General features: G+C 42.4%; 1 protein-coding gene across 2 annotated transcripts; it reads left to right on the top strand.

Annotated features, from left to right (window-relative positions):
- The first annotated feature begins 22,052 nt into the window (after positions 1-22,052).
- On the top strand, positions 22,053-178,142 carry STX17 (syntaxin 17). 2 transcript variants are annotated; one of them, XM_089669458.1, is made up of 8 exons: positions 22,053-22,201; positions 46,016-46,175; positions 81,046-81,111; positions 118,608-118,815; positions 122,377-122,471; positions 122,623-122,673; positions 151,089-151,175; positions 173,214-178,142. In XM_089669458.1, exons 2-8 carry the CDS (start codon positions 46,056-46,058, stop codon positions 173,448-173,450), a joined length of 864 nt encoding a protein of 287 aa, XP_089525584.1. In that variant the 5' UTR covers positions 22,053-22,201; positions 46,016-46,055; the 3' UTR covers positions 173,451-178,142. The 2 variants fall into 2 exon arrangements, with proteins under 2 accessions (XP_089525584.1, XP_089525583.1); XM_089669457.1 differs by lacking the exon at positions 173,214-178,142 and adding an exon at positions 171,922-173,147.
- The last annotated feature ends 28,300 nt before the right edge of the window (positions 178,143-206,442 follow it).

The following is a 206,442-nucleotide window of genomic DNA, read 5'->3' as shown; positions in this document are numbered from 1 at the left end:
TGGAGGAATGGGCCAACATACCAGCAACAGTGTGTGCCAACCTTGTGAAGACTTACAGGAAATGTTTGACCTCTGTCATTGCCAACAAAGGATATATAACAAAGTATTGAGATGAACTTTTCATATTGACCAAATACTTATTTTCCACCATAATTTGCAAATAAATTCTTTCCAAATCAGCCAATGTGATTGTCTGGATTTTTTTTCTCATTTTGTCTCTCATAGTTGAGGTCTACCTATGATGCCAATTACAGGCCTCTCTCATCTTTTTAAGTGGGAGAACTTGCACAATTGGTGGCTGACTAAATACTTTTTTGCCCCACTGTATATAGATGTATATATATCTATATATATATCTATATATATATATATATATATATATATATATATATACACACACAGACATATTTTATATTAACCTCTTGGCGCCGGCCACACGCAAATGTGTGGCCTCCAGGCGTCTGGGCCTTGATGCCGAGCGGCTGCACATTTGCGTGCAATTAAGAAAAACATGTGTGCTGAGAGCGTGCGCTCCCAGCACACATGTCCGGTACTCACGAAAAGGTCCTGAACTCCTCTTGCGATCGGGACCTTTCCCGATCATGTGACCGCCATGACAGCGAATCACAGCGGTCACATGACCCTAAAACCCTGCCTCGCCTCCCGGCTTCTGAAACCCTTAAAGGTCCGGGAGGAGCTGGCGCCAAGGGGTTAAATTACTGGTCAGCTGTTCAGTTGTTATTGAAATGTACAAATGGCCAATTGGGAAATATCATGGAACCATTTTGTTCAACAGTTATTTCTAATTTATTCTAAATGTTTCACCCATCAAAGTAGCCATTTCTTGCAGATTCAACAGTTGACCACGCTTGTGTTGACATTTTCAAACTTCTCTTCTAATTGTTTTGGCTTTGGGTCTTCCAGATATGTTCCTATCGAGTTTTCCCAGTTTCCAAGTGCCTTTTGATGGTTTAGGATACAGTACTCGATGGCACCTTGGCTTTCTGTGCAATTTCTCTAAGTGCCCATTCAGACTATTGTGGTACAGTAACGCAACAAACATGACTCCAAATATGCGGTGTGTTGTGGTGCCATTCACTACACCCATACTGCTGTGCATTGCAATGCACATGCTCTGCTTTGTGGTGCACTATGTTGGAAAAAGAGGGCATGTGTGTTTTTTGGTTAGCTATGTTGTGCTGGAAGCCCATTTAAAATGAACGGGTTGACTTAAGGAGGAACTGAACCCACTGATTTAATTGTTTCCCAGAATAGTTGTTTCCCTTACTATGGATGTAACTATGTAGGTATGTAAACCAGTTATATTTAAGTACTGGTGAACAAAAACAGACAAGGGCGCACTCTCATCGTGCATTACCGTGGAGACCCATGTATTTATTAAATGAAATAGAAATATACTCACAAACCAACGAAATAAACGAGCTCTGAGGAAGGGATTCCGTTTCCTGAAACGCGTCAGAATATCCACACCAAGGGAACAGCATTGCATCCGCTGTTGTTGTGGACCACTCTTTCTGGTTTTTTTATTCTCGTTGGTTTGTGAATATATTTCTATTTCATTTAATAAATACGTGGGTCTCCACGGTAATGCACGATGAGAGTGCGCCCTTGTCTGTTTTTGTTCACCAGTATTCAGATTTTCCAGTCTTTGAAGGGCAGCACCTCTTCGTTTGGCATTTTCAATTCTTTGGTCTGCATGAAGATTTGAGCGCTGGTTTCATTTGTTTGTCTATCAGTTATATTTAAGGCATGCCTCTGATGATACCTGTCACAGCTGCCAGTGTGCATTCTCGATTCAAATAAGTACCTTCTATTGATCTCAGCCTCCTCCAAATGTCCAAATTCCTTTTTTGCTGCTGTAATCCGATTTCATGTTAGAGTGTGGCTACATTGATTCTCCATGGCCCCACTGTATGTAGAAACATAGCCACCATCTCTTGGCATTTGTAATGTATGTAGAGCAGTACCAATGACCCCAGCTAAAGTGCACTGCGGATTCCAAATAAGTAAGGGAGAAAACGGAGGATGTAGAAGGCAGGAAAAAACACAGCAAGAAACCATTTCATGAACAAAGCTTACAGAACCGTTAAGTAGTGGGTGTGTATGGAATATTTTTGGAGAATAAGGATATTGTTTAAAGTGGTAGTAAACCACAGTCAAAAAAAATAAAAGTCCCCTGCAAGGTAATGTCATAATGTGCTTGTTTGCATCGCACACGAACACATTTTGTAAAATGTACCCTAAAACGAAGCCCTCCAGCCATGGGCTGTCACCACTGAAGAGGCTTCCATCTTCAACTGTCTTCCTTCCGGGTTCTGACAGGCCAGACCGCGATGACGTCCCGGCCACGGCACACAGCTCTGAAGGAACGGCAAAGGAATGCCGTTCCTTCAGAGTGCATGCGTTGGATTAAATGAAGAGAGAATATATATTCATTTTACCTACAGGTAAGCTTTATTATAAGCTTACCTGTAGGTAAAATTAAAAAACAGACTTTACAACCACTTTAATGTCACTTTAAGGGGCATGTTTATAAAACAGTTAAGGTGATTTTCATCAAATATTCACTGGTGGTGAATCAATCACTGTCATTTAAAAATACATGGACCAGGAAAATTTACCTGCAGTGAATGTTTTGGTAAATGTCTGATTAACTGCTTTATAACTACGCCCCCAAGTGTTAAAAATGACTGTCTTCCTTTGTTAAATGCTTTTTGAATACAAAGGTTTGGAAGGTAATCAACAAAATCTGGGACTTGTGTAGGAATTGTGTGCAGCAAAATTCAAGGCTAAACATATTTGCATTGCTGCATAAAAGCTGTAAGTTTGTTTACTAATTATTTCCCCTAAAAAGACCTTTTTGTAATTTATATGATTTTTCAGTTTTTGGTTACAAATTGTCAGTGCACCACTAACCCTAATACCATTTCATGTTACTCACTGCACTTGGTCTGCTTAAACTTAAACAAAAAAAAAAAGTAGAAAAAATGGTTTAAAACCTTTAATTGAGACTGTTTTAAACACACACTTACACTATGAGATTGATTTGTAAAGAATTCACATAGCCATTCCCTCAGTGAAAGTGCATGCATATTTGCTCTGTACTGAGGCAAAAAACAAATGTAAACAGGCTATACTGTTTGGTTTGAATGTAAATCTTTGATTTTAAACAGAAAATAACACATTTGGCCTATAGATGGAGCTAATTATCATAGGAATTTCTAATAATACTTTACTCCATCTAGTGGCCAAAGGCAGTATTTTCTATTTAAAATCAGTATTTTTATATTGGAGCAGCACAGGATATGTAGCCTATTTACTGTACATCACAAATAACAAATGTACATGCACATTCACTCAGCAAATGGTTAAGTGGATTCTTTATAAATCAGCATGATAATGTGTGTGAGTGCATGTGTTCTACAACACTGCCTTATATTTTTTTTAAAGAACAGAAAATTTGAAATAAAAATAAAGACTGATCACATCTGAACTATAAACACACCATAAACTATACTGTGAGTGTACTTATTTTCTTAAATGTTTCTACTGTTGTTACATAAATGTATATTTTTAATGTGTAATGTCATGATTGTCTACTAGTTAATACAAAAAAAAACACATTTTCTCAGTGTTTATATTTTTGACTTGGTTACTAACTCAAAAGAACAGATAGAAACTTACATATGCCATTGATAATCGAAGTCTTTATAAGGATTTTGGGTGTCCTGACAGCTATACTATTCATAATCTAAACCATGATTTCCTGATACCACTCGAAGTAAATATGTTATACTTTTACTAACCACATACCGTAGTACATACACACTTTTTAAATCGGACTATTTACAGTGTGTTGTTGATTACTTGTTTTAGTACTTTTACTTATCTCTCATATTTTGCTAAAGTTGTTTCATACTTGGAAATTTTAAAGTAAGAAATGTGTTTTTGTACCTGCACTAAATGTTGACTGATTGTGCATTAAAATTTTTGAATGTCATACTAATGTTTGTGTACTGTATGTTAGATTTTTTTTTAATGTGTTTTTGTTTTGATAATTTTATCGCAGATTTGATTATTTAAATTATATGCAACATTGTGTCTTGTAGTGATAAATGCAGATTTCATGTTTTCCTAAGAGTATTAATACTTGATTAATAGCAATTGGTAATTAAAGTATTTTTATAGACTTGGCAATTGTCTGGTGTTTTGGTTTTACATAAAAAAAAGTATGAGGAAAATCATGATCAATGTAAAGGAATCATGTCATGCTGGATATTTACCATGGGAGGTGCAATCTGCCATTGCTTTTTAAACGATAACAGTGAAGATGATTAAAGCAACCAGAAGGGAAGTTTTATTAATCTGTTAACCTCCCTGGCGGTATGATTATTTCAGATTTTTGGTGCTGAAAGCGGTCCCATTATTTTGCATGGAAATATGTATTTTTTTATTGTAGGCCTGTAATTCTTAGGAATAACTCACTGAAATCTGTCCGAACAAGAGTCTAGTAAACATCCCGGGTATGATAAAACTTGAAACATGAAATCATAAATTATAATTTAATAAATAATCATAAAAAATAATAATAATAATATAATAATAATAAATTTAATTCAATAATATAATCAAACCAAAAACACTGAAATTTGAAATATAGCGCCAAGTTCGCACATCACTGAGCAAAGTCGCAAAATTGTTTTTATTGTCTGATGAATTTCCCCCACGAATCATTATCACTCAATTCTGCAAGTGGTTCTGATTTACTATCGCTGTTCTCTAGCCGGTCTAAAACCGCTTTTGACCTAAAGGGACGCTTTTTGCACGCCATGGACATTTCTCAGTTTCCAGGCAGAAAGAACAGTCAAAATGTAGGCAGGGCGCCGGACAAAGCACTCGGGTCAAAATGTATGTGAAATGGGTTGATACAGTAATGTTATACTATGTGATTTTAGTGATTTTAGTGAATGTCACTTTTTGTCATTTTCCAATTTCGTAATTATGTCCCGACGCTCGCAGGGGATGGAACCCAGATGACAGATGCCGGCATCCGCCGGATTACATTGTTGGGGACGCTGCAGGAGGGACATCGCGGGAGCGCAGGACAAGGTAAATGATGGAGGGATCGCGGAGCAGCGCCGCATGGTAAGCCCGAGTGTAGCTCGAGGTTACCGCTTGTGGTGCTGAAACTTTACCCCGAGCTACACTCGGGAATACCTCCAGGGGGGTTAAAGTATGATGCTAGTGCCCAAACCTGTAAAGCAGTGACATTTTTCCTGAGAAGCCCCATTCACTTAGACCACTTTCATACTGTTCCATGTGGTTTTACCGCACCGTGGGAGCAGTGCAGCTTCCCATTGGTTTGGTGCCAGTTTGGTGTGCTCTCCCTTAGAGTTCCATTATGCTCCACGGTTTTAGTGCGCTTTCTGAAACTCCCACATGCTGCATCTTTGGTGCACTTTAAGAAAGCGCACCAAAAATGAGAAGCATATTGCAACTCTAAGGCAAAGCGCAGCTGACCCGCACAAAACCCACGGATAAGCTGTTTTCCTCCCAAGGTGTGGTCAAACCGCACAGGAACAGTGTGAAAGGGCTCTTAGTCTTGCCATTTGCACATTCCCAAGCTTCCTGCACAACTAAGGGATTCCACTAGGCAACACTATTCATTGCACTATCCAATCAGAGCACACTAAGGCTGGCCATACATTATACAATTTTCTTGAGATTTTTAGTTTGGATTTACCAAAAACCATATAATAGGAGGTCAAACCTAACAACACTTTCAATTGTATCCAATTAGGCAGGCTCTTGCACTACATAGTTGAAGGTAAATCTAAAGGAAATTGGGCAGAAATTAAACAGAAAATTGTATAGTGTATGGCCAGCCTTAGGGCTTATTTACAGTTGTGGTGTGTGTGGGGGGGTAAGGCTTGGTTCACGCTAGTGCGACTTGGATGTGACTTTGGATGTGGTTGGCATATTCTATGGAGCCAAATTGCACTGAAATTGCACTAAAGTAGCACAGGAACCTTTTCAAAAATTGCACGGCTCAGAGTCACATTGATGTGAATGGGCGCAATTGAAAATAATGTGATTTTCCTTGTCATGTGACATTCTGTGTGGTTCAAGTTGCATCAAAAATCACACCAGTGTGAACCAGAACTTATTATTATTATACAGGATTTATATAGCGCCAACAGTTTGCTCAGCGCTCAAACCCTTTGGTTTGGCTGCATTTTTAAAGGCTCCTCAACTGCTGTGACAAGCCAAAACCGTGATACTTTGCTTTACGGCTGCGGCAGGAATTATACCCCCTGTCTTGCTTGGAAGGCTCTACCACCTGCCGAACACATCCCATTTAACCGAATAGGGCCCATGGCTACTGCCCCCCAACCACACACAATGCATGCAGTTGCGGCACAGTAGTCCGGAAGTTAGCAGGTTAAAACAGTAAAATGTTCTCTTAAGAGAGATCCAAATGCCTTAGGCCTTATTCGCATGGGCTTCAGCTTGTATGAGAGAGGTGTGTACAGCAAGCTTTCGCAAAGTGTTTGGTAAGCTACAAGCAGCTTTATTAAAGCTTTTCAGATCGTAATGGGTGTGCGAACTGTCACTTCATGAAAGATCATAATAGATTTGAATAGATTGTCAGGCTGAAACAACACACTTGTCCATCTAGCTCAACCAATAAAATAAAAAAGGCACACACACAAATAAAAAACCTCCATATACACTATCCTATACCCACAACTGATTCAGTGGAAGCCAAAAAACCCAACAAAGCATGGTCCAATTCACTCCAGTGAGGAAAAAAATTCCTTCCTGATTCCATATGGGGCAATAAAATATTCCCTGTATCAACTACCTCTAGTGTTTTTACCTCTAAAAAAAATAGTAATCAGTTATATTTTGTGCAAATTTTGTGAAATAGTGCTCAGATAAAGTGTAGTTCTTTAAGTCCACCACCAAGACCATGTTCAGCACCAGGAGTGTCCCTAAAACCAGCACCACTATCTTCCTTCAATAGTAACTTTACAAGAAGACCAAGTTGAAATAGAAAGGTGGGCAGCTATAAGTCAGATGAGGTTCAATGTAGGAGCATGTAAAGTAATGCATGCAAGATTCTCACTAATGGGAGAACCTCTGGGGTAATCATGGATGGAAAAGGATCTGGGGGTCCTAGTAGATAACAGACTCAGCAGTAGCATACTATGCCAAGCTACAGCAAGCAAGTCCAGCATACATTAAAAAGGATATTTACTCTAGAGATAAAAGTATAATTCTACCAATTTACAAAACTCTGGTTTAGCCACATCTTGAGTATGCCATCCAGTTCTGGTCCTCAATTCCCAGGAAGAATGTGCCTTAACTGGAGAAAGTACAGAGAAGGGCAACATAGCAAATAAGATCTCAAGATGGAAGATCTCAATTATGAGGAACAAATAAAAACACTAAACTTATTCTCCCTGGAGAGAAGGCACCTAAGAGGGGTATGATAACGATATAGAAATCCTCGAATGGTGACTGTAGCATTGAGAGGAAACGTTTTATTCTTAGGTCTCTAAAGAAGACACATAGCCACACAACAAAGTTGGATGAGAAATCTTAACTTCAGTAAGGATTTCTTTACTGTTAGAGCATGTGCAAAATGCTTCAATAATGCATCTTAACTTGATGGGCATCTTAATGGACACCCATGGTATCTTAAATTCCAAAGCACATCTAAACAAGTCCTTATTGCTACTGAGGTAGTGTGATGTACAGATTTGAGTAGATAAGATGTGACCTGTAGAAAATATGACGATGTAAATCTAGTTAATTCCTTGTCTTTAAAGAAATATTCAGTCAAAGGTACTCAGACACAGATAGTCACCACTTAACATCTGAAAAGAGACAGAGTAGCTTCCTCTGGATGTGACACCTAAGTGCCAATAAGATTTGTCTATAATCAGACTTTGCCACCTTCCTGAAGTAAAAGAGGAAACGGCTGGAGACAGGTTGGCTTCATGACAGCAGAAGACCAGAGCTTTAAAGTACATACATACATCAAAGGAGTATGTTTCATCCCTCATACAAGCTAAAATATTAGTTGCAGAGAGATGAAAATGCTTCCTTCTGATGGGGCACTCTGTGGGCTGCATCGGCATATAAAAACTATATTTGTGGCCTATGTAGAATGCCAGGAAAATGCAGGAAATGGTTAGGTGGCGCTAGAATGTGATAGCGGAACAGTATTTGGTACTGTCACGATCGGACTGATGCGCTGGTGTCGGAAATCCAATCTCCGACTTGGTGATTCAAGACGGTCTTGGCCCAATTGACTTTGGGCAGTTCGGCACCCAGAACATCCTGTGGGCAGGTACAGGAACACCCCCCAGGGTCAATTGTCCAAAAACTAATGTCCCACCTATGTCCATATCCCCATAAATTGAGGACTCTGACATTGGGACAGTGTAATTCGTATGGAGCTGGTTCGATCGACCAACGGATTGCTGATTCCTTCTGACTTGCTGCAGTCGCAGGATAGATCTTGGTAAAAGTTTTATCTATGTTTTATTCCCTTTTATTTTATAGTGAATAGTCATTTGTTTGTCTTCTTGTATTTTTTGTAACTTTTTATATTTTGTACATATTTTATGCACTGCCTACTTTCGTGATATTAAATCTTAAAATTAATTAGTGATTTCTGGAGAGATTAGATTGGAGAGATTAGATTGTATTGTATTTCAGTGCCTTGATACGCTCGGTCAAGCTCATTGCCAATCTGTATGTAATACCACTGCGTGTTGGCAGGTTGCGTGCAGACTGTAAATGTAACAGATCTGCCAGATGGAGATCTGTGTGTGTGGGGTGTCCCACCAGACCGTTCTGCGGATAAAGCTGTTGGGTGGTGGCAGGCTACCTTTTGTGGTGTGTCTGGTGTGGGGGTGTGTGGACAGTGGAAGAGTGATTAACACCGGGGTTCTAGCTGTAGCATAGCTGGAGGGATCCTAGAAGGGTGTGTGATTGCTAAGCTGCTCCTCAACTCTAATCAGTGCACCAGATTGTATATAAGATTTGTATCTGCCAGTGTGTGGTCAGCCATCTGGATTGGAGTGGAGTCTCCCTCTGGTGGTGGCCAAGAGGTAGTGCAGGCTGTGAAAGTATATCACGGCTGGTCTTATATACGGTTTTATATATTCAAAGTCCCCTTTATTCCCTCTTACCCCCCAAGTTACGTGCCTCGGTTAGCTAGTCGCTGTGGGCGTGGCGTGTGGGTGGACCCGTGACGGGGATTATGCAACCTATTGTTACCATTAGTACCATTAGGCCAGAGCAAGAAGGCAGCCTGTACTGCTACAACCAAAGAATTGGGTGACAAGAATATGCATGCCTACAACCCGTAAAGCTAAGAGATTGATTTACCAATGATGCAGACATTATTAAAAATAAACAACAAAAACAAGAAAACAAGCTTTTATTAAGTGGCAGAACCTAAAAAGACAAGAGAGACACAAGATGCCACCAACAACATGTAAACAGCAACTAAACTAAAGGATTTGCTGGTTCTAAGTGCTTTTGAAACTCCCAAGATTAGGGAAAATGCTATCAGTTTAATAATAACTTTCTATTATTTCTATTATCTATGTGAGTTGTAGAGAAAGTGGGACTAAAAAGAAAGTAACTTGTTTTTTTTGACTAGGGAGAGAATTGGCATTACTCTGTACTCAGAGTTTGTTGTATATATACTGGATTTCTCATGCATCAAACTGTATATAAGCCAAACAATAAAAACTGAACCAGAGGATAAAAGAGCTTGTGAGGGATATAAAAAATAAGAAAAAATGTGATAGTATATCACAGGGGCGGACTGACAACTCATGGGGCCCCCGGGCAATACGGGATCATGGGGCCCCTGTGTCCTTGCCCAAACTCAAACAAGCTTATGAAAAAGGTACCAGGGGCATCTCATGGGGCCCCCTACTGACCCCGGGCCCTCAGGCAGTGCCCGGGTTTCCAAATGGTCAGTCCGCCCCTGGTATATCATTATCCTGACTGCTTTCAGCTACCCAGTTCCAAAATCAGTCTTTTGTTGTCTAATGTGTGACAATGTTGATTGTGGGAGTCAAACACAAGGGAGCTAGCAGCTGCAGTAGGGAATGTCAGTGCTTGGTCAGTCCCTACATATGCAGCTCTCATGAGCAGAGATTTTCTAGTACTCATTGACGTTTACTGGACATTGTTGCTGCTGCTAACTCACAGCTTAACCATGCTCAGAAGAGGATCTGACACTCACAGACTTGTCCCACATGCATTTATAAACTTAAATACCTCAGTACATTAAACAAAATTACAATTTCAAACGACTGCCATGGCAGACTGTAAGTAGATATTATTCTCTACTGCTGCAAGTGTCTAACATTTAAGTGAGGTTTGATTACAGGGTCTCATTAAACTAGGTTCACATCTTTCTCCTTTTCAAGTGTTTTTTAATGTTTTTTTTTCAATGTGCATTTTGCACATACATTGTATTCAGTAGAGATATATTATTCAACCAGTAAATGGCAGTGTTCATAAGTTTATAGCTGTGGCTATGATAAATTCTATGTCTTTTCTCTATAATAAAGTTCCTGTTTCCTGATAGCTGAAAAGCAGCAGATAAACAAATCTGGACTGTGCACTGTCTGTCCTGTAGGGTTTCTAAAAGGTTATGGGCCCAGACACCCAGTCATTGCCGACTACAGCAAAGAATTGCAAGATACGACAACAGACAGAAGATTGCAACAGAATAAATGAAAATGGCCAGTAACACAGTTTCAACAAAGCTTTCATTTGCAAACCAGAACTGCCAGTCTTGGAAAGATGAAAGATGAAAATGCTGCTAATAAGAGGAGGTACCTGTAAACGTATAAGTCAGGCCAGAACACCCTTCCTTCAGATGAGTGGATGCAGAAAGATCAGAAAGCTCAGAGCACAATCTCTCTTAGCACAGAAGATGATCAAATCATACAGTACAGTATATGTAAGTGTGAAACTGCTAAAAAATATGTGGGAGGGATTACAAAAAGGTAATCTCATTAATAAACTGTATTTATGCAGAAAGCTATACCAAACCAAGCTAGGATATGTTGAATATGCAGGATTATATAAGTCACACCTTGGAAATGGTTGAACGCAAGAGAGGTATAGCGGAAGAAATAAAAGATTTTCATGTTGCAGCACTAATACTTAGTGGTTTACCAGAAATTTATGAAATGCTAGTCAAAACACTTGATGCATGTCCAGATGAGGAACTGACATACTGGAATACGTTAAGGGCAATGTTATGAATGAATATAAGCGTAAAACAAAAATCATTAATGACGGTGCTTCTGTCTCAGAGTCTGCTTTTAGGAAAGAAAATAGGCATAAAAACAGTAACATGCAACAAGAAACATGTGAATGCTTTGTGTGCAAGAAACAAGGTAATTTAAAAGCAGATTGCAGAATCTGGAAAGCTAGAATGTAAAAACAAACTATACTACAAAAGGCTAAAAGTGCGAAGGAAGAAATTGATTTTTCTTCAGATAATGAATATGTTTTTCAATCCAAAAGTTGCAACTCATCTTTTTAGGAATGATGTGTTGATTCAGGAGCTGCAAGTCATATGATGAATGACAGAAATTTCTTTATTCACTTTGAGCAGAGTAAAACAGAAAAAAATCACCACAGCGAATGAGCTAATAATGGAATCAGAAGAAACTGGAGACAGTTTTCTTCACTGTCCTATTTGCTAGAGTGTCACCAGAAAGATACCTCTGAAATATGTCCTGTATGTCCCTGCTCTTGAAAGGAATCTTTTGTCAGTGAAGAAGTTCACAAAAAAGGCACTCGTGACTCTAATGAAGAGGGGATCGTCACTTGAAACGTGTCAGCCATTTGAGGGTCTTCTCATGCTTTGGGAGCTGACCTGGTGACATGATTGCTTTGGATAATAAAGTTAACTCTCAGGTAATGCACTAGGCCAGTGGTGGGCAACCTTTTTTTTCAACTGAGCCAAATCTCGCCAAAACCACGATTGAAATTTATTTTGAGAGCCACATTTTTAAAACTGAAAATACATCCCCCATATAGTAATTCATCCCCCATAGTAATTCATCCCCCATATAGTAATTCATCCCCCATAGTAATTCATCCCCCATATAGTAATTCATCCCCCATAGTAATTCATCCCCCATATAGTAATTCATCCCCCATATAGTAATTCATCCCCCATAGTAATTCATCCCCCATATAGTAATTCATCCCCCATATAGTAATTCATCCCCCATAGTAATTCATCCCCCATATAGTAATACATCCCCCATATAGTAATTCATCCCCCCTATAGTAATTCATCCCCCCTATAGTAATTCATCCCCCATAGTAATTCATCCCCCCTATAGTAATTCATCCCCCATAGTAATTCATCCCCCATAGTAATTCATCCCCCAAATAGTAATTCATCCCCCATATAGTAATTCATCCCCCCTATAGTAATTCATTCCCCATATTAATTCATCCCCCATATTAAGTCCCCAAGTCCCCCCTGTGTCAATTCACTTACCTTTGCTCCGTGCGTTCTTCTCGCCGTGTTCCCGTGCTGTTCTGGTCTTCAGGGCGGACTGTGAGAGGAGTTCGTCACGCTGCCCCGTCTACATCCTGGCTCCCCGCCTACATCCTGACAGCTGCAGAGTCCTGACTTTTGGGGCGGCCGCCCGAGAGGAGGGAGGGGAGCGGGCGCCCGGCACACAGAAGAGCCGCATTTAAGTTTGTAAAGAGCCGCATGTGGCTCGCGAGCCACGGCTTGCCGACCACTGCACTAGGCTGTTGCGCCCTCTGTTTTCTTGTTTTGCAAAAGGCCAGTGTTAGCAATGGTAGAAGCAGATCAGGCATAGGCAGTAGGCTGAATCTGGAATACAAGACAAGGTCAGGGCAGGTAGCAAACAAGCAGAGTCAGAAGCAAGCTGGGGTCAAGATCGGAGGTCAAACACAGGAGTCAGGATATACATGCACAGAAGCTGCAGACCAAACAGCAATAAGCCAGTGCAGTAGCCCGGTATAAATAGGCAGTTTGGCACTAGCCATGGTGACAAGTGCATGCCCGTTTGTGCGAGTGCGCACACGTACACTCACCCATGCACATATTTGTGCACATCTGCTCAGCCCGTTGCCATTCTGCACATGCACATAAGTTTGCACTGCGAAACTTCACCTGAACTATGGGCAAGCCTTCCCTGACATTGCCCCCTCCCTACGGGCAGCCTTCAGATGCCTTGCTGGCTCTTCTTCTGCGGATGGCTGTGAAAAAATAAATGCACAAATCAAGTCTGTTGCGTTCACATTTTGTACAGGTTCCCAGGAATTCTTGTCTCGACCATACCCTTTCCATTTGCTCAGACACTGTATTTGACCCCTTCTTCTCCTGCAGTCTAAAATGGCCTTAACTTCAAATTCCTCATCACCATTAATGATCACAGGTTCAGAAGGTCCTGATCTCTGGTTAGGAAAAGGATGTAGTATTTCAGGTTTCTTCAAAGATACATAGAACACTGGATGAATTTTAAAGGATTCTGGTAATGATGGGTCATAAGAAACATCGTTAATTTTTCTTCTTACCGGGAATGGACCCACAAACTTAGGTGCCAACTTTTCAGTTTTGTCATGGCTACCCGGTGCCCTGGCTGCAGGATTAGCTCTCCCCTTCTCCTCTTATCATATGCCTACTTACGACTTCCTGCAGCAATTTATTGTTGCGACTGAAGAAATCTAAAGTACTTTGGATGGCTTGAACATAGGATTCAGGAACAAGATCAGGCACAAAAGTAGGGTGAAAGCCATAATTCACGAAGAACGGAGACTGCTTGGTGGCTGAAGGAGTTGACAGGAGTTGTTAAAAGTGTATTTTCTACTAGCGGCAGAAGTGACGCCCAATCATCTTGTACAAAGGACGTAAAGCACTGGATGTACTGCTCCAAAGTTTGATTGGTCCCTTCTATTTACCCGTTAGTCTGCGGATGGTAAGCTGAAGATAGAGATAAGGATAAATAAATTCAATCCAAAAAATATAAACTTGCACTAATAAGAACCACAATAGATAACCAGTAATAATCAAAAATGAGGTGTAAAACATATAGCAGCTGAAAACAAAAACCCTGATACTAGGCAATCAACAATAAATACATAAAAGTGCAGCGCTTAAAAAGTTACAAATAATCATAAGAAAACGGTGAAAAATGTGTCCAAAAAATAGTCCATCCACAAATAAAAGAAAAGTCCCAGAGGCTTTTGATGAAACAAAAGAAATCCAAGGACAGTTGTCATGTCACCAACCACTACCACAGAAGGCTTAGTAGAAAGGCATGTCCCCCTGTAAAGAGTGGTCAATCGCGCTTTGTTAAACAATCCAGAAAGCCGGTCACTCGAATCCTCCTCCAGATCACCAAAACAGCAGATAAGGATCTCCCAAACAATGGACCTTAAATAGGGTAGCTAAACCATTAAGGATAAGGCTTTTGTGGTTCTGTATAAGAACATTAGATGGCGCCCCAATAGTCAGCTCAAGCAGGATGATTTAGTAATTGGTAAGTGTCAAAGATTTTTGATTGTCACCACAGGGTGGAGCTATGTTCCATTTTTTGCACACCTTTGATGGACTAATACATAATACATTTTAAATGCCATTTGATCTTCTGGCATTAGATGGCAATGTTCCCAGTTGATTAGAGACTGATTACTTCGCAGGTGTACTTCCTGCTTTACTCACCATGAGTGGCCAATCAAGTGCGATCCTCGGCCACTTGCGCAGTAGCGTGTGTGCGTGGCTCCACCCTACGTGTTTCGTCACAGGTAACATCAACAGGGGCACGCCCACACACTTAACCACGCTCCTTACATAGGAGCATGGTTACGTGTGTGGTCGTGCCCTTTGATGACGTTACCTGTGACAAAACGCATAGGATGGAGCCACGCACGCTTGCTACTGTGCATGCGCGAACGGCCAACAGCCATTTTGGAAATGGTAAAATTTTGATTTTTTTTGCCAATCAATGCCTAATGATGTTTGCTTACATGTGAGTGCAACCATACTTTAACTAGTAGCCGACCGCAGATAGCCAAATGAGGGCTGCACTGCGGCCGGCCAGTTCTGGGTGGACGTCATATGACGTCCCCCCAGAACGCGCTCTCCTGCGCGCCCCAGGGGGCGCGCACCCGCGATCTCCGTGATCGCTGTGTCCTACGGACACAGCTGATCACGTGATGTGGTAAAAGGCCAATCACAGCGGCCTTTTACCACGTGATCAGCGGTGTCCAATGACACGCTGATCAGAGGAAAATGCAAGTGCCGGTTCTCGGCTGCACTTTCCTCACGCTGTCAGATCGTGAGGAAAGTACTGCCGAGAACCGGCAGTTGTCAGAGTGGGGATCGGCACCAATCATCAGGGCACTGATGATCAGTGTATAAAAGATAGTTATTAAGAGATTATAAAATGATTTATCATGTCACCCAATATTTGGTCTCCATTCAGTAGCCAAAAGAGGCATTCAAAAAAAGGGGGATTTGTGAAAAGGAATTCACAAAGAAAGCGGCTACATTATGAACAGAACGTGACACTCAGAAAAAATTTCCAAAAATTATGCTTTATTACACATATATAAATATGACATATGGGCGTTCGCCCTGGTTTACCATCACCTCAGTATGAGACAATACACACAGACCTAAAACCATATAAAATGACATCAAGACCGGTCTAAATGCATGTGCAACAGAAAAAATGACTGCAGGAGTCTAATGTCCCTGTAGCACAAACACATAGGTGAACACTTCCCAAAAGAGGTGTATCCAAAAATTATACCATAGGCATACCATAATGTTAAATATTATAAGTAGAACAGTACCATTATGGTGAATACCAATCAGGGAATCCAAAAATTGTACTATGGAAAAATATCACATATATACAATGCAGCAAGCACAATAGGCGTCAAGAAGAGAACAACAAGCCTTAGGCCTGTATGGGGGGAGACATAAATGTCAAATATATGATGCAATTCATTCCTGTGCCGGCACAAGTGGTTGGGGCCCATTCATCTGTAATATAAACAGCTGTATCCTAGAGCTCTTGAATGAAATAATGCCCCATTTATTCCCAGGGTGGAAGAAAAGATGCAAAAAGCAGCACTCTGCTAGAAATGGTATCTTCACCACTATATGTGGACTACATACCACCTTTCGTAGGGAAAACAGGACATCTCCCAAAAGATCTTCTGCCCGTTGAGATATATATGGTATATCCTGTATTCTATACAAAGCACCCTGGGAATAAATGGGGCATTATTTCATTCAAGAGCTCTAGGATACAGCTGTTTATATTACAGATGAATGGGCCCCAACCACTTGTGCCGGCACAGGAATGAATTGCATCATATATTTGACATTTATGTCTCCCCCCATACAGGCCTAAGGCTTGTTGTTCTCTTCTTGACGCCTATTGTGCTTGCTGCATTGTATATATGTGATATTTTTCCATAGTACAATTTTTGGATTCCCTGATTGGGATTCACCATAATGGTACTGTTCTACTTATAATATTTAACATTATGGTATGCCTATGGTATAATTTTTGGATACACCTCTTTTGGGAAGTGTTCACCTATGTGTTTGTGCTACAGGGACATTAGACTCCTGCAGTCATTTTTTCTGTTGCACATGCATTTAGACCGGTCTTGATGTCATTTTATATGGTTTTAGGTCTGTGTGTATTGTCTCATACTGAGGTGATGGTAAACCAGGGCGAACGCCCATATGTCATATTTATATATGTGTAATAAAGCATAATTTTTGGAAATTTTTTCTGAGTGTCACGTTCTGTTCATAATGTAGCCGCTTTCTTTGTGAATTCCTTTTCACAAATCCCCCTTTTTTTGAATCACTGATGATCAGTGCCCTGATGATCGGTGCCCAGCAGTGCCGCCCGCAAGTTCCGCCCACCTGTGCCCAGCAGTGCGCCCACTAGCTCCGCCCACCTGTGCCCAGCAGTGCACCCACCTGTGCCCAGCAGTGCACCCACCTGTGCCACTCTGCAGTGCCACCTACCTGTGCCCAGAAGTGCCACCTACCTGTGCCCAACAGTGTCACCCACATGTGCCCACCCACCTGTGCCCACCAGTGCCACCCACCTGTGCCCACCCACCAGTGCTGCCCACCAGTGCCACCCACCAGTGCAGCCCAGCAGTGCTGCCAGTCAGTGCCACCAGTCAGTGCCCAGGGGTTGTGCCAGTCAGTGCCGCCAGTCAGTGCCCAGCAGTGATGCCAGTCAGTGCCGTCTATCAGTACCCATCATCAGTGTCACCTATCAGTGCCGCCTATCAGTGCTGCATATTAGTGCCGCCTCATTAGTGCTGTCTATCAGTGCCGCCTATTCGTGCCACCTCATTAGTACTGCCTATCAGTGCCCTTTAGTGCTGCCTATCAGTGCCCATCAGTGCCGCCTATCAGTGCCCATCAGTGCTGCCTCATCAACGCACATCAGCGAAGGAGAAAAAATACCTGTTTGAAAAATTTTATAATAGAAACAAAGAAACTTTTTTTTTTTTTTTCAAATTTTTTACACTTTTTTTATTTTTAGCGCAAAAAGTAAAGCGCCCAGTGGTGATTAAATACCACCAAAAGAAAGCTCTATTTGTGAGAAAAAAATGATCAAAATTTCATATGGGTACAATGTTGCATGACCGCACAATTGTCAATCAAAGTGCGGCAGCGCTGAAAGCTGAAAATTGGCCTGGTAAATAAGGGGGTATAAGTGCCTGGTAGGCAAGTGGTTAAATAAATGTTGTGATTATGGTTTTATGCTATGTGGAGCGCTCTTTCTTTACATGTTTTCCACTAAGTCCAAGCCTTATCCTGAATGGCTTAGCTACCCTAATTAAGGTCCATTGTTTGGAAGATCCTTATCTGCTGTTTTGGTGATCTGGAGGAGGATTCGAGTGACCGGCTTTCTGGATTGTTTAACAAAGCGCGATTGACCACTCTTTAACAGGGGGTCATGCCTTTCTGGTAAGCCTTCTGCAATAGTGATTGGTGACACAACTGTCCGTGGATTTCTTTTGTTTCATCACAGCCTCTGGGACTTTTCTTTTATTTTTGGATGGCCTATTTTTTTTATAAATTTTTCGCTGTTTTCTTATGATTATTTGTAACTTTTAAAGCGCTGCACTTTTATGTATCTATTGAAGATAGAGATAGTTCAATCTGTAAGTTTCCACATAGTGCCTTCCAAAATGGTGATGTAAATTGGACCCCATGGTCCGAGACGATGTTTGTGGGAACCGCATAGAGCCTGATGATTTCCTTAACAAACACCCGAGCTGTCTCCATTGCAGATGGTGTATTCATCAAGGGTAGGAAGTGGGACATCTTAGATAGCCAATCAACTACAACGAAGATGGCTGTACACCCCTCAGAGGGTGGCAACTCCACTATAGAGTCCATAGAGATCATTTTTCATGGTCTGTCTGGTATAGGCAAGGGTCTGAGCAAACCCCAAGCTTTATTTCGGGTACTCTTGCTTCCGGTACAGGTAGTATATGCACTTACATAGTCCTTGCAAGCCCTTTCCAAATCAGGCCACCAAAATGTGTGTTGCAACAATTCCACCATCTTGCGGATCCCGAAGTGGCCTGCCAAAGGGTGATCATGACAAAACCCCTAGACTATTACCCGAACACTTTCTGGGACAAAAATTTGGTCTCCTTTCTATAACAGTCCATCTTTCACCTGCAAAGTGACCCCGGAAGGATTAGGGGTGTCTGCAGGTTCCTGCTTCAGTTGTGACATGCGATCAGTCTGTAACAAAAGGAAGTTACCTGCTGGTAGGATGGTATCTGGTACTGGCGTGTCCTTCAGATCTTCAAACATACATGACAATACATCAGGCTTGATGTTTTTTGTCCTGAGCTGGTAGATTATATGGAAGGAGAACCTAGAAAAGAAGAGTGCCCATCGGGCCCGGTGAGGTCGCAGGCATTTTGCCGTTCTCAGATATTCAAGGTTCTTGTGGTCTGTATTGATTAGTATTGGGTGAGCTACCTCTTCTAAGAAATATCTCCATTCCTCTAGGGCTGCTTTATTTGCAAGGAGCTCACGATCTCCCACATCATAGTTTCTTTCTGTGAGGCAAGTTTCTATGAGAAGAATGCTACCGGATGGATCAAGTCCTTGAAGCCTTGGCGCTGGGACAGGACTGCCCTGTCTGTACATTCTGATACATCTAGGGTCTGGATGAACATGAGCAAAAGTAAGCAGCTTCTTTAGAGTCTCAAAGGCAGCTTGTGCCTCAGGGGTCCATCGGAAACAGATACTCTACTTGGTGAGCTGTGTAATGGAGGTAATAATGGCTGAGAAGTTCTTGATAAATCTGCGGTAAAAGTTAGCAAACCCCACAAACCGTTCAGCCTCTTTCTTATCTGTGGTTGCTGACCAATCCAGGACTGTGGAGACCTTTTCTGGATCCATTTCGGTTCCCTTGTAGAAATGATTAAGCTCAGGAACTCCGCTGCTCAAATCACATTTTTCAGGCTTGGCATAGAGTCCATGATGGCGAAGTCTGCAAAGAACACTATTAACATGTCCCTGGTGAACTACAAGAGAAATGGAAAATATTAGAATGTCGTCCAGATGCACAATTAAAAAGATAGCCAAGAAGTCTCTGAAGATGTCATTAATGAAGTGTTGGAATGTGGCTGGCACATTGCAGAGGCTGAATGGCATGACAAAGTACTCAAAGAAGCCAAAACAAGTTCGAAATGTGGTCTTCCATTCATCCCCTTCTCGGATAAGGACCAAGTTGTAGGCCCCCTCAAGTCCAGTTTGGTAAAAATAGTGGCAGACCTCAGTCTTTGGAAAAGTTCAGGTACCAAGGGAAGAGAATAGCAGTTCTTTACAGTGATTTTGTTTAAGTCCCAAAAATCCACACATGGCAGAAGGGAATGGTCTTTTTTTCCACAAAAATTATTCCTGCACCAGCTGGTGAAGTAGAGGGGTGGATGAATCCCTTCTTAAGATTTTCAAGGCCCTCAATTCACGTTTGGACAGTGGGAAGATGCACTAGAGGCTAGTTCCCTATCAGGTTCTCCGTGCCTGTGATCAACAACGGATGTCAGAGGGTGGATTTTATTGCTGATATTCAATCCAATAGACTTTGTAATTTGGCCATCACCATGCGCTGTCAATCACAGGCAAGGCAGACCTGATGGGGAACTGGTTTGTCAGAGTTCCCTCTTCAGGCTCCACCCATTCTACAACTCAGATTCGGAACTGTTGGTTGGGGAATGCTGAGACTAGTACCCCATCAGCTCCTCTTTGCCTGTAACTAACAGTGCATGGCAGGGAGTAGATTCCAAAACTGTGCTATGGATCTGTCCACTAGTGCCGGGACAAGCTCATCCAGCGCCCAGGGCAAAGATGCCAAAATTGCATCCCCTCGCTTCCCTTAGGGTTAGCAGTGATCTCGCTATCAATACTCCTGTCAGCCTTGTAAGAGAAGCAACTTGCCCAGGATGCCCCCATTGCTGCCGTAAACCATTGTGCACAGGGCTGTGCGCTGTTCATTGAAAGGAAAGCGGACTTGATAGAGAACTAGTCTCTCAGTTCCACACCAGACTCTCTCTACCCCTAGTACAAAACCCCTCAACCATGCTTCTATGGACTTAGTGAGGGAGGAGGTTGCATAATGAGGAAGGAGTCCAGTGTGGACAATGAATCGGGAGCAAAAACCATCATTTTCGGTGATGAGCTCTGACGAAATTCAAAAAGGTGTCTATGACTCCCATTATGAATTCCCCAGATGGTGTGAACAAGCTCTGATCCCTGGTTCACATATATGCGGCCGTGTGGGCCACGTTTTGCATGGACACGAGAGCCCATTCATTTGAATGGACTCCCCTACCCTGTGACACGCAGGGCAGAAGTCCCTACACTTCTTCCGAAAACGCAGCCGGCACGAGAACCTCAGGTTCCAGTACATTTGCGTTTTCCGGTGCGGGCGGCGTACCATTAGAATGGCACCCGCCCGCGGGTCTGCATTCCTCTGTGCAAGTGGTGGGGCAGCACTGATTTTCATGCAGATCTGCAGCGGCACCACCCGCACAGATGTGAACCTAGCTCAAGAGCTGGTGCACACCATAGAAACGCAGTCTAGATGTGTTCCGGATGCGTTCCTGCATGCGTGTTTTGACGTGTTCCAGTGCATTTTTTTTATGTGTTCCGATGCATTTTGATGCGTTCTGGTTCATTTTTTCCCTCTCTCTTTTTGTTCAATTTAAATAGGGACATGTGCAGGGGCGGACTGACTATTTGGAAATTCGGGCACTGCCCGAGGGCCCGGGATCAGTAGGGGGCCCCATGAGATGCCCCTGGTACCTTTTTCATAGGCTTTTTTGAGTTTGGGCAAGGACACAGGGGCCCCATGATCCCCTATTGCCCGGGGGCCCCATGAGTTGTCAGTCTGCCCCTGGACATGGGCATTTTAGTGCGTTTTTGATGCATTTTACCGCATTCCAGTACAGTTCTGTGCAGGAAAAATGCAGCCTGTTCTACTTTTTTTCCTACTTTATGTGTTTTGGATGCAGAACAGAAGCACACTGAAACGCATGTAGTATAAACCAGCCCTAAAAGATGACCAAACTTTGCACTGCAATATAAGATTTGTTTCAACATAAAGTATAAAATCATTATTAAAAACATTTAATAATTTTTCTTAAAAATGAAATTTAAAAAAGTAAATAAAAAACTATAAACAAAGAAATGAAAAAATAAATAAAAATCGCTGATAGAAATTTTCTATCTCCAAGACCAGGGGATACTGCAGAAATTTGATCGACTGGTAAAGAAATAAAATTGGCAAACCTTCCTGAGACAGCATGACGTGCACACCAGCCTGCTAACTCCACCTCTTCCATTCACACCTCACCTGTCACGCTGCCTGCACACTCCAGCTGTTAAGCCAGAGCAGTCACATGACGCAGCCTTGTGCTCGATCACGTGACGAGTATGTCAACAAGCAGGGAGCAGTTTCCGCGTTCCACGCCGGGCAGGATGTGCCCGTAGCTGGGCTCTCCCATTAACCGCTGACCTGTTCAAAGGAGACCGCCGTGCTGACAGATTGCCCGGTCTGAACAGGTATTGACTCGTTCGGTTTCGGTAGTCTTCGGGCTGCACGTGGACTGTAATGGCATCACACACATCTGTGTAGCATTCAATGGGAGCTCTGGTTAGGTCTGTTACCAATGTTGTTAGTATGGGGAGAGAAGGGCTGATCTCCACACTGAGGGAGTTCTCTGTGTTTTTTATTTATGTATTGATATGGTGATAGGTATTGACAGTGTCCAAAAGTGTGTGTTGAAGCAGAACCAGGGACAGACTGACCATTTGGAAACTCGGGCACTTCCCGAGGGCCCGGGGTCAGTAGGGGGCCCCATGAGATGCCCCTGGTACCTTTTTCATAGGCTTTTTTGAGTTTGGGTAAGGACACAGGGGCCCAGGGGTGGACTGACAACTCATGGGGCCCCCGGGCAAAAGGGGATCATGGGGCCCCTGTGTCCTTACCCAAACTCAAAAAAGCCTATGAAAATTGTACCAGGGTCATCTCATGGGGCCCCCTACTGACCCTGTGCCCTCGGGCAGTGCCCAAGTTTCTAAATGGAGGGGCCCCATGATTCCCTATTGCCCTGGGGCCCCATGAGTTGTCAGTCCGCCCCTGAGCAGAACTAATCCCTCTAATCCTTCATAGCCAATCAAGATGCCATCTCATCCTCGGTTTGGTCTGCAGTTGCCATGGTTGTGCACATGTGATCAATGTTGACAGCAGTAGTGATGAGCATGTATGCAAGGGGTGTGTGTGTACGTGTGGCTGTAGGGTGCGAATGCCTCCGGCACCTATGATTGGCTGATGGCTTCAACATCAGGACAGCTCAGGAGGGTTTGGACTCCTGTCTGCACACATCTAAGCTCATACCGAAATAGTATAAATACAGTCAGTGGCACTAGTCAGTGCCCAGCAGTTGTGCCAGTCAGTGCCACCTATTGGTGCTGTCTATCAGTACCCATCATCAGTGTCGCCTATCAATGACACCTCATTAGTGCTGCCTCATCAGTGCCCATCAGTGCTGCCTATCAGTGCCCATCAGTGCTGCCTCATCAACGCACATCAGTGCTGCCTATCAGTGCTGCCTCAACACAACTTCAGTGAAGGAGAAAAATTACCTGTTTGAAAAATTTTATAATCGAAACAAACTTTTTTTTTTCAAATTTGTTGCAATTGTTTTGTTTATAGCGCAAAAAGTAAAGCGCCCACTCTGTTGGCTGCTGACACAGCTGGGTTGCTATGGCAACTCACTCTAGTGCAAGCTGAGAGGAACATTTATAAACAAACTGCTCCAACTTGCTCATCTTCACTGGTGGTTGCCATCTTCAAACGTTTGTAGTTTTAAATCCTACAGCGAAGAGCTTTATATTGTGAGAATCACAAGACCCAGACCTACATTTTGATGCATAGGATGTCTCTGAAATATTAAAAATGAAGGCACGGTCGCAGTTTAAAAATGTCCCTTAAAATTTCAGGTGACTGGTGGGGATTCAATGAATGTCAATGGGCGGCGTGAGTTGCAAACAAATGGTCATATTGTGAAAACTATCAGGACTATGGCTTAGCCGTGGACATTTTTAGTGGCAGCAGGGATAGCTGAACGTTTGATATAAGATTTGTGTAGGTGGGCTTGAAAATGAGGGAGTGATGGCAGTTTAGAAATCATGTCCTGATTTTTCAGCTCACACTCTAGCTTTTGTCAGCTCCCGCTCTAGTTTTGAACATTCCGCCATTCATTCCTATGGGACCAATTTCACCACCAAAACGGCGATATTTCGTGAACCATTCGGCGAAACGTTCCACAAAGTAATAGCACACCAATCGGGAACAATCTGCACGAGAACCAAATGTTTCCAGAAAAAGGATTCTTCTTAGAGTGTAACAGGAGATTTATGTGACAGAAGTGTGACAAGATCATGCCAAAAAACTCTACCTAAGATAGGGTCTGGTCAGCGGAACCCACAGCTGTGTGAGGAACAGCCAGAGGGTACAGAGTGTGACCTGAGTACTGAGGGATGAAGCTACATACTGGAGTCATCACGGGCAACCCAGAGTGAGCTGATAGTGAGTCTCGGATGGAGCACTGCTACTGTGTTGTTGGGTCTGGTGAGAGGGCCTTGAAGCTACTTATTACCACTGTTAGTGACTGAGCCATTAGGAACTACCCTCCAGTTACTCCATAGATTTAATACTGCCTGCAAGCCTTATTGACTGCCTTAACCATTTCAATACCGGGCAATTTTACACCTTCCTGCCCAGGCCATTTTTCAGGTTTCAGCGCTCTCACACTTTGAATGACAATTGCGCGGTCATACAACATTGTACCCAAACTAACATTTTATCATTTTCTTCACACAACTAGAGCTTTCTTTTGGTGGTATTTAATCACCGCTGGGGTTTTTATTTTTTGCTAAATTAACAAAAAAAGACCAAAAATTTTGAAAAAAACCCACATTTTTCTTTGTTTCTGTTATAAAAGTTTACAAATAAATAATTGTTCTTCATAAATTTAGGCCGAGATGTATTCTGCTACATGTCTTTGGTGAAAATAACCCAAATTAGGATGTATTGTTTAGTTTGTAGGAAGGTTATAGAGTTCACAAACTATGGTATAGATCTGAATATTGATCAATCCTGAAGTACTGACAGCCAATCTAATTTCTAGAGGTCCAAGAATGTCAGAATAGTACAGATATCCCCAAATGACCCCTTTTTGCAGAGTAGACAGTCCGACGTACTTCATAAGAGGCATGGCGAGTTTTTTGAAGTTGTATTTTTTTTGTCATAATTTTTCGGAAAATTAAAAAATCTATTTTCACTATTTTTTTTTTTTACATACTGTCACCAGTGCAGTACAGCGTCATCATATAACTGGCATGGCGGTGAACAGGGACACTGACTGGTGACAGTATGAAAAAAAAATATATATATATTTTTTTTAATTTTTTTTATTTTTAATTTTTTATTAAATTTTTTTTATTTTTTTTTAAGATTTTTTTTTCATATTTTACTATGACCAAAGTAGTACAATGTTACCATAGTAACATTGTACTACTTTGGGGAAGTGATCAGTATTTTTTTTTTTTTTTTTTTACACAATTTGCTTATAGCAAAGAATTACTTTGCTATAAGCAAGCATTTACCTGAATGAAATCGATTCATTCAGCTTTTTTTTTTTTTTTTTTTTGTGCTTAGCTGTGATTTGGTCACAGCTAATCACATGACATGTGCATGTGATTAGCTGTGACCATTCACAGCTAGGCACTAGTATACAATAGATGGCATGAATGAAGCCATCCATTGTATACAACTGTCATGTGACCTGCTGTGATTGGTCACAGCAGGTCACATGGTACTTGCAACGGGGGCCGGTACTCAGATCTGTCATCGGCCGTGTCTGAGGTACGCGGCCGGTGACAGATCGCGCTCCTGCGCCGCTCTGCATTAGCGCAAACTGCGCATGTGCGGGAGCATGCCAAATGGCGTGCACCCGGAATACAGCAGCACATTTGAAGCCGCCAAACGGCCATTGGCCGGGCGGCTAATGGTTAACCACTTCCAGTCCGGACACTTTTACCCCCTTCCTGTCCAGGGCAATTTTCAGCTTTCAGCGCTATCACACTTTGACAATTGCGCGGTCATGCAACACTGTACCCATATGAATTTTTTACTATTTTTTTGAGACAGATAAAGCTTTATTTTGGTGGTATTTATTCACCGCTGGGATTTTAATTTTTTTTGCCATGTAAATGAAAACGTCCAAAAATTTTGAAAAAAAGTTTTTCTTTAAAAATTTTGCAAATAAATAATCTTTCATCATAAATCTTGGCTGAAATGTATTCCGTTATCTTTTTAGTAATAAAAAAATAAGCCAAATTAGTTTATAACCAAAAATTATAATTTTTTAACTTTTTTTTACATTTTTATTTTTTTTTAATATTATTTGTGTTTTTTTTTGTTTGTTTTTTTTACATACTGTCACCCTAGCAGTACAGTGTCACCATGGTGACACTGTACTACTTGTGGGGGGTGATGAAGATTTTTTTTTATTTTTTACAGTGATTGCTTTTACACCCATATAGGGTGTAAAAGCAATCATTTCTCTTTCTCTCTGTCTGCATTCTTGCAGCCATTGAGAACTACTGAGTGAGCTGTGATTAGTCACAGCTTGTCACATGGTACAAGGCTGTTGTGAATAGCCTTGTACCATGTGACCTCTGTGATCATTCACAGATTTCACACGTAGTAAGCAATGATGTCACAAGTGACATCTTGTTTACTACTTTGCATGTGATCGCTGATTGGCCAATCAGCGATCACATGATCAGGACCTCGTACAGAGGTCCCGTCTGACGATCGGTGTTTCACTGTGTCCGGAGGACACAGCGGGCACCAGATAGTGGTGCTGCGCGCACAGCTAGAAATGGCGGGTGCCATTTATGAACGGCAACCCGCCCCTGGAGTGCCACCGTCCTGCCGTTTATAAACAGCAGGCGGACGGCAAGTGGTTAACATGTGCGAACAGGCTCCAACGTTTGGCTGGCTGAAGAGTAAGAACTAAAGACTGCCCCCAACAGTTGCTGCCTTTAGGCCATGTTTTTTTTTTTTTTTTTATTTGTTAGAGGTACCTGCATCCAAGCCAATCCCTCAGAGTGCTCTCAAACCTATTGTAGTGCTATCATGTATATTGAGTTTACCGTCTACTAATATTGTTTATTGCTGATTTACTACCTTCCCCCTCTGATTCTAGGTAAGGGTATAAAATCTCATTTTTGCCAATTTAGCATAGTTATTACTCTGTCTGCTCATTTATGTTCAAATTTCCATTTATTCTAACCCATATCAAATTAACCCCTTTCCCGCCACCCTATAGCAGATATACTGCTACAGGGTGGCAGGGATGTGCAAAATCGTGTATATATACGTGATTTTGCATTACAGGGTAGGGGACGCTCGCCGCTATTCGCGGCCCTGGCTGTCAGTCACTGGCACCCGGTGATCGAGCAGGATTACCGATGGAGGGAGAGAACTGTAAGTTAACAAAACAGTTCTCTCCCCTGTCAGCTCCTGTACCCTGCTATGCATGGCTTTGCATAGCAGAGTCATGCATAGCAGTCTACTTACAGTGAAGCGCACACACCGCACACTGTAAAACAGCACACAGTTAACCGTTTGATCGCCCCCACATGTTAACCCCTTCCTGCCCAGTGCCATTAGTACAGTGTCAGTGTTTATTAGCACTGATCATGGTATTGGTGTCACTGGGGATGTCATTGATACCAAGTCAGTTCTCCCCAGTGTCAGAATGCCCGCCACAGTCCCGCTATAAATCCCAGTATATATACCGCCATTTGTAAGCGCTATAACTTTCACGTAAACCAATTAATTTACACGGATTGGTATTTTTTTCAGCAAAGACATGTAGCAGAATACTGAATAAATAAGTATGTGTTTAGAAAATCTACAGTGAGACACAAAATATTGCACTAGGTGCAAAAAATTAAATAAAAATATAAGTGAAAAACTGTTAAAAATAAATGATATATATATAAATACTAATAAATATAAATATCAATGTCATAAAATCCCTTGCTGCCACTATGTGAAATAACAAATGCAAACAAAGAACACAGTGATAGTGAAAAAAGTGGCGCACACACTTATCAGTGATAAACTAATAATGATAATGCTAAATAACATATCTAATCCAAACAATACGCCAAAAAAAATCATTAATGTGTAGGAAAGAACTGTCCAAAGTTCAAATGCAGCTCCACATATCCTAAAGTCCACCACGTGATCAAAAAAACAGTGGTCACAGTGCGCCCCCATGTGCACTTACCAGTGCTCCATTGTCCTCTACTTTAGTAGGTGAAACAGAGGGCTTTAACCGGTAAGCGTTATATTCTCACGTTAGTACAGGAGGTGAAAGGAGTCTGCAATATTTACTTATTCAGCCACCTGGACCCAAGGATCTCACAAGGTATCCGATGACACTCCATTTGCAACCATGTTATGTAAAATGGAAAAGGAACAAGGCCCGCTCCAATTGTATAGTAAAAAAAGGAATAGTTTATTCATATACTTATTTTTTAATAAGTTTATTTCTATTGTTTTTTACATATAATAAAATCATGACCTTTATTTTTATTCACTTGTATATAATTTTAAAATTGTCATTTGTCCTATCTTATTAATAATGTGTTGTATTGCCCATTTCTATTGATACATGGAGTCTATTTCTGCCATTGGTTGGCATCACATTCTGTGGGGTGTGCGCTGACAAATAAGGAGTAATTAGCTGTCTGGTGACTCCAATTACCTCTTTCTTATTTGAGAGTGAAGCCGCACTGCACCGTCACCCCTATGACTAAGTCTGAAATGACGAAACGCGTCGGGGTGTGACGGTTCGGCAACTGGAAGTGACACAGTACCGTAACCGGAAGTGACACGACGGCGTCAGAAGCGGTTGTTCCGGGGGTGGTGAGAGCACCTAAATGGTCTCTGCTTTCCACACTGCATTTGGGCTTGTTTCATTTGTTCACATTGTGAGTGCGATTTTAAAGAGCAATAAAGCATTTGGTATATTTTTACTAAACCATTGGAGCGGGCCTTGTTCCTTTTCTATTTTACATAACATGCTTGCAAATGGATACCTTGTGAGATCCTTGGGTCAAAGTGGCTGAATAAGTGAATATTGGGGACTCCTTTTATCTCCTGTACTAATGTTAGTATATAACACTTACCAATTAAAGCCCTCTGTTTCACCTGCTAAAGTAGAGGACAATAGAGCACTGGTGAGTGCACATCCGAGTGGGGGCGCACTGTGACCACTGTTTTTTTACCAATGTGTTTTTTGATCATGTGGTAGACTTTACGATATGTGGAGCTGCATATGAACTTTGGACAGTTTTTTCCTACACATTAATGATTTTTGGGGGATTCTTTTGGCATATTTGGATTAGATATGTTATTTAACATTATCATTATTAGTTTATCACTGATAAGTGTGTGCTTCACTTTTTTCACTATCACTGTATTCTTTGTTTGCATGTAGCAGAATACATTTTGGCCTAAATTTTTATGATTAAATTTGATTTTTAAAATTTTTTTACTGGACATGTTTAATAGCAAAAAGTCAAAAATATTGTTTTTTTTTTTTCTCAAAATTGTCTTTTTTTTTTTTCATAGTGCAAAAAATAAATAACGCACACGCGATCAAATAACATCGAAAAAAGCTCTATTTGTGGGGGGAAAAAAGTACATAAATTTCATTGGTGTGCAGCGTTCCATGACCGCGCAATTGTCAGTTAAAATAACGCAGTGCCACAAGTCAAAAGTGGCATGATCAGGAAGGGGGGTAAATCCTCTGGAGGGCAAGAGGTTAATAGCATTTACCACTAAACGGGTGTATGTCCAGGGGTGGACTGACCATTTGGAAACTCGGGCACTGCCCGGGGTCAGTAGGGGGCCCCATGAGATGCCCCTGGTACCTTTTTCATAGGCTTTTTTGAGTTTGGGCAAGGACACAGGGACCCCATGATCCCCTATTGCCCGGGTGCCCCATGAGTTATCAGTCCGCCCCTGTGTATGTGTAACAGACCACCTGACAGCACCTCTATCAGTCCCCTGATAGAGCCTCCCCAGAGTGCGGAGTCTAAGTACCGGAACACTTGTTCACCAGGGCCCCTGATGGTGGGGATGGACTTGGAGTGCTCCGGGACCAGGTCGCAGCTACCGGGTATCTCTACCAGAGGTAGAGGAGTCTGCCAGAGGCTCCTGAGGGTTAAGAGTCTGATGTGAGGGAGCCCGGGGATCCCTGAGGGACTGATGGATGGATGAGCAAGATCAGAGTCAAATAGGCCGTGTCGGTAACTAGCGGGTCGGTGCGGTACAAGACTGTAGGCAAGGGATAGTCGGGTCACACGCAGGGTCAATACCAGAAGATCAGATCTATAAGGGAGCATCCAGGAGCAGAGTCAGACAAGCCAAGGGGTCAGGACAGGAGAAGGCAACAAGGTCAGACAATCCAGATCAGAGTACTCACAACAAAGGCAACAGGATACGCAAAGACCATTCGGCAACAAGTGTCGGTGCAGGGCTGGTTTAAATAGCCCGCGCTGCACCTGACAGGCGCAGCCTAGGTCCTAGTGCCTGCCCCGTACTGTCATAGACGACGGGTGCGCCTGGGTCCTAGTGCCGTGCTGCCTGCATGTCTTGACAGACACCTACGCATGTGTAGACTCATGCGTTGCGATGGTCCCTGACAGTATGTCTATTTACTGGTAGTAACCCACAGCTTGGTTAATGGTATCTTACACTTTGTGTATTTATTTTTTTTTTAACAGTTGCATTTATTGAAATCGTACTAAAGTATAAACAAACCAAGGTACATGAGAACAATCAAGCTTGTGGCATACAGTAGATACACAATATTCATAAACTTCCAATGCTGAAAATCATACAGATTCAATCTGTCATCCTGAGCCAAGTCAAGAAAAGCATACATCGTATAATTTAGATGACCATTACCCACCAGATGAGAGTTGAGAAAAAGATCTTAGGGTGTGAGCTGGAGCATAAAACGAAAAAAGTGGATAGGACAAGATGGGGAAGGGGAGGGAAGGGGGGGGGGGGGAGTGTAAAGAAGAAAGGCAGATCACAAACATTAGCCAGTCAGACAAATAATACAAACTTGACACGCCCGCAAGGTAAAAACCACCAAGTATTATACCGTAAGGCCGTGTGCGTCAACCCACCCAGCCCATATTCTATCAAATTTAGCTGGACAGTTACGACTCATATAAGTAAGTTTATACAAAGGAAGCGCACTGTAGATTGCCGGCTTTCAGCCCGAGATTGTCGGCGGGGTAGACAGTTTCCATTTCAACAAACTTTCTCTTGTAGCATAATAGAGAGAATAGAAGACCAACAATTTATTATGCTTAGACATCTCCATGAGGTCCAGAAGAACCAACAACATAATCAGCGGATCCATGGGAATAGACAGTTTACCAACAGCGTTAATAGTATCTAGTACCCCGGCCCAAAAGGGATGTTGGTATGTACATTCCCAAGACATATGGTGAAACGTGCCTACCGCCATATCACAACGAGGACATGTTGCCGATCTATCAGGATATATCGCAGCCAATTGCCGAGGTGTGTAATATATTCTATCTATAAATTTTAGCTGTATGAAGTGGCCCCTGGCTGAGATCATGGTAGGGGAGGCACTGTAAAAGACAATCCTCCCAATCATCCTCTGACAGAGATAGGAGGTCTGTGTGCCATTTATCGTAAAGCAACTGCATTCTAGTGCTAGATAGGGGTAGCAGAAAGGAATGAAGAGAGGATAACGGTTTAGGCAAGTCTTCCATTAACAACAAATTTTCTAAAGGGTTAGTCTGGATGGTAGGGGGAGAAGGAAATTGAGCGGCAACCGCATATCGCAATTGTAAAAACCGGAAGAACATCCGGTTAGGCAGGCCATGATTGTGTTTTGAGTTCACCAAAGGAGAGCAGTACGCCACAAGGCATAATATGGTGCAATGTTGTAATGCCATACCAAGTCCACACCACAGGATCCAGTATCCTGTGCAGATGGGGGAGGGCAGGATTGCCCCAGAGCAACATGTGAGGGCAGTAGGAGTTATTTACACTAAATTGAACTCTAGCTTGTCTCCACAACCTCAGAGTCACCAGCATGGGAAGAGTGATGGCCAAGTTGGATTTTGGGATTTGTACTGGCGTATGCCGAAAAAAGATTGATAAACTTAGGTAGAAGTATCATTTTAAAAAAATTAGTGCCAATAGGAAGGGAAGACCAAGCAGTACATTTAGTCTGCAACTGTTGCAGGAGGGGATGAAGATTGTCCGCTAGGTACTTCGTCAAGTCACGCTGCACCATCACACCCAAGTATTTAAATTGAGAGACCGATCTAATAGGGGTGAAGGAAATGTCAGGCAAGGGTCCTGGCACAAGAGGAAACAATATTGATTCCCAATTTATGCATATCCCGGATTATCTACCGAAGTGATCGATAAGACTCAGCGCCACTCTAGGAGAAAAATTACATTTCTTCAAATATAAGAGAGTGTTGTCCGCATACAGGGAAAATCTATCTTCCCGGTCACCCACCGGTAGCCCATGCAAGGAATTGGAAGAGCGGATCAGGCAGGCCTAAGGGGGGGAAAGGATATTATTAGTATCTACTCTCGCAAGTGGCACACTATACAGGCATCTGATCCAAGAAATTAAATTGGGGCCAAATCCGAAGCGTGGCAGAATCTCCCATAGATATTTCCACTCGACTGAATCAAAGGCCTTTTCAGCGTCCAGGGACAGTACCACTCCAGGGTCGTCGCTGTCACAAGCCGCATAAATGTGGGTGAATAGTCTTCGTATGTTGATTTCAGTGCCCTTACCCGGCATAAAACCAGTCTGGTCATGGTGTACCACCGTAGAGATAACCGAGCACAGTCTCCTAGCAAGCACCTTAGCGAGTATTTTCGTATCAGTGTTCAAAAGGGAGATTGGTCGATAGGAGGAGCAGTGGGTCAGGTACTTCCCTGGCTACGAAATCACCACCATCACCTCTTGGAGCATATCAGAAGGCAAGGATCCTATTTCAAGTAGTGCGTTAAAAAGTGTTTGAAAGCAGGGAGTCATTTGTTCAATGTATATTTTATAGAATGCAATTGGAAAGCCATCCGGACCCGGCGTTTTTCCAGATTGGAGAGCGGCAATTGCCTGCTGGATCTTCTCCAAGGACATCGGTGCCTCCCACTGTTCCTTCTGGACCAGGGAGAGAGATGGCAGGTCAACATGATCCAAATAACGGGAAAAATCCTGTGGCGTGAAGGAAGCTTAGGAGGAGTATAAACTCATGTAATAGTCAGAGCTTGAGATTGGATCAGGGATCCTGGAACCATCCTCAGCCTGTATAAGGGCAATATTGTTCCCTAGCCAACCAAGCCAATAGGCGGCCTGCTTTATCTCCCTGTTCAAAAATACTCTGTTTTTGATGGAGCATCGCCTTCCTGGAAGCCTCCATGCATAACAGTAAAGCTTCCCTAGTAGCTAGTTGTAAGTCGTGTTGAATAACAGGATCCGGGTTGAGCACATAATTGGATTCAGCTTCCTGCACCCTCTGGTCCACCAAGTCCACTTCTGCCCACCGTCTAACCTGCAGCCCCCCAATCGGGGTCCGATACTGTCCTCTAAGGGTAGCCATACAAGCCTCCAAGGTAGTAGTAGGCGCTGCAGTATTCTCATTGGAGTCTCAATATTGCTCCAGTGCCTTCTCTATAGGAGTTCTACGTCAGGATCAGTAATCCAATACTGAGATAACCTCCAGGATTTTTTCCCCCTGGGCATCAGTATTACTTAAGCTAAGAAGAATAATACTTAAGCTAAGAAGAAGTGGAGCGTGATCTGAAATCCTTCTTGGAAGGATGTCAATCTCCAAAACCCTCGCTAAAAGTGCAGGTGTAACATAACAAAGATCAATTCTAGACATTGTTCTGTGTGATGCCGAGTAACAGGTATAGGCCCTGGTCTCAGGATTTTTCCACCTCCATACATCCGTGAACTGGTAAAGCCCCGCCCACTTGGCCAACTCCGACTCCCTGGTGGCATCAGGATATAATTTGTCAACACTAGGGTCCAGAGTAAGATTAATATCACCAGCAAGAAGAACATGGGATGTGGGATATGAGGCCAGGAGCGGTGCCAAGGCAGCCAATGAGTGCGCGGAAGCAGGAGGCTGAAAATAGAGCCCAACAACTACCATTTCAAAGCAGTCAAAAATGGAGGTAAAGAAAACGGGAGAAATTGCAAATGGACTATAAAGGCACAGAAATTTCAAACAATATTAGTAAAATCATTTGTACTTTATTATGACAATGAGTCATGAAAAAACATCTTGCAGTTTAAAAGAGATCATTATATACTGTCCCCGCAGACAATGTCCCACAACCCACCATATTACAAGGAACACACTAGTGATGAGGGATACAAGAACCACCAGAAGGATCCTATGGGGGGGGTGAGAGACATTAAGCTGCAGGAAGAATGGCCCAACATGTTTCGGGACCAATGATTGCTTCTTCAGGGATTTAGTAGTAAAATCTAGAAAATATATACATATATTGAATATATCAAATTATAACATGTAAATACTAGACAAGGGAGAGGTCATACAATAATATAATATCAATATGCACCATGCAGCAGCAGAACCCTCCATACATAAGGGGTAGGCCTCCTCTGTGTTTCCACAAGGCAAGGGGTCATACAGAAGGCCAGATATGAGGGCGCAACAATGGCCGACAGTCCATAGCCCCAATGGTCTAGACCAACCAGTAAAGAGAGAAAGAAGTATGTACTAGGACTCAAAACAAAGAGTACAACAGCATATATATATATACGTGTGTGTAAATTCCGAATATTTTCTTGAACTAAGCCATCCCAATGATAGTAATACTAGTTAACTGAATATTACCTTTAACAGAAGTTAAGTCAAAGGTCAAATTTTCTTGCAGGAAACTGGTCCTCTCCTCATCCTAAGCAAAAGATGTAGATAGGAAAGGGGGATGCCCTCTAATATCTAAGAGCTGAAAAAACAGGGAGATATCACCGTCAGGCAGATAGAAGCACCCCCTACACCTGGGCCAGTCCATCAAAAACTTAGGGGGTACTGGAAAGTAGGCCCAGCCTTCTAATGGAATAGGCTAATAGGAGTCACCATCTTGGCATTTGAGGAATAATAAATATGGGCATGTATTCTCTGATTAAACTGACGTATAGTCCAGGTATTTGACAAGAGTGTCATCTGCAAAGATGTAACGCTCCCAGCCTCCAAGGTATAGGTTAGCATAGGCTGGAGCACAACACGTACCCATAGCTACTCCTTTTATTTGAAGATAGTACAGATCCATAAATGTAAACCAATTGTGAGTCAGTATATAATACAATAGATCCACAATAAATTTACCTATTGCCCACTGAGTACGGTCCTGTTCCATCAAGAAGGATCGTACTATGTCAATCCGACGTGTATGTGGTATACTTGGATACAAAGCTTCAACATCTATGGTAACCAGTATAGCATCCGAAGGTATAGAAAGACCATCCACATGTTTAAGTCAAGAGTATCCTTAACAAAGGAAGAAAGACGTGTAGCATTAAACATCAAGAAAAAATCCACAAGCTTACTAGCATTCTCTGTTAAGGAGCCTATTCCAGAGACAATGGGTCTCCCTGGTGGAGCAGATGGATTTTTATGGATTTTAGGTAAAGGGTAAAAGTAGCTTCTCTAGGGTGTGAAACATCCAAAAAATTATAAGTGTCCTTGTCAATGAGGCCCTCAAAGAAGGCTCCATTGAAAAGGTCCTTAAATTCCACAGAAAATCGTTGTATCTTCCATGCTGGGATGCGTTTGTACCATTGGGAGTTATTTAAAACGGCAAGGCACATATACTTATATTGATCTGTAGACATAACAACGTTTCTCCCTTTGTCAGATGGTTTAATAACCAAACTGGTTCTATTTTTAAGATGGTTCAAAGCTTCCTTCTGTATAGGAGTAATGTTGGTATCTAAAGTTGTAGGGGTTAAACGTTTGACATCATTGATAGTTGCCATCAAGAATGTCCAAATACGTGGATTAGTCTTAAGTTCAGGGAACTTAGTAGACTTCGGTTTAGAAGACGGAAAATGGTCAGGACAGGTGGCACTGGACGTTGGATTATCTGGTTCCCTTTTATCAACAAATAACATCAAGTCTCGAAGGATTCTAAAATCCTGTATGGTAAAATGTTTCATGCGTTCCATAAGATCCTTTTCCTGTTTGTTTCTGATATGATCCGTGTCGAAGACATATCTGTATGTGAGTTTCCTTGCGAACAGATATAAATCCTTAATAGTTTCATACTTGTCAATTCTAGCAGTAGGGCAAAAACCTTACCCCATACTTAGGACAGCTAATTCATGTTTAGAAAGATGTTCAGTAGTTAAATCAATTACATTTAGTTGTTTGTTATTGGCATATTGCGGAACGATCTCTGATCTGTTAAGGGGGTCGTACGTATCATGTAAGTGTCGAGAGTACTTTGCTTGTCCCCTTGATTGTATTGATTTGGCAATAAAAAATAATTTGTGCTGTGACCTAGTGTGTCCTGTGAACAGATTGTTTAGTGTTGGTGTTTTTATTGGATAAAGTTAGTGTAGCTTGTGAAGCAGAAATGGGTGCCATAATATTGAGGGCCTGTGTGGCCGTAGGGGCCCTATAGATTGAAATACAAATTAAATAAATACTTGTGAGCCACTAGAAGTTTTTCTTACTCTCAAAACAATTAATTACGTGCATAAAAAGTAATATGAATAATATATATGTGAACAACTAAAGTATTAATAATTAATTAATTACGTGCTTAAATAAATTATATAAAATGTTATATTATATTAGATCGCCAGGTACTTATTACACCCTCTCCAGGTGTATATGTGTTAACTTTAAATATCAATATTGTACCGCGCTCCAATATATACAACTATGAGTGATGTTATAAATTTTTTTGTGATATTGTAAATTGCTGAGTGTATCACCAATAATTCGATACTTAACTAAATCAATTATACTTCAATCCATAATTAATATAAATAATAAATATATAAAAAAAAAAAAAACCCAATTAATTAAAAAATAAAAGTGCAAAAAAAATATATATATTGTTGAAAAAAATTGTATATAAAGAATATATATAAGTATGGGAATAACAGTTCAGTTCATAAGAATAGAGATGGTATTGTAGTTCAATCTAATCTGTGTGATGAGTCAGTGTTCACGGAGTGAACCTCTCTCTCCTTTCTCCTCTCCTCTCTCCTCAACACAGCCTTCTCAATAGGACTTTCTCCACTGGCTGCTTGGCTTATTCCTCCATATACGATACATACAGAGAAGGGAAAAGGAACATAGTGTCTTATCCGAGATAATGGTTGTTTATTAAACTTTGATCTCCCACTCACATGGTATAAACAAATATAGCGCTTTGTATAAAATGTATCCAGATCCTACTACAAACAGCCTTGCAGGTGTGTTTGTCTTCATTGAGTATACTCGCCGTTCCTCTGTGGATGCGTGATGACGTCACCGCCCCTCCCCTACGCGTTACGCTACAGGGACTCGTAGCTTCCTCTGGGGGATGTAACTACATCCCCCCAGAGGAAGCTACGAGTCCCTGTAGCGTAACGCGTAGGGGAGGGGCGGTGACGTCATCACGCATCCACAGAGGAACGGCGAGTATACTCAATGAAGACAAACACACCTGCAAGGCTGTTTGTAGTAGGATCTGGATACATTTTATACAAAGCGCTACATTTGTTTATACCATGTGAGTGGGAGATCAAAGTTTAATAAACAACCATTATCTCGGATAAGACACTATGTTCCTTTTCCCTTCTCTGTATGTATCGTATATGGAGGAATAAGCCAAGCAGCCAGTGGAGAAAGTCCTATTGAGAAGGCTGTGTTGAGAGGAGAAAGGAGAGAGAGGTTCACTCCGTGAACACTGACTCATCACACAGATTAGATTGAACTACAATACCATCTCTATTCTTATGAACTGAACTGTTATTCCCATACTTATATATATTCTTTATATACAATTTTTTTCAACAATATATATATTTTTTTTGCACTTTTATTTTTTAATTAATTGTTTTTTTTTTTTTTATATATATTTATTATTTATATTAATTATGGATTGAAGTATAATTGATTTAGTTAAGTATCGAATTATTGGTGATACACTCAGCAATTTACAATATCACAAAAAAATTTATAACATCACTCATAGTTGTATATATTGAGGCCCTATAGATTGATGCATTCATTAGAGTGGTTCCTGATATCAGTGAATGTTGTGCATGGGAAGGAAGTGTGCCTATCTCAGACATAGAATTAGGGAAAATATTAGGGCGTTTTTTAGTCGAATTGGATTGGTGAGTGAGATTACCCCCCATATATTGACGTTTTCGTGGTCCACTAGATGGATTGGATAATGATACCAAACTGTGTGATCTAAGTGATTGTAATTGAAAAGGAAGAGAGAGAGGAGTCTGACTCCATCTCGTCATCCTGGGGATGATTTCCATAAATCATTCGGGCAGTCTTATTTCTAGGGGTGCCTCTATAATTGGGAAGAGGTATTTTCCATATATAGGCAAAACCCTCCCCAAAGGCAGCTCGATCTTTGAAAATTTTGTCTTGTTTTTTGGTGATAATATCCTTATTGATTTTAGCTAGATAATCCTTCAGTTGCTGCCATTTGAAATCATAAAAATAATTATTTTTGATTGCTTCGTGTTGTCAATGGAGTGACAAAAGTTCCTGATCTACTGTATTCATTTCAGTTTTGTAATGTGAAACCCATAGAGTCATGCAATAGAGAAACTGCAAGATGTTTTTTCATGAGTCATTGTCATAATAAAGTACAAATGATTTTACTAATATGTGTTTGAAATTTCTGTGCCTTTAAAGTCCATTTGCAATTTCTCCCGTTTTCTTTCCCTCCATTTTTGACGGGTATAATTAGGACGTTGCACTAAAATATTATTTTTTTGGGAGTGATCTGACACCCGGATACACTCCATTCTTCTCCTCTTTTGTACCATTTCAAAGCAGTTCATCATCGCATGAATCATAACATATTTGCACTCAGGATCCAGCCTGAAATGGAGAAGAATGAATGGCAACGATTTGTGTATAAGGACACTGACACCTCGAGCATAAGAAGATTATGTGGCATTATAATGACCAACCCAAGCTCTTGTTAGGCCCAGTACCCTGTGGCCCGTTAGGTGGGTTTCTTGCAAAATACAAATATGTGTAGTATAGGATTTTAGAAATTGGAAGACCAAGGAGCGTTTCACGGGAGAGTTGAGGCCCCGCACATTCCAGGAGATACATTTCAAATCAGGGTGCCATAATACAAGTATTTGAAAACAAAGTTGTGACCACTCAGGCTGAATCTCGGGCAGAAAACCTAGAACTGTAAAATAGTCATCCGAAGAACCTGTATATTAGCTTGATACCATACACAGATTGAACCACAGTAGAAATCAAATGTACCTTGCAACAGAGAAAAAGGACTAAAAACTCCCAAAAAACACAGTTTATACATAGCTGACAGCTGCTGCATGTGTTAATGATGGTGATAGTCTGTTCAGACCAGCTTGGTCCAAGTAAGTTGTAAAGTTTTCTAAAACCTGGAGTAAGGCTTTAAAGCCGAGCTAAACCTACTTTCCTTAACCAGTTCTTGTACGGTGTCGGCATCTTCTTCTGTGTCTACTGGTCTTCGGTCATCTTCGTTGGTTGTTGCGGGATGACGTATAGTGCCTTGAAAACGTATTCATACCCCTTGAAATTTTCCACATTTTGTCTTACAACCAAAAACGTCAATGTATTTTATTGGGATTTTATGTGATAAAAAAATTTGAAAACCACTTATTTTCCTTCCAATTCACAAATATGTGCCATTTTGTGTTGGTCTATGACATAAGATCCTCAAAAAATACATTTACGTTTTTGGTTGTAGCATGACAAAATGGAAAATTTCAAGGGGTATAAATACTTTTTCAGGGCACTGTGTTAACTTGTATGAAAATTCTCAAACGACAAAGGCCAACATTCCTTCTTGTGTACGATTTATATGTTAGTTGGCACCTTCTTCTGGGTCTTTCTTTGCTTCTGATCATGCACGGTTTTTCTATTTGATTATTTCTGTACGATTACTGTGCACATTGAGCTAAAATCAGATGTTGTGTTCACTTACAATAAAAATTTTCTAGCTTGCACCTTAATTTTTTTTTTTCATCTGAACAGTCCGAATCGGCTGTTTGAAAGCACTCGACTGATCGTTCCTCGTACGGAAATTTTCTTCTGATTTTCTTATACTGTGTACCCAGCTTTAGTTATTGGCGAGTTATCTCTGTAACTCCGCTCTGAAGAGAGAGAGTGGCTGCAACAGTTCTTATTCTTCTGTTCTCTTTTTTTTTTTTTTTTTTTTTATCCTTTCACAGATGCGATGTGCAATGCCTGGTAGGATCATAGTGGCCCCATAAACAGCAAGTGTTTTTTTATCGTCTTTTTGAAGTTGCAGTTGAATTGTAGTAGGTGATCGATTTTGAATGGTAATAATTCTAATGGTAGTAGTAAAGACTACTGACAAATATTCTTAAAAATGCTGCTTCCCCACTCCCCTCCCCCAGCTCCCTTAACCACTTGCCGCCCTGCCACTGTAGAAATACGGCGTCAGGGCGGCACGGGCAGGCAAAACCACGTTTTAAAACAGGTAGGGGGTACGCGTGAGGAGCGCCGCCGCCCTACCTGTCCCGCCGATCACAGCCGCGGATGTCAGTTGCCGGGTCACAGCCGGTCCTTACCGGCTATCTCCCGGCGATCGGCGGCAATCAGTGACAGAGAGCACAGCTGCAGTAGCTGTGCTTACTGTCACTTCCCTGACAGCTCGAGGACAAGCTGATCGGGACAGAAGAGTTTAACTCTCCCGATCAGCCGTGTCCCCTGCAGTACACACCCCCGCCCCCTAGTAAAACACTCCCCTTCACACAGATAACCCTTCCCTGCAAAATAAATTTAACCCCTCCCTCCCCAGTGCCATTAGTACAGTGTCAGTGTTTTTTTTTTTTTTTTGGCACTGATCACTGTATTGGTGTCACTGGGGATGTCAGTGACCCCAAGTCAGTACCCCCCCAGTGTCAGAATGTCCGCCGCAGTCCCACCATAAGTCGCTGATCGCCGCCATAAGTCCCTGATCGCCGCCATAAGTCGCTGATCGCCGCCATTATTAGTATAAAAAAAACCTAAAAATCCCAGTATCTTTCCCGCCATTTGTAAACGCTATAACTTTCACGTAAACCAATTAATTTCCACGTATTGGGTTTTTTGTAGCAAAGACATGTCGCAGAATGCATTTTGGCAGAAATTTATGACTAAATTTGATTTTTAAATTTTTTTTTTACTGGACATGTTTTATAGCAAAAAGTCCAAAATATTGTTTTTTTTTGCCTCAAAATTGTCAGCCTATTTTTTTTTTATAGCGCAAGAAATAAAAACCGCACAGGCGATCAAATACAGCCGAAAGAAAGCTCAATTTGTGGGAAAAAAAGGATGTAAATTTCATTTATGTACCGTATTGCATGACCGCGCAATTGTCCATTAAACTAGCGCAGCGCTGTATAGCAAAAAAATGGCGTAAATTGCAGTATCTATACCAAAGTTTGTAGACGCTATAACTTTCACACAAAGCAATCAATATACACTTATTGGGATTTTTTTTACCAAAAACATGGAGCAGAATACATTTTGGCCTAAATTTATAACCAACTTTGAGTTTACTATATATTTTTTATAGCTGACAGTAAAAAATATTGTTTTTCTTCAAAATTTTTGGCCTTTTTTTGTTTATAGCGTGAAAAATAAAAAGCGCACAGGTGATCAAATACCACCAAAAGAAAGCTCTATTTGTGTGAAAAAAAGGAAGTAAATTTCGTTTGGGTGCAGCATTGCATGACCGCGCAATTATCAGTTGAATTAGTGCAGCGCCGAGTAGCAAAAAGAGGCGTGGTCATTAAAGTGGGAAAATCCTCTGGAGGTCAAGTGGTTAAAGCAGCGCCTCTGCACACCCAATATTTTGTTAAAAACATGTTTGGGGGGAGATAGTTTATGAGCAGTTTAGTTCCATTTAAAGTAGTTGCAATGATATGTTCGGTTTTACTAACACATGCCAAAGTTGCAAAACTGGGTTCACGTGTTAAGGTTTGTTTTACCTTCGGGCATTAAGGGGTTACATTTTCGTCTGAACAGTCATCGGCTCTTGAAAGCAGTATATTAATGAACAAAAAAATCGAACCAACTGTTCCAAATACAGATTTTTTTTTTCGGCCGGATTTTCTAATAATGTATACTAGGCTTTAGCCTCTGTTTGATCTGTAGTTGCAATGGTATTGAACATGTGATTAATTATGACACCAGCTATTTGATGGTTTGACAGTCCCCAACTTACAAGCTGACCTCAATGCACTATTTAATTGGACAACTATTTTGCAAATGAGGTTTAATGTTGACAAATGTAAATAGGACTGAAACAATTAATCAACATAATCGATTATCAAAATAGTTATCAACTATTTTCATAATCAATTAGTTGGTCAGCCGATTGGTTGGCCTGCTACAGAATGCATTATTTGTCTACGTAACAGAAAATACAATGCAGAACACATACAGCTCAGTACACAATTCAAACATTTCAGTAAGTGGCTGAGAACTTGTGAATGTATGAGGAGCAATGCCTCATGGGACATGTAGTCCTGGGCAAGAGAAGGTGAGTGATTCTAAAAGCAGAAGTTTTTTTACCTTGCTATAGGGGCACTCTGGAGGTGGGAGGAGCCAGAACTTCCGGTAGGGAACCCCAGAAGAGGATAATTGGGCTGCTCTGTGCAAGACCATTGCACCGAGCATGTAAGTATGACAAGTTTGCTGTTAAAAAAAAATCCAATCACTTTAAGGGCTCTGTGCAGGGAAGATCAGCATCTGTACCCAGAGAAGCTGGAGACTGATAGACTGGAGGGAATATAAGGCAATACAAGTAAAGTGTACCAGTATTGTGCATTATGTTTAAAATGCTTATATCCATGAAAAAAGTCTGAGCCTTTACTACTACTTTGATATAAAAGATTTCTATCTCCCCCTCCACCCTTCATATAGCTTCATGTCTTATTCCCAGTTTAAAATACTTGGTATAGCCTACTTCTGGGTATATACATTGTGTTGGGACGCCTGCCTTTACACGCACATGAACTTTAATGGCATCCCAGTCTTAATCCATAGGGTTCAATATTGAGTTTTCCCTCCCTTTCTAGCTATAACAGCTTTAACTTTTTCTGGGAAGGCTGTCCAAAAGGTTAGGAGTATGTCTATGGGAATGTTTGACCATTCTTCCAGACGGGCATTTGTGAGGCCAGGCACTGATGTCGGACAAGAAGGCCTGGTTTACATTCTCCACTCTAATTCATCCCAAAGGTGTTCTATTGGGTTGAGGTCAGGACATTTTGCAGGCCAGTCAAATTCCTCCACCCCAATCTCGTTCATCCATGTCTTTATGGACCTTGCTTTGTGTACTGGTGTGCAGTCATGTTGGAACAGGAAGGGGCCATCCCCAAACTCTTCCCACAAAGTTGGGAACATGAAATTATCCAAAATGTCTTGGTATGCTGATACCTTAAGAGTTCCCTTCACTGGAACTAAGGGGCCAATACCAACCCATAAAAACAACCCCACACCATAATCCCCCCTTCACCAAACATTACTCTGGGCACAATGCAGTCAGGCAAATACTGTTCTCCTGGCAATCGCCAAACCCAAGCACATCCATTGGATTGCCAGACAGAGAAGCGTAATTTGTCACTCCAGAGAACACTTTTTTTAAAATTAAAATACCAAACAAGTTATACTTTCCTGCTTTATGCAGTAGTATTGCACAGAGTGGCCACGATCCTCTTCTTCTCGTGTCCCCTCGTGGCGATCTTGGTTCCTCCTTTTTTTGTGTGTCCCCATAGCAAGCCATTTGCCATGGGGGCACACACAGCGGGACTGAGCCCGGTCTCCCACTTCCTCATTGCATTTGGTTAAACAGCAGAAGAAGCCAATGACTCCTGTTGCTGCTCGAATCCCTGTGTGAAGAGGAAGAGAGGGGAGAGAAGATGAAGCTGTTCACAGCGTGGATCTGTTCTCCCCTCTCTTCCCCTTCACATAGGAAAGGGGGAGGACAGAGGAATAGAAAATATTTTTTTACATTAATGCAAGGAATGCATTAAGGTAAAAAATGTTTTTAGCTTTAGTATCAATTTAATAACAGCATGCAGTGCCAAGCTGCTGTTTCTAAAGCTAGCAAAATATTTTCTTGTATTAAAAACGTTATAGACTCCAGAGAGGGAGACATAATTTTGCCCTTGTAGAAGTCAGTTATCCCTCATTTGGAATATACAGATCAGTTTTGGGGACCAGTTCACAAAAAGAATATTGGGGAACTGGAGAAAATGCAGGGAATTTCAACCAAACTGATAAGAAACATGGAGGAGCTCAGCCATGAGGAAATGTTAGCTGAATTGAATTTATTCTCTCCTGAGAAGAGGAGACTAAGGGAGGATTGGATCACCGTATATAAATACCTAAACGGTCCACATAGTGCACTTGGTGTAGAGTTGTTCACTTTCAAGTTTACAGAAGACAAGGGGGTACTCTTTGGGTCAGTGGTTTATTTATTTATTTATTTTGCATGTCTCTCGATCAACTGTGGGTGTAGGAGGTTTTCTATTGTTTTTTGTTTTTTTTTTTCTATTGGTTACACTAGATATTCTATTTTTTGTTTTGTTTTGTTTTGTTTTTTTTTTCAGTGGAACTGTAATTTATCATCCACTGCATGCCTTTAATGTAACCAGTTTTCAAAACTGTTAAAACAATGGACTTCCATTTTAGATACCTTCACACTTCCTGTCAGTTTGTTGAGTGTTAAGCATACTCTGTGCAGTCAAATTGAACAAATTCCTTTGGATTTACCAACAACTATGGAATGTAAAGGTCTGCACAGCTGGATACAAGTGGAATGGATTGTTTAGGTTTGTCCTCATATAAAGTACAGTAGTTTTGGTAAACTTTAATGAAATAGTACACTCAGATTGTAGCTTGCATTGCTGCCCTTAGACAGAGCAATAAGAGAGGGAAACTCTCCCCATTTTCTGCATTAATACATATTTAATAGAAAATTTCCAAGGTACAATAATCTGACTTTATACTCTCTGGACCTAAGTTGCATCAAAGTAGTGCAGGCACCTTTTCAAAATCTCTGCAACTTTAATCGTACAGTTCTGAATGAGTGCCATTGAGCTGTGACTTGTCATGTCCAAAGTCGCATGATAAGTCGCACAAGTATGAATGGTATATTTTTTTCAAATGGTTTCTTTTATTTTAAGTTGATTGTATTCCTCTCTCAAGGGGGCTTGCAAATCCCCTGTGTGATAGCATAGTGCAGGTGACAGGTCATCTTTATGGAGACATCAGGGACATCAGGGACATATTAGACCCCTAATGTCTGTTGCTTTCTCAGGCACAGCCTGATGTCATCTGACAACTGTGATCCTGAAAGCATTCACAGAGAGGACCTCTGGGTTTAGTGCACGGATGAGAGATAGGGCATTGGATCTCAACAGGAAAAACAGTCTGGAGCTATAGGTAAGACCATCATTTTCCAAGATAATGATTGGTTTAAAAGCATTGAAGCAGAACTCCAGCTTAAAATAACAACAGGTAAAAAAACGAATGGCTCATTAAAACATAAATTGGCTAATCTGGCATTTATGGCAATATTCACCTTCCACCCAGGGGATTGAATCCACAGGATCACCAATAATTTGGGCTGCAGAATAAGGTAGAGCTACAACCAGCAATTGTTTAGGGAACAATGAGGCCACTGATCGGGAGGGGACCAAGTCCTTTATGCACTTGGTCCCCTGGGGTAATACGATTAAATAATAATTAAAAAATAAACTTCATGATATTCTTCTTTAAATAACAGTTAGTTAAAACTGTACTGTTTCTGTAATGGAATTTCCTGTTCAGTATATAATTAGGTTTGCAGATGGGTTTACTTGTTTTCAACTTGCGCTCTTGATTTACATTTGACTACATACTTTCCCAGGCACTTTGCTATTTTTAGATGGTTTAGGATTGGATGCCTCATGCTAATACTTTTTAAATACTATTCCACAGGTGAAATTTTAACGAAAAAAGAATTGTACCCTTGTAAAAGATGGAAAGTGAACAAAAAGTGCCATACCGTCGCCTTGAAAGTGCTGTCCTGAAGTTTACTAAAGTTGTTATTCCAACAGATCTTGAAAGATTGAAGAACCATCAATTAAATATTGAGAAGGTTAGTATTATCTGATGTGAGGAAATGCCGACTTGATATTATCTTTTACTTTTACCTATCCCTGATCTTCTATAATTTTAGTCAAATATTTTAATAAAAAATTGGTACCTAGTAGCAGGCTTGGATTTATAATAATTTGGACTTTATGTATTCCTAATAATGAAAGATAATCTCTCAACAACATAAAGAAGGCAGTTGCAAAAACTTGAAAGGCAGACAAAATTAGAATATTTAAAGTGTATTTCCACATTTGCAGTTAAATTTGCGAAACACCAACATGTTTTGAACAAGCTCAGTGTAATCTGTCTGAAAAGAAAGCCTTAGGACAGAATGAGCTTTCTCTCATGGAAGTGTATCTGTGGTCAAAATTTTAAAATCATGTATTAGTTACGATATTGTATTTCAATTACAGTGGCGAAAATAATTATTCGATCCCCTGCAGATTTTGTAAGTTTGCCCACTTACAAAGAAATGAAGGGCCTATAATTTTTATCATAGGTGTATTTTAAATGATAGAGACAGAGTATCAACCAAAAATCCAGAAAAAAAGATACAAATGTTATAAATTGAGTTGCGATTCACAGTAAAATAAGTATTTGATGTTTACCAACCAACAATAATTCTGGCTCCCACAGACTGTCTATGTGCTCATGTGGTACACAGATTAGTCCTGTCAATTTAAGAAGGTGCTCTTAGCGACAGCTCATTATTTGTATAAAAAACACCTGTCCACAGAATCTTTCTTCCATTCATACCTCACCACCATGGGTAAGACCAAAGAGCTGTCAAAGGAAGTCAGGGACAATACTGTAGTCATGCACAAGGCTGGAATGGGCTACAAGACTATCAGCAAGAAGCTTGGTGAGAAGGAGACAACTGTTGGAGCGATTATTCGCAAATGGAAAAAATACAAAATACCTATTGATCGCCCACGGTCTGGAACTCCATGCAAGATTTTTCCCAATGAGACAACGGATGGTGTTCTGGGATATTTCCTCCCAGATCTGGACCAGGGCATCACTGACCACCTGGACAGTCTGAGGTGCAACCTGGCGTCGTCAGATGGACTGAAACATGATATCTCAGCTGTGTTCTATTGGATTTAGGTCAGGCAATTGTTGGGGCCATTCAATGGTATCAATTCCTTCATCCTCTGGGAACTGCCTGCATACTCTCGCCACATGAGGCCAGGCATTGTTGTGCATCAGGAGGAACCCAGGACCCACTGCACCAGCATAGGGTCTGACAATGGGTCCAAGGATTTCATCCCGATACCTAAAGACGGTCAGGGTACATTGTCTAGCCTGTAGAGGTCTGTGTGTCCCTCGATGGATATGCCACTCAGACTATCACTGACCCACCACCAAAACGGTCATGCTGAACAATGTTAAAGGCAGCATAATGTTCTCCACGGCTTTTCCAGACCCTTTCATGTCTGTCACATGTGCTCAGGGTGAACCTGTCCTCATCTATGAAAAGCACGAGGCGCCAGTGCCGCACCTGCCAATTCTGGTGTTCAATGGCAAATGCCAATCGAGCTCTATGGTGCCGGGGAGTGAGCACAGGGCCCACTAGGGGACTTTGGGCCCTCAGGAAGTCTGTTTCTGATTGTTTGGTCAGAGACATTCACACCAGTGGCCTGCTGGAGGTCATTTTGAAGGGCTCTGGCAGTGCTCATCCTGTTCCTCCTTGCACAAAGGAACAGATACCGGTCCACCTTCTACTTTCCTGTCCAGCTCTCCTACAGTAACTTCCTGTCTCCTGGAATATCCTCCATGCTCTTAAGACTATGCTGGGAGACACCGCAAACCTTCTGGCAATGGCACGTATTGATGTGCCATCCTGGAGGAGTTGGACTGTCTGTGCAACCTCATGCTACCAGTAGTAACACTAACGCTGGCCAAATGCAAAACTAGTGAAAAACAGTCAGAAAAGATGCGTAGGGAAAAAAATGTCAGTGGCCTCCGCCTGTAAAACCATTCCTGTTTTGGGGGTTGTCTCATTGTTGCCCATCTAGTGTACCTGTTGTTAATTTAATTAAAACCAAAGCAGCTGAAATTGATTAACAACCCCCTCTGCTACTTAACTGACCAGACCAATATCCCAGGAGTTTAATTGACTTGATGCTATACTCTGATTAAAAAGTGTACCTTTAATTTTTTTTGAGCCGTTTATATTGCTCACATATGCCATGGCTATATGTGGAATAACACCCCAAAACACATGGTGGGGTGGAGCCTAAACATGGCGGCGTCGGAGAGCACGATGTGAGTGCTCTCTGATAACCTCCAAAACTAACCTTCCGAGACCCTCATGGAGTGAAGCCCTACCTGCTTGAGGAGGGCTCCAAGCGGGGAGAGACTGGCGCGTGGAGGGGAGAGGAGAGCGGGCACGGACCTCCGGAAGGTGATCTCGCTGCGGAGACTCCAGTGCAGCTGTCGGGTTCCCGGGGAGACGAAGCAGGGCGGTGTGAGCATGCTGCTCGCCGCAAGGCATCACTGGGAGGCAGAGACGCCGGCCGGCTCCCTGTCAGAGCAGCAGTGACATGTCGGCTCCCCCTGTGCTACAGGACTGGAAAACCGTGCGGCCAGTGGAGGAGTGAAGCAGGAGAAAGGGACCAGCTGAGGAGGACCTCGGTGGGAAAGAGGAGGCTGGTTGGTGCTCTAATTAAATAAAGTGCTGCCGGCTTATAGTTGCCTGTATCCCCCTGGCCGGCTGTTTGATCTTGGGTCAGGGAGACCCATAAATATCAGGACATCTACTCTTCTTCCCCAAGACCATCCCCAAGGAGAGAGAAAGGAGGTGGAAAGAAAGAAATAAAGTATCGGGTACCCCGAGGAATCCCCCCCAGGACTGAGCAGCAGTGAAGGCCCTCCACATAAGCCTGGAACCACCGTCCTGAGAAGGGAAGGGTGAGTGAAAACTGTTGGGGGCTTATTGCACTGTGAACCCCTGAGTGATACAGGCGTCCAAGGGGTCAAAGAGAGGAGGATTCCTAGGGGTTAGAAGAGAAGAAGAAAGGAGGCCCAGGTGTCCCAGGAGAGTAAAGGATATAGGAAAAATTGCAAGGCTATCAAGATATATAGAGGATATGAAGAACAAAGGTCCCAAGGGAGCAGGGCCCAAAGGGGCCCAAACAGGAACAATAAAGAAATTTACATCATATGGAAATACTACGCCAGAAAGGGCCCAAGGTGCAAAGGGGGAAATGGACACTAGTTCAGGAAATAGCCCTAGATTATCATGGAGCATGAACAACAAATAGTGGAGGGCTTGGGAAAAAAAGAGTCAGAAGGTGAACTACAATTACCAAATAAGAAGGAGATGGCAGAAATGTTTCAAAATCTGGAAAAAACGATAAAACATGAAATGACAGCTATTCGAAATGATTTAGGTCACCTTCTATTAAGAATGGAAGAAACGGAGGAGAAAGTTAAAATCCAGGCCCAGAAAATAGATAATTTAAGGGAAAGAATAAGCCAATTAGAAAATAACCAGAAAAAAATGATCTTTAGGATGGAAGTTCAAGAAAATAAAGAAAGAAGGAGTAATCTTAGAATACGAGGAATCCCAGAGATTGCTAAAGGGGAAATACTATATGAACTAGTTAAAAAAATCCTAAACTCCATAAGAGATAAACCGGAATCTGATGGGATCGATTTGGACGGAGTGTTTAGGGTAGGAAAGTCCAAACGGGCTACTGAGAAGGAAAGACCGAGGGACATAATTGTCCAGTTCCAAAATTTTGGGGCCAAAGACGAGATCTGGAAGAAGACCAAGGGAAGATCATTAATTAAGTGTGGAGACTTGACTATCCAAATCTATGCGGACTTAACAGTAGAGACCCTAAGGAGAAGGAGATCCCTGAAACCCCTGTTGGAGCAAATGAGAAAACAGAATGTGCAGTATAGATGGGGTACCTCAGCATTTCTAATTGGCTGGAAAAATGGGGTCACAGCGTATCTGAGATTTCCGGATGAATTAAGAGATTTCTGTGATAGACTGGACTTGCAAAGAATGGAGATAGCTGGGTGGGAAGAAGATAAAGGAAACATAAATGTTATAAGAAAAGAGGACTGGCAACAGGTCGGGCTGAGGGAGGCCTTGGGGGTGGGGGGGGAGGAGAGGGAGAATTAAGTAGAAAATGAATTTTTTTTTTTTTTTCTCCCTCTCGCCCCTAGCCTTCCCCCTCCGGATGCTGAGACCCGCTTGGAGGCTCCGATTAAGGCAGGGAGGTAAAGAGTAAAGACTCTTGTTGAATCTAGATGACAGAGAGAGGGAATCGGGGAGGTTGGAGGAGAGGTGAACCGTACATAGGCGGAGCTGATGCCCCAAATTTTAAATCAATGATGGAAATAGATCCACAAATGATTTGTAGGCAGTTTATAGGCCTAAAAACGGGTAGGGGCAAAAGAAGGGAGGATGAGAGGGGTGGTGGGGGGGGGGGAGGGGACGAGAGTTGGGTGGGAGGAAGGGAGGGGAGGAGGTATTGGGTCAATACTCTGCAGGACAGAAGGGATAAAGAGGAAGAGGCAATCTGGAAGAGAGATGGACTTAATTGGGAAAGATGGAAGAATTACAGTTTATAACCTATAATGTGAATGGGCTGAGCTGTCCAGGGAAGAGATTTAGGTTGTTTAATGAGTTACATCACAGGGCTACGTCAGTGGTATTTTTACAGGAGACGCATTTTGAGATAGAGGCAAACGTGAAATTGAAATCCAAATACTATCCAACATGGTATTATGCAGATTCTCCAATTAAAAGAGCAAAAGGGGTTGCAATAGGTTTGGCAAAGAACATGAGATTTGAGTTGGAGGATAGAAGAACCGACCCGGAGGGGAGGTTTTTATTTTTAAAAGGTAGACTTCAGGGGATTGAGTGTACTTTAGCCAATATATACTGCCCCAATAAAAACTCGGAGAAGTATATGAAGGGCTTGTTGAAAAAATTAATGGACTTTAAAAAAGGGCGCTTGATAGTAGCTGGAGACCTAAACTTTTGTATGGACCCACAAAAGGATAATACCTCTTCTGTGCAAAAAGAGGGGAGCAGGTCTCTGAGAGCTTTGAAAAAAGTGATGCATGAATATCAACTAGTGGATACCTGGAGAATAATGCATATGAAAGACAGAGACTATACCTTCTTCTCTAATGCACACGAGATATACTCGAGATTAGATTACATCTTAATAGACCATCAACTAATAGATCATCTGGTAAAAATTGACATAGAGACAAGGACGTTCTCAGATCATGCTCCGGTCGTGATGAAGTTGGGATGGGGAAGAAGGTGGACGGGAGGATTAGGGTGGAGGTTAAATGAGGTTCTTCTTCTGGATGAGGATGTAGTTCAGAAAATCGAGAAAGAGATCAAGGTATACTTTAAGGAGAACGAAACAGAGGAAGTATCGATAGCTACAGTCTGGGAAAGTCATAAGGTATTCATAAGAGGAATCTTGATTGCGGCTGGAGCAAGGAAGAAAAAGGAAAGAAGAGAGAGGGTCAGTGGGCTCTTAAAAGAAATATTGGACTTGGAGCAGATCCATAAGAAGAAAATGACAAAAGATACGAGACAGAAGTTACTGGATAAAAAAGAGGAGCTAGAGAGGTTGATGGATGAGGAGAAGAGAAGAGTATACAACAGGGTTTTGAACGAGAGGTATAGATGGGGAGACAGACCAGGAAGATATCTAATGAGAGCTTTGAATAAAAAGAAAAATAGGAATTATATAGAAAAGATAAAAAGCTCAAAGGGGGAGTTGGTCCACTCAAAGAGATTATTAAAGTGTTTACGGAGTATTACAAAAGTTATATAATATTAGCCCCCAAGGCCCTCTAAAAGAAGCCCAAGAGGGAATTAAGGAAAAAAAGATGACATACTTAAAAAATGCGGGATTACCAAAACTAAGTGAAGCACAGTTGAACTCCCTAGACGTAGAAATCTCCCAGGAAGAAATTAAAATAGCATTAAGAAGTACAGGAGGGGGAAAAAGTCCAGGTCCGGATGGCTATACAGTTAAGTACTATAAAAAATTTAGTGAAGTATTGTTACCCAAGCTGGAGAAATATATGAATGCTCTGGGAGGTGGGATGGAAGTAAGGAGAGAATCCCTACAGGCACATGTAGTACTTATTCACAAGGAGGGAAAGGACCCATCTCAGTGCTCCAGCTATAGACCTATCTCACTATTGAACACAGACACTAAACTGTATGAAAAGGTGTTAGGAAACAGGTTGAGAGATCTGATGCCTGAATGGATCCATGGAGATCAGGTGGGCTTTGTACCGGGGAGAGAAGGTAGAGATAACGGCTTGAGAACCCTGATGCTTATTCAGAAGAGTAGAAGAGGGAAAGCCCCGGTGGTGCTCTTGTCAATTGATGCGGAGAAGGCATTTGATAGAGTGGACTGGGGCTTTATGATGGACAACTTAAAAGTGTTGGGGATAGGAGATAGAATGCGAGAGTGGATAAGTAAACTATATAGGGAGCCTACTGCAATCATCACGGTAAATGGGGAGAGATCAGAACCCATTGGAATGTCAAATGGTACAAGACAGGGCTGTCCTCTGTCCCCTCTGCTATATGTATTGTCACTCGAACCTCTGTTGTCAATAATAAGAAATAGTGGATCGGTAAAGGGAATTCAGATAGAATCCATAGAACATAGAGTAGCGGCCTTTGCGGACGACTTATTGTTCTACGTGGGGAATCCCCGAATAACTCTCTCAAATATAATGACGATTCTGAAGGAGTACGGTGAACTATCAAATTTAAAAATTAATCCAACGAAAACAGAGATCCTGAATATTAATATATCAAAGAATGAAAAAGAAAAATTACAAAAAGAATTCCCCTTTATATGGAGAGAAAAAGAGATAAAATACCTAGGAATAAAACTCACTGCCTCATCTAAGCATTTGTATAGATTTAAACTATATCTCTTTGATAAATGAGATCAGGGAAGATTTAAAAAGACTAGAAGGAGGAAATCCATCCTGGATAGGACGTATAAACTTAGTCAAAATGGTAATTATGCCTAAAATACTGTATAGATTTCAAATGGTACCAATTAAAATTCCAGAAGCCTTCTTTAAGATAATGAAAAAAATGTTAACAAGATACATATGGAAGAATAAAAAACCTAGAATAGCATATGAAACATTGAGTAGGACTAAAGAGAAAGGGGGATTGGGTTTACCAGATGTCAAGAGATATTATAAAGCAGTGGTTTTGGCAAGAATATATGACTGGACTTTTAACCATAAGGGGAAAAGTTGGGTAACAATTGAAAATGATCTTAGTGGCATTAGATTGAGTCAGATGATATGGGTCCCACCACAGTTCAGGGGAACTAAAGAAAGCACAAGTATTTACATTTTAAATGTTTTTAGGGTATGGGACAATTTACATAAAAATATGAAATGGGAATTTAATTCAATATTAATGCCTCTCACAAACACTGAGTACTTTCCTCCGGGAAAGAACAAGATATCGGGGAGATGGTTTAGAAAGGACGACACCCAACTGAGAGATGTTTTGGTGGAGGGGGAATTGAGATCACTTAAAGAGTTAATAGAGAAGAAGGGAGACATTTTTATTAGAATGGATGAGTGGAAATACCATCAATTGAAAAGTTTTATTGGAAAACTACCGAAACCTTTGAGAATAAAACAGGAGTGGAATATGTTTGAAAGGTTGTTAGAGACACGAAGGGATGGGAAGCACGGTATTTCAAAAGTGTATAGAATACTCACAGAATTAGACACAAACACAAAGTTAATCTTTATGACAAAATGGGAAAGAGATATGGGAGTTGGGTTTGATGAAGATAGACAGAGAAAGATGTTTAGATTGATACAAGATAATGTTAGTATGAGAGAGGTTGAGGTTAATTATAAGTGTGTGACACGATGGCACATCACACCGAGTGTAGAACACAAGATGAATGGGGAAAGTTCAAATATGTGTTGGAGAGGATGTGGAGATATAGGAACGGTGTTTCACATATGGTGGGAATGTCCTAAAATCCAGGCTTTTTGGAAGACAATAGTCAAGTTGATTGAAGAAATAACTGAAATTGACATAGGATTAGACCCAACGATGTGTCTCCTACACAATGTGGAGACATCTGTAAATAAATATAAAGATTCAGGTATTTTGTACTTCTTGAATGCGGCGAAAGGGTTGATACCCAAGTTCTGGCGGAAAGTCGAGGTACCGAAGGAGATGGACTGGATTAACAGAGTAAACCAGATAGGTAGAATGGAAAGATCATACCATATGCAGGAAGATAGGATGAGAGTTTATCTCAGGAGATGGGAAAAGTGGGAAAGAGCAGGATTGAAAGAGAAATATAGGAAAACATGAACTAGGATGTTAACAAAAAATTAAAAAGCCTCAAGAGAATAGAATGGGTTAGAGTCTGCAGAGGGGGAGGAGGGGGGAAGAGGGGTGGGAAGGAGGGGTAGTGGGATGGGAAAGAAAAGAGTTTTTAGTAAGGGAAAGGCAGAAATGTTATAAATGTCTTTGTATGAGAATTACTTCCCTTTTTGGGTTTTTGTATTAACATGAAAAATTTAATAAATATTTAAATTAAAAAAAAAAAAAACACCCCAAAACACATTCTGCTACTTCATGTGAAAAACCACATGTGAAAAACTTTTTGGCAGCCTATCCACATACAGGCCCCCAAATTGACCACTTTCAGGCTTTCTAAGGGTGTATTTTCTTATCACTTCCTCACTACATATCAAAGTTTTGGAGGCCATAACATGCCAGGATAGTACAAACAACCTCCCCCCAAAGGGTTCTTTTTGGAAAGTAGAAATTCCAAGGAATTTGATAAGAGGCATGGTGAGTATTTTGCAGATATCTTTTTTGTCACGGGGTTTTGGAAATGGAAAAAAAAGAAAAGAAAAAATACATTTTTGTTTTCTTCCTTCATTTTCCAAAAACTTGTGGCAACAAATAAGATCTGCAAAATACTCACCATGCCTCTTGGCAAATACCTTGGAGTGTCTACTTTCCAAAAAGGAGTCATTTGCCACACATCACCCATTTTTCTAACCACTTGAAGAACAAGCCTTTTCTGACACTTTTTGGTTACATGAAAAAACATTTTTTTTTTTGCTAGAAAATTACTTTGAACCCCCAAACATATATTTTGTTAAAGCAATGGCCCTAGAGAATACAATGGTGGGTGTTGCAATTTTTTATGTTACACAGTATTTGTGCCGCGATTTGTTTTCAAATGCCCATTTTTTTTGATAAATTGCACTTTTTTGAATCTTAATGTCGATAGGCGACGCTTTAAAAGCCTTTGCAGGTCACCACTTTATATTTACACAGGAGGTCTAGTGCTAGAATTATGGCCCTCGATCTGATGTTTGCGGTGATAAATCATATGCACAGTGCAATTTCTGTTTACATACCGACACGGGATCGACGCTTGCATTCGCCTTCGTGCATGAACACAGGAAGGGTTTGGGGGGGGGGGTGTTGGTATTTATTTATTTATTTATTCATTGCCTTTTTTTTTTTTTTTAATCACTTTTATTGTTATCACTGGGAATGTAAATATTCCCTGTGATCGCAATAAGCAATGACAGGTATTCTCTGAGAAATCTGGGGTCTATTAGACTGTAGTTCTCTCTTCTGCCCTTGACCTCCCTGGTGGTATTCCCGAGTGTAGCTCGAGGTGAAATTTCAGTACCAAAAGCGGTAACCCCGAGCTACACTCGGGCTTACCATGCGGCGTTGCTGAGGGATTCCCTGCAGCGCTTACCTTGTCCTTCGCTCCCACGATGTTCCTCCTTCAGCGTCCCCGGCCATCTCCTCCGGCCGATGCCGGCATCCGGCTTCTGTGTTCCAGTCCCTGTGACGTTGGGACGTACGGGGGCCGGAACCGGCGACAAATGAAAAAATTTTTAAAACTGTCATTTTTTTGTAAACGAGTATTACATAGCAAAACATTGCTGTTTCAAAGCATTTCACATACATTTTGTCCCTAGTGCTTTGTCCCGTGCCCTGCCTGCATTTTGTCTGTTCTTTCTGCCTGGAAACTTAGAAAAGTCCATGGCGTCCAAAAAGTGTCCTTTTAGGTCAAAAGCGGTTTTAGACCGACTAGAGATCAGCGATAGTAAATCAGAACCATTTGCAGAATTGAGTGATGATTCGTGGGGAAATTAGTCATCAGACACTGAAAACGATTTTGCGACTTTGCTCAGCGATGTGTGAACTTGGCGCTATATTTCAAATGTCATTGTTTTTGGTTTGATTATATGATTGAATTAAAGTTATTATTATATTATGATTTTTTATGATTATTTATTAAATTATAATTTATGATTTCGTGTTTCAAGTTTTATCATATCCGGAATGTTTACTAGACTCTTGTTCGGACAGATTTCAGTGAGTTATTCCTAAAAATTACAGGCCTGCAATAAAAAAACTACATATTTCCATGCAAAATAATGGTACCGCTTTCAGCACCAAAAATCTGAAATAATCATACCGCCAGGGAGGTTAAAGCATCTGATCACACCAAGATTGGTGTGATCAGATGCTTTCCAAATTTAAAAATGGCACTGTTAATATCCGGCGAAATAGAAATTATGAAATTCTTGTAGCTTCCGGTTTCATAGACCATAGAGATGTTTGGAGCCATTCTAGTCTCCGATCAGCTCTATGGTCAGCTGGCAGAACTGCCGGCTGCATTCTCAGATTCCCCTGTGGGACGGGAGAGCCCAAGAAAGCTGTGGAAGGCAGCGGAAGGGGGGTATCCTTTCCTGCTGCTTGCAAAAAACGATCTGGCAGCTGATGAGCCAGTAGGATTACTTTTACATGAAAGCCGACCACCAGCTGAAACAAATAATACCAGGATGACGCCTGTAGCTGCAGGCATCATCCCGGTATAACCACTCAAAGTCCAGCAATGTACCAGTATTTTGCTGGTCCTTGTTGGGCATATATGCAACAGCAGAGAATATGGGCAAATGATGAATCGGGTTTAACTAGTATGACCACAATTCCTTCTTTTTTGTAATGCCCATGTTGAGGGTTAGGACCCAAAATTCAGAAACCGTGATAGGTTTCCATGCACATTTTCTGGCAAGAGATGAATTTTTGGGTGGGCGGCAATGTATTGTTGTGTATAAATTGCTTTGGCCCACAAACAATTGATACAAATCTTCCGTGAAAAACAGCAGAGGGGCTAAATACTAGTGCTGACAGCGAACCTATCTAACACTGCTTTTTTGTGGACACTATACAAAGGAGGCACTGGTATAGTTCTGACCGTGGTCAATAGATTGATATGTACAAATACTATACTAGTAATGGCGATGAGTACAATAGTGTGCAGGCAATCTAGCGCTAGCTGACCCTGGCTGGGAGGGGAGCTTACAGACCCTGATGTTATCTGATGTCGCTAGTGGCAGTAATACAGTGATATACTGACACTGTACTAATGGCATTAGCTGGTTGACGGGGTGTTCAAAGGGTTAATGGAGTGATCAAAGGGTTAAATGTGCTATCCAACGTGCGCGTGTAAAATGCAGTACTTTTGCTCACAGTGCAGTGTTCTTTCTTCTCTCCCTGGACCAATGGGGGGCAGAGGGGGCGCAGCCACGTTTACAATCCAAAATAGAAAGCGAAATAAGGTTACGTCGATTTGCTCAGAGCTGCTGCTCACCCACACAATGCGGGCAGGTGGTCAGCAAGTAGTAAAGACAAAAATCTCAATACAGTATTTTTTATTTTATTTTTTTTACTTTTTTTTTTTTATTCATTTTTTTTTTCTTTTACAATGTTTACTGAAAACAGATATTTCAAGACAGTGTAGTACAAGGCAAAAAAAAAAGTCATATAGCCACTACATATCAATATCCGGCAGGAAGGGATCCTTCCCACCCCCCCCCCCCCGCTCCTCTGTATTAGTTACGCCCTAAGGAGCAGGTTTCCCACTAACACTACTGATAGGTCCCACCCACGCCTGAATAATAGGCATAGGGATTAAGTATCACTGAACATCCACTGGATACACATTGTATATAATGGAACAGATGAACATAAAGGCAAAGTAAGCTGTAACTAAACAACCTCAAGAAATTCCCAGCTACCAACTATAGTCATGACTTGTACCAATATAGAGATACAAAATCATTACACAAAAGAAAAGAGAAAACATAGTCACGGAAAGAGCAAAAGAGGAGGAAGGAGAGTGACCCCGTCCCTGCCCACCAACCCCCAGATGACCCCCACTAGCTAGGGGGATTGGAGGTACCTGATCCAGGGGGTCCAAATCTTTTCAAATCGGAGCTGTTTATCCTGGAGGATACTGACCAATTTTTTATTAATCATAATCCAGGAGATTCTGTGTTTAATGCAGTGCTGACCGCAGGTGTTTTCCATGCTTGAGCCACAGTGATCTTGGCCGCTGAAAAGATAAAGGCGGCGGCAAGGATCCTGAGATCTTTGGGCTACTCGCTCGACAGGGCGGAGAATAATGCCGTCTTGGCATTTTTGGGGATATTCTGTCCAGTTACTGAATAGAGTATATTAAATATTCTGGTCCAAAACTGTTGGACCTTTGGGCATTTCCACCAGATGTGGAACATAGAGCCTTCTTGCCCACATCCCCTAAAGCATAATGGAGCGACATCGGAATAGATCTTGGCTAACTGTGCTGGAACGAGATACCAAGGGGATAACACTTTATAGTTTGCCTCCACCAAGAAAGTGTTGAGAATCCCCCTGTGCACCATAGTAGACCACTGGGATCAGACATCTTCCTCTATGGGTTCCCTTAGCTCCAATTTTCAAGCCACTTGGTAAGAGAGTTTGGGTCCCTGTTCTGCAAATCGGGACAGGAGTATAATTCTGTGATACTGCCACGTGTGCCTGGCCTGCGCAGACATCTATTCTCATATAGGGTTCTGGTAGCAATGTCCCCCTGGGCTGGACCTAAAGTCTGTAGGGGTCTCTGAAGGGGTCTGAAGAGGGCATTAATAATGTCTTGCGGAAGTAAGAGAATGGCCTGATTCCCTTGTGGTCTATATAGTGAGCTATTCTATAAAGACCCTTACTAACCCACCATGCACAATTTTGGAGGTGTATTCCACAGAGAAAGCGGTGTTTCCCAAAAAAGGGCATCTACCAAAGTATGTGGGCATTTCAAGGGGTATATCTTTCACACTGTGTCCCAAAGGCCCATGGAGTGAGAGAGGAGAGGATAGGACTAAGAAATGCCTTGCGTTCCCTAGGAGATAACCATAGAAGGAGGTCAATAGGAAGTGGAGAGCTGGCTTGCACTTCCATCCTAACCCAATCAGGTTTAGAAGTATCAGAAAAGATTTGATAAAGTTGAACTAAATTGGGCTGTCCTATAATAGCTGAGAAAATGAGGGACTCCCATACCCCCCTACATTTAGATGCAATGCGCGAGCTACCCTACAACCTCCAGAGCTCCAAATAAATTTAATAATTAGAGATTGAAGTTTCCTCATATATGCCAGTGGAACTGGGATCAGAGAAGATCAGAAAAGGTAGAGGATTTTGGGGTGAGTTGTCATTTTTAACGCTGCTATTCTGCCCATGCCCTCATCGTGGAGGAATAAAGAGGGGTATAGTTCGCTCGAAGGAGCGCGGTCATGCATCAATGAAAAGAAAAAGATGCCCGTACCTAGGTTAAAGTGGGTGTGGAGAAATTTACATTCAGTGCCTCTGGTTTACCTGAGATCATACCAAAATAGGACATGAGAGAAAATAGATTAGGCAACATAGTAATAGGATCTGTTATAAATACTAACCGGTCGTCTGCAAATAAGGCACATTTGTGATGTTTTCCTCCCTAATTACCCTGTGGATATTGGGATTGGACCGCATGTCAATAGCCAGTGTTTTTCGATGGCCAGTACAAAGAGAAGGTTTGAAAGGGGGCAACCCTGTCTAGTTCCCATTCTGATATTTAATATGTCCGACCTGCATCCATAGGCCTGAATATATGTTGAGGGTTTGGAGTATAAGGCGCTGAGCAGGGTCAGAAATTTTACAGACAGTAACATACCCTGTCTGGAGCCATGACCATCCCTATTAGAGCGCAATAAAGAGATAACATCTATGGCCCTGCGGATCTGCTCTATGTCCTGTTCCAGGAAGAAGCCATCCTGGTCCACAAGAATATATCTGTCTTAACAATTTTTGAGCCTATTGGCATTAGTGGTGCACCGAAATGAAAATTCTGGTGCCGATACCGAAAATTCAGAATGCATGTGGCAGAGAACTGAAACCGAAATGTATGTAGGGGTGGGGAGGCTCCAGTTTTTTTTTTTTTGTATTTTTATCTACTTTCGTGTGTGTGTGTGTGTGTGTGTGTATGTATGTATATACATATATATATGTGTGTGTGTGTGTATGTATATATATATATATATATATATATATATATATATATATATATACTGTGTGTGTATATGTATGTGTGTGTGTGTATGTATGTGTATATATACGTGTGTGTGTGTGTGTGTGTGTGTGTGTGTGTGTATATAATTTTTTTTTTTTTTTTTTATTAACATCTTATTGCTATCACATAGTGGACCAATAGTCCCCTATGTGATAGCATAGGAGCAGTGGAGGGGGCAGGAGAAGGGCAGTGTATACAGAGAGGCTCCCTCACTGGCTGTCACTATATGTTGGTGCTGTTTTTTAAATGCAATTGCCAACTTTTTTTTTTTCTTCACTATAGCTCACAGAATTAGCTGTCACTTTCCCCGGAGCTAAAGGAAACTTTATTTCTTTTATCTAGGGAAAGAAACTAAAAGGAAACTGACAGCTGATTCTCTGAGCTATAGTGAAGAAAAAAGAAGTCGGTAATTACATTTAAAAACTGGCACTGACATATAGTTACAGCCAGTCCCTGTATACACTCCTCCTCTCCTGCCTTTCTTTACCGCCCCCCCCCCCTCACATTTGCAGTCCACAAATAGTCCCCTGTATCAGCTAAAAATGCCGATAGGGCTCTTTTCGGCCGATATGTTTCTGTTGCCGAAATTTCGGTGCATCCCTAGTTAGCATAGATTTTCATCAACAATTAGCCACATCACTGTGGTCCTTTGCCGGTTTTGGCAATAAGCACATGTGGGCCCTATTTAGATCTTCATCCAGGTGGGATCCATCCCATAAGGCCACGAAGAAGGTAAGTAAGTGAGATGCTAACAGGTGGGCAAAGTTCTTATAATAAGAAGCCGAAAAGCCATCCGGGCCCGGAGTCTTTAGATGCTTTTGCCTGTTATACTGCCTCCAATACCTCAGCCATATTTATATCAGTATCCATCATTTCTCAATGGGAGACCGAAATAGATGGGAGAGGTAAAGTCATCTATCACTCAAGGCTTTAGGGGCCTTGGCTCCTCATATAGAGAAGTATAGTAGGCATAAAAAAGTTAGCTGTGTTGCATCCATCGTCTGATCAGATAAAAAAACAAGTGGGGAATAGTCTGCTTTTCCTTTCTGTACCAACACAGGGTAAAACCCCTGTACAAGGTTTGGTTTTGGTCTGATCAGCTAGTGAGGGGGTCGAAAGTAAACAGGGCGAATGACTGCCATCACTGGCTTCCACCAAACCCTTACAACAGTGACAATATTACATAAAGTATAACCATAGGTAGAGAAAGTCCCAAACATCCTGATAATGTAATTAAATGTGTAGTCCCCTCTCAAAACAGTAAAAAGGGGGTGACTGACATGACTGGTCCTTTTATACACCAAGGGGACATCCCTCCCAAAATTGAGAAAAGAAAAAGTAAACTTCAGTAATAAGATCAAACTGTGATCCCGCTCACGGGTCTAGCTGACTAAAAAAGACAAAAAAAAAAGGCATAAGATGAAGTTCCCATAAAAATTGCAAACAGTAATTGTCTCAGGGAGGTTTAGCTTTAAGCTTGGTCTTGCTTCTGTTAGAGTGCCATACTGGAGAAAGTAAACTCCGAGCAGACTTGCCAGGAAGAGGGGGGGGGGGGGGGGGGTAAGTGGTTGATTCAATCGAGGTGACCGTCCTGGGTCAGTAGAGATCAAGCCCATGTTTTTCAACAAGAATTCACCATCATGGAAGGTGGAAAAGGAATGTTTCTTGTGCTGATATGTTAAGACTAGGCAAACCGGGAAGGCCCAGTGATATTTTACACCTTTGGTTATGCGGGGTTGAAGCAAAGGCTTAGGGCCTTGCGTTTTTGGACTGTAGCAGGGGACATATCCACAAATATTGGAATTGGGTGGTCTCTTAGCTGTAGATCTACAATTTCCTGAGCTCTAGCCACCACCTGCTCCTTAACAAAATAGTGAGGTTTTACTATGATGTCGTGAGGTAAACCGTCTGCCTGCTGTTCCACCAAGGCCCTATGGGCTTTGTCCAGCTCTAGTTTGGAGGATGGAATGTCCTGTAAAAGATGTAAGATCAATTCCTTAATTCTTGCTGCAGAGTCAGTTAAAGTTGCTGGGATCCCTCGAACTCTGAAATTATAGCGACGGGATCAGTTTTCTAGATCGTCAGTCTTATTCAGGGCTTCCTCCAGTTGTTGCTGTAAAACTTTAATGCAGTTAGTATTTTGGTTGGTTCTGGCAATAGTCTCATCAAGTTTGGATTCCATTGTCCCTTTGTGGGACTTCTGTTTCAGGTCCAAGGTGATACATTTTCTTGCCTTTTTCCAGACCTTGGTCCAGCAGTGGAGAAAAGCGAGCCAAAATGATAGGGTCTCCTGAATACTCTAATGGTTGAGCAGCAGAAGCATTAGGCATGGAGGGAGGACTGTCATCCATGCTTCCCTGGCTCATCACTATCTCACAGAGTGCCTTATCCATATCAGAGGCCTGAGAGGAAAAATAGATCACCCGTTGGGGCGGGGCAGTCTCTTGAGAGCGGTTAGTGGTCTCGCCCATCCCTGCTGACCACGAATCCCACTGGGACTGTAAGTGAAAGAGCGGCTGCAGCCGTTGTGGTTATGGCGGCGCCGGTGCCATATTGTCTTCCTGGTCGCCGATTGCAGTGTCTCCCGGTGGTGGCTGTGATGGTGGTTTCGGCCTACCTTTAGCCATGTATCGGGTCCCAGGGATGGCAGGAGCTGGAACAGGCGATGGAGCACCATGGACAGAATCACTGTCTGCCAGGGTCAGCAGCAGTGTGCCAGTGTGGAGCAGAGCTGAGCCTTCACACGTCTGCCATCTCCAGCCGTTTTTTTCATGACCATTCAATATAATAGTGATCTGTGATTGGCTAGAGCTGGTCACATTGTACAGGGTGCTGTGATTGGCCCCATGTATCATGTGAGAGCTGTGAGTCAATGACAGCTCACCAGGAAGAGAAGCGGAGCTTTGATTCATAACAGCTTTGCTAACATTGTGATCATGTGATTGCATTGTGATCACATGATCACTGGGTCCTGTTCACCGCTATCTTCATTCCACTGTGTCCAGTGGACACAGCGGCCATGGGTGGGGAGCACTGTGCGCACGCTCTGGCGCGCAGCGCCCCCCTGTGTTAGTACAGTCAGAGCGACGTACCCATATGTCGCTTTACCTGTAGCTACCCCCTGTCCGCAGTACATTGCGGGTGGGCAGGCGGCAAGCAGTTAAACAGGTGTCCAGCAGAGAGTTGATTATAAATGGGTGTTACTAAGCAAAGAAAATCCCTTCCCATTTCATGCTGTCAGCAATCGCACCACATGCAAGAGAAATGTCACAAGGCCTGAGAGAAAATATTTTCTTTACACAGGAAAGGTGAATGCTACAAGAAGATCAGCAAAGCTTTACTTATCAGTCAGAATACTGTAAGAAAAGTGATACAAACATTTTAACAAAGATGGAACTGCAACCATCTCACAGATGTCCAGGTCGTTCACGGAAGTTTACACCTCGACAGGAGTGTCTTCTAATGAGAAGGGTTGAAGAAAATCGCCATGCAAGTTCACTGCAGTTAGCTAAAGAAGTAGAAAGCCAAACTGGGGTGATTGTTTCCCGTGACACAATACGGTGTGCACTTCAGAAGAATGGCATGCATGGGTGTCATCCACAAAGGAAGCCTCTCCCAAAGCCCATGCACAAAAAAGCCCACCTAGAATTTGCCAGGGCCCATGCTGAAAAAGAAGACTATTGGGACTCTGTATTCCGGAGTGATGAGACCAAGATAAATGTTTTTGGAACTGATGGCTTCAAACCTCTGTGGCATCGCAAAGGTGAGGAGTACAAAGGAAAATTAAAGGTGCCTACGGTGAAACGTGGTGGCAGTGTCCTTCCGTGGGGCTGCATGAGTGCTGTTGGTGTCAGGGAGCTGTAATTCATTGATGGGATCGTGAATTCACAGATGTACTGCTCTGTATTGAAAGAGAAGATACTACGATCAGTCCTTGCCCTTAGTCATCATATACTTTTCCAACATGACAATGATCCAAAAGACACATCTAAGGTCATTGTTGCATTTCTAAAGAAGAACACTCTATCCAGTATCCAGGCTCCAAAAGGTTGTTCTTGAAGAATGGAAAAATAGATGTTGCAATATGTCGGCAAATTGTTTATTCCAAGCCCCGAAGACTTGGTGCTGTCCTTACAAACCATGGAGGTCATACAAAATACTAGATGTAGTAGTTTTTGTTGTGGGGTGTATTCATTTTTACATCAACTAATTTGAGTAAAATTGAAGATTATGTAATCTAAGTTATACTATTATCCTTACTTTCATGTAATGAGCTAAACAAATGTTCTATAAAGCTCAGTTTTGAAAACATTTTGGAAATTTGTTCTTTGTTCATTGAGATATTGATTGAAATCTTACTTTTCAAAAGGAGTGTACTCCTATATGCTGAGCACTGTATATTATATATTCTTATCTGATCACCAGAAGGTTATCTTTCTATTGAAATGTTTAATAGCTTTCTGTTGCTATAGAGACCTGCTGTTAAATTCCCACTTATTATCTTTGATACCAGGGAATAGATACTGCTTTATTATAGTGCATCCAGAAAGTATTCACAGTGCTTAACTTTTACCACATTTTGTTATGTTACAGCCTTATTCCAAAATGGATTAAATTCATTTTTTTCCTCAATATTCTACAAATAATACCCCATAATGACAATGTGAAAGAAGTTTGTTTTGAACTCTTTGCAATTTATTAAAAATAAAAAAACGAAGAAAACCACATGTACACAAGTATTCACAGCCTTTGCTGAATACTTTGTTGAAGCACCTTTAGCACCAATTACAGCTTCAAGTTGTTTTGAGTATGATGCTACAAGCTTGGCACACCTATTTTTGGGCAATTTCTCCCATTCTTCTGTGCAGTACCTCTCAAGCTCCATCAGGTTGGATGGGGAGCGTCGGTGCACAGCCTTTTTCAGATCTCTCCAGAGATGTTCAATCGGGGTCAAGTCTGGACTCTGGCTGGGCCACTCCAGGACATTCATAGAGTTGGCCTGTAGCCACTCCTTTGTTATGTGGGCTGTGTGCTTAGAGTCGTTGCCCTGTTGAAAGATGAACCGTCGCCCCAGTCTAAGGTCCAGAGCGCTCTGGAACAGGTTTTCATCAAGGATGTCTCTGTACATTGCAGCATTCATCTTTCCTTCAATCCTGACTAGTCTCCCAGTTCCTGCCACTGAAAAACATCCCCACAGCATGATGCTGCCATCACCATGCTTCACTCTAGGGATGGTATTGGCCAGGTGGTGAGCGGTGCCTAGTTTCCTAGAGACATAACGCTTGGCATTCAGGCAAAAGAGTTCAATCTTTGTTTCTTCAGACCAGAGAGTTTTGTTTCTCATAGTCTGAGAGTCCCTCAGGTGCCTATTGGCAAACTCCAGGCGGGCTGCCATTTGCCTTTTACTGAGGAGTGGCTTCCATCTGGCCACTGTACCATACAGGCCTGATTGGTGGAAGCTGCAGAGATGGTTGTTCTTCTGGAAGGTTCTCCTCTCTCCACAGAGAAATGCTGGAGCTCTTTCAAAGTGACCATTGGGTGCTTGGTTACCTCCCCAGACAAAGCCCTTCTCCCTCATTCGCTCATTGTGGCCAGGTGGCTCGCTCTAGGAAGATTCCTGGTGGTTCCAAACTTCTTCCATTTACGGATGATGGAGGCCACTGTGCTCATAGGGACCTACAATGCTGCATTTATTTTTCTATACCCTTCCCCAGATCTGTGCCTTGATACAATCCTGTCTCTGAGGTCTACGGACAATTCCTTGGACTTCATGGCTTGGTTTGTGCTCTGACATGCACTGTTAACTGTGGGACCTTATATAGACAGGTTTATGCCTTTCCTAATCATGTTTAATCAACAGAATTTCCCACAGGTGGACTCCAATCAAGTTGTTTGAAACATCTCAAGGATGATCAGTGGGAACAGGATGCACCAGAGCTCAATTTTGAGTGTCATGGCAAAGGCTGCGAATACTTATGTACATGTGGTTTTATTCATTTTTTTATTTTTAATAATTTGCAGAGATTTCAAAATTAACTTCTTTCACATTGTCATTATGGGGTATTGTTTATAGAATGTTGAGGAAAAAAATGAACTTAATCCATTTTGGAATAAGACTGTAACTTAGCAAAATATGGCAAAAGTTAAGCGCTGTGAATACTTTCTGGATGCACTATATGTTTAAATTTTAATGGTATGGCTATACATTGCATAGCAGCTTTCCCGCTTATTCTTTTACATTGTGGCCTCCTGCTTCACAGAACCTTTTTTCCTAGCCAACCAGTGAATGCCACATATTTGCTTAATGCAGAGAGCTCAACTCCAGGAAAAAATTTAAATTGAAGTAGTGCATTGTGCATCCTCAGTCTTGATTTCAAACACCTCATCCAAAGCCATCCTGTAGTGTACCTGATGCAAGTTGCAGTTTCAAAGCTAATATCCTGCCGTAGGGACCAGACATTTTTCTGCTTTTGTATATTCTTGGGCATTGGTCCTCCCACCGCCCCTGCGAGTTGTCCTGCCGCTGGAACATATGGGAGAGAACCCAACTGCTGAAATTGTCCTCTCCAGCAATAGGAGATATCCACATCAAGCAGGCAATGTTGTGTTAAAAAGTAAACAGAAGAGGAGAGAAGGATCACCGTGTGTATGTGACTTTAGATAACTAAAATGGGCATGTGGATAGTGTTTTTTTTTGTTTTTTTTTTGTTTTTTTTCTTTACCAGTAGTTAGAGAACGGTTGCTAATTTCTTAGAGGTGGGCTTTAATTTAGATTGAAGGCCTCTTTACACAGGTCAATCTGTCCCACAGTATTATCCTAACCCTCCCCCCCCCCATCAGTCAGTCCCCCTGTATAATTCCCCCCCCCCTTCCTCAGGTCAGTTTGCTCCCCAGTACACAAAGCTTTGGGGAAACAGCAGGGGTTCTCTGTTTCAAGACAAAGAAAGAAAGCGACTAATACATCCTCATTCCCTTTCTGTGCAGCCTCAGCTGCAGTACAGATGAGTGCATAGACGTCTCCGTACAGAGGCTTTTATTCATTCACTACCTGAAGCATAGTAAACACAGGCGCAGGTAAGTATTAGGGGGCTGCCGGGAAAGCTGCACACTGAAGGTTGTTTACTTTCATGCATAGAGTGCGTGAAGGTAAAAAAAAACCTTCAGCCGTTAGAACCACTTTATCTATTATCTGGTTTATCTGGGTGCAGATGAGGTTTATCTTCTCTGTGCTATTGCTCATAGTCAAAGCAGCAGGTGCTTACCAAATGTGTGGTCCAGTTTGTCATTGCATATTCAGCCACTTTCAAAAGGTTATAGGAGAACTGAAAGTGGCTATAAAGGTAAAAGGTTTTTTACCTTTTAATGCATCTCTTTTACATGCAGCCCCCCCAAATACTTTCCTGAGCCCGATCTTGATCCAGCGCTGTGCACGTCTGCAGCAGCTCCTCTCCCCTCTGCCAGCTCTCACAGCCATTGCCTCCTACTGCTGTTAGCCAAAACCAGCAGAGAGTGGGGGGCAGGGCCGAGCTGGGTTGTATGTCTGAATAGAAGGAAGCAGCCTAGCTCGGGAGTGCCCAAGTGCCCAACATAGGAAGCAGTTCTTGCGGTGGGCACTTGGTGTAGGGGAAGAGATAGGAGCACCGGTGGGAGACCCTATAAGAGGAGGATTGGGGCTGCTCTGTGCAAAGAGCATTAAAAATGTGAAAAAATGCAAAATGCACCAGGAAAACACATCAACTGCAACCTGCATAGGTATGAACCAGGACTAAGTGGATTGGAAACTTTTTAGATTGACTTTATTTCAATAGACCATGTCTCCTAATTCTTAGACGACTTGTACACTGCTCAGCAGCAAAAACTCATAAAACACGTGTTTACTGCGTGTTTACTGTGTATTTGCCGTGTTTTGCGGTGCATTTTTCACCTGACACGTGACTTAAAAAAAATGTATTTTTGGTGCATTTTCAATTCATTGCAATGGGGAGGTGCGCTTTTGATGGGTTTTGGCGCGGTGCATTTATTTTTCTTTTTTATGCGTATTCCATTCATTTCAATGGGGAGGTGTATTTTTTGGTGCATGTTTTTTTTTTTTTGTTTTTTTGTTTTGTTTTACTGCACATGCACCAAAAATGCAGCAAGCAGGATTTTGAAAAATGCAATGTACTCGCAATTGACCAGTGTGAAGAGTTCCATAGGATTTAATTATTTCGCTGGCAGGCCCTGTGCTCCACTTTTAAACCCAGCTGGCCGTACCAATTCTGTAATTTTTACATTGTTTTTTTTATTTTTACCTTACAGGGTTTGTAAAAGATGCCCCAAACCATATATTTTCAGAAAGCACATGGCCAGTAGAATAAAAAGAAGGTGCTACTGATTTTTAAGGCCCCGTGATATTTGCACAAAGCAATGTTTTCACTGAAAATACACTAAAATCACTATTAGCAGATAAAAACACAGCAAATTTTATAAAATTCCTGCTAAATATACAAATTTAACTTTTATTGAGTTAATAACAAATATTTGTCAATTTTAAATTGTGCCTTTTTACAAAACTAATTGTACACAGAAATGTAAATAACCAAATCTCTCTAAAAATCTGAAGGTTTTCATTTTTCCCTTACAGCTGTCAGACCATATATTTTCTGGAAGCACATGACCAGTAGAATAAAAAAGGGTGCTACTGATTTTATTATTATACAGTATTTATAAAGCGCCAATAGTTCGCTCAGCGCTGTACATTACAAAGGGGGACAGAACATGTGACAGAACAATACCAATACAATGCAAAACATGAGGGGATCGAGGGCCCTGCTCTTTCGAGCTTACAATCTAGGAGGGAGGGGATGGTGGCACAGGAGGAGATAGCTGTGGGGGATGGAGTGGTAGGAAGAGTGGAGGAGGTCGGCAAGTTAGCAGGTGGTGGGGTAGGCTTCCCTGAAGAGGTGGGTTTTCAGGGTGCGCCTAAAGGAGAGGAGAGTAGGTGATAATCTGATGGGTTGGGGCAGGGAGTTCCAGAGGATGGGGGAAGTCCTGGAGGCGGGCCTTTGTTGAGACTTGCGGTTGGGGGCTGCAAAAAATGCATGCTGGAGCTGTGTTTTTGCTACCTGCCAAATGCCCTTCTTAAGCTGCAATAGGAAGTGGACATTTACCAGCCCCCAACCGCTCTCAGGAAAGGAAAGGAGCTTCTAAACACATGCATACCAGCCCCCCCCCCCCCCGCTTTCCATGCTGACAGAGATCTGCTGCAGGAGGGAGAGCCAGCTAGCAGCCGCAGGGATGAGCGCCTGGACACAAGAGAGGTGGGGGGCATTAAAGGGGGGAGGGTCGGAGCAGCGGAGGGCATCTGTTCTTGCAGTTGGATCCCTCTGTGGCTGCCCTGTAGCACTGAAAGCCGGTGTGACGGCTGACCGCTACAGATGGATCGAAGGTTTGCGAGAGGGAGGATTGGTGCTGTGGGGGAGGGGGGATCAGAGTAATGGAGGTGATCCCCGGAAAAGGGATAGTTAAGGGAGGGGGACAATTTAGTTGACAGCAAGATGACAGGTGGAGCAGTGAGTTGACCCAGCACAGTGAAGGCGGCAGGTGGGGGGTGTCAGTGGAAGGGTTAATGGTCATGCATTTTTCTTCTGCTTTTTTAAAACAAAAATGGAAAAAAACGGATCCATGTGAAAGCAGTCTAAAGCTAAGTTCACACTTGACTGCACTTGAGCGGGTAGTTGTGAGTGCAGGAATTTGCAGCTGTTCTGCCCTGGTTCACACATATGTGGTGCAGAAAACGTCATGATCCTTGTGCACTGTGCAAGCCTGCACTGGAGTGAACTAAGGGCAACTGGGAATTCAGGCTGAACGTTTACTATGTTGCCGATCAGAATGTCTCACTTTTATGTTCTTGATATTTTACAGTCTTAGCAAGTAATGATTTCAGAGGCACAGGACCTTGTGGGAGTAGTATTTTTGCTCCATGTAGTTACAGTGCCTTGAAAAAGTATTCATACCCCTTGAAATTTTCCACACTTTGTCTTGTTACAACCAAAAATGTTAATGTATTTTATTGGAATTTTATGTGATAGACCAACAGAAAGTGGCACATAATTGTGGAGTGGAAGGAAAATGATAAATGGTTTTCAAAATTGTTTACAGATAAATATCTGAAAAGTGTGGCAATCATTTGTATTCAGCCCCCTTTACTCTGATACCCCTAGCTAAAATCTAGTGGAACCAATTGCCTTCAGAAGCCACTTAATTAGTAAATAGAGTTCACCTGTGTGTAATTTAACCGCTTCCCAACTATCCTATAGCAGATATACTGTTACAGGGTGGCTGGGGTGCGCAAAATCACGTGTATATATACGTGATCTTGTGTTTTCAGGTAGGGGGTACGCGCGAGTGATTACCTGACAGAGCCCGGTGTATAACCGAGCATCTCCGATGGGGAGGAAGACTGCTTTGTTTACTAACAGTCCTCCTCCCTGTCAGCTTGGTCCTCCTCCCTGTCAGCACACACACACAGCCACCTTTGTAAAACACTTCATGCACACAATTAACCCTTTGATCATCCCTCATGTTAACCCCTTCCTGCCCAGTGCCATTAGTACAGTGTCAGTACTTTTTAGCACTGATCACTGTATTGGTGTCACTGGGGATGTCATTGACACCAGGTCACTTCCCCCCAGTGTCAGAATGCCTGCCGCATTCCCACTATAAGTCGCTGATCACCGCCATTGCTAGTAAAAAGAAAAAAAAATTCCATTATCTATACCGCCATTTGTAAACGCAATAACTTTCACATAAACCAATTAATTTACATGTATTGGGATTTTGTTTTAGCAAAGACATGTAGCAGAATACATTTTGGAGTAAATTTATGATGAAATTTGATTTTATTAATTTTTTTTACTGGACATGTTTAATAGTAAAAAGTCAAAAATATTGTTTTTTTTTCTCAAAATTGTCGGTCCTTTTTATAGCGCAAAAAATAAAAACCGCACAGGCGATCAAAAACCACCGAAAGAAAGTTCAATTTGTGATAAAAAAGGACGTAAATTTTATTTGGGTGCAGCGTTGCATGACTGCGCAATTGTCAGTTAAAGTAACGCAGCGCTGTAACATAAAAAATGACCTGGTCAGGAAGGGGGGGGGGGGGGTAAATCCTAAGGAGGGCAAGTGGTTAATCTCAGTATAAATACAGCTGTTCAGTGAAGCCCTCAGAGGTTTGTTAGAGGACATTAGTGAACAAACAGCATCATGAAGGCCAAGGAACACACCAGACAGGTTAGGAATAAAGTTGTGGAGAAGTTTAAAGCAGGGTTAGGTTATGAAAAAAAATATCCCAAGCTTGGAACATCTAATGGAGCACTGTTCAATCCATCATCCAAAAATGGAAAGAGTATTTCACAACTGAAAACCTACGAAGACATGGCTGTCCACCTAAACCAGGGGTGGGCAACGTGTGGCTCTCCAGATAGAATAAAGTGCAACAGCGCTAGGTGTCTAAAAATTAATGAGAAGAAAGATGAATAAATAAATAAAACAAGCAGCTAGCATAGGAAGTAAACCTCGAGAACTTCGGATAGTAAATTGACCATAAAAAATATGCAGCGCTCATATGCCAGATAGTATTATAATCGCATAAATCAAATAATCAACAAAGATTTATGGTTAAAATAAAACATTAAAATATTAAACTTGTGACTTCTGTGGTGCATCCAAGGTTGAAAAACCGGAAAAAAGTTTGTGACTCTTGTGGTAAAGAACTGAGAATAGCTTGCACTAACCAGACGCCTCAGCACATGGAGCATGGAGTAATTAAGACCTACTCCTGGTGCTCTGAAAAGGAAGCCACTGGAAAGGTTGATGTCATCTTATCTCTCGCCACTAGATGTCATGTTCCCAGGACAGCAGGACAGAGATCCCAGAGGTGTACATCAGCCAATGGAGGGATTTATCCAGCACATCAATCAGCAACCCGCAGAAAGCCAGGAAGAATCGAGCACCTTCAAAAAGCCTGGGCTCCCTCCATAATAAGAGAGCCACAGGCCAGAAGCTTTGATAGAGTAGTAGGTATTTATTTGTGCAGTAATTTCAAAATTTATAAAAACACACTTACAGAAATTCAAAAAGCAGGAACCATAGGGCAACTATATAATATGTCCAAACAGTTGGGGGGCCCCGTCTGACGCGTTTCGTGTGACATACACTTTTCCCTTTTGAAAATGTGTATGTCACACGAAACGCGTCAGTGGTGCCCCCTAACTGTCTGGACATATCATATAGTTGCCCTATGGTTCCTGCTTTTTGAATTTCTGTAAGTGTGTTTTTATTCATTTTGAAATTACTGCACAAATAAATACCTACTACACTATCAAAGCTTCTGGCCTGTGGCTCTCTTATTATGGAGGGAGCCCGGGCTTTTTGAAGGTGCTCGATTTTTCCTGGCTTTCTGCGGGTTGCTGACTGATGTGCTGGATAAATCCCTCCATTGGCTGATGTACACCTCTGGGATCTCTGTCCTGCTGTCCTGGGAACATGACATCTAGTGGCGAGAGATAAGATGACATCAACCTTTCCGGTGGCTTCCTTTTCAGAGCACCAGGAGTAGGTCTTAATTACTCCATGCTCCATGTGCTGAGGCGTCTGGTTAGTGCAAGCTATTCTCAGTTCTTTACCACAAGAGTCATGAACTTTTTTCCGGTTTTTCAACCTTGGATGCACCACAGAAGTCACAAGTTTAATATTTTAATGTTTTATTTTAACCATAAATCTTTGTTTGATTATTTGATTTATGTGATTATAATACTATCTGGCATATGAGCGCTGCATATTTTTTATGGTCAACCTGCGGCTCTCCAGCTGTTGCAGAACTACAAGTCCTAGCTGTAACTGTCAGTTTTGCAATGTGTCATGGGACCTGTAGAGTCATACTTGTAACTTCCGGTCTTTGCAATGCCTCATGGGAAATGTAGTTCCACAACAGCTGGAGAGCCGCAGGTTGCCCACCCCTGGCCTAAACTGACAGGCCGGGCAAGGAGAGTATTAATAAGAGAAGCGGCCAAGAGGTACATGGAAACTCTGAAGGAGCTGCAGAGGTCCACAGCTCAGGTGGCAGACTCTGTCCACAGGACAACTATTAGTCGTGCACTCCACAAATCTGGCCTTTATGGAAGAGTGGCAAGAAGAAAGCCATTGTTGAAAGAAAGCCATAAGAAGTCCCGTTTGCAGTTTGCAAGAAGCCATGTGGGGGATACAGCAAACATGTGGAAGAAGGTGCTCTGGTCAGATGAGACCAAAATTTTACTTTTTTGGCCTAAAAGCAAAATGCTATTTGTGGCAGAAAACTAACACTGCACATCACCCTGAACACACTGTCCCCACCGTGAAACATTGTTGTGGCAGCATCATGTTGTGGGGATGCTTTTCTTCAGCAGGGAAGCTGGTCAGAGTTGATGGGAAGATGGATGGAGCCAAATACAGGGCAATCTCAGAAGAAAACCAGTTAAGAGTCTGCAAAAGACTTGAGACCAGGGTGGAGGTTCACCTTCCAGCAGCACAAAGACCCTAAACATACAGCCAGAGCTACAATGGAATGGTTTAAATCTAAGGAGATTCATGTGTTAGAATGGCCCAGTCAAAGTCCAGACCTAAATCCAATTGAGAATCTGTGGGAAGACTTGAAAGTTACTGTTCACAGACTCTCTCAATCCAATCTAACAGAGCTTGAGCTATTTTGTAAAGCAGAATGGCCAAAAATTTCACTTGCTAGACATACCCAAAAAGACTTGCAGCTGTAAATGCACGCCACACTTTTCAGATATTTGTAAAAAATTTTGAAAATCACTTATTTTCCTTCCACTTCACAATTATGTGCCACTTTGTGTTAGTCTATCGCATAAAATCCCAATGAAATACATTCATGTTTTTGGCTGTAACATGACAAAATGTGGAAACTTTCAAGGGGTATGAATACTTTTTCAAGGCACTGTAAGTGTGCATTTGCCTGCTATGTAGTAGTAGTTCAGCTGGTGAGGCTTGTGTAGTTACATGTCCAGCCACATTGTAGACCTGAATGAACTCTGTAGTACAAACTTTCCAAGATTTCCCTGTAAGATTTTAAGTCTGATGGGCTTCTTTAAGGCCTCTATTGAAATTTATGTAAATGTACACTATATGTAAAGTGCTGCCTAAATTGTCAACTCAACATAAATACATGTAATAAACAGATATCTTAATCTCTGTTTGCTTAGGGGTCATTACAGAGGAATTCCTATAGACAGTGCACAGAATAAATTAATACACCCCTTTTGAAAATTAAGATTTTAATCAATATTTCAATGAACACAAGAACAATTTTAAAATTTTTTACAAAACTGAGTTGTATAGAACATTTGTTTAGCTCATTACGTGAAAGTAAGGTTAATAATATAATTAAAAATACAAAATCTTCAGTTTTGCTCAAATTAGTTGATGCAAAAATACACCCAACAAAAACTACTACATCTAATATTTTTTATAACCTCCATGATTTGTAAGGACAGCACCAAGTTTTCTAGGCATGGAATGGACAAATTGGCGACATACTGCAACATCTATCTTCTTCCATTCTTCAAGAACAATCTCTTTTAGAGCCTGGATACTGGATGAAGAGTGATGCTCAGCATGTCTCTTCAGAATCCCCATAGGGGTTCGATTGGATTTAGATCAGGAGACATACTTGGCAACTGAATCACATTCACCCTGTTCTTCAGAAATGCAACTGTGGCTATTAATTGTGTGTTTTGGATCATTGTCATGTTGGAAAAGTGCCTGATGACCAAGTACATGAAGTGATTGTAGCATCTTCTCTTTCAATATAGAGCAGTACATCTGTGAATTCATGATACCATCAATGAAATGCAGCTCCCTGACACCAGCAGCACTCATGCAGTCCCACAGAAGGACACTGCCACCACCATGTTTCACTGTAGGCACCATGCATTTTTCTTTCTACTCTCCACCTTTGCAGCACCATATAGTTTTTAAGCCATCAGTTACAAAAACATTTATTTTGGTCTCATCACTCCAGAGTACAGAGTCCTTGTAGTCGTTTTCTTTTCAACATCGGCCTTGGCAAATTCTAGGATTGCTTTTTTGTGCATGGGCTTTAGGAGAGGCTTCATTCCTGGACGACACCCATGCATTTCATTCCTCTGCAGTGTGTGCCATATTGTGTCATGGGAAATAATCACTCTAGTTTGGCTTTCTACTTCTATAGCTAACTGCAGTGGACTTGCATGGTGATTTTCTTCAACCCTTCTCATCAGAAGACATTCCATTCGAGGTGTTCATTTTCATGAACTGCCTGGACGTCTCTGTGAGATGGTTGCAATTCCGTCTTTGTTAAATTTTTATATCCCTTTTGTATTTTGTAGTTTAGTGTCCCATAGAAAATGTTGATTCTGAAAGGAAAGTAAAGGTTTTCTGACAATTTTGTTGGGGTGTACTTATTTATGCTGAACACTGTACATTATTTCTCTTTCACAGGCATGATTTAAACTCAGGTGAAACTGTGGTCCATTGTCACACACTAGTTCCTTTGCTTACTTTCTTGTTGAATATTGTGGAGAGAAATTTAATTACAGTAACAGATGTTATATTTGAAACAAATTAATTTTCTGACCATGTACTCTAGTAATCCATTAGTTTTATAGCAAATCAGCAATCCACAGATGCCACTGTGACAGGACCAGCAGTATCAATAGCAAGCTTCTCTAAAGCAGAGTCTAAACATGGCCCTAGATAGAGTGGTGAGGTGTGTGACAGGAGATATGTCATGACTCTGACAAGTAGCGCAAGATTTTATGTCATTTATTACTTTGCCATTCATGCCTGGCCACTAGTTTAGTTCATGTAGTCTTAGCTTTGTTTTTACAAGTTTTTGTGGATACTCATGTACGAATCACATAACATGTTGTCTTGGGGTCTCTGGCGCTAGAAAGTGATTAAGGTTCCTGAACTATATAGCCATACAGTATACATAAATTATTGTACATGTAAAAATTGTAAAAAAGTGACAATTACAGTTCAATCCCCACAATCTGCAATGACAGCCTCTCTGTTTCTCTCAGGAAATGTTTACTTTAAAGTAAAATTACTTTTTGCCTATAGTAGGGAAAGTAGCAGTTTGCTTTATAGTAGGCATATAAGCAGCTTATGTTCATGTTCTTCTGCCCTCCTGATCCATTACCAAAGACCTGAGATTTACTTGATATTTCAGCCCTGATTTACATTGTTGCATTCCAGAATGCATGACAAGTGAAATAACATGAGTTTCTATGGAGACTGCTCACATATATGCAGTGCGATTCCAACACGGTTTTAAAAAGGGTCCTGTGCGAGTTTAGTGAAGTGCGTTCGAATTTGTAGCTACATAGACTTGAATGGAAATCACTTGGCTATCCTAAGATAACACGATTCCAGTACATTTTCTGCAAGTCTTTCCTTTGTTTCCTATCTCCCATTGTCAGGGGAAAAGACGAGGAAGCCCGGGCAAATGCACCATTGCTCAATATGGCCACATCAATTCGCGCAAAGAAGTGCGCATAGGCGGGCGGCACGTAATCGTGCATTCCTGTGCACGAAAATGCACCGACACACAGAAGGTGCACTAATTGCTGACACTCAGTGGTCTTTATAAGGACTGCAGCTCTGCTCAGTGATTGCTGGATTATCGTCAGCCCCTCCCTTTCCTGTGTTCCTGAGTTTACTGCTGATTATCCGTTACCGACCTGGCTTGCTCCTGACCTTGTTCCTGTCTGCTGCTCTGTGTATGACCCCAGCCTGCTCCTGACCTTATTCCTGCCTGCTGCTCTGTGTATGACCCGGGCTTACTCCTGACCTTGCTCCTGTCTGATGCTCTGTGTATGACCCTGGCATGATCCTGACCTTGCTCCTGTCTGCTGCTGCTGCTCTGTGTATGACCCTGGCATGATCCTGACCTTGCTCCTGTCTGCTGCTGCTCTGTGTATGATCCTGGCTTGATACTGACCTTGCTCCTGTCTGATGCTCTGTGTATGACCCGGGCTTTCTCCTGACCTTGCTCCTGTCTGATGCTCTGTGTATGACCCGGGCTTACTCCTGACCTTGCTCCTGTCTGATGCTCTGTGTATGACCCGGGCTTACTCCTGACCTTGCTCCTGTCTGCTGCTGCTCTCTGTATGACCCTGGCATGATCCTGACCTTGTTCCTGTCTGCTGCTGCTCTGTGTATGATCCTGGCTTGATCCTGACCTTGCTCCTGTCTGATGCTCTGTGTATGACCCGGGCTTACTCCTGACCTTGCTCCTGTCTGATGCTCTGTGTATGACCCTGGCGTGATCCTGACCTTGCTCCTGTCTGCTGCTGCTCTGTGTATGACCCTGGCATGATCCTGACCTTGCTCCTGTCTGCTGCTGCTCTGTGTATGATCCTGGCTTGATTCTGACCTTGCTCCTGTCTGATGCTCTGTGTATGACCCGGGCTTTCTCCTGACCTTGCTCCTGTCTGATGCTCTGTGTATGACCCGGGCTTACTTCTGACCTTGCTCCTGTCTGATGCTCTGTGTATGACCCGGGCTTACTCCTGACCTTGCTCCTGTCTGCTGCTGCTCTGTGTATGACCCTGGCATGATCCTGACCTTGCTCCTGTCTGCTGCTGCTCTGTGTATGACCCTGGCATGATCCTGACCTTGCTCCTGTCTGCTGCTGCTCTGTGTATGATCCTGGCTTGATCCTGACCTTGCTCCTGTCTGATGCTCTGTGTATGACCCGGGCTTTCTCCTAACCTTGCTCCTGTCTGATGCTCTGTGTATGACCCGGGCTTACTCCTGACCTTGCTCCTGTCTGATGCTCTGTGTATGACCCGGGCTTTCTCCTGACCTTGCTCCTGTCTGATGCTCTGTGTATGACCCGGGTTTACTCCTGACCTTGCTCCTGTCTGATGCTCTGTGTATGACCCTGGCATGATCCTGACCTTGCTCCTGTCTGCTGCTGCTCTGTGTATGACCCGGGCTTGATCCTGACCTTGCTCCTGTCTGCTGCTGCTCTGTGTGTGACCCTGGCATGATCCTGACCTTGCTCCTGTCTGCTGCTGCTCTGTGTATGACCCTGGCATGATCCTGACCTTGCTCCTGTCTGCTGCTGCTCTGTGTATGATCCTGGCTTGATCCTGAACTTGCTCCTGTCTGATGCTCTGTGTATGACCCGGGCTTCTCCTGACCTTGCTCCTGTCTGATGCTGTGTATGACCCGGGCTTACTCCTGACCTTGCTCCTGTCTGATGCTCTGTGTATGATCCTGACCTTGTTCTTGTCTGCTGCTGCTCTGTGTATGACCCGAGCTTGATCCTGACCTTGCTCCTGTCTGCTGCTGCTCTGTGTATGACCCTGGCATGATCCTGACCTTGCTCCTGTCTGCTGCTGCTCTGTGTATGACCCTGGTATGATCCTGACCTTGCTCCTGTCTGCTGCTGCTCTGTGTATGACCCTGGCATGATCCTGACCTTGCTCCTGTCTGCTGCTGCTCTGTGTATGATCCTGGCTTGATCCTGTCTGCTGCTGCTCTGTGTATGATCCTGGCTTGATCCTGACCTTGCCCCTGTCTGATGCTCTGTGTATGACCCGGGCTTACTCCTGACCTTGCTCCTGTCTGCTGCTGCTCTGTGTATGATCCTGGCTTGATCCTGTCTGCTGCTGCTCTGTGTATGATCCTGGCTTGATCCTGACCTTGCCCCTGTCTGATGCTCTGTGTATGACCCGGGCTTACTCCTGACCTTGCTCCTGTCTGCTGCTGCTCTGTGTATGATCCTGGCTTGATCCTGACCTTGCTCCTGTCTGCTGTTCCATATTGATCCTGGCTCTGGCTACTGACTACTCTACCCATCCTCCAGGATCCACGTGTTCTCTGGACAAATTCCTCCTGCAACTGGAGCACCCACGGGTTCCATCTCATCAGGCATCTCCAAGCAGCAACACCACTGGCGACCCATGCTTCTTTGGGCACTGCACCTACTGTTTCCACCTCCAGGGGTGCACTGCACTTAGCCGTAAAGGGAGCCCTCTCTCTGTTGCAGCCTCTGGTGAGGTACGTGACACCCATCCCTGGTTCATGTCAGGAGAGAGACAGAGAGAGAGACTGACTGAGAACACTGCTAAATTGCACCTGAATCGCTGAACAACTACCCCTTGAAATGGCACTGAAACTGGCATGAAAGTTGGGCCACATCTATGTGAACGTAACCTCAGATTTATAGAAACTAGTGACATCTTCCACAAAACAGGGATTGATGTTTGTGCAGACCAGGGCAGCAGTGTATCATGGGGATGTACAGACTACGTATGCGGACTCTTATGAGGTGAACATTTGCTGCAGATTTGAAATGTTTATCCGTCTTTTTTCCCATACCATAGGGGTTCAGTATAGGCGAACCAAGTCTTCGGTTGATATATTATCTAGCACTCATCTTGCATTAGACATTTTCTTAGGGTTTCTTCCTCTTCATTCCATCACTTAATTTAATGCCCATAATGACTGGCTAGTTTTTTCTCTTCTCTTCTTGTGCCTATACTCGCTTGTCTCTAAAACAAATTGTCCAGCAAATCTGCAGATTTACAAGCGTTCTCTCCACTTATTGATGACAATAGACCCTCCTCATCTCTTCTCTGTGGGTTTTCTTCTACCATGCACCCATGACAAAGGACATTCTTAAAGGGTTAGCTTAGGGAACTGCAAAGGATTAACCCTGTCCACACTTGGTCCAGCCTGTGAAGGCGGACACAAACACATTTGCACACAAACACATGCGTTACCCAACCAGAAAAGGTACCAGAGTGATTTTGGTTTCCTTGGGAACCAGAAGATAGGACATAGCTTAAGAGCAGCTCACCTAACCTGCATAACCTACATTCCCTATCCGAGCACAGTTCATTCTGGAGACTCCATCTACTCTGGCTGACCCACCAGAAATTTGGTATGGATATTTCTGCTTGAGACACTGCATATGCAGGAACAGATCCACAGGATGCAAACACTGTGTTTTAAAGTATCAGTTATCCCAAAGGTTAATATTAAATGTTATTTTATTCAGAAGATAGGGGTGGTTTGAGAATAATGTCACATATCAAATGTCAGCAGCTATCTCTAACAGTTGCGAACATGTAAAACCTTGAGAAGGGAGGGGGTGAGAGAGAGAGCATTCTAAGAGAAAGTTCAGTCTGTGTAGCAGATGGACATTGCTAACAAAATTGATTCTCCTGTGCTTAAATGAACAATATACTGAAATTCTGTGCCAGCCTAGTAAGTTCAAAGTACAGGTTCATTTGAAGGAATATGCTCATTGATTTCTAAATGTTGCTGAAGATAGGAGGCTTTTGTCTTAATTTACCTTTTTTCTTTCTTTAGTATCGAAAATGTAAATCATGGGATCAGTTGCATAAAGAGCATATTAACGCTGGACGTACTGTGCAAGTAAGTAACATGAATAAATAAAATTTGAACACGTGCAGTCTTGTAATGCCTTAGGTTTCTGATGTAGTTCATGATGTAGTTCATGCCCTGAGATCTTGCCTCACTTGTAACATCTGAAAGTACCACTGGACAATAATGAGGTGGATTTGAAATTAACTGCCTGCTACGATGCTACAATGCCAAAACACACACACACATATATACACACACACACACACACACACACACACACACGCACGCCCCCCTGCAATCTCCCTGTGCCAAGAAGACATCTGTTAAAGTAAAATGTTTGCAGCTGCAGCACTCCTTGTAGATCACTCTGATCTCCAGAGGGGGTTGCAGACTGCTGTGAAGTACTTAAGAGAGTCCTAAGACAGGGACTTACCATCATTACCCTCTTGAAGGCTAGGAAATTGGCTTCTTACAAAGTCTACCATCACACCTGGAAGGCCTATTTTGCTTGGTTGGAGTCAAAAAAATATCACCTCGCAAAATGCTTCATGCTTTCAAAGCAACAACAGTTCCTTGAATGCGTATATAAATGAAGGGACTGATCCTAGAGTGGATAAAAAAAGTTGTGAAATAATAAATCCTAAATATACTAGTTCACCCACTTCATCCATAAAAGTGTGATTCTAGATCCTCCGGATCAAGGAAAGACTTGTCTATGATTTCATACAGTGTTTGGGAGGATAGAACAGTCCTCAGAAGTGAATATCTAGAATCACAGGAAAGGCTCTTAACTGATCAAATCTTCCAAGCAATAGTAGTAGCATCCATGAACTGGAACTAGCCCGTTTGAGTGATAAAGCCAATATTTATACACTGTGTAGACATCCAGGAACTTTGAGTGCTTTTGATGTGGAAAAGTTCTCAAGGTGGATTTAGCCTATAGTTTTATTATAGGTGCAAATATCCACACATAGATCTCTATAGGGACCACCGAGATAGCATCTGTGCATGGCTTGGATATCACCCATATTACTGGGAGTCCATAAAGCAGATGATCATAAAACGTCTGCTCACTCTCATGGACATTCAAGCAACTTAATTTCAGGTGTAAAAGCAAAAGTCCATCCATCATGGAGAGATATAAAGAGCACCACCACAGGATCAAATGGGGAAAAGACTGATGTCTGACCAGTTTAGTTGGAATTCCAACTTTGTCAAAGACTACCCAGCCACAGTAGTGTAAACTCTTAAATATCAGTTCAGTAATAATGATGGCATCCATACAGGCAGAGAACACCAGCATTCCAGCTCCTTTTCCCTTAATACCAGGGTATTCCATTGTCTCACCTAGTCCCTCCCACCTGGAAAAGCCCACCGAAGACACATTGGCAGTTTGTCATCACATCCGCACACTGGAAGTGCCACGACACACAAAGTCACAGCATATAAAACGTTATGACGCACATGTTTACACAATGCCATGATGGGCTGTGTACGACACAGGAAGAGAGTAGCTTTGTCTGATGCTGAATGTGTAGATAGAGGGCATGGAACACTCAAGGGAGTAGGGGTGGGAAGGGGGTCCATCAAAAGGAAAATGAAGTTTTGAAGGAGATGGTTGATTAAACACAGTTAAACAATTCATCTCTTGCACACAGGGATTACATTTGTGTTGGTGGATCACTAACAAAGAACAGGCGTTTTGGGAAGGGGAGATGGGAGGCACAGGAGGAAGAGGAAAGGATCTCAGCCAGGGAGAGGAAAACAGGAAGAGGAAGGGAGGCTGTGCACAAATGGGGGTATCCACTCCTGGTTTAACTGCACAAGCACGAAGTGGGAGGGATGGCCCAGCTCCAAGAGACAGGGGATAGAACAATATATGCACCGGATGGGCAAACAATAGATGAAAGTGACTTTAAAATCATTAACCTTTCCAATATGAACCTCTCTGCTGCACAGATTTGTTTTCTGTCTAAGTGTTTGAGTTTCTGCCCTTGTTTGAAGGGTGTGTGTATTTGTTTGCTGTATGGGAAGAAAGACATGTGGAGGATACTGAAGTTGATTTAATTGACATAGCTTTAGAACTGGTTGATGGAATTCAGAGATGTTATAATGGAGGGGAATACATTGTCATGTCAAAACTGGAAGATGTGGATTTACATCGTCGGCAGTAGCTGGAGTGTAGTGTTTTGTGGCTGCAGTTACCAGAGAATTGAAAGCAGTGAACTTTGGAAAGATGGCACATGACAATCTTACAGGGGAAGAACAAGTTGCTTTGGAAAAACATAAGAACTACCACAACATTGTGATCAAGCCTGGCGACAAGGGGGGAAATCTTGTTATCCTGCATTGACATAAATATGTGTTGTGTTATAAATATATGATGTGTATGTGTCAAAAGATCTTAAAAATTAAGAAAGGGTACACAGGATACCAACCACCTTGTCATCATTGATTTGGTTCAGGTACATTGACGACGTCTTAATCCTCTGGCATGGTGAACCACAGGAAGTTGTGAGGTTTTCTGGATGTATTGGGACAAAATTAGTTCAATTTGTAATTTAGGTACGCTTGTGATGCTAGGACTGTTATATTTCTTGAGCTCATGATTCAGAATATGGGAAATGGTTCCCTTACCACAAAACATTTCAGGCAACCTGCATCCTCAGTCTCTTGAGGGTGGTAGCTTCTATCCAAGGCCCCTGATCAAAGTGGTCTTGTATTTAAGAGCTAAAAGAAATTGTACATTACTTTATGACTTTGAACAAGAGGCTTCCTCCCTCAGGGAGAGGTTTTTGAGGAGGGGGAACAAATGAATGTGGCTAACTAAAGCCTGCACAAGAGCCAAAAAAAGCAATAAATAGAATTTCCTGTATAGGAGGCAACACATTCAGGAGAACCAGATAGGTCTTTGTATGCAGTACACTACCTCTTCCCAGGAAATTCTCAACCTATGCCACAAACTTTGGCATTTGCTGATGGATGATGACCAATTAAAAGATTTGTTTTGGAAAAACTTGTGGATATTTACCACAGGGATTGGTCTTGAAAAGATTTACTTGTATACAGCTTGGTACGTATGGATAAGCAGTGGGATAGTGTCAGGGAGTGGTTCAGCGCAGATATGCGAGTACGCTAGTTCACATAACTGGCACTTCTCCAGCTTGGCGCTCTTGAATGCAGAGAAATGCACAAAGGCATGTGGCATGCCTGCTGACATGCACATGCAGTCACAAAAGCTGGCTCCAAAAGCCCTATTTAGGGAAGAAGGCAGCTTTGAAAAGTTGCTGGATGAACTTCAGCTCCTGAATCTCCTTGTCTCCCAGAGGATCTGCCAAGAGGAGTGGGCTAAAATCCCTCGTGAGTATTGTGCAAACCTGGTGGCAAACTACAGGAAACGTCTGACCTCTGTGATTGCCAACAAGGGATTTTCCACCAAGTACTAAGTCATGTTTTGTGAAGGGGAACAAATACTTATTTCCCTCACGAACAAGCAAGTCAGTGCATAATTTGTTAGACATGCATTTCTTTAGAATTTTTTTATTGCTATTTTGTCTCTCAGTGTTACAATACACCTACCATTCGATTTTTAGACTGATCATTTCTTTGTGAGTGGGCAAATATTCAAAATCAACAGGGGATCAAATACATATTTTCTTCACTGTGTGTGTGTATATATATCTTCCGTTTGAGCAGTGCTATGTGGATAAAACATTTTTTTCTAGTTATATTTTTTTTTTTACCAGTAATAGTTTTTAATTAAGATATACAAATGTGCAGGTAAAGTAAAAAATACAATAGAGAACAGTAGAAAATGCAAATATTGACAGCAAAAATCAGTATATGAGCATTAAAAAAAGGCAGTAGTGAAAGGCACACAGCAATACATCATAATTAGAGATGAGCGCATTATTCAAAAATTCGGTTCGGCTGATTCGCCGAATTCGCCGAATAAATTCGCTTCGAGCCGAATATATTCGCTGCGAATTTAACTTATAAAAAGGGTGTTTCTAGGCTTCAGAGAGCCTTTATATTAGTGCAGAACACTGTACATTTAATTTAAATGCCCTTGGAGTCTGCTGGGGAAGAGAAATAATACTGTCAGTCAGTATGACATGCAGATGAGTGCCGTCGATCTTAGAATCACCGCACACTTCACTCATTTGGGCAGTCACGGGGCCAAAACCAGAGTGTGGAGCCACAGTGTGGCGGTGGAGGCAGCAGAAATGGGAGGCCATACAGCACCCTATGACAAAATGGAACCCACCAGCAGTGTGAGGAGACCTGAAAGTGGCACATGGCAGAGTGTGGCGATGGAGACAGCAGCAATGGGAGGCCGTACAGGGACCCATGACACATTCTGGACCTGGCAGCAGCATGAGGAGGCGGTACAGGGGCCCATGACAGATTACGGGCCTGGCAGCAGCATGAGGAGTCGGTACCGGGGCCCATGGCAGATTACGGGCCTGGCAGCAGCATGAGGAGGCGGTACAGGGGCCCATGGCAGAGTGGTGGAGCGTAAGCAGCTAAAATTGAAGGCCATACAGAGGCCTATGTTAAAAAGTCCCCCCAGCAGCAGCGTGGGGAGACGACTATCAAGAGTCCAATGGCAGAGTGGCGGAGCAGAAGCAGCTTCAATTGAAGGCCATACGCAGGCCTAGGTTTAAAAGTCCCTCACAGTTAATTCCAATAACGAACTCTACTCCTCCGTGCAATCTACTTACGAGACCCTGGGCAGTTCTGGGTCCAATTTGTGGTAGAGACTGGTTTTGTTCAGCCATGCTTGAGCGAGTAATAACAGGTCTGTGCTGCCCTTTAGTGTCTGGCTTAATGCGCACAACACTGAACGTCCCAGCGTTTGTCAACGATTTGCCGTTAAGTGATGCAAACCCACTGAACCACGTTCATGAGGAGCCGGTACAGGGGGCCATGAATCAGTATGGACCTGGCAGCAGCGTGAGCAGACGACAGAGGCACATGGCGCAGGGTGGCGGTGTAGGCAGCATTATTCTGAAGCCATACACAGGCCTAGGTTAAAAAGCGGAAGCCGTCAGCAGCGTGAGCAGACGACAGAGACACATGGCGCAGGGTGCCGGTGGATGCAGCAGTATTCGGAAGCCAAACACAGGCCTCGGTTAAAAAGCGGAAGCCGTCAGCAGCGTGAGCAGACGACAGAGGCACATGGCGCAGGGTGGCGGTGGAGGCAGCAGCAATGGAAGGCCATACAGCACCCTATCACAAAATGGAACCCACCAACAGTGTAAGGAGACCTGAAAGTGGCACATGGCAGAGTCTGGCGATGAAGTCAGCAGCAATGGGAGGCCGTACAGGGACCCATGACACACTCTGGACCTGGCAGCAGCAAGAGGAGGCGGTACAGGGGCCCATGGCAGAGTGGCGAAGCGTAAGCAGCTTAAATTGAAGGCCATACAGAGGCCTATGTTAAAAAGTCCCCCCAGCAGCAGTGTGGGGAGACGACTATCAAGAGTCCAATGGCAGAGTGGCGGAGCAGAAGCAGCTTCAATTGAGGGCCATACACAGGCCTAGGTTAAAAAGTCCCCCCAGCAGCAGCGTGGGGAGACGACTATCAAGAGTCCAATGGCAGAGTGGCGGAGCGGAAGCAGCTTCAATTGAAGGCCATACACAGGCCTAGGTTAAAAAGTCCCCCCAGCAGTAGTGTGGGGAGACGACTATCAAGAGTCCAATGGCTGAGTGGCGATCCGGGAAGTCAGCGTTGTGATTGCAGATGCAATGCAGAGATTCTATGAGGTGATGCCGTGGGTGCGAAGAAGATCATATACCGTCGTACTTCCATCCATAAGACAGAACAACCTGCGAACCGGGAGCTTTATTGCCCTGACCCGCTGAGCAGCTTCTGGGATACCCAAGAGGCCCATGGCAGAGTGGCGGAGCGTAAGCAGCTTCAATTAAAGGCCATACAGAGGCCTATGTTAAAAAGTCCCCCCAGCAGCAGTGTGGGGAGACGACTATCAAGAGTCCAATGGCTGAGTGGCGATCCGGGAAGTCAGCGTTGTGATTGCAGATGCAATGCAGAGATTCTATGAGGTGATGCCGTGGGTGCGAAGAAGATCATATACCGTCGTACTTCCATCCATAAGACGGAACAACCTGCGAACCGGGAGCTTTATTGCCCTGACCCGCTGAGCAGCTTCTGGGATACCCAAGAGTTTGGCTTCTGTGGGGAATATGGTTGAAAACTGAAACTTAAAGGCATGTTGACGGAAGGGCACCAGTGTCAGTGCTCCGGAGGGAATATATTCAAAGCTGACACTTAAAGGTATATCGACGGTCAGAGACCACAGGAAGTGGAGCTTGCGTCTTAAATCGACTGAATGTGGCAGACGTGAAACGTCTACGGGCCGTATATGAAACGTGTTGTTCCTCTTTCTGGAATAAGTGTTGGAAATGGCCACTCTTTTTGGTGTGGCGTTTTGTCTATTTAATTCCGATAACGGACTCTACTCCTCCGTGCAATCTAGTTACGAGACCCTGGGCAGGTCTGGGTCCAATTTGTGGTAGAGACTGGTTTTGTTCAGCCATGCTTGAGCGAGTAATAACAGGTCTGTGCTGCCCTTTGGTGTCTGGCTTAATGCGCACAACACTGAACGTCCCAGCATTTGTCAACGATTTGCCGTTAAGTGATGCAAACCCGCTGAACCACGTTCATGAGGAGCCGGTACAGGGGGCCATGAATCAGTATGGACCTGGCAGCAGTGTGAGGAGACCCGAAAGTGGCACATGGCGCAGGGTGGCGGTGGAGGCAGCAGTATTCGGAAGACATACACAGGACTAGTTTAAAAAGCGGAAGCCGTCAGCAGCGTGAGCAGACGACAGAGGCACATGGCGCAGGGTGGCGGTGGAGGCAGCAGTATTCGGAAGCCATACACAGGCCTAGGTTAAAAAGCGGAAGCCGTCAGCAGCGTGAGCAGACGACAGAGGCACATGGCGCAGGGTGGCGGTGGAGGCAGCAGTATTCGGAAGCCATACACAGGCCTAGGTTTAAAACTGGAACCCAGCAGCGTGAGCAGACGACAAAGACGCACATGGCAGAGGATGGATCTGGCAGCAGTATGAGAAGGCGGTACAGGGGCCCGTGGCACAGTGTGGTGATGGGGGCTACAGCAACTGGATGCCAGAAAGTGGCCGATAGGGCTATATACTGCATGGAATTATAAAGTTGTAAAGACAGCGGCCTATAAGGCTATACACACTATAACAATCATGACTTGATTGACCATTGGCCTATAAGGCTATACACAGCATGAATATCATGACTTATTCTGAGAGTGGTTTGGAAGGCTATATACAAAAAGTAATTCATGAGCTGTCCGGACAGCGGACAATAAGTGCATATATACAAATCAATTCATCAGCTGTCCAGCCAGCGGCCTCAAAGGCGACACATATAGAAAGCAATGCATGAGCTGTTCAGACAGCGGCCTCTAAGGCGACAGATATACAAAGCAATTCCCGAGGTGTTCAGGGAGCGGCCTGAACGGCTAGGTTATTACTAAATATATTTTTGTGGCCAAACATCGGCCTATAAATAGATGTCTACACAGTGACAAAAAATTATGTCGCCAGACAGCGGCCCCTAAGGCGACAGATATACAAAGCAATTCCCGAGGTGTTCAGTGAGCGGCTTGAACGGCTAGGTTATTACTAAATATATCTTTCTGGCCAAACATCGGCCTATAAATAGATGTCTACACAGTGACAAAAAAGTAGGTCGCCTTACAGCGGCGTATCCTACAAATTGACATTATAAGAAATGGTTTAGACCAAAAAAAAAAAAAAAAACTTTGATGCGATGCTATACCTTAGTAGATTGTGGAAAGTCGACAAGTCAAGCGTAACTGTGTACATTACAGAAAATCTTAACAAGACAACCAAACATGTGGCCAAACCATGACCGATACAACAAGTTAACAATGTAAGAAACAGGAGGGGGCCAAACTGTGACCAATAAATAAACAGTCCACCTCATTGATGAGATGGACAACACGTGTCAAATAAATATTTAAAAAAATTGCTATTCCATCGGTCTGGAACTGGTCGACTATAAATAATTAAAAAGTTTAAATTCATGTGACAGTCGTCCAGCGACGTATAAATAATTTAAAAACACCAATTCATGAGGGGCCCGACCAGCAGAGTATAAGTCATTAAAAAGGTTCAATTCATGTGACGGTCGTCCAGCGAAGTATAAATAATTTAAAAACCCCAATTCATGAGGGGCCCGACCTGCAGAGTATAAGTCATTAAAAATGTGCAAAACATGAGTCGGCCGACCAGCAGCCTCTCAATAAAATATATATACAAATGTATGGATCAGGTGGAGGTCTTCCATTTGTCCCTAATAACATGTTTGGGGCATGATTCATGGCGGATTTAGTCAGTTGTGTCAGGAACTGGTGGTTTGAAATCCAGACTAATCCACGCCTGATTCATTTTCACAAACGTGAGTCTCTCCACACTTTGGGTGGACAGTCGTGTCCTCCGCGGAGTTACAATACCTCCTGCCGCACTAAACACGCGCTCCGATGCCACGCTACTGGCCGGGCATGACAGCCTTTCAAGGGCAAATTCAGCTAGTTGGGGCCAAAGGTCAAGTTTCGTTGCCCAGTAGTCAAGGGGATTGTCTACCTCGGTTGGCAGGGTGCTGTCCAAGTAGGCCCAAGCCTGTTGTTTGAGGTCCTGCTCCAGGTCCACCTGATGCTGCTGCTGCTGCGGCTGGTTAGTAGTTTCCTCACTGCGCTGGTGAAGAAAGCTACTCATCATCGACTGCAGACTGAGGCAGCCGCTGCTGGTGGAGCTGCCACTGCTCCTACCACCCCACCCCTCCCCTGCTGCCATGGCAGCGGAACGCGAGCGCACAGGGCCCACAGTGTCTGAGGATGGACGTTGGCGCAGAAAGGCAGAGACCAACTGACTACATAGGTGGTTTTTATAGTACGTTATTTTGGCCTCCCTCTCAGCAGGTGTGAAAAAGGCCACCATTTTTGAACGGTAGCGAGGGTCCAACAAGGTGGACAGCCAAAAGTCATCCCTCTGTCTGATGGTTATTATTCGGCTGTCGCTACGCAAGCAACCGAGCATGCTATGGGCCATTTGTGCCAAGGAATGCGAGGGACTCCCTGCCTCCATCTCCACAGCATACTGCCACGGTGCGTCTGGGTCCTCTGTCTCCTCCTCCTCCTCTACCAGATGCTCCTGCTCCTCCACTCCTGTCCGCTGAGTGGAAAAACCACCCATTTCACTCAATAATTCCTGAGCACCAATGTCCTCCTCTACCTCCTCCTCTTCTTCCTGTCCTGCCCCCACAGGGGTCATGTGGCGTTGAGATCTGTGCGCCACGTCTACCGCACCCTGACCAGCCATTGTTAACAGCATTTGTTCCAGGACGTGCAACAGAGGAATGACGTCGTTCATCCCATAGTCCTGCCGACTCACGAATAGCGTGGCCTCCTCAAAGGGCCTGAGCAAGCGGCAGGTGTCACGCATGAGCTGCCAATGGCTGACATTTAAGTTACACAGGGGAGTACCTTTATCCGTTTGTAACATCAGGAAATCGGTGATGGCCTTTCGCTGTTCGTAAAGGCGGTCTAACATATGTAGGGTTGAATTCCACCTTGTTGCAACGTCGCAGATCAGGCGATGCTGTGGAATTCCGTTCTGCCGCTGCAGCTCAAGGAGGGTGTGCTTTGCGGTGTAGGAATGGCTGAAATGCATGCAAAGTTTACGTGACATTTTAAGGATGTCTTGCAGTGGGATGGTGGATTTTAGGAACCGCTTGACAACCAGATTGAACACGTGAGCCATGCATGGCGCATGGCACAACCTTCCTTGACGCAGAGCAGACACCATGTTCTTTCCGTTGTCGGTCAACATGGTTCCGATTTTCAGTTTGCGCGGAGACAGCCATCTGTCGATTTCTCTGTTCATTACACTCAGAAGTTCCTCCCCTGTGTGACTACGTTCGCCAAGGCATACCAGGTGCAGCACAGCGTGACACCGTTGCGCCCTGCACATGTGATATGCCGGTCGGGTAATGGGACTTGGCACGGGGGTGGCGGCTGAGGACACGGCGGAAGAAGAGGTGGTAGAGGCGGACATCTTTGCTGGACCAAGGACGTGCAAACGTGGAGGCAAAAGCGGCGTGACCTGTCCAAGTTGCTGGTGCGGCTGTGCCGGCACCACATTCACCCAGTGGGCCGTAAATGACATGTACTGTCCCTGACCGTAGTTACAGCTCCACACGTCGGCGCTGCCGTGCACTTTGGCAGAGACCGACATGCTCAAAGACTGGCCCACCATCTCTTCTACATGTGAATGCAGGGCTGGCACTGCCTTTTTGGCGAAGAAATGCCGGCTTGGCACTCTCCACCGTGGCTCGGCACAAGCCATCATTTCTCGGAAAGGTGCTAAGTCCACCACTTGGAAAGGGAGGGACTGCAGCACCAGCAACTTGTACAGGAGGACATTCAGCTTCTGCACCGTTGGGTGCGTGCTCGCAAACTGTTGTCTCTTGGAAACGGATTCCAAGAAAGACTGCTGACGGAGTCCGTGAAGAGGAGTAGCAGGAGAAGGAGCATCTGAACGAGCGGAAGATGCCAACGAGCGACAACTCCCCTCAGCAGAGGTGTTGGAGCCTTGACTGGCTGATAGAGGGCGATTGACGACGTCGGGTGACGGAGCAAGTAACGGAGCGGGTGATGGAGCGGGGGCTGGGGCAGGCAGAACCGCCGTATCTTTATCACGGTTTTCCCAGGCCACCGAATGGCGACGCTGCATATGCTGACGCAACGCTGTAGTCCCAACATTGGCCCCCTGGCCACGCTTGACTTTCTGGCCACATAGTCGACATACGGCTACGTTTACTTCCTCGGGCGGCTTGACGAAAAATTGCCACACCGCCGAGTAGGAAACTTTGCCCCCGCTACTCCTCACTGGCTGACTGCTACTTCCTCCGTGCACACCGGCACCACTACTGGCCGTGGTGGTAGGCTGCAGTGGAGCTGGTGCTCTACTCCGTGGCCGTTTGGCTCCACTGACACTGCTGCGACCCTGCTGCCTCCTGGGCAACCCACCGACTGTTTTGCTCGCTGGCAATCTGGCACCCTCTTCTCCTGATGATGCGGAAGCAATAGCCTGATGACGACGAGGCTGCCAAGTGCGATCAGCCTCATCATCATCAATTAGGGTCTCCGCGTCACTACTAGCCCCCTCGGCTGCGTGTGGGTCAGGAGACAGACCTGTCTCTAGACCGGCTACCGAGCCACTCTCCTCGCCAGTACTTCTTCGCCTGGCTGCTGAAGAGGCGGATGTCTCCCCCCGTTCCTGACCGCCCTCTGTTAGCTCTTCCTCACTGTACAGTGGGGCTGAGCCCACAGCATGCGATACTTCGCTTGGTGAGGGAACACCAAAGGACAGGGGCAGGTCGAGGACACGTGATTTCAGTGGGCTTGCTCCTGGGCCATGCCAACTAACGGTTGTGTCTGACGTACCCACCGACCGTTGGCTGTAGGTGTCAGAGGTGACCTGGGAAGAGGAAGATGACCGAGTCAACCAATCGATGACGGCAGGGTTGTCGGTGGAGACACGACCGCTGGATGACACCGGGAGCACTGGCCTCTGGCTGCGACTAGTGCTGCCTCGACCCCTTCCTCTGCTGCCACGTCTGCTCGCTCCTGAAACATTGCCTCCTCTGCCACTCCTCTGCGTGTTGTCTGACATACTCTTTAATTCAATAAGCACCCCAAAAATAAAACCGGATTTAACTCTTTGAACGTACAATAGTGGTTGTGAAGCAGAAAGTCAGTTTATTTAGCACAATCGGTCAATTGCAGCTTGCCGTTGGCTGGAAACTGTACGTTTATGTCACTGGAATGCACTAATCACCCAAAAAATATTACCGCCACCCGGCGTATAAATGGATCTAACTCTTTGAACGTACAATAGTGGTTGTGAAGCAGAAAGTCAGTTTATTGTACACAATCGGTCAATTGCAGCTTGCTGTTGGCTGGAAACTGTACGTTTATGTCACTGGAATGCACCAATCACCCAAAAAATATTACCGCCAGCCGGCGTGTAAATGGATTTAACTCTTTGAACGTACAATAGTGGTTGTGAAGCAGAAAGTCAGTTTATTTAGCACAATCGGTCAATTGCAGCTTGCCGTTGGCTGGAAACTGTACGTTTATGTCACTGGAATGCACTAATCACCCAAAAAATATTACTGCCACCCGGCGTGTAAATGGATCTAACTCTTTGAACGTACAATAGTGGTTGTGAAGCAGAAAGTCAGTTTATTGTACACAATCGGTCAATTGCAGCTTGCCGTTGGCTGGAAACTGTACGTTTAGATCACTGGAATGCACTAATCACCCAAAAAATATTACCGCCACCCGGCGTGTATATGGATTTAACTCTTTGAACGTACAATAGTGGTTGTGAAGCAGAAAGTCAGTTTATTTAGCACAATCGGTCAATTGCAGCTTGCCGTTGGCTGGAAACTGTACGTTTCTGTCACTGGAATGCACTAATCACCCAAAAAATATTACCGCCAGCCGGCGTGTAAATGGATTTAACTCTTTGAATGTACAATAGTGGTTGTGAAGCAGAAAGTCCGTTTATTTAGCACAATCGGTCAATTGCAGCTTGCCGTTGGCTGGAAACTGTACGTTTATGTCACTGGAATGCACTAATCACCCAAAATATATTACCGCCACCCGGCGTGTAAATGGATTTAACTCTTTGAACGTACAATAGTGGTTGTGAAGCAGAAAGTCAGTTTATTTAGCACAATCGGTCAATTGCAGCTTGCCGTTGGCTGGAAACTGTACGTTTATGTCACTGGAATGCACTAATCACCCAAAAAATATTACCGCCACCCGGCGTGTATATGGATTTAACTCTTTGAACGTACAATAGTGGTTGTGAAGCAGAAAGTCAGTTTATTTAGCACAATCGGTCAATTGCAGCTTGCCGTTGGCTGGAAACTGTACGTTTATATCACTGGAATGCACTAATCACCCAAAAAATATTACCGCCACCCGGCGTGTAAATGGATCTAACTCTTTGAACGTACAATAGTGGTTGTGAAGCAGAAAGTCAGTTTGTTGTACACAATCGGTCAATTGCAGCTTGCCGTTGGCTGGAAACTGTACGTTTGTGTCACTGGAATGCACTAATCACCCAAAAAATATTACCGCCAGCCGGCGTGTAAATGGATTTAACTCTTTGAACGTACAATAGTGGTTGTGAAGCAGAAAGTCAGTTTATTTTGCACAATCGGCAAACTGCAGCACCAACTGTGCACGACAGCCACCAAAAAAAAAAAGGGTGTATGTCACTTTAAATTTTCGATTCTTTGATAGCTGTGGCCCTAAGTAACGATTCTGTGTCCCTGAGTAACGATTCTGTGTCCCTGAGTAACGATTCTGTGTCCCTGAGTAACGATTCTGTGGCCCTAAAGTCTATGTGGCCCTAACTCTGTCCCTTAATACACACAGGTCTGTCTCTCTTGAATGACCGGAGGCTAATGGAGAATTCTAAGATGGCCGCGATTTATAGCTCCACCATTACACAGTGCTGGCTGGCTGCTGATTGGCTAATGCGATCACATGTCATGAATGCATTATGGGTCAGCGCGCCTTGTCTGCGCGCCTTCCCAGAGATCCCCGCCCCATCTTCTCTGTCCATTTTCTCCGTCGCCACACATGTCGCCGCTATTTTTGGGAAAATTCGATTCGTGCATCCGAAGTTTGCTAATCTTCGGATTCGTCGCGAATAGAATTTTTCCAAATCTTCGGAACGAATTCCACTTCGTCATGTTCGATTCGCTCATCTCTAATCATAATGTTACAAAGAGCATCATGTCAAATCTGCAATAGAACATGGTATTTTCTCAAGCACCAGCTATAAGAGGGAGCCCCACAGGAAAGAAGAAAAAAAAAGGGGGGGGGGAAGGGGCCCGGGCCCAGAAAAGAAAGAAGACATCAATAATGTAAAATAGACCCAAGACAACCTACAACCTAGATCCTCTAAATGTACAGCCAGAATAGGAATTAAGCAGTGATACCCTGCGCATCAACCCAACAATTCCACATTTTGTCGAGTTAGTGAGGACAGTTCCTACTGGTGTAGCTAAGCTTGTACAAGGGTTGAATTGAAGGGGGGCGGGATTTTCATTTCAGGAGAATATCTCATTTAGCATAGAAGGCAAAATAAAACATGAATAGCCTTTCATGTCTAGTTGGCACCATGCCCTCCACAATGCCTAGCAGCCACAGGACAGGGTCTAGCTGGAGGGAAAGTTTACCCACTGCATTAATCATGTCCGCCACTCCTAGCCAATAGCGTTGCAGTTTAGGGCAGAGCCAAAAAACATGTACCAGTAGCAAGCTTGCAGCGATTGCAAGTATCTGGAGTGCCAGAATAGATAAGTGACAAGCGTTGAGGAGTGTAATAGACTGTAAATAAATTTCAGTTGGAGGAACTGATCCCTGGAGGAAACCATATTCTTTAAAAATTGAAGAAAACAATCTTCCCAATCATTTTTCGTCAGGGAGGGAATGTCATCGTGCCACTTATGGTATAGCACAGTAATTTTAGGTAAGGTCAGAGGGATTATTGAGAGTAGATTGCCAATAGAGGTTTAGGTAGGTCATTACCCAACAACAGCGTCTCCAGTTGGTCAGATAAAAGAGTTACAGGACACGGAAACTGTGTGAAGGCCGCGTGCTGCAGTTGTAGAAATCTAAAAAACATAGTGTTGGGCATGTGGTAAGTATCTTGAAGTGCATTAAAGGACAGTAGGGTACCTCCAGGCATTATATGTTTCAATAGCACAATACCATGTCTGGCCCATAGAGCAGAATCTGGAATGGTGTGAAAATAAGGAAGGTTAGATTTACCCCATAGAGGAGTGTAAGGAGTGTCAGGTGCTGCATTTTGGGCCCTGGCCTCTCTCCCAACCAAAGAATTGTCTACATCTGGACAGTAACTGCAGGAATAGACTGGGGTCCCTGGAAAGGCAGATTGCTGAGCTTCATGTAGGAACCCAACAAAGCAGTCTCCAGTAGATAAATAAATTGGGATGGCCAGGCCATCTAGTTATATTTATCTCTATATATTTTTGGAGCTCTACTTATGCATCCAACAATGTATTGATATCTCTGTATCTGTATTGGGTGGTTTTGGGGTGTTTATGTAGTTTAATGTAAGGTACACTCTCTAGGTACCAGTGTCTGGTGCTTGTTGCTTCCCATGTTCCAGCTTGTTTTTTCTTCTGGGTGCCCTCCTGGTTTAAGCCATTCTTATAGATGGGTAATTCTCCCTTTTAGACACTTGGGAGTGTGTGAGGCGTTGCCATACTTGGACTATGGTGATGTTGCATATGTGTGGGAGCATCATGATGGTTTTATATGTTGTGACTTTTGTTTTGCATTGTGGCTCTTTCAACATGCAGATGTGATGATGTCACGCTGCTGATGTGCCTTTGACGGACTTTCCCAGGTGGGAGGGACAGGATGAGAGAATAGAATACCCTGGTATTCAGGGAAAAGGGGATAGAATGCAATTTGGCATTCTGCAACTGGGCCCCATCCGTAATACCTGGTATCTAATGGTAGTGTACAGTACTGTGGCTGGGCAGTATCTGAGAAAGTTGCAATACCAACAAAACCGGTCAGATATCAGTCTTTTCCTCCATTTGATCAAATGGTGTGCCCCTTAAATCTCTCCATGATGGATGCACTTTTGCTTTTACACCTGGAATGAAGTTCTTTTAAATTAAAGTTCCATGAAAGTGAGTGGACTTATATGTCTTTTTATGATCATCTGCTTTATGGGCTTCTAGCAATGTGGGTAACATCCAAGCCATGCATAGATGCTGTCTCGGTGGTCTCTGTAAAAAAAAAAAATGCGTGTGGGGGTATTCATATAACATTAATTACAGGTTAAATCCACCTGGATAATCAAAAGTAATATTTAGGGAAGCGCCACAAAACTATCAAATCAGAAATTAAAATGAATAAATCAGCTGCAAACCTAACCTGCGAAAAGGTGCCAATCACTATAAAAAAGGTTGTGCTAATTAAACCTAGTGTATAACTCACAAACAAAATATATATTGTGGCAAAAACCTTTGTGACAAAAAATATTTGTGACAAAAAATATATATACTATATAATAATATTTTGTGACCAAAAAATCTTTAGTAAAGTCCAAATCTGTGTTGAAATAAAGAAACTTATTCGTATCCAACAATGATCACCGTGTGTGAATCCACCACCAAATAAAATGAATAAACTCACCAGAGCAATATGCTGATTAGATTATAAACCAGCATAAAACGCTTTCTGCTCTGGGAGCAATGTTGTGCGGAAGGATGTAATACTCTGTTGATGACACTGGCTATTCAAAAGGAACAATACACTGCAGGGACCACTCAGCAAGATGGATCCATTTCTCAGAAGGTCTTTTCTTCATATATCCAGACCAAATAGGGTACAGAAAAACAGAGAACTCATGGTGCAGTATTTCCAAACTTCTATTTTTTTTTAAAAGTAATGCACTTACAAATAAGGGTGACCCAGCCGACACCAGCAATGGCAGCGTGTACTCTAGATAAAAAACCGATCCCAGCCTCAAATACGCATGTGCAAGCGGCTCAGGAACGTAGTGACGTCACATTCAACAAGCTCCGCCCTACGCGTTTCGTCATCGACGTCCTCCGTGATTACGGATGGGGTGTGTATTGCTAGAGAGTTTTTTTTTGGGGAGGGTGCATGTGATCAGTACAGGGCCAATCAGCACTGTCCAGACAGTGAGTCAGAGGTCCTGCAGCCTCATAGGACAGTGAGAGGAGAAAGAGAAAATTTTTCCTACAAGCTTTAACCAGTGCTCTGCTGGACAGTGATAGAAGTCACAAGACTGCTCTAACTGCTGATGAGAAAAGGTATTTCGCAGTTTATATTATTAAAATAATTGCATTTTCATGTACTGTGGGAGACCAGATATAGTGGATGCAGGGTCTGGGGTTTAGTAACATTTTAAGGATTGTTCTCAAACAGTGTATGAAATTATCGATGAGTCCTCCCCTTATTTGATCTGCAGGATCTAGAATCACAATGCCTGTCTGGATGAAATAGATGGCCTGGTATATTTATGATTTATTATTTCACAACTTTTTTTATGCACTCCAGGATCAATTCCTTTATTTATATAAACATTTAAGGAACTGTTGTTTGAGAAAGCACCACCACTGTTTGTGATCATTACATCCTAGCTGTGCTGATGTTTATCCTTTTTGCTGCCAGAGTCGTTTCTGTGCTTTATGTACACGTTTAAAAAAAGAATTGTATACTTTAAGATTACATAAACCCTCAGAACATTTAATATTTTCCAAAAGCAGACACCCTAGAGAATAAAATAGTGGTAATTCTGATATTTGTCACATGATATTACCGCAAAGCTCTAGGAAGTGCAAAATTTCATTAAAAATAAAATACACAAAAGTTAACTTTAGGGCATACAAACACAAAGTATCCAATATCCACTATTTTTTATAAAATAAAAGATGAATTTGCATCGAGTAAATAGATACCCAACATGTCAAACATTCAATTTTGTGTGCCCAGGAAATGGTGACAAACTTCAGTACCCTATATTTTCTATAGGCGACACTTGAAAAGCCCCCTATAGGTCATCAGTTTAGCCTTACAGAGGAGGTTTGGTGCTAAAATTATTGCTCTGGTGCGTGTGGTGACATTTAAACATGTATATCGCAATCAATGTTTTTATGTGTAGGCACCCCTGACGTGTGCACGTATGTTCATACAAGTGTATATGTGGGGGGGGCCTCAAACATTTTGTGGGGGATTTTATATGCTTGGGTGTAACTAATTTTTTACAATTAAAAAATACATATTTGGTGACAGGTTCTCTTTACTCCACTGTGCTCCACTGAATGTAATGCCGTGGTGATCGCATCGCAATACATTCTTATCCAGGGACACTGACAACAAGAAGCGGAGGAGTGTGGATGTGTGTCTTCTCTGCTCCTTTCCCTCTACCCAGTGGCACCCGCTATGCCCTTCACAAGCCTGCAGATGGACAAGTGGAGGCCAGGATACAATGCGGAGGCATGTGGGGGAGGGTGCGCACATTACTGCGGGTGTGTAGAAACTATTGGGCGCCACCGGAGGCACCTGACTGCTTTAACCGCTTAAGGACCGCCCTATAGCAGATATACTGCTACAGGACGGCACCTGTGCACAGGATCACGTATATATATACCTTTTGTTTTTAACTTGGATTCTGTGACTTTAAGATTTTTCTATATGTAATTAGCCACTTCAATACCGGGTACTTTTACCCCCTTCCTGCCCAGGCTAATTTTCAGCCAATTTTCAGCTTTCAGTGTTGTCGCAGTTTGAATGACAATTGTATGGTCATGCAACACTGTACCCATAAAAAATTTTTTAGCATTTTTTTCCTACAAAAAGAGCTTTCTTTTGGTGGTATTTATTCACCACTGAGTTTTTCATTTTTTGCTAAATAAACAACAAAAAAAAACCCTTTTTTTCAAAAAACGCATTTTTCTTTGTTTCTGTTATAAAATTTAGCAAATAAATAAGCTTTCTTCATAAATTTAGGTCACAATTTATTCTGCTACATCTCTTTGATGAAAATACCCCAAATTAGTGTCTGTAGGAAAGTTAGAGTCCACAAACCATGGTATATATATCTGACAACTGGTCAATCAATGTACTGACTGCCAATCTAATTTCTTGAGGCCCTAAAACACCAGGATAGTACAAATACCCCCGAAATGACCCATTTTTGGAAAATATGCAGTCCCAGTTATTTAGTAAGAGGCAGAAGTAAGAAGTTGTAACTTTTTGTTACAGTTTTTTGGAAAATGAAGAAATAAAAAAAAAAAATAAAGTTCACATTTTTTTTTTACATATTGTCACCACTCCAGTACAGCATTATTATATAATTAGTGTGGCAGCGATCAGGGACACTGACTGGTGACAGTATGTAAAAAAAATTAAAAATATATTTATATTTTTTCAATGTAATTTTTTTTTCAACATACTGTGACCAAAGCAATACAATGTTACCATAGTAACATTGAACTACTCTGGGCAAGTGAGCAGGATTTATTTTTTTATTTTATTTACACATTATGATTGCTAATACCAATGTTTTTTAGTGATATTTGCAACCATTGTTACTGAATGAAACTGATTAATTCAGTCTTTGTTGTAATCAGCTGTGATTGGGTAAAGCTCATCACTAGATATAGTTGGGCTGTGATTGGCTCTGTCTGTACCTTGTGACTGCTTTGACCAATAAGAGCTAACAACACAATTGTATACAATGGATGGCATGACAGGAAGCCATCCATTGTATACAATAGTCATGTGATCTGCTGTGATTGGTCACAGCGGTCACATAACACTGGCAATGGGCCAGTGTAGTGATCGGTCATCGGCTGTGTCCGATGTGGTGACAGATCATGCCGCTGCCCAGCCCTGTGGCCGCGTGAGCGGCACCTTCTGTCAGGACGTCATATGGCGAACACTCAGAAGGAGGAGTGTACCGCCCTGCCTATAGCAGATTGAAGGTGTTAAATACCTTTGTTACAGTGGGTTGCATAAGAGCTATGTTTATATTTTTTCTTTTTTTGTGTTAGATTTTAAGTTAATCTCAGTATAAATCTGTTCTGTGAAGCCCTCAGAGGTTTGTTCACGTTAGTGAACAAAAAGCAACATGAAAGCCAAGGAACACACCAGGCAGGTTAGGGATAAAGTTGTGGAGAAGTTTAAAGCAGGGTTAGGTTATAAAAAAAAAAAATCCCAAGCTTTGAACGTCTCACAGAGCACTGTTCAATCCATCATCCGAAAATGGAACAATATGACACAACTGCAAACCTACGAAGACATGGTCATCCACCTAAACTGACAGGCTGGGCAAGGAGAGCATTATTCAGAGAAACAGCCAAGAGGCCCATGGTGACTCTGGAGGAGCTGCACAGATCCACAGCTTAGGTGGGAGAATCTGTCCACAGGACAACTATTAGTCGTGCACTCCACCTTTATGGAAGAGTGGCAAGAAGAAAGCCATTGTTGAAAGAGAACCATAAGAAGTCCCATTTGCAATTTGCGAGAAGCCATGTGGGGGACACAGCAAACATGTGGAAGAAGGTGTTCTGGTGAGATGAGACCAAAATTGAACTTTTTTGTCCTAAAAGCAAAACGCTATGTGTGGCGGAAAACTAACACTGCACATGACCCTGAACACACCATCCCCACTGTGTAACATGGTGGTGGCAGCATCTTGTTGTGGGGATGCTTTTCTTCAGCAGAGACAAGGAAGCTGGTCAGACTTGATGGGGAGATGGATGGAGCCAAATACAGGGTAATCTTAGAAGAAAACCTGTTAGTCTGCAAAAGACTTGAGACTGGGGCAGAGGTTCACCTTCCAGCAGGACAACAACCCTAAACATACAGCTAGAGCTACAATGGAATGGTTTAGGTCAAAGCATAGTCATGTGTTAAAATGGCCCAGCCAGAGTCCAGACCTAAATCCAATTGAGAATCTGTGGCAAGACTTGAAAATTGCTGTTCACAGATGCTCTCCATCCAATCTGACAGAGCTTGAGCTATTTTGCAAAGAAGAATGATGTCACTCTCTAGATGTGCAAAGCTGGTATAGACATCCCCAAAAAGACCTGCAGCTGTAATTGCAGTGAAAGGTGGTTCTACAATGTTTTTGCATATTTATTTGTAAATAATTTTGAAAACCATTTATCATTTTCCTTCCACTTAACAATTATGTGCCACTTTGTGTTGGTCTATCACATAAAATCCCAATAAAATGCATTTATGTTTTTGGTTGTAACATGCCAATGTGGAAAATTTCAAGGGGTATGAATACTTTTTCAAGGAACTGTATTTTAGCCAAGTGGTTTCTAGAAGTTTTCTGCTGAGGCTCCTGGTGTGTTAGTTTTATCACTATTTAACCTTTCAGGGTGTGGTCTTCGAAGTCTGTTCCCAATATTTGTTGCTATCACAATAAAGATCCATTGCCACTCATTTCTGAACTGTCTCCATGGAGCTTAATTCTTCAAAAAAGTAGATTTGCGGTAAGCTTACAATCTAATTCTCATAAAGGAAGGTAATGAGTGGAAAACTATTTTCCAACACAAGGGACAGCCACTATGAATATCTTGTAATGCCCTTTGGCCTAGGCAACACCTCTGCAGTTTTCCAGCATTTTGTGAATTATATCTTTTTGGGACCTTTCTTATGTCTGTGTGGTCATCTATTTGGATGATATTCTCCTTTTTTTTCCCTCCAGATTTCCCTACTCACAGACATCATGACCAGCCTTGTGTTTCCCTGACTACCTCCAGCCTTGTGTAGCCTAATTGGTGTATTAAATTATGTAATATCAAATGAGAGGATGCCACCCTTAAAGTCTTTAGCCAGGGCCCCCAGTCCCTGAATTTAATTGGGGCACCTTCTATGTTTTTGTACGCTTTTATCTCTTTGGAAAATAATATTAAAAAAGAACTCGGGGGGGGGGCGTGGCCTGGCGCATGGAGCCTTAGGACGTCTTCCTCCTCAGCTTCTGGCCCGGACCTCTCTCGCAGGGCTTCTCACCCTCTTCCTGACACTCTTCAGCCCCTCATATGGGCAGGAACCAGCACCGAACCCCCAAGAGATCAGCTGGGGGCTGGCCTGGCAGCGATTTAGGCCGGTTCTTCACCCGGTCCTCGGCCGAAGCCTTGGGTTCTTCGACCGACAAGTTGGCGCTGGCCTCTCCTTCCTCGTACCTCCCAGACACAGGGCCACCTGCGGATGCCTAGGTAAACTCTCTGGGTGGATACCTTTACCTGGGGATTCTGATAACAGGTCACAGAGGTCCTGTAGCCCTTCTCCAGCATTCCTCTGCTCTGGGGATGGCTGGGATCTGCAGTCCCACATGCACTCTTTTCATTCTTATATCAAATCTTTGCTTACTAAAGCGGATTTTTAACTTTGTGTGAAACGTATTGAAAATACATATAAGCAAGAAATCTCTGACCTTAAGCAAGATATTTGTGTGCGTATGGAAGAGATTGAAAATACCGCTGACGGTCTGTGTAACGCTTGACGGTCTGTGTAACGCTTTACAATTCCATGAGACCCTTAACTGTCATACGGTCTTACTGCAGAAACTTATGTACCAACAAGATGATATTGAGAACAGGAACCACTGTAGTATCATACGGATTAGGGGTGTACCGGAGGCCACTGAATCGAAGGACTTAGTCACAGCGGTTACCGCCATCTTCAGTCAGCTACTGCAGCAACCTAAAGACACCTATATTGAGCTGAACTGCGTACACCGTACTCTGGGACCCAGGAACTCTGATTTTTTCCTTATGCAGGGTCCACTACTTCAAGGTCAAAGATGCCATTATGCGCACAGCCAGTACGCAGGATCCCATCTAGTTTAATGAAGTGCCTGTGATGCTTCTCCCTGACCTCTCCTGCCAGACTTTAAACATGCGCTGGGCCCTGCGACCTCTCAATCAGCTGCTACAAGAAAGGCATATCTGCTATCAGTGGCGGTTCCCTTTCCAACTCAGAGCTTCACAGAATGGTAAATCTGCACAGTTCCGCACCCTCGGGGCCTTGCCCACGTTTCTTTGCACTTTTGAGCTGCCTCAGGTATACCTCCCGGACTGGCCCTTCCCACTCCCGGCCTTCCATTTTCCTCACCCTGGCAGCGGTCTGATCGGAAGAACTGTTCCAGATTATCCTCCCAGAAGATTCCGGATGGCTGATCTCCTACCTGTATATGAGAAGTCTCTCCCATTCTCTTCCTCAAAGTTTGTAACTCCCCGGACCTTTGCCCATGGTATGTGGTCCCAGGAAGTCCTGCTGGTTCCTTGCTCTTGATCTCACTACATGCACACTAATAGTTATCTTTGTTTGATATGTGATTTTGATTTGATTTGTGCTTGTTTTCATTTATGCCTTGTGACTGTTGCCTGGGGTTGGGTCCTGGGTTACGCCTAGGTGTTCCCCGGGGGCGCCTCCGGCCATGGTTGCTAGAGCTCAGGGCTGAAGCCAGACCCCACAGCCAAGACCCCGCTGAGTCCCCGTGAGCCTGCTGTTGTCCCCAGAAAGCTGAGCCCCGTGAGGATCCCTGTCTGTTGACCGCTTTGTCCTTTGAAAGCTATCCCTGTCTGCTGACCGCTTTGTCCCTGGAAAGCTGAGCCCCGTGAGGATCCCTGTCTGCTGACCGCTTTGTCCCTGGAAAGCTGTCCCTGTCTGCTGACCGGTTTGTCCCTGGAAAGCTGAGCCCCGTGAGGATTCCTGTCTGCTGACCGCTTTGTCCCTGGGAAGCTTTCCCTGTCGACCGCTTTGTCCCTGGAAAGCTGTCCCTGTCTGCTGACCGCTTTGTCCCTGGAAAGCTGTTCCTGTCCGCTGGCTGCTGTTTGGAGGTCTGAGCTGAGGCCAGACCCCACAGCCCAGATCCCACTGAGTGTCTGCTGATAGCTGTTCGTCCCTGGAAAGCGATCCCTGTCTGCTGACCGCTTTGTCCCGGGAAAGCGTCTGCTGACCGCTGGTTGTCCCTGGAAAGCTGAGCACCGTGAGGGTTCCTGTCTGCTGACCGCTTTGTCCCTGGAAAGCTGTTCCTGTCCGCTAGCCGCTGTTTGTCCCTGGGAAGCTGTTCCTGCCTGTTGACCGCCTATCGTGAGTGTCCCTGGAAGCTGCCTGCTGCTGAGTGTCTGCAAGCCACCTATCGTTAGTGTCCCTGGAAGCCGCCTGCTGCTGAGTGTGTGCAAGCTGCCTACCGTGAGTGTCTCTGGAAGCCGCCTGCTGCTGAGTGTCTGCAAGCCACCTACTGTGAGTGTCTCTACAAGCCGCATGTTGCGGAGTGCCCTGAACTGCCCCTATTGTGTGCCCAGATTACCCTTGCTTGAACTGCCCCTATTGTGTTTCCAGATTACCCTTGCCTGAACTGCCCCTTTTGTGTTTCCAGATTACCCTTGCCTGAACTGCCCCTTTTGTGTGCCCAGATTACCCTTGCCTGAACTGCCCCTTTTGTGTGCACAGATTACCCTTGCCTGAACTGCCCCTATTGTGTGCCGGGACTAATACTTGCTCAGACTGCCTATTGTCGTAGCTACCTGAACTGCCCCCCTGAGTGCTCGGGCCATCGCTACCCGAATCACCCTAGCGCGGGCCGGATTATAACTATTTCGACTCCTCCGCCTTCTTTCCCCCTTTTTTGGGTACCCGGACGCTACCTTCCTACCCTGATTAAGTGCCTTCCATAGTTCAATAAAGCTTTGTGTGTTTACCATCTTCTTTGTGTGTTCTGTTCCGCCTATGCTTCCGTCACAATCGCGTTGATTGGCGTTTTCTGCGCCTCATTTTTGAGCAGAGGTTTAGGCTCATGGTTTCTCGCTAAGAATATGTCCCTATATTCTCATCCCACTGCATCTGTTTTGGTGAATGGTTCGGTTTCCTCGTCCTTCCCTATATCGAACGGGACTTGACAGGGTTGCCCTCTCTATCCGCTTCTTTTTGTTTTGGTCATGGAACATCTTGCGAGGGCTATAAGAGCTAACGACTCTACCGTGGGTATCCGCACTTCCTCTTCACATCACAAACTATCTCTATATGCAGATGACCTTTTGGTTTACATACAACAGCCTCTTCTCTCACCCCCTAGTCTATTCCATGAGTTTCATAGATTTGGCTTGTTCAGTAACTTTAAACTTAACGTTTCAAAGACCGAGGCTTTGAATATCTTTTTACCAGATCATGTGCTGTCGCACTTACCCTGTAATTTCTCTTTTCAATGGCGACCAAAGGCCATTTGGTATCTTGGTGTCTTGATTTTCTCCGATCTCAACGCTCTATATGCACTTAATTATTTACCCCTGCTTTCACGTTTACATAAATATTTGGCTTCAGGGGGCACTTCATCCTTGCCCTGGTTTGGATGCATAAACACCCTTAAGATGGATATTTTGCCTATATGTTTTCCAGACTGTGCCTGTTTCTATACCTAGGAATTTTTTTTTCTCTGCGTTCTCTTTCGATCAGATTAATTTGGCATTGAGGGTTCTCAAGATTAAAGTATAAGTTACTTACTTATCTGAAACTTGGGAGGAGTTGGATTTTAAGCGTTACTATAGAGCCGTGTTGCTGTCCCGGTTGCTTGATTGGTTCCCTAGACCTTTTCGTAAGGCCTCTTGCATGATAGAACAAGACCTATCTCAGGTTGACCTTCGAGCCCTACCGTGGGGCTATGGCCATGACTTTCAGCGTTTCCCTGGCCTCTCTCCATTGACTGTAGCTGTTTTACGACTGTGGTATAACCGTGGTATCATTACACTTCTGTCTTCTGATCCTTCCCCACTATCATCTTTATTCGATAATCTCGCTCTTCCACAGGGATGGGGTCCTCTGCTATCAGTCCCTTTATACGCGCTTCATGGCCTGTAGCTTGGGATTTTATTTGCCCCCACACGGGTCTTCCGCTCCTGCTGGGAGGATCCATGGACTGGTTGACCACCTTACATTTATCTTCATTTTGAAAACATTTATACTCTAGTTCTCATACTCATCATTCACTTTCTGAGTTTGAGCGATTGTGTTCCCTCTCCGAACCTCCGAGACATGTTTTTGGCTTCCCTCTACAGAGTACTACATGGTGCACGTCACTCTGAACTTCCTCCTTTTACTGGGGGCGTGGTCTCGAGGCTTGGGTAGAGACATATCGGCAGAGGATTGGACTACGTCATTCCATTTCACTCATAAATCTTCTATTTCATGTTATTCACAGGAAAAGAACTTTAAGCTCCTTTCTCGGTGGTCTAGAGATCCCTTCTCCCTGCAAAAAATATTCCCTTCTACATCCGATCTTTTCTGGTGTTGAAATCAGGTTGTCGGTACCCAGCTCCACATCTGGTGGGATTGTGACCTGATACAATCCTTTTGGCGTCAGGTCTTTGATATTTATAACAAGATCTATGGTGAGTCCCTGGCATCTTCGCCGCAGATAGCTCTGCTCTCCATTCTACCGGGCTTCGTGACAGCGCAGAAGAAATGTATGTTGCGTTTATTTTTGTCTGCGGGTGCCAATTGATCTCTCTCTCTTGGAAAACGGCCGCCCCCGCCTCTTTCGATGTGGGTTTCTGTGATTAATGATATAATGCGTATGGAAGAAATGTTGGCGTTAGCCAATGATACCTATGATAAACACAAGTTACTGTGGTCAGTCTGGCTCCATTTCTCCTCCTCTTCGACCCTTCGGGAGTTGTGTGCCCCTGTTGTGTCCCAATAGAGTTGGGCCCCGTCTCTCTGGCTCACTGATCTGTGGTCGTCAGTTTGGCCTTCATGTCCACATTTGGCCACATACCACTAGGTCATACCACCGGGGTTCCTTGATGGTATGCCACTGCAATCCTGCCCTATGTCTTCCCCGCCTCCCGCACCTTCTCCCTTTCATTCTTTAACTATCTCTAGTACTAGCTTCTCACTTCTCTCTATTCTTTCTATATTCCACTATCTTTTTTCTAGTCCTGTTTGGTACATTGCTTCATATGGAGGTTGTCACAATCCTGCACACAGGGAGATGTGCGGTTCTCCATTTTGGTATTTCTCTTAAACTCCTATGCAAACACCTGAGGGGGGAGGGGTACACACAGAGCCAGGCACAGGCTCACTGTATTAAGAAGGTTTCATGTATCTCCTCATTCCCCTCCCTCAGGAATGCAAGCAGCATACGATGCTGAGACTGCCTAACAATTCTTTTGCCAAATAAGGTATTTGCTTGGCTGTGATAGGAAGATTCCAGTTGAGTTTATCTTAGAAAAGAAGAGGTTTCTTTCTTTTGTGTTCAGTCAGACAAGTGAGGACGTTGGCTCTGTACCATCTAGCTGACCAAGAGTCTTGGTGTACCATCGCCACTAAGGGTAAGACCAGAAATCCTTTTTTTTAGCTCATCAGACTTGAAACTGCTGAACCATAGACATTTATTTGGCAAGTACTTATTTACCTAAACTTCTTTCTGTTATCCGTTTGCTGTGCTGTTGTGCTCTGTATGTATATATATATATATATATATATATATATATGTTACATCTTCTTTCTGTAAATATTCGTACTGCACCCTTTTAACCTTTTGGTAATAAATCTTACTTTCTAAAAGTGTTGAACTGTTTCTATAGCTCTGTATTGCAATTTACGAATCCCTACCTCTAAAGAGAACGCTACTATGAGTATTTAACCCTCTGTATAACCGGTCTGTAGAGATAGCGGAATACTGATGGTTAACTAATCATCCTAGTGTATTGCTGAGTTTCCCCTTTCTCTATACAAAAAGGAGGTGGTGGCAGTGTGAAGGGTTAATTGCGTAATTAACCCGACCCAGGAGCAATCGCTCCCAGGCTGCCGGTACATAGATTGTGTCCAATTAGCTGGAAAATCGTTGTGCAGGGTGCAGCTGGGCATGGCATTGTTACGCACGTGACAGCACAGTTTTAGATTGGCTAGTTCTTCGGTCACGAGTTTGGTGAGAAGGGCTGGGGTCTGACGCCGCGCCCGTCACAGAGGTGCCTCTCGATGTTTTCTATGTCGCCTCTTGGGATACCTCCCTGAGAATTATGTTACTGCCATCTCTATATCAGCTGATGTTGATCCTTTGTTTTATCCACTGAATACAGCCCTTCATTATTACTTTTCTGGATCGTTTTTATGTTCTAGATTTCTGTTTGATTATTTGTACATGTTATGCTTGTCGCTTTCCTTTTCTTCTGTAAAGTTTGCTGCAAAAAACGTAATAATAAAGACAAATTTGCCTTTAAAAAAGAACTCTGTGACAGGCAAAAAAATCACCCATTAGTACACCCCCCTACACAAAACACTAAACCGTTAATACAATTTTCAATATCCTTACCTTTGAGGAGAAAAGTCTAATTGAATTTTCATGACCTCATCTCTGTAATTCAAAAGATAACAGCAGCTGCTCTGCCAAGGAGTATGTGTAACAGCCGAGATTACATGTCCTCTCCTCTCTCTCTCTGCAGTAAAAGGAAACTACAGTTCCATCACCTACAGAAAATTATAATGAATGTGGGCGGGTACACTAGGCCTGTACATGTTCAATGTGTCTGACAGTCCTGGTCCGCCCACCACAGCAAGTGGGGCTGAATTACATCACTGCTTCCTGGAGAAAGAGCTACAAGACGGATGTTCCAAGAACAGTGGCTGGGGGAATAGGAGGCATAGCAGCCACTGGTCTTACAAAAAGGAAACCTAAGAGAATAAATGGTTTTACCATGCCTCAACCGGGAGCAGCGGCTCTATTGAACTCAATGGGTGAATTTGACAGGTGGTGTTTCCAGTCAAACTCCCTACCCCGACTTAAAAATGCCATGGCATCGCGACTGTGGCATGTGTATAGCCCTGTCCAGCTATATTGTTACAATTTGGGGGGGGCGTAAAACCATGGCTTAGCAGCCTGTTTTTACTGCCTCCCAGCCGCCTGTCTGAAAAAGCCCAAAGACACAAATTATTGTAGTTCTGAATTCATTAATAGGTTATTAAATACTGTATATACTTTGTAAACACAATATAATAGTATCATGCGGTACTGCCATGGGTGACCTGCTTAACTTAGTCCAGAGTCCACTGTTTAGCAATTTGAATCAATAAGGAAACTGAATCCAGGGAAGCCTTGCCACTCTCTGGACCAGCAGGACACTGGAAACTGAAGGAGACACAAAGGAAAAAGAGCGCAAAGGCTCTTAATGCAGTTACCTTTATTAAATTGAAAAAGCATAAGTAGATATGCGTTCACAATTATAGCCATGTGTTGGGCGTATCATCCAGTACATCGGCATCACGCTGTACACATCTATTTCCCCATCTCCTCACTGCCCGTATGGTAAATCGGTAGTTGGCTTATATGTCTGTTGCACTGTGGACCTACACTCACACAGGCTGTCAAACCACAAGGCCGCAGAGGAGCGCTCCCAGCGGCTTAGCAGCCGACGCAGTGTACGGCAACATGTGGATGGGGGAATCAGCGGAGGTTCAGCGGTGGGTGGATGCACTGCCAATTGAGTGACACACCGTTGCTATGACAACATGCTATCAAAAGAAATTGGACAGTGACACAAGTGAGCTCATCAATATGCTGAATATCCTTTTAATGTGGAGTCAAGCTGAGGTAGTAAATTGACAGTAGTAGCAAAAAATCAGGTCCCCTGCTCTTTAAGACTGGGCTGTGCTGTGTGACAGCTGTGTAAATCTCATGACTGAATGGACAAGAATTCAAATCTGGCAGAGAAAACAGCTCCTATATACAGGTGCATCTCAATAAATTGGAATATCATCAAAAAGTTAATTTATTTCAGTAATTCAATTCAAAAAGTGAACATATTATATAATATAAAACATATATAACAGACTTAAATCGATAATAATTCAACCCAAAGTCCCAAAAAAACGAAACAGATTAAGTCCACAATCTTGGTAGGTAGATACACACTGATTCAGATCCTAATGAAGATCGATGATGAATCCCAGATACTCTTCATATACTTCAAAAAAATATAAACACTAAAATAAATGAAACCAGCATAGAATCCATAGTAAGAATGGAGTTTCCTCCCAATGACATCATCTTCTCCAGACACTTCCCATAGACCTCATAAATAGACCAGGGATCAGCATTTGAATCAACACACAAATTTTATTATAGCAACTTACATTAAAAACCGATACAATCAGCTTCCAAGTCATAAAGCTATATATACAGCAACGATACTTAACGATAGCTCCAAAGAGATGGCCATTCAGTTCTAGAGGGGAGCCAGGTGGTAACTGGAAGTCCCAGGGATATGGACAACCATGTGTTCCAGAATCCAAAATGGCCGCCCTTACTTTTTAATATATTTATAAACGATATAGAGTCTGGGATTAAAAATCCCATTTCAGTCTTTGCAGATGACACCAAGCTGTGCAGTGGAATAACGTCCTTACAGGATCTCTTCAATTTACAAGCCGACCTCAATGCACTGTTTAATTGGGCAACTATGTGGCAAATGAGGTTTAATGTTGATAAATGTAAGGTTATGCACTCAACGGCTAAGCATATGCATGTATCATACATACTAGGGGGAGTACAACTGGGGAAATCAATGGTGGAGAAGGATCTGGGATTTCTGGTAGATCACAAGTTTAATAATGGCATGCAATGCCAAGCTGCGGTTTCTAAAGCGAGCAAAATCCTCTCTTGTATTAAAAGAGGTATAGACTCCAGAGAGAGAGAGAGATATCATAGTACCCCTGTACAAATCAGTAAGACCTCATCTGGATTATGCAGTTCAATGTTGGGCACCAATTCACAAATTCACTGGAGAGTTTTTACATTTGAATCAATTTTTGGACTACACGTATTCATTTATTTATTGGACTTTAATTTGAAATTGGACTTTAATTTGAAAAATTATAGATTTTGGATTTTTGAGATTATTATAATAAGAAAAGTTCTTTTATTAATTATCACTGAGCATATTTGTATTTATAATTCACAAAAAGAACATTGGGAACTGGAGAAAGTACAGAGAAGGGCAACCAAACTGATATGAGGCATGGAGGAGCTCAGCTATGAGAAAAGATTAGAGGAACTGAATTTATTCTCTCATGAGAAGGGGAGATATGATCAACATGTATAAATACATCAGTGGTTCGTATAGTGAACTCGGTGTAGAGCTACTCACCCTGAGGTCATCACAGAGGACAAGGGGACACTCTTTATGTCTGAAGGAAAAGAAATGTAATCTCCAAACATGGAAAGGTTTCTTCACAGTGAGAGCTGTGAAAATGTGTAATAGACTCCCTCAAGAGTTGGTTCTGGCCAGCTCAGTGGATTGATTTAAAAAAAAGGCCTGGATTCTTTCTTCGATACACATAATATAACTGGATACTAACATTTTATAGGGAAAGTTGATCCAGGGAATTGCCTCTTCAGGGATCAGGAAGGAAGTTTTTCCCCTGCATGAGCAAATTGGATCATGCTTTGCTATGTTTTTTTGCCTTCCTCTGTATCAACTGTGGTTGTAGGATTATAACTTTTTTTTTTTAATGGTTGAACTGGATGGGCTTTTTTGTCTTTTTTTCAGCCGGACTAACTTTGTGTAACTGTGTGTAGTAGGCTTTGTTAAAAGGCTCCTGATGTAAGATCTGCTGAAATTTGTATGAAACATCACTACATGTATGCCAGTTTTGTGTTCAGGTTTGGCAAAGAAAAGTAACTTGATGTGTCTTTCAGTACTGCTATGGTATATGTAATTCATTTTTGGCTTTTTTTTCACCTAGGGTTTTTTTTCTTGCTGTGGACTCATTATAAGTGATAGAATAACAGAATATATGCTGGTACATTTGTCTCCAAACCATATTTTATGTTATAAAAACCTAAGTTGCATGAGAAACTGCTTTTGTAGTATTTGTAATAATTAGCCAATTGATAGTACATACTGCCCATATATTTTATTTTTTTCCTGTAAGCTATTTAACTGTTTGCCAACGGACTTTTGCTCTGTTTGTGTGCAAATAAATCAGATTAATTATTGTGATACTAAACGTTCTCCTGTGCACACTTTTCTTTCAAATTAGATGCTTGTAAATGCATTAGAAAACCTTTAGTCAATATTTACCGGAGGCATCAGCTCAGTTTTTTTTTTTTTTTCTTAATTACGAACAAAACAGCAAAGTAAATAAAATCTCTTCCTAGCTCTCCTTCCCTTACAGCTTTTCTATACAGGGTACCCCAGTACTTTTCCTACCAACTGTAGATTGATGTTCATGTATAGTCCCAAAATTGTGTACTAAAATGGACAAAAGGGGTAGATTTAATTACATACATGTCTTACAAATTATACATTGAAACAGTTAACTCCAAGTCTAACCATGTAGACCATATCAAATATCTCTAAATCTGTCTGGACAATGACAACTGAAACAAGTGAGTTTGTACAGAGCATTTAGACAAATATATGCACAGCCACTCTACATTTAATCCATGCTTGTATAATTAGAAATGTTATCATTTTTATTTACACAAGCTCATTACTCGTGTTTACTATCGTGCTACACATATTAATAATGCCACTAAAAAAGATTACAAGAACAAATATTGTGCTACAGAAACCTATCCTGTGTTTTGATGAGAGATGAAAATTTATTGTGAATTAATGAGAAAATTAGTCTGTTGAGCTAATACATAAAGTTTCACTTATTTTTGCAGCAAGGACCTAATACTCTATAGTAGACTAGTGTTGTGTAAAAAAGGCCAGCATAGAAGAAAATCCACAAAAAAAAAGCATAGACACATTTAGGATTCACATACATAAAGCTAAATGTACTGTAGTATCCTTGAATATAGTTCAGGAATTTTAGAGGGATCATGTTAAATTAAAACTACCGTATTTTTCGCTCCATAAGACACACCTGACCATAAGACGCGCCTAGGTTTTAGAGGAGAAAAACAAGAAAAAAAATATTCTGAACCAATGGACTGCAGACATAGTACAGGGGATGACTAGAGACTGCAGACACTGCAGACACAGTACAGGGGATGACTAGAGACTGCAGACACAGTACAGGGGATGACCAGAGACTGCGGACACAGTACAGGGGATGACTAGACTGCAGACACAGTACAGGGGATGACCAGAGACTGCGGACACAGTACAGGGGATGACCAGAGACTGCGGACACAGTACAGGGGATGACCAGAGACTGCGGACACAGTACAGGGGATGACCAGAGACTGCGGACACAGTACAGGGGAGGACCAGAGACTGCGGACACAGTACAGGAGATGACCAGAGACTGCGGACACAGTACAGGGGATGACCAGAGACTGCGGACACAGTACAGGGGATGACTAGAGACTGCAGACACAGTACAGGGGATGACCAGAGACTGCGGACACAGTACAGGGGATGACCAGAGACTGCGGACACAGTACAGGGGATGACCAGAGACTGCGGACACAGTACAGGAGATGACCAGAGACTGCGGACACAGTACAGGGGATGACCAGAGACTGCAGACACAGTACAGGGGATGACTAGAGACTGCAGACACAGTACAGGGGATGACCAGAGACTGCGGACACAGTACAGGGGAGGACCAGAGACTGCGGACACAGTACAGGAGATGACCAGAGACTGCGGACACAGTACAGGAGATGACCAGAGACTGCGGACACAGTACAGGAGATGACCAGAGACTGCGGACACAGTACAGGAGATGACCAGAGACTGCGGACACAGTACAGGAGATGACCAGAGACTGCGGACACAGTACAGGAGATGACCAGAGACTGCGGACACAGTACAGGAGATGACCAGAGACTGCGGACATACTACAGATGACCAGAGACTGCGGACATAGTACAGGAGATGACCAGAGACTGCGGACATACTACAGATGACCAGAGACTGCGGACATAGTACAGGAGATGACCAGAGACTGCGAACATAGTACAGGGCATGACCAGAGACTGCGGACATAGTACAGGGCATGACCAGAGACTGCGGACATAGTACAGGGAATGACCAGAGACTGTGCACATAGTACAGATGACCAGAGACTGCAGACAGTGCAGGGGATGACCAGAGACTGCGGACCTTTGGGGAGGGAGGGGGAACGAGCACCTGAATTTGACAGGTACCCGCTCCCACTTCCGCGGAGTTGTCCTTCCTTCTTCCTCCCGCCGCGGCTTTTGTGGCAGCCGGGTGCCCACTGCGCATGCGCGAGAAGCGCTGCGCTTTGTGAATGGCCCGGAGCCTTCTGGGACCTGTCATGTGTCCCAGAAAACACCGGACCATTCACAAAGCGCAGCGCTTCTCGTGCATGCACAGTGGGCACCCGGCTGTCACAGTAGCCGCCGCGGGAAGACTGCAGCGCTGGAGCGAGGAACAGGTAAGGTCCTGCAGGAGAGAAGAGCTGAGCGTCCAGCCCGATATTTTGACATGGTGGCGGCAGAAATACTGGACCGGCCGCTTTACATTCGCTCTGTAAGATGCACTGACATTTTCCCCTCTTTTTTTGGAGGGAAAAAAGTGCGTCTTATGGAGCGAAAAATAGGGTAACTATGGTGTAAGCCATAATTTTTAACCTTAATCACTTATTTATAGCTTTTCACATCTTGTTGTTTGTTATTTATCAAGTGTGCTCAATATTAAAGGGTATTTAATTTTTATTTATTAATATGATATCTACAAATAAAAATGCTATCTTTAAAACCTATAGGGCTCTTTAGGGTTAATGCATTTTTTAAAAAAAAGTATGTTGTTGAAGGCGTTATGGCATACATTTTTGTATTTCATCAATACATGTAAAGTGGTAATAATTTTGTATATCATCAGTACATGTAAAATGGTAAAAATTTGCTTCACTATCTAAGGTAGGTAACCCATGCCTGTGAAAGAATTCCCATGCATCTATGTATAGCTAAACTGATTTGGACCAAATGCAAAATGTGAATCAGGTCCCCAGAAGATGTGAAAGTCTTTTAGTTAATAAACACACCATTACGGTAAGTCATTTGGTGCAGAGAGGATATGTGTCTAGAGGATTTGCTCCTTGTAAAAATATACTGTACAATATATGTGCTCAACGTGATGAATTTTAATGTTTAATAAATATGCAGTATATTGCCTGCTGCTGCAAGAAGCAATGCAACGCACAATTCAGTGCATCACACACTGTTTATTTGTTTTCCTTTCTAACTTTATTTGAAATGCCACATAGTGACACTTCATTCATTTGATTGCAGAGCAGCGTGGTGGTGTTCTGCTATGCGGTAACATGTGGTGACATCCAGTGCAGTGTGGAAAAATGCAGACATTCTGCATTTTTCTGGACTGTACTGCATAATACATTAAACCGACTTAGTGGCATGAATGGGGCACATGGAAAAAATTGTTACTAAAGGCAAATAGGCTCTTCATTTTGCAAGTGAATTTTTCCCCAGAGTTTAGTGATAGTTTCACTTTGCAAAGAATACCCAATCATGTGCAAGTTAAAGAAAAAAAAATGATATAGAGGTTGGTATAAATACACTGTTCGAAATCCTAGCCAAAAGCAAAACTAGTGAAAAACAGTCAGAAAAGATGAGTAGGGAAAAAACTATAAGTGGCCTCCACCATTCCTATTTTGGGGGTCGTCTTATTGCTACCCATCTAGTGCACCTGTTAATTTATTTAACACCAAAGGAGCTGAAACTGATTAACAACCCCCTCTGCTACTTAACTGACCAGATCAATATCAGAGGAGTTTAGTTGACTTGATGCTATACTCCTTTAATTTTTTTGAACAGTGTAGTTCAATCTCAGTGTTTGCTGACAACACAGATCTAAGTATGGTAATAACTTTGCAACAGGATATAGCTACTTTACAGGAAGACCTCAAAAGGGGTAGAAAACTACATGGCAAATGAAGTTTAATTTTGCAAAATGTAATGCACTTGGGGGCTCAAAATTATGAATACAAGTTCCTTGTTAGGACGAGAACCTCTGGGGAATCAAGGATGATAAAGATCTGGGAGTCCTAGTAGATCATAGGCTCAGCAAAAGCAAGCAATGCCAAGCTGAAGAAAGCATGCTAGCAGACTATTGGCATGCATTAAAAAAGTTATCTGCTCAAAAGATAAGACTATAACTCTACCACTTTTCAAAACTCTGGTTCGGCCACATCTTTAGTATGCTACCCAGTTCAGGTCACCAGTCCTTGGGAAGGATGTGTTGGAATTGCGGAAAGTACAGAGAAGGGCAACAAAGCTAATAAGGGGGCCAGAGGACCTCAGTTACAAGGAATGACTACAAACATTAAACTTATTCTCCCTGGAGAGGAGACGGTGAAAAGGAGATATGATCGCAATATACAAATATCTAAATGGTTCTTCTACCACAGGGAGAAAATTATTCTCTCCGGTCTCTGGTTGCTTAACCTCCTTAGCGGTGTTCCCGAGTGTAGCTCGGGGTAAAAGTTCTATACCAAGAGCGGTAACCCCAAGCTACACTCGGGCTTACCATGCGGCGTTCTATGGGGGTCCCTGCAGCACTTACCTTATCCTTCGCTCCCGTGATCTGTCCCCTCCAGCGTCCCCGGCAATCTCCTCCGGCCGATGCCGGCATCCGGCTTCTGTGTTCTGGTCCCTGTGACGTCGGGACGTACGGGTGCCGGAACCGGCGGGAAATTTGAATTTTTTAAAAAATGTCATTTTTGCTGTCATTGCTATTTCAATGCATTTCACATACATTTTGTCCCAACTGCTTTGTCCTGTGCCCTGCCTGCATTTTGAATGTTCTTTCTGCCTGGAAACTTAGAAAAGTCCATGGCGTCCAAAAAGCGTCCCTTTATGTCAAAAGTGGTTTTAGAACAGCGATAGTAAATCAGAACCACTTGCAGAGTTGAGTGATAATGATTCGTGGGGAAATTCGTCATCAGACACTGAAAACAGTTTTGCGACTTTGCTCAGCGATGTGCGAATTTGCCTCTGTATTTCAAATTTCAGTGTTTTTGGTTTGATTATATTATTGAATTAAATTTATTATTATTATATTATTATTTTTTTATGATTATTAATTAAATTATAATTTATGATTTCGTGTTTCAAATTTTATCATATCCAGAATGTTTAATAGACTCTTGTTCGGACAGATTTCAGTGAGTTATTCCTAAAAATTACAGCCTACAATAAAAAACTACATATTTCCATGCAAAAAAATGGTACCGCTTTCAGCACAAAAAATCGAAAAGAATCAGACCGCCAGGGAGGTTAAGAAGACACATGGCCACTCATTGAGGTTGGATAAGAAGCGGTTTAACCTTAAACTGTATAAGGGGTTCTTTTCTGCTAGAGTGGCAAGGATGTGACACCACCACAGATGGTGGTGTCAGCAGGGTGTGTTCATCATTTAAAAAAACTTATGGATGGGCTTCTTGGCGAACGCAGTGTACAGGGATATGGGACATAGTAATCACATAAGCACATACACATGTTGAACTGGATGGGACTGGTGTCTTTATTCAGTCTTACCAACTACAGTATGTAACTATGGACAGTCTGTTTGCCTTTAGTAAAACAACACAATAAGGTCTTGTAGTTACTGCTACCCCTGCTCCTATTGACACTACTACTATCATTTACTAATGCTATTAGCTTGGCTGCCTTATTGCTTTTTGGGGGTTTTTTTTATACTAGTATATGCAGTACTGTACTGAAAGTGAAATACCTTTTATTGTTGGAAAAAAATGATCCTCTCCAAATTATGATCTCTGTAAGGATTTTAGCAAGCTTTACTTAAGATTCTGTTCTTGCTATACGAAAATAGATATATGGTTTCCATTCCATTATTTGCAGAAAAATTGTATATGAAATAAAAACTGACTAAATGTGTTTGATATTTCTTATAGCAACTCCGTGCCAACATTAGAGAGATGGAATCACTTTTTCTTAAAGTGAGAAACGAGGATATCCAGACCTTAACAACAGTGTTGCAACCTGTAAAAAAAATGGCTTTAGATTCAATAAGTAATTTTTTGAAACTTCAATCAGCTTCAGCAGAGAATCTACTTATAAATGAGGAAAATTTCTCTGAAGAGCAGAAATCCATTTCTGAAGGTAAAAGATTTACTCATTTTGTCACTCAGACTAAGTAAGATATCTCTGGGGAAATTTTGAGGCTTTAAAGTTGGACTACTTTATTATTTAAAAGGCTGAAAAGTTTACACTTATGCCCACAAATTGCACAAACTGGGCATACCTAGTTCAGAAAAAATGCAACTCAGATGAGCTCTTATTAGACTGGTGTCCCAATTTCATTAATTACTTTGAAAACTGCATTTGTCACCAAGGAAGAATCCTCAGGGGTCATCTCGCTCCACTGCCTGGGCCTAATGACACCCCTGAAGAAAACCAAGAAAAAATGTGGACAACTAGTTCAGGCTGAAAAAACATTTACTTGCTTTACTAAAACACAATTTAAGCACAATTGTATGTTAACCACCTGAGCTCCCGTACCTTGTAAGCCTCTTGAACCAGAGCAATTTTTTTACAATTCAGTCTTGTGCCTATTGATTTACAATAACCTCTGTATTGTTTGCGTTACCAAAATAATGCAATATCTAATTTTTTTTGGTGAAAGACCATATTGTTTTCCAAAAATAATTTGCTCCATCGTCCAGCCCGTTTAACTAGTGGTCCTATTATCGCTGATGAAACAAACGTGTGTGTGTGTATATGTGTATATGTATATATGTATATATATATATATATATATATATATATATATATTTTTTTTTTTTTTTTTTCATTAATTTTTAATTTTTTTTTGCTCTCCTCCTTTGCTTTTGAGGAATATTTTTCCTCAGTCAAGATTCCTTTCTACATCGCTAATTGAGCTGGTCTCTGTATAGCAGCCATGAAGATATGTGTTATTGGACCTTATTGGTTTGTGACCCAAGATCACAATCTAATACGGTCAAAATCCAATAAACAAATTGTAGCTCTTTCCAGACCAAAGTGTACTGTTAGTCAAGGAACACTTTCATGGTCCAGTTCTGTAGTACTGCCCCAAATGTGACCCTGTATCTGAAAACTCACTTAGTGTGTAAGGCCAGTCGGGCTGAAGTACCAGAGGCTGCATTAGCATTTGCAGCACTGGGTAACCTTTCAAATTTCGTGCCTCTGATGGTTTTTACAGCAGTGTAGGTTACGGCTGAGGAATAGATCACTTCATTTGAAGGTGTTGGCAGCAAGTGTCCATCTTCACTGCCTTGCTCAGTTGTATCAATATAACAAGCAGATACATACTTGGGAGAACGCTTTTATTTCGGGTCTGTAATCCAGCAGTCCCCAACCATAGCCACACCTCTCTGATGCATTTTGCCCTGATTGAACTTAATTGTAGAGATGGGGGTGGCTAGGGAAAGAGGATATTCATACTATGGAATGCAATTAAAAACAACAAACAGAAGCTTCAGTTAGTAATTATTACTTAAATAAGTAAACCTTTGTAAAAAAATAAATTCACATCCTTTTGCAGATAAAAATATGTGCATTTATAATTTTTTTATTAGGAGCCTGTAAAACATTCCACCTGCAATCAGCGGATTGTGGGTGCAATCTCAGGCTCCTGCAGACTGTGAGTAGAGCTGTCTGCCCGTATGTCGTACAGACAGGCAGTTACTGAATGACAGGCAGCTTTAATGAAAGGGTAGTTGATGCTTGGAATAGACTTCTAGTGAGTCAGTCAACAGTAAGTGGTTTCAAACATGCTTGGGACAAACATAGATCTATAGACAAAAATATTAATGAAAAAACAAAACAGAAAAACACATGTATATTAAAAAAAAAAAAAGGGCAGACTCGATGGATCACTTGGTCTTTTTTTTCTGCTGTCACTTTTATGTTTCTATGAATGATGGGAAGCATCAATGAACTACCTGGAGTACTCCTCATCCTCCTGCTAGTTGATTGAACCATGTCTGACTGTAGTTTTAGTTCTCACAGAACTCTGTGAATGAATGACCTGGATGGGTGGGTGGAGCCATGTGCGGCCAAGGTTTTCTTAAAATTGTGACAGGTGCTGAGAAATTCCCAGGCCTGCTGTGACAACAGGGGATTGGGGGGTGGGAATTGACTGCTGCATCAGTAACATGTTACAAGTTACACCCTTAATAAGGTGAACTTATCCTTTAACAAAAGCATAGCCTATATACCAACACATAACAAATTGTAGAAGAGCATAAATATACAGAAAGTATTCACAGTGCTTAACTTTTGCCACATTTTGTTATGTTACAGCCTTATTCCAAAATGGATTAAATTCATTTTTTTCTCATCATTCTACAAATAATACCCCATAAAGACAATGTGAAAGAAGTTTGTTTTGAAATCTTTGCAATTTATTAAAAATAAAAAATAAAAAAAACCACATGTACATAAGATTTTACAGACTTTGCTATGACACTCAAAATTGAGCTCTGGTGCATCCTGTTCCCACTGATCATCCTTGAGATGTTTCCACAACTTGATTGGAGTCCACCTGTGAGAAATCCAGTTAATTGAACATGATTAGGAAAGGCATACACCTGTCTATATAAGGCCCCACAGTTAACAGTGCATGTCAGAGCACAAACCAAGCCATGAAGTCCAAGGAATTGTCCGTAGACCTCCAAGACAGGATTGTATCAAGGCACAGATCTGGGGAAGGATACAGAAACATTTCTGCAGCATTGAAGGTCCCAATGAGCACAGTGGCCTCCATCATCCATAAATGGAAGAAGTTTGGAACCACCAGGAATCTTCCTAAAACAGGCCACCCGGCCAAAATGAGTGATCGAGGGAGAATGGCCTTAGCCAGGGAGATAACCAAGCACCTATTGGTCACTCTGAAAGAGCTCCAGCCTTTCTCTGTAGAGAGCGGAGAATCTTCCAGAAAAACAACCATCTTTGCAGCACTCCACCAATCAGGCTGGTATGGTAGAGTGGCCAGACGGAAGCCACTCCTCAGTAAAAGGCAAATAGCAGCCCGCCTGTAGTTTACCAAAAGGCACCTGAGGGACTCTCAGACCATGAGAAACAAAACTCTCTGGTCTGATGAAACAAAGATTGAACTCTTTTGCCTGAATGCCAAGCGTCATGTCTGGAGGAAACCAGGCACCGCTCATCACCTGGCCAATACCATCCCTACAGTGAAGCATGGTGGTGGCAGCATCAAGCTATTGGGATGTTTTTCAGCGGCAAGAACTGGGAGACTAGTCGGGATCGAAGGAAAGATGAATGCTGCAATGCACAGAGACATACTTGATGAAAACCTGTTCCAGAGCGGTCTGGACTTTAGATTGGGGTGACTGTTCATCTTTCAACAGGACAACGACCCTAAGCACACATCCCACATAACAAAGGAGTGGCTACGGGCCAACTCTGTGAATGTCCTGGAGTTGCCCAGCCAGAGCCCAGACTTGAACCCGATTTAACATCTCTGGAGAGATCTGAAAATGGCTGTGCACCAACGCTACCCATCCAAACTGATGGAGCTTAAGAGGTACTGCAAAGAAATTGCACTTGGACTTTTGTCTTTTTTCAGCCAGACTAACTATGAGAAGGGCTACAGCAGTTTTGTGGGGACGTTATGTTGTGTTTGGTGCTGACTTTCTAAATTGTATACTTTCTTTGTAGGTTTTTGTGTTAAAGATTCTGAGAGCCAAATTGATGCACAGGTCTTAGAAATTCAAGATCAGATTGCCTCAGAATCCTGGAATTCGCTGCAAAAGGTACACATTCATTGTGTTTCCTTTTATATTTTGTTTACTTAAAGCTGCCATTTTTACGTATGTATGTATAGTATATTATCTGATAAATGAAATATCTTTTTGTGCAATTAGCATTTTTTTAATTTTTATTTTCTGTTAACTTTCCCATTAGGATTTACTTAACCTGAATGAAATGGTAAATGAATTTTCCCACCTAGTACATGTAAGTATGCAGTCGTCTTACACTTGAATCTCAATTCCCTGGAATTTCTAGTTTTCCCTGTACAAAACATGATTAGACAATTGCGAAGTAGTGATCACGTTTTGTTGTGCTGATTGAATGCTCTGTGCAAAATGGGAATATGTGTCAGTGACACATATACGTAAACATAGATGACAGAGAGTGTAAATTGATAAAATTTTATTGTCATAAAAAGGAATAATGTGATTTACAGCTGCTAATTGACAGTAATATTTTTTCTACATGACAGTCTAATATAGGTACAGATAATACAATCAGTATATGCCACATTCTATCAGCTAATACCTGTTGTAAATTCATAAGTTTCCTTTGTTCACTGCACATGTAAACATGAACAATATGAAGAAACAATATGTATATGGAACTGATGTTCAGGTGGTCATATAAAATTTACATTTTTGTACCAGATAAAGATAGGTGCCTATCAGAGGAAAAAGAAACGCCATAATGTGCACATTTGTGTTATCCTTTAATCTGCTTTGTTAGTGTATATGCTTCCTAAATGCACTGCTGGAGCTGTGTTATTAACAGCCACTGATCACACTGAAGAAGTTTAGAAAGAACATTCCCAGTGTACGCTCACCGGCCAGTTTATGAGGTTCACCTTGCTAGTACCGGGTTGGACCCCCTTTTGCCTTCAGAACTGCCTTAATTCTTCGTGGCCTAGATTCAACAAGGTGTTGGAAACATTTCTCAGAGATTTTAGTCCATATTGAAATGTGTTACTGTTGCCTTTCTATCATCTCGAACCAGTCTGCCCATTCTGCTCTGACATCAATAAGGCATTTTCGTCAATATAACTGCCGGTCACTGGATATTTTCTCCTTTTCGGACCATTCTCTGTAAATTCTAGAGATGGTTGTGCATGAAAATCCCAATAGATCAGCAGTTTTTGAAATTCTCAGACCAGCCCATCTGGCACAAACAAGCATGCCATGTTCAAAGTTACTTAAATCCCCTTTTTTCCTCATTCTGATGCTTGCTTTGAACTTCTGCAAGTCGTTTTCACCACATCTAGATGCCTAAATGCATTGAGTTGCTGCCATGTGATTGGCTGATTAGCAATTTGTGTTACCAAGCAATTGTAAGGACTAATGTTGGGAATTTTAGAAAATTCGGTTTTTGGCACCCTATTTCCTAGAAAGCTCTATCTGACATATTTTAATGAACACGCTTAATAAATAACCAAAAAGTAATGTGGATATTTACATTTAGTTATTTTAAAGGAAATACGAATCGTTGACTAAATGTATCTTGCATAGTTGTATACACACGCTTATTAAATAATAATCAAAATAATGTGATATATTTTTCTCAATATCGAACAGTGAAATATAATAATAATAATAGTGAAAAAAATATGTATTGATAAGTGCACCACACTCAATCCCCCCTTAATCCACACTTGAGGGATCCAATATTCTTATGAACATAGGTGCAAAACGTGAATCCCCTCTGTGGACAAAAAAAAAACCCCTGAATGAATCGATTTCATTCAGGTAAATACTTGCTTATAGCAAAGTAATTCTTTGCTATAAGCAAATTGTGTGTAAAAAAAAATAAATAAAAAAAAAAATACTGATCACTTCCCCAAAGTACTATGGTAACATTATACTACTTTGGTCATAATGAAATATGAAAAAAAAATATTAAAAAAGAGAAAAAAATGTAATAAAAAATGAAAAATTACAAAAAATTATGTTTTTTTCATACTGTCACCAGTCAGTGTCCCTGATCACCGCCATGCCAGTTATATGATGACGCTGTACTGCACTGGTGACAGTATGTAAAAAAAAAAAAAGAAAATCATTTTTTACATTTCTTCATTTTTTATGACAAAAAAATTACAACTTCAAAAACTCGCCATGCCTCTTATGAAGTACGTCGGACTGTCTACTTTGCAAAAAGGGGTCATTTGGGGATATCTGTACTGTTCTGACATTCTTGGACCTCAAGAAAATAGATTGGCTGTCAGTACTTCAGGATTGATCAATTTCCAGACATATCCCATAGTTTGTGAACTCTATAACTTTCCTACAAACTAAATACCAAATACTAATTAAATTATTTTCACCAAAGACATGTAGCAGAATACATCTTGGCCTAAATTTTTGAAGAACAATTATTTATTTGCAAACTTTTATAACAGAAACAAAGAAAAGCGTGGGTTTTTTTTTTCAAAATATTTGGTCTTTTTTTTGTTAATTTAGCAAAAAATAAAAACTCCAGCGGTGATTAAATACCACCAAAAGAAAGCTCTAGTTGTGTGAAGAAAATGATAACATTTTAGTTTGGGTACAATGTTGTATGACCGCGCAATTGTCATTCAAAGTGTGAGAGCGCTGAAACCTGAAAAATGGCCTGGGCAGGAAGGGGGTAAAAGTGCCCGGTATGGAAGTGGTTAAATTTTGGTGTGAGGGATCCCCTCAAAACCCATACTAGACCTAAAGGGCTTGGTATGAATGGAGGGGGAACCCCACGACGTTTTATTTATTGTGGTGGCGTTTTTTTTTTTAAATGTAATTACCACTTTTTTTTCCTTCACTATAGCTCAGAGATTTAGCTGCCACTAACTGGCCACTAGCCCTAACTGGTCCATATATATTTGGACACAGGCACAATTTTTTTGATTTTTTCAGGTATTTACGAAAACATATTCAAGCTGTAGTTCTATAATTGATATGGGCTGAAAGTTCACACTCTCAGGTTTTATTTGAGGGTATGTACATCCAAATTGGAGGAAAGGTTTAGGAATTACAGCTCTTAAGAGTAGCCATCCCCCCCTTTTCAAGGTACCAAAAGTAATTGGACAAATGAATATAATCATAAATAAAATGTTCATTTTTAATATTTTGTTGAGAATCCTTTACTGGCAATGACTGCCTGAAGTCTGGAACCCATGGACATTACCAAAGACTGGGTTTCCTCCTTTCTGATGCTTTGTCAGGCTCTAACTGCACTTGTCTTCAGTTGTTCTTTGTTTGTGAGTCTTTCTGCCTTTAGTTTTTCCTTCAGCAAGTGAAATGCATTATCAAGGTCCTACCTTTCCTCAGGGCTTGTGCTGCGCCATGTGCTGGCATCCATCTTAGGTCTGCAAAGCATTGTGGGATCCTTTATGCTTTCAGCCCTCTGTGGCTCCTCCCAGGAGGTGGCGGCTTATCACATTTAAGTCTGCTGTTTGCAGCTGTCCATTGCATTTGTGTCCTGTCTGTTGCACAGCAGCAAGCTCCTGTTCAGTTAACTCTTTGCTCTCCTGGATACCGACTCGGCTTTGGCTAAGATTCCTCCTGGCTTCTGATCCCGGCTCTGGCGACCATTCTTCCTGGCTTCTGACCCCGGCGACCATTCTTCCTGGCTTCTGACCCCGGCTTTGGCTACGATTCCTGCTGGTTCTCGACTTGATTATCCTGGAGGACGACCTCGGCAGGAGAACATCTGTCCTACCAAGTCATCCGCTGTTGCTTGCAGACTTGCATAGACTCTTGCCTTGTTTCTGTGTAAATAAACCTACCTTTAATTGCACCTCCTTGTGTGTCTGGCTCCTCGCTCCCTGACATGCATGCTCCATTGGGTTGAGATCAAGTGATTGTCTTGGCCATTGCAGAATATTCCACTTCTTTTCCTTTAAAAGTTCCTGGGTTGCTTTTGCAGTGTGTTTTGGATTACTGTCCATCTGTACTGTGAAGCGCTATCCAATCAACTTTGCTGCATTTGACTGAATCTGGGCTGACGGTATATCTCTAAACACTACAGAATTCATCTGCCTCCTTCTGTCTTCTGTCACATCATCAATAAACACCAATGACCCAGTGCCACTGGAAGCCATGTATTTCCATGCCTTCACACTGCCTCCACCGTGTTTTACAGATGACGTTGTTTGTCTAATCTGGCTTTTCTATTCTTAAGGCTTATGAATGGTTTGCACCTTGTGGTGAACCCTCTGAATTTTCTCCCGTGAAGTCTTCTCTTGATTGTAGACTTTGATAACAATATGCACACCTCCTGGAGAGTGTCCTTCACTTGTCTGGATGCTGTGAATGGGTTTTTCTTTACATAGAGAGGATCCTGCAATCATCCACCACTGTTGTCTTCCGTGGACATCCATGCCTTTTATGTTGCTGAGCTCACCAGTGCGTTCTTCTTTTCTCAGAATGTACCAAACTGTTGATTTGGCCACTCCTAATGTTGCTGCTTTCTCTCTGATGAATTTATTTAATTTTTGAATCCTTACAATGGCCTGTTTCACTTGCATGGACAGCTTCTTTGAACGCATGATGTAGGTTGACAGAAATAGATTCCAAATGCAAATACCCCACTTCGAATCAACTCTAGACCTTTTACCTGCTTAATTGATGAAGAAATAACAAAGGAGTAGCCCACACCTGGCCATGAAACAGCTTTTGATTCAATTGTCCAATTACTTTTGGTCCCTTGAAAAAGGGGGATGGCTAATCTTATGAGCTGTAATTCCTAAACCCTTCCTCCAATGTGGATGTACATACCCTCAAATTAAACCTGAGAGTGTGCACTTTCAGCCCATATCCATTTCATAACTATAGCTGAATATGTTTTGGTAAATACCTGAAAAAAACTAAAATTCTGTCTGTGTCCAAATATTTATGGTCTTAACTGTATACAGTATGTATGTGTGTGTGTGATATATATATATATATATATATAGATATATACACACACACACATACACCGCTCTAAAAATTAAACTCTTGGGATATTGATCTGGCCAGTTAAGTTGCAAAGGGCATTGTTAATCAATTACAGCTGATTTGGTGTTAATGAAATTAACAACAGGTGCACTAGATGGGTAGCAATGAAAAGACCTCCAAAACAGGAATGGTTTTACAGGTGGAGGCCACTGACATTTTTTATCCTACTCCTTTTTTCTGACTGTTTTTCACTAGTTTTGCATTTGGATAGGGTCAGTGTCACTACTGGTAGAGTGAGGTGATACCTGGACCCTACAGAGGTTGTCCAGGCAGTCCAAATCCTCCAGGATGGCACATCAATACGTGCCTTTGCCAAAAGGTTTGCTGTGTCTCCTGGCACAGTCTCAAGAGCATGAAGGAGATTCCAGGAAAAAGGCAGTTATTCTAGGAGAGCTAGACAGTGTCGTAAAAGGTCCTGAATCCATCAACAGGACTGGTATCTGCTCCTTTGTGCAAGGAGGAACAGGATGAGCACTGCCAGAGCCCTACAGGCCACTGCTGTGAATGTCTCTGACCAAAGAATCAGAAACAGACTTCATGAGGGTGGCCTGAGGGCCCGACATCCTCTAGTGGGCCCTGTGCTTACTGCCTGGCATCATAGAGCTGGATTGGCATTTGTCATTGAACACCAGAATTGGCAAGCCCGCCACTGATGCCGTGTGTTTTTCACAGAAGAGAGTAGGTTCACCCTAAGCACATGTGATGGACGTAAAAGGGTCTGGAGAAGCTGTGGAGAATGTTATGCTGCCTGTAACATTGTTCAACATGACCGTTTTGGTGGTGGGTCAGTGATGGTCTAGGGAGGAATATCCATGGAGGGGGACACACACCTCTACAGGCTAGGCAATGGCACCCTGACTGCCATTAGGTATCGGGATGAAATCCTTGGACCCATTGTCAGACCCTTTGCTGTTGCAGTGAGTCCTGGGTTCCTCCTGGTGCACGAAAATGCCCGGCCTCCTGTAGCATGAGTATGCAGGCAGTTCCTGGAGGATGAAAGAATTGATACCATTGAATGGCCCTCACGCTCACCTGACTTAAATCCAATAGTACACCTCTGGGATATCATGTTTCGGTCCATCTGACACCGCCAGGTTGCACCTCAGACTGTCCTTGACTCAAGGTCTTGCCTCTTCCTCAGAGCCCTGAGCGTTAGCCTGTTGGAAGTCCAGGGTTCCCATTGAGGACAGTCACGTAGTGTGGATCGGACAGTGCTGTTCTTTATGATGTGCCTTTGACATTGTCATTTGTGAGTACAATACCTATCTTTATTCCTTTAATAATTGTTTTTTAAGGTAATGCACTAGGCCGGTGTGCCCTTTTTGTTTTCTTTATATCCAGTGCATTTGGACTTCCTTGGTCCTTTGAGAGCAGCAAGGAGTGCACATTCCAGAACATCTGAGATGTAGTTATAGCCTATGTTGAGTCCATCCCCAAGAGCAGGAGTATTTGGGTTTGCTGTTTGCATAATTTTTTCACTTTGATTTTCAGGGTGTCTTTGAATTCAGTCCTCTGTAGGTTGATAATTTTTATTTCCATCAAACAATGGGGCATCCTCATGCTCCTAACACATTACCCCGTCCATATCAGTATATATATCCAGCATGTTCGTTTATCCCATTGAGATCTGATGTGTTTTCAAAGTGTTCCTTGAATTTTTTTGAGCAGTGTGTGCGTGTGCATATATATATATATATATATATATATATATATATATATATATATATATATATATATTGATCGTTATGCGTAAAAATGTGCAACTTACTGTGCTAAGGTATTGGTTTAGACAGGACAACTAATTGATGCTTTAAACATCTTCATTAAGTTGGAATGTTGTCCTAGATTCAAAATGTGTGAAAGCATCAAAGGGAATTGGTCTGGAGGGGACAGCTAATTGATGCTGTACACATCTTCATTAATTTGGAATGTTGTCCTAGATTCAAAATGTGTGAAAGCATAAAAGAGAATGTATATAGTCTTCTCAGTTCTTTTTTAATACATAGCTTTTGGTACTGCTGCAGAGAACTAAGAATGTGCACTTGTGTGCATTCTTAGTTTACAGAACCTGCTTTCAAACTATAGGATTCCTATTTGTAAAATATTTGATGGGCACTTGGCGCAGTGAATATTTTATAGCCGTTTGTCCAAGTATTATTCAAGGGGAGTGGCATAGCAGTTTCTGCCTGCATTCACTCTATGTATTATACCAAACTGAATGTTGTGGATCGAATTTAATTCAAATGTCTAAAGTATAGTAAAGGTTATTTTTACTACTGGGTAAATACTATTTAATAACTGGGTTTCAACTTTCTGTGTTGGAACCCCTTCTATTTACTGTCTAACTAGTGATTTGCACTAGGCAATTAGGCTGTTGGGTATATTGTTAGTGCTGCTTCTCATGCTAATGTTACTGGGATTGTTGGCCCTGCAGATTACTGGCAGGAAGGTGGGGGGAAGCCATAGAAATAACTTAAGATAGACAGTAAGGATGATGTGGTCCTTGTCAGTGCCAGCATTCAGCGGCAGTGTGGTCATATTCAAACCTAGGACATCTGCAGGAAAAAAAACATTAAAGCCCAACTTAATGCAAAAACTGTTTGTTTTTTTTGCCTATCCCCCCCATCTACCCCCCAGCTCCTACCCCAAACCCATCCTGCCCACTGCAAAGTTTCCCTTACCTGGTGAAACAGCATATGTACCTGAATTACCCCCCCGATGATGCCATTTCCTCCGGCAGGGATCCCTATTCCAGCATTGCACATTACCTCCCCTGCATTCAATCCCATTCACTACCATTAGTTCAATGCCAGATCAATTCTGGATCCTCGGAGGACTTTCCTCTGGCTGGCCGATGGAAATTGTCCCCATCACACAAGCAGTGATGTAGACACCTGGAAGAAGGACCCATTTAAGACGTAAACAGAGGAGAAAAAATGTATCTTGGAGTTGGGCTTTAATGACATCACATGTTATATACCATTTATGCTTAACTGCATATTGTCTTCTTGCATTTAGGTCAGGGGTATTAAATTAAAATTTGCGGAGGTCCGATCATTAAAATTTTCTTCTAGCAGAGGTCTGAATTACATGTTTCTCAAATGACTCAGATCCTTCACATCACAACCTTTTCCTCCTTTATCACAATCCCGTTCTTACATCAGTGTCCTCAATCCACCCTGCATATCACAGTCCCTTACTTCACAGCAGTGCCCTCAGCCCCCGTCATAGTAGTGTTCTGAATGCCCCTTCATATCACACCCCCCTTTCATTCACAGCAGTGTCCTCAAACCCCTTCACATCAACATCCCACCCTCCCCATAGCAGTGTCCTCTGTCCCCTTTCACATAATTTTCCCCCCATAGTAGTGTCCTCCTCTGTCCCCTTCATATCACCCCCCACAATGGCATCCCCCAATGCTCCCTTCACCCTCTCCACACAGTAGTGCTCTTTGCCCCTTTACATCCCCCACAGTAGTGCTTTCTGCCCCCTTTATATCACCCCCTTTACATCACCCCCAAAAGTAGTGCTCTCTGTATGTTCACATCCAACATCCCCGCTCCCCTGTCTTTCAGAGCCAGGTCCTCTGCCCCCCTCACTCTACTACCTTACACAGTTACACAGAGCAGAGCATGGGAGGCAGGACAGATGGAGAGCAAGAGGCACAGTAGCTCTGTAAGGGGGGTGGGAGCTTGAGCTGCCATTACATATTAAGCTGGCGGTTTTTGCGAAGACCACTCTGTGGACTAGCAACCAATCACCTGCTGGTTAACCTGGAAAGTTATCTGAGCCAGCTTCCGCTCCCGTCCTCCATTCAGTGCTACTGTGCCTCTCCCTGTCTGTCAGTCTTGCCTCCTGCTCTCTGCTCTGCTGTGATAATGACAGCGGCGGAGGCTGGGGGACAGAACTGCCTCCTAAATGGCGTGACTGTGGGTCCGGATGGGACAGTGACTCGGTCTGTCATTTAATGATGTCTAATATAGGTCAGTGTTGCTCAGGGACATATATTTAACTTTAATAGGCTTATGTCAGTGTTAAAATATGTATGTTTGCTTTTATATTTTATGCAGTCATTAGAATTATAGCCCTTGCATTAAAAAATGGGACTGTGTATGTCTCACAATAAAAGCTCCTCTTCTGCCTGCTAGCTCCCGCTCCCTTTCTCCTAACCCTAGGTTCACATCTGTGCGGGTAGTGCCGCGGATCCGCACGAAAATCCATGCAGCCGCACCACCCGCACAAAAATGCAGACCCGCGGGCGAGTGCCATTAGTTCTAATGGCACGCCGCCCATACTGGGAACCGAGGTTCCAGTGCGGGCTGCGTTTTCAAAAGAAGTGCAGGGACTTCTTGCCTGCGTGTCACGGGCATGGGAGGCCATTCAAATGAATGGGCTCTTGTGCCTGTGCAAAACGCTGCCCTCACGGTCGCATATATGAGAACCGGGGGTTAATGTACATATGTTCATGCATGGTTCATTAACCCCAGTGCACGTTTGTGGGCTTTATATGATCCCAGGCTAGCCAATATGGGTGGCTAAAGACTTTGAACCTGGAAGATGACTGGGTAAAGTCGGTGTTGATGAAGGTGCTTGAAGACTCGCATTACTAAAGGGGAGGTAATTCTTACAGACTTAATTTCCACTTTAAGGGGAGTCTGCTATAGCTGCACTGTTAGTTTGTTGCCCTCTACTGTTAGTAGTGCATTGGAGTGCCATTCAAAATGAATAGAACAGCACATTACCTTGTTTTGGATAAATCAAGTTAAAGCATGATTTCTTGCTTGATAACATAATGCATCATTGTGAAAAGGCTCTTGATGAATTTTATTTCTAGTTATATTATGCATGTCTGTAAAGGGGCTAAAATACAGCACAATACCTAAAAAGTTGGGGCACTGTATAAAATCTACATGAAAACAAAATGCATTGATTTATTAACCGCTTGCCAACTACAACTACAGGCAAAGTGACGTACAGGTACCCACCCACCACTGCTGTGTCCACTGGATGCAGCTGAATGAAGATTGCGGTGAACAGGACACTGTGACCATGTGATCACTATGTGATCACATGATCACAATATTAGCAAAGCTGTTATGAATATGATTCCTAACAGCTCTGCTTCTCTTCCTGGTGAGCTGTAATTGGCCCACAGCTCTCACGTGATACATGGGGCCAGTCAAAGCACCCTGTATCATGTGACCAGCTCTATCCAATCACAGATCACTATAATATTGAACTGGTATGAACTTAACTCATGACAGTTCAAAGCAAGCTTTATTTGCTCTTGCAACCCCCCCCCCCCCATAGTAGTACAATGGTGCATTGGTAACATTGCACTACTTTGATAAAAATAATAACACATTTTTTTTTAAAAAAGAATGAAAATAAAAACTACAGTATTGAGAAGTAAAAAAAAAACAAACTTTAAGGGTTTTTTTTTTTAACTACTTGCCGACTGCCTGCCCTCATTGTGCAGGCGAGCAGGGGCTATGGGCAAAGCGACGAAAGCTTACATCGCTTTCTATTTCTACTTGCGCCTGCTGCCCCCCATGTTGGTCCAGGGAGAGAAGAGGGAACACCGCACTGTGAGTAAATGCACTACATTTTACACGCAAACGTTAGATTAGCACATTTAACCCTTTGATCGTCCCTATTAACCCTTTGATAACCCCATCACACAGCCAGTGCCATTAGTACAGTGTCGGTATACAGAATTTTTTGTTGATCACTGTTTTACTGCCACTAGTGACATCAGATAATGTCAGGGTCTGTAAGTTCCTCTCCCAACCAGGGTCAGCAAATGTTAGATTGCCCGCACACTATCACACTCACGCTATAGGTCGCTGATCACCGCCATTACTAGAATAGTGTTTGTACAGATCAATATATTGGTCACAAACAGAACTATACTAGTGCTTCCTGTTATAGTGTCCCCAAAAATGCAGTGTTGGCAGGATCAGCCCTGTTTGCTGCCAGCACTAGTGTTTAGCCCCTCGGCTGTTTTTCACAGAAGATTTGTATCAATCGATTGTGGGCCAAAGCAATTTATACACACAACAATACATCACTGCTTACCAAAATTCAGCTCTTGCCAGACAATTCGCATGGAAATCTATCACAGTTTCTAAATGTAAAACTTTTTTGGGCTTAACCTTCAACATGGGCATTACAAAAAAGAATGACATGCAGTCATATTGGTCCACAGACCCTATTCATCATATGCCCGTGTTCTCTGCTTTTACACATATGCCCAACATGGACCAGCAGAATACTGGTACATTGCTGGACTTTGAGTGGTTATACCAGGATGATGCCTGCAGCTACAGGCATCATCCAGGTATAATTTTTTTTCAACTGGTGGTTGACTTTCAGGTAAACGTAATCCTAGTGGCTAATTAGCTGCTGGATGTCCTTCCCCCTCCTGCCGCCTTCCACGGCTTTCTTGGGCTCTCCCGTCCCACAGGGAATCCAAGAATGCAATCGGCAGTTCCGCCGGCTGACCATTGAGCTGATTGAAGACCAGAATGGCTCCGATCATCTCTATGGTCTAAGAAACCGGAAGCTACGATCATTTCTTCATTTCTGTTTTTCCGGATATTAACAGTGCCATTTTTGGAACTTGCTGTGATCGGATGATTTAAGGGCAGAGGAGAGATCTAGAGTATAATGGACCCCAGAATGTTCAGAAAGAGTACCGCTTGCTATGACAGGGTATATTTACATTTCCTGTGATAACAAAAAAAATTAATTTAAAAAATTAAAAATGATGTAAAACAATTTCCCCTGCCCCACCCCCCTTCTCATGCTCATGCGCAAAGGTGAACGCAAGCATTGTTCTCGTGTCGGTATGTAAACAACGATTGCACCATGCATGTGAGGTATCACCGTGATAGTCAGCAGTAATTCTAGCACTATACTTCCTGTGTAAATATAAAGTAGTGACCTGTAAAGGCTTTTATAGCTTTGCCTGTCAATATTAAAACTTTACGCTGTTTGTTGCTTAGGCATGTGCAATTTTAAAGCATGTCATGTGTTTGGTATCTATTTATTTGACATAACATCATATTTTATATTTTATCAAACAATTGGGCAATATATTGTGTGTTTGTGCATTAGGATTCAAAAAAGTGTATTTGTTCCAAAAATTAGCGTTTGAAAAATTTCCGCACAAATACGGTGTGCCATAAAAAATTGCAACACCCATCATTGTATTCTCTAGGGCCACTGCTTTAAAAATATATAATGTTTGGGGGTTCAAAGTAATTTTCTAGCAAAAAAAATGTTTTTTCATGTGATTAAAAAGTGTCAGAAAAGGCTTGTTTTTCAAGTGGTTTGAAAGGTGGGTGATATCTCGCAGAAGCGTCTAATGTTGGTTCTGAAATGCCAGGATAGTAGAAGCACCCCCCTCCCCCCCAAATGATTCTTTTTTGGAAAGATATTTGCTAAGGGGCATGGTGAGTATTTTGCATATCACATTTCTTGCCACAAGTTTTTGGAAAATTAAGAAATCAAACATGTATTTTTTTTTTTCTTTTTTTTTTTTAGAAACCGTGTGACAAAAATGCAATATACTCACAATACCTCTTATCAAATTCCTTGGATTGTCTACTTTCCAAAAAAAGGATAACTTGTTTGTACTATCCTGGCATTTTAGGGCCTCCAAAACTGTGATAGGTAGTGAGGAAGTGATTGAAAGCCTGGTCAAGTGGTGATTGATTTTTGGAGGCCTGTATGTGGATAGGCTGCCAAAAAGTCTCTCACATGTGGGATCCCCATACTCGGGAGAAGTGTTTTGGGGTGTTATTCCAGATATAGCCATGGCATACGTGAGCAATATATAATTTAAGTCACAACTTTGTGTAAAAAAAAAAAAAACCCCAAAAAATTTTTCAGAAATTTGTGGCAAAAAAATGAAATCTTCCATAGCCTCTCAGCAAATTCCTTGGGGTGTCTACTTTCCAAAAAGGGGTCATTTGGGGGTATTTGTACTATCCTGGCAGGTAGTGAGAAAGTGCTGTGAGGAAATATGCCCTTTGAAAGCCTTGGTTGGGGGCGCATGCGCGGCCAGCTATTAGATGAACGCTTACTGAGCTCCGCTCCGTCCATCCGCCAGTGAAACACCGGCACTCACCGACCCTGGGGAACAATAACCACCCCCTCACCTTGCAAACCCGTGCCCGCACCTCTATAGCAATGCCCCGGAGGAAAAAAACCCAGAGCAGCCGGGGAAACTTACTACATTTTTCCCTGCCGTTCTGCCTGAAATCCAAGATGGCGCCCGCAGCAGTACACAGGACACCTGCGGCGGCCACGAGGAGGACTACAGGTCCCAGCAAGGGGATCCCAGGCTGCATACCAGTTATATCCAGGGGACCCTGGTAAGTTGTCACCCCCACTGTCCCACACAATTAGCAGCCCAGCCAAATCTCGGCCACGACTTGACCAGGACCCTGACCCCTTCTGCCGGACCCTAAACAACCCACCCCAACCTCCTCCTACAGCCCTACTAGACATAGATGCCTTTCCTGCAGCTGACCAACCATTGACAGAAGTCTCTATGAAAGCCTTGGTCAAGTGGTCATTGGATTTTGGGGGCCTGTATGTGGATAGGCTGCCAAAAAGTCTCTCACATGTGGTATCCCCATACTCTGGAGAAGTAGCAGAATGTGTTTTGGGGTGTTATTCCAGATATAGCCATGGTATACACGAGCAATATATCATTTAAGTCACAACTTTCAAAAATTTGTGGCAAAAAAATAAAATTTTCCATATACTCAACATGCCTCTCAGCAAATTCCTTGAGGTGTCTACGTTCCAAAACGGGGTCATTTGGGGGGGTCTTTTTACCATCCTGGCATTTTAGCACCTTAAGAAATGTGATAGGCAGTCAGAAAGTAAAAGCTGAGTAAATTCCAGTATATATACCATAGTTTGTAGACACCATAACTTTCACACAAACCAATTAATATACACGTATTGGGATTTTTTTTTTACCAAAGACATGTAGTAGAATACATTTTGACCTGAACTTATGACTAACTTTGGGTTTATTGGATATTTTTTGTAACCGAAAGTAGAAATTTTTTTTTCAATATTTGTGGTCTTTTTTCATTCATATCACAAAAAAAATAAAAAACCCAGAAGTGATCAAATACTACCAAAAAGAAAGAAAAGTAAATTCTATTTGTGTGAAAAAAAGGATCTAAAATTTTGTTTTGGTAGAGCGCTGCATGACCGTGCATTTACCAGCTGAAATAACGCAGGGCTGAATAACAAACAAAAATGGCCTGGTCAGGAAGGGGGGTAAATCTTCTGGAGGGCAAGTGGTTAATAATGAAAAAAAAAAAAGTGACTGTAGGTGAGTAGGGGGCACACACAAAAGACTGGAATTTTAGGATCGGAGGTTAAGAGAGGGGAGTAAATTGATAAAAGTTCAGACAGATAATGGGGTGCCAAGCCATGAAGAGCCTTATAGGTGAGCAAAAGGATCTTAGTCTATGCAAAAGCTTATGGGTAGCCAGTGCAAGGAGTCCAGCATAGGGGTAATATTGTCACTTATACCAGAGCTAGTGAGGATTCTGGCTGCAGAATTTTGCACATATTGTAGTGGAATAATAGTTGATTTAGAGTAGAGCATTGCAGTAGTCAAGTCGGGAGAACACAGATGTATGAATCAGCTTTTCAGCTACAGTGTATGATAGCATAGGATGCAGCCGAGTAATGTTCTTGGAAAAAAGATCCTCTGACAACATTGTGTACACGTGGATAAAAGATTAAACTGGCATCAAATATCACCATTAGATTTTTCAATTTAGACTGAAGCTACTGTACAGTGCCATCGATAGGCTACCAGGATTGGCCTTACATAATTAATGGGGGTGCCAATAAGCATGACTTCAGTCTTGTCACAAATTAATTGAAGGAAATTGTGTGCCATCAAAATTTTGATATCACAAATACAGTTAGGACAAAGTAAAATCCGGTTTAGTTTGGATATTTATCTGAGTGTCATCAGCATAGAAGTGATAATTGTGCCCATGTGATCTAAGCAGATGGCCAACTGGAAGCATGTAAATGCTAAAAAGTAAGGGGCCCAGGATTGAGTCCTGAGGAGCACCATACTTGACTGGACCAACATCAGACTGGAATCCGCCAAGAGAAACAAAGTGACAGCGATCAGTAAGATGTGACTTAATCCATTTCAGAACCAATTCTGAGACTCCAAATATGGTTTCAAAGCGAGAGAGTTAAAGATTGTGGTCTACAGTATCAATGTAAGAACTAAAATCCAGCAGTTTAAGAATAGATAGTGAGCTGGAATCAGAAGCTAACAGAAGGTCGTTAATTACTTTAACCAAGGCGGTTTCTGTGCTGTACAGTTGTCTAAAACAAGATTGGAGGGGTTCAGTTTGCAATTTTTGACCACCACTGTTTTTTATTTATTTTTTTTCTATATAAATTTTTGGAAAACAATTGAAACATTTTCTACTTTCTGTTATAAAACATATCCAAAAAAAAATCTGATTTCTTCATAATTTTTGGCCAAATTGTATTCTGCTACATGTCTTTTGGTAAAAAGAATTCACCAGAATTAGTGTCCCTATTAGAAGATTTCCTCTCTATTACTTTTCTGGGGACAGCCCAGAATTTGGGATTTTCTGTATTGAAGACATGGCATGTACATCTTACATAACACGGTACATTCAAAGAAGAGTGTGATACAATGTATAAATCACGTGTACAGGAACTGATAGTTATAACATAGAACTATCATTAAACATTGCTTCAAGACAAAAGAGAAGACATAAGGCACCGTTAATTAAGACATTTTTGTTTTGTCCAGCACAAAGCATGCTAACATCACCATGTCAAATGAGAATTATACAATTAACATACTACCAGAAAACAGGACAGAAGTAAAGAATTGTAACCTGCAAGTTCCTAAGGTTAAACTTAGAGTTCTTATCATCCAGCAAAGAATACAGAGAATCTGTGGAGATCCCTACATGGTCTATCCCTGCAAGAGCCTATCCTGAATCAGTTAGAATAGAGATTCCTGGGTACATTTCTATGTTGATATGTGAGTTTTTTCCATATAAGCATTCTGTTTACTTGTTGGAACCACCACATGAGTTTGTGGCGCAAGCAATTCCTTCTTCAAAGCACCCAGCACACAGACAATAGGGTTGTTTGGGAGTGGGAAAAGAAATACTTGGGATATGGTAGTAATAACCTCTGATCAGTAGCGGAATAACTTGCGACACTTCCAAATCATGTGCATTAGATCCCTAGTATCTCTTTCGCACAAAGGGACGGATCTGCTCCCTGATCTATATAACATGGCGGGTGTCCTATAAGCCTTATGTAAGAGGTACAACCGAGAGAGTTTCTGGGATGCCAATACAGATACCAGAGGTGTAGAAGTTAGGCAGAGTTCCCAGACATCTCCGTCAATAAGACCCAGATCCTTTACCCAACCCCTTCTACAGGGCAAATTAGAAGAATCATGGGTGGAGGCAAGAAAAGTGGAATACACCCTGGAAATCATACCCTGCTTTTCCCATTCCATAAGTATTCCCAACATCAGAGGGTGTTCTGCTAGGTACAACTGTGAGACCCGCGTCTGTGTCTGAAGGGCATGTCTAAGTTGAAGATATTTATAAAACGGACTCCTAGGTAGGGAGAATTCCTCCTGTAACTCACCGACCAAAATGAAAAAGACAACCAAAAAAAACCAGCATTTGGCTCCCCCTGCTAAATAAATTAAGGGGCGGGGCTCTTCGATGTCATCGGGTAACCCCACCTTTTGTCATTGAGCAGGGAATGCTGAGTTGATTACAGCACAAGGAGTGGGGGGGTCACCCAATGCTGTCATCGGTTGGCCCCGTCCCTTAGTTTAATTAGCGGTTGTAGGCTGTGGAGCTGTCATTCAGTTGAAGTGTCAGTGCGGGTCGTTTCTGTTCAGGTCGGGCTGTGTGTTTTTATTTACTCTGCACTTTTTTTGTTAAAGGGGATTTCCAGATTCCAATAACCCCCCCTCCCCCCCCCCGCAGACCCCCACAACCACTGCCCAGGGTTCTGGGAGAGAGGCCCTTGTCCCAATCAGCTTGGGGACAAGGTGTTTTGGGGGGGGAGCCATGTGGCCTATGGCATGTGGCCTAGTATGGTTCAAGAGGGGCGCTCGCTAGACCCTCGCCTGTTCTGACCTGCCGAGCTGCATGATTGGATAAGGATGTGGGAGAGGGGGCTTGCGTAATTTTTTTTAACCACCTCAATATTGGGCACTTTCACCCCCTTCCTGCCCAGACTAATTTTCAGATTTCAGTGCTCTTGCACTTGATTTGTTTTCAAGTAAAAATCTGTATTTTTGCTAGAAAATTACTTAAAACCCCCATACATTATATATTTTTATCAGAGGCCCTAGAGAATAAAATGTTGGGTTATGTAAATTTTTATGTCGCACGTATTTGCGCAGCAGTTTTTTGTGAACGCAGTTTTACCCACTAACACAAAAATACACTTTAATTTTAATGCGCACAAACACAATATAATACCCACTTTTTTTGTAAATATAAAATATGATGTTTTTAGTTTTCTCTGGAAATATGCCCCCCAACTATATAATTTACAGGAAACTCATCTTGTGGGGTCTTGTATTTGTGGTCTCAAACGGCCAACGGCCTTGTGTAGGCATCCATTATCATCAGTGTACTCCAGTTACACCAGAGGAGTGAGTGTTCTGGTGGACAGGTTGCTGCAGTTCCAGCTCCTGGACATCAGAGCAGACACAGGGGGGGCGAATCTTATATTGCACGCACTTCAATATGGTGTTGATAATGTACTTTTGCTGGGGAATTTTAATAGGCTCCACCCCTCTACCTGTTGGACCAGGAGACCACCAGGAGGACGTGTGGCACCATTTTCACCCCTCTCTTAAAGAGTTTACTTCCTTTCAGACACTTTTCTGCATCGACCTAGCCTTTGCCTCTCAGTCTGTTCTGCAGCATGTCTCTGCCTTTGCTATTCTTCACAGAAGCATATCAGATGATGCCCCCTTACATATCACACTGTCATTGGGATCGATGTGTGTTTATGGGGGGGGGGGGGTTGTGGAGACTGTTCAGATTCAGATGCTATCCTGGAAGGGTTATGTCAATATTGGCTGGTAAATTCAGACTCCACCAGCCCCACGACAGCCTAGGCTGCCTTTAAGGCCTGGCTCCGTGGAGAGTATATGTCTTGCATTGCTGAGGGCCCCAGTGCAATCTCTTGAGGAGTTAGAAAGGGACCTACAGGATAAAGAGGCTGCCTACATGGCTAACCCTGATCAACTCAGTTACGAGATATGGAAGCAGGTCCTGTGGGAAGTGGCATTACTTTGAGTTGACTCAGAAGTCTATGCTTCATATAGTGTTTGAATATGGCAATAAAAATGGCAGACTTTTGGCTTGGCTAGCTAGGGGACAGTTCTCTGCTACCCATATTAGTTGGCTTAGGGACACTGTTGGGGGACTCCTGAGGTCTCTGGACTGTATTAACCATAGATTCCTTCAGTACTCTCAGTCCCTATATGGTCCTGTGGCCTCTGTGACTTCTCCACGCTTGACCCTGATGTTAATACTAGTCTTGACCGGGTTATTAATTTGGAGCACGTTCAGGAAGCACTAGCCCAACTTCAGTTGCTAGAATTATTGCTCTCGCTCTGACGTTCGCAGCAATATCTCACGTGTGGTGCGATCACCATTTACATATAAGTACTGGACCAACATGTGTGTTCACCCTTGCACGTGAGCATTTTTTATTTATTCATTGGTGGGATACTGGTACACTGACAGATGTTTTTGTGCACTTGCACGCTGTGGCAGATGTTGATTGTCCACCGACAAATGTTGACGATCCATTAGTGACACTGACTGATGTTGCAATTGAACACTCTTATTTTTGTGCACTGGTAAACTGTAACATATGTTGATGTGATACTGGTACAAATGGTGACGGGACACTGGTACAGATGTTGATGGGACACTTGAACAGGTACAGATGGTGCTTAGTGTACCCTATGCTACCCTTGTGTGGTGATGGCTGCAGTCTGTGTGACCTGTGTGTACCTGAACACTAAAATCATCAGCTACATATAAAACATGACAGACTGCAGCCATGTCACTGCCATTGCCAATATTCCTGTACATTGTGTTTGCAAAGAAATCTATATGAAAGTGTTTTTAATTCATCTAGACTCCCCACTGACACCACCAACTGAGGAAAGGAGCTGCACAGCGTAGCAAGGCTGGGAAACTCTTATCCTCAGAAAAACCCCTTACACAGTTTAAGATTGAACCATTTCTCATTCAACTTCATTGTGCGGCTACGTGTCTTCTTTAAAGACCTTGGATTAAAAGTTTACTCTCAATGCTAGAGTCACCATTTAAAGATTTTTATATTGTGATCATATCCCCTCTTTAAGTGCCTCTTCATCAGAGAGAATAGTTTTCATTTTTTAGGTAATTTCTCATAACTCCAGCCTCTTTTATTAGTTTTCTTGCCCTTCTCTGGACTCTCCTGTTCAAGGGCATCCTTCTAGAGGATTGGCAACCAAAACTAGACTGCATACTCAATATGTAGCTGAACCAGTGTTTTGTAAAGTAGAATAGTTTTACCTCTTGAGAAAATACCTTTTTTTTTATACAAGATAATAGTCTGCTAGCCTTGCTTAGTCTGTGGAAAAGGATCTGGGGGCCACTTTAGATCAACCTCAATTCCCACAGAGGTTCTCTCCACTAGCGAGCAACCTGCATGCATATTTTTTAGCAAACAACTTGCATGCTTATGGGGAGGGGGGGTGTTAAGTAGGCCCTATACAGTATATACAGTTGCGTGAGGTGATCTGACAATTTGAGGGATACCAGTTTGTAAAGCATTTCATCCCAGTCTTCATCATCAAGCTCTCTATATTCACTTCCCAATAGGTTTTGGGTTGGTAAGCAATTTAAGTGGCAAAGGGACTGAGAAGCATAATATACAATATCAAGATCAGTTTTTTAGAATCCGTAGCACAGATAACATCCAACAGGGGGGCAGGCTTTAAGATTGGATTGGCAGTTGGCAATTGGGTGTACAGGGCGTGGCATAGCTGTAGGTAGTGGAAGAACATGTGGTTGGAGAGAAAGAAAGCAAAACTTCTCAAGCACTGCCAAAAGATTGGTACCACCTCACTGAGTTGAAAGCTTTAGCTGTGTCTAAATATACTACTACCCTTGTGCCTATATGATCATGTTGGGCTTGCACGTCTAGTATTATAGGGAGTTTTTATCAGGCATAAAGCTCATTTGGTCAGGATGAATGAGCAATAAGATAACCTGATTCAGGCACATATCCAATACCTTGGCTAAGATTTTAATATCCACTTGTAATAATGAAATCAGTCTAAAAGATTTAAGTAGTGCTTGGTTTTTACTAGGTTTGGAGATTAGTCTAATGAGAACTTCACACATAAACGCATGACATTCAAAGGAGTCAAATATATCGGTGAAAACCTAAAACCTTAGGGACCAACATTTCAATATAGTGTGCATAAAATTGGAGAAGCAGACCATCAGTACCCAGGGCCTAGGCACGGGCAAACTGTGATATGTCAGCAGCTATTTTATTAAAGTCCAACATCTCTGTAGTGGAGTGTGTGACAGTGAAGGAGTATAAGGTATAAAAGAATCACCGAACTTTGCGGTGATTAGCTTGGGATGAGTAATAAAGCTACTGTCGGGACTGTAGAGTAATGACCTCAACTGGTCTTGAATCATGGTAGGCCAGGTTAGCAGGAAGCATACAGGTGCATTCACCATGTTCAAAAATGCGCTGTTTGCAAGAAAAAAAGTTTTGTTTGGCTTTTTCGTACTGTAGTTAGTTAGTTCCACCTCCCTGGTCTGCATCTTCAATTGGTTTGTGTAGGCCATTGTGGGATCCATGGCATACAAGGCATCAAGTGATGTTAGATGTGTTGTGTTTAAGTCTGGAGATGTAGGTAGTGATACATAAATAGGCAAGTAGCTTAAGCCTAGGTTCACGACTTTCTGCATGTTGCAGAGATATGCATTGAAAATGGCATTCCCTTATAATCGTATTACATTGGAACATCCAGATGATTTACATGTAGCTTTCACAATACTTTCTACACTGCAAATTCGCATTGCACGCTTACAAAATTTGCACATGACCCTTTTGTAAAAACGCTCTGCAGGTGGTAAGCATATACAGTTGTGTGCAAAATAATAGCAGTCAGACATCACTAACTGGATCAATCACTGTTTTTGGTGGAAATGATATTTCTACATGGCAAATAATTTACTAGCAGGTGTAGTAGAGTAATAGAAATTCAACAGACTCAACCGTCATGACATACATGCTGCTGATTCTGTGTAATTGAATCACTAATTGAAAGGGGCATGTTCAAAATAATAGCAGTGTGGAGTTCTATTAGTGAGGTCATTCATTCTTTGAAAAACAGGTGGCAATTATTTCCCTTAGTTAAGGAAGGAAGGCAGCAAATGTTGTACATGTTGGTTACAGTGCATTTCTCTCTGAAATTCTGAGGAAAATGGGTCGTTCCAGACATTGTTCAGAAGAACAGCGTACCTTGATTAAAAAGTTGAATGGAGAGGGGAAAACATATAAAGAAGTGCAGAAAATGATAGGCTGCTCAGCTAAAATGATCGCAAATGCTTTAAAATGGCAACCAAATCCTGAAAGACGTGGAAGAAAGCGAAAAACTACCATTCGAATGGATAGAAGAATAGCCAAAATGGCGCGGACTCAGCCAACAATCAGCTCCCGGAAGATCAAAGAAGGTCTAAAGTTACCTTTGAGTACTGTTAAAATTAGAAGACGCCTATGTGAAGCCAAGCTATCGGCAAGAAGCCCCCGCAAAGTCCCACTGTTGAAAAAAAGACGTGCTGAAGAGGTTACAATTTGCCAAAGAGCACATTGACTGGCCTAAAGAGAAATGGCGCAACATTTTGTGGACTGATGAAAGATTGTTCTTTTTGGGTCTAGTGGCCGGAGACAGTTTGTTAGACGACCCCCAAACACTGAATTCAAGCCACAGTACACTGTGAAGACAGTGAAGCATGGTGGTGCAAGCATCATGATATGGGGATGTTTCTCATACTACAGTGTTGGACCTATTTATTGCATACCAGGGATTATTAAGTGTTCTTACATGGCGACCACTTCCTGTTATCTCACATATATATTATTATTATTATAGCCAAATTTACCACCCTAACTCCTCCCACAGTTTTTACACTACATAGACAGTAATATACCGAAACGTGCAGATTGTTCCCGATTGGTGTGCTATTACTTTGTGGAACGTTTCGCCGAATGGTTCACGAAATATCGGCGTTTTTGTGGTGAAATTGGTCCCATAGGAATGAATGGCGGAATGTTCAAAACTAGAGTGGGAGCTGACAAAACCTTTTCACAGTTACTCCAGCCACTCCAACCACACAACAGTTACTCCGCCCACTCCACCCAGTTACTCTGCCCACTCCAGTTGTAGACTACTGGTGGAGGCAAGAACACTTCACACAATTTCCTCAGAAATTGTAGCTTTTTTATTATTATAGGTACTTGTATAGCGCTGTCAATTTACACAGTACATTGCACATTCACATCAGTTCCTAACACTCAAGGAGTTTACAATCTAAGATCCCTAACTCACATTCATACATACACATACTAGGGCCAATTTAGACAGGAGCCAATTAACATACCAGCATGTCTTTGGAGTGTGGGAGGAAAACCATGCAGGCACAGGGAGAAAATGCAGACTCCAGGCACGTACCGTCGTGGATGAGATTTGAACCAACAGGCAGGAGCACTAACCACTTGCCCACTGTGCTGCCCAGATACGTTGAATATTACTGCTACAGTATCAAATAAAGTAGAAGCATTGACAAAAATCCATAGGCTTATAGTGTCACAGTCCGAAATTCAGACCTGAGCAGCAAGGCCACAAAGAATAGCCATCATAATGATTGTATTTCCTGGCTGTTGTAATCATTTGTCTATGCAATACCAGTTTCAGTGTATAGGTAATAAACAGTGTTGGGTATTTTTAAAGCTGCTTGTTCTAGTTATTATTATTATTATTATTATACAGGACTTATATAGCACCAACAGTTTGCTTAGTGCTTTACATTATGGAGGGAGACAGTACAGTAACAATACAGTTCAATACAAGAGGGATTAGAGGGCCCTGCTCCTTGGAGCTTACTATCTAGGAGGGAGGGGATAGTGGTACAAAAGGTAATTAGCTGTGGGGGATGGAGTTTTTAGGAAGAGTAGAGGATTCCAGTATTAGCTGGGGTCGGGGTAGGCTTCCCTGAAGTGATGGGTTTTCAGAGTGCGCTAAAAGTGAGCAGAGTAGGCGATAGTCTGATAGATTGGGGTAGGGAGTTCCAGAGGATAGGTGAAGCCCTTGAGAAATCCTGGAGACGAGCATGGTAGGAGGAGACAAGGAAGCTAGAGAGTAGGAGGTCCTGCGAGGACCGGAGTGTACGGTTTGGGTGGTATTTAGATCCCCTCATGTTTTGCATTGTATTGTTATTGTTCTGTCTCATGTTCTGTCCCCCTTTGTAATGCACAGCGCTGAGCGAACTATTGCCGCTTTATAAATACTGTATAATAATAATAATTTAGAGACAAGGTTGGTGATGTAATTTGGGGCAGTGTTATGAACGGCTTTATACGTCAGTGTTAGTGTTTTGAATTTTATCCGTTGGGCAATTGGAAGCCAGTGGAGGGTTTAGCAGAGAGTGGTGGCAGATACAGAGTGGTTAGTAAGGTTAATGAGCCTGACAGCAGCATTCATGAAGGACTGGAGTGGGGGTAGCCTGTGATGAGGTAGGCCAGTGAGGAGGGAGTTACAGTAGTCAAAGCGTGATATAATAAGGGAGTGAATGAGTTGCTTAGTGGTTTCCGAGGTTAGGAACGGTTGTATCTTGGAGATGTTGCGGAGGTGAAGTCTACATGAGTTTGTCAGCGATTGGACCTGGGGCTGAAAGGACAGATTGGAGTCTAGGATTACATCTTGCACCCTGGCGTGAGGGGTGGGACTGATGATAGTGTTGTTGATCTTGATGGAGAAGTCAGGGGGGGCAAGAGCTGGGGGGAATACTAGGAGCTCCGTTTTGGAAAGGTTGAGTTTGAGGAAGCGGAGTGACATCCAGTCCGATATGTCACTTAGTAGGCTGGTGATGCGATTGGAGACTGAGGGGGTGAGGTGAGGGGTAGAGAGATAGATTTGTGTGTCGTCGGCATAGAGATGGTAGTTGAAGCCATGGGAGTTTATCAATTGGCCAAGGGAGGAGGTGTAGATGGAGAAGAGGAGGGGTCATGGATCAGTTTGAATACATCAGAATACTTGAAGAGGTCATGCTGCCTTATGCTGAAGAGGAAATGCCCTTGAAATGGGTGTTCCAACAAGACAACGACCCCAAACACACCAGTAAACGTGCAACATCTTGGTTCCAGACCAACAAGATTGACGTTATGGAGTGGCCAGCCCAATCCTCGGATCTTAATCCAATAGAAAACTTGTGGGGTGACATCAAAAATGCAGTTTCTGAGGCAAAACCAAGAAATAGAGAACTGTGGAATGTAGTCCAATCATCCTGGGCTGGAATACCTGTTCACAGGGGCCAGAAGTTGGTTGACTCCATGCAACACAGATAGACAGCAGTTCTCAGAAACAGTGCTTATACAACAAAATATTCATTAAGTGATTCAAAGGAAAGCAAAATCTTCAAACATTTTTCAGTTTATATAGTGAATGTTTGAGTTTGTAAAGAAGAATACAAACACTGCTATTTTTTTTGAACCGTCTAATATTCACATTTCTTCAATTTTTTTAGAGGAACAACACAAATGTGATCTATTTTTCTTCATGTTTTGATTTGGAATAGAATGTGTCGTGTTCCCGATGCATTTGTGTGGATGGAAATAAAAGCTATTAGAAGGATTTTGAGCTTTATTCACTTTTTTCAACACACTGCTATTATTTTGAACACAATTGTATGTGAACTCACTAAATAGAAACACGTTCTGTTTCTTTGCTCATGCAAATTTGGATCCTCAAAACGCATCCTAAAACACACATGTGTGAACCATGACAGATTCCCAGATTCTCCCAATAGGGAGATGACATGTCTGTATGACATGTCTGTATTTGTGGCAAAGAAAACTCCCATTAAATGTGTATCTCATCAGTGTCAGGAAGGGCGGTTAGCCAAAGAGGGTTTAATGTGCCACAGGGATGTTGGCAAGTCATTTGGAATATATAGTGTGGCCCAGTATGGGGATTGAGAGTATATGGGGGCAAAACCTCACCTAAGAGTGGAGGCAGCAGAAACATGAAGAGTAGGATAAAGAAGCTTGTGTGGTTGGGTATTTGTGCCTCCAACAACAATAGGAAAGTCAGCTAGTAAACGCCACCGAATTCGTATCATCAGGAATTAGGGCAATATCCACCTTAGAGGCTCATATGGACCAAGCCAGAGACATATGCAGCACTAATAGTGTATTATTTTTATTTAATTCAATATCCAGCAAAATAGGTAGCATATAAAAACTCACATGTGTAAAAGAATTTCTAAAATGGCTGCCGATGACATGAGTCATCCCTTTGATAACGTGCTCGGGCACGAAACGCGTCAGAGGGGAGCTTGCCATAGTGACGTCACGCCGCAGACGGCCGCATGGAAGAATCATCCTGTGAGTGATTGGAGTTGCCTTGTGTACCTATGGTGTGCCAGATGATTCCGCTGGCCTCGTTTAGACCTGGATGACCACACCTGGATATTTATATATATATATATATATATATATATATATATATATATATATATATATATATATATATATATATATATGCGCATACCTTTTGTGCTTCTGGTGAGTGCATTCATATTACTGGTCCACATCATAGCGATCACCAGCATGGATCACCGTTATATCTGGACTTGTTTGCTGTGTTATAAGACAATGCACTTTAGTCACCTCTATATCATTTGACTGTAATAGCTGGATACGTCATTTTTGACGACTCGCTAATCAACACCTTTTAGTGCTTTATAGCGCCCACCTGATTTAATTTTATCATTATTATCAGTTTTATTGCTAATATTTATTTATTGGTACTTTTGAGCTCTGCATTTATATATATTGGATTGTTGGAAGGTTAAGAGGTTCTACCTTTTATGTCAGCTGCTTTTTCGATCTTTGCGCTCGCAATCTAGTTTACTATATTTATGAAAACATATCTGCCCTGAGGATCCAAAGTTAATTTCAGCAGTTCAAAGCATACTGATTTGGCTGTAAGCACTGAAACACCATTGGGAGTGAGTAGTGTGAGGGGCATGGAAAGCTCAGCCCATCCAGGGTTTTTCACGGCATGCTGCAAAAGACCTACCACATGTGTCTCTACCAGCACAATAAGTATGGCACATTGCGTCTTACAGAAGGACAGAACAGCAGATTTTTTAACCTTATCATGGATACCCTGAGCATTGCAGGTAAGAAACTTTATGGGGACCTGAGATATTATACAAGTTAAAGGCAGAGCTGGAGGGCATGCAACCAAACAGGTACCTTGAGTATACAGGGTAAAAAGTTATACTGCAAATAATGATTGCTTATAAACCCCTGGTGGATATATAACAGGTAAGTTTTATAATTTCACCAGCATGGAGCTCTGGTGAGTTTATTAAGTTTGTTTGGTGGTGGATTTCATGTGGTGTTGGCGTTGTACAACACAGAAGGTTTAATAAGAAGAATTTTTGAGAAGATATACTTTTCACAATATATTTTTTATGGACATTTTTTGGATACTTATTTATTTTTCAGATTTTGCACAATGTATTAATTCATTTCTCACCATTTTTATATTGATGTGATTTTACTAAGGTTGTTTCTTTTTTGCACCAATATTGATGCTGACCTTGTTTGGTTTGTATCAATAGAGATTAATTTGGTAAGGAGCACTGTTCTAATTGATCAATTATTTTATGAACATTACTGTCTTGTTTATTATATCCCTCATTTTCATTTGTTTAACCACTTGCCCTCCGGAAGATTTACCCCCCTTCATGTCCTGGCTGTTTTTTGCGAAAAAGCGCTGCGTTAATTTAACTGACAATTGTGCAGTCATGCAACGCTGTACACAGATGAAACGTGTAATTTTTTCCCCACAAATAGAGCTTTCTTTTGGTGGTCACCTCTGTGGTTTTTATTTTTTGCGCTATAAACAAAGTAAAACAATTTTTGTAAAAAAAAAATTATATATATATATATAATTTTTTTTACACTTTATGCTATAGGACATATCCGATAAAAAAAAATAAAATTTCTTCACAAATTTAGGCAAAAATGTATTTTGCTACATATCTTTGGTAAAAACAAATTGCCAATAAGTGTATATAAATTGGTTTGTGTGAAAGTTATAGCGTCTACAAATGGCGATATATGTCCTTGAATTTTATTTTATCCTAGTAATGGCGGTGATCAGCGACTTATAGCGGGACTGTGGCAGGCATTCTGACACTAACTGACACTGGGTGGGAACTGACATCTCCAGTGATCAGTGCTAATAAAAAGCACTGACACTGTACTAATGACACTGGACAGGAAGGGGTTAACATCTGGGGCTATCAAAGGGTTAACTGTGTACTGTTTTTACTGTGTTTTACTATGGGACTTTGTTGGTACTAGGGGATGTGCTGCTTTCTATCTCTCTGCTTGCAGAGAGATAGAAAGCAGCATGTCCCGCTGACAGGAGAGAGATCTGTGTTGTTTACTCTCCCCTGTCAGCTTCTCTGCCGATCACCAAGTCCCAGCCATGAATCGCTGGCCAGGACCCAGTGATTGACATCTTCGTGGATGGTGCCTTGAAAATCCATGATTACTTTCTAGTTTTTGTTTTGTATTTTAAATGAATCTATCAAGATAAAATATGGGAACTTCCATTGCTGTCTGCTGTACTTGTGAGTTCAGTATGTGCTTCAGTGTTGTCATCCGTAACCTTCCTTCATCATTTGGTAAATCACTGCCTTGAAACAAGTATGTGTATGTCAGACTTCAAATTAATGTGCACATGATTAAGAGCTTGGTGACCCTTTGTAATGAAGAAAGTTTAACAATGCCAGCCATGCACCTTCAAGAACAAGTCAGCAACGGAAGCTTCCATACTTCTACACTGACCATTCTCTTTCAGTTTAGATTTTTCTTAATATAAAAAAATTAAATTAGCAATTGCATATGTTGCCAATCAAAACTATTAAAATGTTACTGTATATTAAAAGAGCAACAAAATGTGACTTTTGTTTCAACACACATTGACTGCTTCAATTAAATGTTAAGGCAACTGCAGAAAAAGAAGATGGGTGTCTAATGGTTAAAGCTTTAATTTTAATTTCTTCCTCCTTCCAGCACTGTTTATCAGGTGCTATTAGTGAGCTGCCATTAACAGCTGTGCGGCTACACAGTGCTGCAGATGAAAGCTGCTGCAGGGTCCCTGATTACAAAAATTAAATAGTGTGTATTGGCTTTCTGCTGCTTCTCAGCAGGAAATCTCACTCATAATTCCTTTGCATCTAGACTCAGCAGGAGAAGATTGACAGCATTGAAGACCATGTCAACACTGCTGCTGTGAATGTTGAAGAGGGAACCAAAAACCTGGGGAAGGTAGGAATATTCCCCTGCTGTTGAATCAATGGTACTCTGCCTACTAGCAATCTTCTGTATTAACCCAATTGATCTGCCGTCTTTTAATGCTGAGGGAAACAGCAATTAAGGAAATAAGAAAGGAATGACACATGGGTAGGAAGGAGGGCTTAGTACAGAAGAAATCAATCTCTGCTGTGATATGCTATCACATTCATTCTTTAAGTACTAAGAAGCAGACATCCTGCACTTGGCACAAAGTTAAGAGATTCTTTTTTTAACTAAATTCAGAGTTAAGATTTTGCTGAATGGTGAGGGTGCCCTGTATTATACGTAGCTGACATGAATGCACAGTTCATGTTTCATTACTGCCTTGTGATACAGGATTACAGATTACTTCTTAAAATCTGAAATATACTGAAATATTCAACATGTTTATTACACCTACTGGTGTATGTCTACATTAAAAAACACAAATGTGAACGTCTTAGTGGTACAAATAACTTACGTATGTTAATATGACAATACTGTGATGTTTAGTGGTGTGAAATATATTGCAGAGAGTACAGGGTTCTGAGTAAAGCAATGTGGAGTATATTATATGTGGAGTACAGTATAGGTCAGTCTGGAGTTTGGCGGTTATGGCACTGTGTTTGGAGCAGACACCCCCATTATTCAATCCTTTGTACGCAGCATATGTACACCAACATTATACCTTGGTGCATAACACCCACACCATCTCAAGGCTCCCATCAATGGACCAGCAGGCTGAAAATTTCCAGACTACAGGCAGATCTGCACATCTTGGCCAGCGGCCTTCATTTTCCATAGGCCTCTACTCTCTTCTGAATACTGCACGTGTGACTCTGGTGTATCCATATGGATAAATGACAAAAACCTTTTCAATAATCCAATGTAACCCTCTCCCACAGTCCCATATACATAAATGTCCACACCTCAGTCCATAAAAATGTATAATAAAGTCCAAAATAGAAAATTAGAATAGAAAAATAATGTTCAAAATATATAGCAATAATCCAAATGTGTGTTAAACATCCAAAAAGATATCCAAAATCTTCCTACTCAATCCAAACGATCCTCAAAAAAACGAAAAAAATATAGTGCATTATCCTTAATACATAGTATTGTGAAATGGTGTCATGCAATCACACCAGTGATCAAAATAAATAAACGGATAAATAAAGATGGAATCACCTCAATACTGTGCTCTTAGTGAGAGAACACTGCATTCGTGAAAGTATAAACCACACAGTGTAATCTAAAATATAACATCCGTGACATTAGTGCAAAAGCAGTGCCACACTCTGTTGGGGGATATGGTTGCAATTACCCTCTTGTTGTCAGTAGAGGACATATAAGATTCTCAAATCCCCAAAGGTAGCCTTCCTGCGAGGTACGTCTTCCTCCCAGGAGTGGACAGTGGGGTCCCTCTTTCTTCTAAGGTCAAATCCCTCAAAGAGACCGCGGTCCCCGTATCTCGCGGGGAAAATAGGAGCAGACTCAGTGCTTTTGATAAATAACATATGGATAAATGGGTCAAAAGTTTCAGTTACAGCTCAAGTGAGCTGCATGCAAAGGGGTAGGGGGATTTATTAAAGGATAACTTTACTTAAATGTGAAAGTTATCCTTCAAGGGTGTAGGGATGGGAGGAGAGGCACGAATCCTAAAAAATAGGATTTCCTAATGCCTAACTGACAGTACACTGTTGATAGCGCTCTGCCTTGGACTACTTCCTCAGGACAAGTTAATAGCATAAAAGAGAACAAGGAATCCCAGTATTCGCATTTTTTAACACATACTTCACACCATTTACTGCCAGTGAATGGCACATTGTTCCTATCTATGTCTCAGTGCAACAATCCCCCTGGATTCAGCCTTTGCCTTGTCTCTGGGTGCTAAATGAACTAAAAAGGCTATGAGTCTCTTTGTGGGTCTTTAGGGCATGCAAAGTCTTCTTACTAGGACTGCCATCCACTTGGATTATTATTATTATACAGGGTTTATATAGTGCCAACAGTTTGCGCTTTACAAAATGAAGGTAGACATTACAGTTACATAACAATTTGGTACAAGAAGAAACAGAGGGCCCTCCTCGTTAGAGCTTACAATCTAGGGGATTAAAGCATTTGTTTGGGTACAAGCAGAATGAGCAGTGTGCACCTTTATTATTTTAACTTTTACAGGTATTGCTGGATCTGCTTTTATGTTTGCTTTAGACTTGCTTTCCATTTCCATGTCTCCTGTTTTATCTTCCCTGCTGCCTCTTTCTGTGATGCGACCAGATTCCGTGTGTGCACCCACCTAGATGCTGCTGACATCATGCTGCCGGCAGCATGATGTCAGGGTGTGCATTGGCACTGCACATGTGGAGGTGTAGGCAATGGGTGACCTGGGCAACGTCTTGATTAGGGTCTAGTTGCCCACAAGGGGTTGTAGGTTTGGGAGATGGTTGGAGGGGGGCTGGTGGCTATATATTCCTCCCCTCTTTAATTTATATGCTGGGTGCCATTGCATCAGAGAGGCCACATATTTTGACAACACAGGCAGTGGCGTAGTGTGGGTTGTCAGTAAACAGGGCAAGCAAGTCATTTGCACCCCCTAACCCTTGGACTTTAGATACTCCCACCCTGATCACACCCACAGACACCCCCCCCTCCCACTCTGGTCACACTCCCCCGCTCCGGCTGCCCCCCCCCCCCCACACTACGACACTGTCTCCACCAGGTAAATGCCCTCTGAATAGTAATCCAAGGTCAATCTATCTTCGGAGGTCACTACAATTCATGTCTGGCCAGGAAATGAGGAGAAATCTTCCCAAAGTTTACATAGTTGCATAGTTAGTCTGGCTGAAAAAAGACAAAAGTCCATCCAGTTCAACCATTAAAAAAAAAAAATAAAAATGTTATAATCCTATACCCACAGTTGATCCAGAGGAAGGCAAAAAACCCCAGCAAAGCATGATCCAATTTGCTCCTGCAGGGAAAAAAATGTCTTCCTGCGCTAATGAACAGGCGGGCATGAATGGCTTCAGTTAGGTCTGCACCTCTGTAAATGTTGCGCCCGGGGCGACCGCACCAGCTGCCTCCCCGCCACGATACACCACGAGAGACATGCAAACCTGCCGCTGCCCTTAACCTTAGTAGCCAATGCGATCAGAGTGTGGACTCAAAATATTGAGACCGCAATTAGTCAAGACATACCAAAAGAGTGCATCACTAGAACCCTAGATCAATTGAAGCTGACAAACTTCTTGAGATGGGGCAGCAATTGATACTCTGTCACAAAAAAAAGGGCGCTATGGCTAAAGCATTGGGTGGCTACTATCTCATCTAAACAAAACTAATGGAAAATTCCATTTGATGGAAAATCTTTTACTGTGGAGAAGTTGGAGGCAGCCATCTTCAGGGCCACAGGAGGAAAATCTGTCCTGTTACTGCAGAACTGAGGTGCACAAAGGTTTTTCTATATTTCAGCACACAAGGCCCAGGAATTTCAGACCATGTTGTCAGATCTAAGAGCCCAAAAGAAACTGAAAAAGCATTCAAGCATCCAATTTAAATGAACAAATACATAAGGCCCTTACTGCTCCCCAAGACCACCCAAGCACTTGTGGTTGGAGCCAGATTAAGACATTTCGCACAGGTCTGGGAGGATCTTTGCGAAGATCCCTGGATAATTTCAGTGATTAAGTATGGCCACTTTTGGACTTTCGCTTGCATTCCTCGTTCTCATTTTTTCACTCCCTCAGAGGTTCTAATGTCACACCAAAAGGCATCAATATTAAATCAATATCTGTTGTCTCTACAGGAGCAAGGCATAGTCATCCTTGTTTTCACCTCAGAAAAGTTCACAGGTTCAATGCCATGTTGTTCCTGGTGCAGAAAAAGAAGAAGGAATAGCACCCGTTGATAAATAGAAAGATTCAAGATGGAGTCATTACACATGCTAACAGAGGAAGTTCAGCTGGGGACTTGATGATATAAATTTACCTCCAGGATGCATATCTACACATTCCCGTCTCACCCTCCTGTCAAAAGTAACCTAAGACTCACAATAGACCACAACCATCTTCAATTCCAGAGCCTCCTATTAAGCCTGTGCATCTTGCCCAGAACTTTACCAAATTGTTGATAGCAATATTGGCCCCTCTCAGAAACAAAGGGGCCTCCAGATGCACCATTATCTCAATGACATCCTTCTCCTGGCCCACAGTCCAGAACAGCTCAGAGACCACAGAGAGATTCTAGTGAGCGCTCTATGAAAGTTTGGCTGGATTATTAGCCACAAGAAGAATCATCTAGTCCCAACACAGCAGATGACATATCTTTGTGCATTGTTCAAAACCTCACAAGGATCGGTGTTCTTGCTGCCTCAAAAAGCCAAGCCCATCAGGAAGAAGGTCCACATCTTCTTACCTGTCGGCATCCCAGTGAGTCTGGCAGTGGTCGTGTCGAATTGTATTCCCTTAATCCCATTCCAGTCCACACTGGAATCTAAGGCTGTTTCAAAAGGGATTCCTAACATGGTGGAAGAAGCAACACCTTACCCAAAAAATCAAGATCTCTCCTAGCATGCGCAAGAGCCACCATTGGTGGACTCTTGTAGAATCTCTGGCGAAATCCATTAATATGGATCATAGTTGCTATAGATGCCAGCAAGAAAGTTTGGGGAGCACACTGTGAAGATTCCCAGGTCCAAGGAAGATGGAAGTTTCAGACCGTAGAAGTAGTGTCCAATGTGCAGGAGATTCAGGCAGCCTTCTTGGCTTTGACAACATTATTGGCACAAGTCACGGGGCAACCGCTCATTCTCAAAATGAACATCAGAGCAGTAGTCTCTTATATTCAGAAACGAGGTGGTAGACACAGCAACTCGCTTCTCAGAGAGGTGGAGCCAATCATGCTCTGGGCCAAGAGGAACGTAATAGACCTGAGAGTGGTTTACCTACCGGGCAGGATGAATATCAAGGCGGACCAGTGATGGAGGAAATTCATTTTTTCCTTAATTGTGGCTCACTAATGTATAAGAATGCCTTGAATGTTTCCAGATCACAACATATGGTCTCTCCATCAGCACATATTCAGTTAGATCACGGGCTTATGGGGCCTCATACAATTGGACCTTTTTGTATCAGTGGACAACTGCAAGCTACTGAGGTTCCTTTCTCAGCTGCCTCATTGGTTGTTCGAAGGAATAGACATACTCTCCTGTCAGTGGCTTTGACTCTGGCTTATGCCTTCCCTCTGATACCTCTTATCATGAGGTTTCAGACACTTTTGCGAGAGAAATTAGTGGTCATAGCTATATCCTGCCTTATTGGCCGAGGAGTCCATGAATTCTATTGGCCACTCCTCAACTCTTGTCCTTGAGTTCAAATTCCCTCCTTTGTTCACCTTCCAATATAGGGAGAGTTTGTCCACCTGAGTCCACATAAGCTTGACTGTTGAGAGGTTAGGATTTGAAACACTAGACTGTTTTGCAGAAGTGATTTTGACACTCTTGAAGGCAAGAAAAGTATCTGAGTCACAAATTTGTGCAGATATGAGACAGGCTTGTGTCTTTCGTTGCAGGTGAAGGGTTTGATCCTAAGCACACTTATTGATAAATTTAAATCTAAAATGGATGCTTAGCAAAATGTTCATAAAGTCCACGTGTGGCACATCAGAGGCTAACTCAGCTGGCTTCCAATGCTCAATGCAGCCCCTCAAGAGACTGCTGTTCCTTTTTGTTTCTTTAGAGATTCCTTCAGAGGGCAAAGCTAAGTTCAGTAAAAAAAAAAAAAAAACACATTTATTGATAAAACAATTGGCAATTTACATTTGACAAACCGTAAAGCTCCTGTCATATAAACTGTATCCACTGGGATACACCGTGCTTCCAACAGCCGGCAAATACTTAGAAAGCCATGCAAGTCAATCAGACTGCTAGGGGTACAGTAAATCCTTTTTGATGTCAGATGCTGGTGGCATGGAGGAGATATAGCTACATGTTTTAAGGCTGCTCTGTCTCTTTCCCCTGTCTGTCCTTCTGTGTCACACCTTTTAAGTTTTCTTTAGACTGGGTTGGACCTGAGTTTTAGCTCTCTTAAAATTCAGGTGGTAACAATTTCTGCAGTAGCAAAGACAAAGGTAGACAATCCAATTGCAATACCATTCCTCAAGGCAGTGCTAAAAATTTGGCCTCCCAGGAAGTTCCCTTTTCTTCAATAAAACTTATCTTTACTCCGAAAGGTCCTGGCAAAGCAGTCCTTGCTCCAGTGGAGGAATACTCTTTATTGAATATAACATAGAAGACAGTCTTTCTTGTAGCCATAAACTCAGGCAGAAAAATGTCAGAGCTGCAGGCTTTAAATCCTCTGGGGGCAAAAAACAAGGGAAAAGAAGCACCTTCCAGAACCTCGTGATCATGTTTCATCAAGCTTATTCAGAATTTGTACTGGGTACTTGGCATGAAACCTCCTTCAACAGTGAAGGCACACTCCACTTGGGTGGTTGCAGCGTCCTGGGCAGCACATTGTAAAACAGCTATATGGTCTGTCCAGCAAAGCATTACAGAATTGATCCTGCTGCTTTGACAATGGTGGAGTTTGGAAGACTGGAGATCCAGGCCTCAGTCTCTAATACTCATTACCCTGTCAGCTAGGTATTTATCGGCAGTATGCTGTCATGTAGGCACCATGAAAATGGAAAATTGTATCAAATACTTACTGTAATTTTCCTTTCCTGGTGCCTATCCATGTCAGCATAGGAGCCCACCCTTGGTATGTAGATTGTTAAAGAGAATACAGGGTTCCTTGTTTTTTCATTGGTCCTGAGGGAGTGGTCAGAGATGGAACACTATCACTAGTATGCTGCCAATGGATAGGCACTAAGAAAGGAAAAATACGGTATTGAGTATTGTATAAGTATTTTCAAGTTTTTACATTTTTTTGTACTTGCCATAAAATCCTTTTCTTGAAGTCCAGGGAGGAACACATGGAGTCATAATCCTTTGGGGTAATACCAAAGAAATCAAAGAGAATTATTCATGCTAGACCCTGCCAGGAGCAGCATTCATAAAAATCTTTAAAAAATTAGGAGATCATGTAGTAAGAAACTAAGAATGCACAATTGAGCCACAATAAATCATACAAAATGCCTTGCAGCTTTTCAAGTCCATTAAAATAACTCCGTTTGTTCGGCTAGGTGGTCACCTCAAAGTTCTTTCTAAAGCAGCCAAATCAGCTGTAAGTTCTAGAATGTTTGTCAATAAAAGGGACTTGGTTGTCGTTGGAATCTCATCTCCTAAAAGAGTGCTCAGGACTAAATTCCAAGCCCGAAAGGCAGGTATTTGTTGTCAGGATCTTCCAAAACATTGGGTAGAGTGACTGCTTGATGTCAGAACCAGTCCTGTGAAGCCACCAGGACAGGGAAAGCTTGGTGTCAAATGAATTGGGACCGATTTGCAGAATGTAACTTTGCAGTTTTAATGAATGTAGTTGGGCGAACTCAAGCACATCTCAAAGGCCACCAATGGGTCAAAGACTCTCAGCACAGCAGCTGGACAGCTCCTGGAGTCCACTCCAGCATGCTCCAGCATGCAAACCTACAGTTGCAAGAAAAAGTATGTGAACCCCTTGGGATTACGTGGAGTTTTGCATGAATTGGGCATAAAATGTGCTCTGAACGTCATCTAAGTCACAACAATATAAGAACACAGTCTGCTGAACATAATACTACACAAACATTAGATGTTGCCATGGTTTAATTGCACATAACATGTAAATATTCACAGTGCACGGAGGAAAAAGTATGTGAGTCCCTAGCTTAATGACTTCTCCCAGAGCTAATTGGAGCCAGGAGTGAGCCAACCTTGACTCCAATCAGTGTGATGATAATGGATGTGTTGCTGACAGTTGTCCTGCCCATAAAAAACACACACCTGTTTTGGGTTTACTGGTTTCAAGAAGCACTGTCTGATGTGAACCATGCCTCGCAGAAAAGAGCTCTCAGAAAACCTACGATCAGGAATTGTTGACTTGCATGAAGCTGGAAAGGGTTACAAAAGTATCTCTAAAAGCCTTGATGTTCATGTGTCCACGGTAAGACAGACTGTCTACAAATGGAGAAAGGTTAGCACTGTTGCTACTCTCCCTAGGCGTGGTCGTCCTGTAAAAATGACTGCAAGAGCACAGCGCAGAATGCTGCATGAGGTAAAGAAGAATCCCAGAGTGTCAGCTAAAGACCTACAGAAATCTCTGGCACATGCTAACATTTTTGTTGACACATCTACAATAAGGAAAACATTAAACAAGAATGGAGTACATGGGAGGACACCAGGGAGGAAGGCATTGCTGTCCAAAAAGAATATTGCAGCACGTTTGAAGTTTGCAAAAGAGCACCTGGATATTCCACAGCACTACTGGCAAAATATACTGTGGACAGATGAAACCAAGATTGAGTTGTTTGGGAAGAACACACAACACTATGTGTGGAGAAAAAAAGGCACAGCACACCAACATCAAAACCTCATCCCCACTGTAAAACATGGCAGAGGGAGCATCATGGTTTGGGGCTGCTTTGCTGCCTCAGGGCCTGGACGGATTGTTGTCATTGATGGGAAAATTAATTCCAGAGTTTATCAAGACATTTTGCAGGAAAACGTACGACCATCTGTCCGCCAACTGAAGCTCCGCAGAGGATGGGTGATGCAACAGGACAATGACCCAAAGCATACAAGTAATTCAACAAAACAATGGCTGCAACAGCACAGAATACGCCTTCTGGAGTGGCCCAGTCAGAGTCCTGACCTCAACCCGATTGAAATGCTGTGGCATGACCTTAAGAGAGCGATTCACACCAGACATCCCAAGAATATTGCTACACTGAAACAGTTTTGTGAAGAGGAGTGGTCCAAAATGACTCCAGATCGTTGTGCAGGTCTGATCTGCAACTACAGGAAACATTTGGTTGAGGTTATTGCTGCCAAAGGAGGGTCAACCAGTTATTAAGTCCAAAGGTTCACATACTTTTTCCTCCCTGCACTCTGAATGTTTACATGTTATGTGCAATTAAACCACGGCAACGTCTAATGTTTGTGTAGTATTATGTTCAGCAGACTGTGTTCTTCTATTGTTGTGACTTAGATGACATTCACAGCACATTTTATGCCCAATTCATGCAAAACTCCACGTAATCCCAAGGGGTTCACATACTTTTTCTTGCAACTGTAAGACTGGATAGTCTGGGGAAAGTATACCTTGGACTGGTAAGTGTCTGGGGTCAGCCCCAGAAATTTCACAAGTGATGGGACTGAGATAGCAACAACTCTTGAAGAATCAGGATCCATCTGAACGTCTGCAACTTCTGAATAGTCAGGGACACCTTGTCCTCCAGAGGCCTCACCGACTGCTTCCTCAAGAGATCATCTAGGAAGCCCACAATTGGGACGCATCAATAGAAGAAAAGGACCAATATTGGAGCTAGCACCTTGTAGAACATGTTGGAAAAATGGCTATATGTGGATAAGCATCCTTTTATTTCCACCCATGGCAAAATGTTCCCTTAATACAGAGAGGCAATTACAGATCTTGTTGATTCCATCAGCAATTTGTGGACACGATAGTAAGCATTTTGGGTCTTGAGCTACAAGATGGGATGTATGCCCCCTGTAGGTTTTGCAGTGGTCTATAGTTTTGAGTAAAGCCCTTAAAAATATGCAACAGGGACTAAGTTAATGACCACTTTGTCAAAGAGTCAAGAGCACAGGATGGAGATCAGCTAGCTGCTGAGCAGGCACTGGAAGTTTGGAGGTGAGAACACAAGGAGGAAGGAAAAAAAACACTAGCTTAAAAATTATTGTTATTATTATTATAATACAGTATTTATAAAGCAAGAATGCAAGACTTTCAAGCTTCCAGAAGGGGTAGTAGAGTATAATGTGGGGGTATACTTTTATGTCAAAGAGGGCTGGTCGGTGTATTTGGCAGACCTGGAATGCCAGGTTTTACGAGTGGAATGAGAGCCAAGGTTAGGAAGGAGTCTCATGAAAATGGAGATTGTAGTAAAGGTATGCTTCTGAAAAGTGATACGGTGCCTTGAAAAAGTATTCATACCCCTTGAAATTTTCCACATTTTGTCACATTTCAACCAAAAACGTAAATGTATTTCATTGGGATCTTATGTAGCTACAAAGTGGCACATAATTGTGAAGATGAAGGAAAATGATAAATGGTTTCCAAATTTTTTTACAATTGCATATGTGAAAAGCGTGGTGTGCATTTGTATTCAGTCCCCCGAGTCAATACTTTGTAGAACCACCTTTCGCTGCAATTACAGCTGCAAGTCTTTTTGGGTATGTCTCTACCAGCTTTGCACTAGAGAGTGACATTTTTGCCCATTCTTCTTTGCAATATAGCTCAAGCTCTGTCAGATTGGATGGAGAGTGTCTGTGAACAGCAATTTTCAAATCCTGCCACAGATTCTAAATTGGATTTAGGTCTGGACTTTGACTGGGCTATTCTAACACTATGCTTTGATCTAAACCATCTCATCATAATCTGGCTGTATGTTTAGGGTCGTTGTCCTGCTCCACCCCAGTCTCAAGTCTTTTGCACACTCTAACAGGTTTTCTTCTAAGATTGCCCTGTATTTGGCTCCATCCATTTTCCCATCAACTCTGAGCAGCTTCCCTGCCCCTGTTGAAGAAAAGCATCCCCACAACATGACGCTACTACCACCATGTTTCATGGTGGGGATGGTGTGTTCAGGGTGATGTGCAGTGTTCGTTTTCTGCCACACATAGTGTTTTGCTTTTAGGCCAAAAAGTTCACTTTTGGTCTCATCTGACCAGAGCACCATCTTCCACATATTTGCTGTGTCCCCCACATGGCTTCTCGTAAACTTCAAACAAGACTTCTTATGGTTTTCTTTCAACAATGGCTTTCTTCTTTTTACTCTTCCATAAAGGCCAGATTTGTGGCGTGCACGACTAATAGTTGTCCTTTGGACAGATTCTCCCACCTGAGCTGTGGATCTCTGCAGCTCCTCCAGAGTTACCATGGGTCTCTTGGCTGCTTCTCTGATTAATGCTGTTCTTGCCCGGCCTGTCAGTTTAAGTGGACGGCCATGTCTTGGTAGGTTTGCAATTGTGCCATACTCTTTCCATTTTCGGATGATGGATTGAACAGTGCTCCGTGAGATGTTCAAAGCTTGGGATATATTTTTATAACCCAACCCTGCTTGAACTTCTATACAACTTTATCCCTAACCTGGTGTGTTTCTTGGCCTTCATTATTCTGTTTGTTCACTAATGTTCTCTAACAAACCCTTGAGGGCTTCACAGAACAGCTGTATTTATAATGAGATTAAATTACACACAGGTGGACTCTATTTACTAATAGGTGACTTCTGAAGGCAATTGGTTCCACTAGATTTTAGCTAGGGGTGTCAGCGTAAAGGGGCTGAACACAAATGCTTGTCACACTTTTCAGATATTTATTTGTAAAAAAATGTGAAAACCATTTATCGTTTTCCTTCCACTTCACAATTATGTGCCACTTTGTGTTGGTATATCACATAAAATCCCAATAAAATACATTTACGTTTTTGTTTGTAACATGACAACAAAATTTGGAAAATTTCAAGGGGTATGAATACTTTTTCAAGGCAATGTAAATGTGGAGGACTTGCAAGCCTGCTCATTAGGCTTCTTTAACTGGGAAGGGTGGATACTCTTACCTCCTGAATGTAAAGCATTATCTGATTGAACAAGGTTGAGAGGTAGTGCGGCTCTCCATCTCATCCAATCAAAGAATGCTTTGCTTTTCATTCAGAATATAAAAAGCATTCTCTGAACAGTGCCTTTGCTAAGTGGCCAATCTCCTGTGTTCACAATGTTGAGCAACTGCTCAATGCAGGACCCGAAAGCAAGTGGAGATCACTGAAATGGTGGTGTCTACCTTAGTTATTTCCAGATTCCAGGAGCATCTGCCAGGTATGTTATGAACATAGATTGGTCCAAGCTGAACCAGTGCAGTTATGTACTCAATACTGATGTCTTTAGGGGCCCTGTAAGATGCAGAGCCAGATACAGCACTGGTAGAAGCGAAAGACTGATCTTCAAGTTTATGGTGTAGCATACCAAATCAAGAAGGACTGAAACTGTCTCTTTCAGTTTAAGAGCAATAGCAGAAGACTGTGGTCCCTCAGTGGAAAACGCTCATCAGTCAGCAATTTGAGTGACTTATCATCAGATTGTTCACTGCTGAAGGCTTGGAAGCAGCCAAACCCACAGGCAAATCAGCCACTGGGTCACACTACCGTGCATTTGTGGCCTCTTTGGTCAGGGTCACACATAAGCTGGGCAATCTGCAGCACAGTTGTGTCTGACTGTGGTAAAAATAAATCCTACTCGAAGAGGGTAGCAGGTTCAGCAACATCCAAAAGAGTCACAGAGGACTCTGAGAGTCACAGAGGATGGGACAGAAACCATTACTAACAAGCAACATGAATCCACGCTATGTGTATCAGCACCAAGGGGCAGGCAGACCCTGCCCCATTATTGTACATTGTGCTAGATAAAATGAACTGCCCTGCACCCCCCACAATGCGTGTCTAGAATCAGAAATATTGCAGCCACAAATATGGTAAGCCAAGAACAGGCTCAAGGTAGGAGGCTATTGAGTACCCACGATAGCTGGTACCTACATAGAGCTGGAAAGTCTAGTGGCCAGAGATGACCAAGCATCACTGCAGATGGGAAATTTAAGACATAAATACAACATTATTAAAAGACTTATGAATATTTTTTTAGAGGTACGAAATCAAATCAGTTAAAACCATAGATACAGCTTACAGTACATAATGTCACAAAAGTATAGAGCATTCAAGATAAGTCTCCATTCACCCGACGCATTTCATAGAAATGCAACTCTTTCTTCAGGGGTGTCGAGGGTATCACATCTCTATAATGTAATCAAATAGGCATCATATAGCATGGCCACTGGGGCCAGTCCTACAAAAAAAATAAGTAGAATATAGCTCTTAGACGTATACTAAGTATATATGGTATGTTTGTATCAAAAATGCCGTAAGAGTTGCCAGCAAAATAGTCCTGCCCTTAATAGACAGAGGGCGTGGAAAATACACTATATTACCAAAAGTATTGGGACACCCCTTCAAAACATTGGATTCAGGTGTTCCAATCACCTGCATGACCACAGGTGTATAAAATCAAGCACCTAGGCATGCAGACTGCTTCTACAAACATTTGTGAAAGAATGGGTTGCTCTCAGGAGTTCAGTGAATTCAAGCGTGATACCATGATAGGTTGCCACCTGTGCAATAAGTCCAGCTTCCTGGCTACTAAATTGTGCATGGTCAACTGTTAGTGGTATTATAACATAGTGGGAGCAACTGGAAACAATAGCAACTCAGCCACAAAGTGGTAAGCCACGTAAAATTACAGAGTGGGGTCAGCACATGCTGAAGCGCACAGTGCACAGAAGTTGCCAACTGTCTGCAGAGTCAATAGCTAAAGACCTCCAAACTTTGTGTGGCCTTCAGATTAGCACAACAGTGCGTAGAGAGCTTCATGGAATGGGTTTCCATGACTGAGGAGCTGCATCTAAGCCTTACATCACCAAGTGCACTGAAAAGCATCGGATGCAGTGGTGTAAAGCATGCTGCCACTGGACTCTAGGGCAGTGGAGATGTGTGCTTTGGAGTGAGGAATCATACTTCTCTGTCTGGCAATCCGATGGATGTGTCTGATATTGGCAGTTGCCAGGAGAACTGTACTTGCCCGACTACATTGTGCCAAGTGTATCGTTTGGTGGAGAGGGATTATGGTGTGGAGTTGCTTTTTAGGGGTTGGGCTTGGCCCTGTAGTTCCAGTGAAGAGAACTCTTAAGGCGTCAGCATACCAAGACATTTTGAACAATTTCATGCTCCCAACTTTGTGGGAACACTTTGGGGATGGCCCCTTCCTGTTCCAACATGACTACGCACCAGTGCACAAAGCAAGGTTCATAAAGACATGGATGAGTGTGAAGGCCAGTCAAGTTCCTCCACCCCAAACTCAGTGTGCTTGCCTCAACCCAATAGAACACCTTTGGGATGAATTAGAGCGGAGACTGCGAGCCAGGCCTTCTCGTCCGACATCAGTGCCTGACCTCACAAATGCGCTTATGGAAAAATGGTCAAACATTGCGATAGGCACACCCCTAAACCTTGTGGACAGCCTTCCCAGATTAGTTGAAGCTGTTATAGCTGCAAAAGATGGGCCAATTCAATATTGAACACTATGGACTAAGACTGGGATGCCATTAAAGTTCATGTGCGTGTAAAGGGATGCGTCCCAATACTTTTAGCAATATAGTGTGTGAATATATAGGACTTAAGTATATTCAAGAAACCCAAGCGATGTGTAGGTTTGCCTAAAAATATAAATACATATCCATGGTATAGTGCAGTAATGGTGAACCTTTTAGAGACCGAGTGCCCAAACTTCAACCCAAAACCCCCTTATTTATCGCAAAGTGCCAACACTACAATTAAACCTGAATACTGAGGTTTTAATTTAGAAAAAACAACCCATACATTTCCATCTTGTGTCTTTAAAAGAAAAACACAATAACCGAGCTTCCACTGACCACCAGCACAAGGGGGCAAAGTTCCACTGACCACCAGCACAAGGGGGCAAAGTTCCACTGACCACCAGCACAAGCTAAAATCTTGCTTTAATAATAGCGATTGTATTAAAACTGACAGCCAGTCCATTATATATATCCTTGGCAGCGCACTGACTGGCCATGCGGAAGCTTGGATGAGTCGCGACCAATGAGACAAGGCTCGTGGCGTCATCGCCTGGCGCCGCTACTCCTTTCCGAGAATGCGCATTGGCCCCTATGTGCACTGTTATCTGATGCTCTGCTGCTAGGGCAACTTGGCTCGCGTGCCGACAGAGGGCTCTTCTTGCCCACTGCAGCACGCGTGCCATAGGTTTGCCACTACTGGTATAGTGAGAAAGGCCTATCAGAGTAGAATCATAGAAAATTGTTTCCTAACATACTGTATATAGTAACCTGCCCAATAAACTCTATGTAATCTAGTTTAATATGGGTTGCATGAAAGGCAGTAAACCGTAACTAAAAAATACCGTAACTAAAAAACCGTAACTAAAAAATACTTTCAAAGCCCCAAGGTATCTAGGCTCCAAACAATACAGATTGTTCTCATAGTACTAGAGTACTAAGTGATAATAACAGGGTCACGGTCCGGGAACATTGTGAGTGGCTGCCACACGCACTGCATTCAAAACTCTGCAGCTTAAATATGTTTTAAACTCACCCGCCCAGATTACAAGCACCTAGACTTATGGGTGGGTGTAAAAATTGGCATGTGAGACTAGGCCTCCTGAGGCAGCATTGCAGAGTGACGTCACGTGTCCAACATGCACCAGTGTCCACCTGTTAGCTAAGAGGGAGACAACACAGGGAAGAAACCCCACCCCTCTACAATCCCTCAAGGTTGCTGCCAGAGAACAACCATCCTCGGCAGTGTGTGTGCGCGAGTTGAGCAGCCGCCACTCTCCCTCTCTCTGGACCCTCGTCTCTACCCAAAGGAGAAAAAAAAAAAACAGTACCACAGAGGCTACAGTGGTATTGGCAGGGGGGAGAGAACAGCCGAATATGTAAACAAAAAGACAAGAAATTACATCTGGCATGCATAAATAGTAATACAAAGAATAAACCCACTAGCAAGGTCAAAGTACCCAAAATATCAATCTTCTTCAATAGTATGTCACTATTAGATCACAAAAAACAAGATTAAAAATAAGTAAAGAAATTTTTAATATTATCTCGTCAAACCATAGAGCTTTTAGGTATTGACAAGACCAAAGTTGTTAACCTGAGCAGGGTACCCATTATTTTTCCATCCCTCTAGAGACAAAGCCTTCTAGAGAAGGTTTAACATTGACGGTTTTGTTCAGTCCTGGAGGTTAGGTAGCTCTTAGTTTGTAGATCCATTTCAATTCCATTTGCAGGAGAATCTTATTCCAGTCCCCTCATCTATTACTTGGATGGATACGATCTAAAAATTAGAAATCTAATTTTAGGAAATTTTCCTTTCAGGTATGGTCGTAACATGTCAGCCAAGAGGTAGATCGAGGTTACAACTTTGCATGCTTTTAATATGTCTGTAAGCACGTTTCCAAAACTCCAGTTATTCTTGCCAACATAATAGCAACCACAGTCACAGAGCAGATGATAGAGTACATCAAAGGTTCTACAGTTGGCATAGTGCTTGGTTTACAATATTTGACCATTAGGTAATGTGATCTTTTTGTCCGTGCACATATATTTACAAGATCCACACATAAAGGTATGTTTATATTTGCAGGGATTTTAGAAACAGTGCTCAACAGTGTAACATATACAGTGAATAACAAATCATCCAAGATGAATGTCCAATAATAAAAAAAAAAAAGTCCAATAATGAACACTGAATCCATAATGCTGTGCGTGTATCTTCTTAAAAGTGCTTGGTGCTCAAATCGGCATAAGAAATGACTAGTGTTCTTCAAGAAGATGGCAGGTGCTTTTTAAGGTGCTCTTCAGTGACCCACCTATCGAAACCACACTCACCAGATTTGGTGGACCCCTTATTGCTTGTGCAACAGAGTCCTATATGGTGGTGGATTTTCTTTCATTTGTACTTTGCTAATTCCAGCCATACACTTAGTTCATCAGTTTGAACATTGTGGCTCACATTCTGAGAAGTGCTGAATAGGATACCTTTCTTGAGTCCTTGTCGATGTATACGGACCATATTTCACTGTGGTACAGATACATCGATAATGTTTTCGTTCTCTAGGACGGCCCATGGGATTTACTTTTAAAATGAAGCGATAGGATAATTAGAAATTATTTCAATCTCACATTTATGATGACATGTAATCAACAATTAATTTCTTGGACGTGGAGATTTTTTTAAGGGTGAGGATGGGGCTCTCCGCAGCAACCTGTTGGTAATGTTTTTCTTCATGCCTCAAGTTTCCATCCACTATAGCCAGTATTTAAGGGTTAGGTAGAATTGTTCTGATGACCTATCTTTCTCATTTGAGGCAAAAATTCTCTCATTTGAGACTGCTGGAAAGAGGTTATTTACACACCTCTTTAAAAAAGGCGTATAAACAAGCTCTATCTAACACTAGCAATTAACTTTTGTATAATAAAAAAAGTAAGGGAAGACACTATTCCAATTAGGAGCATCAATATATTTTCGAATCAACAAGTACAAAAAATTATTCAAAAGTACTGGCATTTTCTTACAATGGATCCTGTCATAGGTAAATCTGTCCCAGAAAATCCACTATTTACATTTATTTTCAATTAGAGATTGCGTTGCACATAGTGAATACAAAGGAGAGTTGCGAGGTGATCCCTACAAATACAAACATACTTTTTTTGTGTGGATCTTGTAAATATTGTAAATTATATGTGCACGGACAAAAAGATCAAATTACTTAATGGTCACATATTTTATCCCAAACACTATGCCATCTGTAGACCCTTTGGTGTAGTATATCTTCTACTCTGTGACTGCGGTTGCCATTATGTTGACAAGAATAACTGGAGTTTTGGTAGCACGCTTACAGACATATCAAAAGCATGCAAAGTTGTAACCTTGATCTACCTCTTGGCCGACATGTTACGGCCATAAATGAAAGCAAATTCCCTTAAATTAGATGTCTAATTTTAGATCGTATCTATCCAAGTAATAGATGAGGGGACTGGAATAACAGTCTCCTGCAAATGGAATTGAAATGGATCTGCAGATTAAGAGCTAACCAACCTCCAGGACTGAACAACATTGTCAATTTTAAACCTTTTCTAGAAGGCTTTGTCTCTGGAGGGATGGAAAAATAATCCGTAGACCCTGTTTGGGTTGATAATGTTGGGCTTGCCAACACCTAAAAGCTCTGTTGTTTTATGAGATAATATAAAAAACTTTCTTTACTTATTTTTAATCTTGTTTTTTGTAGTCTACTAGTGATGTACTATTGAAGGAGATTGATATTTTGGGTGCTCCAACCTTGTTAGTGGGTTTGTTTGTGTTACTATTTATGTATGCCACATGTAATTTCTTGTGTTTTTGTTTACATATGCGTCTGTTCTTTCCCCCCTGCCAATTCCATCTGAGCCTGTGGGTGGTGCTGTTTTCTTCTTCCTACTTTGGGTTAAGACCTCTTCCAGAGAAAGGGGAGTGTGATAGGTGGGTGTGGCGGACACCCGGGGTTGTTGTTCTCTGGTGACAATGGTGGAGGGGTGGCAAATCTTCCCTGAGTTATCCATCTCCCTGACCCTCCTACCCACTTGTCTTAGCTGATGGGTGGACATTGGTGTGTGGTGGTGGGGTTTGGATGCGTGATGTCACTCCGCAATGCAACCGTGCTGATGGCAGTGCGGGGTGTTATCGTGCACCCAGACTCAAGCGGCCTAGTCTCAGATTCCAATTTTCACGCCCACCCATAAACCCAAGTGTTTGTAATCTGGGCGGGTTTTGAATGCGGTGTGTGTGAACTTTGCTAATTATCTTCCCGGATAGTGACCCTGTTATCATCACTTAGTACTCTACATAAGATGTGAAAGTAAGCTGTATTGTTTGGAGCCTAAATACCTTGGGGCTTTGAAAGTATTATTTTTTAGTTACTGTTTACTGCCTTTCATGCAGCCCATATTAAACTAGATTACATGGAGTGTATTGGACAGGTAACTATATATGTTAGGAAACAATTTTCTATGCTCATACTCTGTGATAGCCCTGACTGCCTTTTCTTTAGGTCAAGAGTAGGCTATATTATTAAGACTGTCTTTTAAATGTTTGGTGTATTCAGTGTAGATTGTCTCATTACACCATGGATATGTATTTATATTTTTAGGCAATACTAAACATCTTTTTTTTAATTTCTTGAATATACTGAAGTCATATACCATATTTTTCGCTCCATAAGACGCACCTGACCATAAGACGCACCTAGGTTTAGAGGCGGAAAACTAGAAAAAAAATATTCTGAACCAATGGACTGCAGACATAGTACAGGAAATGACCAGAGACTGCAGACATGGCACAGTAGTACAGGAGATGACCAGAGACTGCAGACATAGTACAGTAGTACAGGAGATGACCAGAGACTGCAGACACACTACAGGAGATGACCAGAGACTGCGGACACACTACAGGAGATGACCAGAGACTGCGGACACACTACAGGAGATGACCAGAGACTGCGGACACACTACAGGAGATGACCAGAGACTGCGGGCACAGTATAGGAGATGACCAGAGACTGCGGACACAGTACAGGGGATGACCAGAGACTGCGGACACAGTACAGGGGATGACCAGAGACTGCGGTCACAGTACAGGAGATGACCAGAGACTGCGGACACAGTACAGGGGATGACCAGAGACTGCGGACACAGTACAGGGGATGACCAGAGACTGCGGACACAGTACAGGGGATGACCAGAGACTGCGGACACAGTACAGGGGATGACCAGAGACTGCGGACATACTACATCATATAAAGTCCCAACAGGGCCCCTCTACCCAGAATATAAAATGATCTGACACCATACATCAAGGAAAAGGACTACAGCTCCCAGCATCTGTCATTTTTAACTTACAGAAGGCAGGCTATAGAAGGCAGGGGGCGCACTGAGCTCCAAGGACAGGCCACACCAGCAGACAGGACTGAACTGCAGAGCAGGGAGCGCACTATGGACACATGCCGGGAGCGGGGAGGAGCTGTAAGGACAGGCCACACCTGCAGACCAGACCGGTGTAGAGGTAAGATCTGTCCCCCCTACATCGGACTGCAGAGCAGGGAGCACACTATGGAAACATGCCAGGAAAGGGGAGGAGCTGTAAGGACAGGCCACACCTGCAGACCGGACCAGACTGCAGAGCAGGGAGCGCAGTACATAGGCATGCCAGGAGCGGGGAGGAGCTCTGAGGACAGGCCATGCCTGCAGGGCGGGTTTGACTGCAGAGCAAGCTGGCTGGGGACTGCCTGCTATGAAGAGCTGCGGGGACAGCCTGCTGAGAAAGGGGATAAGGTAGGGTGAACTTCGGTGACAGGCTGCAGTGGGATGGGACAGCTGCTGGCCCTAACACGGCGGTGGTGACAGGTGGAGGACTGGTCAATATTCACTCCATAAGACATTTTTCTTTGTATTTTTTGGTGCAACTCTTATGGTATTTTTGATACAAATATACCATATATACTTAGTATACGTCTGTTCTACTTATTTCTTTGTAGGACTGGCATCTGTGCCCCCAGTGACCAGTGCATGCCCCTCTCTCCCTCGTGGGCAAATTTTTAGGGGGGTTCGGGTCCTCCAGGGCTGATGGGCAGGGTGGTGACATGCATATGTTTTTAATGTCTGCGGCTTTCATGTTTATGTCCAATGCTGTCTAACTGTAAGTAATAGACAAATTATGGTATGTACACTGATATAAATTGGAATTTTTTCACACATGCTGTATGATGCCTATTCAGTTATATTATAGAGATGTGGTACCTGCCAGGGTTGGGCTCCTGCTACTTAACGAGCAGATCTTTTCTCTCAGTACTCAAAAGCTGCTCAGCTGTCGGTTAATTACCAGCCACTTGCTGTCTCCACAGTGACTCACCTTGGATACCATTACCTGCCTCATTAGTCCAGCCTAAAGCCAACCCTTTTTGCTATTTTTTCAGCTTAGCCCATTTCCTCCTTGCTCTTGCATAGTCTATGATCTCCAGTGTGTTCCTGCCTACATCTCGGTCTGGCTGACTTCTCTTCTGATTCCTGTTCCTGATATTTGGCTCCTGACTACGCTGACTTCTGGTTTCCTGACTCTGGCTCGTCTGATAACCTGCTCTGGCATCCAAACCCTGGCTTCTGTTTTACTACGTTCTATATTATATTTGCTATTTCATTCAAGGTCTGATGTTTACTGCACTTTTTGTCTCTGCCTGGTTCATGGTTCCTGACAATACCCTTGACACCCTTGAAAAAATAATTGCATTTCTCTGAAACGAATGGAGACACGTTATTTGGTCTGTTATCTTGACAGCTCTGTACTTTTGTGACTTCATGTATTGTAAACCGTAGCTATGGTTTTAACTGATTTGATTTTGTATCTAATAAAATATTCATGTCTTTTAATAATGTTGTATTTGTGCCTTAAAAGTCCCATCAGGGAAATATATCTATTCTACATACTAGGGACGTGGAACTTTACAGCATCAATGCAGAGCTGGGATCGAAGTCCAATGTGGCTTGTAGCAGGAGCAGAAGAAAGGAAGGAAAGAGGCCATGTATGTATGTAGCAATCCACTCAGCAGAATGACATTTGCATTTAGTCCCACAGCATTAACCCCTTTCATACCAAGCCAACAGAAAAAGCGGAATACAAAATAAAAATTACGGAGCTCTGAGTGGCTGGCCTGAATGACCCTCCGAGACAGAATGCCCAGGCAATGCTAACAGATCTGAAAATAAAAAAACTCTGCAGCTAACCTAGACAAAACCAGTATTGAAAGTGCTCAAGCAGTAATCAGTGCAAGGGGTTGACTTTCAAGCTCATGCCATGATGTCTGTTCCAGCGGGGTCTGGTTACTGTAAAACCAAAATTTGAGACTGAGGACACCTGTGCTGGCTAGCTGTGAGAAGGCAGAGACCTGCTGCAGCTACACAAAGATGAATCTTGATGTAAAAGAACAAAGTAGGCTAAGACTTAAATCAGTGAAGCTGAGAAAAGGTGTCCATTCTCAGAGGACACTAGCATAAAATGAAGTCATGCTGGTTGAAGGAGGGGTTATCCCAGGGATGGTCTACAGTTTTTTTTGTTTACCAGTGTCCATTCCTCCTGTAGGCAGCAGTATAAGCCAAAGCTTTGTCTTCCTGTGTCCCTCAATAGATGAGAAATAAAACTAGTTGTAATTGTCACTTGTGGTTTGTATAGTGTACTTAAGAGTTTATGTTAATATCTTTTGTTCACTTTTAGGCACTAAAATACAAACTGGCAGTGCTTCCTGCTGCAGGTGCTCTCATTGGTGGTATAGTTGGAGGTCCAATTGGCTTGCTGGCAGGATTTAAAGTAGCAGGTGTTGCAGCTGCAGTTGGCGGTGGATTTCTAGGCTTCACAGGTGGAAAAATGTTACAAAGAAAAAAAGAGAACCTTGAAAAGGAAGAAGCTTGCAATACAAAAGATTCTGCCAAGGAAGAAGAAAAATCCTCCTGAAGGACTTGTTTCAGTGATTTTCAAGGATGCCTTTTATTGGTAGATTAAAATTGCTAAACTTTGAGGCCATTTGAAGCTCATATTCAAGTACAACCAAAGTAATTTGTGCAGCAAAGAAAAATTAGAGTTGTTACAGTAACCAATTTCTAGTTTCTTCTCAGTGTAGTTTCTTAAATTAAAGTGATTGAGAGGTTAGTGTAGACTGCACACATCCCTGATTTTCTGTGGTTGCAGATGTCTTAAAGCAGTGCTAAAGCTGAAAACAAGATTTAATATATTGCAGCTTATCAACTCTTAAATGTGGTAGCTGCATTAGTTTTAATTTTTTCACACCATCGTTACCTTTTCATTTTCACCTGGTGATCCTGCCAGTAACTCTCAGTGTGTCTTCACTCTGGATGGAGGAGCAACAGAGACACCCTTGGACAGCAACATTGTCAATCTGGGGAGGGTACAGTGTTCGATACACCAATAGATTACCTTGGCCAACAAATTGAAGCCGAACTCCTGCTTAGACTTTTTAAATAGTTACAGCAACAAGTTTTCAATTTTTGGGAGATTTTATATTCATGAATAAAAGTTGACCATTGTGAGGTGTGATTTACAGTGCCTTGAAAAAGTATTCATACCTCTTGAAATTTTCCACATTCTGTCATGTTACAACCAAAAACTTAAATGTATTTTGTTGGGATTTTATGTGATAGACCAACACAAAGTAGCACATAAATATGAAGTGGAAGGAAAATGACAAATGCTTTTCAAAGTTTTTTTTGGAAATATCTGAAAAGTGTGGCGTGTATTTGTCTTCAGCCCCCTGAATCAACACTTTTATAGAACCACCTTTTGCTGCAATTACAGCTGCAAGTCTTTTTTGGGGATGTCTCTACCAGCTTTGCACATCTAGTCAGTGAAATTTTTGCCCATTCTTCTTTGCAAAATAGCTGAAGCTCTGTCAGATTGGATGGAGAGCATCTGTGAACAGCAATTTTCAAGTCTTGCCCCAGATTCTCAATTGTATTTAGGTCTGGACTTTGACTTGGCCATTCTAACACATGAATATGCTTTGATCTAAACCAGGGGTCTCCAAACTATGGCCCTCCAACTGTTGAAGTACTACAAGTCCCATCATGTGTCTGCCTCTGGAAGTGTTGCCTGTCAGAGTCTTGCAAGGCCTCATGAGACTTACAGTTCCTCAACACTTGGAGGGCCAAAGTTTGGAGAATCCTGATCTAAACCATTCCATTGTAGCTCTGGGTGTATGTGTAGACTTGTCCTGCAAGAGCAGAAAAGGGCCAATACTGGAGCTAGCACCTTGTAGAACATGTTGGAAAGATGGCTATATGTGGGTAAGCACCCTTTTAGTTCCACTCATGGCAAAACTTTCCCTTAATACAGAGAGAAAATTACAGGTCTTGTTGATTCCATCAGCAATTTTTGGCCATGATAGTAAGCATATTGCGTCTTGAGGTACAAGATGGGATGTATGCCTCCCCTGTGGGTTTTGGAATGGTCTACAGTTTGGAGTAAAGTCCTTAAAATATTCAGCAGGGACTGGGGTAATGACCCCTTTGTCAAACAGTCAAGAAGAGCACATGATGGAGATCAGCTAGGTGCTGAGTAGACACTGGAAGTTTGGAGGCGAGAACACAAGGAGGAAGAAAACAAAACACTAGCTTAATCCCTTCACCCCTAAGGGTAAAACAAATCTTAAGGTCCAAGCACAATTTTGCAACTTTGACATATGTTAGTAAAACCGTACATATCATCACAACTATTTTGTATATCCAGGTGAATTATACCTTGTTTGTTTCAGAACAAATTGGGCTTTCATTTGGTGGTAAATGGTAATGGATATCTCCTGATTTTTTTTTTTATTATCAAAGGAAAACTAGCCCAAAATAGTAAAAAAAAAAATTTAAATATAGCTGTATTTCTTGTTACTACCATAACCTACCACCAAAGAACAATCCCAAATAAATTTTCCAGCTCTTGACCATCGCAGCAATACCATATATGTGAATTTATACCCACAGTACAGACCAGAAACAATAGTGCGCATTTTGTTTCGTGTTTTTGTTTTTTTTTTGTACCTAAAACACGCTGACACTAACTGACGCTGATACCAATGTAAAGAAAAAAAAAAAATCCTGATCCTTGAACCTGACCTTTTAACTTTTGACACTGACCCAAACACTAACCCTGGCACTCAACTAGATTAAACCTTGATCTAGGTATTTTTTTCTTTATTTTTTTTTCTTTTATTTTTGTAAATATTTATTTGTCTTTTTTTTTAACAGTTTTTTTTTTCTCTATGCAAAGAGATGCAATGTATCTCTTTCCTCCATTCAGAGAGAAAAGAAAAACAAGGGGGGGCAGGCTGTACAGTGACTGATCACTGTGATAGCCAATCAGAGGCTATTACAACGTTCATGTGACCCGGAATCTAGAGTCCCGGGTCCCAATCGTTAGAACACTTGAAAAAGTATTCATACCTCTTGAAATTTTCCACATTTTGTCATGTTACAACCAAAAACGTAAATGTATTATTGGGATTCTATGTGGCCACAAAGTGGCATATAATTGTCAAGTGGAAGGAAAATGATAAATGATTTCCAATTTTTTTTTACAAATGCATATGTGAAAAGCGTGGTGTGCATTTGTATTCAGTCCCCCCAGTCAATACTTTGTAGAACCACCTTTTGCTGCAATTACAGCTGCAAGTCTTTTTGGGTATGTCTCTACCAGCTTTGCACTAGAGAGTGAAATTTTTGCCCATTCTTCTTTGCAATATAGCTCAAGCTCTGTCAGATTGGATGGAGAGTGTCTGTGAACAGCAACTTTCAAATCCTGCCACAGATTCTCAATTGGATTTAGGTCTGGACTTTGACTGGGCTATTCTAACACTATGCTTTGATCTAAACCATTCCATTATAATCTGGCTGTATGTTAAGGGTCGTTGTCCTGCTCCACCCCGGTCTCAAGTCTTTACAAATGCATATGTGGAAAGTGTGGCGTGCATTTGTATTCAGCCCGAGTCAATAGTTTGTAGAACCACCTTTCACTGCAATTACACCTGCAAGTCTTTTTGGGTATGTTTCTACCAGCTTTGCACATCCATTGAGTGAAATTTTTGCCCATTCTTTTTTGCAAAATGGCTCAAGTTCTGTCAGATTGGAAGGCGAGCATCCTGTGAATGGTAATTTACAAGTCTTGCCACATATTCTTAATTGAATTCAGGTCTGGACTGGGCCATTCTAACACATGAATTTGCTTTGATCTAAACCATTCCATTATAATCTGGCTGTATGTTTAGGGTCATTGTCCTGCTGGAATTTGAACCTCCGCCTCAGTCCCAAGTCTTTTGCACACTCTTAACAGGTTTTCTTCTAAGGTTGCCCTGTATTTGGCTCCATCCATCTTTCCATCAACTCTGACCAGCTTTCCTGTTCCTGCTGAAGAAAAGCATCCCCACAACCTGATGCTGCCACCACCATGTTTCACAGTGGGGATGGTGTGTTCAGGGTGATGTGAAGTGTTAGTTTTCTGCCACTCATAGCATTTTGCTTTTAGGCCAAAAAGTTCACTTTTGGTCTCATCTGACAAGAGCACCACATGTTTGCTGTGTCCCACACATGGCTTCTTGCAAACTGCAAACTAGACTTCTTTTGGATTTCTTTCAACAATGGCTTTCTTTTTGCCACTTTTCTATAAAGGCCAGATTTTTGGAGTGCACGACTAATAGTTGTCCTGTGGACAGATTCTCTCACCTGAGCTGTGGATCTCTGCAGCTCCTCCAGAGTTACCATGGGTCTCTTGGCTGCTTGTCTGAGATGTTCAAAGCTTGGGATATTCTTTTTATAACCTAACCCTGCTTGATGCGGTTTGTTCACTAATGTTCTCTAACATACCTCTGAGGGCTTCACAAAACAGCTGTATTTATACTAACATTAAATTACACATAGGTGGACACTATTTACTAATTAGGTGACCTCTGAAGGCAATTGGTTCCACTAGATTTTAGTTAGGGGTATCAGAATAAAGGGGGCTGAATACAAATGCATGCCACACTTTTCAGATATTTATTTGCAAAAAATTTTGAAAACCATTTATCATTTTCCTTCCCCTTAACAATTATGTGCCACTTTGTGTTGGTCTATCACATAAAATCACAATAAAATACATTTACGTTTTTGGTTGTAACATGACAAAATGTGGAAAATTTTGGAAAATTGGAAAAATGTGGAAAAATGTCATACGTATAACTGCCACTTTTGCTGGTAACTCTGGCCTGTTAAAGGAAGTTGAAAAATAACAGACTTACTGGCAGTATTACAAGCTGAAAATAAAAGGGGAAAAAAAAACAAAAAATGCAGCCCCCACAACTTTTATAGCGATGGAATTTATACCCAATCTTTCCTGGGTCTTTTCTCTCATGGAGTATGATTTGCAGAATTCTATACTGAATTTATCACTATTGTGAATATTTTAAACAGCTAACAACACACTGGCAATTTAAAAAGTATTGACCTTGAGGCGGAGTTTAGAAATAAGGTATTTACTTTTAATTTTGGTTCTGTACTATTTTTTTTTATTATGTTTAATATTTTCTGTGTACAAAATGTAAAATTTTGTAAATATATATTTAAAGTGTTGTGTCATATAAATGTAAAATAAATTATTGTTCTCAATCAACGTTTGTTCCAAACTGACAAGTAACCTGTGTGTCAAGCAGTAAACAAGCTGCCCTTGTGGGTACCTGGTTGCATTCCAACATTGCATTTAAAGTATTAAAACCAGAAAATCAACATAACGGACAGACAACTAGCATTTTTCAAGGTAGGTTGAGTATAGGGTCAATATTTGGTCGTAAAATGTGTGTAATCCCCAAAATGGGGTCGAGGATACAGAAAATTGAAGAATTTGAGGTTATATTGCTGCCTACAGGAAGATTTGGGCACTACCAACAAAAAACAGTGACTAGCCCAGTATAACACTCCTACTCTCAGCATGTCTCAGTTTGGTGGAAAAGCAGTACCAAAAGCATAATCATAGACACAAAGGAGCGGGTCCAGTGTCCCTCGAAGAACACCAAGAAATATATTTTACAGTAAGTACAAAATTCCCATTTTTCTTTTTCATTCATTAACCTCTTGCCGACCGCGCATAGCCGAATGACGGCTTCACTGCGGCCGGCCAGTTCTGAGTGGACGTCATATGACGTCCTCCCAGAACGCGCTCTCCTGCGCGCCCCAGGGGGCGCGCACCCGGCGATCTCCGTGATCGCTGTGTCCTACGGACACAGCTGATCACGTGATGTGGTGAAAGGCCAATCCCACCGGCCTTTTACCACGTGATCAGCGGTGTCCAATGACACGCTGATCACAGGGAAATGCAAGTGCCGGTTCTCGGCTGCACTTTCCTCACACTGTCAGATCGTGAGGAAAGTACTGCCGAGAACCGGCAGTTGTCAGAGCGGGGATCGGCACCGATCATCAGGGCACTAATGATCAGTGCCCTGATGATCGGTGCCCAGCAGTGACAACCGCAAGTTCCGCCCAGCAGTGCGCCCACTAGCCCCGCCCACCCGTTCCCAGCAGTGCCCCCACCTGTGCCCAGCAGTGCCCCCACCTGTGCCCAGCAGTGCCCCCACCTGTGCCCAGCAGTGCCCCCACCTGTGCCACTCTGCAGTGCCACCTACCTGTGCCCAGAAGTGCCACCTACATGTGCCCAGCAGTGCCACCCACCTGTGCCCACCCACCTGTGCCCACCAGTGCCACCCACCTGTGCCCACCAGTGCCACCCACCTGTGCCTGCCCACCAGTGCCACCCACCAGTGCAGCCCAGCAGTGCTGCCAGTCAGTGCCACCAGTCAGTGCCCAGGGGTTGTGCCAGTCAGTGCCCAGAAGTGATGCCAGTCAGGTGACACTGATGATGGGTACTGATAGACGGCACTATCAGTGCCGCCTATCAGTGCTGCATATCAGTGCCGCCTATCCGTGACCCCTAATTAGTGCTGTCTATCAGTGCCGCCTATCCGTGCCACCTCATTAGTACTGCCTATCAGTGCCGCCTATCAGTGCCCATCAGTGCCGCCTCATCAACGCAAATCAGTGAAGGAGAAAAAATACCTGTTTGAAAAATTTTATAAAAGATACAAATAAACTTTTTTTTTTTTTCAAATTTTTTGCACATTTTTAATTTATAGCGCAAAAAGTAAAGCGCCCAGTGGCGATTAAATACCACCAAAAGAAAGCTCTATTTGTGAGAAAAAAATGATCAAAATTTCATATGGGTACAATGTTGCATGACCGCGCAATTGTCAATCAAAGTGCGGCAGCGCTGAAAGCTGAAAATTGGCCTGGTAAGGAAGGGGGTATAAGTGCCTGGTAGGCAAGTGGTTAAGGGAACACAGGAATCTAGAGACTGTTGGGAAATGCAGAAGCAGTTCAATTGAGGGGTGGGCAACAAAACACCAACAGGAAAAGAAAAAAAAAACAACAGGACTACGTAAAAGGACCTTACGTTTGCAGCTGGCATCAGATGAAACCCAAACAGCCACCTAATAGAACTTGGAGAACGTATGTGAACAGAAGTCTAGGTAGCAGCCTTGCAAATATGGGAAACAGCCTTGTGCCAAAAAGGCCAAGAAACTCTAGTGAGCCTTGACAGGAAAAAGTGAAACCTGATACTTAAAACTAAGTTTTAATGATGGTCTGTCTTAGCCATTGAGAAGCGGTGAACGAAGAAGCTAGTTCCCCTTTATGGAGACCGTCAACAATGACAAAGGAAGAGTCAGTATCTTTAACCACTTCCAGTCTGGACACTTTCACCCCCTTCCTGTCCAGGGCAATTTTCAGCTTTCAGCGCTATCACACTTTGAATGACAATTGCGCGGTCATGCAACACTGTACCCAATTAATTTTTTAACATTTTTTTGAGACAGATAAAGCTTTATTTTGGTGGTATTTATTCACCGCTGGGATTTTTATTTTTTTTGCTATGTAAATGAAAATGTCCAAAAATTTTTTTAAAAAAGTGTTTTTCTTATAAAATTTTGCAAATAAATAATCTTTCATCATAAATCTTGACCAAAATTTATTTTGTTATATTTTTAGTAAAAAAAAAGTCAAATTAGTTTATAACCAAGAATTATAATTTTTAAACTTTTTTTACATTTTTAGTTTATTTTTTTAGATTATTTATGGGTTGTTTTTGTTTTTTTTTTTACATACTGTCACCCTAGCAGTACAGTGTCACCATGGTGACACTGTACTACTTGTGGGGGGTGATGAAGATTTTTTTTTTTTTTTTTTTTTTTACAGTGATTGCTTTTACACCCATATAGGATGTAAAAGCAATCATTTCTCTTTCTCTCTGTCTGCATTCTTGCAGCCATTGAGAAACACTGAGTGAGCTGTGATTGGTCACACCTTGTCACATGGTACAAGGCTGTTGTGAATAGCCTTGTACCATGTGACCTCTGTGATCATTCACAGATTTCACACGTAGTAAGCAATGATGTCACAAGTGACATCTTGCTTACTACTTTGCATGTGATCACTGATTGGCCTATCAGTTATCACATGATCGGGACCTCGTACAGAGGTCCCGTCCGACGATCGGTGTTTCACTGTGTCCGGAGGACACAGCGGGCACCGGATCGCGGTGCTGCGCGCTCCCAGGGAGCGCGCACAACTAGAAAAGGCGGGTGCCGTTTATGAACGGCAACCCGCCCCTGGAGTGCCACCGCCCTGCCGTTTATAAACAGCAGGCGGACGGCAAGAGGTTAATGAAGCAGTGGTTACAAGGTAGATGTACATACAACACAAACTAGATTCAGGCAATAGGGGGAGATCCCCTCCTGATGAACTGGAGAACAGAGGAACAGAAGAACAATTTAAAAATGCCCTGGTTGAGGTGAAAAGGCCTAAACCACCTTAGGCTCCTTTCACACGTGCATTCCATATGTCCATTTTTCATCCGTCTGTTGACAGATGAAAAATGGATAGCAATGCACCCCTATGGGCAAAAAGATGTAAATGGATGATTATCCATTTACATCCACATACGTCCACATCTGTTTTTTTTTTTTAATCGAGTCAAAGCCCTATTTTTGTTCCATTAAAAAAACATAATGATGTAAACAAACATCTGGCAGGTAGGCACCTGTCGGCGTCCTAACAACTAGTAACTCATATCTGTTAGCGAGATTCCTGCTGACAGCAGAAAGTAAACAAAAGAATAAAAAAAAGGCAGATTGAATGTAGCTGCGTGGTGGGGTGAATGAACTGCAGATGGAGGGGGGGGGGGTGCAAGAGGGAGAGGAGAGAAGCAGTGTATACAGTGAGGGGTCACTGTATACATTCAAGCTCCCTCACTTGCCAGCAGTGCCTGATTTTTTTTCCAGCTCTCATTTATAATGATTCCCCGAACCTTGTTGTATCCCTAATTTTTCTGTTTTTTTTAACTAATTTTTCCACCAGATTTTCATGGGAGAAATCGGCACACCAATTTTTTAGGCATGTATTTTTCACTGATTTAGAAGAAATTTCATTCAAAGGATGGTATATATCAGATATAGCATAGATACCATATCCTATCAACATATTCAAAATGGTTGACTTGAATGCATAGAACCTATCACCGCAAATACCAGGACCCTAATAACTAGATATTTGTAAATAGTAAAGCTAATGCTGTCTCAGGATATTAAATTCCAAAGAGACCATTTCAAATGACTTTAGGGAGTAGGAATTAGTATGGTACAGTTGGTGTGCTGTAATCAACCCGTTCTGCCTCCAGGTTTGAAAAGCTGCATAGTCTCTACTCTGTGGGAGTGATGGATTGTCCTGAATTGGCAGCAACTTGGATACATAAGGAGACATTCCTTGTTTTTTTCCTCAGCTCTCTCCAGGCTACTATTGTATCCCTATAAAGTAAGTTAGTCTTCACACTTGGAGGCAGGTTTCTCATTTTAGTGTGTAATAAAACAGAAAGATTCCATGGAGAGGCCTGTTCCATTTCTATATTTAAGTCATAATACCTTGACGACAATGTTAACCAGCCCAAAGCATGTCTCAATAGGCAATCTAAATTGTAGATTCTAATATTGGAAAGGTCAAGGCAATCTTTATTTTCAGACAGGGAATGTGTAGATATTGATGGTATCTTCCCATGCCATAAAAGCCTAGTCATAGCCTTTGTTAATTTATTCACATCGTTATGTTTAAGGAGAATGTTTGTAAAGGATACTGAAGACTGGCTAAACTCACCATCTTAATAAGATGGCTTCTCCCAAATAGTGAAAGTGGAAGATCAATCCAAATCTCTTTACCTATCATATTTATGAATGGTGGGAAATTCAAGGCATACAGTGAAGATGGCTTCTTACCAATTTTTATCCCTAGATATGTAATATATTCATGCACTACCACAAGTGGAGTATGTTGGTCCCATTTTCTGTGGCATTTAGTTGAAAGTGGGAATATCTCCCTTTTATTAAAGTTTATACAGTTGTGTTCAAAATAATAGCAGTGTGTTGAAAAAAGTGAATAAAGCTCAAAATCTTTCTAATAGCTTTTATTTCCATCCACACAAATGCATTGGGAACACGACACATTCTATTGCAAATCAAAACATGAAGAAAAATATATCAAATTTGTGTTGTTCCTCTAAAAAAATTGAAGAAAAGTGAATATTAGACTGTTCAAAAAAATAGCAGTGTTTGTATTCTTCTTTACAAACTCAAACATTCACTATATAAACTGAAAAATGTTTGAAGATTTTGCTTTCCTTTGAATCACAATGAATATTTAGTTGTATAACCACTGTGTCTGAGAACTGTTGTACATTTGTGTTGTATGGAGTCAACCAACTTCTGGCACCTGTGAACAGGTATTCCAGCCCAGGATGATTGGACTACATTTCACAGTTCTTCTCTATTTCTTGGTTTTGCCTCAGAAACTGCATTTTTGATGTCACCCCACAAGTTTTCTATTGGATTAAGATCCGAGGATTGGGCTGGCCACTCCATAACGTCAATCTTTTTGGTCTGGAACCAAGATGTTGCACGTTTACTGGTGTGTTTGGGGTCGTTGTCTTGTTGGAACACCCATTTCAAGATTTCCTCTTCAGCATAAGGCAGCATGACCTCTTCAAGTATTCTGATGTGTTCAAACTGATCCATGATCCCTGGTATGCAATAAATAGGCCCAACACCATAGTATGAGAAACATCCCCATATCATGATGCTTGCACCACCATGCTTCACTGTCTTCACAGTGTATGTGGCTTGAATTCAGTGTTTGGGGGTCGTCTGACAAATTGTCTCCACCCACTAGACCCAAAAAGAACAATCTTACTTTCATCAGTCCACAAAATGTTGCGCCATTTCTCTTTAGGCCAGTCAATGTGCTCTTTGGCAAATTGTAACCTCTTCAGCACGTCTTTTTTTTCAACAGTGGGACTTTGCGGGGGCTTCTTGCAGATAGCTTGGCTTCACATAGGCGTCTTCTAATTGTAACAGTACTCACAGGTAACTTTAGACCTTCTTTGATCTTCCTGGAGCTGATTGTTGGCTGAGTCCACGCCATTTTGGCTATTCTTCTATCCAATCGAATGGTAGTTTTTTGCTTTCTTCCACGTCTTTCAGGTTTTGGTTGCCATTTTAAAGCATTTGCGATCATTTTAGCTGAGCAGCCTATCATTTTCTGCACTTCTTTATATGTTTTCCCCTCTCCAATCAACTTTTTAATCAAGGTACGCCGTTCTTCTGAACAATGTCTGGAACGACCCATTTTCCTCAGAAGTATGGTAAATTATTTGCCATGTAGAAATATAATTTCTACCAAAAACAGTGATTGATCAGGTTAGTGATGTCTGACTGCTATTATATTGAACACAACTGTATAACAATTATTTTTAGAAATAGCAATAAAAAATAGAATAAATATTGAAACGTACCTATTTAATATAAAACTTATGCTTGCTTTTTTTCTGCAACAATGCTCAATTCTGGGTCAGATCCTGTGATAGGAGCCAGGCAGCGGTCCCACCTGGGACTGTGCAACAGTTCTGAACCTGGAAAACACTCCATGGCTAATACAGTACACTCGGGTCTGGAAAGCACCACGATGTAGAGCCCAGTGCCACAGGCCACATTCCTGACTAGCCCCACAATTGTCCACTCCACCAGGGTTTGGGAATGCCCTCCAAAGCTAGTGCTTGAGAAGTTGCCAGATCTGAATTAAAAAAAAATAGATACATATAAAAAATATTGCTTGAAGAGCAGAGAAAAGGCAACTCTCCTCCTAAGACAATAACTTGGGATGCTGGAATAGGAAACTGGCAACTTATTTTTTTTTGTTTTGTTTGCAAGTGTTCAAATCCTCTAGCATGCTCCTGCTAATGTAGAGGCAGTGGCTTAGCAACTCCAACCAAGAAACTTCGTAACATATTGACAATAAAAACTATTTGGGTAAAGGATGTGAAGTGGTCTTTTAATTAATTCCCCCCATCCCTGAGTGCAGTCCATCAAATAACATATTAATCTTTAACCCCAAACCAGTTACGTTCACTGAAGAGCCCTGCCCAACGCATAACAGCCTTCTCAAAAAACCTCAAGTCTGCTCCTCTTTACACTGCACATGGCATGGCTAAAATCTGCCAGTGGTTGTCATGAGTATGGCTGTGCAATACAAAGTAATATAGTTATGTCATGCAGTGTGAAGCCAGTTGGAAGTTTTCTTTGCAGTTCTTCCCAGCCATTGCATAGTGAAGATAGCTGGATCATGGCTGAAGGTATTTTATAGGATGGGATACAAAAGTAAAGATGTCCTTTAAAGCAGGCATAAACTGTTGTGTGCTTGGTGGGCTCTTGCTATAATGAACAAGTATACACAGCATACTTGACAATTAAGCACATGTACCCTCCTACAGAGTTTTGTGATACAAACTCTGTCCCCCACCATCGCTGCTTCCAAATTTCCAGCCACATTTGGCCATTGGGCAGCCACTAATGACACAACTGCTGTTTACGTGTGCAGGAGTTTCATCATTCCTTGCATCTTACAGAATTCTGAGATGTCTTGCCACTGGGGTCAGATAAATATGGAGCATGTTGTGCCAGCAACAAGATTGGATTACCCTTAACTCACCATTTTATCTACACAAAGATTGATTTTTAAAACTTAAGCGCTGCACTATCTCAACTGGTAATTGTGCAGTCATGCAATGATGTTCCCAAATGAAATTTACGTCCTTTTTTTCACACAAATAGAGCTTTGTTTCAGTGGTATTTAATCACCTGTGTGCTTTTTATTTGTTGCGCTATAAAACAAAAAAATAAAAAATACAGTTTTTTCAAAATTTTCAACTTTCGGCTATAAAAAATATATAGTAAACTCAAAGTTAGTTATACATTTTGGCCAAAATGTATTCTGCTACATGTTTTTGGTAAATAAAAAAACCCAATAAGTGTATATTGATTACTTTGTGTGAAAGTTATAGAATCTACAAAGTATGGTAAAGATAATGGAATTTACACAACTTTTACTTTCTGACTGCCTATCACATTTCTTGAGGTGCTAAAATACCAGGACAATATAAACACCCCCAAATTACCCCTTTTCAGAAAATAGACACCCTAAGCTATGCTGAGAGGCATATTGAGTCCATGGAAGATTTATTTTTTTTTTCCACAAGTTTTTGGAAACTGACAAACATTTTTTTTTCCACAAAGTTGTCACTTAAATGATATATTGCTCACAAAAGCCATGGGTATACAGTTGTAAGAAAAAGTATGTGAACCCCTTGGGATTACGTGGGGTTTTGCATGAATTGGGCATAAAATGTGCTCTGAACGTCATCTAAGTCACAACAATAGAAGAACACAGTCTGCTGAACATAATACTACAAAAACATTAGATGTTGCCATGGTTTAATTGCACATAACATGTAAACATTCACAGTGCAGGGAGGAAAAAGTATGTGAGGCCCTAGCTTAATGACTTCTCCCAGAGCTAATTGGAGCCAAGAGTGAGCCAACCTTGACTCCAATCAGTGTGATGATATTGGATGTGTTGCTGACAGCTGTCCTGCCCTTAAAAAACACACACCTTTTTTGGGTTTACTGGTTTCAAGAAGCACTGTCTGATCACATCACATGCCTCGTAGAAAAGAGCTCTCAGAAGACCTACGATCAAGAATTGTTGACTTGCATGAAGCTGGAAAGGGTTACAAAAGTATAACCAAAAGCCTTGATGTTCATGTGTCCACGGTAAGAGAGACTGTCTACAAATGGAGAAAGTTTAGCACTGTTGCTACTCTCCCTAGGCGTGGTCGTCCTGTAAAAATGACTGCAAGAGCACAGCGCAGAATGCTGCATGAGGTAAAGAAGAATCCCAGAGTGTCAGCTAAAGACCTACAGAAATCTCTGGCACATGCTAACATTTTTGTTGACACATCTACAATAAGGAAAACATTAAACAAGAATGGAGTACATGGGAGGACACCACGGAGGAAGCCATTGCTGTCCAAAAAGAACATTGCAGCACGTTTGAAGTTTGCAAAAGAGCACCTGGATGTTCCACAGCACTACTGGCAAAATATACTGTAGACAGATGAAACCAAGATTGAGTTGTTTGGGAAGAACACACAACACTATGTGTGGAGGAAAAATAGGCACAGCACACCAACATCAAAACCTCATCCCCACTGTAAAACATGGCAGAGGGAGCATCATGGTTTGGGGCTGCTTTGCTGCCTCAGGGCCTGGATGAATTGTTGTCATTGATGGGAAAATGAATTCCAGAGTTTATTAAGACATTTTGCAGGAAACCGTACGACCATCTGTCCGCCAACTGAAGCTCCGCAGAGGATGGGTGATGCAACAGGACAATGACCCAAAGCATACAAGTAATTCAACAAAACAATGGCTGCAACAGCACAGAATACGCCTTCTGGAGTGGCCCAGTCAGAGTCCTGACCTCAACCCGATTGAAATGCTGTGGCATGACCTTAAGAGAGCGATCCACACCAGACATCCCAAGAATATTGCTACACTGAAACAGTTTTGTGAAGAGGAGTGGTCCAAAATTACTCCAGATCGTTGTGCAGGTCTGATCTGCAACTACAGGAAACGTTTGGTTGAGGTTATTGCTGCCAAAGGAGGGTCAACCAGTTATTAAGTCCAAAGGTTCACATACTTTTTCCTCCCTGCACTGTGAATGTTTACATGTTATGTGCAATTAAACCATGGCAACATCTAATGTTTGTGTAGTATTATGTTCAGCAGACTGTGTTCTTCTATTGTTGTGACTTAGATGACATTAAGAGAACATTTTATGCCCAATTCATGCAACACTCCACGTAATCCCAAGGGGTTCACATACTTTTTCTTGCAACTGTATGTGGAATTACACCCCAAAATACATTCTGCTACTTCTACCAGAGTGTGGGGATACCATGTGTGTGAGACTTTTTGGGAGCCCAGCCACATACAGGAGCCTGAAATCCAATGACCACTTTGAAAGCCTGAAGGTGCGTAACTTCCTCATTTCACTTCCTCACTACCTATCAGTTTTGGAGGTCCTGAAATGCCAGGATAGCATGACCCCTTTTTGAAAAGTAGACACCCCAAGGAATTTAAAAAGAGGCATGGTGAGTATTTTGCAGATCTCATTTTTTCTCACAAGGTTTTTAAATATAAAAAAAAGAAAGGAAAAAATATGTTTCTGTTTTTTCTTCATTTTCCAAAAACTTGTGGGAACAAACGAGATTTGCAAAATACTCACAATGCTTCTTAGCAAATTCCTTGGTGTATCATCTTAGCATTTCAGAGCCTCCGAAACTGTGATAGGTAGTCAGGAAGTCTAATGAGGAAATAAAGCCCCCCTTTAAAAGCCTGCAGGTCCTTATTGGTTTTGGGGTCCTGTACTTGGCTAGACTGCCAAAACGTCTCTCACATGTGGTATCCCCATACTCAGGAGAAGTAGCAGAATGTATTTTGGGAAGTAATTCCACATATACCCATGGCACGTGTGAGCAATAAATTATTTAGGTGACAGTTTTGTGTAAAAAAAAAATTTTATTTGTCATTTTCCAAAAACTTGTGGTAAAAAAATAAATTCTATTGACTCAACAAGCCTTTCTGCAAATAGTTTGGGGTGTCTACTTTCCAAAAAAGGGGTCAATTTGGGGGGTGGGGGCATTTTATGCACATCACTCACTCTTCTGAAGATCAAGCCTTTTCTGACAATTTTTGTTCACATGAAAACAAATCAGTATTTTTGCTAGGAAATTACTTTGCTTTAAAAAGTATATAATGTTTGGGGGGTTCAGACACCCTAGTGAATAAAATGGTGGGTGCTGCAATTTTTTATGTCACATAGTACTCGTGCAGCGATTTTTCAAATGCAATTTAAGGAAAAAAAAAAAAAAACACTTTTAAATTTGAATGCACAAAAACAATATATTGGCCAATTATTTGGCAACATAAATGATGATACTGTGCTGAGTAAATGGATAACAAACATGACATGCTTTAAAACTGCACATGCCCCATGCAATGCATAAATTTGCAAAACTGCATAAATTTTTAATATCCATAGGCAACACTTTAAAAGCCTTTACAAGCTACCATTTTAGATTTACAGAGGTCTAGTGTTAGAATTACTGCCCTTGATCTGACATTCGTGGCGATACCTCACATGCATGGTGCAACCACTGTTTACATACTGGCACGGGGTCAACACTCACGCACACAGCTACGCGCGCACGTGGGGGGCGAGGGTACTTTTTTTTTTATGTTATTTTGATTTTTTTTTATTATTTTTACACTGTCCCTTTCATTATTTTTTTTATCACTTTTAATGCTATCACAGGGAATTCAAATATCCCCTATAACTTCAATGGGCATTGTCATATATTCTTTTTTGAGAAATCTGGGGTCTATCAGACTCTAGATATTTCCTCTGCCCTTACATTATTTAATCCCATCAAGATCGGTGTGATCAGATGCTTTCCCAATTTACAAATGGCGCTGTTTTTATCCTGCAAAACTGAAGTGATGAAATGCTCATAGCTTCCGATTTCTTAGACTATAGAGATGATTGGCACCATTCTGGTTTCCAATAAGCTCTATGGTCAGCTGTCAGAAACACTGGCTGCATTCTCAGGTTCCCCTCAATGTCATGGGACTGCCCGAGAAGGCCGTGGAAGGCAGCGGGGAAGGGGGGGGCATCCTCTCCCACTGCTTGTAAAAGCAATCCTGCAACTAATTAGCCACTAGGATTGCGTTTACATGAAAGCCCATTCCCGGCTGAAAAAAACTACATCAGGATGATGCCTGCAGCTGTAGGCATCATCCTGGTATAACCACTCAAAGTTCAGTGATATACCAGTATGTCGCTGGTCCTTGTTGGGTGTATATGCTATGTTATTTTTTTTTATGCAGCCTGTGGGCTGAATGAAAATAAAGAGAAGAAATCTCTGCCGCAAAAAGTGTGTGGTACGCCCACCATTAAAATATACCACCCTGCATCCACCCACTTCTAATGGTGGGCACACATGAAATGTGCCAACAAATATTATAAAATATATATGCCAAAGCATAGGGGCCATCCACCCACTGGCCACCCCAGCATGGCTTTAGCATATATGCTCTTTTTTAACTGTGAAAGAAAAGTCTCATCCAACAGCGCTGCCCACACTGACTTATGTATATTCTGAGAGCAAGTTCATGTTGCTGTCAGAATAAACAGGTCGGTGCTGCAGCTGAAAGCATTCCAGCAAAGAAAACAGCAATGGTTAACAATAAAATAGTAACAATAAAACAGTAAAAGTATAACAGTAGAATAGTAACGACAACAACAAAAACTATTTTTTTTGTATTTTTTTTTTTTTTAAACTAACTTTTTAAAACAGATTGTAGGGTCTCTCCAAATGTGATAGCCAGTTTCCTGACTACCTAACATCTTTCCAGACCCTGTCTATTTATGTACCCTGAACTGTGCAGTGCTATACCCTATACAAATTACATAGTTAGTCTGGCTGAAAAAAGACAAAAGTCCATCTCGTTCAACCATAAAAACAAACCAAAAAAAAAAAAAAGTTATAATCTTATACCCACAGTTGATCCAGAGGAAGGCAAAAAAAAAACCCAGCAAAGCATGATCCAATTTGCTCCTGCTGGGAAAAAAATTCCTTCCTAAGAGGCAATCAGATATTCCCAGGATCAACTTTACCTAAACATAAATGTTAGTATCCAGTTATATTCTGTGTATCTAAGAAACAATCCAGGCCTTTTTTGAAGCAATCCATTGAGCTGGCCAGAACCAACTCTTGAGGGAGTCTATTCCACATTTTCACAGCTCTCACTGTGAAGAAACTTTTCCGTGTTTGGAGATTACATTTCTTTTCCTCCAGACGTAAAGAGTGCCCCCTTGTCCTCGGTGTAGAGCTATTCACCCTGAGGTCATCACAGAGTTCACTATATAAACCACTGATGTATTTATACATGTTGATCATATCCCCTTAATCTCCTCTTCTCAAGAGAGAATAAATTCAGTTCCTCTAATCTTTCCTCATAGCTGATCTCCTCCATCAGTTTAGTTGCCCTTCTCTGTACTTTCTCCAGTTCCCCAATGTTCTTTTTGTGAATTGGTGCCCAAAACTGAACTGCATGATGAGGTCTTACTAATGATTTGTACAGGGGTAATATGATCTCTCTCCGGAGTCTATACCTCTTTAAACACAAGAGAGGATTTTGTTTGCTTTACATACCGCAGCTTGGCATTACATGCCATTATTAAGCTTGTGATCTACCAGAACCTTCACCATTGATTCCCCCAGTTGTAACCCCCCACTAGTATGTATGATGAATGCATATCCTTACATTTATCAACATTAAACCTCATTTACCACATAGTTTCCCAATTAAACTGCATTGAGGTCGGCTTGTAAGTTGGAGACATCTTGTAAGGACGTTATTCCACTGCACAGCTTGGTGTCATCTGCAAAGACTGAAATGGGATTTCCAATCTCAGACCCTATATTGTTTATAAATATATTAAAAAGTAAGGGTCCCAACACTGAACCTTGGGGTACACCACTGACAACCCTAGACCATTCAGAGTATGATTCATTTACCACTACTCTTTGAATACGATCTTTTAGCCAGTTTTCTATCCATTTATATGCTGATTTTTCCAAGTCTGTAGACTTTACCTTACACATTAGCCATGTGGGGGGAACTGTGTCAAACGCTTTTGCAGAATCCAAGTATACCACGTCCACCACCACCCCTCTGTCCAAGGTTTTGCTCACCTCCTCATAAAAAGAAATCAGGTTTGTTTGACAACTTCTGTCTTTCATGAATGCATGCTGTCTGTTGCTTAAAATATTTTTTTCCAGCAAGAACTCATCTATGTGATCTTTTATTACACTCTCCAGTATCTTCCCAACTATAGACGTTAATTAACATATCTATAATTACTTGGTAAAGATTTTGACCCCTTTTTCAATATTAGCACCACATTGGCCTTATGCCAATCCAGTGGTACTATGCTAGTCATTAAAGAGTCCCTAAAATTTAGAAACAATGGCTTTGAAATGACAGAGCTCAATTCTTTAAGGCCCCGTGGGTGTATGCCATCTGGTCCAGGTGCTTTATTCACCTTTATTCTGTCTAAATATTTCTGGATCATATCAATTGTGAGCCAATGTGGATCATCAGCAGCTGTATCAATACCATGCCCATTATGGACAAGAGCTCCCCCATGCTTCTTTGTATACACAGAGTTGAAGTAGATATTAAATAAATTTGCCTTCTCTTTGTCCCCAGTCACCCACTCTAGATTATATTGTAAAGGTCCTACATGCTCAGATCAGACCTTTTTTACTATTATTAAATATATTTGAAGAAGTTTTTGGGGTTGGTCCTGCTATCTTTTGCAATCTGTCGTTCATTTTCAATTTTTGCAGCCTTTATTTCCGTTTTGCATATTCTGTTATATTCTTTGTAATGTTTAAACGATGATAGCGTTCCTTCATTTTTATATTTAATAAAAGCGCTTTTCTTATTATCTATAGCCATTTTAACTTTGGCCATAAGCCACATAGGTTTGATTTTTAACCTTTTAAACTTGTTGCCCATGGGAATATATTTTGCAGTGTGTTCACATACAGTCTTTTTGAAGAACTCCCATTTCTGTGTTGTGTTCATCGATACTAATATTCCCTCCCAGTCTAAGTCTTGGAGAGCAGCTCTCAGCCTTGGAAAATTAGCTCTCTTGAAATTGGGCATTTTTATTTTTCCCATATGTGCTCACTATTTACAGCTAACAATAAATGAAATCATGTTATGGTCGCTGCTACCCAGATGTTCTTTTATATGGACATTCGTAATAAGCTCTGCATTGTTTAAGATTACCAGGGCCAGCAGAGCATCATTCCTAGTAGGGGCTTCTATGAACTGTACCATAAAATTGTCCTGTAGTAGGTTTAAAAATGTTTGCCCTTTAACTGTTCCTGCAGTACCATTATTCCAGTCAATTTCTGGGTAGTTAAAATCCCCCATTATTATCATTATCCCAGCCCATGCTGTCTGTGCAAGGAGCAGAGTTTCCACCTCCTCATTAACACTGGGAGGCCTATAACAATGGTAATGATTGCCTTTGTAGTATGCACCCCCATGTGCAGTTCCACCCATAATACTTTGGCCTCTTCACACTCTCCATCAACTATGTCCTCTTTCACACTCGCTCAGAGATCACTTCTCACATAGAGACAGATGCCACCACCTTTCCTATTTACCCTGTATCTCCGAAAGAGAACATAGCCAGGAATATTTATGGGCCAGTCATGTGAAGAATGAAGCCAAGATTCAGGAATACCAATTAAATCATAGTTCTCTTCATGCACCAAAGCTTTCAACTCACCTATTTTGCTTGGCAGACTTCTCGCATTGGTGAACAAACACTTTAATGCATTGACACCTTGTTCACACGTGTTTTGCATTTTTTTTATTATACAACTGGTACGAATTCCACTGGTTGTTTGCAACATGGGATCCTTCTTATCATATGCCATAGCCTTCCCCCCCATCTTTCCCCATTCCACCCACCAATACGTATTGACCCGTCTGATCTGTCTACCCAGTTATAATCCAATTCTCCCCCCCCCCTCAATCCTAGTTTATATTTCAATTTTTTATTGAAAGATAGGCATACAGTGGCATAAAAAGAGCTGGCAACAAATCCCACCTACATGGTGAAACAAAACGTGTGACCACAAACATAGAACAAATGAGTACATGAAAAAAAAAATTTGTAGCAGTCAATGGCAAATGTACACGAGAGCACCACCTCCACCCAGTAACATACGTTTCAGCAAGCAATAAACCTAGGCTTAACCATAGAAATAAACCAACCGTATCCAAGGCAATTAAATGGAAGAAAACAAAGGAGAGAGAAGAAGAAAAGAAAAGAAAAAAAAGGAGGGGGGGGGGGAAGGGAAACTCCGAAGGGGGAAAGGAGAAAAAAAAAAGGGGGGGGAGTCAGCTGTATAACTCTCAAGATACAGAAATATAACTGATCCAAGGCTCCCACGTCACCTCAAATCTCGACACATCATTATTGACAATACTTGTAAGTTTATCATTTACCATTATCCAATTAAGTTTTTGTTTACCCCCATCTAGCGGGATCAGTGATTTTTTCCAACTTCTAGCTATGGTAATGCGAGCGGCCAGTAAGAGGTATAAAATTAATTTAGTCGATTTTTTGGGAACGTCAGCGGGTAGTAAACGAAATAAGGCTACTTCCGGTGATCTACAAATATTAATTCCTGTTACTGAATAGTAACAACGCCGGAAACTAGACGATACTGAGGGGTACATTTTAGCAAGGCGCGTGGGAACCAGATACTAGCGAAGTAGCGTTTTTTAATTAGATTCGATAAGATCAGTATTAATCGAGATTTTTTATAAAGTATGGGCCGCATTGCGCCAAGTATCCAGGTCTAATGAGATATTCAAATCCCCCTCCCATTGGGTCATATAGGATAATTTAGCGAGGGGGTCAACGATGGAAGCATAAATAATGGATAAACGACCTCTCATTATCCCAGTAGCCCCGCAGGAGACCTCGAGGGGAGTAAGTGTGCAAGGTTCTGAGAGTAATCTAAGTTTGCTAGTGATAAAAGAGCTAAGTTGGTAATAGCAAAATATTTCCCAGGGAGGCATCTGATACTCTTGTCAAAAAATGTTGGAGACCGAGGGCAAACCCCATCTAGATAGTCTCCGATACGCAGCAAACCCTTATTCATCCACCATTGGAACATCGATGGAGATAAACCCGGAACAAAAACTCAGGATTACATAATACTGGAGCCAATGGGGTATACGGGGAGAAGAAAGGTTTGTGAGCTCGCCATCTATCCCACACCGTTAACGAATAGGATAGAGTAGGACACAAAATAGGAGGACGCAATCGACCGGGAAGCCACATGAGAGTACCAATAGCATACGGATGGCATGATAAAACCTCAATCCCAACCCACTGGGGGACGTACCCCCTGGCCGTAGTGCAAGATAACTGTGCTATTTGAGCCGCCTGAAAAAAGTAGGTCAAAAGATTGGGAAGTCCCAAACCGCCATGCCTCTTTAGAGAGAATAAGGTAGACTTGTTAATCCTAGGGCGTTTTCCGCTCCAAACAAATCTAGAAACGGCTGCCTGTAATAATAGCAGTTCCCGTTTGGGGATCATGATTTGTAACGTCCGGAAATAGTACAACAGTCGCGGCAAAAAGGTCATTTTAATAAAATTAATTCTACCAAACCAGGAAAGTGGAAGATCCTGCCAGTCCAGTAAGTCTAATTTAAGTCGTTTGAAAAGTGGGAGATAATTGGTCTTATATAACATCGAGATAGATTTGGTGAGGTGAACCCCCAAATAGGGGAGAGAACTAGAGGCCCACTGGAAATCAAAATTGTCCTGGAGATAATGAACCTCCGAGTCGAGTAACGAGATATTTAAGGCAACCGTTTTAGAAGAGTTAAGCGTAAGACCAGAGGCCTCAGAGAAACGATGAAACAGGTGGAGGAAACCAGGTAAAGATGTTTGAGGATTAGATATATACACAAGAACATCTTCCGTGAATAAGGCGCATTTATGAGCCCGTTGACCACAGCGGACGCACGAGATGGTGGGATCAGAGCGGATAGCAATCGCAAGTGGTTCCATTGCCAAAGCAAACAGTAATGGAGAAAGAGGACATCCCTGTCTATTTCCTCGTTCTATTGAAAAACCAGGCTGATTTATATCCATGAGTGGAAACTTGAGCGGACAGAGTAGAATATAGTGCCCGTAATAGCGTCGTAAAATAAGGGCCAAACCCAAACTTATCTAACATCCGAAACAAGTAGTCCCAAGAAAGACTGTCAAATGCTTTCTGGATATCTAGTGATAATAATAGGATTTGCCTCTGTGAGGATCTGTCCCAATTGGACTGCACAGCTGACAATAGGGCTAGAGTTTGACGAATATGGTCCGGCGTTTGTCGACCGCTTATGAATCCTGACTGGTCATCATGAATATATAGGGCCAAAAATTTATGGAGGCGTAGGGCCAGGATTTTAGTAAGAATCTTTAAATCGCAATTAAACAAGGAGATGGGGCGATAATTAGAAACCATAGAGGCGTCCTTAAGAGATTTGGGGATGACATTAATGAATGCCTTATTTTCGTCTGGGAGTACCAACCCCCGGCCTGCAAATAGTTAAAATAGAGGCCCATATGGGGAATCAGAATATCAGGGAAAACTTTATAATAGCTATGGGGAAGACCATCCGGTCCTGGGGCCTTATGAGGGGCAAGAGATTTCATAGCACTCCCCATTTCTTCGCATAAGATAGGCCGTTCCATCAGTTCCCTATGGGCCTCCTGGAGGGGGGGGGGGGGGGAAGTGAAACAGAACTCAAAAAGGTATCAAGAGACGAAGAGGCAGCCCCCCGAGTCGAGCTATAAAGTTTAGTGTAAAAAGACTGAAATTTGTGGAGGATCTTACTAGGGTCTTGAGATAGTGTTCCATTATCCAATCTGAGTTTGGGGAGAGCCGTCTGGGAATGTCTGGGAGTCAGCTTGCGTGCTAATAAAGTGCCAGGTCTGTCCCTCCAAGTAAAAAATTAATGGTTTGACCAACGAAGCTGTTTGTCAGCAGTGGTAGTAAGACATAAATTAAGTTCCAGTCGGGCCTGGTCAAGTTTAAGTAGCAAGTCTGGACTGGAATTTTGCTTATGTTGAGCAACCAAGTCACTGTATGGATTGGGTTTTGGTGGTAAGTAGGTAATTTCAGGCTTTTTTAATTCGAGAGGAGAGTTGAATAATACACCCCCTGACCGAGGCCTTATGGGCTGCCCAATTAATCGCCAGATTCATGTCCTCTGCTTTATTAAGTTCAAAGTATGCTTGTAAATGTGAGGAGATTTCCCGACAATGAGAGGAGTTACCCAAAATAAAATCATTAAGACGCCAGTGAAAAGTCGTCTTACCAAGTGTCCAGGATGACAAAGTTATGGAAATTGGGTCATGGTCAGACCAAGGTGTGGAGAGAATTTTAGCAGTGAGAAGTCTGGGGAGGGAATGTGTATGAAGAAATATATGGTCAATACGAGAATAACAATTATGAGCCCTGCAGTAATGGGAGTAGTCTCGAGAAGTAGGGTTAGCTTCCCTCCACGCATCAATAAAGTCATAACAATACAATAGTTGGGCCAACTTACAGCTCTGCCTAGAAGGGGGCTGAAGCGTGGCAGTTTGGGAATGATCCAAAATCTGGTTCAACGCCAAATTGGAGTCACCAGCCAGAATAACATCACCCTCGAATTCCTTGGCCATAGAGCTTAATAAGGATTGGAAAAATTTCACCTGATTGGTATTTGGAGTGTAGTAGATTAGAAAGGTGAGGTTTCCTCCCAAGTGGCCTTTCACCAGAAGATATCGCCCCTCCCTGTCCCGGATAATTTTAGATTCGGTAAAGGACAAACGGCGAGAAAAGCAAAGGGCCCCCGTTTTTTCTCTGTAGCGTTAGCAAAAAAAGAGACGGGGTAATTTTTATGAACATATCGTGGAGAGAAGGAGGGGGGAAAATGCGTCTCCTGCAGGGCAACTATGTCAGCCCCAAATTAGTGATATGAATTAAAGGCCTTTATGCATTGGAATTGAAACCCTGAACGTTGTGAGATAGTAGACGAATAGCTCCTTTATCAGACCGTAGGGAAGACAAATAGTTAAGGAGCTATGTAGGGTAGGAACCATCCATTCCCGAAGAATGGAAATATTCCAAGAAGTCCATAGATGTTGCCAGCTGACCCTGGGGAAAGACAAAAAAAAAAGAGCAGACATGTGGAACACAAAAATCCTCATGTCGAGTGACCCAGTAGTAGTACTCAAAACAATATAGCATATATGAATCAAACTGTGTACCAGAAAGCACAGAGCAATAGCCTTGTAGTGGAATGGATCTACCCAGAGAACTGAACTCAGGGAAGAGTCTTCCAGTCAAAGAGAGCGCATAGACACTTTCCGGCACTGACAAGAACAGTAACCCATCAGCAATATAGCGAAAATTTAGTGCAGATAAAAATAACAATAATCAGATATAGTGTAACCCCTAGATCCCCTCCCCCGCCAATCCTCCCACGACAACAGAGCAGCAGCGGCCAATGTTCCCAAGGAAAAGAAAGTGAGAAAGTGAGCGCTCTCACATCAGCAGCCAATGCACCCAAGGTAATCACAGCAAAACCTTCATAGATGAATAAAAAATAAAAAAGTGCGGCGCTAATAAATATGTGATAAGATCTGTAGGCCCATATATGTCTCAGGTAATCTAAAACACATTAATATATAGCATAGAACAGAAATAATGAACACTACTATCAAAAATTGTAAAAGATAATGCCCAGGTGAATAAACGCAGGGTCTTGCATAGAAGCTAATAAGCCCAGGATCAAACGGTAAAATTGCGCACTCACCGGACGCGCTAAATAAAAGCGCATATGTAGTATAATCTCTGGAGAGCACTCATCAGCAGCTACAGTGGGTAACCATCCGGGAGCAGATGATCTTGATGAAATGGACAGCTTCCAGATCCAGAAATCCCCTGTAGACTAGGTAAGTAGTGGACGAGGAACTCCCTCCGGTGGCCAAAGTAGGTAAGATGTCCTAAAAATTATTAGCTCCAGGTAGGAGCCAAAAAACATCTCATAGTGTAGTAAGTAGACACCTCACAGTGTGGTATATAAAAAACAAGAACATTTATTCCCAAAAATTCATAATAATGATAATAATAAAACTGGGCAGAAACACTGAACCAGTGAATGATAAAAAAGTGTAGTGTGACTGACCAAAAGTAGTATGGCCGCCGGGCCTCCTCGTGTCTCCGGGCGGCTAAGATGTCAAGCTCTGCTGGCTCCTCCTCAAGGACCTGGAAAAAATGAGGCTTGACGATGACATCCCTGGGAGGTCCCCCTTGTCTGGGGGGCATCAATGCTCTATGGATATGATCTATCTCAGTGTGAAGATCATCAATATCGGGTAAAGCAGACCGCATGAGGGATTGTGTGTAGCTAGTGAGCTCTTTTACTGACTCTGGGAGTCCTCGAAGGCGGAAATTGTATCGCCTAGCCCGATTCTCCAAATCATCAATTTTTGAATAAGCTTCCTCCAAGCGATCTTGCAGGTCGATAATCATCTTGGAATTTTGGGATACGCTATGGACTGTCACATCAACTTTAGGCTCGATACTGTCTAGGCGTTGGCCCAAATCCTGAAAATCCTGTTTAAGGTCAGCCGCCAATTTTTAAGTAGCTCTATCCAGTTCGCGTTGCAGCAAATCTGTGAACCGAGCTATCAAGGTTGCATCACCTGAGTATTGTGGTGGGTCTGGCGGAACTGTTGGCGAGGGAGCTGGGCTGTCATCTACGGGCTCTGGGCCACTATTCTGGCTAGAAAAAATAGCAGCGATTTCGCTGCTCAGTGGCGAGGAGGCAGGGGAATCGTGGCCCAAGGAACAGGCCGAAGCCTGAGATTCTGGCAGTATAGGGCTGGAAGGCGACCGGGGGGGGGGCACAGGGGGTCACTCACCCTAGGAGGCGAAGCTGCCGCAGTCCCCTCTAGTCCAGTGAAGGAGGAGGTGCTCGATTTCTCCCTCTGGGGGAGAGGTGCTGCTGAGCGTAGAGCAGAGGAGGTGACAGGCAAAACCAAGAAATAGAGAAGAACTGTGGAATGTAGTCCAATCATCCTGGGCTGGAATACCTGTTCACAGGGGCCAGAAGTTGGGGGACTCCATGCAACACAGATGTACAGCAGTTCTCAGAAACAGTGCGACTACAACCAAATATTCATTAAGTCATTCAAAGGAAAGCAAAATCTTCAAACATGTTTCAGTTTATATAGTGAATGTTTGAGTTTGTAAAGAAGAATACAAACACTGCTATTTTTTTTGAACCGTCTAATATTCACTTTTCTTCAATTTTTTTTAGAGGAACACCACAAATTTGATCTATTTTTCTTCATGTTTTGATTTGGAATAGAATTTGTAGTGTTCCCAGTGCATTTGTGTGTATGGAAATAAAAGCTATTCGAAGGATTTTGAGCTTTATTCACTTTTTTCAACACACTGCTATTATTTTGAACACAACTGTATACACGTGATCCAGGAGCCTCCCTGCAGCAGTAAAAGTACCGCGGGCAGTCCCCAAGTTATTATTATACAGTATTTATAAAGCGCCAACAGTTCGCTCAGCGCTGCACATTACAATGGGAGACAAAACATGCAACAGTACAATAACAATACAATGCGATACATGAGGGGTTCGAGGGCCCTGCTCCTTGGAGCTTACAATCTAGGAGGGAGGGGATAGTGGTACAAGAGGAAATAGCTGTGGGGGATGGAGTGGTAGGAAGAGTGGAGGGGGTCAGGAATTAGCAGGGGGTGGGGTAGGCTTCCCTGAAGAGGTGGGTTTTCAGGATGCTCCTAAAGGAGAGGAGAGTAGGTGATAGTCTGATGGGTTGGGGTCAGGAGTTCCAGAGTATGGGTGATGCCCTGGAGAAGTCCTGGAGGCGGGCATGGGAGGAGGAGCCCAGGGAACTAGAGAGGAGGTCCTGCGAGGAGCGGAGAGTGCGTGTAGGGTGGTACTTGGATATTAGGTCAGTGATGTAGTTTGGGGCAGTATGATGGACAGCTTTGTATGTCAGTGTTAGGATTTTGAATTTGATCCGTTGGGCAATCGGAACCCAGGGAGGGATTGGCAGAGGGGGGTGGCGGAAACGGAGCGGTTGTTAAGGCGGATGAGTCTGGCTGCCGTATTCAGGATCGACTGAAGTGGGGATAGCCTGTGGCAAGGCAGGCCAGTGAGGAGGGAGTTGCAGTAATCGAGTCGTGGTATGATGGAGTGGATGAGCTGCTTAGTGGTTTCTGGGGTTAAGAACGTGCGTATTTTGGCGATGTTGCGGAGGTGGAGTCTGCATGAGTTTGTTAGTGATTGGACTTGGGGCTGGAAGGATAGATTGGAGTCAAGAATGACACCAAGTACTCTGGCCTGCAGAGCGGGCCTGATGGTGGCATTGTTGGATGCCACCGTCAGTGGGGGGTGGTGTGCGGGGTGGGGGGAAGACTAGGAGCTCGGTTTTGGAGAGGTCCAGTTTAAGGAAGTGGAGCAACATCCAATCTGATATGTCGTTCAGTAGGCTAGTGATTCGGGCGGAGACTGAAGGGGTGAGGCGAGGGGTCGAGAGATAGGTTTGCGTGTCGTTGGCATAGAGGTGGTAGTTGAAGCCGTGAGAGTGTATCAGTTGTCCAAGGGAGGAGGTGTAGATGGAGAAGAAAAGAGGCCCAAGGACAGAGCCTTGAGGGACCCCAACAGAGAGGGGGAGGTGGTAGCGTTATAGGTAACGCTGAAGGAGCGTTGTGATAGGTAGGACGAGAGCCAGGAGAGAGCGGAATCTCTGAGGCCAAGGGAGTGTAGTTTTTTGAGGAGAAGGGGGTGGTCGACTGTGTCGAAAGCCGCGGAGAGGTCGAGGAGTAGGAGCACTGAATAGTGGCCATTAGCAGGTCGTTGGAGAGATTGAGTAAGGCGGTTTCGGTGGAGTGTAGGGGACGGAAGCCGGACTGTAGGGGATCGAGGAGGTTGTTGTTGAGGTGGGAGCTTGGGCGATTGTAGACTAAGCGCTCGAGGAGTTTGGATGTGAATGGCAGCAGGGAGATGGGTCTAAGGTTGGTTTTTCGGGTCAGTGGGGTCCAGGGAGGGCTTTTTAAGTATGGGGGTGATGTGCGCGTGCTTCAGAGGGGAGGGGAATGTGCCGGAAGAGAGGGCGAGATTAAAGATGTGGGTGAGGGAGCGTAGGATGGAGGAGGAGGGAGGTCATAGGAGTTGTGAGGGGCCAGGTGGTGGGACGGGCTTCAGAGAAGACCTTGGTGACCTCCTCAATGGTAGTAAGGTCGAAGAAGTGGAGTGTTGAGGGGGCTTCAGTGTAAGGAATGTTAGCTGAGGTGGAGGTCTGAACAGTGGTGAGGCCGAGGGGTGATGAGGGGGTTGCTGTGTGAGAGGGGATGGGTGGGGAGGAAGTTTGAGCAGCGGCGATGTCCCTGCAAATTGCGTCAATCTTGTTTTTGAAGTGATTAGCAATCTCAAGGGCGGTGAGTGAGGTGCTGGGTGGAGGTGGGGGCGGAGAGAGTAGAGAGTTGAAGGTGGAGAAGAGCCGGTGAGGATTGGAGGAGAGGGCCTTGATGAGGGTCAGGAAGTAGGCTTGTTTGGCAGCGTGGAGGGAGGAGGTGTAGGTTTGGATGGCAGATTTATAGCGGGTGAATGCTAGTTGGGCTCTGGTTTTGCGCCATAGTCGCTCCAACGCACGACTGCGTCGTTTGCGAGTTTTGGTGTGATCAGTCTGCCAGGGCTGGAGCAGTTGGGGTCTGATGTTTCGTGTGGTTAAAGGCGCTAGCGAGTCAATGGCGGTTGACAGCGAGTTGTTATAGGCGGTCAGGGCAGGACAGGGGAAGGATGCTGTCGTAAAGTTGATCAGCTGTAGAGTGGAGGGGGGCAGGGTCCAAGGTTGTGGAGGTTATGGCCGGTAGTAGTATGACATTTGGAGGGGTAGGCGTTAGAGGACGAGGAGACAGAAGGTAATAAGGTTGTGGTCAGAGAGAGGGAAGGGGGTGTTTGTGAGGTTGTGGGGAGCGCAGAGATGGGAGAAGACAAGGTCCAGGATATTCCCGACGGAGTAAGTAGTGGATTGTATGCACTGTGCGAGTGCAAAAGAGGAGGTTAAGTGGAGGAGTTGGGATGTGGCCGAGTTGTCGATGTTGACAGGGATGTTGAAATCCCCAAGGATGATGGTGGGTAGCTCGGAGGAGAGAAAGAAGGGTAGCCAGGTGGAAAAGTCATCAAGGAAGCGGGATACGGGACCAGGAGGCCGGTAGATTACAGCAATCCTCAGGGGGTTGGGGAGAATAGTCGGATGCAGTGGGCCTCGAAGGAGGATAGAGAGGGGGGGTTTGGGAGGACTCTGAAGGTGCTCTGTAGTGACAGGAACAGACCAACCCCACCACCTTTACGACCGTTGTGTCTGGGTGAGTGGGTCCAGATGAGACCTCCATAGGAGAGTGCTGCAGGGGAGGTAGAGTCAGTGACTTGGATTCAGGTTTCCGTGATCGCTAGGATGTTGAGGGAGCGGGAAAAAAGAGGTCATGGATGGCGGTGAGCTTGTTGCACACCGACCCAAGTGGTTCTAAAGCCTAAACACATTGTGTCACCATAGGAAGCGGCTTCTTGTGGTGGTACATTGAGAAAAAGGAGGAGCTAGGAGCATCAGCAGGGGCCCTCAAAAAAGGTTTAGCACTGCTCTGTGCAAATCTATTGTACAGGGCAGGTAAGTGTAACAAGTTTTTTGTTTAAAAAAAATTGACTTTAAAAATCACTTTAAATGTTTGAAAAGTTTTGTATTAGGTCAGATTTCTACCAGATTTTAAGTTAAAAATTGATGTTTTTGTTGCATATGTTTGTAATTACATGTAAATCCACACTGCCGCACTAAGGAATTTCTTTAAAACGTCGTAGCTATCTGAGCTTCCAACTAATGATATACCTGCTCTTACTATTTATGTCCCAAGTTGAGAGCTCAGAATTGGTAGAAACCACAATGCCACGTTATGGCAGCTCTCATATACAAATGTATGCAACAAAAAAATATTCTTTAAAAAAAAGTTAAAACCGTTTACTAGACTATACTGCTGTCAGACTCTAGAGCAGGGGTCGGCAACCCCCGGCACAGGTGCCAGACATGGAACATGGCCACATTTGGGATGGCATGCGAGAGCCATCCTAGTAGACTCACCTCCCGCACATGAAAGCCAGGGAGCAGCTGCATACAGGAAAGCAGTGGGGCAAGTTCACACCCACCTCTCCTCCCGCAGAGGGTTAGTGGACAGCCTTGTGCAGAACATACTGCTTTATTCATGCTTAAAGTGATACTAAACACTGTTCATTTACATCATCCTTTCTCTGTGTGTGGATGATGGCCCTGTAATTTGATTAAAAAAAAAACCCCCACCTCTGTGACCAAGCCCCAAAGGCAGAGCAAAATGCGTCATAGGGTTGTGGACAGAACAGCGACTGAGGCCATTCCTCAAAATTGCACTTCTGGGGTCAGTTGAGCAGCGTCCATCCCTTCACGTGTTTTGGCTGACAATGGAATTGCTCAGACTCATGCTCCCCTCTTCTCACTTGCCGGTGGAGTATCCTTTTCCTTCCATCCACAGCTTGGAGTGGTGTCATAAGGTATACTTTTCTACACCCTTGTTGACAAAATTGATGCCCTTAATCATGCGCTTTTATTGTCCCTTGACACCTTTGCCCCCCCCAAAAAAATGTGACCATCTCATTTTCCTGTCTGGCTCTGTGGTATAATGACCACCTGTGATCAATGAAGGCAGTCTCATGGAGACTTACAAGTGTTACTAAACCCACAATAGTAAAACCAGTCTGTATATGCAGTAAAGCATGCGTTTTAATCCTCTGCATTGTGTAAAAAGGCTGTTTGACCCTTTCTTCCACTATCCTCAATCCATTTGCTGATAGAACAGAGCCTTGAGGGCAAAGCTGCACATGCTCAATTTGGTGTGTTTTGCTAGTGAGTTTTTTGTTTTGTTTTTCTTTGGGAGGGGTGCTTAAGATCAGCACAGGGCCAATCAGCACTGTCTAGACAGAGGGTCAGGGGTCTTGCAGCCTCATAGGTCAATCAGGGGAGAATTAAAACTCCTCCTACAAGGTTTAACCAATGCTCTGCTGGACACCGATAGAAGTCACAAGACTGCTATATACTGCTTATGAGAAAAGATATTTAGCATTTCTGTGTACTGTGGGAAACCAGATATAGTGAATGCAGGGTCCGGGGTTTATTAACACTTAAGCGTAGGTGGTGCCATTCTGGCCTTTATCAGGTTTGGAAGAACTGTTTGTGTTACTAGAAGGAGTAAATCGAGACTGCTAGATCAAACTATTTCTCTAACACATTCTTAAACTTTATTTTTTTTCTTGAAAATTAACAAAAGAAGGCATCACGCGCTTCTTCCACATCACTTCTTGACCCGCCCAGTTTTGCTGGTTCTTCTCTCTGCCACTTCTCTCTGACTCTGCATCTCTGATCTTCCACCTGCATACTTGATCCTATTCTCACTCATTTATTTAAATCCTGTTTTAGTTCTCTATGTCCTATTATTCACAATATAATAAATTTATCCATTAGCACCGGTTTTGTACCAATCATCCTCAAAATTGCTACCATCACCTGTACCAAAAAAAAAAACCTAACATGGCTCTGAACAATTTATACAACTTTCGCCACATATCTAACTTGCCTTTCATTGCCAATATCCTCGAGCAGGCTGTGATATCTCAGTATCACCCGACTTTAACCTATATGAACCCCTCCAGTCTGGTTTTCGGCAACTGCCCAGCACAGAAGCCGCCTTGGTCAAAGTCACTAACAACCTTCTGTTCACTTCTGATGCTGGCTAACTATTCTTATTCTACTGGACCTTCGCTGCCTTTGATACTGTTGATGACAAATCTTTTACTCTCGCCTTGAAACCATATTTTGAGTCTCAGAATTAGCTTAAGTTATATCTTATTGATCGCTGTCACTTTGGGTCAACTTCAGACTGGAATCCACCAAGAGACACAATCAAGTTCGGTGTTCCTCAGGGCTCATTCCTTGGTCCCTTACTTTTTGGCATTTACATGTTTCCACTTGGCCAACTGCTTCGATCATATGGGCTCAATTATCACTTCTATGCGGATAACACTCAGATATACATCCACACTAAACCGGATTCTACTTTGGCTGCTTCTCTCCTAACTGTATCTGTGATATAAAAACATGGATATCCCACAATTTCCTTCAATTAAACTGTGACAAGACTGACATCATGCTCATTGCCCCCCCCATTAATTATGTAAGGCCACTCCTGGTATCCTATCTATGGATGACATTTGTACTTGAGCGTCAGTCTATATTGAAAAATTGTTGGGTGATATTTAATGCTAGTTTAACCTTTAATTCACATGAACAAAATGTTGTCAGAACATCTTTTTTCCACTTGAGAAATATTGCTCAGGTGCATTCTATGCTATCATACACTGTAGCTGAAAAGCTGATCCATACATTTGCATTCTCCCGTCTTGACTACTGCAATGCTCTACTCCAGTGGTTCTCAACCTGGGGGTCGAACGACCCTTTTACAGGGATCACCTAAGACCATTGGAAATTATTATATTCCAATATTTCCAATGTGTAAAGAGCAGCTACTGTGTAGAAAGCAGCTACTGTGTTCAAAGCAGCAGTATTGGAGGTAAAACGACACTCATGAATTATAATTACTGGATAAATAATTTTATGGTTGGGGGTCACCACAACATGAGGAACTGTATTAAAGGGTC

This window comes from Staurois parvus, unplaced genomic scaffold (assembly GCF_062004578.1).
Source record: "Staurois parvus isolate SC_StPar_1 unplaced genomic scaffold, SC_StPar_1.0 ptg000077l, whole genome shotgun sequence".
In the NCBI taxonomy this organism is placed as follows: Eukaryota; Metazoa; Chordata; class Amphibia; order Anura; family Ranidae; genus Staurois; species Staurois parvus.
This window is presented reverse-complemented; position numbering and strand designations above follow the sequence as displayed.

What these genes read in the sequence shown, in the direction of transcription:
- STX17 (XM_089669457.1), top strand. Translation starts at nt 46,056, where the DNA reads ATGGAAAGTGAACAAAAAGTGCCATACCGTCGCCTTGAAAGTGCTGTC. An exon ending in ATCAATTAAATATTGAGAAG is followed by an intron (nt 46,176 to 81,045) that starts GTTAGTATTATC and finishes TTCTTTCTTTAG; the next exon opens with TATCGAAAATGTAAATCATG. An exon ending in AATTTTCCCACCTAGTACAT is followed by an intron (nt 122,674 to 151,088) that starts GTAAGTATGCAG and finishes CTTTGCATCTAG; the next exon opens with ACTCAGCAGGAGAAGATTGA.